This window comes from Acipenser ruthenus, chromosome 9 (assembly GCF_902713425.1).
Source record: "Acipenser ruthenus chromosome 9, fAciRut3.2 maternal haplotype, whole genome shotgun sequence".
Lineage (NCBI taxonomy): Eukaryota > Metazoa > Chordata > Actinopteri > Acipenseriformes > Acipenseridae > Acipenser > Acipenser ruthenus.
The window spans coordinates 41,325,210-41,578,124 of record NC_081197.1 but is presented as its reverse complement, the minus strand read 5'-3'; the positions used below and the strand labels follow the sequence as shown (position 1 = coordinate 41,578,124).

The following is a 252,915-nucleotide window of genomic DNA, read 5'->3' as shown; positions in this document are numbered from 1 at the left end:
TTATATCAGAAAGCCCCCCTGCGAGGTTTGTACATTGGAACTTAGAAGAAAATGAAAAAGGAAAAAAAGTAATCACCAGCCTTGCATGTTTAAGATGTAACCCCTTTTCTTGTTTTATTGCACCGGTTTCATAGGAAAGTGGGTACTTAGTAAACAATTCAACGTTAAATTGCTGCGTTTCCCTCGTTTATGCCCTTTTCTGTAAAGAAAGCAATCCTTTGTTGTTGTTGTTGTTGTGTGTGTGTGTGTTATATATATATATATATATATATATATATATATATATATATATATATATATATATATATATAAACCAAAAAGGATATGAAATCCTTATTTTGAACGTGGTGTTTTTATAGAACTGGAAATCTATTTCGTTAAGAAATGCAGTTGTTCTTTGGTTCAGCGGTGTTTCCTCGATGTGCATGGAATTAGGTAGATTTGAGTTATTTATTAAATTATAATAGTTTGGGTTGAAGAGGCTTTTCTGCTCTGCTGAACTAATTCATCATATAGACAACGAATATGCGGTTAGGCAAAATTGATCCATTGTTGTAATTTAATTTACCTCTTTACTAAATGATTAATCCTTCAGCAGCTTTTTTGTAGGAGTGTAAAAGTCAATAAGATGCTCCGATAATGTGACATTATCAATACAAATACAATCGATAGAAGGTTTTTTTAAAAAAATATATTTTTAAAAAAAAATACAGTTCTATTAAATCTGACTGGTCACTTAACATAAAATATTTTGTTAATCCAATAATAGGGTTGACGAACAACATGAAACACGAACAATTTAATAAACTACAGTGTTTCTGTTCCCTCTCCCTCCAGGTGAAAAGAATACGATTATTTAAATTCACCTATGAACCGATTAAACTGAACTTGAGTAACTATAGTTATATAGGTTATATGTAACAGGTATGATATCCTTAACCGATAAATGGGATTTTGAAATAATAATAATAATAAAAAAGACGATTTACCGCAATTGAATGATGCATGTCTATATGTTTAATCGCATTCTTTTTTTTCAGGATCCCCTATAGGGCTATTGGATTAAAATGCATTCTTAGTAGTATTGAAGCCTGCTTTGACTACTAATGTGGGGTGGTATAAGAAGCCAAATCACAGGTAAAACGTGGGCTATGTTGCGACAGTCTAAATAAGTAATGGAACAAAATAACCACTCTAACCGGAAATCCCAACAAATAGACATGTGATGGGGTATGTACTGAAACAAAAATACTATGACCGTTTGAAAATATTTCGGAATTTATTTATTTATTTAAATCTCAGCATCTGATAGAACACGAAAAATTATTATTATTATTATTATTATTATTATTATTATTATTATTATTATTATTATTATTATTATTATTAGGACAACTTTACCTTCTGGTTTCAATCCGACTGCGTGAATAGATTTAAAATATTAACAATGCGGTCAATAGAGAGTTAACATTTAACCTAAAACTAGTGAAAGTTGTTCGTCTCAGTGTCATTTCCCTTGCTAGTAAAGTGATCCTTGTGCTGGATTGCTGTGTGTTTTAGTGAAAGGTAATCCCCTCTCAATGGAGTGCTGCTTGTGAAGTTTCTTGTAGTGGGACGGTGCTTTTCTGTGGCCTGGTTTAGTTTGTACTGACTCTCACTTTAATGGTGACAGATCAAAGGCCAGACCGTCTCCCAGCGGACCCCACTAAAATCCACTCTCTTTGTCTGTTGTTGCTAGGATTCGAGTAAACTAAGAAAGAGCGTCAGGGGTATGTTAATCAGACTCGTTACAGTGTGACAAAGTCTCTCCAACTTTTCATTTTTAATATATATTTTCAACCCTGTGCACCTGCAGTTATATTGCTTGTCTGGTGTAAGAGCCTTTTGTAAACACACAATAACTTTCGGAGCCGTAACGTTAGTTTACTTAGTCGGACAGTTCTCTAATCTGCAAAGTGATTCCAGCTTCACGTATAAATATATTGAAAATGTTAGGTGTTTACGTGCTTAATGCCATGCGTTTGTATTTGAACTATTCCCTTCAATAGTGAGTACTTTGTATAAAAAGAGAATCCTTTTTAAAAGGGTTGTAAATTGCACTGTTCAAAAGCGTTATATATCATTTATGATAAAAGGGCACTTTATCAGCCACTTGGAAATAATTTATAAGCATTTGACCTTGTATTGTTTTATTTGTTATTTTATTTTGACTTGAAAAAACAAAACAAAACACAACTCCTATTGCTATATAATAAATGCTGGGCATTTGAATACAGCTTATTAAAGCAATTTCCTGATATTTTAACATTGTGTACGATGTCCACGATGATTATTATATTTATTTATTTATAATATAATGTGCAGTTTCTCTACACTGTAAAAAACAAAACAAAAACGTATTTTTATGGCAAGGGAGACTGGGCACAGTTGTAATATGTTTTACCTTTCCATTGCGCACAGATGATTTGAGCTAGACTGATACAGACAACTTACATCTGTCCTCTACCAATCCCCATAGTTTTCCTGTTTTAAGAGCTGATATACATATGGCAAGAGGTCTTGAAATGTAAGGTCTCCGATGCTACAACTGACCCCATGGCCAGGGTCAGTTGTAATTGTGGGTGGATGTAACATTCTGGGAAGTATAATTAAATAAATAACAACACATTTAATTTAACTCAAGAATTGAATGATTTATTCAATATGATTAATTTTCACATGAAGCAAATATGTTTGTTTTTATTTAACTCAAAAACTGAACATCTTTACTGAAAAATAAAAATATTCACATAAGGCCATTTTTTTTGTTGTTTTCCTACTTTTAAAACTTTGACATCCTTAAAATTATAGGCCTTGTCAAGCATGAGTATGTCACTCTGAGTCACAATTGTGATATAAGCACATTTTGTTTCCTTCAGTGCAAGAGTCATGTGCCCAAGTATAGTTCAGCTAGTAGTGTAGGGGGTCAATTGTAGTAATGGCACTCTGGCCCCAACCCAGAGAGCCGTTACTAAACCTCATGTTCCAGTAAGAAACAACAAAACTAAGAGCAATCAATTGTCAATTATAAGTACAGAGATCAGGGATGAAAATGCTAAAAGCCTAGATCCATAAAGTGGGTAACACAGGTATATATCACAAAAAAAAACCCCGGCAAAAAAATGTATTCTACTAATTAAAAAAAAAAAAGATTTTTGTAGATAAAATCTCTGGTCTTTGGCACAGACAGCTCCTCTTCCACTGACAGACAGAGACCGGGGGCCTGTTTCTGTAAACACATACGAATGCATATCTGGCAGATACTATATCGTAAGCTGCAACTATGAAAAAAAAGTTGCGTTTCCATATACCAACACTCACACCGCTCGTTCGTAAAAATATCCCTAATTTATCACCACCAAATTTGTCATCGTATAAATACGAAGGGTCAGTCTCATTTTCTCGCGTTTCTTGCGTATGGTTGCTAAACAAATGGCGTCTCTGATGCATGCTGTATATCCGACACAGAGCGAGAGAATTACAGACTTAGAACATCAGCGCAGAAAAATTACAGCAACAGGCAGGTGTGTAAAATCTCTGACAAGCTATCTAATGAGGAAATCATTCTAAGGTACCGTTTAAAGAGGGAGGACATCCAGGAACGTTTTATCTCGTTTGAGCCGCATGTAAGAAGACAAACAAAGAGACATCATGCCCTCTTTAGAAGTGTGAGTGTTGGTTACACTACGCTTTCTTGCCAGCGGTTCCTTCCAGAATGTATTGGGCGATACGTTGGCACTGAGCAGTGTTACTACTGCTCTGACAAATCACGCTTCCGACTACATTACTTGGCCAACTGTACGGGAATTACAGTCAATCAAGGAAGGTTTTCATTCCATCTGTGAATTTCCCAACGTGATTGGAGCTGTGGATGGCACACACATTCAAATAAAAGCACCAAGTGTGGACGAATATCATTATGTGTGTCGGAAAGGGTACCTCTCTATGAATGTGCTGATTATATGCGACATTGATCTCATTATAATAAGACATGTTGTTGCTAAATGGCCGGGCTGTACGCATGATGCATTGATATGGACAAACTACTGCTAAAACCATTGAAGAGGAAGGTGGGACCGCCACCTGTTTTGTCGCACTCACGTCTCCACTGTACGTATTTTCTTCTCGTGCTGCTGCTATAATCAGCCAATTTTTGTTAAGCTTGTTCTCAGGATTTGGCCCACCCTTCACTTGTAGCACTCATTTTAGCAGTTTGCAGTAGACATTACACGGCCGCCAAGTTTTGCAAACAGTAGGTTCTTGTGGCATTCCACGTCTTTGAGTAAAACAAATAAACTAGCTTTGCCATAATGCTTTGTCTTAGACGACGCCTTAGCCATTGTTCAGTTAGAACCACTGATTCTCCTACTTCAACCCACAACAGCCCTTAATTATTGGCATCCTCATATAATGTCTTACAAAATGTTTTCCGGGTGTGCAGGTTGTTGTCTGTCGTTACAGTCTATTCATTGATAGTTTAATGAATAAATTAGTAAAGTTTTAAGTTTAGCAATCTACAATAAGAAACACTCTAGTCAAGTAATCGACCTTTATTATACCTATAATTCTACTATGTGAATTATAAATGATTTGTATGCAAAATGCAAATCAGATTGTTCAAATGGTTTTGTTACTGAAGTGCAATTATAATAATGAAAAGATAATTAAGCAATTTCCTATACAATACATTCTCACAATTTTGCCCATTCAGTTTCACGTATAGAGTGAGCGAGGTATCCGAGGCTACCTTTCGTATTTCAATTCGAAAGCAAATTCGATTCGTATGGAATACAGAAACGCGTGATAAGTGTAAGTAATTTGAGGTGATAACTTGTCGTAAGACCTTTCGTATTTCCCCTTACGCATTCGGGATATAGAAACAGGCCCCTGAACTGAGCATGTGTCGAGTGAGTGATGGCACTCTAGCTTGCCTCTGATTGGAGAAATTCAAGGTGTTACAACTGTCCACGGTCTCCCCTAAATTTATCTTAATATTGACATGTTTTTTTTTCAGTTTTTTTTTTTTTTAATTAAGGTAAAAGTCTTTCAATATTAGTGTAAAAATACTTTGTACCTAGTGTAAAAAATGATGCATCTTTTAATGATACGGAAACATGCATTATAAATAATCTCCAAATATAGTTTAAGTCGATATTAAGGTGAATTTACCGTGATTTTTATTTATTTATTTATTTATTTTTTTACAGTAGCTAACATATTTTATTACCTGTGAAGACACTGGACACATACATTTATATAAAAAAAAAGATAATAAATCATAAAACTTAGTTTTTGAGATTACAGAGTTCCCCTCTTTGTACAACATTTGAGGAAGCTGTCTATTTGTTTAACATGTAACTATTTAATTTTACTAACATGGCATTTCGCATCAAATAAAATCCTGAAAGAGTTTCGAGGTGGTATCCACAGATTACTTGTTTTTGGACTCGACTCTCAGAAGCCATGATTTAAATATAATCTATATTTCGTGTCGCCTATTGACTTATAGGTATTTAAAAAAAAACCAAAAAAAAACAAAAAAAAAACCGTGAACTCGTGTTAACTGTTTCAAATTGTATTGTTAACTGGATCCAAAGACCTATAGGCTTTGTCCAAGGTCACTTGGAATACAGAGTTCCATTGTAGGACTATACTTTTCTTGGCCATGGTCCGTGAGACAATGGCACCTGTAACATTAATTTGATGTCTTTTATACGGCTGGCTACATTCGCGGAAATAATGCAGGTTTTACAGCAATATAAAGTACGCTTCAGTGTAACTGGGGATTGTAACTTCACTGCATAATTATTTCATTATCCAGATTCACATTGTAACAGAATTGTATCACTCTTTTTACACGCGATAAAATAAACAAATGGTCGAATACGAAACAGCTTGCTGGGTGATTTACCTATTCCCCTTTGCTTGAATCTCCCCCCCCCCCTCCTATCCCCCTACTGACTTTCTAATGATCATTGGACGGCGCAGGCGCCTGTAGTTCAAAAGTTTGCCGGCGGATGCTTAGAAAAATCCATGATTCCATAAACCGCGAGTTATTGGTGCCAGGTTGTTATACATGATTACAGCGTTGCGCACCAAATGCAATGAGCTGACCGCAACTAGACAAAACAGGCGGTGATTAGGTTTTACACAACTCCTGCAGACAGAAGCAGTAAAATGAATCGCATAACACAGCCTCAATGTTAATGAATGCAGGGAAACTGGTTCATAGTAAAACCATGAAGTAGGCTGCTTGAAATAAACAGGCGGCGGTTTTCACTGCGTTCTCTGTTAGTTTTTGGATTAGATTATTTTAACTGCTCAATTAAAAAATGCATGCATGCATATAAACGTACATTCCTGTTTGCAACGCTTGTATTTGTGTTTGATACAATTTTCAAAAACAATGCCTGTAGGCTTCAATGAAATACGGGCAATTTGATTTCCATTCTGGGTTTACACAATTATACAGAATTAGCCGGAACATTCATTTAGCATCTAATTTTAGTCTGGTTTGTGTTTCAAAGTTACATATAAGTATGTATGTGTTTGTTATAAAGCTGTTAAACAGAGTGATGATCGCTAAATTCCCTTCAAATGAGAGATCATGAGAAGGGCTCGTGTGATTAATAACTCACATTATTTCTTAAATAGTCAGGTTAAATGCTAGAACTCGGTAGAACACATTTCAACTGTCCCTTATTTTGCCGGCACTCTTCCGTCTTTTGGACACGTCTCACAGACAATTCCCGGGACTGCTTTTCTCCCGTATTTTGCACAAAACTCTACTTAAACCACTTTGTCAGCAAACCTTTAATTTCTGCAGAAGTCGTGTTTTCTGTGGTTACTGCAATCCCCGTATGTACCTAGCAGGGTTTAGGACCCAGGGGAGCCTTGTGGCAGGCAGGCATTCAGAATGCGAGGCGAGCGCACATACTTGATCATAGATTCTATGGCTTCGACTCCCGGTATAATAATAATAATACTAGTAATTAAAGCTTCTTGGACAACAACATATTCTCACGTAATCATATGGAAAAGGCACACTTTCTGTAAACTATGCAGTAATGATTTATTTTAACGGTGGGACATTGGAGCAAGAATGATGTTTGTGATAAGCGCGAGCTCACAAAAACACGAAAACGCCAGTGACGCTCAGAAAACAAGCGCTTCAATAACAACTTTCATTGCCAAAGGAAAATCGGAGATGAAGAAAGTTACATATGCAGACACCTTTGCATGTTATGACTAGTTCAGCAAAGCTGTAGTAGACGTTCCCAGATTCAAATTGCAAAGTATTGCAGGGAAGCTTAAAAGTCACACCAATAGTGAAAGGCGTTTCTATTACAATTTCAGCATCGACATTGCTTTAAGAATTCAGATTAATAACGTGTTTATATACAGCAAAGTGTGTTCATTTAAAACAGAAGATGGTTGACAATCTTAGTGACAGTGGTATTATTGGTCCGTCACATATGTGCAGTTTAAGGAATAACGTTGTTGCAATAACACGTTGTTGTGTGTTTTGGCTTAAAAAAATGATGATTATATATATATATATATATATATATATATATATATATATATATATATATATATATATATATATATATATATATAAAGTAGGTGCCATAGCTCGTCCTTTTGATGACGAGGTCAATGTGCAATACCAAACTCAGCCTTTAGATTTCTTATGTGATGAAAGTAACAACGCCAACTGTGTATGCTTTGCTGTCCTGCAAAATCAACTACAGTGGACCTGTTTATAAAGTATCTTATGCTGCCAAATCAGCCAACGTAACCACAGTACAGTAAGAGGCACAGGGGCCAAGATAGAAATGGATTCTGACGCATGTCATGCTTGTTTTTCTGTTTGATCTGGTTCCTTTTCAAAAGCAATAGCTGTATGCCTTTGTCTTGTGTAGGTATTCACTTCAATTCATGCCACTAAGATTTTAGTTTACAAAAGCTCCCTTATTTTGCTAAATGTTAACAGGTATGGTGTAGTCTTTCTCAGACACATCACTGTGCTAGAGCCCTCAGCTACCGTGGTGACGTATCTGCCATCAGTCCCAGTCCTGACTCACATAATTCTACTGACTTTACGCTATTCTTACCGAACCTAGGAGAGACTTTGAATTTGAGAAAACTTCGTCACAATATGCATCGCCACACCTGATAAACAAAAAAGCAAACCGTCTGTAACAAAACAATGTCCTGCAAATTAAACAGTCCGCTATGCAAAGTGAATTAGATGCATCACCCTTTTCTATCAGCAGTAGAAGCGTCATGCTTCCTAATAATTGTGACGCACAAACAATTAGTAATTTGGGGTTTTGTCACGTTATTGCAAACTACATAACGATTTATAGAAGGAAGCCCTGGCTATTAAAATGTATTTTGTTAATCATTATTGACACACAAACACTAGGTCTATACCCATTTCAATTAATTATTCACCGTGATAATCACAAATCGAAATGATTAATTTAAAAAAGTGGGTTTATCATATAACAGTCTGCATTCTAATACTATTAGCTTGCTTGTTCAGAGGCGTGGTAACAAGACTATTAAACTTCAACCGAGAAGCGATCTGATTTACATTAGGCGCGTTTCCCTTCAAGACATGGATATAAGACCATGCGTTTCAGTTCAGTAACATCAACACTGTACTACAGCAGTATGTGGCTGTAAATGGTGGCGAATGACATTATTGTGATTACGTTTCTACAAGTGCAAGAGACAGTTGTGTCTTTATAGGTTGTATCTAATATCTGAACAGTCGTTGCTGCTGTTTTTTTTAAGACTTGGGTTGTACCTAACCTTTTCCATGATATGCGGCTTGTTTCACAGACCCTGTGACTAAACTGGGATATTCGGTATTAATTGAGGTAAGATATATAGTCCAAAATTCGGTCTGTGAAAGTTATAATGACAACTTTGAATTAGTAAAATATACTGCTGTAGTCAAATGACACGTGTTAAGGTTACTATTTGTCCTTAGCTGAGCACTGTGATAGCACCATTTGCCAGTTCGGTTGCCTACACTCTCGAAGCGCTCAGAGTAAATCAACCATAGCATACATAAGCGGTACAGCACTGCAGAACACTGATCACTTCTGACGCGAGTTCCTCGTGAGAGCTCAGCTTGCGAAGAGGTGAAGGCTGCTACCCTGCATGGGCTTGAAACATACCCTGGCCCATTCTTCATCAGGTATATTTCAAACACTCGAGTTGTATTATACGCGGTGCATATTATATTGCAAATCCAGTTTTTTGTATGATGCGTTAATCTGCCGCAGAATGTTCATGAAATTGGGTTATGACTACCGTTTGCAATACATACTGTATAATTGTCAAATCGATTAAAACTAATTTACATGCTCTTATTTATATTGTAATGAGTGGTTATTCCAAATGTTCTTCAGGCACTTCATATATTTTAAACTTTAGTGTGACAGTGTTAGACTACACTTCCCAGTGCAATGTAATGTCACTTCATAGATACAATTTAAAGGGAAACAATTTCTCATTTCATTTGTATTTATTTATTTATTTATTTATTTATTTATTTATTTATTTATTCATTATTTTTAAACAGACACCTCAGTGTATCAAGACCCCTTTCCCATGGGCCTATCATCTCTGGTTATAGCTTCTTAAAAGGTTTACAAAACCTTTTGTGTGTCAAAATCTTTGAAACATTTTTTTTTTTTTAAAGTCACCCTTGTCAAAACCAATCTTTTCTTTCCATGGGCCCTTGTGAACTGATTTATAGAAACTGGACCTCATACTGTTTAATATCAGCTGATATCTCAATAGTGTTGAAATGTCCGTTGATATTTTAACAGTATGATATCACAATCAAATTTACCTTCTGGCAGGGGACAATGTCTAACAATATACAGTATGTCTTTTACAAGTCCTCTCAGAACTTAAAATTGCATTTAAACTTCAATTGAACTGCAAAAAAAAGAAAAAGAGGAAAAGAAAGAAAGAAAGAAAGAAAGAAAGAAAGAAAGAAAGAAAGAAAGAAAAGTGCCCTGCTGTAGAGACTATTACAAACACAGTCTATCAGGAAAATGTAAGATTGTTTTATAATGCAAGACTGATAAAAAGGAAAAATCTCCAACTTTCCTGTCTTGTGACTTGTAGTTTTTAGTAAAAATGGTTAGGCCTATATATTTTTAAAATAACTAGTTTGCACTAAATATAATTAATACGCTTCATCGTAACCTAAACTCATTCCAAAGCCTAAACCCTAATATGTGCAACCAAACCAGCAAGATGGGCCGAATGGCCTCCTCTCGTTTGTAAACGTTCTTATGTTCTTAGGTGTAGGGCCTATAGTATCTGTTCTCGCGATTGTGTGGCTTAGTATCCTCTCAGGACTCAGGAGGCCACTGTGTTAGTTAATCATAACAATTACTGCTTGGCATTTGTAATTCTAGATAACACTGGATTATCACAAGGGTTAATGTGGTTGCAGGAAACCAAATGCTAATAAAACAGTTAGGCCTAATGTGTGTTTATTTAGCGTTGTTAGCATGTGATAGTCTTGTGGTTTATGGTATATTGTCTATTTTATGGTCTAGAGAACGAAGTAGATATAGTTGGGTTTGTCACCAATCCCCATATGTTTCCCGCTCTTTTTAGCAGCGTGTGCTGGCTGGTGGAGATGTATGATTGTAACATTGAAAGGGTACATTTGAACTGCATCAGCAACAAACAATTCCGTTACTAAAATAAAAATGTACCTAGATTTAAACAGCCTGCCCAGCACTTCTTTTATGTGGTTAGCAAAAAAAAGTGTCCCAACTTCTAAATGCACTATTTTCTATATTTAACAATTAGTAATGTGAATATGTTAGGTAAGAGAAATACTAAGGGTATGTTAGTTAAGAGACATACTGTACAGCAGTTGAAAGCTGTTAATTACGATCACCTGTTTTGAAAAGATCCTATAAGTAGGCTTTGCAGCGATGTGATGACTGTTTAAAATGGCTCCTTTACTCAAGATACGGAGTGCGATGATCAATCCGTAATTTGCTGTCAATCAACACCCCAACATTGAGATGAAGTGATACTCTAGTGTACAAATAAACAAAGCGCCAATAAGAGTAGAAATTCTAATAGTTTTTTTCAGACCACGTTGTTATTTTCTGTATGTTATGAAATATTTGTATTTTATATCAGCAACATATATATATATATATTCCAAATGTGATAATTATGAACCGGTAGGCCTATATGGAAATAATATATAGGCCTGTATGTTTAAGTAACACCTGTTTGTCTGTTTTATTGGGATTATTGACTGTAAAGTGAGTACTTTCTCAACGGGTTTCACACAATAATGCGCAGACTCATGGGAAGTATTTACACGTGTCCCCTTTATAGTATAACGTCATATGTTCCCGGGCTCTGGTACGACATCATTGTGGTAATCCAATTAACAATGGTAATCCAGAAGTACACCAAACTCATATAATTTTGTTGCCCCTGCGATGATGTTTTGACATGTGTAATTTACCCTTTTCCATTTGACACGACTGCATTCCTTTCCAAATATTTCTACGGTTGTGTGCGCAGAAACTTTTTCAAACCCACTTGCATTTTAATATAGGTTACCCTAATGCAAATGAATAGTTCTAGAACGAGTTTGTACGCACCTGTGTTGTTTTTACTGCGTTAAAAAAAAAAAAAAAAAAAAAAACATAACGCCCTCTTCAGCAAAGCGGCCTTATTCAAAATATGACAGAAAATAATCTAAATGTATGAGGAATCATGATTATTTTGTTTACGGCCCAATATATATATATATATATATATATATATATATATATATATATATATATATATATATATATATATATATATATATTCTCACGGGCCATTATTATTAATATTGGACCCTATTCAGACCCTAAATACCTCGCTTTACAAATAGGGCACATTAACTCACACTGAAAAGCTAAAAGTTATACAATTTATAGCAGTCTTGACTCCAAATATGTAGCCAGGTCATTGATGCATAGTGTTAAGTGGCTAAAAACTACGTACTTAACAGTTTAAGTAATTATAAAAATAAATAAATAAATTCATACAAACGATATAATTGGCCAATGCAAAGAATACCTTAATCAATTACAATTTTGCAAACATCTCCAATCAACATGTGACCGTTCTTGTAATACACAGTAAATCGAAGAAATATTCCACAATCAGGAAACAGAGCATTTGTTTAAAAAGTCAAATGTTAGACGTTGAGATGTGCATGTTCAAGTAACTTAAAAATGAGGTGTGTAGCACGTTACCAAAAATGGATAAGGAATGGGCTGCAAATACAATTATTTTCCATCTGCTTGGTGTAAGACCTGAAAGTTGAAACCGTTAAAATATAGTTTCGTTTCTAGAACCAACTTTGACTATTTTGAAAGAATCATATATATATATATATATATATATATATATATATATATATATATATATATATATATATATATATATATATATATATATGTTTTAAAACTGATTTAAACGATAAACTACGTATTTCCCACTCAGAAAAAATATTAAACGAAATATATTGTTAAATGTATAGGAACTTTAAATATATTACACGTATGAATCGCAATCAACATCCATAGCCTGTAAGCTCCAATAAAATACATGAGTGACCTAGAACTTTGAAATTCTTAAAAAAAAAACAAAAAAAAAAAAAACAGATATCTTCAGAAAATGCAGATATGTTTTTGTTTTTTTAAATACTGGTCAGTTTTTTTCAATGCATTTGTGCATACAATTCCAGTGAATTGACAGTTGTGTTACAATATTACGGCGATTATTAAAAGCTAAATGTATAGCGTACCATGTAAGTGTGAATAATTGGTGCAATGGCCGCAAGGAAATGGGAGCAGTGTCACTGCATTAAAGCCAGCCCTTGATATTAGTTAACACGATTACATTTTAGTGGCGCTGCAGAGTGTTTAATCTCTACACAATGATGTGTGCTACACATACAGCCGGGGGGGATAATAAATATAGTGGACAATAAAAAATTGATGTTAAGTGTGATCTTCTTTTTCCATGCATATCCTCCCATATGATATATATATATATATATATATATATATATATATATATATATATATATATATATATAATTGGATGCGATATTTAAGGGAAACCGGGCACTGCCTACAATGGTAATTCTTTTATGGATGCATTAGCCCTTTTTATAAGAAGTAACACTTTTAAAGGAGGACAGTATTCACCTTGCGGTTTTACTGTGGAACAACGTTCAATATGTCTAGAAGACATTTTATATTAATACACCGTAATACAAAATGTTTAACAAATAAACATAAATCGAATGCAATATTTTTTTTTAAAAAAAAGATCTTAATGTTTACTTTAATTGCTTAGATTATTAAACCCACAAAAAATATTATGAAAACGATATTATAGTATATAAATATTGAAATGTGTTTTAAATCTGTTGTGCTCAAAATGTATGTTCAATTCATAAACACCTGGATTACAGTGTACAGGATACTGTCATCATTAGCTATTTATGCACAGATGCTCTGCATGGCTATAGCCACAAAAATGTATGAATGTGTTCTAAAACCTCATTAATAGCAAAGTAGTCTGGATTATAAGAATGTTATCCAAGATTTTGAGAAAGACTTCTAGTTAAAACTGGCATTGTCACTGAAAGTCTCTTCTAGTATTACCTAAAACAAAATTTAAAATATTACTGTGTGTAACAAAGTACTAATACAGTTGTGCATGTCCTGATGTTTGGTCATGGAAAAAACAGACATGCATATAATAGTTTAACAGTGTATTAAAAACAAAAACGACAGTGTTCTGTGAGAGTGACGCAAACCAAAAACCATTCCATAAGAAGATGTTAATCTTTAAGACTTCCTTGGTATAATTAAATAATCATTTAAATAACCTAATACATGTTTAGTATGAAGTGTTAATTTTTAGTGTAATTCTTTCACAAGAATTACAGATTCGCAAACATGTAGCACTGGATTTAAATTAATTTATTAGGATTTCATTTGTTGAAAACATAAAAGCCATACACCTCTCAGCTTTCTACAACACTGAGTTTTCTTCCATTCATATTTAAATTTGTCATAGAATCAGTCTTTTACCAATACATTAAATACTTTTGCATGACTGCTTTAAATAAGCTTTAAGGAGTTTTGTGTAATTTACTTCCATGTTCTCTCAGGGGCTAAACCCAACAAAGCAAACACTCCAGGAGCAGGGATAATGAGAGCTCTTGAGGTTCCCCAAGCACCTGACAGGAGGGGAGCCTAGCCCTGCTTGGATTCAAAAGCATAGCCATAAGAGCTAGATTTGGCTGGGAGTTGGGTGCCGGCTGCAGTGTCTGTTGTTAAACAGGATTGATGGTTCTATGTTCACAATATAAACATTCTCACTGGAATGGCTGTGGTCCAGCTTTTAAAAATCCCTGATAAAATCTGTTTGTGCAGATACTTGATGTTTCTGAGAAAATGTTGTCCATGGTTGTAGCTAACAAAATGATTCCATAAATATTTCCTGCCATGCACAACCATTTGCTAAACATGCCTCAGATGTGCAGTTTTGAAAGGAACGTGTGTTATTTTTAAAATGTGATAAGTTTGTTTTATTTTATTTGTGGCCTTTCACCAGGAAAATGTTGTTGTTTCTGCCCCTTCAACGCTTGCTTTCCTGTCATTAACCAACCAGATCCTTTCTCGGTTATAGACTCATTTGCTTTGCTGTGAGTAACATGCTGTTTCACCTTAGGAACTGAAACAGTAAAAGACTTCCTGGAAGTAAGGTAAGAAAACCAATAACTTTTGTTTCACGTAGTGGAGACCAGATATTGTCTTTTAAAATGAAAATGTGTGTTTGCTTTTAAAATGCACACCTGAACAGGTACAAAGGACCAAGGACCAATACACAACTGTGCACTGGCTCTTACTTCTATAAAGACACATGGTGCATTTGTACCTTGTTATACCTGCAAGGGTCATTTCTGGAGAAGCAGGCCCATACATAGTTGGATCCATTCACTTAATAGTTTTTTTTTTAAATAGCTTAATAGTTTTTATTTTGTAGATGGACTAAAACCTCTTTTGTCCAAACCTATTGGGACCCAGATAGGGTTTGTAAAATTGAATTGCTCATATCAAATTATTATTGAAAAGTTCAGTGCAATTCTCAATTGAAAAACCCCTGTACCATGAAATATTTGATGTACTGTACCTTAAAGGTCTCTCCAGACACTTACATCATTTTTGCTTAAGACAGTTCTTTGAAGCTCTCAACCGTTTGCTCTTCTATTTTTCTCATTGGGGATTTATGTTATCACCAAAATAAAATTAAAATATATACAGGGACATCCCTCTTCAGACCACGTGAATGTCAAAATGGTTAATATCCTTTAAAAGTTTGCCATGGTATTTTAACATGGTATTTTTACAGTTTGTCATGGTTTTCCCATGGTTATACTATGCATTTACCATAGTTTACTTTGGTTTGCCATGTTCATTAATATGCTTTACCATCCATTGCTATTACAACACTTACCTATACTTTACCATGTTTTCACTATGCTTTATTACACTTTGCTATGCTTTTACTATGGTAAACTTTTATAAGGGATACATTTATATGTGGAAAGCTCCAAATTCCAAATAGGATATTATTTTTTTTTCAAAATAAAAATATGCTCTTAACATTAATTCATTCACAACTGACCTTGTAATCAAAAGCATTGTTTGTGTGATCGTTATGAAAGCTAACACGTAACTATGTCCTGTTTTATAATTGCCACCTGTCTTGTATGGAGACAGAACTTCCCATCTAAATCCTTTCATCTTTTCTGCGAAATACGTTGACTGATCCAAGCACACAGAAAAATGACCTTATCCAAACATTGTAACTCCAAACACATTCACAAATACTGCAACAACTGCTCCAAAATGCAATGTTATTTCTAGTCTAGTTCCTGCCAACATTAACAATGATATGCAAAGAATGTCTTCTATCTAGGCCAAAAGTTTGTAAAATATTTCCTTTCAGGCAAGAATCCATATTTGAAGAATAAAGGGATGATTTATACTATCAATGTTTTTGGAGTATTGTTTTATTTTCCTTTAGTTTAGTCTTTTTTGTGTTTCTCCTTAAAATTTCAAAGTATCCCAATTAAATATTTGGTAATTGGGTCCATTGCCTTAAATGTGGTAGAGATAATGCTGTATTCTTAAATACATTGATATGTCTTTATCAGAGTAGGTAGATTAAAATTGCACTTGTTTATGTATTCTTTATCTTTTCTGATCCTGTTGCCTGCTATTGTTATTTACAAATATTATGTCGGCTAGATTAGGCAAAGTGTCTTTTATATTAGTAAGCACTAGCACCATTTAGTTTACAGCTTTTTCACATATCTAGTGAATTCTGACAAGTTTATAAGATACGGTGGAGACAACCTACAGCCAAACTTTTAGAACCAAACTTTCTAAATGAATTCCATTTTGGATTCTAATAGTCTTAAATCAGCAAACCCTGGAATAAATGTTCCTGAACACTTCAAATACAGTTGCAGAAATTGATTTGTACAAGGGAACGTTATTAATAGTACCTTTATTTCCATGTTTTTTTTTGTTTTTTTTAAATATTTAATAACTCCATTGCCGCTCGGGGTGCAGGGCTCTTGGCAATGACTTCAGACTTGAATTACTTTCATGGTATTTAGTGACTGCTGCCAAAAGTGACCTTCTGGCCTATAGGTGCATCTCCCCTGGAAGTGTTGGTTGAAATTTTGCTTTGCACAAGATTTTTTGGAAATTATTAAGTTGAAATCAGTTGTACAAATATGTGATTACAACAAGGACGTACTTGCTGTATTTGCAAAACATTTACCAGATAGAGATGTTATATTTTGATGATTTAACATGGAGTCTTTTTCCCTTATCTGCAGTGCATATTAGCATATTAGTTTTAAATTTGACTGCTCTAAGCGACCAGTCAAATTTAAAACATCCACGGCCTAATATTCCCACCTTTGCAATTTGATTATGTGGCAATAAACTATGGCTAGATTTACAACTGAAAAAGGGGACTGGTAGCCATTGGCCTTTAATGGGATAAGATGTTCGATTTACCTGCATTTATAGGAGGGTTTACATCTAGTCTGTGGTCTGAGGTGGGCCGGATTAATTTTCATTGGGTCCCGGGGCTGTTATCGTTTTGAGGGCCCCTCTTTGCATATCCAATTCCTTCCCTTTACTGTTTTACTACCACCACACTCAACTGATATTAATGTCAAATTATTCAGCCCTAGCTGATCCATTTTTTAACCAAATCGAAGTTTGATTAGCACCAGTATTGAAAATGAACGTTCGTCTCCAGTGTTACTGGCAGTGTCAAAAAATGTGGGAATGCAAACTGCTGACTCTTTTGTCCTAAAAGGCAAAGCAAGTTATGTAGAGATTTCTTGTCTTCATCTCTTACAAACTCTCTAAATTAAAAGGTTAGGACTTGTCAGTAAATCTGTGTAATCCATCATGTCTATTTTTTCTTTCTTATGATGACATATTATTTAATCCTGATTTTCTATATACTGAGCATCAAAAGAAACTTATCACTTATATTTGAGCATCAGAAGAAATGTATCACTTAAATTTGAGCAACAAAATAAACTTATCACTTATATTTGGATAAAATTCACTAGATGTGATCGAAAAATGACAAACTCTGTTTTAGAGCAGGTGCAGTGACTTTTTATTGTGCTGATTAACAATTGACATCATGAAGATGCTGCAAAATGATCTGTCGATCTTGGGCAGGTGTTGTGACTCTTGGTCTCCCAGTTCGTGGCCTGTCATTGACAGAGTGTGTCTGGTTATACCGTCTTGCAAGGATTGAAATTGCTGGCTGTGAGCACCCAAGACGGTGAGCCACGGTACGCTGCCCTAGTCCAGCCTCCAACATACCGATTGCATGGAGGCGCTGCTCTCTTGACAGATGTGGCATATTGTTTTTTTTCTGTGATTTTCTTTATTGCTTTTATTCAAACTTACAATTCAACAGCTGAAATCACTCCATATCCAGTGTCCAATCAACTGTTTCACTAATTAGGTGATTAAGTGCATATGCTTCAGTCATAGTCACTCAAGCGTGTCATGGTCAAGGATGAATGATTAAGTGATTTATAAAGAAACCAAAAACATTTAGTCAATGTCCATTATTTCTATAACTTATTTTTTTCAAAAATAAATGTGTTATAATAGTGATAAGTTTCTTTTGATGCTCGGTATGTTACTGTTATGACTGTAATCTGATATGTCGTGGTAGAATATAATTTCATAAATATCAGATTACTGTTAAAATGAACTAATTATTACAGAGAATAGAAAAAATATATAAATTAAATACAACAAATTTGGTGTCCTGTGTGGGCCACAGCTAAGTAAGAGATTGTAACTCCCGTACCTTGGTTACTGGGAAAGGGAACATCCCATTTGGTGTATGGGCGCCGCATTGGCTTTGGCGCTCCTGGGGTTGGGGTGGTGGGATCTGGCTTAGACTGTTTCTCCTCACCGTTCTGTGGCGACACCTACAGGCCAGGCGCCGAGTGAGTTTGGGGGCGGAGATTTGCTTGCCTGGTCTTTGTCCTCCAGAGGCCGGTGGCCTGCAGACATCTGCTCTCAAGTACCTCGGTGTAAAAAGACGCTAAATCTGCCCACTGAGCCTCAGGTCCCTGAGCTGTGTGGAATCGCCGTGGTGAAGGAGAAAAATAATAATAATTGGGCATTCCAAATTGGGAGGAAATCGGGGATAAAAATAATTGGAGATTCTAAATTTAAAAAAATTGAAAAATTAAAAAGAAAAATGTACAAAGTGACGAATAAAGCTCTAGAGTATAATATGAAATAATATGATATATGTGTGTTATCATGTTAAAAACAATTTAACTTAAATGTGTTATTGAAGTTATTTTGTAATGACTACTGAAACCAGATGTGGTTTCCTTTAATGCGCAGGAAAGGATAAAACTTTAAATTACAAATTGGTAATATACTGGTTAGTTTCGCAAACTGTAACATCATTGAAAACTATGAGTTTTATATTGCAAATGTTTTTATTTTGATGGATAAATTCCACCGTTGTTGAAGTACATTTTTAACCCAAAAAGTACTTTTTTTAAAGTTTTTGTGAAAGAAATGGAACAGTACATTAGTATCGTTGAATCACTGGTAAACCTACTATTCTTTTCCCCTCATTTATATTCGATACAGTCTTTGCAATATATATTAGTGCACTGAGCACATAGCCAAGCGAGGGACCCACTTACAGGGATGTATGGGGCAGAATTGCAGAATTGGAAACCAAATTGTCATAGCAATATGAGGACCCAAGAAGGAACCAACAGGATTCACACATTGTCAGGCCTCTTTAAAGCTGGTAGCTCCTCTCCAGCAGGACAGGTGGGGTTGACCGACATGTATAGTAGGGATAGGCCATCTCTTTATTGATTGACACCAGTGCCTCCATTTCAGTCCTCCATGATGAGCAACCTGCCACGTCTTATATCTCAACAGGTATTAAACGTAGTTTAGGAGCGTTTAACAAAGCAAACTCACAAGCAGACATGTCTGGTATTTCAAATGGGTTACTCTGCAAGTACACCCTTCTGTGAGAATATGAACTCTCACACACAAATGCCTGTGTATGTAGATGGATCCAGCTATTACAAGCAAGGTAAACCGTACACTGGTTTTGCCCTCTGGGTACCTGAAACTAACTAATTGATGCACAAGTATTAGTATTATTTCAGACAATAAACACAATAAAAATCTCTTACCTCGCCTGATGTCGAGCCAAGACAGTAGCCATAACTAAGGTCAGTTAAAAATCCTATCACGGAGCAAGAAAGCCAGAACACCATTGTGGATGGTCTGGCTAAAGAACCTGCATGTAAGGGAAGGGTGTGGGACTTCACACCACCCCCAGAGGGGGGAAATGAGGAGGCACTACTCCAGTTTGTTTTGTTTGCACAGCTAAAACAACACAAGCAACCTTGGACATAGGGGAGATGCAAAATGAGGACAGCAAGATCAGCAAGGTAAAATCGTGTCTTAAAAACAGCAAACAAGGTAAGGCACCTATGGGGCCATTAGCTACAGACAGCACTCTGTAACTCCATCCAGATTACACAGTACTGTTAAAAGATGACAAGGGGGTGGGTGTACAGTAGTACCTAAAAGCGTGAGAGGGGATCCAATGTACCTAGCTCACGCGGCACCTTCAGGGGGGCATAGCAACTGACAAGTAGTCATACAAAAATAGTTAACACTATCATGGTGGCTGACTCTCAGAGCTGACGTGGAAACTTTTTATAAAAATTGTTTGATTTGCGCACAAAATACGCTGACAGGCAAACTAAACAAAGCATTGTTAAAACAGATACTAACGAGGCCATGGACTCAGAGCCAGATTGACTATGTTGGGCCTCTTCGCCTACATCAAAGGGAAATAAGTATGTATTAGTGGTTGTTGACTTGTTCAGAGTTCGGGACAGGTGGAGAGATCGAACCGGGCCATAAAACTAATGGCGACAAAATGTTGCCACCAGAGCGGTAACCAGTGGGATGTAGTTCTGCCAATGAGCCTGATAGCCATCAGGGACACTCCAAACAAAAGCATGGGTATCTCATCTTATGAGATGATGACAGGTGGGAATAAGGTAAAACATGTATTACATTTGGAAACAAAACTGAAATATTTAGAGAAATAAGTAAACATTTAAAACATATTATCATTACAGAACATGTGCAGGTAACTAAAAATGGAACTTCAATAGCTTCTTAGCCCAAACCTGGCTACTTTCAATTTGGAGTATTATCTCCTCTTTTGAATGTCTGAAACAGTTTTTTGGTCAAAGTCTTTTACAATGGTATTTAGTTTTGTTTGTTTCACACACACACTAACGTTTGTGTGTTTTGATTACAAATGTGGTGGTAAACGATGCTGCTCCAAAATTATACCGGAATAGATAACGGAATAGTAGATGAGTAGTATGCAGTTTTTTACAACATTTTAGACAATGCCTTTTTTCGTAAATTGACCATTGGCACGAGATGTCATTGTTCTCCAGGACATCTCTGTAATCCAAATAGGCAGATTTCAGCTGCATGTCATTTCTGTTTTTCATCCCACGTCATAGTAATGTATAGTCTTAATATATAACTTAAAATTGTATTAGTGCTGATATGCACATTTAGGTTAGTAAACTAACTTCCTAAGTTAAAAAAAACTGTAAAGGATGCGCATTTTTCTCTTCATTTCTATGCACTTCAGTAAACATAATATAAAATATATTCTTATTAAAAATGAGCATTTAAAAAAAAACCTTCTATTATTATTATTATTATTATTATTATTATTATTATTATTATTATTATTATTATTATTATTGTTGTTGTTGTTGCTTTGCTCTGTAAAAAGTCTAATCTATAGATTATTAATTAGAAGTCTTTTAAACAACCTTATAAACCTTCCTTTCCAATGTACAAAAGATACATTCGTCTATGTATGTTGCTTTGTACCACTACAAAAACACATGCCTCGTTTACTTCTCGCTGTCCAAACTAATCCCGCGCTTCTGTGCAGAAGGTGATTATAAAACAGAACAATTACTTTCAACCCAACAAGTACTGTCACTTTGAAATTGTAAGAGTGAATACCTGATTAAGACGTTACGATTACAATTCTGTTGTAACAGGCAAATAATACCACGAGTCAAAAGCAAACAAAGGTGCTTGTAGTACATAGCAAATCCCGCTGGGATCTCTTCTGTGTTCTGTTGCAAAAATCAAGCTCTTCAGAGCTAATTACAAATAAATTATGATGTGCTCACTAAGTAATTGATTTAATGAAGTTCCTATAAAACTATTAAAAACGGGTATAGGTCAGGCGACAGGCGCCCCAGAGCGCCCATTGTCGGATGTTTAACTCCACCAATCTCTTCGGAAAGACATCGGGGCTAATAGGTGAAATCACAGCTGTTCGAGTCGGACTTCTGCAAGAAGAACGAGCCGCTGTTAAACCTTACTGACCAAGTCCAGTCATTCATCCAGTCCTAATCTAACAGGACACCAGTCTTGTCCTGCACTTGTGATTCTAAATAGCGCACAAAGTACTTCAACCATTCAAGACAGCGTGCAATCCACCCCAACTGACAAAACCTTTACACAGACGCTCATTTCTTTTGGGTTAGTCACCAGAAGTTAGAAATAAGTCGGTATTCTACACTTACAGTGCGCTGTATACTGAGATAAAAAGTTCACATCCATACTTCTGTAAACTTTCCACTTCCATGGAGAATCTTGATTTTTAGGAGAAGACTTGACCAGGGAAGTAGCATGTACAACTGCAACTGGATTGTAAATCTTTCACACATATTCAGGAAACTTAAGCTAGTAGCCAGGTAGGGTGCTTGGAAGATTTTGGCAAAGTGCCTAGATAATGAATGTGTGCCTAGTTTTTTTGAAGTAGTTCTTTTACAAAAGACCTCGTGGAGCTCTAAAACAAGGACACATATTTTATGTAACTCTAATTCCTTTCGATTTTCTTACGAATTTGTGGTTTGCCTTTGAACACTTTGCAAAACTTAAAGGTCTGGGTGTCCTTTTAGGAAACTGCCAAGGAAAATGACAAAACCATTCTTATTTTTTTATATAGTTTTCTTATTTGTATAAATGCTTTTATAGTATGTCTGTTTGGAATTAGTTATGTGTGTATTTATTACTTATTGGTTCGGGGTTATCCGACGTGTTTGTCACTTTCCCTTATTGTAGGGGAGCCCGGGGACAAATGTAACTTTTTTTTTTTTTTACCTTTCTCTCCATTACGCACAGATGATTTGAGCTAGTTTGACCAGACTTTGATACAAACAATGTGCATCTGTCCTCTACCAATCCCCATAGCTACCCTGTTTTAAGAGCTGATATACATATAGCAAGAGCGCTTGAAGTGTAATGTGTCCGATGTTACAATTGACCCCCTGGCCAGGTTCAGTTGTAACGGGGGTGGGGGATATCTATCTATCTATCTATCTATCTATGAATGCAAATATACCAACAATGATATACATTCTTACACAGGTAAGTATGTTGAGCACATATCATTAGGCTACAGGTAATACAGTGCAATAAACAAATAATTATAATATTCATATTGGATTACTGGGTTTTTCCAGTAGCCTTATTCAATTGTTTTGTTATCATGCCCTCATTTTTGCTTTTCAAGCCAAAGTCAAAGGAGTTTGTTTGTTTGTTTGTTTGTTTGTTTGTTTGTTTTGTTTTGTTTTGGTGTAGTGCCAATACAGCATGAGCCATTTCCAATGTAGCTGTGTTTATTTCTTAAATTCTCATGGCTATAAATAAAAGAAAGAACATGATCAAAAAGCAAATAAATCTACCGTTACAAGATTTCCTTTCACTGGTAAAAGTGGGAAAATAGACAAAGCCTGGACCTAACTCGGTTACAAGCAGCTTTAATTAACACCAGCTTAAGCAGTCGAACAGGCAACTGAAGACAAAAAAGTTAAAGAAAGACTTTCAGGATGAGCGCCCTTGACAAGCTCCTCTTCCTGGTGTCATTCAATATTTAATGCACTCTTCTTGTAATGCTGCTACTGGTGCTCCTTTCTCAGCAAGTACATTTTATTCCACGGTGTTCATAGCCAAAGAAAGCCCATAGGCAACACATTCAGAAGATTGTTGTATTTGATAAGAATGTTGTTTAAGATAGACACTTAATAGATAGGCACAACACAATAAAAAACAGAACCAAAAAAAAAATACACGTTGTAACCTCTATATAAAAGAGCATTGCTTTTAATTTAATTATGTCAGAACTTACTATATTTCATAAGTCAGAAATTTGAAAGCATTGCAAATATTATTTAGGTTGCTTGTTATGTAGCAAAAATATGCTCCCTGCATTCTCCTATTGAACATACATTTTAAGAAACCGCATTTTAAACCCAAGTAATGCAAGCCATGCAAGTGAGTGTTTACACGGTTTAGTAAGTTTTATACTTTGGGGTTTGTATTATTGGCGAGTGTTTTGGTGTGTGGGTGTTCAGTTCGTCTTGGAAGTGTAGCTTACTGAAAGTGACAACAACTTTAAAACTACAGCGTTGTTGGATATTTAAAAAAGCATAAATAAATGGCTATTACATGAAGAGAAAATGGGGTATATGATTTAAAAGCCCACGGAATAGAGTCTATAACTTAAACGATATAGCCTAATGATTAATGGCATTGCGATTTGTTTTCTTCAATATTTAATGTCACAAAATGTATGAAACTGTGTGTTGCCACAGAGTAAACCGACTTATAAATCTGTAATTTTTTCAAATAAAGCTGGCGTTGAGGTTGTTTTAGGGAGAAAAAAAAAAGAGTTCTGGGAACATTCTAAAACCAACACCCAGGAAATAGTGTGAGAGACCTAACGGTTTATTCACCACGACTTTTTGTTTTGTCTTTAGGACAGTGGCGTCTGCAAGTCTGAGTTAGAAAGTTACTGATTTGCAGGCTGCATGATAAGGCAGCCCGTGTAAGTAATTTCTACGGGCATCACAGTAAAGGAGAACAAATCGCTGACAAAGGAGAGCTCTTTCAATTCAGCTGCGTCGTTAGGACAACCAAAAAGTATTCCTCAGATAATAAGTTCCACTTCAAAGGATTTCTCATTCAACGGTGACTGCTTCACCCTTTTATTGAGTCCCGTTTTTTCCACTCGGAGGAATCATCTGTTTGGTTATTTTTCGTCGTGTTTATTTTTCACCATTCACAGAGCACTTGTATTAAATAAACAAAGAATAATCAATGATCTCTCAAATTGGAACACTTATGCGAAAAGGAAAAACAACCAGGGATCATATTAAATTAAATTTGATAATGTAAGGAGGAGGGTTATTGAAAGGTGGGTAAAAAGTAAATATAAGGGAGATCCTGCCGAAGTGAAAATTGACCGAACTAACATGGCATGAAACTAAAGGTCAATGCAACTGTATCTTAATAGAGTGTCTCGAATTGAGGTGGACTGTTTTGAATGCAGCTTGCTTTTGCTACGCTCATTGCCATAGCAATCTTAACGCTCCATGTTGATGTACCATAAAAGCAGTAGTCTGAATTTCAAAGAACCTGCCTTTGAACTTCGCACTGCCTGATTAGGCACTTGTGCCTTTTTGTGTCTTGGGATGCGCTTCCTCTGCACTCCTTTTTAATGTTTAGTATTTTTTCTAAACCGGGGAGCCAAAACGGAGGTAAGGGCTGGTCCTTGGGGATGAGGCCAAGCCTTATACCTATCTGCAAGGCAGTCTATTCTCCCGATGAGTCTTACCCTGTCAGTAAATAATATGAAATCCGTTTTTTTATAGCATAATGTTGCATCATTTTAGGTTAACTTCAATTCAAAGATTAACAGTGATGAATGTAACCCGTGCTATTGATTATATTAATAGTAGTAGTAGTAGTAGTAGTAGTAGTAGTAGTAATTTATTTATTCTTCAATCATGTATTAATTTTATAGCCACACAACCTTATCAGTCAGATATATAGATATTCAACTGAACGTGTATTTTGCTTAATATGAATCACTATATTTATTTATTTATTTATATAGATATTGTACACTTCATCAAAATACCCTGCAATAGACCCAGTTTAAAATTAAACCATGAGAGAGAATGCAGGGCCTGCTTTGATGATGTCCAGTTTAGTGGCAATAAGTGGTTTTCTACAAGATATATTCAAATGTGAAAGTCTTGCTTGCCAATTGCCATAGAAATCTTAACACACCATGAAGATTGTCCAAGCGCCAAGCCTTCCGCTCTGGAGTAAATTACTTTGAAGTGGAGGAGGACTTGCACTGGTCAATTTTAATTCTATAGACTGGACAGAGAACACTATGAAAGTGAGATTGTGCGTTTTAATGCAGAAAATAAGAGGGGGGAACTTGTTTTTCTATACTCAATACAAGATTCTGCGTATTGTCAGAAATCTTTTATCTTTTATATTTCCCATGAATGATTCATGCCTTGGTGGCTTTGTGCTATCCTTCCTTTCACAAGAGACTTCATTAGGGAGCTATACGTTTTCCCATTGATTGGCGCCTTTATTTACATGAGTGTTATTCTACTTTATGTGTTGTTATTTGTCCGACTGCACAGAACAAACGTTTTTAAACCCCACTCCCCTTCCTAACCACCCATTCAAAATACTTAAAAATACTTTCTGCTCAACAGTTAGGTAGCCCAGTGGCGTGTTTCCTTACATTAACAACACACATGGATCTAGTCGTTTACATCTGTTTCCGCATTGTTTCTATAAATACTTCAAAAGTGATAAAAACGGTAGAGAGCTGCAGGTTATACAGTTGTCATTTTACGTGTTTCCGAATGTTTGCAGTTGAACTAAACAGTTTTTGTGTGTGTAAATCGAATACAGCTATTCTGCATTCACAATGAATAACGCGTATCCTTTTTAAATATGATATAGACTTGTTAATATACCGTATAACGAAAGACCTGTTGTTTCACAATGCTATTAGTTTGAACAATGGACTGTCTTGCCATGGCGCTCAAAATGTAACTGGTTTTAGGAAGTGACCACAGAAAATTTGCTACATTGATAAACTATGGGTAATTGTATGCCCTGGTTATCCAGTTGTGTGTGTGGTTTATTCATTAGGCGAATACAGTTAGAAATGAACAGCACTATACACATCGTGCACTGGTTGTAATGGGAATGGTATTAGTATGAATTAATCACCAATAAATGTGACAAGGTTGGCGAAATGTTATTTAAATTGACCATTTATTATGCTTTTTAAAAAATCTGCAATTCAGTTTTTTTTTTAAGTTTTCCACATTATCAGTTTAACCACAAATATAATAGACATGAAAAAAATTAACAGCACCATGCAGCTCAACGATATATATTATGAATCGTTACGCCATTAACTTTACGTTTGGCATGCGAGTCAGTCTCGGTTTTCACATAAAACAGCTCATTCAAGTACACTTATTATTATTATTATTATTATTATTTTATTTTATTTTATTTTATTTTATTTTATTTTATTTTATTTTATTTTTTTACAAAATATAGAACCAAATCATGACATTACAAAGTTTCACCAAAATTAATATTATAATTCTTTGGTGTATCTGTAATTGCAGAGAAATATTACATCAGCAAATAAATTACCATTTACAAAACAACAGCAACATTAATTATAGCAAGGACATTAACCGTTCACGGCCAACAGCGTGATTATATACAAATCCTACAGGGATCAGCCTGTCGTTTTACATCTTCGGGTCCTCCAAGGACACATTAGTACCTTTTCATGGGTTTGGATATTGGTTTGAACAGTTTTGCATGAATAATATGTTCTTATTATGGTAGAAAATAACCCCATTCTAAGTGAGGTCCGGTTTGAAAAGGGGACAGAAAAGTTAACCGAGACAATCGTAGAATAACCTTTAGAACCCAAGTGTTTACATCACACACAAACCTCGTGCGTAATCGGGGGCAACAATAAGGTATTGTGCTTGGATTTGGGTGATTTTTCAATACTTTTTTTTTTTTTTAAAGAAGTCCATGTACCATCCTCGCTTTATTTCTGCGACTGTTACATTTTTCTTTTTTCTTTTTTTTGAAAACACAAACCGGTAAAGTCATATTGAGCTATAAACACATACCGGTTTGGTCACATTGAGCTATAAAGAAGACATGTATGTGATCTATTTCTAAAAGCAATCATAGCAAAAACAAGTTCTCCCCTTTCTTTCCCAAAATATCTATTATAGACAGTGATGTGATGTGATTTTTTTTTTTTTTTTTTTTTTACATATTTTAAACAGTAGGTACTTATGTTGCAATGTACAGATTAGCCATTGATAGATCAGACAAGTTAGAGTCACGCTCACATACAGACAGTGTCATCATAACATCATTCATCAATGATCAGTGATGGATAAACACACACACTACCACACAAATACGACACGTAGGGTGTTACTTAACACTTTTCCACAACAAAACAAAGTTTATATTTTACATGTATTATTAAAAATCGTTAAAAGAGCATTATAAAATATCGTTACACCGATAACCAAGGTATAGACTTTAATTTATAAATTTGAATAAGCTCTCTTATTATTATTATTATTATTATTATTATTATTATTATTATTATTATTATTATTATTATTATTATTATTATTATTATTAATAATAATAATAATAATAATAATAATAATTTATTTAGTTAATTTTGGAAATAATCTAATCCATGACTTTCAATGATGTCTGTTTGGGCTATAAGAATTTATTAAATCAAGAATCAAAGCTATTTGGTCGTGATAGAATTTAGATTTACACTCGTAGCCGTAATTTCATGACCTTTAAGTTTTACAACGTTATCTTATTTAATTGCATTGTGGCTTTTTTGGAAATATGTATTTGAATAGCAATTGAATTCTTTGAGATGACTGTAAATCCTATTAATAAAATATACCACTCCTAGGATTACTTCCATCTCTTACGGTTTAATGTTGCGTCACTATACATATCGATATGCGAAATCTCCCCCTTCAATGTCCAACAACAGCGACAGCAACAGTAATAACCACACACACACACACACACACACATTATATATATATATATATATATATATATATATATATATATATATATATATATATATATATATATATATATAAATAATCAGAGCATAGTCCTTGGGTCTGAGTTCCTGTATGACTCTTCATCCTCAGAGTCAGAAGTGGCTGCGTCGCTTGAGGGGGTATGGAGATTGTTAGGTGCCCCACTCCCTTGGCAAACGTACCATTCGTTGAGATTGGTGACCTGAGGGGAAAGATTGCTGGAACGGCTCCTGGTTGGCTCTGTGGTCGGGGAGATGGGGGCTCCGAGAGTGTTAGATGAAGTTTGGTAAATGGAACCCATGTTGACAGAAGGAGATGGAGGTGATTTGCAGTGGACCTTCATGTGCTTTCTTAAGGAGCTGGGGTGCGTGTAGGACTTGTCACAGCCTCTTACTTTACAGTAGTAAGGCTTGTCACTCGTGTGGACGTGTGAGTGCTTCTTCCTGTCACTGCTGTTGGCAAACTTCCTGTCGCAGCCATCAAACTCACATTTGAAAGGTTTCTCCCCTAAAAGTACAAAATGACACATTGGGTATTAGGTGTTCACACAGTTATGCATTAAGAACAATCTCGCATTGAGCTTTAATTACGCAAAACTGCAAGACAAAACCCCAATATATCAACATCAGGTTTCAGTTTTCCTTATCTTGTATTTTGTACACATTTTTATATTAGACTTTTTTTCTGATAGGCTATGATTAACTATTATTGAAGGCAACAAGGGACTTGTAGACCAAAAAGTGGATCAAGTTATATTTTTGGTGAGAACAAAGCGATTCACCAGAGATTAATCAGTTACACCGATGCACTGCTTCTATCGAGAAACAATGCAAATTAGTACAAAACATGACAGAAAAAATCAAATAACTAATTACTGTTGACCTGATAGTACCCCAATACACACACACACACACACACACACACACACACACACACACACACACACACACACACACACACACACATATATATACACGTGTGTGTGTGTAACAGTTCAATTTAACTGTTCTGTGCATTGTTTAGCTGGTAATGTTTCTGAACGTTACCCTCAAGCTTTTCTGTCTGGCATAACTTAAATGTATGTCAACTCATTGCGCTCCTGTATACTCATGTACACCGTGTGTTTCAGGGTAATATAAAACATAACTTAGTTTGGAAAGCTGTATGATGCTACAGTATAGCTAGACATTAAAAATGAACTAAATTGTTTCCATGTGATTTCCAATACAATGGTTGTTTTCACCCTTCGGGTGTCTTGCAAGTATATGATAAAATTCAGATACTATGTTGTCTGTATGAGCACCAACAAATAAAAACAAGACAAAATGTTATTATTCTTTTTTGTTGCTCACATGACTGCCTTATTGCAAAACAAAGAGAGAAAAATACAATAACGATTTTCAGCTGGTTTATTTAAATCATCTCCATAAATGAAACAATTCACTTATATAATTCGTATAATTTTATGGTTTCCTTTTATTTGGGCGATACATTTTCCCCCCTATGCTATACTAATGATAACATACATGTGTTTGTTTTTAATATGAACACATATTTCCAAATTAAAGAAATGAAGCTGGAATGAAAAGTAAAACAAACAAATAATAATAAAAAAAACATTAACAAAGAAAAGCCATACCAATAAAGTCTCGATTTTCTTTTTCAATTGTGTAGTCGTTTTAATGTAATTTTCTGATAAGAAACACAATGTGCCAATGTAAATATCCAAGTAAAAAGACAAGGCTCTGAAAATGTGCGATTACTATGACGCTTTTTGAACTAACGGGGACCAATCAGATGCTCCTTGGCAATTAGAAGTGTATTCCCTGTGCCGCAGTACTTTGTTTACAGTGTGAAAATAAGGAGCTTTCTCAGTCGCACTTTCAGCCGGCCTGTATGTACTTCGGGGGAGTGGGGTTTGTGCAGCTCTCCTGACTGAGTAAAGGAGACACTGACAGGTTCTGATTGCCGTGTTGGACTTTCGCGTCAGTTCAAACCTGAAAAGCAGTTGCTTGATAAAACAGGAGACAAACGTTACATTGGCCCTGACATTTAATTGTGAACAACCACGTATTTGTCTGCTTGACTCGTTATTTCGTAGCACGAAACGGACCAAACAACTGTTTATTTGTAACTAGTAATTGGAAGTAACTGCTTAAAGGATACAGGTAGTAAGCAATCCCCTAACACGACGCACGAGGATACCTTCCTTACTGTCACTGTTCTTGTCCACGTATCCTTTAAGGTCAATCTATAATCCTTTCCTCATGGATCATTTGCTTTAACATTAACAACACGTAAAGGAGTCGCTAAGCAAATAGGTGAACTAGACAGCCTAGCTGTGACAAGCAATAATAAATCAAGAAAGCAATTAAGTAAGCCGTACGTCCATAAACATTCTCCAAGGGATAATATCTGTCCTAAACAATAAATCCTAACCAGTCTCACTTAGTCTATAATTTTATTTATAGACGATAAAGTTAAGACAAATATTAACAGTTAGAAATACGGATTGCTATTTATAGCCTACAAAAAAAAATCTATCAACGCTGCATTTCTTTATAAAAAGGGTCGCTTAATATTAATAATTTTAATTTAAAAAGGCATATTCTTTTCTTAGAACTGCCGGTGTGTATGACTGAGACAGCATGTTAAGCAAGCTGTGAGTGTGAGAAGCTGTACAATGCTTCATGGAGCCGGTTTTCTTTTACGTCAGTATACATATACAAAGTGGGTGTTGCTATAAATAAATTAATAATTCAATAACTTCGAGAATTAAAAAAACGTATTTTTAGATATGTCTATAGTACTGACTTTACTCCACTTTTAAGTAGTTGTACTATTTTTTGTATATATTTAAAGCTATAGAGAGAATTCACCGACCTGTGTGTGTCCTCTTGTGAATCTTGAGGTTTTCTGAGCGTGCAAACACTTTGCCACAACCAGGAAAAGGGCAGGGGAAAGGTTTTTCTCCTGTGTGAACTCGGATATGATTTACCAGTTTGTATTTCGCCTTGAAGGCTTTGCCTTCTCGTGGACATTCCTCCCAGAAACAGACGTGACTGCCCTGTTCCGGTCCCCCGACGTGTTCCACCGTAACATGGTTAACCAGCTCGTGCATGCTGCTGAAAGTTTTGGAGCAGGGTTTCTTTGAAGTTTGCTCCTGGTCAATCCATTTGCAGATTAACTCTTGCTTGATGGGCTGCCTCATGTACCTCAAAAACGCCCCTGCGGCTCCGTGGGGAGCTGCTGCGATGTTCACATTTAAGTTCATAGAGTTGTAGCTGTGGAGAGAAGAGGGTCCATAGTGCTCAGGCCTGTGACTGAAATGCTCTGGTCTGCCATAAATGTCCCCCGGAAGACCCAAACGCATCTGTCCGTTAAGAGGGTGGTGGTGGGTACCTGGGACACCTTGCTCGTGGAGTCCAGTAAAAAGAGCATGGGCACCTCCTTCCGTGTGCCCATAAGCACCTGTTGTGGAAATAAACATGCCATGATGGTGAGGGGAGGAGGAACTATGTTGCTCGCCAAGTGCCTGCATAGCAGAGGCTGATAGTTCTCTCCTGAGGATGTAGTCCCTGCTGGAAGCGTATCCTGAGTGGGGGTGAGCCACGGGGAAGCCAACTGTGGTCTGAGAAGCAAAAGATGTCGCTGTCTGGGCTTCAGGGTGGTTTTGCATGTGCTGAGAGGGGCTAAGTTTGAGAGCATTACTCTGTGCCATGTGCTCTGGTCCAAATGGAGTGAGTGCCACTCCAGGGTCGCTACCCATCTCCGCAGGGTGGAGGTGCGCATGGTGGGAGTGAAGGTGATGGCCTCCAAGCCCCGGAAAGCCTGTCATATTCTGATGAGAATGGGGTTGAGTTGCTGCCAAATCCGCTAATCTTAGTGCCGGATTCCTCTTGTTCAATGGTGGCTCCATGACTACACAGTCAAGTCCATCCACACTCACCGGTGTTGCTTTTCCCCACTACACGCCTTGCAAAACATTCAAATAAAATGTATATAGCGGCTATATAACTTCTTTTGTCCTGCCTCTAACTCTGCTTGTTCCTTTTCCCACTCTGTCCTCCAGCGATTGGCAGAACATACAACAGTTGGAGAACACAGTGGGGGATAGAGTTTAGAAATGGCACTACGGGTATTGGGCAGATTTTGGTGACTGGCAGTTAGGTGAACGAAGCGATTGGCTGTTGTTCAGCGCAGAGGCACAGCAGGGATCCGCCCCCCCTCACTCTCTTCCTCGCTGCTCTGTCCAAAACTTGTGTTCACAAAGTTAGCGGCAAATCTGTTTTTCTTTCTGCTGATACTGTACACATGGATATGATCTAAGATTTCAAAGCAGTGTTCACAACCAGAAACTGAATATTTGATACTTTTATTGCTTCGGTCATTTGTTGTGTATTTTTAGTTATCAGAGGAGTAACAAAAAAAAAAAAAAGTCAGAATATGTCATTATGTCATTTAATAGTAACCAGAAGCCAGCCCTAGATAAGTATTTAACGACATTAACAAGCAGTAAAACGACATTAACAAGCAGGTTTTTTTACATTATACTGTATGAGTTTTCAAAGTAGGCCTAATATATATATGTACACGAATGTGTACACCAATTTACTTAGCTAGATTTTCAAGAATACGCATGGTTCCGCAGCTACAGGTGAATTATTCAAACCGTCAGAAACACTAAAAATGTCATTGAAGACGCGGGTCAACTTTGATTTGTGTATGACAGATTAATTAAATCGATGAAAAAAATAGTTTTATGCACCTGACAGATAGTTTCTAATTTACATTTGAAAGAAGTAATGCCCCATGCGATTAGTACACATCCCTTAAGACAAACAATAGCTCAACTGGGCACGGAACATGGGCAAGGCATTTTACAATATCAATCAACTTCGTTTGTTTTGTAAAACAGTAAGCCCATATACTGCTTTCATATGTGAGTGTGTCCTAGTGACTATAAGTTTATGACTTAATACAGGAATGCAAAGGGAAAAGTTGTAAGCCGAATAATAATAGCATTGCTGTGTATTTCTGTATCAATACAAGCCTCCTTGTAGAATCCTTGTTAAACCCAGCATGATGTGTATCTGTCATTGATTTAATACGTCTTACTTCAAAGATATCTATGGAATCGATTTATATGTTTTCTAGTAATCGAATAGGCAAACCTGCATCTCTTGTACATTTTCTAGAGCAAAGCGAATATGCATCAAACAAACATAATATAAATGACATCCTATTTTAAAAACTTACTTCGGTGTTTTTGAACATTGGTTATTTAAAAAAAATACGTTTATTTTTGTGAGGTGTTTGTTTTTAATTTATAGTAGCCATGGTGTTAGCTCTATTTATATATACGTGTTTTTGTATTATTTGGAATTAATATTTCCTAAAATTACATTGCAAACATATAGGGGGAAACCACTGTATAGCCACATAACTTGCCCGTCCAGCAATCCCAAAATCCATCATATCTAACTACTTGTAAAGCTAAATTTACAGAGCACAACCTTCATTATTGAACAGATACTTGAACCTTTCAGTAGATGAGTAAGTAATAGACTATTAGACACGTGAATTCGTTATCTTCTAGCTTTTGCGTTGTTTTTTCTCATTTGTTTATGTATTCAAAAGACCCTGTGAGAGGTTTATTGTGTGTCGATGTCACAGTCACACCCATATCGCCAATTAATCGTTTATATTCAGTCTGTTCAACATGGGTGACCACTTGTTCGTACTAATTAACCATGTACATTTATTTTTAATGATATGGGACAGAGATAGCTATATACAAATATACATAACACAATACCAAGGGTCTACACAAGAAATGTAAATGCGTTAAGTGTCGTTGCGGTGAAGCAGAATGCTTTTCTATGCATATTAAAATGTGTGTTTATATAACTAATTAATATATAAACGTACGACATTTAAAGTGCAAATCGTATTTTCGATCTATAGAATTATAGGTTTACCCTGATATAATATAGAATATAGCTTTTGGGCTAAATACATAGGCTATGCAATATAAATGTGATTACATTAAATAGGCATGTAGGTGAAATAACACGTTTTGTTTAAAAAAAAACGTGGTTGGTGAATAACGCGAATCAAACTGTGCTGTCTTTCTAGTCTAATCTAACAAAATGTAGCCTACATATAAAAGTATGCCTTCACTACAATAATGTATCATTCTGAATCAGCGTTAGTTGCTGTTGACTACATCCATTTGTATGCATCTCTTTTTATGAATTAATTGGTTTTGTTTATTGTGTAACAATAGTAGTTTTTACTGTTGAGAATGCATGCCCAACCTCTTTTTGGCTTTTAAAATCTAGTTCTGCACAATGTAGTAAAAACTGAACCTAAAATGTTTTTTTTTAAAAACCATACATTATAATCTACACGCTTTATAATTCTAAAAATGCAATTTGTTTTTCTAAAGCAAGCTTGTAAAAACTTTACATAACCGCATAACTGTTCGATGATATTTAAATCACTTTGCCAGAGAGTAGGCCTACTATTCAAGATATTTTGGAAAGTTCCTCCTCGTTGTTTAGATGTTCGTGCTTCGAGTCTTACAGTGAAGTAGCATGTGTAGTTTTGAGTTCGTATTACAACTTTGTTAAACAAAGAGGTTTTGTCTAAAGGTTTTTTTTTTTCCCTCTACTGAATACGACTACAGGACAACATATGTGGTCCTTCACGGGTCATAGGTCGTATGTCCTTGAAGTTGCCAAGGTCAGAATAACTAAAGTAACCTGCAAAGCAATAGCTTGTTTATGTGTTTGTGGAAAAGACGGAGTTACAAGTGATTCTTTCCTTCAAACAGATCTTCCCATAGTGGCTTAAAGAAACCCGCAAACCCACAGGATTTCATGTTCATAACTTAAATTCACAAAGCTCGAAACTCACGTTACTTGATTAATTATAGGACTTATGCCATAGTCAAATTTCCCACAGGAAATACATACTTCAATTGCATTAGTACCTGTACGACCGCTTTATGTTATTATTATTTTTTAAAACAACATCTCTCTCTCTCTCTCTCTCTCTCTCTCTCTCTCTCTCTCTCTCTCTCTCTCTCTCTCTCTACTAGTGGGACAGGCTATAATGTGGTTATAAAAACAATCAAAACAAATAAGTTTGCGTTGACACATTGAAACGTTTAAGATTTTTTTAACCAGTCTGAAGAATTTTTTTTTTTTTCCTGCCCCAGTACTTGGAATAGGACCATAGCCCGTTCACCTCCTGTAACCTGTTGACGTCTATTTTTAACAAGTGCTCGGTTGTTTCTGACTGCCAAGCTAACCAGCCTTTTTTTTTTAGGAAGTTGTGCTGAAATCTGAATTTCTAGTCATGTCTCTAACAGCGATTGCTGTTTCTTTCTTTCGCTCTTTATTTTCTTTTTCTATACCCTGTGACATAAGGAAAAGGTTTTGTGGTTTTCCAGAGAAATAAAGCGCTTCTTAAAGGGTCGGCAGGCGTGACTTTGAACTTGGATCAGCTCCTATGATTCCTGCGGAGAGGGTAGAACTGGTTCCCTGAAAGAATAGTACAGTGTCCAGACTAGTACAGGCTGAAGAGAGGGGGTTCCAAAAAGTTTTTTTTTTTTTAATTTAGAAAAGAAAAGAAAAAACGTTTTGAAGCTGCAGTGTGAAGCGAATGTCGAGTCTGGAAACAGGAGACAGCGGAAAGAGAATGTGAGTAACGCGTAGAACTGCACACAGCTTAAACTTCGCTGTTTAAATGTGCTTTTTAAGAGATCGCTTGGTAGGACATTAGAGTTTAGCGTTTTTGTGAATTGAACCGGCAGGTAACAGACGTTGTTAATAGGCTTCTCTGTAGAAAACATTTACACAAACACGCATGCACCAGCCTGATTGAATTATTTAAAATACTTGGGTGTGACTGGAGGGGATGTTCTGTCTTATTTTACAGCAGTTAGATTTTTTTTTTATAGAAATGTGTATGGATTTATATAATGACCAGGAAAGCTAAGTTGTATTTTTCAAAACAATTTTTTAGACACTATAAAAAGTATATCATTAAAAAAATGCATTTGTGTTAATTGTGTAGCCTACCAGTTTCCATGTATTCCATCTGTGTTTTAAGAATATTTCTATGATTTTTAAAAGCTTTTTGCATACAAAGTTAGACTTATACATACAGCGTGCACATAGGCCGATGTATCAATGTATAGACATTGCATGCGCTTTTGTAAACATGTGTAAACGGACAGTCCGTATCCCGTATCATGAAATTATTATTTTACGTAAACGGTACGTAGCCATAGGAAATAGTTAATTGCCACGATTGTATCTGTCACACGACTACTGTAAATAATACATAAATAAATAAATAAATAAATAAATAAATAAATAAATAAATAAAACGATGCTTAAAATAGCAGCCTTAATGGACATTTTGACCTAAACTCCCTGTCTACCGGAGGTCCCTATGCAGCTAAAATAAATACATTTTATTTGTTATTATTGTTCTCGATAGGATGTCAAGTAGATTATTTTAAAATTATATTATTTAAGGTTTTTTTTTTATATTTCTATTTTTCAAAGCAATCCTTAAAAACAACAACAAAAAATCCGGCTCTTTCAGAAGACTGTATTTATTACCTTAAGCTATCCTGCTAATGCTAAAAATAAATCCAGCAGTATTTTTTAATTTTTATTGTAAAAACGTGTTCATATTTTGCTTTTGCAGCGGGGTTTTTAAATAATAATCCACAACTAGGCTTATATCTTCATTATTGAACACGGTCTTTTTCAAATATTTCATCACACATATTTTATTTTACTCCATCATCGATCCTCAATCAGCTAATTGCTCAGTTTAATTTTAACATTTTTTTTGTTCGATTTGTGAATATGCGGTTGTAATTTTTGAAAAACTATCTCATTTAAAAAATCTACAAAAATATTGTTGTCGGGGCTTATTAAATACTTGGTAAATGGTCTGACTAAATTATGTTTTACTTTATATTTTCAAAGGAAACTCGTTACATTTTTGTCATTTATTTATTTAAAGGCTTTAAAAATCACATTTGGAAAGATCATGACGGATGGTGGTTTTTATTTTCCGAAAAGCCCCTACAAAAAGTAGGCGGTAATAACGGGAGGAAAATGGCGAACAGTTATTAGTTTGGGGGGGGGGGGTACCTGGGATTGGAGGGGTACCTGGGATTGATGAGTCGTTTTGACCAATGAGAGTTTGTCGAGCAAATGACCGGGCTCCAGTTAAGAGGAGTATAGAGGAGGAACTGGCAGTCCACTGAGAAAGAGACCCTCAGAAATAAACAGAGTCAAGCAAGAGAAATAAACACACCAATCAGAACAACAACACGACATGCAGCGAGAACGTTCACTCCACATCAGGAAGATCTTGTAAGACAGTTCAGATTTGCGTAAAATCATGTCTACATATTGCTGAAGAAAATGTAGAGGGATCTTTCCGCTTCTTTTCATGGGAATCTGAGCTGCAACTTTACTACGTGAACGAAATATATAACTGCTTAGTAGGAGAGGCAATAGGTTGTTCTGGATCTAGCTGACAGTCGAACTTCACTTGATGTGTTGCTTTTAGCATTCGGAAGGCGAGACGATTTTGCAAAACTGCTGATCGATATTTTTGTTAGATTGTGAAGTTTAAGAGCTGCGATTTAAGAGACTTGTCGTAGTACATACACACATATCAATTTGGTTATTTAGCGTGAAGATCCAAAGCACTGAAACCCGTTGACCGAGGAATCATGTTGCTGGACGCTGGTCACCAGTTCCACGGCTTAGGAGTTGGTACTTTTGCCAGACATCACTCAACAAGCGAGATGCAGGACAGAGACTTGAGTTTAGCACAAAGTAGCTTTGTCGATTCTCCGCACATGGGGGCTTTTAAACTCAACCACGATCTTTCTCCAGGACAGAGTTCGGCTTTCACTTCTCAGGGTCCGAGTTACCCCGCGGCGGCTTTGGGTGCACATGCAGCTCATGTCACCTCGTACGCGAGTTCGCCTTTTAACTCTACCAGGGAGTTTCTCTTTCGCAGCCGCGGCTTCGGGGAGTCATCCCCGGCGAGCAGCCAGCACACAATCTTCGGCCCTACAGCTGGCTCTCTCCATCACTCCCATGCGGACACTCAAGGCCACATATTGTTTCCTGGGATCCACGATCAACACGGGTCTCACGGCTCTCCAAATGTCTTGAACGGACAAATGCGCCTAGGACTACCTGGGGATGTTTTTGGACGCTCGGATCAATATCACCAGGTTTCCAGTCCCAGGACCGATCCCTACTCTGCAGCCCAACTCCACAACCAGTACGGCTCTATGAATATGAACATGGGCATGAATATGGCAGGTCATCACCATCACCCGGGAGCATTTTTTAGGTACATGAGACAGCAGTGTATCAAGCAAGAGCTGATTTGCAAGTGGATCGACCCGGAACAGCTAAGCAACCCCAAGAAAAGTTGCAATAAAACTTTCAGCACCATGCACGAGCTCGTCACCCACGTTTCAGTGGAACATGTTGGGGGACCCGAGCAGAGCAACCACATATGTTTTTGGGAAGAATGTCCCAGAGAAAGCAAACCTTTCAAAGCTAAATATAAATTGGTCAACCACATTCGCGTTCATACCGGGGAGAAGCCCTTCCCTTGCCCCTTTCCTGGATGTGGCAAGGTTTTCGCCCGGTCAGAAAACTTGAAAATACACAAACGAACCCATACAGGTAATTTTCACTATATGTTTGTTGTTGTTGTTTTGTTTTCGTTTTATTTGGTTACATTTTATGTGACACCCACATTTTAAGGATTACGAGCCCAACAAAATTACTATATTACTGGTTGTATTAATCTTACAGGCATGTTACATATCCACGCTAATCTATTCAATTAAAAAAAATCGCAAAGCATTACTTTTATATCGGTAAGAAAGGAGAGAAAACGTACAGACCCGTATGTTGTGTTAGGTAAAATATAGGACAATGCGCTTTTGACGTATACGTGTTTGGCATACTGTAGTAAAAATATAACGCATGCCAAGTAAGGATTACGACTAGTCCAGTCTTGTAAAAATGTGCAGTGTTTTGCAACAGTTTGTTAAATTATGTAACAGTCTGTAGAGGGTTTGTGGTTCATAAACTTTCAAACGGGTCAAGGCAATGTAACGGCTGTGGTTGATGTGGAATGGCGTGATATGAACATCAAAAAACCATCACACTCCCTTCATTATTTATCATAAACATATTTATTCTCAAAACGGTTATATTACGAGATTTAATTTATATAGTTTCATTTTAAGGATAGAAAGAATTGGATTTAAATGAAACCGCAAATGTTTAAATTTCTCGCACGATACGGAAACTGAAAATATTTTGTTTTGTGACACATTAGATTTGTAGGTGCCAGAATACCACTAACAAGGTTTAAATTAGGCACATGTATTTACTCATTAAATTATACAGTTCGGCAAGATTACTTTAAAATAATGTTGGTGCTAATGGCATTTTATTGTTTCTTCCCAAATTGTAGCTATATGAGATGTCACAGTTATTGGTTCTCCAGTAAATTCTGTTTTTAGCTATTGCCTTTTTACTTTTAAAAATATGACGTTCAAAAATATAAAAAAACATAGATAGATTAAAAAAAAATAAGTTTGCATTTGACCCCTGTGTAAAACCCCAACGAAATAGGACTATTAACTGTGAAAGAGTTTATTTATTTATTTTAATCTGATGGAGCATTGTTATGAAAAACAAGCCTAGAGGTAACTATTGTTCGTTTGAACTACCACTTCTTGACATATTAGCAAAACATTAAGTAAGAAAGACGGTTAATGGCTTTACATTAAAAGGTTTTGCATGTAAAAAGAAGATCGTATCTGCATTTTCAGAGACATTTCCAGTGTAATTGTTTAAAACCATTAAGTAAAAATGAGAAGGGAAACCTTTATCGAAATTGGCAATACGTTGTCTGCAGCGGTGATTAAATTGCACCAGTATTGCAACAATACTGGCACTGGCGTCAGTCTGATGATTATAGCGAGTTATCAGTGAACATTTCTAATCTGTTTTATGGAGTGATTGAATGTTATGATTAGTTTTTATTTCTAAACTTTTTTTTCTTGGTGCAGGTGAAAAACCATTCCAGTGTGAATTTGAAGGCTGTGACAGACGCTTTGCAAACAGCAGTGACCGGAAGAAGCACATGCATGTCCATACTTCAGATAAACCGTATCTCTGCAAAATGTGTGACAAGTCCTACACTCACCCCAGCTCTCTGAGAAAACACATGAAGGTAAAAATGGATCATCCAATCATCCGGGCTATTTTGGACAGGTTTTTTTTTTTTAAACATATGATCTGTTTAGGACTATTGGGTACACTGAGTGTAATTTTCAATATATTCACCCGAACCAAAATATGTTGGGTGTGTTGTATTTAAACACAACAGATGTGTGTTTTTGTAAAATGGAAGTATATTAACAATATTTTTTTTTTCAATATGATTATATGTATTTTTTTCTTCTAGGTCCATGAGGCGTCTACTCAAAGCTCTGACTCCTCGCCTGCAGCGAGTTCTGGCTACGAATCGTCCACACCCCCAGGCTTGGTCTCCCCATCTACTGAAACCCAAAGCAACACGAATCTGTCGCCTGCATCAGCAGCACACAGTAACAATGGTCACAACAGCCTTTCTTCCAATTTCAGTGAATGGTACGTCTAAGGATCATCTTTACAACAGAGAACCATTTACCAGAACTCAAGAAAATATATACTGACCTGTGTAAAGAAGAAGAAAATAAATATTGGACGCGTCAATACAATGCGACAAAAAGAGCGACAGAAGAGTTGTATTTGTGAATGCATTTTAAAAAAAAATCAGCTGAAGAGACAGATCATTTGGGAATTCCTAAACATTTTGTAAATACAAACAGACTTTCTCTCTCTCGTATGGTTAATTGTCAATTTTGGTGTATAGATGTTACTTCCATGGTAGCTATTATTTGTCTAACTGGACTTTTTAACCTAGTGCACATAAAATATGAGAAACTATTTCTTTTGTACTATGATGTTAAATATTGTGATCCAATTTTAAGGTAACTTAATTGTAAACGATAAAACTATAAACTGGACACAGTGCCAAAGTTAACACTTTTAACTAAGTCAGACACAATATTTGCTTGTGAATGTATATTTTCGTTAGCTGGGTTTAACTTGTGATGTTTTGTGCTTTGCAAGTTCGATTTGTGAAATACTATTTGGAAGATTGTGAGGAAAATAAACGTCGTGCCGTTAAATTTTCTGTAACTACACCCTTCCTTTTGTAAATATCCATTGCCATATTTATCAATTTGTAATTAAATTATGGTATTTACTTGATACAGATGAAACAATATTTATAAAGAATGTTTCCTAACTATAAATATGTACAATTGTGGGCTAAACACGAACTGTTATGTTTTTTTTTAATTTTTTTTCAAGGTTCTCCATTTTTTGTGATAAGTTCCAAGAGTTTTACTGCATACAGAAATATAATAAAATGTGTTGCAAGTGTTTAATTAATTTCTGCTTCCTATTATTGCTTGTTCGGACTTATAATCTCATTCACTCATGTCCTATCTTACATTAACAAAGATACGTCCTTTTTTATATAAAATGTAATGTGAACAGAAATGTGCAGCTAATATATATATATATATATATATATATATATATATATATATATATATATATATATATATATATATATATATATATATATATATATATAAAATACCAGTTCACGTAATTGCAAATTATATTTTAAATATCTTAGATTAAAACCTTTTCCATTAAAATAATAAATTAACTACCATATAAGAAATGCAGCTTAACGGTAGCTGCTGTTGAATTCAAGCCTTGAAATAAATATAGACAACATCTGTAACCAACTTATTTAATATTTAAATAGCTTTCATTTTTTTTAGTGCTGTTTTGATAGGGAGTGGTTTGGGTTGATGTTTGCTTGGTTGATTTCCTTTTTGAAATGCGGTTAAATGTCCTATTTGGTAAGGAATAGATTGAAAGGATGTTTGATGTGTTGAATGTTTGATTTTCTTGACATTTCGCTGAATGTTCTATTTGGTTATATTCCGTTGCTCTTTTAGTGCTACTAATTTGTATATAACAAATCATAGTAATATTTAAATACGTTTTAAAATGTATCTTCTACTGGTAAACAACACTTTAAAGTTGCGTGCATCTTTACTGTAGACACCCACACTGAAACAAAACCGACAGAAATAATCACCCTCTTACAAAGACAAGTGAGGACACGGCAAATGTTAACGTTGGTGTCAATATCACAGCTGAATGTGCAGACTTTTGGCAGTTTATCATCGTGGTACGCATAATCTACATACTTGACAAATATAATAACAATAGTCATACACATTTGAATAATTCATATCCTACTACCCTATGGTGGCTACGAAGTTCATTTGAATTTTAGATAACCGTTTGGGTATATTCAACCAAGCAGCATGCATGTTGTTGAACTTGAGCAGATTTTATAATGATAAACCAGGGATGTGTTGCATGTTGCAGGTCCACTTGCACGTATTTACTATGCAGAGCCTGCTGTCTATCAGTTTCACAAATAGGAACAGACTCTATTGAATGTAAAGAAAAAAATAAGCAATGATTGCGCGCACTTTTCATCTTTTCTTAAGAACATTCGCGTGGATAAGGCGCGTGGATGTGCCCGAGGAAAAGTACATTGCTAATGATTTTATTATAAACATACATTTCGACAAATACCGTTTGTAAAAATGTTTTTCTGTCTCTGTGCTAAGCATATAAATCCGCCTTTAAAAATGTGTTATCGAATTTTTTCTGTTTAATCGAGACTTGCTTGTTTAATTCATTTAATGAACACGTATAGTAAATACGTGTTAATTAAATGAATGGGTCCTTTTTAGGATTGATAAAGTCTACAGAAGCAGTAGATTTTTTTGTGTGTGTTGTTGGGGGGGGAAGGGGGGACGACGACGACGTACTGTTTTTTGCTTTTAAGTAAGTTTGTGTTAGGCCCCTCAAGATAGATTTAGTTTTAACAGCAAGTCTGACTTGGTTCCCTTCTCCGGGATAGCGTGGTTAAAGGGAGGCTATTTGTTTTAGTAACCCTGCATAGTAGCATACTCAAAGATGAAGCCCAGCTAAATCTCATGGTTATTGTCTCCAAACACTAAATATAGAACTGGTTAACTCAATCGTGCTTAATACTGCCGTTTCTTTATATGCACCCAACTCTGAGACCAAGTAAACCGTTTTGAAGCCGAGCAGAAGTGAACTTGAACTTGACTTGATTTTGGCTTTTAAAGGGAAGCTGGTTTTATTTCTTAACGTAAACAAACGATTTACCAAAGGTTGTGAATTAATACAAATTCAGTTTCTGAAGTCATATTTGTATTTGTTGTTGGAAAACATGTTAATTGCTAAACGCGAAGCACTTTTTGAAGCCTGTTTTTCAGCAGCTCAGCGATACCGATACGTGGCAGGGTTTTTATGCAGTTAAAGCTGAACAGTCGCAGACTAGGACTGTTTTTTTGTAAGTATTTTTTTTTAACACTTTTGATTTAATTAGCTTTATCTCGGTAATTATATCTTAATAATGTACTATTTAGATTATTTTGTAAATGTGTCTTGTACTGGTATTTTTAACACGCTGATATTAATAGTCTTTATATTGCGAACTTAATCAAAATCGTTTTAGTAATGTACGAGGTTACTTATAAACTGGAGGCGTATGTTGATTTCTCTTTTTATTTACTTTTTTATTAAACAGACACTTTTTGCATTTAATACAAGTGTGTGAATTATAAACATCAGCCATTGAAATATCATGGAGAATGAGTGGAACTTGATTAAAAACAGTTCATACAGAGGAAGTAAGAAATTACAGATGCACGGAGTTCTGTAGGAAACAGTTGAATTTCTGGCATTCGTGTGGTCTTGATTTAACTCGCTGGAACAAGATTCAGTGCTTCGAACTCCAAGTTTCATAGGGATGATAACTACCGTTTCAAATTGAAGCCTACCCAAACCAACCGAAATATGTGTATTTTATACGGAGGTAGGCTACATTAACAAGACATTAGGTTTGAATTAAGTTTGACGCGAGTCTCTTTTTAATAATATGCTACAAGTAATTGAGAGTACATATACATAAATGCAGGAGCACCTGAAAAACTAAAATAATGTGTTTCTGTGTTTAAATGAAATATTAAAAATCACATCTGTAATATTTTTATCCGAATATTCTTAGAGCACAATAGGCCTGCATACCACAAACCCATAGAACAAAACCGTCTTGCAATGAAAAGAAAATATCTAACATAAAACACTTGTTTACTGTCATGGCATGGAATTGTGGTTTGCCTAAAAGAAACCGCCTTGTGGAATGCAACCACTCCATTTAAATACAATTGCTAGTTTAATTTGGAAAAAAAAGTTTGATTCAGTTTATATGTCTTCCAAATACATGTAAAATATCAAGCTCAATTTTACCAATTTGACCATGTACTGATTCTTAGACTCGGTGTGACATTTAAAAATGTTTTAGGATAATGCTAGGCTATTCAGTTTGGTAGTATAGGCCTGTAGTGTAGGCGTTCTGCATCTAACTATCTATATCTTTTTTTGTGAAAACTCTTGGTTGAAGGTATCAGAGCTAGTGAATAATCAAGATAAATCACTAAATAATAAAACTGACACACTAAATAGCAATGTGTTTTGTTTTATGTTTCAGTTAAATAGCAACATTATTTGAGTAGCCTATTATTTATTAGGGTTCAGGTCAAAATAAAAATGTCACCACTATAGTAAAACTTTTTTTAAGGACAGGATATTCACAGTTGCCAGTTGTTTTTTAGTTTTGGACATCACGTTCTTACTCAATCTGCGCACGAACGCACACACCCACGCACTCAAGCGCGCTCGCACACACACACACACACACACACACACACACACACACACACACACACACACACACACACACACACACACACACACACACACACACACACACACACACACACACTTTTCAGGAGTTAGTAACTTTGTGGGGACATTTTATCAAATTTTGTCCACACATTGATAGTAATACCTACACACACATACACATTATTAGACTATTTTATTTTATTTTATTTTATTTATTTATTTTTTAATGAATACCTGTATCGTGCCAGATGTGATCACATTTTAGTTTAAACATGGCCTATATACATTTTAATATCCTTCTAGAAACAAAGGAAGAAATATTGCATATTTTACACTTTCCATAGTGCTTTTACACCTTAAAACAGGGTTTCCATATTTTCATGTGAACTTTTGCATCAGTGTATCGAATGTGTGATTGCGGTGAAGACTGCCTGACCTGTTTGGATGGATATTATGTGACCTGTAGTAAGAGAGTGCAGGGCTGCGATGCCTGTTCATTCCTGGCACATGTGATATTGATCCATCAAGAAAGATAAACATACAAAGCCGAACCCTTTGTCATGAATACCAGCTAGAGTGGGTTCTAGATAGTAATTGGTGATGACCTCTTTTGGTTAACATTGAAGGCAAATCATTTTAACTTGACATTGTACATACAAGCCTATTGTAAAAATGGAAAAAGAAAGAATAAGACAAAAACAATTAATGTACAAATAGCGTTTAAAACAAAAGGTTTCACATATTTTGAAGCACAACAAGGATATTTGCTAACTTGGAGCCAGGATATATTTTATTTTGTTTCATGAATTCATTAAAAAATATAACGTTTCCCAAAATACAGATTTTTATCCACAATAGTGGTGATCTCTCTCTCTCTCTCTCTCTCTCTCTCTCTCTCTCTCTCTCTCTCTCTCTCTCTCTCTCTCTCTCTATCTATCTATCTATCTATCTATATATATATAAACATGAATAATTTGGTCGCACACATAACTTGTATAGTAAATAATCATATAATCATATTAATTAAGCGACGTGCAGTTCTTAATCTGCACATGTCATTAATGTGATTGCAACCATTTTAATAAAGTTTCACGACCAAGATCCAAAGTTGCATTTTCACATAAACTACAAATGTTTATATTAAAACATTGAAACGACGCAACTTATAATAACTTCACAACTTGTTCTGTCAGAAACGCGTGTCATTTATTATACCCGGGCCACAAAACAATGGGTTTATTAAAAAGGGTTAAACGATGCTATAAGTGATTAGTTCCAGTCCCTAACTTCCTAGACTTTAGTTCACAAGATTGATTTACTATGTAAGCAAGTTTAGGATGTAGCCTATGCTTTATGGCTTGAATTATGAGGCTGGATACCTCACTGTTGACATCTTAACCTCTCGTCTTTACCTGCAGCTGTGGGGGTCTCAGGCCTAATCTCTGCTATTGTGCTCAACATTTGTTTATAGGGGTTTTCTGCTTCCCAAAGCCTAGGATTTTACAGTAAGAACAAATCCCAAATGGAAAACAAAATAAAAGTACCAGTAGTGAAATATATAGCACGCTGTCCCAAACTTTTATATGTCGCTGCAGGACTAAAATCCAATGAATCCAAATAAAAAACGCACGCCCGCTTTACTTACGATTTCTGATCTTGTACAGTGTATAATTATTCATTTCACGGACGGTTTATTATTTTTAAACACATTTACAGTATATATTAAATGTAATTTAGATCAAGTGAAGCAAGTTAACTCGTTTTTTTTTTTTTTTTTTTTTTTTAGTTTGAAGCTGTTTAATTCCTAAATGTTTGTATTACACTGAAGTGTATTGCTAGGGCTTAGGTAGGTTTTTATAGCCATGCTTACAATAGATATTGTACTTATTGAGACTGTGGCTTAAAAACAAATAATAATAACTTTTAAGAGTTATGTTTAGTTTAATTAAACGTTTACGGTATTATTATTATTGTTATTATTATTATTATTATTATTATTATTATTATTATTATTATTATTATTATTATTATTAGTAGTAGTAGTAGTAGTAGTAGTAGTAGTAGTAGGGTTAACCAACACAAACCTTATTCATAGCGTTACTATACTTTATCCAACATAACAACATTCTCATTCTAAAAATGGAATCTGCCTGTTGATAATTGGTGCTTGAAAAGACGTCATTTTGTAAATGAGACAGAATAACTATAACCAAGGCTTGGGATAGTATTCCCTCAAAGCATGTACTACTGCATTGTTCTTAGGCAATTATCAATCACACAGGCTATACACTAAAAGGTAATAAGCCAAATAAACTGCAAAGATTAATTAATTTGATGAGCAAGTCTATATAATATACATTTTTTATATCATGCATGATTTGAAAGTTATGTTTCAAAATATGTTCTTCACAGGATGCACAGTAAGTCGTAATTATTTTAGTAAGAGTTATACTTTTTATTTTGGTTAAACTAATGCTACAGTAACGCTGTTTAGTCTGATACACTATAGTGATTTACTTGTAGGCAACTGATTATTTATTTACAGGTTCTGATATAAGAATATTTTACAATGCAATTTTACCATAAACAATATTTCAGCAAAGATCTACAGTAGAAAATTATTATTATTATTATTATTATTATTATTATTATTATTATTATTATTATTATTATTATTATTAGGCTATTTATAGAATGCGGGAAAAATATCACCAAGCGTTTTATTGTTCAGCTTTACATGTTTTATTTGCATTTGCACAATAAGAGCGGTAAACATTAAAACACGCAACCCCTCCTGATAATAATAATAATAATAATAATAATAATAATAATTTAATTGCCAATTCTTTACTCAGCAAATATACGCAATGCATTATCACTAACAAAATCAGTAATGTAAAGGTATTGCGAAGTTTCCACAAGTTATAAATTAATATAATAGGCCTACTAAATTAAATATGCACTGACAAATAATACACATTTCAAATATAGCCAGAAACAGGTTTAAATGGCTTTATTTTAAGTGCCATGGATGCATATAAATAGTACCTAATTTAGGGGAGTATAAATAACATCAGAATGGCTTTGTAAAATGGCAAATAAAAATGTTTGAAATGTTCTGTTTTGCAACCTGTCTCTTTTTTTATCCACCTTTAAGAAAACATATGCATGTATCGCTTAACTGTTAGAGTAAACATACATGCATACATACATGTGCGTGTAGTGTTGGGCTTTAGCAAAGGATGGGAACAACTTTGGTGCAGCTGAAGTTCTGATTCAAAATTCTGCCCGAAAACCGGTAATGGATTTGCGATTTACGGTTATTTGATAAAAAATGTATTTCGTGCTCTTGTAATTTTAGAAAATGTGTATGAAGCTGTATTGATTTCACCTGTGGGAGTGCTGTTCCATATGTTCAAATGAACAGGACGCGGCCTGGAAGACACAAAGGCCACAAGCAAATCGTGTAACTGAAGTTCAAGACCCTCATGCCATTACCCCTACATAGGTTACTCGACCTCCACGATAAAAGACCGCGTGTTTACTTTGTGTTGCCTATAACTTGACAATAATGATCATAGTTGCTCTCTGTGAATTTGAAAACGTAGACCTCTTTTAAAAGGAAAAGCAACCATCCTTCCACGACCACAACCCCGACTGATGCTGAGGATAATGCAGATTAACAGACCTTTTAAACAGACCAGTTATAAGGCATCTCACAACACAGACAAACATGAGGAAAATCATTATTGGGCCCTGTTCACAAAGCTTTCACTCACGAGTTACGTAAGACTGTTGGTCCGATTTATTTTTTGTATATATTTTAAAACTGTTCACTTTGTTAACAGGGCCCATTGCTTCTACCGAATAGTCCATATGAATTCAACTGCTTACCCATGCTTTCCAGTTTTAATTAAACGCACTGTTACACCTAAGCCAATTTTTTTTCTCCCGCTAATCTATTTAAAGAAGTGAGATTCCAGACACTGTACTATAATAGATAGCACAGAAAATGACAACATTCGGAACACTTGCTAAAAATGGACGGCAGCATGGAGCCTACTATCTTCGTATTTATTCTGCCAACGGTTTCGCTATGTTGACTTTTTAAAAGCTGAAGTCAAATCAGCTACCTATTTTTTATCCATCAAAGTTCAAAGTTTAACAAAGGTGTGTTGGGTTATTATTTTGCATTGGTGTTACATGCTGCAGAGCTGGTAAATATAAACGATTGATCTTTCAACCAGGCACTCACCGTTCACAGTCATTTACTCATACCACCAGATACATTCGCGCTAGCTTTCTGTATTTGATTTTCGCTGTTTCTACACGGGTGTGTGCAGACTTGATGCCTGTGGCAGGTGAGCTATACCTCTCTGGAAAATCTTGATAAACAAGATAAGAAAATTACAAAATACACACAAGATTAAAAAAAAGTTAATGCTTGGCATCCATCCATGGGGTACAAAAAAGGAAAATATATATTTAATTGTACAACAAGATTCATATAATAATAATAAAAAGTTAAACCCAAGCACTTTTAATTTCAATGTTATAAATTGACATTTGTTGCTACATTAACTTGCTAGCTTGCCCACCCCATAAAATTCAACTAACATGCACAGGGGCTGTAGCTTTAAGAAATTTGTAAATGATACAATTAATCACAAGGTGTATGGCGCTAAGTGTACGTGTGGCACATTACAGGCTTGGGTCTACAATGCCAGCCTATCTACCACTGATTGGCTGGGCGAACTATTATGTTATTTGGCACTGTAATTGCAAGTGCCAGATAAGCCAGGGACTTTGTAAACAATAGCCACCAATCAACATGACAAAGACCAACAAAATACACAATTTCTAGTTAAATAAACAATCTTTATATAAAAAAGCACAAGTAATTTAAACTATTTGTTCGTTACAAATGTATTAGCACCTTTAAAAATTAGAACTAGTCAAAAAATATATATTCATTGATTGAAAACCATTACACTGTACCTAAGCTGCATTATAAATTAAATAGCCAGAAAAATATTTCCAACATTTGTTGAAGAAGAACGTTTTGGCAACACAGCAGATGAGAAAATCACTGGTTGCAAACTACAACAAAGGAAATGAGTACAGAGCAGTCTCGAAATGATATGGAATACCAAAGTCCACAACCAGAGCAATAATCAAGAAGTACCACTATTGTTCTGTGCTTGGTCAGTTCTGACTTGTAGCTGATAGTGGAAGACAAAGGCCCCATATTGTGATAAAAGGTTATGAGATCATACCGTCAAGCTTCTTAGCCTGTCCACTTTTTTTTATTTATTTTGTATAGCTTTCTCCAATGTTATGGCCAGCTAGCAAAACATATTATTTGCAATTTCAGTTTCCATCCTCTTTCAGGAAAAAGTTACATGGTTGTTGATATTACAAAACAACATCTCCTTATGAATTTCTCCGTCTCAGTATCTGTAAGCTGTAGCTCTGCTAATATTATCCTTTCTTTTTATTGCTGTTTTGTCATATGTCACTGATTTCCCTTTCCTTGTTGTCTCCAAACACAACCCACAATTTCGCTTAATAATTAGTATCATTATATTGTTTTTTAAATGTGTCACATGTGTTCAAACAGAGGTAATAATTATTTAGTTACATTATTAAATAACTCTTTATTACATTATTTTATAACTCTATATTTATGCCATTAGTCTGTGTAACACAATGCGGTGTTAATGGTGCAGTATGGGAGCAGGTTTGCCATTTTTTAAAGACAGGGCTGCAGTCTGTGAATCATTTTGCAATCTGAGAAATCTTTACTTTCCCCCCAGCACATCCACATCACATTGGCTCAGGATGTGCCAACTTGTTTTTCTCAAATAGTTCCTAATAAAACTACATCCCTGAATATACAGCCTCCTGGAAAAAGGTTTGGACCAGCCCTGCTGGTTTGTGATGCCTGAGTGAATTTGCTGCACATTAAGGTACCATGGAGAATGTCAGCAAATAGAGAACATTTCACAAATTGATATTCATTTTTCTTCTATTGTGAATATGCACTGGCATTGTGTTATTTCTTTTTTTCTCAACAAAAACCTTATCTTTTGATACTTTCCAATAATCATTATTTCTGTTCCTTTTTTTACTGCAGTTATTTATTTTTTTTGTATTAATTGAGGTTGCAAATATTTCAGATACACCACAGATGAACTGCTGCATCCTGGTGCCTCTGCTGTAGGTCACCTGGTCTGATTACAGCTAGATCGTTGGAGTGAATTTGAACTACAAAATATGAAGTGATCAGGTACCAGCAGACCATCTTCATCTCCTGAAAAATCTACATGTTCCAAATGGAAGTATATAAATGCAAGCAAAACAGAGCATTCAACAGAAACACAAGGGAACCAGAAATACTATTGCTAGTTCTCATAAGGAAAATATAATATAAAACCTTGTTTAGCATTCAGTTTACACCAGGATCATTTGCATCTTCCAAGGCTTTGATTAGAATATTTCATCTGCTGGCTGCTGGCATTTTGGAACGATGTGTAATGTATGGTTATTGAGGCCATCAATTCCACCATGTAAAAAAAAAAGGTTATAAGCAAATTATAACAGTCTTGTTTTTATATACCCTAGATATCTGGTGGCAATTTGTTAGTGATTTTTGAATTTTCACTGTTTGTACATTTGTGAAAATGTTAGCAGGTTTCAACCAAATGACAAGAACAAGAAAGCAATATCACACAATAGTAATGCTTCTATATTAATTAATCCGGGCTGCATTATGAATGAATCATCAGGCTTATAATTGACAAGGTAATCTGCCTCTGTAGGAGTGATCAGTCAACGAGGCGTATCACTACTGTGTTTTGAGTCTCTAATGGTATTGGCTACTTAGTAATCAACCTACTGCACTAACACAGTGCCAAGGAGTATAATTGCTCTGTGTGTCCTTAGAGACTGCAAAAAGATCCTTTCTGATGTTGCTGTGTCAACATGACATTGGAGCATCCAATGGGTTCTGCACAAGCATGTGAGGCCTGAAGGAAACAGGTGGCGACCGATGTCAACAAAGCCTGTTGATATGAATGGTGGTCCTTCTTAAAGATAAGTCCAGCTTTAACCAGTTCACGTTTAACCGACCCAAGTGGTACAAAGCTGGCAAGTGATTCAGCTTGTGTGTGTCAAACATGATGGCTATATGGCATGATGGTGTGGGTGGGAAAATGGAGGCAGAACTTAGCATGTGTTCATTGAAAGAGGGACAGGCATCTTCGTTGTAGACACCAGTCAACTGCCTTTGTTTAACTTGGTTTCTCCAGCAGCACGATTTTACAACCTGTCACACCACCAGAATGGTAATTTTATAGAAGGCTAATAACAAATCACACAGACAATACTGCCCTCTACAAAGTCCAATAAACCCGTACTGGAAGACTTGTGATACCATTTTAAATCCCAATAATAAATGTGCACATTATTATGGCAGTGATATTTTTTGCAATTTTTTTTTTAAAGAAATACTGTCAAACCTTGAAATAAGACACCGGACTCATTTATCCAACCCCTCCTGTCTCAGGTTCCCCTGGCATAAATGAGAGTAACGTCCACTAGATTAAGATGCTGAACCACCATTAGGCTCCATACTGGAACTAATCACTAAAAATGCATGTACACAGTTTATACTTCAATTTAAATTACAATTACAATGGCAGTATTCACAGTTACAGTTCTGTAGTTAACAAATAAAACAAATATTTCGAATGGCCTTTCAAACCTACATAATAAAGCAACAATCATCAGTAGGCTACTTACACAGGTCAGCAGTTACTGACGTGTGCATTCCCACCATTTCCTGTTGGTTTTTAACCCAGGGACATGTTGTGGGACAGATGAATGAGAGTTAATAACAAGCAATATAGTACTAATGTATGGCAAGCCACATTATCATTTAGAGATATCTCAAATTAATTATATCTCTAAATCATTTCCAGATCTCTCTAAATATGTGAAGATACATCTTGAAATGTTTCCCAGATATCTTACAATAGATTGATAAATAAGATAACTCTAAATCATTTTTTTTTATTGTGCTAGCATGGTATGCCAAACTGTCATTTAGAGATATCTTTAAATTATTTTGAGATATCTTTAAATGAACAGGAAGTCATTTAGAGATGTCTTTAAATGACTTAGAGATCTTTAAAAACCTTACACTTTATTTAAAGATGTCTTAAACTGCATTTTAAGATATCTATAAATGACAGTTTGGCGAACCATGCTAACACAATCCAAATGGTTCATACAGCCATCTACATATTATTTCAAGATATCTGTAAATCAACTTGAGATTTCATTTAAAAAAAAATAAATAATAGATGCTCAGTAATCGGATCACGCTGGCAATGGCAAAATAACACAGAATACATTTCAGTGTAGTTCTCAAACTTAACAGACCGATAATAATAATAATTAGAAAAAAACCCCACTTGCACAGTGGACTGTCTCAGCGAGAATGGAAATACCCAAACGGCAAGGAACACTTTGAGTATGCAAGATTCACCAGACTTTTGCTGCCTGGTCAGTGGTTCTGACCGTACACGGAACAAATTCCCTTAAAACCGGATGTCCGGTCCAAAACCGGACAGTTGGCAACCCTACTCAAAATGTTTTACAGATATCTTTAAATATTTTATATGTTAAATTATAGTTTAAGATCTCTCTAAATATTAATTTGGCTTGCCATAAATAACAAAAAATACTGACGGTCAGAAAATGTGTATGACTGTTATATAGGTAGTATCTTATACAAATACTGCACATGAGTAAGGTGCTGAAGTCTGTTAGTTGATTTTCTCAGTTTAGTTGGGCTTCACCCTTGACCCTGTTGAGTAGCTCACAATATTAAAGTTCTAGCGCTTACCATCTGTCCCTTTTTATCTTGCCTGGTTTGTGTGGACAATGAAAAAGTGGTTAGCAATTAAGAAAACATTTAAGAAAGTATGAATCAAATTTGTTTTTAACTTTGAAACTATGCATAATGGGGCCTATTCTTTGGTTTATGCACCATTTACACTCTGGAAAAAGGAGTTATGCTCCCTCAGAACCGCTACGGGCATTCTCAGCACAGACTCAGAACTGCGCGTAAGAAGGAATGTTAGGGTTGTGCGCTTCAGGGGGGAAATGTGGCGTGGTTTAGCTAAATGTGGGCGTTCCCGCAGGTACGCACCCCTGCGCGCATTCTGAAATACAGTTAATGGTAAACACACATTGAGGCAGTGTTTCTTTTCTTTTCTTTTTTTTATACAACAAAAAAAAACTCAAATTAAATGAACACCACAAAACAAACACATTGGTCTGTTAAATGTTTAAATGACTGGTTTTCTGAAAGAAAAAAAAATACAATTTGACTTTAAATGAATTGCTTATAATTAATAATCTTCATCCCAACAAAGCACCTAAACTCTTGCATTGTTTGGTACACGCTAGAGCAAGTAGGAGTGAATTACCTAGCAACAATGTTATCTAGAATATGCAGGAGGGCAGACACCTCTGATATAAAATTAAGCAAGGTTTTTTTTTTTTTAAATAGTTATTTAAAGTCAGAAAATTAACTGAAAAAGCAGTGTGGAGTAGTGGTTAGGGCTCTGAACTCTTGACCGGAGGATTGTGGGTACAATCCCCGTTGGGGGACACTGCTGCTGTACCCTTGAGCAAGGTTCTTTAACTAGATTGCTCCAGTAAAAACCCAACTGTATAAATGGGTAATTGTATGTAAAAATAATGTGATATCTTGTAACAATTGTAAGTCGCCCTGAATAAGGGCGTCTGCTAAGAAATAAATAATACTAATAATTTAAAGTCGTTTAAAAAAACACGTTTATAAATTAAGTTTTATAAAACTAATAAGGCACTTGAGGGCATGGGTTGTGCTGAATATTATCACTTCTTGGTTGATTGCAGGCAATCCATGCATCTCGTGCCTTACTGCATATACACCTGCTATCTAAAGCAATATACCATTCTGCTCAGCATAGTACCACTCGTCCTTGCTCTTGCACGCTGTTCTCTTCTGAGGTTATTATGTGTCTGACGCGTCTGACGTTAACCAGGAACTGATATCTGATTGGTCAGCGCGTAACATACCCCCAATGTGAAAGGTTACCATAGAGCAACATTGTAGTCAGGCAGCAATGGCGACCTACAGAGTCACTCCAGCTCTGCACAGATTTCTGCTAACGGTGAAGGTGAGAAGTTGAAAAACCATTACAGTACTAACATAGTCTAGAGACAACAATGTGTTATTATAGTACTCATGAGCTGAAGTAAAGCACTATGCACACGTACGCTGAAATGAAGAGACAAACTTGACAGTTCAGAACTGTAGGCATTTTTACATTGTGACCGCCGTTTGTCCTCTCTTCATGCGAAATAAATTATTCACGTTTTCCATCTTAAACACCAGTCAGTTGTAAAATACCTATTTTCTTTAATGTGAATCTGGTACATTTCGTGGGTGGTTTGTTTGTATTTCAAAAAGAATACCACTGTTTATTCGAAGAACAATTGATGGAACTCATTGCCAATGTTTGGCGCATGCGTCGTATTGTTAGACTTTTGTGTCAGTTCGCAGTGTTTATATTCCACAAATGATGCCCGGAATTGGACAAGCTAGCTATCTGTGCCAATTGCAATAATTTCGCCAGTCCAAATGCGTGTGTCCCGAAAAAAAACAAAAAAAAAAACCATCTTTGGAACTGCAATAGTGCGCCGTTTATTGATTGTATATTAAAGTAATCAAAAAGTAAAAAGGCTCCATTTGTTTTGTCAGTCATATTATAACATCTGTATGCAGTGAACGTACTGACTGCCTGTACAGCTGCAAACATTTGACACCATTTATTTATTGCTAGTGAAGATATGATTGAAACCAACACGAAATGCATATGGTATAGTTTGTAATATCAAAGTTACATAGTTCAGCTTTATACACAGGCTTTTGATTTAGCATGGTAATGAATTCTGTCGCCCTTTTGATGACATTTCATGAACAAGAAGTTACTCCACAATCAGTAAATATTGGTTTAAAACATACCTTTTTTTATTATTAAGTGTATTTATTTAATTAGGTTAGTTAACATTATAATTGTTTATGGTATTATTACCAAGTCAACCAATGACCAGGTTAATCTAAAACTGAAAATCTGACACGGCTGTAATAATCTTCATGTGCTCTTAATTCAGTTTTCTTGTTTTCTTTTTTAGCATGTCTCTTTCAGGTCCAGGTGGTGCATGGTTGCATCTCGAACACAGTACTCAACTGTTTACGATCCTAGCGAAAAGGTATTTTTTCAGTGTTATTGTTCAGTGTTTAGCACTATTGTTGCCTGTCAACCAATTTAACTGCCATGTATTTACCTTAAATACAATCCTACCCTGCCTTTGCCTTTCTTGCAGAGAGGCATTATTTGATCAAAATAAAACTGCTTTCTGTACTTTCTACATTCTCTGGCTCAACTGTGACCCCCATGTTGTTGGTTTATAAAATCAAACATAACTTTTATGAAATCAAACACAATGTGCAGAGGATTAAGACACAAGGATTGTATCGATACACACAAGGACTTGACTTGTATTCCACATGTTGTCAAAGTAATGTACCATTCATGTATCATTTAATTGCCTCTACACTGAGTGGAGTGGAGTCCATTGTAACTTCTATGTCATTTTCAAAATCATTCTTCTCCATTTCAATCCAGATGTATTACCTTCCTTTTAATGCCCTTCAGTAACAGGGACAGTGAATGCTAGTGCGTTGAAACAAAGTACAAAGACTTGGTGGTTGAAGGATTCTTTTTTTTGCTGTGTTCGTAAGTTTATTTCACCTTTTATTCACAGACATTTGACAAGATTCTCATTGCAAACAGAGGAGAGATTGCCTGCCGGGTAAGTGGTCCGTAACATCAAAAAAACTCTGAATCGATAAAACTAGATTCAAACTTGGTGTAAATGGTGTACTGATGAAGGCATTCGCTGAAACGTGTGTCTGATTTAGGGGTGTGTTTGATCAACCTGTACCTCTCTGGGATAAACCATGTCTGTATCTTATAGTACAGCACTGGGGATTCTGTACATTTCTCTGTTACTCTGTTACAGGTCATTAAAACATGTAAGAAGATGGGCATCAAAACAGTTGCAGTACACAGTGATGTTGACTCCAGTGCTGTAAGTACATTTTTTATTCCAATTCAAGGGTAAATATTACCTCTTTACCGAGGTAACCACTGGAGAGTATTCTGAGACTTCCACTTCATCAGCCAGTGTATTTTCTTTGTGCACCATGTGTAGCAATCCACCTCAGTTATTGTTGTTATTATTATTATTATTATTATTATTATTATTATTATTATTATTATTATTATTATTATCCTCAACTCTGGCCAACCCCTGAGAACCACTAATGCTTATGGTCGGCGTGCTTTAACCCTTCATGCAGCTTCATTATCGCCTGACATATATCAACAGCTGCGAAATACACAACTGTATTCTGTGATTCTTAAGGTCAAGTGTACTGCACAAGGAAAATGAGCCCTTTTTATCAGGAATTTTATACAGCTGTTTCAGTCAAAGCCTCATCTCCTTGACCTTTTTGAGGTAGTGACTTTCCATTTGCAACATTAGATGAACCCTCAATATTAAATGTATTGCTAGTCTTGACTTTGACCTTTGAAGTAATATGTCTGTCATTATTTCTATTTCTGGAATATAGATTTTTAGTAGAGCTGTCAATCGATTTTAAAATGTATGGGCCTTAGTTGATTAATCTGTGCACATTTTTAATAAAGGTAATGATATTATAGCAGCTTTTCTACATAGTAATACAAAAAAATCAATAGAATAAAAAAAAGCAGCCCAATGGTAATTTGGTCTTTTTAAAAGCATTATTATTATTATTATTATTATTATTATTATTATTATTATTATTATTATATTAGTAAATGGAACACATTTTCACAGAACATCGGTTGTTTACATAGCTATGTACTTGGTTTCCTTCGGTACTTCTGAATCGAGCAGAACCTGAGGCACCAAAGAGATTAAGCCGTTTGGAATCTTGTTACAGTGAGGTACCCGAGAATACTGTGGCTAAGTGATTGCTTAACATGCTGTCATAGTCAGACATCAGAGAAAGTACCGTAATTCCACATAATGACCTCTGTTTGAAGAATTGGTGCCTTCATGATCAGTTCAGGTATTTCTGGTGTATACCTCCATTTTTTCTGAGAAAGTTCTTCAAAATTGATTCGTAACCAAATCGACTACAATGTCTTCATTATCTTATGACATTTTTTTTTTAATTTGTAAAAATAGATTCAAAATATTACTTTCTGACGTTCTCAATATAATTCTCAATAACTGTCTTTATTATCAGCAAAATTGTGTGAAATTCAACTATGCTTTTTTATTTTTATTTTAAATTCAGCTATGCTTACACACCGTACCTTAGCATATTTATCTCCCTCCTCTTCTCACTCATGATTGGACAGCTGTAAAACCAGAGCAGATCTTTGACTTTCCCATTGGTTGAACTCTCAATTATGTCCCGCCTCTGCTCACTCATGATTGGACAGCTGTAAAACCAGGGCAGATTTTTGACTTTCCCATTGGTTAAACTCCCAATTATGTCCTGCCTCTAATCACTCATGATTGGACACCTTTATAAGAAGGGGCAGATCTTTGACTGTCCAATTATCCACATATTCATTTAACCTCATGATTACAAATCATGCCATCAGATGCCACTACTCTTAATGTATAGTTTACCGTTAAATTACAGATTGTGATTAATTGCAGAATATATATATATATATATATATATATATATATATATATATATATATATATATATAATATAAATAAATAAATAAATATTTTTTTTATCCCCTTGACTGCCACCCGTTACATTCTAAAAGTTAATTTTTTTTGATTAACACCAAAAAAATCAAATGGCTTGATTTTGTATGGAACAGGGGGTTTCCAAATGTAAACAAAGCAAGGCTGGTCAGTAAAAGTGGTTGAGATTCACTGCGGATAAAAAGATTATTCATACATTGGCTATGCATCTCTCAATGTAAATAACGAGAGGCGTAACCAATGGTTGTATAAGAATTAACTTTCCAGAATTCACTTTTAAATAAATGATTATAGATGAAACGTCTATATAGGTGGTGGCTTTCAATTTTATATACTTCTAATCCATCTGATCCCATCAAAACCACTTTTCACTGATCAGAGAAGTGTGTTTACTTTCCAAATCACCTCCCATTGGTAAGCAAGCGACACAGTGCTAAAGTTGAACTGACAGCAGAGAATGACCACAATTGAATTGGGGGCAGCACACAGGTAAATACTTTACAAAATTACCAGACGTTTTACAAGGTCATTAAACATTCAAGGTTCATTTAAAGGAAATATATACTGTACACGATTAACACAAGATGAAATATACTTCTCGCCTTCAGGGCTGTCCTGTTGAGGTTTATTCCTTTTAATTGATAAACACAAGATTAGCATACTTTGCTTTGGGCTGAACTTGAATACAGGACTGTTCTTGGTTCTTCAACTGCAGGCCACCATTTCTGACTGTACAGCAGCACATACCTGCATTCAACAAGAACTTTTGACAGAATACGATAATACTATACAGAGGAAAAAGTGGTACTCGACTGACAAACAGCATGCAACACATTCACATGCAGGGCACTGTGACCTGTTGTCCCCTGTGCAAACATAGAAAGTGCTTACAGCCCTGATGGAAGATGGAAAGCTCCTTCATCTTTGCAGTGGACACTTGGATTGAATTGGGTTTACTGCTTATTCCATGCTTAAGCTGAACACTGGGGTGAAGCACACCAAACAATGATTTGCAATGTATAAATAATTTCATACAAACAGTCAAATACAGTTTAACACAATCAAAGCCGGCCTAAACCTACACAATTTGTGGTGCGAGCTGAATCTTACACACGTGGCCTGCTACCAACCCCCTCCCCCCCCTCATTGAAATCTTTGATACCTGGGGTATATTGTACTCCTACCCCGAGGACTCGGTAATGGGATTGAGTGGTATCTTGCGTGAGTGCTTGTGGATGATTGACAATTAGGTGATGCGAGTCATCATTTATCAGGATATTATCATGCTTACCCTTGATAATTTCCCCCTGCTGTCGGGGGAGGTGGTGGGGACAGATATGACTTTGTGATGTCAAAGTAATTAGTGTTTGTTGGTTTCCAGCTGAACAAACTGGAAGCTAATGATTAGGTACATGAAAATGGAATGCATCAAACTGAACAGAGATGCAGTATATCTCCGGTTAGCTGATCAAGACTTCATAGCCGTGGCTTGAACCACTTATTCATACCAGCGCTATTCATTTTATCTGCACTTCTTAGTTAAAACATATTACGATTAATGGCAAAACGCCCACACGGAATAAAATAGCCACATTGCCTAGCCAAAGGTTTTCTTAACCTTGTGATACTTTGAATTTCTTGCTGGAAATTTCTGTGGCAGCAGAGATTAGTGACATCTGATTTTTCAGTTGATGGTCATTCTGAATGTGTAATCTTCACAGAGGAATAGTGCTTGAACACTGATCTGCAGCTTCCACGAGACTTTAATTTGCCTGGCTCTTATAAGTGCACTAGTCAGAGCCGCTCGGCTAATTCCTCACAGGCCTTACCTCAAAGAATGCTCCAGGAGCTCTCAACTTGCAGAGAGGTCAGGGGAGCGCACTTACAAATGTATTTTAAGTCAGAGAAAGTAAATGAGACTCGTGAGTTTTAATTGAGTATAAAAATATAGTTTTGTAACAATTTGTTTTATTGTTTTTATTCGCTGTGTATTTAGTATTTATTTGTTTAACGTTGGCTCTCGCCATTCTCCCCCCTCCAAGAAGTTGACAAATAATGGTTCAGTCCTTTGCTGTCAGTGAATTAGAAACAGACACAAATGTAAAAGGAATGCATATGTGCTGTTGCTGTGCCAAATGACTGATTCAGCTGAAGTTAGACATGGAAGCAGCAGATAACTGGCTTTTTTAAAAAAAGAAAAAAATCCAGGACTTTAAAAAGGGAAAGACGAAAACACTTGTCATAGCTGTATCTACAAGGCACACCTCAAACTCCCTTGCCACTTGGAAGACTTTTTTCTCCTTGTATGTTCAATGTGATCTTTAGTGAATGTTTAATTTATAAAAATGTATTTGTAAACATACAAAGTAGTGGATGTATTTATAGGTAGTTAGTACATTAAAAAGGAAGTGACTAGAAGTTGAACTAAAAAGTTAAACTAAAGAAAGTTTACTCTATGCCTAACATTTTACCTTGACACAAAAGGGCTTTTTAAAATTTCCTTTTATATTTGAAGCTAAAAAAGGTGTTGTCACAAAGACGACCGGAGTGGGTGGCGCCAGACCAGAAGCAGGAAATAAAACGACAGAGAGGTGTGGTTTGGTGGAGCTGAGCGAATGGTTTCGCTCAGCATTTAATAAACAGAACAGAAAATAAAAAGGTTTAACAAACAGAACACAAAACAGGACACGGCACTTACGCCAAAATAAATATACAAACAAAACGGACAGACACTAACAAACAGGGACGAACAAACACGGTGAGAACAAACACTTTACGTTTTATTTTGCTTTTCTTTCTCCTCTCCAACCCGTTCTCCACTCTCGAATACCCAACCCCGAGTGAGTGAAAACATGCTGCTTTTATGCAGTTGTACCGAGACTCGATTGCTAGTCAATCATTCAATTGGAATCTCGGTACAACTGCACATGAATTAATTAAAGTGCACTCCCGTGACCACACATTACATTTTAACTAGCACGTGAAGTGATTTGTGCCATCCTCGTGCCTAAATAAAAATTATTATTATTATTATTTATTTCTTAGCAGACACCCTTATCCAGGGCGACTTACAATCGCAAGCAAATAAAATACTGGCAATTATTGTATCTTGAGTGTTGTATTTTTTATATCAACTTTCAAGGATTCAGAGAACATTTCAGAATCGACCATTTTATCATTTGTGGTGCATTATAAACAAATTAATTTGACAATAATGTTCCTACAGTGAAGATATTTGAATTTGGGGTGGAGGTAATGTATCTGTTTTTTTTATAGCACAACTTTTTGTTGCCTTGGACTCAGATCGTGTACCGTTGATGGCCACTGATATGTTATTATACATTCTCCTTGTCCTGTGTTTGCTCAGGCTTGCGTCATTTCTTTTTGGCTATGAATTGAGATACATTTGAATTGCTTGTGAGTCAAAGGTGGGATGTAAGCAGATGGGATTTGTGAAATCTCATCGGCATGTCGTTGGGAGACCTTAAAAATGGAAAGAGGTGTTGCTGCTGTGAGGCTCTTGCTTTTGCTGAGGTAGGCTTCAGTGTACATCAGGTTGCTTCCAGGAATATTATTTTCTTAACCAGTCCATGGTGTTTCACCTGTTTCAGAGCTTACACCTCTTGACAGTATCTCGACAGAATATGCACTAAAAAGGCAATTGAAGCACCTTTGTTTGTGTGCATTTTGTAACTGACCTTGTAAGGGCTTGATGTTTTGAAATTAAATGGAGATCAACCAGCATTCTCTTAAATAAAGCTTTTCATAAACATAGTTTGCTTGTAAGGTGGACAAACTTCTGGTTGGCTCACAGGAACAAGGTATCTACAGTAAAATAATATATGGTTAAATGAACATCTAGACAGAGGTGTGTGTGCATGTGTTAAATATAATCTTTATTATATAAATTAAAAAGCTGCAGTTTATCGGAGAGCGTGGAGGGGGGATTGCTGAGGCTGTTAATTGTTATTGTTTTGGACTAGAGAACACGCAGCCCGGTAAGAATATGTCCGCATTTATTTTTGTCTGTAGAGATTCTATATTTTTAATTGAAGAGCCTGCGGTATGGTGGTAGGAAGCTAAGGGGAATTATTAAGCATTAGCTATCTTCCATCTGGGAATTGTGTACTAATCAAGGAGCCAGCCTCTGGGGATGATGAGAATTATGACGATTATGACATGTTAGCACATGTCTGTAGGACAAGTGGACAGGCGATGAGTTAATCAAGGGGTGTATTTAAATGGCTCCCATGCTGGTTCCTAACTACCCCCAGACTGCATGTCACACTGACTGTATAGAAAACTTGGAGTGATTAGGTTCAAGCTGATTTTTGTGTTTTTGGAGTTTGAATTAGTCATCCTTCCCATCCTCTCTTGTTTAAGCAGAGCAGGCTGCAAAAGGTTGACCTCCCAGTAACCCAATGTTACCGGTCATGCTGGCCCTTACACTCATTTCAGTGAATGCATTTCACTAGGCAAGAGAACACGGATGCGTTTTCATTTTCAATTAAATGGTGGAAAGAAAGCAGCTCTAGTTACAATGTAGCATTTAAAAAAATACTGAATATCATAAATATCACATCCTGTATAGTTTACATAAATTGCAGTATAGCAATACAGTATTAAATCAACAGAAGTGCTTGGCATTAAAAAATAACTAAGCTTTTCTGATTATATCAAAGTATGCCTGCTTTAGAATGTGCTTTCAAACTTGCTTTTATTATATATGTTTTTGTTTTGTGACATATTAAAGGCATTTATGTACAGACGTGCTCAAATTTGTTGGTACCCCGCCACAAAAAACGAAGAATGCACAATTTTCTCTGAAATAACTTGAAACTGACAAAAGTAATTGGCATCCACCATTGTTTATTCCATATTTAATAGAAATCAGACTTTGCTTTTGATTTTTTATTCAACATAATATTGTAAATAATAAAACAAATGAAAATGGCATGGACAAAAATGATGGGACCGCTAACCTAATATTTTGTTGCACAACCTTTAGAGGCAATCACTGCAATCAAACGTTTTCTGTAGCTCTCAATGAGACTTCTGCACCTGTTAACAGGTAGTTTGGCCTACTCTTCCTGAGCAAACTGCTCCAGCTGTCTCAGGTTTGATGGGTGCCTTCTCCAGACTGCAAGTTTCAGCTCTTTCCATAGATGTTCGATAGGATTCAGATCAGGACTCATAGAAGGCCACTTCAGAATAGTCCAATGTTTTGTTCTTATCCATTCTTGGGTGCTTTTAGCTGTGCGTTTTGGGTCATTATCCTGTTGGAGGACCCATGACCTGCGACTGAGACAGAGCTTTCTGACACTGGGCAGTACGTTTCGCTCCAAAATGCCTTGATAGTCTTGAGATTTCATTGTGTCCTGCACAGATTCAAGGCAGCCTGTGCCAGGCGCAGCAAAGCAGCCCCAAAACATAACCGAGCCTCCTCCATGTTTCATTGTAGGTATGGTGTTCTTTTCTTTGAAAGCTTCATTTTTTCGTCTGTGAACATATTGCTGATGTGACTTGCCAAAAAGCTCCAGTTTTGACTCATCTGTCCAAAGGACATTCTCCCAGAAGGATTGTGGCTTGTCAATATGCATTTTAGCAAATTCCAGTCTGGCTTTTTTATGTTTTTCTTTCAAAAGTGGAGTCCTCCTGGGTCTTCTTCCATGGAGCCCATTTTCGCTCAAAAAGCGACGGATGGTGGGATCAGAAACTGACGTACCTTCACCTTGGAGTTCAGCTTGTATCTCTTTGGCAGTTATCCTTGGTTCTTTTTCTACCATTCGCACTATCCTTCTGTTCAATCTGGGGTCGATTTTCCACTTGCGGCCGCGCCCAGGGAGGTTGGCTACAGTTCCATGGACCTTAAACTTCTTAATAATATTTGCAACTGTTGTCACAGGAACATCAAGCTGCTTGGAGATGGTCTTGTAGCCTTTACCTTTACCATGCTTGTCTATTATTTTCTTTCTGATCTCCTCAGACAACTCTCTCCTTTGCTTTCTCTGGTCCATGTTCAGTGTGGTGCACACAATGATACCAAACAGCACAGTGACTACTTTTCTCCATTTAAATAGGCTGAATGACTGATTACAAGATTGGAGACATGTGTGATACTAATTAAAGAAACTAATTAGTTTGAAATATCACTATAATCCAATTATTTATTATCTTTTCTAAGGGGTACCAACAAATGTGCCCAGGCCATTTTAGAATATCTTTGTAGAATAAGCAATAATTCATCTCTTTTCACAGCTTCTTTGCTTTATTCTATGACATACCAAAGGCATGCAAGTATACATGATAAAATAGCTTTTAATTTCATCACTTTTCAGGAGGAATGAAGCATTATTTCAATGAGCTGTAAGGGTACCAACAAATTTGAGCACGTCTGTATTTATTTATTTGTTTGTGTTTTTACATTTTTCTGTCATATGTAATCTTAATGACCCAGTTATACACATGTTACTTCCTGTTGGGAACCCCTTCACCACTTGTGCTTCCTTGTGTCATTTGATACCATCATCATTGTGTTTTGGGTTCGAATAAGATGGTTAAGTGTGAACAGTGACAATATCAGATTGTAAGTTTTAGTATTTTCCCACCGCAGCCTGCACTTAAATCAGCTTAACCACAGCCTGCACTTAAAACTATGATACTGTTCAAATATTTGGAATTTCAAAAAGTATCCTGGGTACTGGAATTAGTGTTATTTCCAACAGTAGTTATGTAAGAATCTGTGTGTAATTGGAATGCACCTGTTGGTATTATAGTGACAAGTAGTACATGCCCCAAATCAGGTTTCTTTTAAAAACGGAGAGTATTATATTTTCTCCCCCCCCCCCAAAAAAAAAACTCTTTAGTTTTCTTTGTACTAGAACAGAACATAATTAAAGTACTGAAACAATGAGGAAAAACAGTTCTAGAACAGATCATTCTGTTACTAAGTTGACATTACCCCATGTATGATATTGTGCACTACTTCTGTTTCCAGATAAGCAGAAATGTACCGAGCAGTACAAAACTTGCACTTCCTAAATTGCACTCATTTTATTATATGTCCATGTTTGTTTTTAGTTAAGTGAGAATAACAAACACCCTTAACCGTGGCCTTAGGCATAACAAAGGCCTATTCAGAGATCCTCTTGTTAATGATATCTGCCACCTTGTATTAAGCAGACACATTCAGCCCTAAGTCATGTAAAACATCAAATATAGACTGATTATAATTTGAATATGTTAATTCAGACATTGACATGCAGGAACACGCTGGTGAAATTACTGCAAGAACTTATTTTAAGTATTTATTACCTTTTTTCCTTCAATGGCTAATAAAGTCGCATTCCCTGCTGATGGAAAATTGTCAGTTTACCTCAAACTCCGGGGGGTTTAACAATCAGCCCTTAAAAAAGCTTTGACAGTTTAACCTGCTGGGCTCAGGGCACCCAGGGGAGATTCTTAGTTGAAGCTTTGAATACGATGCTGCTTTCCACCAAAAGATAATAGATTTTGTTACCAGCCACATTAGTTTAACCCTTGCAGAGTATGAAAATATTGAGTACAAGCTTTGACTGGTATTCTTTCTATGTGAGTTAAGAGCTAACATTATATTTAGGACATACTAATGTGTATAACAGCCATTTACAAAACAACTACAAATATAGTCATGTGACCAAATGTTTAAGTCAAATACCTGGTTTAACAGAATGGATAACATGGATAATTCTGTTTTGAGGTTAATCCGCTTCACACAAAAAACATGCATTAATGTCAGTGGGCAATTTGCCGGCAAGATTCCCATAATGTAAAATACAGGCCTGTGTCACTGAAAATCTTTAGATGCACATGCTGGCACATCCAGTGTACTCTGGTGATGAATTCCACAGTAATTAATAGTAGTATTATATAGATATAGCATACTATGGCCCAACTGAAAATATTTCATAAGACCAGTTTTATCCAAAGCAACTTACAGAGACTTGGGGGTGAACTATGCATCACAACTGCTGCAGAGTCACTTACAATAGGACCTCGGTTTTACGTCTCATCCAAAGGATAAAACCGGTCAAAAGGTGAAGTACCAGTTCATAACCAATGGCAGACCATGGTTATGTGTATTGTGTACTTGCTTCTGTCACCCAGGTCAACCCTGCTTTATCAAAAACAGTGTGAAATCGCGTAGCCGATCCGCATGACACCGGGTCCTGCCCGGGTAGGTTTCGACTCGGGTAGAGCATGCCAGTGTGAAAGGGGCTTAAAAAAAATCCAGACCCTTAGATTTAAACAGGGTTACAGCATCTACTATATATCATCAATGTTAGGCAAGTGTTTTTTCCTTCCTTCTGTTAGAAACTACTCCCCTTCTGCCTCTTTCAGAGTTATAGTCTGTCACAATTTTGTTTATGTATGTATTTCTTTTTTTTTTGTTAAACATAGGCACGGAACAAAAAAATAAAGTAAGAAGAGCCAGGTCAATAATATTCAATAAGTGCTTTGGGACATTTTCCCATCCGTTTAGCAGATAACACTTTTAACAGTACTTGTGTACACTGTGCTGGGTTGTAGGTACAGCGCTTTCATATAATCCCAGTAGGAAGCTATTGCCCCAAAGGCCTAAGAAGTGACGGTCCATGGGTTAAAACCGTTGTCCACTGTCAGTCACTACTTTAACCTGAGGGAAGTAGTTTATAACACAAACAGTCTTCAGCCCATATCTGCTCTGTTAAATCAAGCTTATGTGTAAGTTTTACAGTGATTTGTGAAGATTCTCCTAGTGTTTCTCAGTGTCATTTCTAATGTCAGATTGTCTTATCTGTCAAAATCCCTGGAAAGCTTGTATTGATGTCTTTATTTACCTGTATTTTATGTTCATTTCTTTCAGAAACTTCAAACACGAACAGTATTTTCTGTGTTCCAAATTGGTTAGAGAACAAAAAACGACAACCATGTTTCTGTTAAAGTTTTTTAAATGCTGAATCAGGAAAACAAAATAACATCTTTAGAACAGTAAAACTGCCTTCCTTCATTAGGTTAAATAGGAATAAAATGCCATGCAGAGTTTGCATTTGATACATTTCTCATAATCGAAGCAATAATTAATGGATTATTCAACAAACCATTTCATGCTGCACTAAAACCGGGTTTATAAAGTCATTTATTTTTAGAATTCAGCATCCAGTATTAATAAATGTATTGTCTTTTTTCAATTAAATCACCATCAATTTATAATGTTTAAATTCCATTTCCCCTCCGTACTGACATTTTGAAAAACCACGTTAAGGTGACACCACACTACTTAAAAACAATATACATGTATCACATTGTACTGTGCTGCAGTATTTATGACTCTTAGTTATTTAGAAAAAATGTGCTAAAGTAGTTTTTCTACATTTATGACACCTAATTGTTTATACAAGAAGTGCTACACTCTGTGGCACTGGGGCGACAGTGGGCATTTCTGGGTTAATGTTTCTCACCTCCCTCCAAAGGGAAGAGCTTAATAGCCAAACAAGACACCTTTTGACTTTTAGAGGTCTTTGGACAACATCGCTGCTTGCTAGTCTTTGCTCTAATGTAAACAGTACAGATTGAAACATTTGTTTGGAGATACAAGGAGCATTTACCTTCCAGTTGTGAAAAGGGTCATCCATTACTTCAAATGCCTTAGCTTTGCTTTTTGTCAAAGTTTAAGGTAGGGCTATGACTCTTGAGCCATATGGAGCTCATTGAGTTCCACAGTATGAATCTTTTGATTTAGACATACATGAAGGATCCCGTTCAAGGCTTTTAATGGGATTGCTCACTACATGGGAAATCGGCAGTCTTTGGTATAAGCAAGTGTAGTCAACAGGTTGTAAAAATTATCTTCTGTTAAAACATGACGTGACGCGTTTAATGATCACAGACATACTGAAGCTATGTCTTTGTGCAGTTTGGTTAAACCTCTCTCTTTTTTTTTAATTTCTTTGCTACTGTTCAGTCAGCTATTTAGTTTCAGTAAACTAAACTTGTTTTATGTTACGTTGTTTCTTATTTTCAGTTAGTAATATATATCATTTTTGTACAGCTCTTTAACAACTCCCTGGTCTTCGTTCTGGCTTGTTACACCAAAAACACTACGTTACTTAAAATCCATTGCATAAAAATATTGTATAATACGGTTTAACATTTATGCAATGGCTCTGTTCACTATCAATCCAGCTAGCCGTCATAGTTTAATGTTTCAGTTTAAATACTTTTGCTACTGACAGTTTGTAAAAGATTCTAAATCACTCTTACTGAACAATGTGGAAGATTAAACAGTTGTTTATAAATATCACGCAATACAAAAAATACATTGTAAAGTGTTTTTTCCACTATCAGGTTAATTGTCCTGTGTATATATTTCTTTATCACAAACGTGTGAACATGTATACTAATAACAAAAAAGAACAAATTAAGCTAGCAACTCCATATTTTCAGTGTAACTCCTTGGGCAAAATCTAAAGGCACCCTACTCTTTGACAAGTGATCAAATATGGCTGCTATATTTAAGTCACTGTTTTCTTTCCAAATGATAACGCTAGGAGATGTTGGCTTCATGCTCGGTACATAGCTGTATTCTTTGATTCTTTCTGTTCTATTGTAATTATGGTGCAAGAAAGTGAACCCTCTTGTGAAAATTGTTGACCATGACCGTACACTTTCAGTGATTGTCCTAATGTTTGGTTCACAGCTGTATTCTTTGATTTTCTTAGTTCTGTTCCATTACTGGTGTTGTCCAGTAAAATAAACCCTTTTCACTGCTTTGACATAGTGTGCTCTATGTATAAAGGTTGTTCGTATAACGGGGTTTAGGGACGAAGTCGTAACGATGTTATTTCGTTTTTAACTCGGCTGTGCTGTATAAAAATGTCTTGCTTCAGTAGCAGCCGTTGTAAGAAGTTGCGAAGGAATACTAAACAGTAATATGGATGTTCATTATACACCTGACCATTTTTGTATTCAAGCACAATTTAGCTTCCAAGTTCGTATTGTATTGCTGTGAGTTTTCAAATACCATGGCCTCCCCAAAGATAACAAAGAAAAAAGAGGAAAAAATAAATCTTAAATTCAGTCAAGAGGAGATTGATGTATTGGTTGAAGAAATTGAACATTTTGTTTCTGCCTGTTAACAGGTATCTTGGCCACAAAAGCATTAAGTAGAAAACATTCTGCTGCCAAAACACTCTATTATTTGCCAGGAGAGAATAATAGCCGTCACATACAGTAATATAAGCCTGATACATGTATAGACATGTGAGTGCAAATAAATAAAGCATATACAGCATGTCAGCTATTTTTAATTCTCTGCAAAGCACCACAGTGTAAGAAGTCACAAGTAATCAAAATACAAAATCAAATAAACAAAACCTCCAACACAAGCGGAAATTATTAAGCTACATATGAAGAGGATATGAACAGATGAAAATTTATGTTCAACCTAGGTAAATAATTTAGTATTCAAATTACATTTACGAACAATGAATATTAAATGAAGTGCTGACGGACACGAAAGTATAATTTTTTGTCAGCATACGCAACAGCAAAGACCATACGAAACCGAAAACCTCATTTATATATGTCCGTAACTTAAACGAAACACATAAGTACTATGAAAAGAGATATTTGTTATCAAAAGAACATTTATACATACAGCCCAGTATCTTTATAGTTGGTGCAGTTGGCACCCGTTTATCCTTCTCTCGTTTATCCTTCTCTCGTTTATCTGTACAGTAACAGATTGATTCTGTTATAAGATACAACATATAATCCTCACATCTTTGTTACGCTAGCAGTATATTGCATGTTATTAACTGTCATCTATCAGTCTCAAGACATGCTCCTTGGTTATAAACAAGCAGTATGTGCCAGTAATGGGAGGGTACAGATACATGAGTGCTGACTGCACACAGCTGTATTCTATGATTCTCTCATAGACTGTTTCAGTGCCACATTGTTTTAATGATGGAGTTCTTTTTTAATATTAATTTTACTTCATTTTTATGACTTTCCCCTGAGATTGGATTCTTCACACAAACTGCAATTTGTAGGTTAATATGTGGTTAAGAAAGGGTAAAGCTGTATTTGGTTTGTTGAATAGTTTTGGTATTATATGGTTTTCTCTCAATTTTCATTTAAAGCAGTTGGCTGACAAACTCCCCTTTTGAAGCGAGTCAGAGCTCAAGGGGTGGCTTATATGGTTTTTTTTTATATACATGTATAATATTGGTAAATTTGATTTTAAAAGTCTGCATGCCTCTGTGTTGTAAGTTATTTATTTCCTTCTGTAAATTACACCTTGTTTTCTTTTTAAACTGGTTGTGAAGAACTTGCTCTTTTCCTTTCTATTTAGTTTATTTAGCATGTTTAGCAGTCCAGAAAGGGGGAGCACACTTTATTCCTATGACTGAGTTTCTTCATAGAAAATGTCCTTGTGGATAGTTATCAACTTCAAACCACAACACTATTAACAGTAAGTGCTTTGTGTTGGCCATGGATTGAATAGCAGGGAATATCGTCCAGGTCAGGACTGAGGTGGAAACCCCGAAATTAATACTGTAGAAGGCTCAAATTATTTAACGAAACAATAAGAGAAAGGGTCTCTGAACATGTACGGGAGGCATTGTTTTACATTGGACATGCTGGATTTTTAAAAATGTATTTTAAAAAGTGAAAGTTGAATTTGTGACACATTTCAGCACCTTGGTTAAAAACAAAAAAAACTAACAAAAAAAGAAGAAAACTGAACAACTGGCCCATAAACACCTTTCCTTTCCAACAGTGTTTATCCAGTTGCTGACAGTAATTCCCAAGAATGTCTCTTCCCCCCCCCCCCCCCCCCCCCCGAGTGCATTTGTCTGTCACTTAATTAGCTGAAGTTGTATCACCACATACATATCAGGTGTGTAAGTGCGTCTGTGTGTTAGTGTTAGACGAAGGGTGGCTGTATAGTACTGTGGTGACTTCATTGACCTTTTAAAATACAAAGAATATTTAAATTCCTATTTTTATATTTCACTTACATTATATGAAACAGTAAGTTGTATATTATTAAAATATTGTATTAGGTCAAAAACCCAAATGCTTATAATTCAGTATTTTGTTACATAGGAAACAGAAAAATAAATAACTACAGTTTACTTGTTCTAAATACATATATTAATAAAACATTTAAATAAAACAAATAGTGAAGATCAAGTCATTTAAATTGCTCTTATATTTTCTGGTTCAAGTGAATTGATATTGAACTCCTTGGACACAGCTTAATTTGTGCACAACTCCGACCTGATGCTGTGCAGGGAGAATCGGTGCATCCCTTCTTTCAATTCTCTCTAATTATCCCCATCTTCCTGGGGTGCCAAGCCAGACGCACATATTGGTTCTTCAGTATGAATATATAAACTGTTAGTTACGCACATAACAGATTTGGTTTCCCTCTATCAATTCACTTACTGTTTGCACTTCAAGTAGTGGACACTTATCATTATGTCCGGCAACTTTATTTACACAAGAAATATTGAGCAGAACACAACCTTGTCAGCCTAACACATTTAATTAGGGAGCTGCTGCAGTGAAGCTAGCTGAGGGATGACAGCGTAAAACAAGAAAAGGCTTGTAAAGGTTTTCTCTTTTAGTAAGTCATTTACAGGTTAAAACGTGGTAGTTGTGTTCATATATCGTTTTTTTTTTTTAAAAGATGTGATTCTTTAATATAGTAGATATGTTTTTACAGCAAGCATCTGTTATTTCTGTCTCATCAGGTCCATGTGAAAATGGCGGACGAAGCTGTCTGTGTTGGCCCAGCTCCCACCAACAAAAGCTACCTCAACACTGATGCCATCATGGAGGCCATTAGGAAAACCGGAGCCCAAGCTGTGAGTCTGAATGTGTTGGTGTTTGGGATGCAGTAGCAGCTTAAAAATACCCAAATCTCAACCCCATAGAAAGCCAGGATTTTAAAGAAAGAGAGCAATAGAGAGAACATGTTTTTTTTTTTTCTGTTCCGTTTTAGTTCATGTCGCACAAGTTTTAATGCGGCCAAAATTGGGACTGAAAAAAATCAAAGGCTTTGTAGCATCTGGCAGCCCTGGTGGCTGATCGTGCAGGTGGCTGCTGGATTCAGCTTTCACACCAGGGAACAGCTCCAATCCGTTTCCAAATTTGCTTGAAAAAAGAACAAGTTACATTTATTTTTAGTCATTAACCCTTTGGAAGCTGACGTAGGTGTCAGCAGAAGTCTGATTTGTAATTGCTTCACATATAGACTTGCAATCCAGGTGATTGTGCTGGATAGGTTGGTATTGAAGGGTTGCTGTCAGGCAAATGAGGGTGCAGTACTTCATAATTATAGCAGAAATGTCCACCCCCTCTTAAATTTAATAATATATAAAAAAAATATGTGTGTGTGTATACTGAATTGTAAGATATGTGGAAAAACATTTAACAAAGAAAAACAGAGAGTAATTTGTAGTGCTTTACAGGTTAAGACCTTCAGTGCGGAACAAAAGCATCAACTTCTCAAGATGATTTATTTTATTTTATTTATTTATTTATTTATTTATTTTCTACTAAGAAAGCAAACATTTTTTCCCCTTAAATTAAATTGGATGAACCTGTCAATATACACGCTATTAGTGTCAGTATGCCTTTGACTCAAACTTCTTCCAGGATGTTTTGGGTTAATATCTTGTCAGGGAATTGTGAAAAACATTCACCAATTTTCCCTGATACTTCCTTCTCTCTTACTGTACCTCAATGGGTGTTTAAATACCCTCTCCCTGATTTAGTTTGGCGATTGTCACCTTCTCTTGTTTAATACCTAGCCCTTATTATGCGGCTGATCATCTGGGCATTGTTGCTTCATAGGGGCACTCAGTTATTGGTGGTCTCCTTTCAACAAAAAAAGATACATATATATTTTTACCAGCTAAAAATAACTTTCTATTCTTTGTTTTATGTTTTTGATACTCTCAACTTACAATTAATCAAAAATCAGTAATGATCTTTTGAACAGAAAACACAGACTTGTTTTTACACTCTTAACATCAAGCTACTGTATTGTATAGCGACCTTAGAAAATAGAAAAAGCAAGGGGCATGGTTAAATGTGTATATTGAAAATCATTTCCATAAAAACTATATATTTTTCTTCAAATTGTGCGCACAGTAGTAGACGGATGACAGTGTGTTTATTATTATTTATTTCTTAGCAGACGCCCTTATCCAGGGCGACTTACAGTCGTAAACAAAAATACATTTCAAGAATCACAGTACAAGTAATAATACAATTAAGAGCAAGATAAATACAATGACTTTGGTCAGACCTAAATTAAGATGCCACTGGAATACCTGTAGAAATGGTCTAGATTCGCCCACTTCTCTTTCACTGTCTCATTTATTTATAAAAATAAGTATTTGCACATGGGAAGCAGCCATGCTTTGCAGCTTGTTTCTTGTTACGTTTTGTAGCACCCAGGAGCTCCCTTTAGCCAAGTTGTGAAGTTCCCCACATGGAATATGTCACATAACATCACAGAACTGATTCTGCATTTCAGTTCTTGCATGATAAGCGGTGTCCCATGTTGATTCAGTGAGGTGCAGGGAAATGCTTAGTTAAATAAGGGACTCCCTCGTATGACAGTAGGAGAGTATTGGAAATCCCAGAGAGGAGGTTTGGGTGTAAACTTGACTATCATTTTGTGGGTTTGTTGTCTATCTGTGGCAGTTAACACGTCACCCTCTCTACAATTCGGTGACAGACAGAGATCACTTACTAAAAACTGGAGGTCTTAATTCCCTTTGGGTATAAGCCAGTAAAAAACTAATTAAGTCTTTTAACAAATTTCGTTTGTCTTTTTCATTAAGGTGCATCCAGGCTATGGGTTTTTATCAGAAAACAAAGAATTTGCCCGACGACTGGTAAGTTTTCTTATGGGTTCTCTTTGTTTTTACAATAATCATCTATGAAGGAGTCACTGCCGGAGTGTTTCATCGCAAGACACATTCTTTTCTTTTGAGAGAAAGGCCTGATTTTAAATACATTGAAAGAAAGATTTCAATTCTGAATACTCAAATGTATTTTTAATACACATATATGTTACACAAGTGAAACACTGTGAATTAAATCTAAAGTGCATTCTGTAACATGCATGATATATGGGTATTTATTTGTATAACTGTAATAGTTTATTAAGTAGGGGCTAATCTTACTTTAACATTTTGTATATTAGTTTTTATATTTTTGTCTTATAAAGAATGGGGTTCTAGAAATTATGTGAGATAAATTGTGTGACTTCTCATGCTGTCTTCCCGTTAGTATGTATAATAATGTTTGCTTGGTCACACAGTGTGTTTCTGTTGTTTAGTGGCAGTCTCTGAGGGCATGGGTGTATACATTAACTATATACTGTAATGTCAAATAAAGGAATACAACTTTTAAATAAAATTTAGAAAGGAAAGTTTAGAAATGTAAACCTAGTGTATTGCAGGATGAGGAAATTGGATTGTATTTGTGATTGAAAGTTTAAAGGGGAAACGGTCAACAGGGCTTTTAGTGCCTGTATAAGGCAATTGTTAATCATGGAAAATTGCAATTAGAATGACCTTAAAAATCTACAGAAGCGCCTCTCCCATGCTGTGCATGATTTTCTCTATCCAGTGGGGTGCTTGGGGATTTGAGGCAAGTACTGTACAGGATGTGTTTGAGGTCAAGACTGCTGACTCCCCAGAAGCCTGAATCAGGATAGTGCAGAGGGCCGCATGGGTCCTCTGGGGTGTTTCCCTATTCCACCCGCAATTACTGCTGCATGAGCAGCCAAGCGTGGCAGATATCTGGATATCCTGGTCCCTGTTTGTTGGTTTTTAAGGTCTTCCAGTTGAACAGCCAGTTCAATGTGATCAATTCATATTTTACTAGATTGAAATTCTTCTTATTGATGGCACCTAGTTGTTTTAAAGTAATTATTATCAAAACAAACTAGTACATAGTACCATTGAATGTTTTTAAACACATATCAGATGATGTTAAGAGATTAGGGGAGCCCCTTTTAAAAGCCATGTTTAGAGATCAACATTACCAGAAGGTTGGTAAACTGTGGCTTCTGCAACATCTCTTACTTTGCTAATATTTTTGTTAACCTTCCTGGTTTTGACTCGGAACAGCCAAGTTTCTTAAGTCCCTTGCAAGTGTTTTTTTTTTTGCTACTCTGTACAAATCAGAAAAGGTTTGTCTGTACATTTTTAGTTTAGTTTATTGGGAAAATCATAAACTAAACTACATTTTAATACAATAAAATTGTACAAATACTCTAAGGGCTAGATATACTTAAAAATGGAAACAAATAAAATTGCATACAAATGTATAATATTAATCATTAGGATCTGGAAGGCTTTAATTAGTAGCTTTACTTTGGCTAATGTTGAGCATGTTGCACTTTAATCTAATGTTTTACTCAATCATACTTTTTATTTATTTTTTTAAAACAATGGGTAATATGGTTGCGATTTAATGACTTACCTTGTAGTATCTGGATGTCCCTGATTGCCCAAAAAAGAACTCTGACATATTGCAATAAACATACAGATTAGATCTCAGATTACCTAGTTCTTATCATCTCCTTGGAGAAATGATAATAAAATGACGGCAGACGTAAACGGAAGATAAGTGAAAAGTTGAATATGCAAATATGGAGACTGACAGCTTGGACAACCCTGTTGCTTGTCACAACTGAATATTCATTGCATTATTCAGGCAATTACTTCTTGTTTTAAAATCGATGATTTATAGCACAGTTACTGGTGTGGGTTTTTTTTTTATTTTTATTTTATTTTTTTTATTTTAGTACCGATTTAAAGAAATATAATTTGTATTGCTTTCCTTGACTGCAAATAAAGTTGATTTGTTTAAGCATGGTGCTGGTAGAGTTAAGGTTATGTTAAAATAATGAGACCACTCACTGTTGCATTAGATGTGCAGCAGGTTGCCACTGTTTGTGGCAACCTGCTAATTTTATAGATTTGAGCTCCTGGATATAAGAAGAGGAGAATCAGGTTAAGTCCCAGGTGTGGGCACTTGCCAATCAGCATAGGTGAGGCTTGGATAGCGTGACTGGGGGGTTTAATTGATTTAATTTCAGTCCTCCAGTACAGTAACCAGCTTGATCTATGAGATGGGTAACCACTTCCTACTGTTGAATAAAATAATTAATGACGTGTGTGGTAAACTGGTGCACTTTGCAAGTCAGATTCTACAGTAGGCTAATTCTGAGTTAAGAATGAACAAACCACGCAGGTGTTGGTGCATCCATAGAGATGCAGAAAGGGTGTTCAAAGGCTTGATGAGTGTTCCTCCCAAAGCAGTGGGGAGCTTTCTGACCAACATGAAACTTCATTGAAAATTGGGCTGTGCTGCTCTGCTTTCTGTTGAACAGATATTTGCTATATTAAAGTCTATGAAGAACAAGATCAATAAAACAAACTGTATCCGTGAAGGAGCTTTAGTGATCAACTGACCTGAAGCCAAGACATTGTAGACTTTAATGTAGTGAACTTATCTGCTCAACATTTATCTCTGCTCTTCATATACATTCTTTGTGAAGCTTACATATCCTACAGGATACAAATGGCCTATTCTGATTTGGATATATTTTATATATGTGCTAAATGTTCTACTGTAATTAGCTGTGTAGTTTGCATTGCCTCTGAAGGTGCCTGCTTTGCAGCTCTTGTTAAGGGTAGTTTTCCTTAGGATTGATGATTATATGGGTTTGGGGAATAAACAGAGGAGAAGACTCAAAAGGCAAATCACCTGCTAGGCTTTTCTTATAGAACTGAAGTTGCCTGCTGACCTCTTGATTAATGTTTGTAAAAAGCAGTAAGAAAATGCAAAGCCTTCTCGAAAAAAAGTTTTTTTTTAAAAAGTGTCACAGGTAGTCTATTCCGTTCAATGTAATCTCTTTATTTGTAATTTACCTCTAAAATTCCATCCTGCCCACATTCTTTTGGGCCGCTGTGGCTTCCTGTTAATGTGAAAATGCAGTGTTAGGCACCGGGAGCAGAACAATGCCGAATCTCCCAGGTTTCTCTGCCCTCCTCCCCTCCATTGCTAAGCAGCGTCTAATTGTCATGCAGTGAGTCCTAAAGAAACAAAGGGCTTGATGGGCTTTGCAGCACCCCAGGATCAGATTATTGTTATTAGGATCCCTGTGAATATTTGCTCTTGGGCTTTTTCTCTTCCCCTCTGCCTGACTGTTACCAGCTTGTTCCAGCTGTATTTTAAGGCTAACGCTGACAGCAGTGAGCTGAAAAAACATGGACTTTTAATTTTTTTTTAGGGAGATTTGTGATTAGTAGTTGAGCTGTGGGGTACTGTTATATTTGTCACATGTAAATAGTTAGCATGAAACTAAGGTGTGCTCACCTCCAAGTGGAAGTGACAGATTGTCTTGGAGAAAAGAAAACTCATTAAATCTACAAATGCTGTTGTCGTCACAGTTCCCATTCTTCTAATACAGTGGCAGGTATTACCCAGCACAAACTCCTGAAGCTCCACTACTCCCTCTTGGCTGAGGAAGAAACTTTTAGCAGCTCTGTCTGAATGGTACAAACATTTGAAGCAGCATGAGTAAAAATAGTCAGTTTGTTGCTAGTAGTCCTCAATATTGACATTCATTCTTCACATGTAGAACTCAAAAAATGTTTATTTTAAAAAATGTGTAATTTGCTTAAATGTTCTGGTTTCACAGACCCTAATTTGTACTGATCTTGGAGTATCTAACCTAAAGGTAGGCCTAGAATTGGTGATCATCACACCTTACTAAAGAATGGTGTTAGAAATAGAATGTGTTCATATACCATTAGTCTGTAGTTCTAATTTTATTTTGGCAGGCTCATGAACTAATTGCTATATGGATTTTAATATTATTTAGTTTATCATTCGTCTTATTGTCTTTTTTAGCTAGTATTTGGCAGTAGTGTCATAGTCATAGATTTGTCTACTTACTTTCTGTCCTGTTCAGTATATGATGAATAGCAGCTGTTTTTTACCCTTGGGCTCAGTATTGCTAAACATAAAAAAAAAAATTATGCTAAAACAGCCGGCCCTAAATAGGAAGTCGGTTCCAGAGTAACAGTCATAAACATCAACATCTGCTTCTAATTATCAGTTTATTCCAGTCCTGGTTAGGTAGACTTACCGTGAGTGCTGGGCTGTTAATGGTGCCAAGGCCAGGCAGAGACACAGTGGATTGAGTGACAATCCTTCCTTCTCTGTTCAGCTGGACAGATGGAGAGGTTACAATGTCGATTCATTGTTTATGTTCACCTGTCTGGGTTGTCCTTCAAAGCGGACTGTATTAAAATTGACTCAAATTTGTGCCAGTGTCGGAGTGGGATGGAGCATGCTGGATTGGCACATTTGATGTTGCACAAAGTACAGAATATCTTCAGGCTTCTGTCGAACAACAGGATGCCTTTGTAAAACCGACCCAGTTTCAAATGCCAGTCATCGATCGACCTTAAACAGTTTTTTCCCTCACTGATAAATATGTACCCGGTACCCCAGCTTCTGTTTTATTTTTGATTGCAGTGCAGTCACAGCCATTTTCTCCCCTGGTGTGACACAGTGCTGTGCTTCTGCAAGTCATGCATTCTGTAACACAATTAAAACCTTTTGTTTTAAGTAAGTGTGCTTATAAATGGAATGCTGGGTATTTTATACAGCTTTTCATTTTCCTGCTGGGAAAATTAACATCTTAATGAGTGTGTTGTTTACCCCAAAATGAGAAGGTTTTATTCAGGCATACCATATTAAGAAATGTGTAATTAAAATAAAAAGGAAAACAAATATCCAACAGTGATCATATTAATCGGGTTATGAGAAATAATTTACATGGTTCTCCAGCCAGAGACTTAATTCCAGATTCTGACATATGGATTCTTGGCATAGTCTTCTCCTTTCACAGTTATGGAAGCAGGCTACACCATGCCAGTACCCCCTCTTTCTTGATAGCATAACCAGCTATGTAGATAATACACAGTCTAAAAATAATTGTGCTTCTAATAGTGTGTCCTAAAAATAACAACAAATCTGCCTATGTCAGTTTATACAAGGTTCTCCCCAAGCCTTTTCAGCCAGACAGGCCGCCCGGCGAAGTGGCTGTCACCCTCCGGCTGAAAAAACCTGATCCGTCTTGTAGATACTACTGTGCCTTTAACAACAAGGATTGATTGCGCTTCTAGATCACTTGCGCGTTGCTGCGTGAAAACAAAATAAAAAACCTTGGAACTACATGACAGCTGTGTTCCGTCTTGACACAACATTTAACCAATCCGAGAGTTGATGGGCCGGGTTTTCTGTGTTAAGCACTTCGAGAGGCTAAAACGTTAAAAATGACTGCTAAAAAAAATAGTCACAATGAATGCAGGGTTTTCAGAATAAGCCGGCGATCGGAGCAATACACAGCCTAATACTAGATTTGCGTAGGCTGCTTTATTAAAAACATATTAAGATTATTTTCAGGTATTATCATTGTCCATTTGTTGTCGTATTATTGTACTGTAAGGTGATATATAGTACATAATAGCTGTACATATGCACCAAAAAAAAAAAAAAAGGAAAAATATGTACCCAGCTGCTTGTGAGAGATATTGGGGGTTCATGTACAGAGGCTGATACGCCTTTAAGAAGAAAGGTGTGCTGGGATATCAACTGAACTTGTCAGCTGATATACATATGCTTAAGTGCTGGATTACCGGTATTACACTCCTGTTTCATGCAATTATGATGGTGACGTGTACTGTTGTGTAAAAAAAAAAAAAAAAAATGAACAGTTGCATTCAAAAAATGTAGAACAGCGAAAAACAAAAATAGACGTGCATTAACAAAATGCCCTGAAAACATAAAGAAAACAATTTAAATGAAGCAATAAGCTCAATAATTAAGATAAAAAGGATGTGAAAATGTTTCCTTTTTTTGTGAACTCCAATAAATCTACGTTATCTTTCCCCAGTCAAATCGTAGAGTGCCTAAATAAGCACAGTAATTTACCATATTAAAAAACAGTAATGAAAAACAAAATGTAGAATTATTAAAAAGCATAACCAGATCTAGTCAACGAAAGACAGCACATTGTTCAAATTCTTTGTTGTATTATATATTTATTCAAGTTTATTTTTCAGTTAAAAGTGCTCCCGGCTTTAATGTTCTGCGGCTGTACAGAATTCCTGGGGAGAACCCTGTTACAGTTTGTTGTATTTTCACTTATTGTACCTCACAGGGGGTGTTTATCCTTGGAAACAGCAGTAGAGCAAAGACGTGTATATACAGAATGTCACACTTACATTTTTAGTAGAACTGCTCACTGAATTGTAATGGAATTTGATATGGACATTCTTTAGCGCAAGTTCTTGAGATACCAGAATTCGGGTAAATTTAAAACTACTTCTGTTTCAATGGTACTTGGGTTCCAAAACCTTGTCTAACTGCTTACCCTAATGTTATGAAACTTTACTTTAACATTTGTTAGTTCCTTTGAGTCACAGTGCTGTCTAACTGACCCAGTGACAGCAAATCTGGAAGCCACTTTTCCAATTTAGATTAAACTTTGCTTGGGCATTTGATAAGTAAGGCCCCTTTCACACTGACATGATCTACCTAGGTCAAAACCTACCCGTGCAGGACCTGGTGTCATGCGGGGTCAGCTACATGATTTCACACTGCTTTTGATAAAGCAGGGTTGTCCTGGGTGACAGAAGCAAGTAAACAATACGTGTATCAATCCCCTGGAAGCAGCTTGTTACTGACGCTTCCATCCAAGCTTCTTTGGATTGAACCATCGGCCCAAATGTTGATTAGAACAAATGTTTCTTCATCCCTGCTGCAATCTGGCTCATGGTGTGTCTCAAGCAATGAAAATATGGCTATGTTCCTTGTGGAAGTGAAACCGTCACGCAGGCGTGGCTGTTTGTTATTGCGTTGACTCACGAACGTCCGTCAAGCATTTTGTCTTGCTCAACCCGGGTCAAAGCGTGTCGACCCACATCCTGAGGTGGATCGCTGGGACTCGTGTACGACCCAGGTACGTGGTTTCACACTACGCAGGCTTGTGACCCGGGTAGCCAGAACCCGGGTCCGGACCCTGGTAGGAGTGCCAGTGTGAAAGGGGCTTAAGTAATTCCACACACAGATCATGTATAATAGGTAATAATGAACTCCTTTTCTGCCGGAACGGACACCTAGTTGGCCCAGCAAATCTTTTTAACAAATCTCTGCATGTTTCATCTGCTTTCTGTTCATAGCACCAGTCAGAGACTATAAAAACGTCTCTCTATTTTTTCTGCAGTTGCCAGTGAAATATATTCTGGCTAAGTGGAATGAACAGGAAAAACTTTCTAACCACACACTACTGAAAAATAGCACTAGAGCGGTGGTTCTCAAACAAATATTTCGGTGGCCTCAGAGAGCTAATTTTTCTAAAAATACTAAGTATATTATATAAAAAATAAAGACAATTTATTCATATGCACTTCTACATTTTTTCATTTATTTCTATAATAATGCCAAAGTATTTCTCATTTAAAAAATACATCAGCCCTCTCAGCTCTACTGGATCTGAATTCCCAGCCCTTCTAATAATAAACTGGAGACAAAAATCGCGTTTTTGCAAGATTTTATTTATAATTTATTGCCTTGACAACAGGTCATACTTTATGGGTTAATCAATCACATACATTGAGATACATTCATTCAATACCTAAGCTAAAGTACATTACTAACATATTGAAGTTAAATAAATACAAAAACAACGTTCACTTTCCTGTTCCAATCACATACTGCACAATTCACAGCTAAAAGTATAACAATTTGCAATGCTGTTATGATAAGATTATATGTAAAAATGTAATATTCCAGAAGAATAGGGCAGTGAATTAAATATTTGTTATGTGCATTTCAGGTGGAAATGTAGAGGCAAAAGACACATTGTCATACATTTTTAGCTGTACATGCAAGTGAAAGCTGTCAAATTGAACTTAAATAAACTTAAATAAAATACATGTGGAAAAGGGGGCATTGTACAAAGGAAAGAAAACACTTTTTGTTTATTACTCTCCTCATAACAGAAAATAGGATCACAACAAATGAAAACGTTGATCACTATGGTGATTCAAGGTGGTGAATCGGTGCAAGGCAAAACACTCTGTGATAGGCCTATGTATTTCTAGTATCTATTAACAATGTAATTTATGGCAGACACAGATGTGGATTTTTGCCTTACAATACATGTGGAGCAATGTTCGTTCAAATATTCAGTTTCTCTGCACTAAAGAACATAGTATTACTCTTTACCGCTGTTTTCACGTCGCACAACTAAAGTCTTCTGTCGCTGATCAACCAATGAGCACTGAGAGAAAGTGAAATGGGTGGAGAATTGCGACGCATGCCAAAATTATATCTGATCAGAATGAAAGCTCGGCCAATCAACATGCAGTGATTATACTGACATTAATGCTGGCCAATAGCAGTTGACAGAAATGAGAGCAGTTTCATCTGAGCTGTATGAAAGCTGGATAGTGGTGCTGAATTTTGGATACTTTGAGATATGCGCATGCGTGAGTGTTTCGTTGAACTTTGTTGGTGTGGTTACTTAAGCTATTAATGTATTCATCGACGTGGTTAACCGTGAACTTTCGCTGTATCTAGCCTCGGACGACTCACATTTAAAATCACATTTAAAATCATCACAACTTATAAATCATTCGACTTTTCCATACACTGCATGCGTAATACAAGTACAGTATTAGTACTAGTAAGCCGTAGTCTTTTATGAGCAGTGAAATATTGCACCACAGTAAATGAATTGCAAATAGCAGTATGGAAAGTTTGATGCATAATCCAAACAATGTTAGCGTACTATTACATGCTTAATGCAATTTTCCATAAACCAAAACGTAAGCAATGTCTAAAATGTACGTTACATTTGCAATACCGAAAGTTAACAGCAAACCACAGCGATGAATACATTAATAGCTTACGTAACCACCGGACAAACTTCAATGAAACACTCACGCATGCGCATATCTCAAAGTAGTGCAAAATTCAGTAAGGGGCAGAATTCGGCCAGACGCCGATAAGGTAAAGGTTGATTAAGAGAGGAGTTGGCGGTGGACGTATTCAAAACATTGCACAAGAGCACAGTGTCCAAAGTGGTGAACGAGTTGTCAATGCTTGTTGCAAAAGAGTAAATAGCTTAGTAATTCTTCTCCACCTCCGCGGATTGTAAGGTTTGCAAGATGTGCTGTCTCCAACTGGTTCACCTTCCTTGAGCACTAAAAAGAAAATGGGACAGGTTAAGACTCTGAGACCTTTCTTTTGAGGTGTTATTGATAAGCCTCCATCACTTTAAACTCTCGATCATGACACCTTATATTCCAGTCATGAATTTCTTTCTTTTGTCAAACAGCAGAATTCATTTTTTGAGTCAATGAGGAGGTCTGTTTTGGAATCACAGTTTTGTTTCTCTCCAAAAAAACATTTAAATATTTATATCAACACTTCTGCAGTAGATTTTTTTCAAGCAAGACTAGAAAAACAACAAATGTGAGTTGCTGTATTGTAGCACATTTCAATGGTATAGTATTGTATTTTTATGAACACATGATTATTCCCTGTGTTACTCCGTGAGCTGGCTAAAATCTGATGGGACAGCTCTCAGGGTTTGAGGGAGCTTTTCTGTCTGAATCACAAAACTCATTTCACTTCTGAACTAAGCCAGATTGTAGCCCGTCTCCAGAGGAGAAAAAGCTTGCTCAGGTGAAAACAATAGAAAGAATGGATAGACAGAAGTAAAAGGAAGTCTCAAGAATGCTTCAATGATAACATTACTACTATGGCTACTATTACTACTACTACAGCAACAACTACTACTACTATAGTAATAGTAATGAAAGCCTTTGAACATGACTAGACTAGTGGTCACTGGCTGTAACAGAAGGCAGGAAAACAAACGCACAAATTAGTGCCATTTTTTGTCTCAGTAGATATTTTCAAATACTGTTGCAACACGAATTTATTACAATCTAATTATACATACCATACTTAACCCAATCTGTGTTTAAGTCTGTGTACTACACAGTTGCACTAATGTAATTCTGTACAGATGAAAGGGAATTGGTGGGTAGTGTGGGGTACTGTTGCTGTGTAACATGAAGTGGAAGAAGCCAATTATAAATCCTAAAGCGATGTGGTTAGGCGGTAAAACCACTTAGACTTGCCTTTGGTATTAATGGTATACACAGACGTAATGAAAACTGGTCTTTTTTTAAGCCAGAAGCTGTTTTTTTTTTTTTATGGGCACATATAAGTTGTATGACAGTAATTTTTAATAAGCTTTGACAGATAAACAGAGAATCTTCTCCTGAGCTTTAGTTTGTAGTTGCCGTTTTTTTTTGTCAGAGAAGTGTAATTAAGTAAATATATCAATTTAGTTCATCAATTTTATTAATCAAGTATATGGAAAACAAGTAACTAACATAAAATAAGGTATGTCAAACATTTCTTTTTTTTAATTGTAAATGCCTTCAGTGATGTGTTTGCAGTGTAGCCCATTGTTGGAGATATGGAGATTATCTATCTATCTATCTATCTAGCTATCTAGCTATCTATCTTTGTATTTTATTTATATAGTGTTCCTTGCTCATAGTCTCATAGGTTGGCAAAAGATCCCCTCATTGTAACTTCTGATGAGGCAGTGTCAGTGGCCACTGGATAATGATGGAAGTCTCTGTACATAAAACTATACTCTAAATGTTAAAGGCGCCTCCTAACACCAATAACTATAAAAGATCAGTGTAGATTTTTTAAATAATAATCATACATTATTTCATCCTTTTTTGGAGGGGGGATGAGAAGTACTGTTTTACCATTGCAAATGCTAGCATTTGTAATCAGCTCTCTGAACTGGCTGTGTTGATACATATACAGATCTATTCAACACTGCAAATGATTTCTGATTTCTCTTAGAAAGGGAAGGCTGAGATTAAAGTTGCTGGGGTTAAGTAAGTGACCACCATTTCTGTTTTGTCCCTTTATCTACATGTAATCAGCAGCTATATCCATTTCCACTGCCAATTTCACCGTCTTGAAGAGATAAGATGGGCTGTTAGATCACATGCATTCCTGCCTCATTGTGCCGTTGATGGTGCAAGAAAAGATGTTACCATGAATCTGAAGAGACTGTTTAACCTTCTGTTCTCCTCTGGAAATGTAGATGTAATTACATTTACAGCTAAAAAGGCTTATTCACAGTTTGTACAGTTTAAGGATGCAAATGCATTTTGTGTGCCGCATTTCCCGAAGGTATGGGCAAGAAAGCACAAAGGATTTGGGGATTAGTTCCTTTTATCATGTAAAAACTGAGGCTGGTTTCAGTGGTAGGGGCTGAAGTAAAGGCATAGGTGCACATGGGAACTTTTCTTATTTAAGTTTAGTGACTTAAATACATTGCATACTGTATAACTGTTCAGCACAAAGGAAATTTCCTTTCACGTTCTACAGTTTAACCCTTGCTGATTGTTATAAACAGTACATTTAGAAGGTGAAATGACTGAAGTTTACACAGGCTACAGTGTTATAATGTGCTTCATTTAGCATCCCAGTGAGGCCTATACGTTTTGTTAACCCACTGATACTAATAGTATCTCTTAAACCATTTGAGATGCAGACTTCATATTTTCAGTGTTGTTTAAGTTCCTATGGGGAAAATCTAATAGTACCCTTTCACTTTGACCTACCCTCGGGGAGGCAAAAAAGACCCTACCCAATATTAAATTGATTACTGCTGAGAATTCCCATTCATACTTAGGTGAAGAATAATGTTACTAAGCAGAACATAATGGCAGCAGAATGTGTGTATATTTATGGCTCCACATGTAAATGAATGAAAACCTTGCTTTTGCAGGCCTGTGTTTAATCTAATGGAAAGCTGACCTAGTAAAATGATACTGACAATGATATTGTTTTGTCTCCATGTGTGTATAAAAGGGGCAATGGGGTATTATAAACAATTATTGTGATGCTTTCTTGCAAGTGTGAATGCACAGCTGCCATCTGATATGTTTCTGTTGTAAAATTAAAGCCTTCATTATCTCCACAGGCAGCAGAAGGTGTCACCTTCATTGGACCTGACACGCATGCTATTCAAGCCATGGGAGACAAGATTGAGAGCAAATTAATAGCCAAGGATGCTAAGGTCAACACCATCCCTGGCTTTGATGGGGTGGTCAAGGTGAGAAGATACTGTGGTTCTTCTAGATCTTAAACAGCTAGGCCTTCACAGAAAATTGTTTTGTTTTTCAGCATCAAAATGAAATTCTGTGTTTTATGCTAATTAAAAAAAAATACTTAAATCATTACAAACTTCCATTTAATTCAGCTATCGTATGTAATATATATCGTACACACGAATTCACTGAAATATTTCTACTTGTTTCTATGAGGTAATATTTTGACATTTAAATCTTGATGTTCGTTCTCCTTATTTATTTTCCTTCATACCTTCTTTGGTTTGGTTCTATGTTGACTTACTTTTTTTGTAGGTGGCAATTGATTGATCATTAATTGCGAAAAAAACTGGAAAAATCATTGTGTCATTTAAAAAAAAAAAAAGATAAATAGATTATTCCTTTAGTATTTCACAAGGTTTGTAATCAACAGGCATTTGTTTTGATAGCCTCAGAAAGGAATGTATTGTCCTTTTATATCGTCAATTCCTTTTGCTAAGAGGTTTGGAATCAGGGGTGGGCTGGTGTTAAATAGGTGAGCAATCAAGGATGGGGAAAGCTGATTTAACAGCCCACTCCACCAAAATAAGGTATGATTTGCAAGAAAAAAAGTCTCCCAGTTCACATTAATAGCAGGGCTTTATCAGTCATCACTCCTCATATATTTTGTTCAAGAGACCCTAATTGTCTGCATTTGGCAGCTTTAACACTTCCTGACTGAGTGGCTATTAAAGGGAAGTATTCTCGCATAACTGTCACAGACAGGAACAAAGGACCAGCAATACCAATGTGTGGAAACCACTAACATTCCTAAATTACCCTTTCCATGCATTTACATCCTTCAGAGCAAATAAAAGAAGAAGAAAAAACATGGATAGGGTGCAAAACCATGGTAGCTGAAATGAAACTATAAAATATAAACTTCACCAGTGTAGGTCTTCTGTATAAACCAGATTACCGTTTGGAAAATCTCATTAGCAGATGTGTCTATTATGCTCAAAAAAAAAGAAAAAAAGACGCAAAACTGATATTGCTTTCTGGAGTACTTTGAATTTAACAAGCACTGTTTTGTGGAGCAGACAAGTTAATGAAAGGAAATTACATTTTCTGCCAACTTGCCCTGACAGCCTCCGTTTTTTCTGGTTCTTTTTTTAAGTGTCGTAACCGAGTATTGAAACCTCCTATTTAAGATGTTTTTGTTTTTAATATTAGTCATGATTAGTAGGTAACTGAAGGATCCCCCTGAACCAGTTATTAGAATTTTCTTCTGTTTTAAAAAAAAAAAAAAAAAAAAAAAAAGAAAAACCTCTTTCGATCTCACACAGCTTTCAGAATGGATTGTCACGAAAGTTTTAAAGCCTATCAGGTTTCATTTTAATGTTTGTAAGACAGGCTCTGTAGCTTTCGACACACTTACTAGCTGGCAGTTTCTAGACATTACTCCCTTCCATAATCCTTTCCAACTTTGTACCTGCTTTTTTTTTTTTTTTTAAATAGATCTCTCAACAATGACTTACAATATGTTGTAAGATATATAATAGGCAGTCTGTTATATTGGTTCTTTTTCAGAAACATTTATAGCTTCCCAAATATAATGTAATACAGTATATGTATGCATATGTATTTAGACACACAAACATAGTTTGAATACACATTCATGTATACTATGTGCACCAGTCAAAAACAAAAACACTGGTCCATATGTCTTTAGTTTCATATTGTAATCACTAATAAAATCTGCAAGAGGTACAAAGCTTAAATAATTTATTATCATTTGCAAAACTTTAACAAACAACAGAAAGGAATTACACACTGCCACCTGGGCAAATACATTTTCGACTAAATACACATGCACACAAAATAAATGTGTTTAACATACAGCTATGGCCATAAGTTTTGCATCACCATATAGAATTAACTAATTTGCTTCATTAAGTTGAATGAAACCTACTGAATAATGTTATGTTAACATATTGAATTACATAACACTTTGTAGTTTTCCATATACTTAACAAAAAACAGAAAAAATTGAAGATTTTGAAATCTAACATGATACTACTATTATGGTTTCCGGTAGCCTTTTGCAAAATCATTCAGTAGTTTCCTTGATTAGATGTTAAATAAAAGATCTAACTGATTCATATATATACATATATATATATATATATATATATATATATATATATATATATATATATATATATATATATATATATATATATATATATATATATATATATATATAAATTTTAAATGATGTCTCAATCCAAAAATTCTAGGTGATGCAAAACTTTTAGCCATCGTTGTACACAAGGTTGTTTAATAACATAAATTGTTGCTATAAAACCATTTTGTCAAAAACGTAGCTTATTTAGGATGATATGCAATTGGACAGAAACAGTCAGTTGGATCCTCAAAGAAGTTGGTGCTTCATCTCGTTCACTTGATTTGTTTGTTTTCATCCCAGCAGCTGTTTGTGTTTCAGATCAACATTAAAAAAAAGTTAAAACAATAGAGAATTAACTCCCTCTGCTGACAGGTACCAGGACAGCATCCCCACAAGCCTTTCCAGACAGACAGGAACAAGTTGGCAGTGATCAAGCTTTAATGACCTAATTTACGGTCCATTATTGATTGTAAAAATCCTAAAATCCTGCTATTAAATTGCTCCTGTCAAAATCTTTCAGCATTTTTTCCACGGATTCCAGTCAGCTGATTATTTTTTGTTTTCTTTGAATGTCATTGTAAAATTATAATGACATCGTCTGCCTTGCCACTGATGGTATTAATTTTACATTGCTCTGAATGAAAAGGGTCAGAAGGTTGTAAAATCAAAGCATAAATAAATCTAAGGAGACAGTAGTGCGATATATGACTACCCTGAGGACAATGTGCAAGGGCTGGTGGGATTAATGTTGACTCTCATTTCCTGCTTTTACAGGATGTGGATGAAGCTGTCAGAATTGCAAGGGAAATTGGTAGGTTCCCAGTTTTAGTTGTGGCGGTGCTATAACCTTTCTTTGTGGAGACCTTGTCGGGTAAATCCAATTACTTTTTCAGCACTGCTATTACTTATTATTTGATGTCTTAACAGCTCAGTTTTTCTGTGATTTATACACTTCCTCTGTACTGGCAAAAAAACAGAACATGAATCTCGAGTAGACTTAAAATCGAACATTTTCGGATTTTTTCCAGAATCTGGACAGTCCAGAATACCAGAATTTCAGATTCAGAATACCAACAATGAACTAATTCATTTCTGATTGATTTTTTTTTTCTGGATCTAATATAATAAAATAGACTCAAGTGAAGCATGGATATACAAAGTATAGAATTATACTTGTGTTAGTTTGTTTGCTTTCCTATTTTGTGTAATTGTTTTGCGTGACCTAGTTTGTAGTGCAAATGTGCTATAATACTGGTAAATATTTGTCCTTATTTAAACATTGATGTCCAAAAAGGCAAAAAGGATGAATGATGAGAGCTGAGGTATTAGTGAAATGCACAGGCTCCTATTGCCCTGTTTTTCTTTTTCTGGGAACTGTATTTTCAAATGGCTTTTTAATAACCGGTTATTGTCTTCAGTATTATATTGGACATATGGTCAGCTGTCATGTTCACATGACCAAATGATCAAAGTCTGAACTTCTGTCTAATTGTTCCCCACTGATAGGCTACCCCGTCATGATCAAGGCCTCAGCAGGTGGCGGTGGGAAAGGCATGAGGATAGCCTGCAATGATGAAGAGACCAGGTGAGACCCTGTCCAAAAATCAAGTCATGAAAAAATACTGCAGTTACCCAGCTTCCATCACCACCACTGCTCCTTGACAGTGAAGAGAGATCACATAGAGAGGCGGCAAAACATAATAGTGTTAGCAATTTTAACACTTAAACATCTTTTATTTCTTAATTTTTTTTTTAAGGATAACATGTCCAGTGATTTGCATTCAAGTATTTATTCTTCCTATAAAATACAATAATCATTCCATATGCAGAAAAACTGACAACAGTAACAAAGATATCTGGTTAAAATATTAGGCTGGGTATAACAATCTGCTAAAAAAAAAAGGAGAACTGATATGTTAATACCTTGGACAGGAGGAACTGTTTTTTCAGAGCGTAACACAAAAATGCCACACTGCTTATGGACAATTGGCATCTATTTATTTATTTATTTATTTATTTATTTATTTATTTAAAATTACCTTTTATATATCATAATTAAATAGGCACAATGTTTTTTTTTTATTTTTATTTTTTATAACTATCCCATTCTGAACTGCAGTAAATTCACACAGAAAATGTGATGCTGAGTTATGGCTGAACTATTGTAGAGAAGTATATTCTACCAACAAAAAAGTTAAAAGGGCCTGAAAGATGGGAAGTGTTGGGGTGGTCCTGGGGGCTGTAAGAGGCAGACGACTGGCGTAAACAGAGCCCAGCAGGCATGTTGTTTTTGTTTACACTCTTTGGAGAAGGTGCCATTAGACCAAACAGCTAGCGTTGTTTCACATGTTTGTGAAATCACTGGAATGCCATTCACTCCTGTTTGTTTCTGTTTATGCAGAGCCAGCTCTCCCAGATGGTCCCTTTTCCCAGCTTTCCTTTTTTTTTCTTCCCTCTGCCTTCATTAGGCCCTTTCCAAGCAGACGGTGTAAAAAGTGGGTGGTGAAGAAGCACCACATCGCGCTGTTTGGAAAAACAATTTAGTGCAATTTAAAGATAAAGAGCTCCCATTTGCATTTGCTATCTAATCTTATCTAATCAAAGCTAGATTTTTTTCATTTAAAAATTCAAAACCGTTTAAGAGAAGAGGCTAGCCTTAATTAAGTTAGTTATCTCTGGCCTGCATGGATAACGTATATGCACCGGGGATGCTTGGAAATACCCTAATTGGATTTTTCTCAAGAAACTTAACCACCGTAAAAGGAAAAGAAAAATTAATTTTTTGTTTTCTTTATGACGGTGCTCATAGAGGGGAATGCTACTACTGATCAACTTCCCATTGCAGACATGTCAAAACAAACACCAGACCACGGCAGCACCTAATTAAGGAGTCTCATCAGCAGCCCCTGGAGTGGTGATGAGTTAAAGACAATCAACAAATGATGCAGCTGAGGAACTCTCCAGAAGCTGACCCCTTTCTCTTTATCACATACTGACAATCCCTGAGAGTATTCGTTTGGACACTAAATTGACACCTTTTATCAGTCAACATGCCTACAATACCTGCGATTTTACTATCTGATGAGAATTTCACGTGGCAGCTGATTAACAATGGCTATTCAAAAGGTAGTGTTGACTTAAAATCACTTTTTAAAAACAAGTGCTAGGTGTTTGGTTAGCACACTAGGTTTGAATTGTAGGATTATTCCAGTCAGGACTGATGTGCGTCCTAGCTAGTGCCTTCAGTTAGGTTGTTTGTTGTCATTTTTGCTGACAATACACACTTTTGTGTTCTTTACTTTTTTGCAAGAGAATTAATCTAAGCATGTCATGCAAACATTTCAAGATGAGCTTGATCAAAACTATCCCACTCTGCCTGCCTGTTTCTCAGTACTATTGCAGGACTGACATTACTAAGCTAATAGATCCTCCTCTTAAGAAGACCCACTCGCTTCCTTCTGTAATCACAGTTCAAAAGTGGCAACACCGTTTGCATGAGCAGCTACCAACTTTACCAGTCAAGTCTGAATTTAGCTGCTTTGCATATTCATATTGCTATATTTATTGCTTGTGTCTGAAGTGTGGTGGAAGTGTAATGCAGTGTTTATATTCTTGACAGAGGATATATATTCCTGTAACTTCGTCTTTTACATATATTAAAATATATAAGTAATGTTCAGTTCAGAATTAATGAGTTTTTTTAAAAAAACATTTATTTGATGGATTCAAGTTTTATATTCCTACAATTTTACTTGTCAAAATGTAAAGGCTTTAAATCGTATTTCCAAAAATGAACAAGACTAGGGTTTTAATAAGACAGTCCTTTTGCATAGAGAATTAACACCTCTAGAACAACTGGGATCTGAATTAACTTTTTTTTTTTTCTCTGGGAGTGTGATTATTTCAGGCAGCTAAGCACTTAAATTTGGAGGTTCTGTCACAATCTGTAGTTCAAGTAGATTCAATTAGGGAACCAATTTTTAACATGTTTGCCCTGGCAAACATCGCACCTGATCAAGTTAGTAAATGCCACTATCAGGACATTTTATGTTTATAATAGACACTCTTATGAGCAATCTTTATTAAATAAAACCAAAAAACGATTCACATGATTGAGTGTTTTTTTTATTTATTTAGATTGTTCACATACATTTCTTTTTTAACAAAATCTTTTTTTTTTTTTTTGTTATATTCCTTATACAATTGTGGCCAGAAGTGTCTTCTTAATTTAGCAAGTTTATTTAATAATAATAATAATAATAATAATAATAATAATAATAATAATAATAATAATGATAATGATAATTGAAAAATGTAATGCAAATTGGTATAACATATCAAAGCCAATCCAAACCATGTGTTTCTGTGATGCATTAACTGTAAAATCAAGAGAAATTATACTTTTGAAAATAATGTACCTCTGATGATCTTGGTGGGTCCTTCTTTGGCACTCTTGGCATGGAGACACGCATGCTTCTCAGAGAATGTAAAGTGTGAGTTAATGTTGTTTACTTTGTTTTTACTTGTTTACTGATACTGTAACTTCATTTTTTTTTACCCCTTTCAGAGAACAAAAGCTTTTTAAATGTGGTGTTATAAACAGACTGTACCTTGTAACATAATCCTTGTGTGTGTGTGTGTGACGTGTTGCGTGTAACAAAGCTCTTTACAGTGTGTTCCCACTTCATTGTTGTGTGACACACAATTGTTCATGTTCATTGGTACACTGTAACTCTCAAAACAATCTCAGCACCACGGGAGAGCTTTCATTGTGAGCACAAGGAGCGAACGTTACTGATTCATCAGCATCAGAAAAATGGCTTGTCCAAGGTTTCTTGTGGTGATGGATACTGTATAGGGTAGCGCCTGGTCTTGGTTATAATCTTCTGCAGTGTGTGGCATCACATTGAACATGGGCTGTCCATCAGCAACTGCATTCTCTTCCATGAAGATAAATACAGCAACAACACATTGCCAGTAAACTGAGCACATGTTTTGCTGTCTCATCAGATAAAACGTCATTCATTAGTGGTTATCAGTAGTAGTATTTGTTGTACTGATTTGTTTTCTTTGTATGACAGTCTTTGTATCTGAGAAGTGGTAACATCCAAATACACATCGTGTCTGAACATCGAAGAGCCTTTGGCTTAAAGGCTCAAAGCTAAATGATGACTAAATGATTGTTAACCAAAATGTTATAACGAGTGAAGCCATCTGGTTCATATTTTTTTTTCTTCTCAATCATGCCTCTCTGGCATACATAAAACAGTTATTGTGTTGTGTTGCTAAGTAACCAAGAAAAGAAACATTTTAAATTAAGATGAAAGACATAAAGAGAGTTGACAGTGAATTCCTAGATACCAATAAAATAAGAAACTCTCTTTATGAATCTGCTTCTTGTGATTGTAATCACAGAGCCTGTTTTGGAGTTTATTATATATGGGACTGTAGTGATGTATGGATCAGATAATTAAGCAAATTGATTTTTGAAAGTGGAATGTCCAGTCTGGATTTTTAATTAGCGTATGCTTGAGTGTGTAAAAATGCAAACTCAGATTTAAGAGCGAATTATTTTACTCATCCACTTGCAGGGTAAAGGGGATCACAACTGGGCTCAGCCTGTCAAACAGAGACTGACAATTGTTCCAAATCATGTGGTGGTTTTGTGATGTGGACTGATGTACACTGGGGGCTAGGTTGAGACCATCAAACACATTCCACTTAAGAACTGTGCTGGATTTGTATCCAGACCTCCAGAGGTGAAAGGCATGAGAAACTAGTGAATTAGCCTGCTGTGCGTTCCAGCCCCTGAACTTCTTTCTACTCCGATTGAAATTTTATTGACACGAACCATAAGAACGACACTGTGTGATCCGTATTGATCAGTGAGCAATCAATACTTCATAAATTCTGTGTGTGGACACTTGTAGCATCTTGCAGCGTGTGCGTGAGTATGTTAAGCTATGCAAGCCTCTTTACGCTGTGCTGTTAATTTGACTTGCAGGGAAGGGTTCCGCTTTTCTTCGCAAGAAGCTGCCTCAAGTTTTGGCGATGATCGGCTTTTGATTGAGAAGTTTATTGATAACCCAAGGCACATAGAAATTCAAGTAAGTTATTTTAAAGCAGATAATCCAAGGCACTGTCTTATGTCTTATGTCATATGACATATTTAGTCTCCTCTGTACTAGTTCTTATTTTTCCTCAGTCCTGGAAAGTAAATTACTGGCGGTATGCATGCAATTGTGTCTAACTCAAATATGTCTGTATCTGTGATGTAACATTTTACACTTCTGAGACCATGCTAAAGAAAATTGTTTGTTAGATTCACCGCTTCCATATTTTTTCATTGGACTTGATGTTTGTCACAATGGCGAAACAAATAACAAACATTTTATTCCAAGAGTACTTGACTTGCTCTGGAGCAGGTAAGGTTCCTCTTCGATGGATTCGGTTTGAGACAGCTTCACATTATTATGAAAATAATCTTTGCTTTCTAGACTACTAACACCACGAGCAATTTCTTCCCGGTAAGGGCAAGGATAAATACATTCCCTGTCCAAAGAACGAACACCGTCTGATCTGATGCCCATGCAAAAACTACAAAGTTGTGTAATAACTGAATTTGACTATATGCAAGTATAGTGTGTATATGTGTGTCTTTTAATATGTATTTCTACAGTACGGTTTGTTACCCACTTCCAATGCAGTGAGACATACATTTATTTATTTATTTATTTATTTATAATACAATTTATAATCGATATTCACAATTACTGCATAGTCGCATCTTCAGATTTGAGCTACAGACCTTTTAAAATTATATTTTCAAAAGTCTTATCAGTTGGGAATGTTAGTAAAGCTGATAAAAAGAAAGATAAAGAAAGCAGACCTTAAATGTGGTCTATTTGGCATGAGACTGTGAAGGGGACCTGCAAGGGTCATGGCTGTAACCTGACCTGATGACACAACATCTGAAAGTCGAGCTGCTGGAGGCACCGAACCTTTACATCATGGCTCAAGCCTGTCTCTGGAGAAGTAACAGAGACCATGGTCTGAATAGGAAACGCAGTCCTTTTTTCAGTTCAACTTTCTAACTGGTTTTTACAGCTGGATAAGACTTGGGTTCAGAGAGGTTACTTCACTTGCCTGACATATTGAGTTAATTGCTGAGCTTGAATTTGATGGCAAAATACATACTTGTACTATATATTTTATAATATCCTTGGGTGCTCTTATCTAGGGACCAAACTATTGTTTGATGGCTACACTTTCTCTTAGGAAGTAGGAGTGGGGGGTCTTTGCTATTTATGTTTTTCAGTTAAGTGCTGACAGGCAGTAAAATCAGGAAGTAAAGCATATCCACCAATCAAGTTAGTTAAACAAACAAGCTCTTTCAGCATGCATTCAGGTTTTCAAAGAGGCTCTCTGTAGTTATACTAGGCGCGTTTACACTGCCATTTCTGATCCGGATCAAATGCATCGGTACATTTGATCACGATCAGTGGTGTTGGGTTTACACTGCCATTTGAGCAGGATCAACTTTCACACAGCCTGAGGGCTTCGTATGCGCACTTAGAGAGTAAGTCCGAGCTTCACGTTATTGCGTTCTTCGTCATCACGCTGAAGGACTCAACAAAAATGGTGTCGTTGTGATAAAAATAAAAAACACAATTAATTTATTTGTGAACAAAAATGAACAAGCCATTTACTGCTAACTTTAACTATTTTATTTTTAAGAAAAAACAAAAACAAAAAAAGAACACAGGAGATGTATTCTCTTAACTCCTCCTCTGATCCGCTGGAGGGAATGTTTCAGTCTGGCGCCCGCCTTCAAAACAAAGGACGTCACTGCGGTGCAGTGCATGCTGGAACTTGAGCCAGTCGAGCATTTACATCGACAGGATCAAATGCTACCGATGCATTTGATCCTGATCTGTACCATCTCCCCGAGAAGTACATTTGATCAGATCGCCAAGTGTTTACACTGCCATTTCTGAGCGGGATCAAATGCTTCTCCTTTTGGGCCAGTGCAGACCAAACCAGCTTTTGCTTTACAAAGCAAAAAGTCAACAAACTAGGGCACATCCAACAGTAAAAACTGGTCACACAGCACCCTGGTGGAGAGTATGAATATATTGTAGGCTTGATTAAAACCTAGGATCTGCAAAACAAAATATTTTCGACTGAGCCACAAACTTACAGATAACTTAACAGATATTGAGCAGAAAAAAGTATACTAAATACTCAACTAATACACGTTTTTTAAATGTTCTTCAAGAATCTGAGACGAGCACAATGAATGGCAATGCACTCATAGAAACATGGAGATTTATTGTAAAGTTTCATTTCATCCTGTCTTTGCAGGTTCTTGCAGACAAACACGGCAATGCGCTCTGGCTGAACGAGAGAGAGTGCTCTATTCAAAGAAGAAACCAAAAGGTGGTGGAAGAAGCACCAAGGTACCCGAATCATACTGCATTTAATCAGTGTTTGATGCTGGGTAATACATTTTCTGTTTCAATTCAGTGCTACAGTGACTGGCTAAGAAAATAGACAAAGTCAGTAAATATGTGAGAAGTGCAATTAATCAGTGGGAGTCATGGGATGGCAGGTGACTTCACAAAGGGCACGACAGTGGGTGTGGGTGTAACCAGCTTGTCCGTCAACGTAGCGTCTGCATTGACCAGTGTGCTTATTAAGACTCTCTCCAATGTTCCTGAAACGTCAATGGAATACTTTCACTTACCAAGCTGTCATCTGCAAATAGTGTTATCAGTATATTGTGCCGATGTGCTTTCTCAACTGTAATCAATCAAAGTGAAGTAGGTCAAGCGTTCTGGGGTGCTCTTTCCTCCTTAAGTTCCTCCCAGAAGGACCTTCTTTTTCAGTCTGTTTGTTAGTATCTTTATTTGTTATCTGCCCAGGGAGCATATTGGGTTCTGGTTGCCTCTTATGGTTGTCCGGCATCAGATGGCTTGTGGGCTGACTAAACCTTTTCTCAAACTACCCAGTTCCTCAAAAACAGGAAAAGAAAATCCTAAAAAATATGCTTTTCCAGTGGGGGGAAAAGAAACTGGGTTAGTAAACTTACTCTATCTAGGTGCCTTTGCACATTGTACAAGAAAAAAAAACTTCAAAAGGTTTTTCTTTTTTTTTTCTTTTACCTTTTTTGGCATCTTAAGACTGGACATAAATAATTGTCTTGTATCTTTTATAGCATGTACCATTATGCATATACCAGTAATACTGCAGTACAGTACAGTGATATCATCGGATTCACAAGTACCTCAAGGATGCTGCAGTAATCACATAATTTCTTAGCTCTAGTATCTGTTAGTCTTTTGCTTTGCACAGAGACATCAGTCAAGAGAACCAGTCTTAAACTGGTTCTTCAAACAAATGTAATTATTAGGGACAGTTTTTTGAATATATGTGTATGATTTCGAATGAACAAGCCAGCTCAAAGGAGCAGTGGTGCCCTGAATGTTACTTGTTTTCTATGAGTAACGATGAACTGGGGTTGGGAGATGGCATATTTTCAGCCTCCAGTCAGTTATCTATTCAAGATAGTTAGTAAGCAGGCGATCTGAGTACTGGGGTAAAACAGGCAATGTTCAACCCCTAAACACCACAAACCACCTGAACCCACTGTGTATCTGTTCTATAAACTGACTAAAAAATGCAAAGTCTTTGTTTTGTTGCATTTTACTAAATTGAACTAGTGCTTTGCTTTTGCAGTACCTTTCTCGATCCAGAGACTCGCCGAGCAATGGGTGAGCAGGCGGTATCCCTGGCTAAAGCAGTGCAGTACTCGTCAGCTGGAACAGTGGAATTCCTGGTGGACTCGGCAAGGAATTTCTTCTTCTTGGAAATGAACACTCGCCTTCAGGTAGTGAATGAGCTCTTCTATTGAGGGGCTGCCAGGGGATTTAAACAGAAGAGCGTTGTGAGTGTTGCACGTTCTCCCCTTTGCCACTGTGACCTGAAGACCTTGTGTGAGGGCACGGTTAAGTGCGTCAGAGGGCTGTCCTCAGTATGAGGCTAGCCGCAAAGCTTTGATATTTTTCCCACTTGGCAACCAAAATTTCCTTTTTAGTTTTCACAGAGAGGATCACATGCTGTGCCACATTGGCGACACAAGTGAAATTTATCTTTATGTCAGCAGTAAAAACACAAACTGTTTTCAAAATATTTGTAAAGCAGCTGTGCTTCTTTTCACCTTAACTCATGATAAAGTAAGCTTCACGGAGTACAAGGAATGTTTTCATAGCAAAGATTATTAACACCTATTTATAAAGGAACTCTTGGGGTTATTGAAAAGATTTGGCAGTTGTTTTCCTCTTGGAATTCGACTGTGTTGTTTTGTAAATGATATCCTTTTGTTGAACTCTTAAAATTTTTTGGAGAAATGGTTCACAACAGAAGGGGTGTAATTACTCTCCCATAGCCAGCAATATTTCAAATTAGTTATACGGTTTCAAGTTATTTTCCTACAGCGACTGAACAAGTGAAATATGTGTCTCCTAGTAATGGGCACTTGCCTTTTGCCAGTGGGATCTGGATTCAAATCTGTTTCACGGAAAACAATTTGTAGCATATTTGTCCTAAAAATGTTTTGGATTGCTACAACATTTCTGTGGGTGGTCTGGCAAGATAAAAGGACATATGTGAATTATCAATTTTTTGGAAAAAGGAGCAATATCATATATGAACATTATTTGTCAGGGACCCACATGTATAATATATACATTTATATTTTAATTTTAACCCCCCACCCCACCCCCTTTGGCTCATCTGCAGGTAAGACATGATCATTGTTTTTGGGAGGAATTAAGATTAAGGACCCTCCGCACTCACACACACACGTACATGTATAAATGTGTTCATTGAATCTCTGGAACTGGCCATGCCTTTAGGCTGACTTTTATATCCCAGCCCAAGAGTCCAAGTTAAGACCCAAGCTCATGACCTTCTGATGCACATTGTAAATGCGCCCAGCTAATTCCTTTTTGGTTTCTGTAATTTTCTGTGAGTGATCATGAATATGTGAAAGGTTTAATAAGGTATTAAACAGAGCTTCAGAACTGCACCAGTCTGTGGCTGATCAGATAAGTGAATATTTTGACAGTTGCATGAAAGATTACAAATCGTTGTGGGACAAGTAGGCTTGTTACACTCTGATGCTGAATGTTTGCACCATAGTGCAGACTCTGACATCAGCTATTGTGACCGAGTACTGTAATGTGCATCTTTTGTGCACAGTATTTGGGGACCATCTGTGTGTTGTACACAGGTTGAGCATTGAGTACAAGGTGCTCAGTATCACTGGGTAAGCATACTTATTTAGTGTATGGTACTTTGCCTGAGTGCCTGATGCAATACTTTTGATAATGTTAAATGAATCATGGTTATAGCAGCAGTTTTTAAGTATTCTGTAAATATTCTGTCTAATAGTTAAAAAGTACAATGCTTATGGGGCGGACGGGCCTTGTTTTCAAAAGATATCGGCACAGACATTGTATACAAACCAATGGAATACCTTGTGTGTGTATATATTTGTAATAGAGAGAGAACACATGCATGTCTGTCTCCAGTCATATGACTGAATGTGGTGAACTCAATGGTTGCTGACTGAGATTTGCGAGTGGGTATAACACACTAGCCCAGTGGTTCCCAACCTGTGGTCCGCGGGCCATTTGTGGTCCATGAGTAAACTCCAGGTGGTCCGCAAACAACTCCCAAAATTTGGTAACATAGTTCTTGCAAAAACCCATTTCTATAACAATCGCACGTTGAGTTCACTCATTGTTTGCTGACATTGTGACTTGCGAGTGCTTATATAACACAGTAGCCGATGAGAGGGAATCGTATCGCAAAATATTAAACATATTTAAACTTTGCGAGCCGACTGAAATCGATCGCCTGATCCTGCAAAATCTCATCACAAAGTATAACACACTGCCCTATTGATTGCTATTGATCATATCGGGCAGTGTGTCCAGGGCTTAACAAGAAGTGCATTATACAGAAGATGTAATCCAAGCTAATTCAGCACAAGGGATGCATGTTATACACAGTGTGTGTTATATAGAAAATAATTACTGTAGTTGTAATAATGAATTTATCTTTGTTTCTGTTACTGTATTGCATACAGTCTGTAAATTTAAATTGTATATACATTCATGGTTTCTTTATTATATGCTTTTCTGCTCTGTGTGGTATCACCCAGTGGGAAGTATATATGTATATCACTTTTTTTTTTTTTTTAATTTACAGCCTGATCAATAGGTGTAACAACTAACTACTTGTTAAGTTGTTTAATATTCTTGTGTAATTTGCAAAGCATGAAAGACCGTGGCAGTGCAGGTTACGCAGAAACCAGCATACAATAAACAAAGTTGTAGAGGCATAATTTTGAGTAAAAAAATAACAAGAAGCCTTTTTCTCAGACAGGGTTCTGCAAAAAAAAAAAAAAAAAAAAGACTAAAAGGCCCCTGTATAAGGTTTTAGGTTCCAAACTGACAACCATAAGTTTAAAAAAAAAAAAAAACTGTAGACAGTGCCCTTATTTGAAACTGTGGTGGTTGTATCCTGTTTGGAATTTAAAGGTGGAAAAGTGTACTTCCTATCTCCTATGGACTTGGGAATTGCTTGAAGACAGGTTTACACTGTGTGTTTTCTCAGCCACAAGGAGTTTTACAGTATATGTGGTGGTGAAGAAACTGCAAACTGTATTTAGACAACGTTTCAGAATTTATTTTGCCACTACGTCCTAGAAGTGTGCAATGAGTCCCCTGAAACCATGAATGTTAATCAAGCACGCTTTTAGTTTTGTTAAACAAGATGGTTAGATGTGATAATTGGGAACATGCACCCTTGTAGCCATGATTTTAAGATTTATTTGGCAGTTAGTACCAGTTGCTAACATGTTATCAAGTGTGAAAGGGTTAAAAAATGTACATATTGCTCACTTTATTTGATTTTTTTCTACGTCAAAGCCACCTATCGGCAAGGTGTCCTTTGTAATCATGTTTGTCTCGGTGGATATGCCCTGTGTAATTTAATAAATAAGGTAACTTCAAACAGTATTTTACAGTAGCTCATGACAGAATGTGCACATGTTTTTGGATGATACTTTTTAATAGGATCAGTCTTTAGAAAAGACTTTGCTTTAATAGTTTTCTGGCCTAATGTGAGTGACAGCCTTACATGAAACTCAAGCAGGTAGCTGTCTCAAAAAGAAAAGGAGACATGCATTTGCTTTACCTGCTCTCACAGGGGAGGGTCCCTTTAAACTTAGCTCCGCCCCAGTGCCATTCATTGAAGAGTTGTGTTCTTTGTTCTTGTTTTAAGTCAACTCTTTGGTCTCTTATCCGCCATTTGTTCCTCTTTTAATTAGCCAGATGCTCTGTTTAACAAGTGTGACTATTAAAATTGTCTGTGGGGATGTGTCTATGTGAAAAGATTGTTTTTTAAGATGGGTTTTACAAAACTTGGAAAGAGCTGAAACATTAAACCTGCAAAGCTGACCCTTCTTCAACTGCTAATATTTCATAAACCATCTGAGATGCCAGCTTCATATTTTCATTATTATGTTATCTCCACAGCAACATGTAATGGCAGTTATTTGTTGTTTTCCTGATTTATTAAGACCAGGTGCTTTGAAATATTGCCTTGTATTGATCTCTACATTTATTGGTGTTGTACAAGAAAAATCAACCTTTGTTGAAATAATTAACAAAGCTGCCACTGCACTGTCAAAGGCTGTTTAAGCTACTGACTTCATATTTGCAGGGTATTATAAATACGTGTTAATCACAAGGACATTGATCTAATATGGCTGCTATATTGCGGTCATATCACTTTTTAACTTTCTGCTGTATACTGAGGAGAAACAGTCCCTGCCGGTTTTGCCTCCCTAGCCCACGGGAGCGCCAGAGCCAATGCGGCACTCACTTCGGAATTATTTTCACGTATGCTTTAATTCATGTTCACGATCCACTCTTTCAGAATTTAATGTACACTTAAATCACTAACATTTCAATAACTGTAGGAAAATGCTTTCTGTAAATATTGTCTTTCTGAAATCCATGTTCAGTGGAGCCTGGGATCTTTCAAGAGGGGTTCCTGTGTTGGACTAGCTTTCCCTGTCTTTCTTGTAAAAAAAGAATGTGTAAATTGCATTAATAACACAAGTATTTGTATGTACAATTATTAAAAACATACAGAAAGCAGTTTTGAATCTAACTCTTGTTTTGTTAGGCTGCAGCCTTCATATCTTCCTTGCTTAGTCAAAGTGCATAGTAGTCACTGTCCACTTTTAAAGAAATCACTTTACAGTGATGTGCTTTAGTTATTGTAAATTGGACTTATGGTGAACTCATCAGTCACAACAAGTGTTGTTGTCAGTCAAAACAAATGTGTGGCGACGTGCAAACCAGAGAATGTTTGTCAACAGGTACTATCAGGCTGTATGTGAAAAACTGGAATTTAATTAAGCGGTAGTACCCGTAAATGAAGGCTCTACCATGTGGTAGCTGACCACCACTGGAGTTATAAGGCGAGGACACCAACGAAAGTCAAGGTCAGCTACCACATGGTAGACTGACCTCCATCGAGAGGGCACTATCGCTATTAGAAAACAATTTTTTTTTTTTATCATTTATTTTCTTAAAAAAAAAAAAAAAACTTTAAAACCTCGATTTACCTTGAACTTGTAATGTTTGAGTCGACAGGCTGTGATTTGGTTGGCTCGGCAGGTACAGGACTGGTCACTTTCGTCGGTGCAAAGTATTGATTGGCTGGTTTTGTTGGTAAATAAAATGAATTTGGACCAATTGTGTATTTGCTGTCCAATAGAACTGAGCTTTTGTTAAGGCAAGTCAAAAATGAAAAAGCCGGCACGTGTGAGGATTGCACGACTTTATTGAGGTCAGAAGAATCCCTTGAGTCAATTATTCTCCTTATGTTCCACCACGCTTTGGTAGATTTTATTTTATTTAATTTTTGTGTAGCATTGTGCTGCTGTTTTGGTGGTATTTCAAATACTGGTACTCCACTGTGCATTCTATTTCATCATGACAGCCCAACTAAAATCATATTGAATATCTGGATTCCTTTTTTATTTTTTATTTTTATTTTTTAATAACAAATCACTTTACCATTACTTACACTAATTAGCCGTGTGGAGTAGTGGGTTGTGGGTTCAATCCCAGGTGGAGGACACTGCTGCTGTAACCTTGAGCAAGTTACTTTACCTAGATTGCTCCAGTAAAAACCCAACTGTATAAATGGGTAATTGTACGTAAAAATAATGTGAGATCTTGTAACAATTGTAAGTCGCCCTGGATAAGGGCGTCTGCTAAGAAATTAATAATAATAATAATAATAATAATAATAATAGTTGCACCTGTGCCAATTACTAATACTGTGTTATCCCCATTTAAAATACTCTTGACCCTGATAAAAACCGCCTGCTTTAGATCCTGGTTTATTGACCTGTATTTAGACATCCATATTCATTTTGTCAACACAGTTGTCAATTTTGACAGTGTATGTAAAAAGGAGAAATTTCCTGATTCTTTACAAATTATTCACAAAATGTCAATGTCTTCTGCCAGCACGTTATCTGCAGTACTGTGGCTGAAAACGTATTTACATAAAAGTATCTTCTAAATGTAAAGTCATAGATTTGTCACGATTGAGCTAATTATTTGTTGAAAATTAGTTTAAAATAATTACTTGGGCAAATAAATGGGCTTGAACATAAAATACAGGTACTGTAAAACAAAAAATAATAAATACGTTTGTGTGGAGCTGTGTTTGGTTTTAAATTTCTGCATCTGCATTTGGGAATATGACTGCCACATAGTGTTGGTGGAAATCGATCCAGTTTTAGCCAGATGTGGCCAGCCCATCTTATAAAACAAAACTATTTGATTTATTATGAGAAGAAAGTTCTCTGATACTTTAAACCTTGTTAAAAGACCCTTTAGAAGACCTTAAAGTGTCTTGTAGACTCCACAACCAAACAAGTAAAGCAGGTATAGCAAGATATGGTCTAAATTACTGCTAGGAAGGTCTGCAGTGGAATTCTGATTGACGTATACATGCATGAATATATTATGTATGAAATTTTAAAAATGGATACTAATAAGGAAAGTGATAGCTGTGTGCATATCTGAAGATTTTTTTTTTTGTGATATGTTAATAAAATGTGTCAAGATGTCTGAAAACCTTTTTCTCTTTATAAACAAACTTACAACATGAACTGAGCTAATTAGTGGTACCATCTGTTCAGTTTAGCGAAGTTAGGGATGTTTACTGGAGAAACTAAAAAGACACGCTCAGTTTTGCCTAGCAAGTGACAAGTGTTAGAAATTTAAATTGAATTCACATGCCTTTTGATTGAGGGCTATTTATTTCTGAGAAAAATAATAATTTCCAAGTTTTTTGCAATATTATTGCTGGGGTGTTTTTCATTATATAAGTACATTAGTTTTCTTTTATATATTTATGACAAATAAACCTTTTAATTTTACATTACGCTATACCTATTTGTGATTAGAGACCCGGGATATATTGAATGTGGAGACAGACCAGGGTATTCCCTTAACAGCATCATGCAAAGCTGTTGGTGGCAATTTGCTGATAGTACACTGATTGCACAGGTCCAGCCCAGCTATTGTGCATGCTAAGCACTACATCGATAGGTCTGGGGGGAAAAACTGTAGGATCCATCTGCTCATTTCTGCTACTCTGCACTGATGTAAGATTACGCTAATCTGGTTGCTTGTCATGACAGTTTAGTGAAAGCAGGCGAATGGGTGAGATTTAGGCTAAACTGGTTTGGTGGAAATTGCTTGCTTCCCCCAGACTTGGCAGTGATAATCCACTCCTGCCTGCGATTTTAAACACTGTTTCTGTTTGTTGTTTTTTTTTTCCTTTTTTTGTGAATGACTATGTTTTAAAAGTAAGTGTTACAAAACTTACTAATAAACCTGTTTCGAATAACACGATACATATGTTTGCAAATATTGTAAAGTAATATAAAATGTGGTAGTTTCACCGTAGAATAGCTTTATACATTTTAATAGGAAAACTTCTGTATTGTTCATGTGTTTTATTATTTTACCAATTCACTGCTTATATTCTTAACCTTGCAGGTTGAACACCCCATCACAGAATGCATTACTGGCCTGGACTTGGTCCAAGAAATGATCCGTGTTGCCAAGGGTTACTCACTTCGCCACAAACAGGCTGACATTCCTATTAATGGTTGGGCCATTGAAAGCAGAGTTTATGCTGAGGTAAAAAAAGAAAGAGAAAGAACAAAACAGGATTTTTTTTTTTTTTTTGCCACATGTGTTTTCGGATGGTACTGCATCTCATATTGTGGTCCAGGTGGAGGGACAAGGTGTGTCTCATTTCAGGTGCCACAGAAATAAATTAACCACGGCATCATTACATTGTTTTCAGGGCCCTCTCCTCCATGGATCTTAATCTTGGACTTTTTTATTCAGTTAAATTGCCCGTTTTAATTGCCCACAACATCCTGTATGCTTTAGCAGTTGTTTTAGAGTCGTTTTTAACTTGTTATGTTAATTAGGAGAACCATCCAAGCTTCTTTAGTGCAGTGGTAGATTTATTGGTCATCTGCTTGGAGGGAGAAAAGAAGTAAGAGTAATTAATCCTGTTAACCAATGATAATTGGGTAAAAAATAACCAGCCAACGGCTTTAATTTCTGTCAGCAGCATTTAACCTTGTTTCCTGTGTTTTATTTAAAAGTTAATGTTTCCTCCTTGTTTTAACTTCCTTTTCAGGATCCCTACAAATCGTTTGGCCTTCCTTCGATTGGTCGTCTCTCACAGTACCAGGAACCACTGGGTTTGCCTGCTGTAAGTGTTGGCTGTCATTCATTTCAAGCAGTAATCAAACAGAATTGCACCTTCTTGTTACTGGCAATATCTGCCAAAATGGTAGAACAAATTGACAGGAATACAGTAACCTTCAAGTTCAGTAATACTGTGAACAACACATGCAAGGCCAGTCTGCCTGTTGAGGACAAGCACGACAAATGTTCTTCCTGCCTGGGGCCAGGTCCATGCTATCATTGACACCCTGCAGAATGCCAGAGCACCGTCCACGCGTTCCCAGTACGGGTACAAGTCGGATGTTTTTCAGATGTGGTGTCTACGTCGTGGGTTTGACCCCATGACCTGTCCCATGGCAGTTATAGTAGAGTTTTTGCAGGACCTGTTTGACGAGGGGAAATCCCCCTCTACATTAAAGGTCTATATGGCAGCCATTTGGCTTGCCATGTCAAAATTGTCTTGGTCTCCCCAGGAGCTAATTCCCTGGTGGGGCAATTTTCAAAGGGGCTCAGCGGCTTTGGTCGCCTATAAAAGACATTGTTCCTCACTGGAGGTTAAATGTGGTGCTTAATGCACTCATGAAGCCTCCATTTGAGCGGGTGAGTGAGATGCAGGCATTCTCCATTGCAAAAACTTGCTTAATTTTTACAGGCTAGGACAAAGGTCACGTTCCGTATCAATCCTGCCTTTTTGCCGACGATGATCTCGGCATTCCATGTCAGCCAGTCTGTGGAATTGGAGGCTTTCCTCCACCTCCTTTCCAGTCTGACGGAGAGCGGCAGCTCCATACCCTCTGCCCAGTGGGCCCTGGCATACTGCGTTGACAGGATGAAAGGTGGGAGGCAGTCCGAACAATTTTTTTGTCTGCAATAGGGTGAAGTCCCATGGTCAAGCCCTGTCAAAGCAGGGGCTGTCCAAGTGGATACCAGACCTGGTCAGGACTGCCTATGAGCTGGCCAACTTGCCCCCTCCAGACAAGCTCACTGTCCATTCCACCAAGGGCATGGCAACTTCATGGGCTTTATTCCAAGGTGCATCTGTCAAGGACATTTGCAATGCAGCGGTGTGGGCTACACACTCCCCAAGATGAAAGGCAAATGTTGCTACTTTTCATTCATACATTCCTTTTCTTTACTTTCATCCCTGTTGGAGAGGGGACTCACCCCTGTAATTCTAACAAGGGAAATAGCAATAAGACTCTCATTGCATAGCCTCAGCTTCCCTACGCACTTGTTAATTAAGATCGTAGTAAAATCTGGAATGGGTCATCCTGCTGTTTATCACAGGACATTTTGTAATCTCTTTGTCTAAAGAAATGCCACTGCTTAATCCTACATTGACAAATGCTGTTTTCAAACATGTCTACTATTTATTTGTTCCTGCACTGCTACAATTTTCAAGTTGTAAAACAACACAACAGAATATTTCCTGAAACCAACATTTGGCATATTGGGTTAGGGGTAGCCACAAGCTATCAAGAAAAACTGCAAGCATACACAAAAGCATTCATAAAAATGATGACATCCAAAGCAAGCCCTAGATGTTCAAAATAAAGTGTAATTGCTCATAGTGAAAGTGGAAATGTACACTTTTTGACAATTTTACTGTATCCTATGCTGTTCGCCAACACATAGGTCGTTCTGATACCCTAAACCTTTGTTGAAAATGCATCATGTGAAGTTTTTGAGTGGTTGAATCTGTTGTGTCTGTTAATTACTGTGCAGACCTACTGAGCTGTATTTACAGATTAATCTGTTATGCTAAAGTATTGAAAGAAAATAAAATGATGGTTCAGGTCCGGACAAGAGTAAACCTTGAATAAGCAGTGAACCAAGAGAAACTACAAAACAAGTGAAATTGATGCAGCGGACATGGGCAAACGTATTTAAAAAAAACAACCTGCTAGTAATTTGAGGAAGACCGTGCTTATTACGTGGTCCCAAAATGTGTAAAATAAGCGCCTGTATTCAAAGCCTGGCGCCTGCAAATATCTGGAAGCTGCTTACTTTACAGTAAATCAGATGCTTCTGTGAGTAGGTCTGTTTTAATTAAAACATTTTTTACTAAACTAAGCAGGGTCATTTACTGTGCTTGTTTTGGAAACATGAAATGAGTTTTTTGTTTGTCTGACTGCTTTGTTGATGCTTTCTATTGGTACACTGATTTAATTCAAGTATAAGGACATTATTAATAGTTGTATGTCAAATATAGTAACAGACTATAATAAACCAGCATACTAAACAATAATTGTGTGACTGTTGTTGTGGGTCCTGCTAGTTAATACAAGAGGTTATATTTTGGCATAAAAAAAATAAATAAATAATCCACAAAATATCAAGTTTTTTAGTCTGAATTTGCAATGAGTACAGGCAGATTTTTCCAATCTTTTTATTTTTAACTTTTTGGAGAAGTCTCGCTGTTTTGTACAGTATCTCAAACAGATTTCTTTTTAACATTATTTTATTTTATTTGAATGAATTGTGCAAGTTCTTGCGTACTGGGGGAATACAGTATAACAAATAACACCAGTTTCTGCCACTGAATAATGAATAGTATTTTGATTTAATGGTAAGTGGTATACACAGTTATGGTTTATTGATAAACACATTTCAACAGAAATGAACTTGACAGGCTGAAGACAAGTTTAAACATACACTGAGAAAAATAACCAGAGCTTGTTTGATGCGTCATTGCCTGTCAAATACTTTAATCCCTTGTGTGCTGTGTGAATGAAACATGCTAGTAATTATTTTATAAAAGAAAAAAACGAAAAAAAAAACAAACAGAAAATACAATTGGGGATTAAACAGTACTTTACATTTACTACAAAGCACTACATAAGGTAGAAAAAAATAAATCTGATTCTTCAGGAAAAGTTATTTACACATGTGCTTCTGTGGTGGAGGACAGAGCATTTGGGGGAAAAAAATGCATGGCTAATTTGCATAGAACATGATGTTGCACAACCCAACTACATCTTTCATCTGACACTCTGCAAATCTACAGGTAACTTACGCAAGCAAATTAACAATAGAAGGGATTGCAAACACTGCTTTAGATTTACAAGAACATGTTCTTTTTTTGTATCATGGATGAAAGGCTATATATCTACATTCTGAAACCAACCATTTTATGAATGGTTATTAATTGTCAACTAAAGAGAGTTCACATATTTGAATATGGCAGCCTTATCCCTGAATTCAGTTTGTACATCTTAACTCTGCAGTTAGATTGTTAAAATGGTTAGTAGAAGTTGGCTGCTTTAGAATTGGAATTGGAAATAGAATTTTGGAATTATTTTTATGATATCCCCTTTATAGAGTTTATTTTGAGGAGTGCTTATTTGATGGAAGCAGACCAGACTCCTGCCTTGCCATGTTTGAGTCTTTTGATTTTGTTATATTATCTTTAGAGTTAGTGTTCTTACAATCCATGGTTGATGAAAATGAATGCTATGCTAATTGATACAATTTAAACAGGTGCCATTTACTTGGCACAAAACAGTAGCGGCAGAATCTGCAAAAGTTGTAAGTACTTTTTATAAACTGAAAATGAACTCCACATAGGAATCTGTGTGCCTGTATGCTACCAACATATAGTTTTGGTATCTTTGGACTCTGCTTTCCATCTTTTTATGTATATTTTATTATTATCCCACCGGATGAATATCACACACCATATGGTTGTTTTGAAAAAGGGAGCAATACCATGCATGTTGTTGGCAGAGCGCTTTGCTCTCTGAAATGCTGTATTCCATATGAGGTTTTGTGATCCATGAGAATCATACAAATTTAATAGAAGAAAAACAGTGGTGCACCAAACCTGCATAAATAACCTCATAGATGCCTTACAGGCAGCTGATGTTACTCTCAAGGAGGAATAACATTTCCAGCGGCAGTTTCTCTAGGGGGAGGAGAGTTCAATCACATGTAACCTCTCTCTCACACACACACACCACTCCATCATGCGACTCATGGGTTTTGTTGTCCCATGTCTCCTTGGAGACACAGATATCGGGCCAGGTTGAGGCAAGCTGCTTTATCCCTGACTTGGTTTACCCTCTCTCGGGTGGGAGATTCACTCCATGTCACTGTGACATGCCTTTCTCGAAGGGTCTTGCTTCATAACATCCAGGTTACCTGGTTCACTAAACCAGCAACCTTTTAGAGACCAGAATGTACATTTGCAGTTTCCCATGTGAAAGGATGGTTTTACAGATTACATCATTTGCAAGGGCTTAGTGTGCATGGATTATCACCTAAATATGATAGTAAGAAGATGCAGTACCAGGAGATTCTGGTGTGGGTGTTGTTAACTGCAAATGAGGATTATTCATGGCAGTGTTCAAGACCGAGAGACTCCCTGAAATATTAAATGGCAAAACATTTTTGGGTGTTTGTGATTTGATGCAGTTTTTAAAGATGAAGGTCATGTTCTTGAAATAATTGGTTAATCCTTACTTTTAGAAAGTACAACATATAACAATTAAACTGTAGTTTAATGGTAGAATTCTTGAGAAATGTCTGAAAAAAAGTATTACTATTTTGATGCAATATTCATGGACACCATTGTACTGTAGATAGTGTGGCCTTTGATTGGTCAGGGTGTGAGGATTATTAGTCGGGAGACGTTTTGATTTCATTTTTTACTTGCATTTCAGTTTAGGAAAAGAAAGGACCCTTTTGCAAATGAAGTAATTCATATATATATATATAATTTCCCCTTGTTCTTAGTGGACACCAGCAGTTTACACCATGTGCTCATTCACATTCTTGAGAATTGCTTTGGTGTATGAGTGATGTGAAAAGCAAACACGGGGGGGAAATGCAGAAATTGTTGTGTCAAACACTTGACATTAACCAATGAAGTCAACCGTCAGAGTATACACTTAAATATTTATTTATTTATTTATTTATTTATTTATTTATTTACAGGGTTGTTTTTTCACCATATGGTTGTGGATCAAATAATGTCAAACATTTTGCCCTTGCAAGTTTTTGCAATTTGCAGTTTTCAAATGTGAGACCTGTTGAAAGCACAAGTGATAATGGACATGCTGTACCCCCTACAGTCTTTGTCCCACCATATCTTTCTTCAATTAATGCTACAGCAGGAGTTTTGTGTAATAACACTTGCGCTTATGAGTCATCCACGTGAGAGAGAGAGAGAGAGAGAGAGAGAGAAGGGGAAAAAAAACAATTAAAATGCCTTAAATGTCCTACTTGCTGCTGTTATGTGCTTGTGAATGTTGCATGTCAACTAAATGGACCAAAGAATAGATAACGTGATTGGATGCAGGAGAGTGCACGCTAAGCTTTGTCTATCGTTATTGCTGGGAGCAATCAAATTGATGCCAGCAGGACAGTTGACGCGTTGACAGCTGTAATTATGTATCTCCATGGAGATCACTTTTGGCCTGTCATGGAGGCCCACAAATCCCCTCCCTTGCAAGCATTTAATCAGATTGGGCTGTCACTTGTCAGATAGACGGGGCTGGCTTGGGATAGTGCTGATGGGGAGAGGGGTGAGTTAAAATTGAAGGATGGGAGCCGTCTCAAAGCTTCACATAGTCCTGTCTATTAAGAATTTTTAATTATGACATGCGCACTTCAGAGTGGTGCTTAGTGGATTACGCACAGTTTGAGCAGGCAGTTCACCTACTTTCATCTTTGTTTCAATTAGAAAAAAAGAAGATATAATTTAACAAGCAAATAAATTGTGGAGCAGAGAGAGCACTGCTATGCTTCACAAACGGGTGGGAGCAAGATGGGTTGTTCAAACTTTGAAGGTACTGTTTTGTTTGTGGCAACACCATTTCTTACTTTGTTCTGTATTGGTTGTAAGGTTGCAGAGATTGGGATTAATGGTTAGATGCATTTCCTGTTTTGTTGGTGGGAATATACACAGCTTGTTATATTCCATGCATGCATGCACTTACACACGCGTGAATAGAGATGACGATGCCGGTAATAAAACCTATTGGTGCTGACCCTGTGACTTGTTTATGCACAACATTAAACCCCATTTTTTTTTCTGGTTTTTAGCTTTCGAGTTTGATCAGTTTAAGGGGCAGGTAATATTGTTTGTCTTTAAGGCTAGATTCAAAAAGTAACAAGTCCATGTTTTTAATCTCTTTTGAAATAATGCAAAAAAAAAAAAAAACCTGAAAAAAATCAATTACTGATCATTTTCGCTGAAGTATTTCTAAGTGCACATTTAATTTAAATGTAAAACAAAAAATAAAAGTACAGACAATTATTTATTTTGCTTTGAAACGATTGCGTTTCACGTGTAGAAAGCTTATGGTTGTTGCACAATAGTATTTGTGTGCACATTTAATTTGAAAAGAAAGAGTAGATGTAGTAAAGGGTATGTTTAACACACACAAGGGGGAAAATGCAAATATGCTTGCTGTTGTAATGTGTGCAGCAGTCAATGCAAGGACTTTCAAAACTAAAAACATGAATGCTTATGGTTCTTTAGTTTTCTTATCTTTTCTACAGCATTTGCTATTCATTCAATATTCAATAATTAACATGCTTTTTGTGTTACAGTACTGCAGCTTTTAATCACTTTTTATTTGCCCATTGTTGTGAAAGTTTCTCCATTTGTCTTGATGGTCGTGTTTATAACTGAGGCCGGTTGTCTGGCATGACAGCACCGTTGGGTCCCTTTATGCCATATTTTCTTCACACTGCCCATCTTAGAGTTTTAAATGAGCAAACTGGGCTGTGTTTTTTTTATTTGTTTATTTTGTAATATATTTTGCCCCCCTCTCTTGTCCCTGGGGTGCATGTCCGTGCCTTTCCATTTTTTTTGTTTTTTTGATTAGCTTTTAAATACTTCAGATACCAGAGCCTGACACAAGCATTTTTAATGAATACTTGTTCCCTGGGAATCGCTAATTTGAAAAGTTTCATACAGCTAACCTCAATGCTGCGCTGATGAGGTCAAACTGAGAGAAGGGAACAGGAATCAGCAATATGCCTACTTTAGTTATTGGCCAGTTAACAGCATTCAGATGCTTCAAAAGGAATGGCTGAGCATGTCATCCTCTGTAAATTTGATGCATTACAGATTTAATTGGGTTTTTTGGAGGGGAGTTGGAAGGACGGCCTACGGCAGACCGTTAATCCTTGGGAGAAATGCACCGAAAAAGTGTTACGTTTTCAGCTTTTAAAAAAAAAGTCGGCAGTTTTTGTTAATTTAACAATCCTTCATGGTTTAATTATTTTTGTAAAACTTCTCTGTTGGTTTAAAATTACAATTCCAGTCAGGCAGCTCAGCTATTGTGGACAGGAAAAGCTACTGACCATTTTCCACAGAAAAAAAAATAATATAAAATGTAATGATACCCTATAGAAAATTTATTTTCAATAAAAAAAAAAAGATTAAAAAATAAGTCACGCAATTACAATATATGACCACCAGGTAGCGCTGAATAAAATCCAAATAGAATAAAAGGTAAACCTTCAAGGGGCGCTCATTTTAGCCACAGCAAATATATTGAATACAGCATATACGTTATCTATTTGCTTTTCATATCGGTAATTGTTGTTGGTTTAAAACTTGTAAAAGACAACTTAAAATATCGAGTTTCTTTTCTAATTTTGCAACATTTTCCCAATTGTTTTATTCCTTAGAAAAAGAAAAAAAAACATATTTTGCAGACTGGCATAAGCCTCTTAGAGTGAGACATTTTACTGGATTAAGTTATGTGCCAGATACAAAAGAAAACTGGACAAAGAACCTTCCTTTTCTAGGTTTGTTTCCATGGTTTTAGAATTGAAGTTCCTTGGGGTGCAAGTAAAATCTGCAGATTTTTACGGAAAAGCACATTGGAAGATGCGGCAGTGGCTGGAGCACGTTTTGCTCAACGCTGTAGATGTATGGCTTGAAATGGATAAAGTTAATTTGTTAGTTAATTTGTTACTTGATCTTGATACGTGTTTTCTTTCAGGTTCGCGTTGACAGTGGCATTCAAGAAGGAAGTGAAATCAGCATTTACTATGATCCCATGATCTCCAAAGTGAGTCATTTATTTTTTCGTATTGATACAATGTATTCTGTGTTGATTACCATATTGTACTCATTATTCTCATGATTTTATATATATATATACACACACAAACACACACACACACAGTTGTAGTCAAAAGTTTACATACCCCAATGGAAATTTATAATTTCTAGAATTTTAAGAAAAGTCTTTTGTAGCAAAAGTTTTGCTTTTGTGGATGAGGAAAAAAGTTACAAGAAATAGATGTCTACAATTATTTATTTCAACATTTTTTTTAAACAAAACTCCAAAACTGCTAACCAAACTCCATACCCTTTGATGCTATGATAGTATTGTCTACAAGGAGCTAGAAATTTCAATATGATAATGCAGACCCTAATTCAAGAAAAGTCTAGAAAATGTTGGATTGTAGGTTCCTTACCAATACGTCAATATGGGGATAAAGTAAAGAGCTATCTGAAGACCTTAGGCAGAAAATGGTTTATTGTCATCAAGCAGGAGAAAGCTACAAGAAGATTTCCAAGCATTTGAGTATCCCAATTTCAACTATTGTTATATTATCAAGAAGTACAAGACTCATGGTACTGTCAAAACGCTCCTTTGGTCTGGAAGAAAGAAGCTTCTTTCACTAAGAACAAGCAGAAGAATTGTGAGGAAAGTTAATAACAATCCAAGATTGACTGCCAAAGATATTCAAAGTGAATTGGCTGCAAGTGGGTCTGAGGTTTCCATTTCAACCATAGGTCGAGTATTGCATAGTGAAGGTCTCTGGTTGCAGACCAAGGAAAAAGCCACTCTTTGGAAAATGTCACAAGGACAGTCGCTTAAAGTTTGCATAACAGCATTTGGATGATGGATATGAGTTCTGGTCAAAGGTTTTGGGAGTGATGAAACAAAAAGCGAGCTATTTGGTCACGCTGATAGTCGTTACATTTGGAGAAAGTCTGGTTAGGCATACAAAGAAAAGAACACCATACCTACTGTCAAGCATGGAGGTGGTAATATCCTTCTATGGGGCTGTTTTTCCTCTAATGGCACAGAAATGTAGTTCCAATACATGGTAGAATGGGTTCCATAGCATACCAAAAGATATTGGCCAATCATCTGAAACCCTCTGCTACAAAACTTGGTTTAAAGCGCAACTGGACGTTCCAACACAACAACGATCCAAAGCACACATCAAAATCTACTTTTAGAATGGTTTAAGAAGAATGAAATAAAGGTTCTGGAATGGCCTAGTCAAAGTCCCGATCTAAATCCAATTGAGAATCTTTGGTATGAGTTGAAGGCTGTGCACAAGAGAAGTCCTTGGAATTTGAATGAACTGTAACAATTTTGTGTCGAAGAATAGTCAGAAATCACTAAAGAATCATGCCAAAAGCTCATTGACAAATATCCTAATCATTTAGAAAAGATTATTATTGCTAAAGGTGCCTCAACTATCTATTTATTTAATTTTCCTCGTCAGGGTATGAATACTTTTGAATTAGCATTTTTTGAGTTTTGAAACTTGTTTTCCTCATCCACAAAAGCAAAACTTTTGCTTCAAAAGATTTTTCCAAGAATTTGTTTGAGAAATTTCTAAAAATTATAAATTTCAATTGGGGTATGTAAACTTATGATTACAACTGTGTGTGTGTGTGTATGTATGTATGTATGTATGTGTGTGTATGTGTGTGTATATATATATATATATATATATATATATATATGTATATATATATGTATATATATATATGTATATATATATATGTATATATATATATGTATATATATATATGTATATATATATATATATGTATATATATATATATGTATATATATATATATGTATATATATATATATGTATATATATATATATATATATATATATATATATATATATATATGTATGTATGTACAGGCTTGCTACTATTCGATTTTAATTTTTTTTGCCAAATCGATTAATATCTACGTTTATTTTAGAAATAATTTACTGGTTTTTTTCGATCCTTATTTTTCAATTCAAACAGCGAATGGCTGAAAAAAATGGCTTTAAAAAAAAAAAAAAAAATGGTTGAAAAATGTCTCATTTTGTGAAACCCCTTTATCATATTCAACATACAATAAAACCATGGTTACCAACATTCTAATTGAAATAACATTTGGTCACAGTGGAGCTGTACCTTTTAAAGATAAAGGTCCTACACTAATTTAAAAATTCTCTCAAATAAACTGTAGAAATATAGCATAAATTTACGAGTAAAAATAATTTGCACAGAACAAAACATTAGTTGAACAGAACTAACTTGCACTTATTACTTGGAGTCTGAGCTCCACCCCTGTCCTGCTTCAGCACAGCTGGACTCAGTGTCACTGGAAGACAAGGCAGACGGGCCCCCTTTGTCCTGCCGCAGAGACTTCAGCCGTCGGCCAGGGTGTTCTGCATAATATTCATTAAGTGTTTTCCTCTTGCGCACCATTTTCAAGTCAAACTAGTAACTGTCACCGTATACCTAAAGCAAAAGCTTACATACACCTTAACTTCAAAGTTGGCGCTTTGAATGACAGGCTCTGTAGCTGGCAAATGAAAGTGCACAGTCGGTGCAGGTTTTGATGATTGACAGTCTTTTAAACAAATGAGAGCATTCCAGCACTGCTTCAGTCAACAAGATCTGTCAGAACAGGGTGAAACTACAGTACTAACGGACCACTGAGATGACTGACAGCTACCCCCAGCCATTCAGAGCGGAACGGAGATGGGACAGACAGCAAGTATAAAAACTACACAAACTTGAGAGGATTTCTTAATGATTATTTTTGGTAAGAAAATAAAAAATAGTGACTGGTTTTACCGACGTTTATTGTATATAAATTTATTTCAGTCATGTTTTTTGTGAATTTGACGTTTAACGAGCTTTATCGATTTTAATATCGAAAAGTAGCAAGCAAGCAAGCATATATATATATATATATATATATATATATATATATATATATATATATATATATATATATATATATATATATATATATATATATATAGGGGATCATTTATATAATCATGTTTTTTCTGTGTTTTGAAAGAAGAAATAAGGGGTAAAAGATTTTCAGAGAGGAAAAAAATTTATGTAAAATGTTTTATTGAAATTATTTGTTGGTTGTGAGGCACGAGACCACAGGTAAGAATTGTCTTGCTGCACACCCTGAAGTGGGTTATTTCGCTTATAAAATGGCTACATTTCTTTTTTTTTTTTTTTTTTAAATAATTACACAAACTGAATTTTTTAAGGAAAAAAATGTGAAATATATTATGTATCCTTCCACCGTTTGATTGTAACATATATTTTGTACTTTTTTTATTTGCCATAAATATTACATTGAACATTTGTCATTTAAAGATGAAATGGCATTTGTGAATTGAAAGCAGACTGATTTCCCACATCTGAGGGAGGGTTCATGGAACAGCCAATCACTGCACCGCACTGGCACTCGAGGGAGGGGCTTCCGAGTGTTTATTTGTTTTTTTATTTTGTAAGAAATTATTCTATTCAGGCTTTGCGGTCTTAAGAGAAGCTGACCAATAATTTCTGAGGCTGTTTTCACACCGCTGCCATTAACCGGCATAATTTCCCTCGATTGTAAACCAGCATTAGATGATATGTGGACTAAACGACTTCCGTGTCAGTTTGCGCAGTGCTGCCCGTCCGCGGCGAGCACAATGGAATTCTATGCTGAACCCGACCATGTTTAAAAGCGCAACGGTTATGTCAGCAGAGAGCAGGAGATTTTAATTTTGTTTCTGAAGTCGGAGGGTAGTCGTGAGATGTATCTGTTGTGTCGAGTTTAAATATTGCATACTCGCTAGTCAGTTATAAGGCGATATTTAGTTTAATAAGTAGATGCAGCTGCTGCATATACAGTATATTACATAGTGAGTGAGACTTGCGTGGTGATTTCTCAGATGGCTTTTGGATAGTGTCACTGCTATGCTTGCAGCAGAGTTTTCTTTGTTCTGTTCTCTGACTAAATAAATACCACAGTATGTTTGCCAATTTTTCTATAATTCTTAGTGATGTCATAGCCGTGCGGTAAGACAATCATAGTACCGCACAGTCATGTGATCTTGTTTTGCCAAGCACAGCACTTATTTATCCAAGCCAGTTTTTAACATATTATAATGAGGTACCATACTATAGTTGAGATTCTTTATAATAATTATTGTAATAATAATAATAATAATAATAATAATTTGCTGTAAAGAGTTTTATGTTTCTTTTTTCAGTTGGTTACATATGGCTCTACTCGAGCTGAAGCACTTCAGAGAATGGAGGAGGCTCTAGACAATTATGTCATTCGAGGTAACAAATAAAACTCCTAGTGTGGTAGGCTGGCATAAATTAAAGGGAAACAGCTGGAACAGGTTGTAATTAACAAATTGAATAAGACTTTGCTTATTAACTGGAAATTAAAACATAGTCAGAGAAAGCCTGCTAATTAAGAAGAAAAGACCCATCATTTCCAAGGAGACTTCATTTTTTTAGTCCTATTCATCCATGTTTTAAAGTGTTTAAGTTGTCCGCTGGTTCTGACCAGCATTGTTTTTAACTCCGACAATCCAGTAGGAATAAGTAGTCAGCTGAAATTGTATTTTGTTCAGTTGAAATTCTTTTTTGTTATTGTCGTTGAATTTCTACTGCTGTCCAGGTGTTGGTCTGGATATGTGTAGAACAAAAATATATCAAAAGCCTTTTTTTGATATTTATTTTTAAAGAATGATGTCTGTTTGCATAAATGGTTTGCTAGAAAAAAAAAAAAAAAAAACTTTTAAATACAGTATTTTAGATTATAGAATTTGTTGTGTGTTATAAACCATTTTATTTTTGTAAAAAAACTGATTTTATTTTTGTAAAAAAAGAGATTTTAGGTTTCAATTACAGTGCATTTGTATGGGGAGGAGAGGGGGAGCCCAGCTGTCATGTACACAGTTTGCTTGGTCAATTCCATACTTACTAGTGGTGTCAAATGTGACAACCAACATCTGAAATGACAAAAAATAAATAAATCACCACGCTTCTGGTCCATTTATATTGCAAGGAGAGGGTGAGCGAAAGAGAGCAAATATACTAGAGCTGTCAATAAGGCATCTCAGAAAATCATTAGACAGGGATTGAGTCTGAAAGTGGAGTCATTGAAGTAATACAGAGTTCAATCACCGAAAACAAACTGCATCCTATTTTCTGTAAAGTATCTGCACTATTACTATTAGGAACGGATGATGGGACCTTGCTCTTCCATTGAGAAGTAATCTAAACTCAATATCACAAGTGAAAAATCCTTTCAAATAAGGCAGTAGCCATCAGTGTCAGGAGGCATTTTAGCACTTAATGCTTAAAAAATAAATAAATTATATATAGATAGATAGATATAGATAGATTTTATATATATATATATATATATATATATATATATATATATATATATATATATATATATATATATTAGCTCAAAGAGCCATAACTAAACAAATCTGGTTTAGTTGATGAAATCTGTCTTTTCAATTTGCACACAGGCTATGACTATTTAAGAGAGACTGGACCTTTTTAAAATAATGCAATGTCATTGTATTTTGTTAATTTGCCTTTAAAGAATTTGATTACTATAGTAGCATAGTAATTACAAGGATATGAAATGTATATTTTAGGGATGGAAGCTACTGTATGGTTTGGGAAAAGTACCTTTTACTCAAAAGAGAAGAGATTAGTTCCAATCTCTCTTTTGAAAAACAGAATCTCTAATATGGGAAAAGTGATCCTCTTATTTACATTTTTTTTTTCAGAGTGTAGGATGTCATCCTTAATGGGATCCACAATATATATTTCAAACAGATGTTTTTACTTGGTCACAAAAAAAAATTGCAATAGATAACCGCAACTATAATAAACAAACACAAATAAAAACAACTGTCCCTTAAGGCTTCTGTTGGAGACATTGCACAGCTGATCAGTTTTAAGCTTTTAGAGCACCTGTATCGTCTGTGCTATTACACCAGAACAGTGTTTAATGAGGGCAGATAAAGAGGATATCATTCAGTTCAAGCCATACAGCATGCTGTACCCAGAGAGGAGTCATAAATAATCAATGATGCGCTCAATGGATATGCAGCGCTGTGGGGTTAGGCATGAGTTTGATGTTGTATACCTCTGCGCCATTGTTTTTACTAGCACTGCTGATTGAGGTTATGTGCTATCAAATGAGCATAATTCGGTGCACCTTGATTGTAGGCGGTGTGAAAGTCTCTCCCACTCAGACTGGGAAATTGCAGCTTGTCATTGTACCTGATTTCTAATTGCCTTCATTTCAGGATTAGAATTTACTAACTCAAGAATTCCCAAAAAACGTATGAAGCGCCATGTGATGCATGTGCCTTTTCTGCAGTCCTCCTTAACCACAGATGAATCTGGTTGCAACTGAGAAATCCTGCTCTACGCAAGCGCGTCTCTCTGCCAACCCACCCACTCATGCAGAGTACAGCCAAAGCAACCACAATATGCCCCCCACTAGCACTTTGCGTGCAATAGGGGGTCATCACTAAATTCTCTTTATTCGAGGCGTAGCAGACAGAAATACAAGCAGGTGCCAGGATTGAACGCTTTTGTGTACCTATCTGTTTGGATTTGTTTGTAACAGAGTCTCAAGTGTAATCAAGTGGTTTTTGTTTGTTTCTTTCCTTTATTATAATGGATCGACTGATATCAATAGAGGGTCTCATTCGCAGGATGTGCTTTGGCAACAGAACAGACATTTGCGTTACAGACCTTCAGGCAACTAGTGTAGCAGGAATGCATCTTGATGGCTTTTGTTGAACAAACACAGATTAAAAGTGAATTTAAAGAGTTTGTCTCACTGCAATTAATTCAGTGTGAATGTCAGTATGTGTTTCTCACTCATCTGGCTATTTTGAAAATTCTCAGTCCGACAAAACTGAGTATTACAAGAAAATATATGAAATATTTTAAAGTAATTAATAAATATTTGTATACCCCCCCCCCCCCCCCCCCCAAAGATTTGGTCTTTTCATATGATTTATAATAACATGTTATCGTGTGTGAGAATAACAAAGTAGGAAGAGTTGTTTCTTAATTAGAAATTGTGAAAACAGATTATGCTTCAAATAGTCTTGTTATTGTAGCCCCCACAAACCAGCAGAGGTATAGGTTACAGGATAATGTGGGCAATAATTCAAGCGTTATTTGGGTCTAATTTAGAACATTTATTTTCCTTGGTGGTCATGGTTGTTGCTAATATACTCGAGCAGTATTTTTTTTTTTTTTTTTTTTTTTTAAGCTTCTCATTTTGTATAAAATAAGCAGTATTTTCTGGCCCTGTTTGATCCTTTGAGTATGTGGAGCTTAATGTCTGGCCAGTGTTTTGCAAGCAGCAGGTAGTCGGGAGCAAGCTGTTGGAGGGTCATCATTCCTTAGTCTGGCTGTTATTCACACACAGATGGAGACCTTATGAACTTTGACAGAGGTCATTTTTAAATTACATATTGGACAATTCTATTTTTTATTTTTTTTTCCATGAGCTTTTTAAGGGGTCTAAACGTCTAAGAATTACAGAGACTGGCATCAATGTTTTTCTGTTGGTGTTTTTCATGTTATTGTATGAAAGAAAGTGTCCTTGTTTTTTTTGTGTGTGTGGGATCTCTCACACCCCCTTCATAATCATTGAACACATAACTATCGGGCCTTCATTCTAATGCAGAATCAAAGTGCTGTTTATTATTATTATTATTATTATTATTATTATTATTATTATTATTATTATTATTATTATTATTATTATTATTTATTCCTTAGCAGACACCCTTATCCCGGGCGATTTACAATTCTTACAAGATAACACTTTTTTTTTTTTTTTTTTTTTTTTTTACATACAATTATGTATTTTATATACAATTACCCATTTATACAGTTGGGTTTTTACTGGAGCAATCTAGGTAAAGTACCTTGCTCAAGGGTACAGCAGCAGTGTCACCCACCTCAATGACAAGAGTCCAGAGCCCTAACCACTACTCCACACTGCTACCCTATAATACCAATGAGCTTTTATCACTGCCTGGAATAAGCCATGTTTTGAAAGACATTCTGGCAAACGGTCAAAGCTTCCTAAACATATCTGAGCTGCCTTTTTACAACACACTGTATTATATCAAGGTCTTTTTTTTGTTTGTTTTTTTTTTGGTCCCATGTCCTAAGACAAAGGCCGAGTTTACAGTCTAAACAACAGCAGATCTAAACACTGTCACCCTTTAAACTCTGTCTTTATCCTACTAGCGTTTCCCCTGTGGTGTGATTTATTTACTTTATTGTTACTACATAAATACTGAGGTGTGCAGGTTTCTGAATTTAAGGATTGGCGGTTTTAAGGTCTACGACACATTAGATTATGAAAGTAGACCCCATAGGTGTAAGTGGCTAGCGACATTCTAAAGGAAGGTCTTGTTTTATGTAACACAAATGAGTCCCATTCTGCTCATTCTTTTGTCCTCCAGAACTTCACTGTCAAACAAGGCATTGTAGTACACAACGTGTTTGTTTGTTTTATTTATTTATTTATTTATTTATTTATGTATTCTTTTTTAAATGCCATCTAATAAGATGTTTTTTTTCTCAGCTTGGTACAATATAACATGGAAAGTGTGACACGTTGCAATTGTACTCCTGCACCTTGCGTGTATTTTTACAAAAGGTTACTTTATTTTAAAATAACTAACATGAATAGGAAAAAAAAAGCCTGTATATCTGATTCAATTTAGCCTAATCTTTTCAGTTAAGTCCAGAACACTTATGCACTGCTAGTCATCTTTAATGTTCTCTTTTAAGAAGCACCTTTTTTTCAGCTCAGTGGCTATTTTCCAGGCTTTGTTGTAGCTGAGTGCCTGGTTTGAAGTGAATTAGGATGCTCCTGGCAATTTCTGATAGAAGGTCTTTTGGGGCAATCAATTGATACACCGAAATCCCAGGCATCTGTCATCAGCCATCATCTCACCAGGGATCCAATGGTAGTGTAGAAAAACATGAGCCTATCTGGTTTCACACTATAATGTGTTATATTTTATATTCAGTCTTACGCCAAGGATGCACAAGAATATCTCGTTTGTACTTTAATTGCACTCTTGCTGCAAAAGGAGGAAGCTATCCAGTTTCACTCTTTTAAAAGCATTGCAATTTCTATTTTATATTTGTTCTTTTTGTTCCCAATAAAACAATAATACCAAAAAAATCTAAATGTTATTATGTTTCTGATAACAGATTTCAGGGAACGGTAGAAGACTTTTGAGTGCTAGTAATGAGGTTAGGGCAAACTCAAAGAGTTATGGTGACCTGAGCTGAGTTCTTGTCACCAGGTGGTGGGGAGGCTGATCTTGTTTTAATCAAGTGGTCAAATTCTCCTCATTGAACTAGTTATGTAGTGCTGGTCTGACGGCTCATGAACAGCTCTAGGAGGTAAAAATGTCATATTTCAATCAGGCTGAATCTGACTCCGTGTGTCAAGACTGGTTTCAATGTCGGCCACACAGCGTGTCTGAAAATTCACAGCAGCAACGGTCTGTGGAAAAACAACACATTTAAAATATGTTCGAAGTGGGCACTGCTTCAGGTTACAAGAAGATTACTCGCATTCTGAAAAAAACAAAATGCAGCCGGGAATGAAAAGAAAGAAAGGGGCGCTTCAGGGCTGTCAAGCAGATGATGTTTTATACTGCTTGCTTCTCTTCCCCAGAAGCACGTTGCACACTTAAGCCCCCTGTTTACTGTTTAATTATTTATTTTGATTTGTTTGGACAGCAGAATACACTTCAGGAAATGTAACATCATGCTCACAAGAGATGTGTGCTAGCCTTGTATGATTCAGTCTTGACACTGAAACCATGCACACCCTAAAGTAAAAAAACTACATGCATTGCAACCACAAAGCGTGTCAGATGGCTTTGCCAGTGTAGGCCCAGTAGGTATAAACTGCCCACTATGCACAGGTACCAGCATTGCTTCAGACTACAGCAGCTGCAGAAAAACCTGGTAGTTAACAAAGTAGCTGTATTTTAAAGTTGGAGCCTGCCATAAATTTGGACCCATTGCTAATTGCGAGTAATTATGAGGTAAAACTATAAGAATTAGTTGTAGGGCTCCACATTTTTGGTATTTGTGGAGTTAGACAACTTTGAGAACTTAGCCTTACATAGATTTTGAATACAATTCATAAACTATTTGTACTGTACCGTTTCCATCAGAATCCCTTGTTTACAGTTTTCCCAAACACTGACTGTTGGTTAACTCAACAGATTTGAACCCAGGCTTTTGAATTGATCTCCTTTGTATTTTACTTTCCACTGAACCTTTTTTATTTTATTTTTAGTATGTTTCTAACGGTGTACGGTAACCGAAGAGAGCCCACCTTTCAATATATGTTATTTCAGCCATTTTAACATGCACGCATTTGTTATGTTTTAATAAAATGGCACACTTACCCATTTTCATGGATTCATGAAAACGAAGCCATGTGCACTATGCTATATATATATATTATACTAGTTAAAAAATGTAACTGGCCCAGTCGGGCCTGTGGTGCTTTATAACTAAGGTCCTGTGAAAATCGTGGAAATTCTTTAAAATTCACGGCAGTGTCACGGGTAAAGTATCGTATTTCGTGGAATCTGCATGGAACTATTTTATAAATTGTGTACAGATTATTATTATTTTTTAAACCTCAGATATAGAGATAAATTGACTGACATCATCAAAATCAACGTCAAAGCACTTTACAATCTAGTGAAACGGTGTAATTAACAACCAATAGGTAAATTGTATCTGCAAGGACAGCGTTCAGTTCTAGTAGGTCTTGCAAAACAAATACAATGTGTAACCCATACTGATCTTGGGCATCATTCGACTCGTCAGTGACCACTGACAAGCAACCAGACTGTTTAACCAACTCCATAATCTTCTGCTTATGATACTCAGCAACTTTAGGTAAGTATTCATGTCTCAGCTGGGCTGATGAAGGAATCACTCCACCATTTGCTACACTCTGAAGAGCATAACTTTTGGTTGTCCAATTTTTCATGAGGGATACTTGCGCAAACAAACTCCTCTGCCAGGACAAAACGTAATGTGTTTTGTGCCCTCACGGTTTTCAGTGGACATTTGGAACATGGAAGTCACTGTTTTTTGTTTCTTTGCAAGTAAAGCAGTCACAGTACTGCTCTGGATTTCCGCCTTTCTCTTTCAGTGAATACTTCAATCTAAATGCCTGTCAACAGCCGATTCTCGCTTGTGATCTACAGTAACGTTGCAGGACGTGCAGAACAGCTTACCTCCATCGCTGTGTAAAACTCCTGCTGCATACTGCTTTACGTGCTGCAGACACATTTATAACTTTTTTAGAGACATCCATTTTTCTTGTTTACCGTGTGTAGTATTTTAATTTCCCCACCTAGATTGCATAGTCACATGACAATCACTGCACAACACTGTGCATGGTGAATAGTTTACGCAGGTACACAGCAGAGCTGTACAGTTTTGTTAATGTGATTTATTTGTATGAATACAAATAATTATGACATTTATTTTTATTTCTTAAGAATATTGCAAAACCTGCGGTATAGGGCTAATTTCACGATGTCCGCGCAGCCTGTGAAATCGCAATTTACACAGGGCCTTATTTATAACTACAGGCCAAACTACGATCTCTGAGGCCCCGGGCCGCCGGACCATAGTTAATGTTGAACCCTGTTAAGTAAATCAATGTGTTGCTTCAATGTATTAAATTTAAACAACACGTTAATTTAATAAATTCTTATTCACACTTATTCCAGAAGAGACATACAGTACTAAATATAATCTTTGACTATTACAGACCCATTTTTTTAAGTCTTGCTGCCATCTTTCTGTTTGCCTGTATATGTGGGACAGAAATGTAGTCCATTTTTTTGTGGTAAAAAAAATAATAACTCTGGGATCCTTTTTAGGAGTGACACACAACATCCCTCTTCTGAGAGAGATCATCGTCCACCCCCTGTTTGTCAAAGGAGATATCAGCACCAAATTCCTCACCGACGTCTATCCTGATGGCTTTAAAGGTGAGTCATCAAATCTGTTGAACAACATAACAGTTTGTTAGATGTTTTGGAGCAGAGCTTCAAGTTTAAACATCTCCTGGTGTTGAAAGAGCAGGTCATTTTTATTACATTGTTCCATCTCTTGGCCACACAGATTCTAAATGGAAATTCATAAAAGATGAAGGGATGCATGGAAATAATACTAGTGGGATAGAGGATCATCACATTCAGGCTGCAGAGGAGTGGTTTGTTTTTCCATTCCTGTCAGTTTTGAAGTTGGGTTATATATTAATTATATATGTATTATAAAAAAAAAAAAAAATCACATAGCTGTTGGACCAGGGTAGAGAAATTACTAAAACAAAATGAACGAGTTCTAGAATTCCTACAATACACCACTGGCAATAAAAACAAGAGGAAATGGCTTCATACCAGCACAGTGGTTTAAAACTTTTTTTTTATTTTTACAAACCCCCCCCCCCCCCCCCCACTTTTCCTTTCCATTTAGTGTAGATGTCCCCCTCTCCTCAAATGCAATATGAAAGACAGAGCTTGAGTTTGGTAAATCACAGACGGAGCAGTTAGCAGTTGCTATAGAAATGAAGCTCTAACAATGTGTGATATTGTAAATATATTGATCAACCGCCAAAAGTTTAAACAGACAAAACACATCAATAATATTTTTCAATTAAAACACTGAATTAAGATTTTTTAAAATGTTTTTAATAAATCTGTCATCCTCTGGCCACTTAATTTGTCTTTATGTATGTTGTGACATGTGTGTCATAAATTTGCTTTTTATTTTAATATAGTGTATTTTGTAATATATGGCAAACAGAAGACCAGAAGTACTAGTAAAAGTCCCATTATAATTAAAAGTGAAAAAAAGTAATGAAAATAACATTACAGCTGATGTTGAAAATATCAACTTGTTCAGAATATTGTGGCTTTTAGCATGTTTAAATTATTTAATAAAAAAACTAAAATTTTTTCCATAATAGGCCATCAGCTAACAGATTCAGAGAGGAGAGAATTGTTGGCAACGGCAGCTTGTGTGTTTGTGGCAGCACAACTGAGATCCCAGAAGTTCGAAGGAAACTTGAGGTGAGTGAGCTGAGCTGTTTTCAGTTGAACACTCTGCAAAGTAGCTATTTTACTTTATATTTTAGTCGCAGGAAGGTCCCTGTCGCAGATTTGCTTCTCCATGTCATTCGTACTGCTGGCAGGAGAACGAGCCTTGCGAGGCGCATGGCAGCAACCATATAAACACTTTTTAAAAATCCATTTTATATGTGTCTATTAGACACTCCGGCAGAATAAGGCCCACCTAAATCCCTTGTACTGCTCTTATCTGTGACATGGGGAGACACGCCTATCTTGTCAGTGCACGGCTCTACGTCCCAGTGAGCTGGAAGTTATGTTAAATTTGAATGATCTGTTTTCTTGTAATTGCCTGTGATTCACTTTCAAGTAAAAACAGCAGAAAATAATATAGACAGTCTAAAAGATCCAATGAATTATAAATATATGTCTCATCACCAGCATCATGTGATTAGGAGTGTTGCTGATATAAAGCCAGTTTAATTGATGAATTACTTACTATCATCATGGGGTTCATAATGTAGTAGACATAAATGTATCATTTATTGATATTGATTTTGATGAACAATACTGTAGGTAATAGAATGAGCCGGCTGTAACATTCATCAGTTTTGACCCTTCCGTAGAAGAAACCCCCAGATCAAATTGATTTTGTGTCACACTGCCTTGGGTTGGGTCTCGAGCAGGGCACAGAGGACTTAAACAAGTGGGACCTTGCTTTCTGGTCTTGACGGGCTGGTGCTTTGATGAGAGACCGAGAAAGCACACTGAACTTACGTCTGTGAAGTAGTACGGACAGTACACTAGGCTCATTTTACTACTGGCCAATGTGACAGTTCCTGGAGGACACTTAGCAAATTCAATTAATTATGCCTTTAACTCTGGATAACTCATTTAAACATCTTGCCTTCTTGTAATACTTAATAACTCCAAGGGGATTCATTAATGTACTGCTTCGTCCATGAGGGAAACCTTCAATAAGTTACCATGAAGACATCAAAGGAAGTCTCTTTGCGACTGAAGAAAACGTGTTATTCTGCCCGGGTTCTTTATTCAAGCGATTGTGTTCCGTGTTTAGCAGGTGTATGCTTCATGTTTTTATTGCATTAAATCTCTGCATCCTTTATTTTGTTTTTGTAGTCTCAGCAAGCGGTGTACAATAGGCCCACCGCTTCAACCTACTCAGTACAGTGCAATACAATGCAATGTAGCGTATATTTTATTTTTAGCTTTATTGGCGGTTTTGAATGGCTCGCCAATAATTCTTCCACCAATCAGAGTGTGGCATACAGTGAGTGATCCCAACCTCTGACAGACTGGTATGCAGCACAGGTTAAAGAAACGCTGGGCAAGGGAAAGAATGTGTCGGATGTCAAAGTGAATATGAGAATGGCAGTGTGATGAAGCCAATTTGCTTGAAAAAATTAAAAGCAGACCGGACGTTTACATCAATGGATTTAGAAAATCTTGAATTTATGATGCGATCAGGAACTCAGAGGCAGTGTAAACTGCGCCTGCTACTGTGGTACCTGTACGACTGTTCTTTTTTATGTTAAGCAGGTTTGTGTTAAATTTTTTTACAAGGGGTTAATTAAGTACTGTAACAACCAAAATAGTTTATTCCAGACTTGTTAGAAAGTCTGTAACAAAAGCAAATTTGCTTTGGATTGTTATTGTCGATTCATTGTAGATACTACTATTAAGACACCCACCATGCAGGTATTGCAGCGTCCCTAAACAATATGTTAAAATAAATTAGTTCTGCACCGAATAAAAATGAGTTGATTTGCCAGTGCTTGCTAGTCTATTAACTAGTTTTAAATTTAAAAGCATTTTTTTTTCCGGCTTTATTGTTAAAGTTTTCACACGTGGCAATACTGTCCTACAATTACTAAATTATATTGTGATCATTCCAATGTGTTACTTTAGAAGAGAAAGGATCCAAATTAAAAATAATATATTTTTAAAAAGCTGAATCTATTCTGTGTGTTCCCTGTGTTTCCTCTGTTAACCTGATAGTTATCTGTCAAATATTTCCTTGGGAAATCAGAACAGTTTTTCAAGTTTATTATCTAAAAGACTGTTGGTGCCACCAGGGTCATTCACGAGTGTGAGTATTTAACTGTGATATATAGATAATGGGGGACACATATTTCCTGCAGGAAACTGCTGTGGATGATTGATGATTGTTTCATTGTTAAACCTTAGCCCTGATTTTGTTTAACTTTCCCTATTTATTCAATGACACACTTGTGTAGCTGGTGCCACCCAAGCCCATTTAACTGTGATGTGCCAGATGTCTAATTGATGAGGTCTTTATTTCTGTACTACAGGACTATAATTGTAACTTTAATTCGAACACATTAAAATAATACACACTCAGTTACTGTGCGTCACTGAAAACAGATAAAGTGTTTATTTCAGCCTTGGTGGCGAGGTGCGGCTTGGCTTTAGATTTGTTTTTACTGGTGGATTAGAGGGATTTAGAGACTCTTCAGGTGTGGCTACATTATGTTATCTCATGGGTCCACTAATGTTATGTTTACGAGTTGAAGTCCAATTGCCTTCAGCACTTCCTATGGGGTACTTGTGTTGGCAGCAAAGAATATTTTCCTAATTTCTATATGGGTTGCAAAGCTTTCATCTTTTCAGTATGTGTGTCAGTTCCCGCCATAGATTTATGTTAGAAAGTACAGACAAAATAACTTATCAACATGAACTATTTTATTTATTTATTTATTTATTTATTTATTTATTTATTTATTTATTTGTTTGTTTTTCTACTTATTTAAGATAGATGTATATAAACTGTAATTTATTAGTAATAATAATAATCATAATCATAATCATAATAATCATAATAATAATAATATGGAAACTTCTGTATAACTAATCCCCCCCAAAATTATTATTTTTTGTTTGTTTGTTTGTTGTTTTTTTTATAAGGCTCACATTTATATTTTAAAAAAAGAAGTATAGCTATGGATAGTCCCGAATTTTGGCGTAAAATAAGGGATCTGGCTTCTACATACTAGGCTCTGAAGATAAGAAGAGTTACACACCAGAAAGAAATCCTTAATTTACTGTAAAGAACCTCAAAAAGAAAAATTAATCTGGCTTCATTGTCATTTGAAAACAAACGGCACTGACAAATTGACTCAGTGTCTCAGAAAATATTCTCGAATAATATGAAGCGCACTTTACTGTAGAAAATGCTGCAGTTCAACTGGAATCTGTACCCTACAATAACCTTTCGTGAGGTTTCAGATTTATTCTAATAAGTACTTTGCTTTTGACAGGTTAAAACCTGACCTTTTGTGCTTTAGAGATGCCTTGGTGTCATAGTCTCTGTGTTCCTTGTCTGGTTTTATCGGCAAGGAAGGAAAATGTAAATTAAATACAGCATAAAAATAGGTGCTAGGGCTTGTACCGCTCATGCTCATAATGAAGGGTTTGCACTGACTGCGCTGAGGGTTGGCTGCATTAACTGAACTCGCGCAGCATATCATTTCACGTTAAGGGAAGCATTAGTTCACATTCGAGCAGTTTATGCATGAAACATCTGTGCCATAGCTGCAAGGACCAAGCAGTTTAACATGCGATTAGAACCCATAATGTGGGTTAGATTATGCAAAAGATTTTCATACAAGTTTTGGATATCCAGACTGGGTAACAAAATAAAATAAATAACTAATCAAATAAAAACCTATTTATATTTTTCTTTATAAAACCAATGCTGCTTTTTTTGATCTTCTGTTATAGTTATTAATATTATTGTATTATTTCAAAGACTTAGAACCTCCAGTAGATTAATGTATGGCAGTGACTGTGTTCCCCTGCAATGATTCTAAAAGCAATTGCACACTTCATCAGTATTATTGTAATGCTTTTGCTGTAGGATAGTTGGCAGCTGCTGCACCCCACTGGTAAATCCTATTCATACCCCTCTCCCATTCACCACTGGCATTGGAGAATTGATTTTTCTCTCCTGGCCCTCACATTTTGGATTGTTCGATATGAAACATTTTAATTTGTACAACTAGTCAGATTTCTTTTTTTTTTTTTTACTTTACTGGTCAAGAGGATAAAAAAGAGCAGTCATGTGTCCCTGTATTTAAACATCCAGATATTTGGTTGCATCTTAAACAACTGTGCATTGGGATGTTGAAGGCAACGGTGTTTATACTAAATAATTGTAGGAATGGCTTATGTAAGTAAGCAGTTATAAGATAACAATAACAGAATTCAATAATGAAGTATCTGGTGGGAAAAAAAACCAGAATGACTGCAATTTATTTTGCGTTCTTTTCTTTCTGTGAGTGTATGGCTCACGTCGGTCCAGATTTGAACAATACTCCCACAGTTGCTGCAGGAGATGCTCTCCGAACTCCAAGCTTGCCCACACCATAGCAACAGTGTTTGCAAGTAGGGAGTATAATGCCTGTGCCTCATCCATACCTGCGTGCGCCTGTTGGTTGTTACCTGTCCACAAATAGACAACTACCTTTTTTTCTGCATCGTAAGTCGACAGGATTTGTTGATGTCTGTCGTCAGCCATTTGCAGTAGGCAAATGTATGAAATTTTGAGAAGGTAAACAGGCATCCTTAATTTAGTACATGTAATTGGGACTGTCTATAGAGCTACTATGTCTACGAGTCCATTACACATGCTTGATAGCTAGGCTTGTGCAGAACGCATTATAAAGGGTGACATAGTCTCTGTGTTCCTTGGAAAGGGTGTCCTAGTCTCTGCAGTGTCTAAGCCGAACAATTGAAAATTGTTGCTGTGTTACTGCAGAAGCTCCACCAAGGCTGTGTTCACACTGGGTCCATTTAGAGGGTTTGGTCTGCTTGGTACGGTTCGGTACGTTTGGTGGGACGTGTGCACAACAAAGGATCCTTTCATACCTAGTTCGTTTATGAAGATCCGATTTAGAATTCACTTGCAAACAAACTAAAATGTTACAATTTTGCTTCGATTGGTTTCACACCAGAAGATCTAAAAAAATAAACTGCATTTTTCCTCCAAGCAAGTTCAAGTTCGCCTTCTCGACTGTAATCGCACCAGAATGCGTTTGTTTTCACACTGCAATTTTTTAAGTGAATCTGATCGTCTGGATTTGTGCACGTGATCAAAATGATATCTTCCTGTTAATGCCCAGACGGGTGTTCATTACTAAACATGGAGGGTTCTGCCCGTACAAGGCTTGCCATCTTAGTACTATGCACGTACATTTTGTTTATTCAACATCTGCTGGTAGAATGTCAGCACGAAATCTGGATAATAAATATTGTTGAGCAACACAAACGTTTTCGTGCTGCATTATCTGCAAGGAGGAGACGTTTTCAAAGACGACAAATGGAACGTAGTCCCTATCAATCCCTGTTTATCAGCCTTTCTCGTCTCAATAGGATTGTGTTGTAATGACACATAAACGCAGAACAAGTGTGTCAAGGCAGAAAGACCAATTATGCAATAGACCAAGCTATTTATATATGTAACGTAAAAATAATAATTATACATTATAATATATACAGTGGGTTATGCATTACATCACCACCAGTTGGTTCAGATTCTGTTGCATTGTGAATTATAATGTGATTGCTTTCACACTGGCAGGCTTTGAGGGGGAAACGCATTACAGTTTCCCCTCAATCGAGCCGACACCACCCTTTCAGGTGAATCCTAGTCCTCTTCTTTGGTACGCACTGTTGCGAAACTAATATTTTTGACATTTCACACCTGCACAAACTAACTAAACTTAGGTGTTAACTGAACTCTAGTGTGAATGATCCTCTCCAAGTGAACTAAGCGTGAAAGGCCCCAAAGTCTGCTTAGTCAACACCTCCTAAAGAGGTGGTGTCGGTCCGTTTGGCAAATGCACCGAGTCTGGTTCGCTTGCTGAACGTCAATGTGAACAACTGCTGGACTCGGTCCTTCTGCACATTGGAAACTAACTATACAAGGTAACCTGACTCGGAAGTAAACAAACAACGTCTCGGGGAACTGCTGGGAAAACTGAGATTGTCACAGTTTTCAGCCTTAATTATTTGTGCTAGTCGGAAACAGTAAAATTGTTAATTGTCCCGGTTTTGCTATTGTATTATTATTATTAGTAGTATTTTTTTTTTTTTTTTTAAGTACAAAACTATCAGCGTGTTCGGTAAGTTAATAGTAGAGTAATATATCAGGTTGTGTGTTAGCGCCATTCAAAAATAAAACAAACAATCTTATGGATTATTTGTTTAATCATTCTGATTATGTGTAAATGGGAATAGCGTCAGTAAATTAAAGAAAAAAAAACCTTCCTGTTTTTTACTGTGGAAATCTGGTAATCCTAAACTAAATGGACAGTGCAAGAAACTGAAGCTCTGATAGAAAATTTGGTCAGACACCAAAATCTTGCTGAATTGGACAAAACTCATAGAAATAGTACAATATATTTTCTCAAATTACTTTGTTTAATGTCGACATTAGAACAACCCTGCAAAATTGCGTAAACTGCATTCTCCTGCTGTAGGCATTCAAGAAATCTATTCATTAAATTAACAAAGTGCTCCCCCAGTGCTTTCTTCCACAGCAATATGTAAGAATCTAAAACATGCTATATTAAAAACCAGAGCAATACATCAATAGCTGCCATCTTTCAATATGCCTTGCAGATATTGTAAACATCTGGTTCACACACCATATAAACAATCTGAGTTCACTTGAAACTGCATTGTGAACACAAACTTTAACTCACATGCAAACAAACTCGGCCCCTTTATTCACAGATAAGTGTGAACAGCAAGCATATTGATACATTGTTTCAAACTAAATGAACAAGATTGAGTCTGTTTGAAACGGACCGAATGTGAATGCAGCCCAAGACAGCAATTGTCCACTGTAACATAAGAAGATACAGTGAAAGATCAGAGATAGCAGAGACACGATGTATGTCATATAGAATCATGAGAATAAGATGCAGTGAAAAATCAGAAGTAGCAAAGACACAACAGATAATAACAGATATCAGGCTTAAAGAGCATGGAAAGCAAGAGAGAACAAGTGGGTCTTGAGAGCTGATTTAAAGCGAGCGACGGTGGGAGCATCATGCACCAAAGCTTGGAGAGAGTTCCAGAGAGTCGGAGCCATGAAGCTAAATGAGTGTTCTCCAAGTGCACTTTTGCTTAGGGATAACAAGCCAGAGTTGGAGGACCTCAACTTGCGGGCAAGGATAGTGGGTCAGCAGGTTGAAGAGGTACTCGGGACCTGTGTGATGAAGGACATTGTAGGTGAGCAGGAGGGAAAGGTAGGGACAGACTTTGGAGATGTTTTGAAGGTGGTAGAAGGAAGATTTGACCACAGAGGAGATGTGGGCATCAAAGGAGAGATTGCTGGCCAGAAGTACACCAGGGCTTCATACAGTGGGAGAAGGCAGCAGCAAACAGTTTCCGAAGTTCAGGGCAGCTATTTTGAGATTAAGTTGAGTTTTAGATCCTACTAGAAGGAGTTCAGATTTGCTAGTGTTCAGCTGAAGAAAATTAGCAGACATCCAGGCCTTGATGCCTTGAATGCAAGCCGAGAGCCGGACCATGGCAGAGGGGCTTCCAGGGTCGAGTTTTAAGTAGAGCTGGGTGTCATCAGCATAGGAGTGAAACATGAGGCTATGTTGGTGGATGAGGTGACCCAAGGGAAGCGTGTAGATGTGGAAGAGATGAGGCCCAAGAACAGACCCTTGAGGGACACCACAAGTGACTGGGTTTGCAATACCAATTCATCCAGCATAGAAAACAGACTGCATGTGTCCAGATAGGTAAGAGGACATCCAGGAGAGACAGGTTCCAGAGATTCCAACATACTTCTGAAGGCAGTCAAGAAGAATGCAATGATCTATGGTGTCAAAAGCAGCTGTTCGGTCAAGGAGGACAAAGCAGAGCAGTTTCAGTACTGTGATGCGGCCAGAAGCCAGACTGCAGAGATTCAAGCAGATTGTTATCCGTGAGATGTTTCATCAGCTGACTGGCTACAGCCCTTTCGAGAGTTTGAGAGAAAAGGGAGATTGGAGATAGGATGGAAATTAGATAAGACAGTCAGGTCAAGGGAGGGTTTTTTGAGTACTGGTGTAACGCGGGCAAGCTTGAGGGCAGCAGGAACCAAGCCTGAATCCAGGGACAGGTTGAGAGTGTGCATAATGGAAGGAGCAAGATCAGAAGCACAGAGACGGACAAGATGAGTCGGACAGGGGTCCAAGGGGCATGTGGAAGTAGTTGATTTCAACAGTAGGCTGTAGACATCAGTAATGAAGAGAGAAGGAGGAGAGAGCAGGAGGGGCAACCGGAGGTGAGTCAAGGTGGTCAAGTAGTAAACTGTGTTTGTGGCAGGAGAGCGTAGAATTTTGTTCAGAAAGAAAGAGGAGAAATCATGACGGGTAAGAGAGGAGGATGAACAGGAGATGGATCTATTGGTGGCTGGATATAGGATTTGGTCAATGGTCTTAGAGACATTGGGTTTACCGTGTCCCGTAGTTATGATTTCAGAGAAGTACTTCACCCTGGCAGCAGCGAGCGCACACCTGTAGCTAACGAGATGGTCGGTCCAGATCTCTCTGTGAACCGTTAGTCCAGCCGACCTCCACTTGCGCTCAAGCTTGTGGCAGGCAGACTTAAGCAATCGAAGTTCGAGGGTGTACCATGGGCAGTTGCAATCTTTCTTGACCGTTCTGGTCAATGGTGTCTGATCTGAGTAAGGGTGGCATTGTAAAGGGTCACTGCAACTATCATTGTCAATCAAAGATGGGAGAGTACCAGTTAGAGGGGATGAAGAGACACATTCCGAGAGTTTCAGAACAGTATCAGTAGCAGAGGAAGGAGCAGGAAGATTAATATTAGCAATGATTAAGAAATGGTCAGAGAGAGATACCTGAGACAGAGAGATTGGATAGGTCATGACCACTGGTGATGAGCAGATCCAGGGTGTGTTCTCGGGTGTGAGTGGGGACGTTGACAGATTGAGAGCCCAAGACAGTCCAGGAGCGTGTTGAAGTTGGTCACTAGGGGTGAACAAGGCAAGTCAACGTGAATGTTGAAGTCATCTAGGAGTAGGATTTTGTCAGAAGTGCAGATGAGGGAGAGGAATTCCTAAAACTCGGCATTAAAAGCTGAGTTATTCTTTGGTGGACGGTAGATAACAGCAAGGGTGAGGGACATGGGAGAGGGGAGCTTGATGGCGAGATGCTCAAATGATGAAAAGTCTGGCAAAGAAAGAAGCGAGCACAGAATTAGCAATAACAGCAGTGCCCCCGCCTCGGCCAGTGAGGCGAGCCTTTTCAAAGAGGGGAACTGTGATCTTGCGACAGAGCGATTTTTGCCTCACTGACTAATCTCTCTCCCAGTGATCAATTACCCAGCCGCAGGTAAACTGGTAAACATCACGCTGTCCAGCTGACTTTGGTATCACTGCTTCACACTGTACTGTGCTGGAGATATGCTGTACTATGGAGCAATACGTATAAAGGTAAATAGAGAGTCACTGTTCAAAATAATTCTGACAGGGAATGAGATGTATATATTTCTTCACATACATACAAAAGCTTGCACACGGAGTATATACAAAGTGCATGTACGTTACAGCCATTTCTTAAACCAGGAAGCCTTGAACATTGCAAAGTATTCTAATCATTGGTCCCAGAAAAAAAGATTTATTTCCAGTCAAATACAACACACTATAATCTAATGCATTACAGTAAAGGTGTTAATATTTCTGTACATGTGGCGGAGTGTGTGATGATCTGTAAAGATTATAAGCCTTTGAGATGAAGAGAGCCTCCATTTTTGAGATCCTGCAGTGCTGTGATGCAGATCCAATTGAGGATGCAACATGTCATTTTTAGAAAGAATTAAAAAAAAGACTTGGGACCACAGAAAAAAAAAATCGTACCTGTGAGTATATTTTGGTAAAACATAAATAGATTTCTAAAATATTAACAGACCTGTTCTGTTTACCAAGGTGTTCAGTGTTGTTAAGATTGAGGCTTTGCTTGGCATACCTTCATAGCTCCTGGAAAAGGAACGTAATTTAATATTTTAATAACAAGCATTTTGCATTGATAAACAATTTGGGCAGCAAACATTTTCACCTTGCACACCATTACAAAACACTGGCAGTCCTTTCCTGTTTTAAAGGTACATTTCTCTCTCGTCCTTCCAGCCGGTAGGTAAACTAGGAGGGATGTTATTATCGTGGCTCCTGGAGAGTGCTGAAGAATTGGCAGCAATAGTTGCCTTGTTTATGGAGGGCGATAGTCTTGCACACTTAATACATGTTGTCTGTTTTACGGGAGAAATACAAGGCAGTTTATTTAATCTTAATTGAAAATCCATTTTCTTTCTGCTGTTTGAAGGTGGGGATGCTGGCTGTAATCCCCTCTCTGAGCACAGGTGTTTCTCCTAATCGCCAGCCTGCTTTGCTGCAGCAGTGATGGACAAAAGTGGGTCATATCAATTGTAAAAATCTGGAGCAATTTCTGAGATGCGTGTTTTCTTGACATTTCTATTTTATTTTTATTGTGGGAACTTTGTATTATGTTATAAATAGGGCTTCTGTTTTTCTTTTTTTATTAATTTAATTTTTCTGTGCTTATTTTTAGCTGTTTTTTTATGTGTGTGTGTATTTTTCGGGGCTTTCAATTTTTATATACTGTATGAAATTATTGTTTTCGGCTACTTTTTTTTTGTCACAGTATGTATAGTAACTCGATAGTACATGCACACTTCAATTGTACCTTCTTTCCTTTGCTGTCTTCCACAGTGAAATCCTTATGGTCACGGACATATTCTTCTGTGGTTTTTGTGTGTTTAGGCATTTTTTTTACATTTCAACACAATTTGCAATTCTGTTTAAATTCCACAAGCGTGGAAATACTCCCAATCCAACTGTAATGTAGTTTTAAATCTTACGAGCAAGAACATCTCGTTTTAAATCTCTCAAGCGTGTTACAATCCTCCAATAGAAATGTAGGAATTTTCTGCCACTCAGTAGTTGGGGTGGGTTTTGTAGATATTTTATTTATGTTTTTCATAGGGGGGAAAGGAGTCAAGTCAACATGAATTGAGTAACTATTTCCAGTGTTTTCTGGTGTTTATTGGATATACACCAATTTAATTTTTTTGTATTGGGTGTGTTTATCGGTTTTTATCCGTTAAAACCAAAAATCAGAAGCCCTAGTTATAAAGCACTCCATTGCCTTGTTTCCACTGCCTTTCCCCTGGTATACCTCAGCTATACTGCAGACAGTGCAGTTTCATATCGCATACCTAACGGGGCCAAGTTTGCTGTAAGGAAGTACGGCATCGAAAGACGTGTGCTAAAGAGACAAACCTGTTTAGAACAGTAGCAGCTTTAAGTGAAGGCTGTGTTGAAAACAAACCCGACAAAGTTTTTTTTTTATCTTATTAATAAGACTGCTGATAGCTGTGTAAGGACTGAAAATAAAAACAGCCACAAATGTTTGTTCAACTTTGACCGTCTTCGCTTGTTTGCATGTATGCAATTGATCCCACAATCCAACGTGATATTTTACAGCCACACTATGACCTTTATACTGCCGCACCACTGCTTCTTAGTCAGCTGTACCTGACAAAATTACACTGGAACGCAGACAGCCGTCTAACTACATCTCGCCCAGGCGTCCAGCTCAGCTATACCTGAGAAATCCAGTGGAAACGAGGCACATGAAGAGAGATTGTTATGTTTTTGTTAATCCCCAGCTGTACTACAACTGCTAGTATCTCTTAAGTCATTTGATAAATATTTTCAGTTTTAGGGAAACTCTTCAGGGAAAATCTAACAGTACCCTTGACTTTGACCAATGACTTAAGATTTTTGCCATATTGGAGTCGTGACTTTTTTGCTTTCCGGAAGATAAATAAACACTTTGAAATATTTGGTTCATGCATGCAATTGTGTAAATCTCTTGGTCAAGTGTATTGTTTATGAATAATTTACCCTTTGGTGTGACTCCTTCTTGTAAAAAAAAAAAAAAAAAAAAAGTTGTATGCCTCTCAGAAATTGTGTCTTTGCTCATGCTTCAGAATTGGCATTGACATTAGAATTGGAAATACATGGTGGGGAAATATGTGCATTATGTTTTTATAGATATCACATCTTTAACTGATCTGTTTATTTGAATGTATTTGTTCTTGTAAAGTTTTATTCACATGTGTTATACTTTTATAACATGCCTGTTCATTTAAATTACTGTAAAATGTGTTAACCCTTACCGCTTTGTAATTCACTCTTGAGACCTAGGGCAGCAGTGGGCACAATCAGACTCAAGGTTAGATGAGTGAAACTCAGTTTCAGTTCCCACTTAAAATGTTATACTTGGAAGGGGGTTATATTTGCAAATAAGGTTATGGGTTTGTGTGGGTGTTGCCCAGAATTCAGGGTTGCTTAATCCAAAATGAATGTTGGCTAATAATAATAATAATAATAATAATAATAATAATAATAATAATAATAATAATTAAAAAATATAATTGGCCTTGCCCATTTTCCTTGGACAGCGCTCCGTGCGTCAGAGCTCATCAGGCAGGCTGTAGGCAGGAACCTGGGTGCGCTGATAGCTGCACGTATGCAGCTTTGACGGGGACAAAGCACCGCTGTTGGATGCCACTATTACACCAGGGCATACCTTTGGTCCTGCAGTGGACGAAATGCTGCAGTGCTCTCTCCGTGCACAGGAATCCACGAAGAAGCTGGTTTGCTTGCAAACCAGCAGCAAACTGGCACCCTAAGCCCCTGTTGCCAAAAGTGGTGTTCAGAACTGGCCCACTGCTGCTCATCTAGGTGCTTACTACCGTTCAGAACGGCTACTCACTGCAGTTGAAACTCGGTCCACCTCCCTTTCGGGGCGTGACTGTAACATCAGTCACGGACTGTGACAGAGACAGAATGATTCTTGGTGATAAATCTCTCTCCCGACCTGTGAGGGCGCTGTGTAAAGGGAACAGAGTGCCCTGGAATGGATGACCAGACCATTCATTCCCAGGGTTAGAAGGAAGTCGCTCATCTAGAAAGGGGGCGGAGCTACGATACACTAAATCATCGACCCGGAAGGGAAATGATGTGGCAGCCGTGGATTGGAGGAGCGGTTGCACAAGTTAACCAAGGGGTCATGATTGACAGTACAAAAGGGGGCGTAGCGACGTGATCTGTTCCTTGTTATGGTTAAAGCTGAACCGGAAGGAGAACGTGTATTGTTATCGTGAGTGTTTTGTTTGTCGTGTCTAAAGAATACTTGTTTGTTATTATTAGATGGCTATTAGATGGTTTGTGTTACATGTGGGTGCTAAAGATCAGGACTGGTATTATTTCGGGACCAACCCATGGATTACGTCGAAGCAATACACGCTGCTGTATTGCTTGTTATCATCATTATTATTTACTGTATTTTACAAAAAATATAATTGCACCTGGATTATCGTTGTCTGTCTGTTATTTTGATCACTGCTGCATTCCTGCACCTGCACACAGTTGCCACATCGGTGTCTCAGGAGGTAACAGCTCTGCTGCAAAAACGGGCTATTCGCATGATAGAGCCCCTCCAGTTGGAGGAAGGGTTCTACTCCAGGTACTTCCTACTGCCCAAGTGGGATGGGGGCCTCAGACCGATCCTCGACCTCAAGACAAGTTAACCTGTATCTGAGCCGAAGGAGGTTCAAAATATTGACGATGCAACAGCTGTTTCAGTCAATCAGGCCAGGCGACTGGTTCACCACGGTGGACATCAAAGACGTCTATTTCACATCCCTATAAAACCAACGCACAGGAAGTACCTGTGATTCGCTTTTCGGGGAACAGCGTATGGGTTCTGTATCTTGCTCCCTGTGCATGGAAGCTATCTTAGCCCTATTGCGACTCAAAGGCATCTGAGTGCTCAGTTATCTGGACGACTGGTATATTTGTGCCCTGTCTCCAGCAGAGAGAGGCCCACCGGCCACCTTCAACGGTTGGGCCTTACAGTGAATCATGCAAAGAGCCGGCTCACGCCTTCTCAGACAGCTTCCTATCTAGGAGTGTGCTTGGACTCCAGGTCCATGCTATCCACTCTGTCAGACGGCAGAGTGCAGAGAATAACTGCCTGTTTAGATCTCTTTCAGCTCAACAAAGCGCTCACAGGAGTGACGTTCCAGAGACTTCTGGGCTTGATGGCAACAGCTTCCCAGACCATTCCTTTGGGTCACGGGCGCATGCGCCCTCTGCAGTCCTAGTTCAACAGCAGAGCTTTTCAGCCTGTGTTGAACCATGACCGTCTGTTGACTAGGGATGTCACTAGGGTATACCGGTTTTACGGTAAACCGCGGTATAAACTGCCACGGTTTTGAAATTGCAATCATTTTTCTATACCATGCTTTTTTATTCACCGTTTGAGCCACTGTGTTCATTACAACTAACTAATGAACACAGACATCTAAAGTTCTGAAAACTGCCATGCATGAGATTATCCGAGTAGGCTATTAAATAAGTGACGTCATCTAACCCTGATGTATCTATCAACACTTATCTGCTCTTGAACTGCCCCGATATCAAATTGTACTGTGTTTTGTATTTGCTCTTATTAGGAAGAACAAGGCACTGTAACTTTTTTCATCACTGACTCCTATTAATTTACCAAACCAAAGAAGTAACAGTAGCTATTATCTATCGTATCGGTCAAGAGAAATGGAGTAAGCACACACCAATGCAGATAATCTAAAAGTCTATATTTACTACTATATAACCAAGTCTAAGATGCTACAGGCATTTGTATTATTTTTATTTTAACCCTTAGCGGTCCATTTATTCAGCGCGTCTCAGGCGTGTCAGGTCCAATTTATTTTCACATGCGCAGTTTAATTTAGACTCGCCGTTTAAAAGTATTTTTTTTAACAGTAAAACAGGTTTAAAAGGCACTGCATATCAACAGGACACTCAGTACTGCATCTCCAGCCCTGCCTCAGCCCTTGTTCGCTGTATTTTTTACATACCTCTACATAGTAGTGCATACCGATAAATCATCTCCCGATCACTCGTTTTATCACCAAACTCCTCAATAATGCGATCCAAGTCCTTATTTTATTACTATACAATCTAAAAAAAGCTCTACAAATGTTTGTGATATTCTTTGAGCGCTGGATGCAGAAGCAGCCATCTTGTTTGTTTATGTCCGTGTTATCTATGTGGTGTCGGGGCTATCTGTATTCATGAGATACGGCCATTTTTTTTTTTCGGCTTCTCTCGGTTCCTATTGGTCTCACTCGATTATTGAATTGTTTTCTCAGCTTTTTCCGAAGAAAAAACGACTAGAGACCTGTTTTTTACGTCTTTTTGATGATGTCGGACAGGGTGCGACATTGGACCGGAAAGGGAAAATTGCAATGTCGGACCAGGTCCGACATAGGACCGCAAAGGGTTAAACGATATTGTAAAGATATTGTTGCCATCTCCTCGAGTTGATAGTGTTGTAGGGATTTTGGTTTTATGTATTCAGTTACCTGGCTTTGCAGAATTTTTTGCAGGAGTTTCGAGGGAGACATGTGCTTGTCCATACAGACAACACAACAGTGGTGACTTACATCAACCACCAGGGTGGCCTCAGGTCGTCCAGTCTCCATCACGTGGCCCGCATGCTTTTTTGCTTTTGGCACACGAGAAGCTCTCACTACGAGCAGTACATCTGCCCAGGGTGACAAAGTCCCCAGCACCTCAAAATCCCCAGCGCCTCAGAGTGGAGCCTCATTTGGGAGAGGTTGAGGAGAGCAGAGATAAAGCTCTCTGCCTCCCAGGAATTAACCCACTGTCCCCTCTGGTTCTCTATAATAGGAGGTGGGGACCTGTTGGCAGATGCCTTGGCACACCAGTGGCCAAGGCAACTGTTATATGCCTTCCCACCACTTGCCTTGCTCCCGCTGTGTCTGAAGAAAATCAGGCAGGATCAGGGCCAAGGTGCTCTCATTAGCCCCTTATTGGCCCAGGACACTCTGATTTTCAACTCTTACGTAGATCCTGAGCGGCCAGCCGTGGAAGACTGCCCAAGTGCCGCTACCTACTTAGTCAGGCACAGGGGACCTTATGGCATCCTGACCCATCGAGTCTGCGGCTCTGGGTCTGGCTTCTGAACGGCTGCATTTCAGCCGTGTGGGGCTTTCTGATTTAATGTAGGAAATCCCCCTCTACATTAATCCTTTGCGGTACTATGTCGGACCTTGTCCGACATTGCAATTTTCCCTTTCCGGTCCAACATCCCTGTCCGACATCATCAAAAAGACGTAAAAAACAGGTCTTTAGTCGTTCTTTCTTCGGAAAAAGCCGAGAAAACCATTCAATGGCCGATTGAGACCGATAGGAGCCGAGAGAAGCCTAAAAAAAGGGGGGCGTATCTCATGAATACAAAAACCCCCGGCACCACATAGATAACACGGACATAAACAAACCAGATAGCTGCTTCTGCATCCAGCCCTCAAAGAATATCACAAACATTTGCAGAGCATTTTTTAGATGTTATAGTAATAAAATAATGACTTGGATCGCATTATTGAGGAATTTGGTGATAAAACGAGTGATCAGGAGATGATTTATTGGTATGCACTACTATGAAGAGGTATGTGAAAAATACAGCGAACAAGGGGTGGGGCGGGGCTGGAGATGCAGTACTGAGTGTCCTGTTGGTATGCAGTGCCTTTTAAACCTGTTTTACTGTGAAAATGTGAAAAATGCTTTTAAACCGTGCGTCTAAAATAAACTGCACATGTGAAAATAAATTGGACCTGACACGCCTGAGATGCGCTGAATAAATGGACCGCTAAGAGGTAAAGGTCTATCTGGCAGCTATTTCAGCTTGCCATGTCAAAATTGACTTGTCTCCAGGAGTTCACTTCCTGGCAGGGCAGTTTTTGAAAGGGGCTTGGCGGCTTCAGACGCCTATGAAGGACATTGTTCCTCACTGGAGGCTAAACGTGGTGATTTAATGCACTCATGAAGCCTCTATCTGAGCCCATGCATTCAGTTGAGCTGAAATATTTATCGCTCAAAGCGGCTTGCTTGCTTGCTTGCTATCACCGCAAAGCGGGTGAGTGAGATGCAGGCATTCTCCTTTGCAAAAGCCTGCTTAATTTTCACACAAGCCAAGACAACGGTTACACTCCATACCAATCCTGCCTTTTTGCCGAAGACAATCTCGGCATTTCATGTCAACCGGAGTTGAAGGCTTTCCATCCACCTCCTTTACAGTCTGACAGGGAGTGATAGCTCTATATACTCTGTGGGCCCTGACGTTGACAGGACGAAAAGTTGGAAGCAGTCTGAAAAGTTTTTTGTCTGCTATGGGGCTAAATCCCATGGTCAAGCCCTGTCTAAGCAGAGGCTGTCCAAAGGGATAGCATACACTATCAGGACTGCCTATGAGCTGGCCTACTTGCCCCCTCCACAAAAGCTCACTGTTCATTCCACCAGGGGCATGGCAACTTCGTGGGCTTTATTCCAAAGTGCATCTGTCAAGGAAATCTGCAATGCAGCGGTGTGGGCTACTCCCCATACCTTTACTAGGTTCTATAGATTTAATGTCATGGATCCTCAAAACCCTGGTTTTGGAACTAGTAAGGGAGGGTTCTCAGTTGACCCTTGCAACACAGGCGTTCTCAGTTATTTTAGCCCTAGCTACGTGTTACTGGGGTAAAACCCTTTTCAGTTCTGTTTTGTTTTTCCTTTATGCAATGAAAACCCATGACTACATGTGTGGCCCCAGGACCTGAGCTATACTGTAAGTTTAAAATAAATACATAAGCATACAGTAGAACCGTTGCTTACCAGAACTGGAAAAGTGCCCACATTCTACCAGTGTAAAAATTTGGATTTCTGTCTATACAAACCTTTTTCATGTTGAGTGTTGGAGAAATTCAGATTTAAGGGATTCTTCTGTACTTACATTTTTAGTAATACATATTGCATGTGACCCATTTTTGGATGAAAATAACTAGTTTGGTATAAAACGTATGCTAAATAGCTTAAATTAAAAAATAATCTCTCAAAATGCATGTTTCAGGCAAGTTACATTTACAATTATCCATCCAAAATGTCTATAGTTACAATAAGTTATTTGTTTGAAACATTTCTGCACCATAAAAAAAGCATTTTCTTTTTCTCCTTTAAGAACCAAGAGAATAAAAAGAATCCCCTGCTATTTATTTTCTTTGGCGCCAAATTCCTCCATTTGATTCCTTGCCTCTTTGTGTTTATGAAGTCAGTTTTATTTAATCTAAACGCTTAAAGCATAAGTACTTTTTTATGTCCGCGAGACAGGCACTTGTAGCACTTACAACATTTTACTCATTCACCTTTCTTGGGATTTCAGAGAATAAAGATCAATTATTTGCAAAATCTAAAGTTTCATTAAAATCACTTTTGCTCTGTCCCAGGCGTTTTAAGTGGGCCATCTGTCTAAACATCTCTCCATTTTTTTTCTGATCATTTCCTCGACTTATTCATGAACCATGGGAGGCCGGCTTTGTAGTCTCCATGTAGCTGGTTCTGTCAACCCCCACTGAATACTTCTATGTGCCCGCATAAAATATCTTTCACGGTGCTGGAAATTCTCTGAACTCTGTTCAGATGAATGGCTGACTTTCTGAAGTTCTTTTTTTATTTTATTTTTTCAATGAGAATTTGTATGCAGAAACTGACCTCAGTTGCTACAAAGCACGGCACGTTATTCTTGATCATTTTTCAGACTCCCCGCTGTTAAAGTTATGATGAAGAATTCCTTAATGATGCTTTGACTATTAACATTGTTTTAAGTCAATATGTCTTCTTTATTTTCCTGTTCAATTGGCACAGTAAATAAAAACTTTAGTGTCTTTAGTATAATTAGGTTTTTGAAACCTCTATAATCTTAAATAATTAGATGTTGTCTATTCAGGCTTTTGATGATTTGGACTTCAGATGAATATTGGCATGTTTAGGTATTTGATATAGAAGCCAAAGTGCGGGATCGCATGAATTATTATTTTTTCTTGCAACAGTTTTGAATTTGTATGATCTGTTTTGAATGAGTTGCATAATTTTACTCACAGTAAATTCAAAGAAACACCCTGCATAGTTTAACTGAACAGTAAAGTACAAACAGAGAAAAGAGAGAGTTTTATTTGATGTGATCCACACATACGGCATCGAGGGCTTTTATCCTAATTACATTTTTTTTTCTCTGTGTTTGTGACTCTTCCCTCATTTCCAATTCCACGTTCCAGAGGTGGTTCTGTGTAACTCAAGCAGCAGACAGAAATCCCTCGCTAGGATCAACTGGTTTAAATAATAGAAGCAGCCATTTAACAAAACATGCCTCTCCTTACATGGTATTTGACATGGCCAGTTCAGAAACTACACTGCCCCCTATAACCCTTTTGTCATATTCAGTGGATGCTTATTTTGAGTCCCACTCGCATGCTTTGCTCCAAGACCTGTGATGTTGAAAAAGAAAAAGACATTTAGCCAGTTTGGAATTTAAAAACTACTGTCACCGACTACAGACACTACTGCCACAGGTCTGTTTGACTTTCGCTTAGTGCACAAAATTGAATTTTCTATGGAGATCACAACAACATTGGATGTTTTGTCACATGATAGGCTTTGTTTAAGCACAAATGGCTAGCTTTTGCTGTCTGTTTTAAATTATGTATTTATTTAAAGTGTCTGTTCTGTGTTGCTAGTGTCTGTATTAGTGTTCAGTAAATAGGGAATTCAGACACAAAAATCTAACCTTAAATTGGGTGTACAAAAGAAAAGAATAACACTGGAATTATAATGACTGATTCCAGATAATCTTTGCAGTCTTTTGCAGGTGCTGTTAGGGATTAGATGAGGACTAGTAGGAGCTGCCTATTTCATCTCGGGGGGGCCAAAAGCATGCAGCTATGTCTTCTGCCAGTGTCTGAGTGCACATGTTATTACCAATCTCAGTGCTAGGGCTTGTCAGAGACGAGACTCCCCTTCTCAAGTTTGCTGTATTTATAAAGCTGTGCCTTCATTTGGTTTGACCCACTGCATATAGAGGCTGCTTTACAAATTGTTGGCCAGTAGCCAAAGATAGTATTTTTACAGAGACCCTACACTTACAGCCTTTGGGATATAGAGCTGCTACATGAATTACAGGGCAGCCCAGCGCCTGCCAGTCTTAAATTGCCCCTCTTGCAGATTGCACACTAAGTAAGCTGTGGATAGTCTATTCCATCCACAGCTCCACAATCTGTCTTTAGAATAGCTTGGTACCTCGCCAAGATGGACGATCTCTGCAAATGTACTTAGGCTACTTAAAATTCTGTTAATTGTATGGAATTCATTATGGATTTTTAAGTGTGGGAGAATTATAAAGTGTTATTGATACATTTGCTCTGGAGTTGCTGTGCATTTACAGTGGTGGTCAGATGCATCATAAAGTAACACATACAAACAGATTTAGTGATTTATTTATTCAAAAACAATTCAATTCTGCCAGCTTTGTTTGGCCAAAACTATAAAGATGGGAATTATTACAGTTGAAATGTTTTAACTGGAGGAAGAGGGTTTGCCACCATGTACTAGTATATAAACGGCCCACAGCACAGCAAAGGGTTTAAAATCCCAATATATTGCTTAATTTACTGTTTCAAAACTTTTGATTTTCATGCTGTTGAGATTCTCGAGCTCTGTCCACTTGAGACTAAAGGATTCCTCTCATTTGAGTCGTTTTTGACGATGTGCCAGCATTGTGTCTGCAGCACCATAGATATACAACAGGGCCACTTTGCCAGCGTCTGGCCCTCATCTACTGGGATTGATTGGAGACTTTGGCACTCTGCCATTTTTCGATTGCAGATTTAGGCTTTTGGCCAATATGGGATTATAGGAAAAGCTTATTGGCCGTTTTGGGATTGCAGACTTAGGCCCTCAGCCATTTGGGGACAGTAGAGCTCGGCCTACAGTACAATAAAAGCTCAGCTGCGACTGCGGTAAAGGCAGTGTTGGGTGTGAGCTGTTCTTGGATTGTAGAATGTGTTTCTTCCAGTGGGCTTTCAATTGAATTCCATGAACCATTTAAAGCTATCCTCCCTTATACAGCAGCCCGCATTTCCTTGCATGTCCCATTTGCGATGTGTCAGTTTGTTTTGTTATCAACATTGTTTTTTAGTATTTGCATTTCTGTTTGCTGTTTTAATGTGAGAAGAAAATGTGTGTCTACCTATCTAAGTTAACATTAGTCCTATTCTATGTGTTAAACCAGCCGTGGAAGTTTTTAACTGCTTACCCTCCTTAATACAACTCCTAACTCTGAATCATTAGGTTCCTACCATTATTAAATTACTTCTTCTTGACGAAACTTGAATATAAAGGGGAGTCTTTTATTCCACTTTACAGGAATATAAAACTTTTTCATGATTCCATAATTCACAAATTGTGCTAATTGATGGTTAGGCCATGTTGACAATATATTGAGCATGTTTTATTAATATTAATGTGTAAGGACCCATCACTAATTCACTGCTTCCTGTGTTTCACATTATTAGCAAAGAGCAAAATAATGACAGTATATTATTGAGTTACTTGTATTTAATTGCAGTGAATGACTTTTAACCAGGTATGTCTTTGATAGTGTTTTTATAACCATTGATGTGTGTGTGTGTATTTTATATATATATATATATATATATATATATATATATATATATATATATATATATAATTATTATTATTATTATTATTTTCAGGGTCTCCACAGCCCAACAAGTGCAGAAGAGGTGGGAGCTGTCATTGAAGCTGGATAAGGGTATTCATGCAGTGACTGTGTTGCAATCAGGATCAACCTACACTGTAAGTCCCTTCTGCCAAGATAAATACCCAGCACACCAAGATAGATGACTCTAAACTTGCCACAGACAACCATTCTTGTTTTCTTTTGCTTGTCCATTTTTGAAATACCAGTTCTGCAATTCTTACATAACACACATGGACAACGAGGGCATACATTTACATCATTTTTAATAAAATGTACACTATTGACAAAATGATTATATTGTAAGTCCCTTTACAGTATGACATTTATACAGATAATTAAAGGCTTGGGGATGTCGCCTTGTACCTGTTTCAGAACAAAAAAAACTAAAGGCCTTCACACACCAGACGCGACACAATTTTTACAGGAGCGACACGACAAATTGCTGCGAGATCACTGTGCACACCAGAAGCGATCACAGACACGACGCGACAGCTGGAAATTTGTGGTGTGTGTGTGTGGGTGGTGCCGTCAGACCAGGAAATGAAACAATAACAATGATTGTACAGGCAAAACGGCGCTGCAGCGCTCGTATTTAATAATTAACAAAATAAACAGTTTAAACAAAACAAAGCAAAGGGCACTCTGGCCAAAGTAAAACAAACACTAACAATTCTAAACAAGTATAATTTAGATATAGCAATTGTTTAGAATTGTTAGTGTTTGTTTTACTTTTAATTTAGATATAGCAATTGTTTATATATAATGTGTGTGTGTGTGTGTGTGTGAATGAATCCAATTTTGTTTTGTATGTGTTCGATAGACCTTTTACTGTATATGTACAGTACTGTGCAAAAGTTTTAGGCAGGTGTGAAAAAATGCTGTAAAGTAAGAATGCTTTCAAAAATAGACATGTTAATAGTTTATATTTATCAATTAAGAAAATGCAAAGTGAGTGAACAGAAGAAAAATCTACATCAAATCAATATTTGATGTGACCACCCTTTGCCTTCAAAACAGCATCAATTCTTCTAGGTACACTTGCACACAGTTTTTGAAGGAACATGGCAGGTAGGTTGGCCCAAACATCTTGGAGAACTAACCACAGTTCTTCTGTGGATTTAGGCAGCCTCAGTTGCTTCTCTCTCTTCATGTAATCCCAGACAGACTCGATGATGTTGAGATCAGGGCTCTGTGGGGGCCATACCATCACTTCCAGGACTCCTTGTTCTTCTTTACGCTGAAGATAGTTCTTAATGACTTTCGCTGTATGTTTGGGGTCGTTGTCATGCTGCAGAATAAATTTGGGGCCAATCAGATGCCCCCCTGATTGTACTGCATGATGGATAAGTATCTGCCTGTACTTCTCAGCATTGAGGAGACCATTAATTCTGACCAAATCCCCAACTCCATTTGCAGAAATGCAGCCCCAAACTTGCAAGGAACCTCCACCATGCTTCACTGTTGCCTGCAGACACTCATTCGTGTACCGCTGTCCAGCCCTTCGGCGAACAAACTGCCTTCTGCTACAGCCAAATATTTCAAATTTTGACTCATCAGTCCAGAGCACCTGCTGCCATTTTTCTGCACCCCAGTTCCTGTGTTTTCTTGCATAGTTGAGTTGCTTGGCCTTGTTTCCACGTTGGGGGTGTGGCTTTTTGGCCGCAAGTCTTCCATGAAGGCCACTTCTGACCAGACTTCTCCGGACAGTAGATGGGTGTACCAGGGTCCCACTGTTTTCTGCCAATTCTGAGCTGATGGCACTGCTGGACATCTTCCGATTGCGAAGGGAAGTAAGCATGATGTGTCTTTCATCTGCTGCAGTAAGTTTCCTTGGCCGACCACTGCGTCTACGGTCCTCAACGTTGCCCGTTTCTTTGTGCTTCTTCAAAAGAGCTTGGACAGCACATCTGGAAACCCCTGTCTGCCTTGAAATTTCTGCCTGGGAGAGACCTTGCTGATGCAGTATAACTCCCTTGTGTCTTGTTGCTGTGCTCAGTCTTGCCATGGTGTATGACTTTTGACAGTAAACTGTCTTCAGCAACCTCACCTTGTTAGCTGAGTTTGGCTGTTCCTCACCTAGTTTTATTCCTCCTACACATCTGTTTCAGTTAATGATTGTGTTTCAACCTACATATTGAATTGATGATCATTAGCACCTGTTTGGTATAATTGTTTAATCATACACCTGACTATATGCCTACAAAATCCCTGACTTTGTGCAAGTGTACCTAGAAGAATTGATGCTGTTTTGAAGGCAAAGGGTGGTCACACCAAATATGGATTTGATTTAGATTTTTCTTCTGTTCACTCACTTTGCATTTAGTTAATTGATAAATATAAACTATTAACATGTCTATTTTTGAAAGCATTCTTACTTTACAGCATTTTTTCACACCTGCCTAAAACTTTTGCACAGTACTGTACTTGATTTGCTTCTCTTTTGTAATCTGTGGAAATGTTGAATACAAGTCACTGAAACTACTTAATTATTAACCATTCCTAATTATTAAGGAGAGCCTGGATGAGTTTGTCAACCAGGTGTCGCCACGCCTACTGCTGCTAATATCTCATAAGCAATTTAAGCTGGCAAGTTGCAGAGCTAAGATGGCAACCATATCTGGGTCATGTGACTTCGGTTTCAAGATGATAAAAACCCAATGCTTCGAGTTATTGCCTTCATACTCGGTTCAGGTGTATTCTGTGTTCTCTAGGCCAAGTTTGATTGTGGGTGTCGCACAAGAGAAATTCTGCCAGTTATTACAAAGCTGCCACTGCCACAGTGTCAAAGCCTTGTTCAGAAATTATTTGAGGTAGTGACTTCGTATTTGCATTGTTATGTAAACCCTTCAAGCTAAATGTGATGCAAACAATGAAATTCACCTCTGACCTAATATTCCTGACATATTGAGATTATGTGACTTTTGAAGTTACAGCTGCATATAGAGAGAGTACTCTTTGAGTTAATGTTTGGTACATCGATGTATTCTTTACGATTTTCTTACATAAGTTGCATTACCAATTATGTCCAGTAAAATAATAAAAAAATAAATAAATAAATCCTTCACTGCTGCATTGCTTTCAAATCTGGCCGTATCATTGACCACATGGTTTTGACATGGTATTTATAGTTGATACACAGCTGAACTCTCTCCAATATAATAGTGATTCTCTCAATATAATAGTTTCATTACAGCTGGTGGCCATTGAACATTGGCCATTTTAATGCCACATTGTTTTAACATGTGGATGTATCAATGATAAAAAAAAATAAATAAATAAAAATAAAAATAAATGACATTTGCATTTTACAAACCATTTGATCTGATAGGACATGGCCCTTATTTTATGCTACCCCATGGATGCTTTATTTTTATTCACCAAAAAAAAAAAAAAATAATAATAATAATTCTAGTTTAATCCTTGTTGGTTCTCTGAAATATATAGTATTTCCTTCCTGTATTCACTTTTCCACAGATAGTTTGCCCACCTTGATTTCACCAACACCTTTTAGATGATACATAAAAAAGCATCTGCCCTGTTGCCATGGATACATTCCCCAATTGCAAACTATAGAACATAGAAATTCTGTTATGCTCCATAGAATTCTACAGAGATTTCCTCAACCTCCATAGAACTCTATGCGATTCCAGAATTATCTGTAGTTCTGTAGAGGTTTTGCCAATCTCAATAGAAGAGGTGTAGGTCTACACTGAAGGAAGAATTTTATAAAGATTTCACAAAAAACATCAATCTCTCTTTCCTACTTTCACCTGAAGAGGAGACCTTGAGGTCTCGAAAGCTTGTGATTAATTATTATTCAGTTAGTCCAATAAAAGGTATCACATCTCCTTCTCTTTGTCTAGCAAATATCTATAGAATTATATATAATTCCTTAGACCATTTTCATAAGGGAATGCTTTAACTTCTCCCAGCTCTCTTGCTCAGGCATGCTGGTTATCTGATTTAGTAAGTAAGAATGTAGATATTTCTTTCGCCAGAATCCATTCTGGATCCTGTGTGGGCCTGTGAATGTGATTTTCACATTTCTTTTTTCTTTTTGTGTGCTTTTTTTTTCTTTGATCCAGATATTTTATTTATCCATTGTGAATGATTTTTGCAAATCCCATTCCTCAGAGAATTAAAAGAGATCAAACTGCATCAAATACTAAATAACAAGCCAAACATTTGTGTGTTATACAGAGACATTCTTCGGATGATGCAATTTTAAAAGACCTGACATTGAAAATGACTTGGGCTGTAAGGGACAAGTCCTGTTCAAACGGTTCCTAGGGACACAGATGTGTAGGTCTGCACTGAAGGAAGAAGTAAAAAAAATCTTAAACAAATTCAACAGTAACGATTTACAATATTGTAAAACTTTAAGAACCTAAATAACAGACAGATGTTTCTGCTAAGGTCAATCGGCATCAATTTACAATATTAATACAGAAATATTTCTGGTAGGTGTATGTTATATGTGATGTTAACAAGGTGGAGGTGATCATATCTAGTGTTAAACTTATTGTAGATGTTCATGATGAAGTGTGTGGCTGCCAGATTAAGCTAAATTCTGGCATTCTGTTTGTTGTTGCTGTTGTCATAACAAGCTTCGGTCCATCTCTGTTAGGAAGCTCATAAAGGGCTGTGAGTGAAACAGCAGGACAATGCAAACAGAAAGGGGTTTAATCCCTCCTGAGAAGCTGCAGTGCAGTTTCTTTGATCTGGCTTATCTAGCTTTTTTCAATTGCTCAGACATTGTGACCCCTGTCTCACTAACTCTACCTTTATTAGTCCCTTTATGATTTATTTCTTCTGCATGAAACAACTATGACCTTTACCTAAGGACATTCATTTGTAATAAGATACCAGCTCAACTTACCACCCCATCTATTCCTGGGACAAGATTCCAAACCAATTGAACAAGTCTACTTTAGGTCATTCCTATTAAATAAATTGTTCTTCTATGTAGGAATGAATGGGGATAGAAAAGAAACATCATTTACTGGCTCTCGCAATTAACTTTCATCCTTATTTAATACAGAAGATAAATCTGGTAAATCAAAATATGTATTACTTACCACTTTGTATCATTTTAAATTATTAATTATTATTAGTTTTAGAAACCCTGAGCTAAATAAAATTATCTTCAAAAAATAATTGTATTAATGGTGTATAATTGTTAATATTTCGATGCAGCGTCTGTATTCTGTAAGTATAAAAGTGCAGTTGGTCGCAACAGGAATTGCATCATTTGAGGGTGACTGTTTTGATACTCCTTGCTGCTGTGTTTGACACAGCTCAGATCATGTAGGGTGCTGTGTGAAAAGCCTTTTTGACCAGGCAGCTCACATGGATTTAATTAGGGCATCATATGGGCTTGATGATCGTTTGTTGCGATAGAATTCTCATTTCAGTCACCCATAACTAGAAACTCCAGGACTTCAAACAGGTTTCTTGAAAGGTTTTGTAAGGTTCACAGTTTTACTGTTGTTTTGAAGTCCAGCTTCTCTTTGACAAAATGAGATCCTGTATTTATACAACTGGTATTACAACAAAAGCATCTCTCTTTGTGGCTGCTGAGTTTCATCAGAAAATAATGATATACAGTACTGTGCAAAAGTTTTAGGAAGGTGTGAAAGTAAGAATGCTTTCAAAAATAGACATGTTAATAGTTAATATTTATCAATTAAGAAAATGCAAAGTGAGTGAACAGAAGAAAAATCTACATCAAATCAATATTTGGTGTGACCACCCTTTGCCTTCAAAACATCATCAATTCTTCTAGGTACACTTGCACAAAGTCAGGGATTTTGTAGGCATATAGTCAGGTGTATGATTAAACAATTATACCAAACAGGTGCTAATGATCATCAATTCAATATGTAGGTTGAAACACGATCATTAACTGAAACAGAAACAGATGTGTAGGAGGAATAAAACTAGGTGAGGAACAGCCAAACTCAGCTAACAAGGTGAGGTTGCTGAAGACAGTTTACTGTCAAAAGTCATACACCATGGCAAGACTTACCACAAACAAAACCTTGATTTTAAACTTGTGTGAGCCTATTAAAGGTAATTTAACCTTCTCTCTGCCAAGCTAAATTGAATGATATGTCCCCTGCTGTGCTGTTGTAAAAGTGGCAAGGTCATATTGTTGGTGTAGCATTTCAAAACCATACAGTCAGTTTTTATTAATACAAATTTCAAGGGACCAGGAAAAAAATCATATTATCATTTATTTGTATTTTCATTTTTCTTTTTCTTTTATGGTGGTGCATTATCCACTGCTTTTAACACCACTTTTGTATGCAAGGATAGTGCATGTTTTTGCGCTGCCTTATGGAAATGGCGTTGATAGGTGAGCACTATGGCAATTCGAAAGGCATCATAGGATTTGTAGTCCCAAAACAGCACTAAAACAGAACAGGCGCTAATCTGAAGTTAATACATTTCCCAATATCCTTTACACTCAACTGTTCGATCTAGGGTGATTTCGTTTTCTTCAAAAGGTTGTTCCCTAGAAGGTCTCCAAAATTATTTGCGCTAACAGGAAATTAGTTTTGAGTGAATTCGTATTACAAGAAGTAATTTACAATAAGCTACTGCAAAATTTGTCCGGGGCCATGTAGCAAATTCGTAGTATCAGGAAATTCATCTAATCGAGTTAGTTTTAATGAGAATTGACTAACATTGAATGATTGATTTATAAGGTCTGACCATATTAGTGATACAGACCACTTGTTTTCATATGGTGTCTTCAAAACTCTTTGATTAACCTTTTCACTGTTTATAACCTCCAAACATTCCAATGATACAGAACTTTTTTGCATTTCCATTTGATATGTTTTCAAACCCTTCAATCTGATTTGACATACTACTTTCTGTTTTTTTTTGTTTTTTTTTTCTCAAAAACTCAAATGCGTTATGTTTTAAATGTACTGGAAATAGGCATACTGTTAAAAGATTGCAGAAATAAGTTGTTTAAGATATTGCATACAGAACATTAGGCATATGGAACATGTTTAAAATGGTGATTCTTGGAATGCTTTTTGGATGACTTAAAATACCACAATCTGTTTCCAATTCAAGAGTGCATTTAATATAAATATTATTTCATTTAAAAAAAAAGAACTTTTTATTTTATGACTGGTTTCACAGAACTTAATTTGCTCTAATCTTTGCCCAATGTTAACTAATGTTTTTAGGTAATTTAGTTTTAAGATTAGTGCTAATGGGGTCTGTGAAACTAGCACTTTTAAATATTTAAAAGACCAAAGAAAAACTAAATGTGAACACTAAACCCCTAATTGTCCCATTGGCTTGACCATGCCCATAAAACACATTCCACTGTAAGAAAGATCAATGTGTCTGCATTTGTAAGGCTTATGTTTTCTGAAGTATAACTGAAAAACCATACACAGATAAGTTTTTGCAGCTTCCTTACACATGTATTTTAAACTTGTCTCCACTTTGCATGATTTCTCACAAGATGACATATTCCCATAAAGATTGACACAGGATCCTGCAGGACCGAGAAGTGTCAATGTCTTTATTTAGAGTAGGTTATGTTTTATAGGTCATATGATTTATTTTGCATATAATTGAAAATTGGTATTCCGTTTGATTTCTTACCATTTTATTGCAGTTCATAGTTTATTACCAAAGTACCGTGGCAGAAAAAGGCATGTGTGAGTAAGTTGAAGGGGTGGCGTCTTGAGTATGAGATGAACCGTTCTGATTGGTGCTGTGCTAATAGCCATATTAATTATTGCTACACAATACTGTGGTAATGGACACTTTTATTGTACTGTCATCTTTGTGTAAGTATCATTTCTTAGGATGATGTATGTATTACAGTTATACCAATGTACATATTTTCTCATGTCATATTAGAGAAACCATTTTAAACAAATAAATCGGAGTCAACTTTGGAATGGTTCTATTGTATATAAAAAGAAAAAAGTTAATATTTGATTTTACTGTTTACTGCTATAATTTGAATCTAGTGAAAAAACCAAAAACAATAAAACAAAATTTAAGTGTTAGGATTCTTTAAAAAAAAAAAAAATAAATAAATAAAAAAAATAAAAAGTCGTGTGAAAGTGTGCCCCTAGTGGATGGAAAGTAGGACAGCTGTTTCCTTTAAGTAGGGACCAATGTATGCGCAGGCAGAGGCAGACAAATGACACCAGAAGTAGAATAAAGCGCTCTCATGCACATTTATTTGGGGCTCACTCAGTGCACCTCCACTAAATAATACTTTTCACAGAAAAATAATCAAATAAAGTCCTTTGCTGTGAAAGGCCCTAACGATACAATAATTTCCCTACCTATTGAGGATGGCTAATCCCTTTACCTCCAAACAAAAAGGTTAACATTCAGTTCAACAAAAGGAAAAATAAAACAAGGTAACAGTGAACCGAAAATAGAGAAACACTCAGACCTGTTCAATGGTTTTCAGTTTAACAATCACCTCTCCAAACATTCAGTCTTCTCTCCTCAAACGCTGTCTCCAAACAAAGGCGCTGGCTCTCCTTTTATAGCATGTGGCTGAGCTTAATTGATCCTCAATTAAGCAATTTGGCAGAGATGATTTTAACCCCATCCCTGCCAAACAAATTAAAAAGATATGATTTGTATTCACACAGCTACAAAACCCACACCATTTACCTGTGCAGGGCTTCTGCCCTGTCACAGTGGTAACCACATAAGGTTGCAATTGGTAATACAATGAGCTATGTGTATAGTTTTAAATACATGGACAGCATAAAATGAATCATAATGATTTAACTTGTAGTATATCAGGAAATAATAGGGGTGGCTGTTTTTGGGGGATATATTTCGTCTTTGTAACCTATTCATACAAGTAATGCATAGACAATTAGTACGCATTGCTACTGTAAATAGCTGAATCTGTCATTGAGAGATGATGACCCAAAGAAAATAATTTAATAATCAGATTTAATTTAATCTTAATTGCAGGATTGTAAATAATATTTACGGGGTTACTACTGCCTTGGAGAAGTGCTGTACCAAGAGAATATCTCTACTACTTATACTGTCATCCACACAGAATTCACTGTTATAGAGCCTGTACCTGCTGCAAGAAACTTGCTGTTAACTACAGCCAACAGCCTGCTGTTCATTACACACAGGGATTGTAATTTCTTTATGTAAACCTTACATTTATGTTGGGCAGAAATGACAGACTATGAACCCTACAACATTGATTTGCTTGAAAAATGTTGAATACGAATAGTATGTGCTTGCATCTGTAGCGAGAGGAAATTATTTTTGCTCTACAAATGATTACAAGTTGGTACTCAGAATTTGAAATTTTAATTGTATTCATGTGTACTTTTTTCTTCTGATTTAGCTTCTATACAATTCTCCCCCATTATTGTGCAATTCAGCAATTCACAAGTTAACTTTTTTGAGTGTAAATCAGATGAAATGTGAAAAGACGAGGAGTATAGTTATTTTCCTTAAATTTAGAAATAGCTATACAATCCAATCTATTTGAGGTCTTGTTCTTCAAACTGGAGCATCGTTCTACACAAGGCACTTCAGTACTTCAGAAGTACAAGTATAAATACAAGTAGAAATAAGAACTCTTATTTGTTTAATAATTTTACAGATAGAGTGCTTAAAGGTGTGCTGGTCATTTTTTTTCTGTATTCCTGTATGGGTGGAGAGCAGGTCTTTTTTTTTTTTTTTTAAACAATGGATTTTCCACTTCCAGTGGATATTGTGAAAACACAGAACAATTATCCTCATCTGTTATTTCTGAAAAATTCCTATTGCTCATTATGATATAAAAAAATGTACTTTAAGCATTCATAAACTGTTATTGGTGGAAAATGTAATGCATTCCCGCGGCCAGTGCCTAACGAGTATTAGGAAAGGTAAGGCACGGAAAGCTGCCTCTGACACCAGAAACGCTCCCATTAGCCTTTCCCATTAACCTTTTCAATTTGATATGTTCTGCATGGCATTACTCCTTTAGAAATTGCAGGATGTGATGAAGCTCAGGTTGCTATGGAAAAGTTGCTTCATGTTATGGACTAAAACCATTATCACACAGTAAAAAAAATTAAATAAATAAATAAATGAAATGTAAATTCCTAATGAACATTTTCAGTGCCAAACTTTGGTTTGTTAAATGTGAAAATTTGAATACAATCGATTTTAATGACAAATACTGTTACCGGTACTTTACTTTTATGACAGAAAACATAAATACCCAGTGGCGACGCATTGGGGGGGCACGCCTGGTCACATGCCCCCCAGATTTCTGCCAGGCAGTGGCTTAGCCACTGCGTTAGGATCGTTCACACTGAAACATGTTTAAGAAATAAAGAAATTGCAATACTGATATTTTTTCACTTCCCATTATAGTCTACCTGTGTGGTCACACAGGATGCGGCACGGGCGGCGCTGATTTTTCTTTTCGCTCACATAGCAAACTTTTTATTTAACGCGTTGCTATCAACCAATGAGAATACATAAGTAAGCTGCACCCGCTCAACCCCACACACAGATGCAAGTAACGTATAGGCTATGATTACTGTATAGGCCATGTAGCCTAGCTACTGCACACACAGATGGGGTAGAGGACATGTATTTACGTAGAATGCACTCGCCTCATGACATATCTTACTGCCAGATGACCTCTCCAGCGGCCAGCCTACTAATAAGATTATAATTTTTCACGGATTGTGCAGCCAGCTTCATCAAGGGGACGGTAACCAAGTCCATCCAGGTCTTGGAGATGGAGCGGTAAATGTACAACCTATTATTCACTGAATAACTAAAGAAACGAAAACAGTTCTGGACGCTGCTGTGAAAGAAACGGCAAAACTGTTTCAATTCCTGGTTACCTATTAGTTTTCATTGTGATTATTTGTTTAGGCTACAGCGCGTCTGTCGGCTCAACAAAGCTTGATAGGCTAGCGAATGTCAGTGCAGTGTGGATTTGCTGTCAATCAACTCATGTTTTTTGTTGGATCAGCTATTAGTACATTTTTTTTTTTTAAAAAAAGGCGCTGTAGTTATACAATGTAGTTAATGCAACTATGTGCACAAGTCCCTCCCCCCCCAAAACTCCAGAAGATTAGGTACCACAGGCAGTCCTGCGCCAGTCAAACAGTAATTAAATTAGTCAGGATGTGTGAAATTAAATAAAATGGTTTGCTTTGCTGTGAACACTAAATGTTAACAAAAATGAACAACCATAAGTACAAATTTAATTATATATAATTATTTGTATTTATTATCATAATATGAAATTTAAATCTGATGCGCATGTTAAAAGTTCAAGTCCTTTGCTTTGTATTTCCTTTTTTGTTTTTAATCGGAAGTGTTCTAAACTGAATCCTTTTTTTTGTTTGTTTGTTCAACTATTTTGCATAACAGTGTATTTGGTTATTGGATCTTCTGTTTAAAAAAAAAAAAAAAGATATTTTATTTTTTCAAAAATAAAACAGGAGATCTGTGCTAACATTCTGGTATATCCGTGGTTCTTCAGGAAGAGGGTAGCAGTCTTGCAAGATCCGCCTGTCAGTCATGGCGATGACACGGAGAGGTGGGGAAGAGGGTGTGTTGGCTTTCCCTCTCTCTGAGTGGCCAAGAGGCGGGCCTTGGGGGATTGCTCGGCCCACAAGAACTGCGCTTGGTTGTGCATTCGGGTGGCCGTGTTTGCGAATATACAGTGATCCTGGCAGAAGACGCCAGTGTAAACAAGGACCAGGCAAGCCCGGCTGAGGGAGACAGCCTGCCTTAAAATAATTTAAAAAGTTAAAGATATAATTACGTACCCGAGGGGACGTGTGTAGGTATACGGGGAACTCTGGCCACCCCAGTGCATAGAAATAGCTGAGTGTAGGTCGGAGGCCTGTACTGACCGGTTAGCGGCAGTGGGGGCACTGCGTAAGCAGCACTTTTTGGTTTGTAGTTTTATTACTGTGTTTTATTTTCCCTTTTTCGTTCGCCTTTTGTTTTCATTATTATTTTGAGCACCTGCGTATGCGCTACGACCTGCCAACCTTTTTACCATTGCTGGTATTAGGTTGTGCTCTGGAGCAGTACCACAGTGCCACCTTGTGGCAAAAATAAATCACTGTGCCTGAGCGGCGTTACAAATAGTTCTGTCTCCTCTGCGTCAGTGAATTGCCCTTCCACACTCCCCTTAAAAAAAGTTACCATTTCCATCCCCTCCTGAAAAAAAAAAATCCTGGCTATGCCACTGCTGCCAGGGTTTATTATTTAAAAATACAAATATATATTTATGTTTTTCGTAAGTGGGTAGAGAATATGTAAGTGCGCAGTTTATTTCAAACTTTCAAACCTTAATAACATAACCAAAGAGTGTCTGAGACCCTTCACCGTATTTGTTCTCGTGCGAGACTTGTGTATATGTGCTAAAGACAGAGTGAATTTGATGTAGCCCTGTTAAAATAGCAAAAAGACAGCTACGTTTGGAGTTTTTATACAACAAATAAGCTAAACCACCAATGCCAGAGACATCAACTGAAACCGAACCTGACACTTATGTAGTTCAAAATGTTATTAACAGCACGAGAGTGTGACGATACTTCCATTTCAAACACTCAGGTTAGTGCAGGTGCAGCTGTCGATAAGAGACCCTTGCCTGTAAAGTGTTGTTTGCAGCTCTCTTGTTTGTGACAATCTGGCGTAGAACTGTTTGTGATGAAAGATCTGGTTGGAAAGCTAGCTTAATGTTTACATAAAAATGGTTAAAATCAGGCATCAGGTTTGACCACGGTTTCGCTTGGTTCATTTGTTTTTTTTGGGGGGGGGGAGGGCTGTACCCCTCCAGTTTTTTAAGCCACGAGTTGCCACTGTAAATCCAACATTATGCTGACCCAGATGCTGCATCCAAAGGGACAGCATTTGTGTTTCAGTGATGAGACCAGTACCAAATTGAAGGAAAATGTTGATGTAATTGGAGAAATTACGTCCACAAAGCAGGGGGATGATAATAATGTATTGTAAGACAAAAGTAGTTCCCTAACATTCTCTCTATGGCGATGGGCACGATATAAAGAATTCTGGATATAACAGGTATTCTAGCCATTGACATATAATAAAGTTACAACACCTTCGATGATGTCAGTCTGTTATGTTTACGACAAAAACGACACATTTCTCGCAACTGCAACTAATTTCATGTTTGTCCATTAATTAAAATCTTGATACAGGTAAATAGAGAAATTACAATCTAGTAAAGTTAATAGTTCAGTTATGATATTCTCTTGTTCATAAATATGCTTTCCTTTGTGCACATGAAAGATATCCTTGAATGTTAAATAAGTGTCCCATTAGAACCAAATGTAACCAGTTTCATTTTTAGTGGGGAATAGGACGTAGCGGTTGTATATACGTCCCTACTATTTGGACCACCTATGGTCATTACATGCCCAGTGTGCCAGGCGCCGTGCAGCGGAGGGTTAAACTCCTTTGCCTGTTCTTTGTAGCCTCTCAAGTGCAAATTCCAAAATTGCTCTATTATATGCCAACCAGTTTTATATCCTTGGTGCCCACTTCCTTCAGAGTCTTCCCATACTGCTCCTTCTGGCTGTATCAATAATTTATGCTGCACTCGAGGTCCTCATGTTATTGAGTACTTTGGAGCCTCTTTAGTTGCACTTCTTTTCTCAACATGCCCATCCACTCAGTGTTGCTCTCCAGGTCATGAACAGTGAACCTTTCTCTGGCCTTTACCTATTAGGTAGTAACAGACATCACTGCAGGAAGCCCCTTATCTCTGATAATGGTGCATTTGCCAGCAACATGTTTAAAGGGAATCCAGGTGGGATTCCATTTTAAACATGGTTAAGGTGTGATTAGTTTTAAGTGTGAAGTGGATCCGGGTTAACCTGTCCACATTGTCCTCTTTAAGTAATTTTACGATCTGCGAAAAAAAGAAAAAAAAAAGAATGTTTTGAATGCTGAAGAGCAAAACAAATAAACAGAGGAGTCATCTGCCTTGTTATAGGGTAGCGGCATCTACTTGACGTAACCCTGGCACTCTGGTAGAATATACATTATCAGAAGGCCATGCATATAGGCCATGCAAACACATTTGTACAAGTTTTTGTCAATTAACTAATTCAGAAGTGTGCTTCATTATTTTGCCTTAATTAAGATAACAATGCAAATTCCTTCATTAATAGTGACATGGACAATTTCTTCCCTGCTCCTGGGGGACGAGATTATATGCAAGCCCCGTTGAGCAGGTTGCAAAGTGTCACCGGATATTCAAATGGCGTGCTTGTTTAATTGCAGTAAATGTAGCATGTCCAGATAGGTAGAGGAGTTTGGATGGCTGTTTTGCAAGGCGTGCGGCACTGCCTGAAACCCTGAGTACCCAGTGGCAGCTGTTCTGGGGTCCTTCCGTGCTCCCCGGGGGCGGCTGGAAGACCATGTTGTTGGACTCTTGTCTTTTATGGCAGCAGCAGTAAACATGACAGGTTGTTTGGGCGCCATCTGTTTAAAATGGCTGCCTCATGGTACACGAGCGATGAACTTGAGATCTGTTTTCTGTCTGTCTTCTCGGTAACAGTCTTGTCTGCTTGTCGCTGCAGGTGGAGCTTGATGAGAAGAGGTTGGATGTGACCAGTGAATGGAACCTTGCATCTGCTTTGTTACCTGTCACCATCAACGGAACCCAGAGGACCATGCAGGTAAAAGAAAACAAAACACAAACAAACGAACATAAGAAAGCTCCAACTGCCTGACAGGCCAATTGTCTGCTTCACCGAAGTAACTCTTAAAACTCCTCTGTCGTTTTTCACATTACAGTGTTATGAAGTGCATTATCACATAACGTTCCCCCAGAAGAGGTTAGCGCTCAGCAATTTGAAATTAAGATTTAAAGACGTGTCACGCTTTTTTTTCCTTTTTTTTTTTTTACCGCATTTCATTAATCCAACACTTGCATAAAACATACATGCATTCATCCAGTTTTTTTTCTTCTTCTCAAAGCGTCTTTCAAAAGAAAATATTCCTCCTCTTTCATGTGCCCTTTTGATGCCACAAGGGAATTAATGACACTTCATTTGCACAGCACACACAAGAAATGAGTTAAAAACCAAATGAGGCGTTAAAGATTATTAATTGTTACTTATAATAAATTGTCAGATGATTTTACCACGCCAAATATTTGAGTCTTTGTTCTCTAACTTTAAATAATTTTATGCTTAAGCCGTTTGAATGCATAATTTAAGCAGCTCTGTGAAGTTAGGTATAAAGGTTCTAATAAGAAGTAGCTTGTAAAATGTAAAACCTCTTCAAGCCTCATAGCTTCTCTCCGGCAAAAACTGCAATTCTGCCAGTCAGTCACCATCCATAGTTCTAGTCCTATACATTTTTGCTTCTGTCATATGTTCTTTATCCATTTTCATTGTTAATTATTTTCCATATATATAGTTTCATTTGTATGGCTATTCAGTATGGTGTGGGGTTTGTGTTCCTTTAATTTGAATTAAGAAAGACAGTGACAGACATTGAAAAGACTTAGTCAGTAAAATCAGCATTACAAGAGCCAATCAAATCGCATGAAAGTTACCAAAAGGCTTCTACATTCACAACGTTTTAAGTCAGAGTACATGGTCAGAGTTGATGGATGGACAACGACACCTGTGTCTTCTGCCAGTTCTGTTGTCAATTCAATGCTTGTCTTCTTTCTATTCCTTAAGGATATTATCTTCAAGTATTTCTCATCCTTGTTAGACATCTTCCAGTCCTGGGTTTGTCAATTACAGATGATGTTTCTCTGTAGTTGTTGATTATGCTTCAGGTACCACACCTTGAAAATCGCGTGATGCGAGCTATTTCACTCAATGTTTTTCCTTCTTTATGCAAGTCAAGGTATACTATGACACTAGTGAAGGCTTTGAGTAAATTGTTGATGCTCATAATGCACCAGAGTAGAAAAATGCAACAACACATTTTCAGTGTGATCCAGTTATTTCTCACGCCATTCTAATCACTTGTTTCAAAGTTAGCTGCATTGATGGACCAGTAAAGTGACAACATCTTCCAGTGACTTTGCAAGCTTCAGTTTGGCTAAAACTGGGAAGAGAGTTAAGCAGTGAAAAAGCTGTAAAGTTTACAGCAGAAAAAACCTCCCTACCACTATATTTACTTAAACTTTTCATGGTCAAGTCTCTGCACAAAAACTCTTCTAGTTTCCAAAAGGAGACGCTTTGATTCATCAGTCATTAGAATATTGTCTTATTCATTCTTCCAATTTTTGTCCCCCCTGGACAATGCTTAAACACTTTCTCACTAAGCATTTTGGCAACTTGTTGACGTAGCACAATATAATAGATGTGAACTGAGCTTTCATTATGGCAAGTCAGAATAAAAAAGCTGGTACTTGCGTGCATTGATTTTTAAGTTTGATTCAGTTGATGCTGTGACATAGCAGCAGGCATCTACCGTCTGAGAGAAGCCTGCTAGAGCTGGAAACTGATTGGTTGTTGGTACTGAATCATTTTCTAATGTCTGTTTAATTGCACCCATTTTGATTTGCAATTTTTACTGTTGAGTTTTCATTTTATTTCAAATCTTTTTCTTATTTTTCTCAGTTTTACTCATATAGGTGTTGGCATTTTACTGTGCATTCACAACAATTAGTGAAGGGTTGGTGATTTAATATGTATCAATGGATCAAGCCCACTCAATCCATGTTTAGTTGTGCCCAATAGATAATGTACCATTACATTGTGATGATGTTTATAAAGTGAACTGCTGTTTTTACTGTAATAATATTTAAACTTGGTATTATTATAACACTCCAATATAGATATGTTTTAGCCCCAGAAGTTCTCATTAATGCAGGTTTTTACAACAAAATAAATAAAAAAAAGAAAATATCCACATGATTTTCAATACAAGTAAGAATGGACAAGGGATGTTGCTTATTCTAATAAGAGTAAGTACACTGAGTTTTAAAACCTTTGCTAGCACTCCTTTACTAATAATTTAAAATAAAAAAAGGAATATGTAGTAAACAGTTTAATAAGACCCATATTCTTTTTTTTTCTTTTTTTTTTTTATCTTGAGTAGATCCAGTCGCCTTGATAGTTCTTCTTTCAGCATTAGCATTCCCAAAACAGCACAGCAAAATTATATTATGTTATGTTCATTGTATTTTTAGTTTTTTTATATCCATATTATATTTATTTACATTTTTAAAGAGTCGAGATTCTTTAACAGGTCACAGGGTTAACGCCAGTTATCTAAATCATAATTGCGCAATCCTTCTGCATGAACATCACCTCTGTTTTGTTTTTTTCTGCCTTGTAATTTTGGCTCCTCTACAGTTCGTGATCCATTGAAAGCTCTGGCACTCTAGTGATTGTAGCCCTGCTGCATTTTACATTGAATAGGTCATTGGTACCCAACTAAGTGGAACTAATTTGGGACAGCGTAGCAGAAAAACTGGGTGCAGTGTTACACAAAACCGTTGTCATATATTGAGAAATACTTGATTGTAGTTAAGTTGGGGAATATGCCTCATACGCTATAGTGCATATGCAGCTGTCAGATTTTAAACTGGGTTGTATGTGTCTGATTCACAGTTATAGAATTGCATTATACAGTGTTACTGGATATTTAAATGTTGTTGTAAATTCAATATACACATACAGACATGCCTTATTTAAAGGTGTACTGTCCTGTCCTATTTAAGAAGGTTGTTAGTGTATAAGTCTGTGTTATATACTACTTCCATTTGTGGTTTCTGTTAACTGCTTAACTAAATTTGTGGATGTGAACCAACGTTATTGCCTTTTTAGGATTTTTGTAAGTACAGCTTTGGATGAAAAGTATTCAAAACCCACATATATATTGTAGACAGCTGGACGCATGCAATATGCAGGTTTTGAAGTGATCCCTCTACACACCAAAAATATATATATTTGACTGCAAAATAAGTTGATTAGTTATTGTTTTTAAATTGCCATCACAGCAGTACAGCAGTAGGGAGTAGGTAATTCACACCTTAACTTAAAATAGACATCAAGGTTTAGGCAATGAAACTAGATAACAGTGCGTTTCAAATTGTTTGCTCTCAATGCCGTGCTACCCACTCATCATGAGGTAAGGCCAGCAGGGGGTTAGAGCAGTGTGATTCTAGAAGCTCAAGTCAATCATCCTTAACCTCGGAATGATAGGAAGGCCTCGCTGTCAGTGTCAAATCATTTCATCAAGTTTGTTTGCTGTGGAAATAGTTATGATCTGAATTGCCTGTATTATGTGTAGTTATGTAGAGCATGAATCTTGGCTTCGATGACCTGTGCACTGTAACCTACCCCCACCTTTTCATTTGTGTTATTAGGGATGTATGCTTGCTATGTTGTTCTCTTGTCACGTTTTGTCATTTAAGAACATTATCTGCTGATAATGGTCTCTTTTGACACCTAGAGTATCGCCTGAAAAGTAAAACTATTTTGTCTGAGTTAGCCTGTCCTTGTGGGGAAAAAACAACAAAACAAAAAATCACAATGATATTCCACCCATACAGTTCATAATACACAGTCAAAGCTATTTACTTTCAAATGAATTACTTTCAATGCGTTTCAAGTTATTATAATACATATTGTGTACTGATTATTAATATGCAGAAGCAACACAACAAGCTAATGTAAGAGTATATGTATATCTTTAAAATGTGTGTTTTTTTTTTTTTTTTTGCATTTAGAGCCAAAACTACTGCTGAATAATGTTATGTCAACATATTGAATTATGTACCGTGTTGTAGTTTTCCATATACTAAATAAAATATCTAAATTATGTTCATATGTATAATTCTAAGTGATGCAAAGCTTTTGGCCAAAGCTGTAGACTAACAAGGAGCTGCATTAGTCAATAAGCAAGTGTGATATTGCAGCCCATTGTATTCTGTTTCAATCCCACTTTAGCGCACTCTCTCCATCGCTCTTAAAGCAAAACTAAACAAGTGGAGTGTCTGGATTGGAGGCTGCAGTTGTCTCTCCTGTGTTTCTTATGCTGGCACTCAGGTAGACAATTGGTACGTTTCTAGCATCCAGATTTTCTACCAACCTACAAAATAATTGTAAAGCCTCCAAGATGTCTGTAAAGCAAAATCTTGAAATATAAAGATATTGGCCCAAACTCTCCCCAGACTCTCTTGTTGTTTGTCTGGTGTTTAGTTTGGCCACCATTCAATGAACTAGCTGGAGGAACGCATTAAAGGGAAATGGATAGGTTCATGCAATCCATCGAATGTATACTGTTATTTGGATTTGATTAACTCATCAATGATTTGGTAATTGAATGAAATGCTCTCTCAGCATTTCCCTCCAGCTTTAAAAGTTAATTGAATTGGGCCTTTGTCTTATCTGTATACTGTACAAATAGATACACATTGTACTTGTCTTGATCTGTCTCTCAATGGATGGATACAGCAGTAGTTCATTTATATATATATATATATATATATATATATATATATATATATATATCTATATATCTATATATCTATATATATATATATAATTTGATCTGTTCCCCCTGCGGAGCCTCTTCTTCACCTCCCAGTTCTTTAGCACATCTGTTGTAAGAGGCAGTCATTGCATTGTAGGTAACCTGAGGCATTTTATTTCTGCAGTTCTCTTTTCGTAAATATTTTAGTCTAGATGTTTCCCTTATGTTTTGGATCTTATTTTATTTCTTTTGTTTTTTTAGCCACTATGGTACAGATTGTATATCGTGAAATCTGGTCTGCTTGTGAGAAACTGAGAGCTGAGAAGGATGCAGGCAATCAGAAGCACACAGGACAGTTTGATCACAATAGGATCAGCTGCTCCTTTCCCATTCTAATTACACAACAGTTGATTGTTCGCTCATCTTACTAGCATTTGGAAGGAAGCACACCGGCTAAGATCTTGCGGCTGTCTGCTAGGAGGTAATCACAGGGAGATTTCTTGGTTCATTTGTTTTGGCATTGAAAGCGGACAGCCTCTTTAGAAAGCAACGTCTCGTTCTTCAAATCTCCCCAAAACAGATTTAAGTTTGCAGAAGGTTCAGAGAGACGTGCGCATCCATACTTCCTCCACTAAAATGAAACTGTCAGAATTTATATTAATTGATTTCCCTTATTTTCCAAGCCCCATTAATCATTATTGCTGTAATGTGTCAGGCTTTGGCAAATCCTCCTTTCTTTCTTCTGTGACCAGCTCAGATTATTGTGACAGCTCATGACCTGCTTTCCTAATAACAGTTGTGATCTAGCAAGGGCTGTAGTTGGAAAGACACTGTCAGTGGTTATTTTTTCAGTGCCGTCTTCTGAGACCTTAAACATTTCAAAACAAATGAAACTTAGTATCAACATTTACCCTGCCTCAGCAATTAAACCTTGTGTTCTCTTTTCCTTTTTTCTTTGAACTGCTGTTTTGAGAACTTGCTTTTAATAGAAGTCGTTAGCCAAGAAAACTCTGTAGTTCTGCTTACACAAAACAAGTATTGTATTAGAAAGCTCTAAGAAGAAAATAATGGTCATTAAGCATACTAGGTAATGTGTCCACATATAAAATATGATACAAAATATTTCCATATTGTGTTACCTGTATATAAACACCATTCAATGCCTTTGGTCTTTAGCATTTCTAATATCTTCTGTTAGTACTTTTGGTGGCCCAGTTTGCTAAAAAGGCTACAGACATTTTGTAGCTGTTCTGTAAGTACATCTGCTTTTGAAAATAAAGTTATCTGCTTAATATTTTTTTCAGGTTGTCCAGTTAAAAAAAAAAAAAATTGTACACACATACATTTATAGTTCGATATCGATAATAATTTACATATCACAATATCGTGAGATTAAAAAAATAATAATTCACGTACGCTCGCAGAGACATACTTTTTATTGCTAATACTGCTAAAAATACAAACGCAGTATAATCAGTTTATTTTATATTAAGACACAACAAACCCTGTACATACCAATCATTGTTAGTCTTGTAGGCAAACACCACACACTAAAGTATTATTTAACCATTTTATTCCATTGATTGGTGTTTAAGTACTGCTATTTGCATGCTGCATTATTTTGAGATATGCGCATACGTCAGCAGTTCATTGCATTTTGTCCGTGTGATTAGTTACGCTATTATTAATGTATTTTTAATATGTGAACTTTCAGTATTATAAATGAGGTGCACCTTTAAACATCAAAACACATCTTGAAAATAATGCAAAATTCAGCATGACACTGTATTTAATACTTTCAGAGGTGTCATGAGTCAGCATTTATACGCAGAGCAGCTGTAGTTTTAATTACTTCCGGATTGGCTAGAAAATAACAACCCTGAAGTCTGTGCGCTGTGAAGTGTAGAAATATTTCAGTTTTGAGGTGGCTGATGATGGAATAGTAAAACAATATTATAATTTATTATTTTAGCAAACACCCTTACCCAGGGCGACTTATAGTCATAAACAAAAAATGCATTTCAAGAATCACAGTACAAGTATTAATACAATTAAGAGCAAGACTTCAGTTCTAGTAAGTACAAGTATATGACAAAGACCTTGTTTTTCTCCATGGATATTGTGAAGCAAAGCACCACTAAGTTAAAGTAAGTTATTGTTTTTCATATGTAAATATCTGTTAACATATATATATATATATATATATATATATATATATATATATATATATATATATATATATGTATATGTATATGTATATATGTTTGATATTGCAACTCTTATTATATTTCTGTATTTTGGAAGACTTCGATATTATCGATATCGAAATATGTCACGGTATCGATATACAATTTTCATATCATTGCCCACCACTAATAAATATTGATTTAGTTTCTTTGTTTATTTTTTATTTCAGTGTCTTTCCAGAGATGCAAGTGGAGATATGAGTCTACAGTATTTGGGCACAGTGGTAAGTGGAGGGAAAAAAATAATATATATATATATATATATATATATATATATATATATATATATATATATATATATATATATATATATATATATAGATATTACTTTTTTTTTTATTATTGGGAAAAGCCATAGCATATATATACTAGCTGAAGTACCCGGCGTTGCCCAGGGAAATATTTCAATATTTCAGTATTTCATGCATGACAAATTGGGGAACGGTAGCCTTATGGTTTCCTATAAGTTACCAATCTTGGATGTCGCACAATGTGCTCAGAGATACATGGCTACTGTAGTGATCCAGCAATGGGGTTACTAAATAAAGTACCCCGGGGATCAATATTTTGGCTCCAAACATAGCCCTCAACCTTCCCCTGGATGAAAGAGGAGGCCATGCAAAGTTTGGTTGCACTGGCTCCTGTGGGGTCCGAATACATAAAGGAACAGGCAGACACACAAACTTTCTTCTTTATATATATATATATATATATATATATATATATATATATATATATATATATATATATATATATATATATGTGTTTGTGTGTATGCATTACTGGAAATCAGACTTGTACTGCTGTAATAAGAAGTAGTAATTAATGGAAAACAAATCAATCAAAACAAAATATTAATACGATAACATCATGATCTAATTTGTATGCACTACGATAGCCATGGTAGTTCTAGATACATAAGCAATAGGTAGAGTATCTGAGGTTGCACACTACCTGTCCCTTTGATGAGCCCTGCTTGCAAGCCTGTCTGGCTGCCAGACATCCATTCAGCTGGAGTCGCAGTGCAGCGGCAGCAGCACGGCACTACTTAGCACATACTCCATTGACCTTTCCATCAGCACGGTTTTAAGAGCTAGCTGATTGGGAGTACAGCGAGGCTGTCTGTCACGGGGGCATCAGCATGGATGAAATGGTTCATTTGATTTCCTGACACTAGATGGCAAACACAGTTCTGCTTCTGGTTTTTGATAAGAAACAAGGGTTAGCCAAGCCGTCTGACATGATGAAGGCAAGAGGCACAGAGGAATTCAGCTCCAGAAAATAAAGAGAGACATCACTGGCCTTTTTCGTGTTGCTAGTTGAAGGACAACGTATAACACTCATAGCCAGCAACACCGCTGAGAGTTAACCCCTGGACTGAAAGGAGCATTTAAATTAACACCAGGAACAGAGCACCTTTTTAAGCACGCTGCTTAAAGATATAATTGCTGTTATGTTATTATGATAGTGGCATTGCATTGTATTCTGCTGTTTCTTTACTATACAGTTAGCAGTGTTGTCTTTCTCATATGCTGTTTGTGTGAATCCAGAACTCGTTCTGCGGTATAAAAAGTCGTAAAATTAGAATACTTCTAGTTGGAATTAGTTTGGAAAATGATTTTGATAGTTTGTACAATGGTTTGTAACAAGGTCTGCAAGTGCATTGTTAGCAAAACAGTTTACTATTTGCAAGCCTTCCAGAAAAGTAAAACAAAAAAGACATAAATAAGCTAGTACTGTGCTATCGGGGTATTGAATTGTGTTTGGTCCTGAGACCTGTCTTATTTTCCACACAGTAGATGCACACCTTCATATGTGCATGTCGCAGTGAGTGCTGCAGTGGTGATGTCAGGCCAGGAAATTAAACCAAAAACACAGGATGGTACGGGGCTATACGGCGAGACTGTGCTTGTATTTTATTTAAATAACAAAATAAAGATTTAAACAAAAATACACAAAGAAAAGGGCACTCTGGCAAAAGTAAAACAAACACTAACAAATAATTATTTATATATAAAAATGAGTACCTTTTGTTTGCTGGCTTGGTAGCATTCGCTCTTACTGTCCTTCACTTTCCTCACAACTCTTCAGAACTTTTATACTGTGGCTGGAGCCTTATTTACCCATTTAAACAATGACCTTTATTAAGGCTCCAGCCACATTCCCATGGGCTTTATTGGGATGGGGATTTAACCCCCGTCCCCGCCAGCTACACTTTACGAGACCGGCTTTTCGCCTGTCTCAAACAGTAAACAATAATGTCGGACGGCTTTTGTCCATCCACACACACATACAATATAATAACAACAACAACAACAACAACAACACAAATAAATACATATATACATAAATAAATAATATCCACAAGGGGAGGGCTCCCCGTCACAGTGCGTCACACCTGTATTGTTACATTATCCAATTGAGCTTTGTTTTGTTAGAGCATTATTTTACAAATTATTGACAGCATCAGAATATGAAGACATTGTACATATGCTGTACTTGGATTTTTGCAGTTATCTAGAAAAACTCTTCTTCAGTTGCGATATTGTGAACACATATGTTCTATAGCACAGGTTTATTGAGTCAGAATCGGGGGAAACGGGTATCGGTATTTCTTTTATATACATTATTGTATAGATACCCTGTATCGTGCAACAAATGTTGATTCTGTTTTAACACGGGGTCCATAACCCAGTCATCTGAACTCATTGATGGATTGAGGTGTTGAAACTGATCTGTTTAGAAAATGTACCCATAACTTTTAAACACTTAGTAGTAAAATAAATACTAAAAGAAACATACATTTCATGACAAGCCACATGGTGTTAATACTTATGGGCATCAATGTACGTAGTCTACATTTGTCAGATGATGTGGTGAAACTTGGTAAGGGCATTCCTTAATTAACAAAAGTTATCGAAAGTATCAGAATCTGGGATATGTGGAGGCACATGTCCGTCCATAACTGTCGCACGTTTCTACTGGGGATGTGGATTTGTACTGTGTCATAATGTGGATGTAGGTCACAGTGATTTACTTATCTGCTGCATGTTAGTGACCTACTTGTTCTAGTATTTTCTGTAATATATTACACAGGGTATTTCAGAATAAGAAAGAAGTATTTGCACATTTGCAGTTTAGGATGGTCTGAATTGATAAACAGCCAAAAAGCAGTCCATATTAAATGTGTTCATGTAAATAAAACCTCTGCAAGACAGTAAGTGTTTTTTTTCCCTTGTTTATGAATCCACACTTGTGTATGGTGACAGAAAATATATTTTAATCTTGAAACATTATTAACTACTGTAGCTGTTTCTCTTACCCAACAAAGAACTGCTCTTTCACTTTGTTTGCATTTTTACCTTCATTAACATGGCACCCAAGACTTTGAAATAATGGATTAACTAAATATTAATTTGCCTTTGAACACAGTATATTATAAAGTTGTTCTGGAAATTAATTTGACCTTTGATGATCCAATACAATTAAGTTTCTGAATAAAAACACTTAGCCTATAGAAGGGATTAATGACAGCCATTTAAAACAATTTAGAACTCAATCAGTTTAACTCAGGAGGGTAAATGTAATATGATAATTTATCTGCTTAAACTGTATTCGCTTAGCAGGAAAAAATGCAAATATGTGACCCTTACCTTGCGACTAAATGGTTGCTGTGTTGATGGATATATCCACGCCATTAAAGAACTTTGGGTAACTTTGGAATTTCGGTGATTGTTGCCCCTGAGGTTGAGAACTAAACCAGATCTCATACTGGGATCATTCTGGTCTACATATTTCCATAATTTGCCTTTGCAGCTGACATGACAGCAAGACGCAAATAAATGTTTCTAATAATATCAGAGGAAGTTGTAGAGGACAGCGTTTTAATGTAGTAGAAGACCTCCCTGTGGGGTTGTTATTGCCACTATAGAACATCAGTTACACAGTTGCAACAATAGTCTCTTAATTGATTCGTTTAATTAGCAGGAGATGGAGCTTGTGCTGCATCTTGTCATCCAATATCATAGGGGGTCCTGAACAGCCTGTGCTGTCTGCCACTTAACAGTCTTTGCACTTGTCACGCTTGCATTAAAGTGTAATTATATGTAAATGAAAACCACAAAACCCTTCAGAAGTTGGCCAATGTAGCAATACCAGCTTGCTTTTGCACTCCAAAAATTCTTAAAGTTTAAATTTTTTTAAAAAAATTCTCCCAGATTAGCAAATCAATTACCAGTTTCTTTGACGGATAAGTGGCTCAACCTTAAGTCTTGGGGGCAAGCATCTCTATTTAAAGAATCTCTATTTAAAGAGTCTCTATTTAAAGAGCCTGTTTCACAAACAGGCTGTCCGTCTACAGATACCAGTTTTGTGAAGTGGGGTAAAAATCTGTGGAGAATATGGCTTCCTTCTTTGTGAATGGTGCTGATATCACCATGTCCTCATTAAAGTGTGAGGATGTCTTTGTCCTTAGTCTTTGGAATGGGAAATCTGTTGTCACGTTGGTTATTATTATTATTATTATTATTATTATTATTATTATTATTATTATTATTATTATTTGTATTATTATTTGTATTATTATTTGTATTTCTAATTAAACCTCTTAAATAACCAGTGCTCCTAAATATCTACATAGTTTGTGTGTTTGTATACATATATACTTGTTTTATATTTGTTTTGTGTATTTAACAGTTTTATCTACTGTATACTGATATGTTTTTTTTAAATTCAAATTATGGATCCAGGTGGCTTGGTTTTCACCAGCCACATGAGACTGTTCAACTTAAATGTTTAGTATAAGATTTTATAGGTGTGTCTTGTGACTAAAAGCAGAGGCACATCTTATTTGTTCTGCATTGTATTACAATGGCTCATTGACTTGGTTTTCGCCAGCGGTTTTCTTCCTTCCATGATAGATGCATCATCCTCCCATGGTGTTTGTTTAGGCGGTATGATAGTGCTACACATGGATAAACCTGATTACAGCAAAATATCCCCTTTTCTAAACATCCCACCTATTGTTTCAGGACTGCATTCAACTACAGAAATGTATGCAAACATTTGCTAAAATCTGTTTGCCACACATCTCTAGTCTGATAAACGATGTTCGCTGCCAACGAGAATACAACTTTTGCCTAGTTGTGTGTGCTATGTTATTTGAACAAATGATGACATTGGGACTTTTTTTTTTCTTTCAATCCTTAGTATAGCCTATTCTGGTCACAGTTGGGTGAAACGTGGTGTAAGGTATTCATTTTTGGGGGGTTGTCATCGTGGTGGCCCCCTTCAAAAAATACAACAATGAAAGATGTGAATATTCATGATTTAGAATGACTAACAGAGATGATAAAATAATCCTTGTCATCCCACTCTTCAAAGTGGATGCTGGCGATAAGGAGATAACCAATTAGGGTCAACATGATACCTTTAAGACAAACCCGATGGCTCGATCCTCACACCAGGGCACATACATGTCCCTCTTGTTTAAGTGTGATGATGTCACCTAAGGGGATGCATAATATCTGTCTTCTCCAGCTGTGATACGATACCGCAAAAGAAACATCACAGCTGTTTTACCACAAGAAAGAGATGTCATGAGTGCTTCAAACCGGGTGACATAAGAGTTAATATTTAATGAATAAATTAATACCTAATGAACGCGCTCACATTCATTATATTTCCAAATCACTCGTGTTGTTGAAAAGAATGATGGCTTTAGCTCTCTTTTGAAAGTGTAATTTATTCATCCCACCGCTGGGGTGCTGGGAGTTCATGTTTGGCTTTAGGAAATACATCTGTTTTCCTTTAAATGTTTATTAGGTTACACTGCTTTTCTTACTGGAACTTGCATTCATGCCATCTCCCCTGCGTCGGTTTAAGTTCCAGCCAACTCAATTAAAGCAGTTTCAAGTTTGTGATTGCCCTGTCACACCAGGCAGACCATTTGTATGCATTTGATATTTGCTAGAAAGTGCATAAGCAATACGCAGCATTATGCAAGATTAGTGCAGAAAATTATCGTTTGCTAAAACCTGAAGGAAATTGAAAAGACAGGCTTTGTTCATTTTAAAATATCTCCTAAGCCCTGTGATGTGATGACAATATAAACAACGTCACATTCTTGCACTCTTAATATTGACTTTGGCACTGGCTTCTTCCTCAGATAAAAGGCTTTGATGCTAAGCAGTTCCGTTAATTTTGTAGTGAGCTCTTGTCTCTTTTTATGGTAACACATACTGTGCAGGAAGGTCATTTATACTGAAATGCCTACTGTCAGCACAAAAGAGAAAGTTGATGTGGCTAATGGGCTTCCTACAATATATTGATGAGAAAGCCAAGTTATTGTTAAGCATATTTCTCATATTGTACTAAATACCACTCTTTGTTGAACAAGGAAATAAATCTCTTTTTTTTCTGTCAAAGGACTGTAGCACCTCCTTGTGCACTGTCTTATGTAAATAAATGGATTGATAGACACATAGATTGAAAGACTTTATTTAATAAGATTATGCACCCCTAAGCTGTGGAAGATCCCTTAATAAAACAAGATAATATTGTTGCTGCTTAGCTTATAAGCATACATTTAGGGATCGATCGAGAATTGAAAATGCTTACTGTTCTGTTCTTTTAATGAGGTCTTATAATGCAGTATACCTAATGCAGGTATGATTATTATTTTTTAACAGTACATGTTATTTCCCAGCCGATAAGTTAGGTATGCACACGAATGCTTTCATTTATGCAAAACAACTGTAGCTGATTTTGATTATACTAGCTATAATTGCTAAAACAGTTTTTGATACTACCACCTGTAGTTGTGATAAAACAGGTTTTATTATAGCACCCCCGAAAGCAGACCGACACGTTTTTTTAAATACACCTCCCTGTAACATATCTGAATATTTGAACTAGCAATACATGAAATGGTTTAATTGGCAACCATTAACATATTCATATTCGTTCATATAACAAATATTTATAAATGATCTTTGAATTAAGCAGCATCCCTTCTAATGTACGGAAGAATGTTTCTCCCCTTGCTATTGGAAATCTAATATGACACAGGTATCTTCTGCACTGCTGCATATTCAGCTATGAACATACTGGGCATAGGATTGAGAGAGAAACAGCAGTTTTTCCAATAAAATGAATAAATATATGCCAGTATTTTAAATTTAAGTGTTCAGTAATTTCAAAGATGATCATGTTCTCACAATATACATACCATGATGTATGCATTGGCTATAGATGTAGATGTACAGTGATTGTACTTTTTAAGATTTATCATAGAATGGGAAATCTGTTGTCACTTAAAGCATGCCTTTTAAATGAAAACTTATGAGCAGATAACAGCGGTAGTGGCCTCTTGAATTTTTTCTTTTTTTTTTTTTTTTCATCTTACAAGACTGACAGAATCTTAAACCACACACACAGGATATATGTCTGTCAACCTGTACGAAATACAATCATGCAGATTCAAACCAACTGGCAGTGACATGTGCTTTTATTGTAGCCTTACACCCCACCTACCACCTAATGTATGGTATGGAAAGTTAGAACAGTTAACTTGCACTTTACAGATGTAGTGTACATTAAATTTAACGTTCTGATGATTTCTGCCTGATTTAGGGCTATAATTAAAACTTTATTTGCGCCTTCCTAGCTGGCTTTCATATTTTAATGGTGGTATTGTATTCCAGCCCAGTGTGGAGCACTGGGATTTCCTGTTCTGGCCCTCAAACGTGCAGCTTTGCACTAAGACTGCCCAAGCAGTGATGCTTGTGAACTTCCCACAGGGACCTGCTCAATGCTAATAATATCACAGCGAACAGGAGTCAAAGTTTAATTACCCGACTGGCTTCTGACTCTGCTTTGTTTATTTGGACGGGAGATTAGTGATTGCACATCAAACTGGAATTCTCGGTCATCCTACCTGGAGGATATTTTGAGTGCTGCCCATAGAAAGAAAATGGACTGTTCTCCCCCATAGAAAACCTCAGGTGCACAGACTGAGATTGGATTCTTGGCAGGCTCTTCTCTTTGTTATTTTGTTCTTACACCCCTTTAACCATTCAACTTATGTTACTGTGGTTTGTGAATGTACACTGCTCCAAACAATACAGGGATATTCACAGATGTGTATATTAAACACGTCATTTCTAGTATGTGTAGCCAGTGCCAGACCTGTACAGCTGTGTTAGCGTACTGATCCAACAGTTGGGACCCCCTTTTCCCAGCATAGAGAATCACATTTGAATATTGCCATTAGAATTATATTTTTGTTATTTTTAAGATATCCCGTAAATCTTGTTTCCAGGAATTCCCTGTCTTGCTATCCTAACTACTATTAATCAGTTTACCAGGGTTTTGGACTTTAACATTTTTTGTGTCGATTGGATTTTTTCCAAGATACTACGCTGTACAATATATCCTTATTCGTTTTCAAAGTATTACCAAAAGATACTCATTTCATGGACAGGGGTTTAAGACAGTTCTTTACTGTGCTCTGAAGAATCTCATAAGGCAAATGCTTGATAAGGTATTTTTGCTTTACCTTCTCTGACACTGATTTGTGGTAGAAGGTAAACACATGTTTTAGCTGATGCATTTTTTAGTTTGAAGACAATAGCCAAAGCTTGGCTGTTTACTAACTTTGTTTGCCAACCAATGATGAATTTAGACATGAAAACATGAAAAGTGTTTAGCAAAATGGCGAGTAAAGTTTTGTCATTTGTTTTCAAATTAAGTGCTTCATAATACTTTTTAAAGACAATTCTAAACATCACAGATCGTGGTGGTTAGTCAGGCACCAATTAGAGCAGTCATTATCCCACAGGTAGATGCTCTCTAAAAGCCAACAGGACTTTAGAATCTTGAAACACTTTCAAACAGCAACTGACATTTTAAGTACCCTTAATGACCCAGACCAAAATATAAATGTCTTAATACGCAGATACATTTGTTCATTTTATAATGGCATTCCTCCACAGCCGTCATTATCTGTAGGTAATTGACCAGCTTGGGACACCTAACCGATACTCAGCTGACCACCATCTTCATGTAGTTGCACGACTTACATACTGTATGAACCAGTCATAATGCACCATAAACTGTTTTTTTTTTTTTTTTTGGCAAGGGAAAGAAATACCAAGCATTTCAAGGAATGAAAAGCAAGTGCTTCAAAATTAAACCATTTTATAAAGCAATACCATTTGCATCATTTCATCTTTTTGTCATTCTTGAGCAATTTACTCTAAAATACACCTTTTTCGTTTGCTAAAGAAACTGACAACTGAGAAAATTGATCCCTTTTATATAATAGTTTCTAAACACGACCATTTAGAATGTGACCGAGTTCCTGAAACCAAAATTTAAACAGCAGAAAAGGAATAGTGCTCATAACAGTACAGTAGTTTCTACCAAAGAAACAGTTTTCTAACATTTCTATGTAATACTGCCGTCTCCTTTTACAACCATTCACATAACTATTCTATAGTGTTGCCACCTGTCTCCTTCAATGGCTGAGCAACATTTTGTTTAATCTTTTTCAGTGGGCTCATGCTTTTCAAAAGTATTTGGAAAAAATGCCATTTATTTCACATTTTGAGAAATACAGCATTGACATTAATGCAGAACAATTGAAAAGGTAAACATTATGGATGCACCACAATATTTTCTTTCACATGTTAGTTTAAAACATATTTGTAAACTTCATTTTAACTGGAATTTTTATTTTGAAAAGATTTATGAGGCTGTTCATTTCTAAACTCACCATGTATTTCATGTTAGTCACGGGTGTAGTGTAAAAATATGTAAGTTGAAGGCCTTTAAAACCATTTGAAGACCACACAGACACTGTTTTGTTACAGCATCCCACCCGTGTCTCAACTTTTTGTACTAAAGATGCCATGGTGAAGAGGACATCTGCAAACCTTTTTAAACAATCTTGTAAAGCACATAACATGTTTAAGACTATCTTTGAACAAAACTGGTCACATAGAATACAAGTTAAGGTTCACTGAAATTGGAACAGCCATATGAGGACCGCATGTGCGGCTTACCTCCATGTCTTTAACAAACTATTGAGTAGTGTCCTCTAGCAGTAGTATGTGTTACTATGATTCATTGTGAATTGAAAACTATTTGGGTGTCCATTTATTGGCCCAGCCCTTTGGCTTAAACACAGGAAAACATGGACAATACCTTACATTCAGGAATAGAATAAACTTGATGAGTATTACATCAAACAACTATGTATTAACTAAATTATTCAGATAATGTGCAATTTACTGGCACAGTAATGCTTTAAAATGCAGACCAATTTTATATAATTGAAACCTGAGGTATAACTAATTGTAAATGCCTACGATTCTACAACTGGTTCTAGTATAGGCATAAATGTAATATGTACTTGTGCAAAAAAAATGTTACATGTGTATTTTTTCACATATTTATTTGTTAGAAATGTTAACTAAATGTTGACTTACCAAGTGTAAACTAAATATTTAAATTCACTGATTTATTTGTTAGAAACCCAGGTTTAACATGTCAGCTAAATGTTCACTTGCTAAGTGTAAAAAAAAAAAAAGATTTCTAGACTGATTTTAAATGTTGAATTTGTGATACGCGTATGTATTTAGCTAAATCTGGACTTTTTAATGTGGGGGGCGCGACAAAATGTATGCTAAAAAAAGGGGGATGGCATTTAAAAACTTTGTGCAACACTGGTTTAGAGGATTTACAATTATTCAGAGCATACTATAATTAAGACAACAAATTTGAACTAATTTCCTGCACTCTTTCTACAGCTGCATCGTAGAATGTTCTTTTTCTTAAGTAATACTGATATTCAATTAATTACGCTTTGTTTCAGTATAAAACATTTTCATGCCTTAAAGTTTTGAATTGTGGGTTACATTTATGCTTCTGGTATGATGTGTGCTAGAATTCTCTTTCCAGTTACTGCTGTTGACACATTCCTGTAAAATGGTGGATCTCTGTCCTTTCTAAAATAATTTCCATAAACAACAGTATCTTTAAGGTAGTATCTTCTGGCTCTGTAATGGTACTGGAGCAAGAATATAAGGGTAGAGCCTTGGTTACTGGGATTAGACGAACAGGCAGCGAGAAAGTACTTGGAAAAAGATGGTATGTGCTCAATGTGAAGAGACACATGCTTTTATCGTCTGCTGGCTAGCATTCAACACTGATATGAGATCTGGTAAGAACAGGGGAATACAACAGGAGAAACATGATCCATTGGTAATATAGCCAGAAACCTGTGGAAAACAATGCTTAGCTGCTAGCACTGAGATCAATTGTGCATTAATAATTTACTGTACAGTATGCCTTTTTCGAATATTCTCAGCAGCTGTCCAGGGTTATGTCTTGTTGTTTTTTTATGCGTATGCAATTAAATCATATGCTATCCAACCTAAATAATTAGTTTAGGGTTCCCCTTGATCCTCCGCTTTGTGAAATCTCTACTTTGTTCTTCAAACCACAAATTGACAGTTTAGACTGCAATCCACACGACATAATATGAGTTTTCACTTCTTGTAAGCTTGGATGAATATCAAGATTGAATTTGGGATTCCTTCGTGTAGGTCAGGGCTCCCAATGCAGTGGTGAACTACATTTGAGTCCATTACCGACAACACTGTTAGTGCTGCAAGATCTCTTGGCGTTTTAGGAAGATTATGTTCTGCTGGTTACACTCACTCTTGACAGCTGTGTTCAACAAGCAGTGGACACCATAACCCAGCTTCCGATTGATCAGCACTGTCCATATTTTTTACAACAGATTGAAAAAAAAACAAAAAACAGTTCAGGTAATGCCTCAATCGGCTTGAGGCCTGGCCTCTCTTCACAGCCATCGCAATGGAAAACAGCCTGTTGTCATTCAACATTTGGAATGAGGGATTCTTCTGACCTTTTTTATTTATTTAACAGATGATAATAACAAGTCAAGCTTCTACCCTGTTTTATTGTCTGGTAGGCATTGGAACAACTTTAATATTTTTTTTTTTTTTTTTTTAATATAAAAGTTGCCTCAAGTTAAATTGCCCACTGCACAACAAGCTGGTTTGCCCATTGAGTCCCACCTAATTATCTTTCTTGGTAACAGCAGATGTCAACATTGATGCAGTGGTTGTGATTCTGACATCTGTCAACATGTTTGCAAATACGGAGAAGGGGAGGATGTTTGAGGTTATCAACATCTGATCAGCACCATAAAAATGTTGACCTTTGTTGCCACCATGAATCTAGAGTGCATGAAGTTTGTGCTTAAGTTTAAGACCCTTTCCCAGGTCTAGCAAATACACTTCCCAGATTTAATTTATAATACAATATCTGGTAAAATTAAGTGTGCATGATGAATTGATATACAAGTAAAAAAAAAAATACTTTTGTGTCCTTGAAGATTTTTTGTGTTGCCTTGCTCTTCAAATCTCATTCTACATCTCCTCTGTTATGATAATAGGGCTATAAATGGCTAACAGTCCTGTTAGATGGTTTTTGGTGGTACTTGAGAATTAGAGCTTGTGTCACCTGCAACACTGACTTGACACTGTAATACATTTCAGTTGTACGAGGCACCTGACCGCAGATGACAGATTTTGCTGGCAGTGTTGTTTTAGCTTTTTAAGGCCTGCCGCTCGCAAGGAGAACAATTAAGAGTGTCAGTTTTGGGGCTCCCGAGTGGCGCATCCAGTAAAGGCGCTCCACATGGAGTGCAGGATGCGCTCTAAAGTCTGGACGTCGCGAGTTCGAGTCCAGGCTATTTCACAGCCGACCGTGGTTGGGAGCTCCCACGGGGAGGCGCACAATTGGCCGAGCATCGCCCGGGGGGAGGGAGGGTTAGGTCAGCCACGGTGTCATCGGCTCACCGCGCACCAGCGACCCCTGTAGTCTGGCCAGGCGCCTGCGGGCTTGCCTGTAAAACTGCCCGAGAGCTGTGTTGTCCTCCAACGCTGTAGCTCTGAGGTGGCTGCATGGTGAGTCTGCAGTGTGAAAAAAAGTGGTCGGCTGACGGCACACGCTTCGGAGGACAGTGTGTGTTCGTTTTCGCCCTCCCGAGTCAGCGCAGGGGTGGTTGCGGTGAGCTGAGCTTAAAAAATAATTGGCCATTTCAAATTGGGGAGAAAATAATAAAAATAATTGGCAACGACTAAATTTACAAAAAAGAAAAAAAAGTGTCAGTTTCAACAAAAAATAAAAACAAAGAGAAAAAGGAAACAATTCGTTCACAACAGGACACAACGCCGCAGAGGATAACCTGCCTTCAAAGATTTTTGCCTCGAGTATTATAATAGTGAAAATGGTTGACTTCAAAGGACAGTGCTGCAGCAACTTGAGCAGCTTTCCTGCTATTCTTGTTTGCTGGTTCATGGTTGCTATATGTAGCCCATATCCTGTCCCATGTAGTCTCAGGTGGTTAGCCTTTGTTTATATAGCTGAAGCTGCTGCTTGAAAAATTCTCTCCCCATTTCCAGTCTGTGTGTCAGGCCTGATGAACTTGTTAGCAGTGCAACGATATTCCTGAATAATGGACGGGGGCTTCTCACGATCCTTTGACATTCGACATGATTATGTAATCTGTGTACTCAGGTCACAGGACAAGGTTAATAGGTTGGGAGGTAGTCTCAATTTGTAAAATGTTTGCCCCACCAACTTTTCTTTCTACAAAGGAGAAATTAATTCTGAATGCATTTCTTAAGAGGTTTAACCTCAGAAGGTTATAAATTGTAAATGTTAATTATTAAGGATGTGAGAAAAAAAAGGAAAAAATGAACAGTATAGGCAACTTAATTTACTGTAGTGTGTCCTAATTACACTCTGTAGGTCTGGAATCTGCAGGGGCCCACTGAGTAAGCAATTGTGAGTATTTTCTGCATAAAAAAAAAAAAAACATGAAATGGGCCAGACATTAAACATTTTCTTTACACTGGTAATTAAGTCCTAATCAATCTTTTTTTAAATTTTTTTTTTTATATAAATTTAGTAGTTGCCAATTAATTTTTACCCCTTTTTTTCTCCCAATTTGAAATGACCTATTGTATTTAGGCTCAGCCCACCACTACCACCCCTGACTTGGGAGCGGCGAAGACGAACACACGCTGTCCTCTGAAGCATGTGCCGTCAGCCGACCGCTTCTTTTCCTCTGCAGGCCCGCCATGCAGCCAGCCCGGAGCTACAGCGTCGGAGGACAACGCAGCTCTGGGCAGCTTACAGGCAAGCCTGCAGGCGCCCGGCCAGATTACAGGGGTCGCTGGTGCGCGGTGAGCCGAAGACACCCTGGCCGACCTATTCTATATTTGCGTAATGGAGCAAGTGACCAGTGCAAACTGCATTAAGTAAGGCAAACATAGCATGTATATGCTCAGAAGCCCATTAACCAGTGGTGGTAATTAGTGCAGGACTCAATTAATTCAATATATTTGGTCCCCTGATTGAATTTAAACCAGTTGTTATTATTATTATTATTATTATTATTATTTATTTCTTAGCAGACGCCCTTATCCAGGGCGACTTACAACTGTTACAAGATATCACATTATTTTTACAAACAATTACCCATTTATACAGTTGGGTTTTTACTGGAGCAATCTAGGTAAAGTACCTTGCTCAAGGGTACAACAGCAGTGTCCCCGACCAGGGATTGAACCCACAACCCTCCGGTCAAGAGTCCAGAGCCCTAACCACTACTCCACACTGCTGCCCACAAAGCATAAACCAGTATAGTGCACACTCCACTGTAGACTGAGAAGCAGGGGGACATTAAGGATAGGCAGACCATTTAAAAAAAAAAAAGGGTGTTTTTTTTTTTAATACATGCTATTAAAAAAAAAAAAAAAAAAGACGATTTTACTCCCAAAAGTATTGATCTCTACTCAGGTTGCAGGAAATTGTAGCTATGTAATTGTTCTCAACACATTTATGCCAGTTTTATACAGCTATATGTAGGGGCCACTATGTAGATAATGTGTCATGGTTCCTGGTGTGTTTCAAATTTTGATTTTTTTAAACTAAGTAATGTGTGAATGCAGGTTGTGTTTCTACAAGTGTGCACTGCCCTCAGTCCTGCCAGCCTGTTTCACGTGCAGAGTGACACATGTTCAATTGTTTGGCCTTGTGGGAGGGTGCGGGTATTCACTGACACGGGAGACAGAAATGGTAGTTGACAACACCACACAGGTGCTCAGTTTTATTATTTTCTTTTGGTACTCTGGTGAGGTGTACCGATTTCGTTGAGCCCGTAGAGGGCGCTTGTGGTCCGTGGTCTGGCTACCAGCTATGGTATCCAGAACCAACGGGGAATACCACGGCAGGGTACTCAGCTGCAGTCCCGCACTCGCAGGTGCTCACAAATTATAACAAACGAAAAAGGCAAAAAGAAACAGGGAAAATAAAGCACAGTAAGGAAAAACTACAAAATAAATGTGCTGCACTTCGCAGCGTGAATCTCCCCAGTCGCCGCTACCCGTACGACCCGGGACTCCGTCCTACACTCTGCTGTCTCACTATAACAAATACTGGGGCTGCCCAATGATCCCGCACTTTCCCCTTTCTTTCTTTAAAATTATTTTCTTTGATTTTCTTTCCGGGCGTTTGTTATCCTCCCGTCTGTTGGTAGGCAAAGCGAGACCGCCTTGCTCGCTGTTCCAGTTTAAAGGGGCAGATCTGAGGAAACAACAGAGTGTTACTTTATAGGTTAGCAATCCCATTAAAGTCCGCCTCCCAGCCACTCAGAGAGGGGAAAAGCACACACCCCCTCTTCCCCACCTCTCCGTGTCACCGCCATGACTGGCAGGCAGACCCAACGGGACTGCCGCCCCCTTCCTGCAGCATCGCGCATGCGTCAGACGGCCAGTCCAGGTCTCTCCCTGTTACATATCCTCCCCCCCAGAATGGCACCACCGGTCCATTCGAAATCCTACACCCCCATGCCTTCCCGAGAGAAAAAATCAGCATTTAGATGGAGCTTACCTGCTCGGTGGACAACCCTGAAGGCATAGGGCTGCAGGGCCAAGTACCACCGCGTGATTCTGGCATTGTTATTTTTCATCCGGTGAAGCCATGCCAAGGGGGCATGATCTGTCACCAGGGTGAAGTGTCGCCCCAGGAGGTAGTACCGGAGTGACTCGACTGCCCATTTTACCGCGAGACACTCCTTCTCGATGGTACTATAGTTCTTTTCACGGGGAAGGAGCTTCCTGCTGATATACAGGACCGGGTGCTCGCTTCCCCGCACCTCCTGAGACAACACTGCCCCGAGACCTGTCTCTGACGCATCCGTCTGCAGGGTGAACCTCTTGCTGAAATCAGGACTGCATAGCACTGGCTTGCTACACAGCCTTCGCTTCAGAGCGAGAAAGGCCCTCTGGCACGGCTCCGTCCACTGAACCGTATTTGGGGCAGCCTTCCGGGTGAGGTCTGTCAAGGGAGCAGCGAGCGTGGCAAAGTTCGGAATGAACTTCCTGTAATAGCCCGCTAGTCCCAAGAAAGAGCGCACCTGGGTTTTGGTCGTAGGGACCGGCCAGTCAGCCAAGGCTTTCACCTTAGCAATCAGCGGTCTGATCTGGCCGCCCCCTACTCGATACCCCAAATACTCCGACTCACTCTTCCCAATGGCACATTTCTTTGGGTTAGCAGTGAGCCCAGCCTCCCGCAAGGATTGCAATACCGCCGCTACCTTACACAGATGACTCGGCCAATCCTCACTGTGGATAACCACGTCATCTATGTAAGCAGCGGCGTACTGCTGATGGGGCCGCAAAATGCGATCCATCATCCGCTGAAAAGTGGCTGGTGCTCCGTGCAACCCAAAGGGCATGGTCCTAAATTGGTATAACCCGAAGGGAGTCGAAAACGCCGTCCTCTCTCTGGATTCCGGGGTCAGGGGTATCTGCCAGTACCCCTTCGTTAAATCCAGTGTCGTCATAAAATGAGCCGTGCCTAGACGCTCCAGCAATTCATCTACCCGGGGCATAGGATAAGCGTCAAACCTCGATTTTTCATTAACTCGCCTAAAGTCAATACAAAATCGTGTGGACCCGTCCGGCTTATCCACTAAAACAATCGGACTGTTCCAGTCACTTTGGGACTCCTCTATTACCCCCAGTCTGAGCATTTCGTCAATTTCCGTTTTTATTACCTGTCTCTTGCGCTCAGGTATGCGGTACGGCCTCTGGCGAACTAGCGCCCCCGGCTCAGTCTCAATGTGATGGTGGGCTACTCGAGTCCGGCCCGGGACGGGAGAAAACACATCAGGAAATTCCGTCACAAGGGCCCGAGCCTGACATTTCTGTGTTGGTGTCAGATTTTCTGCAATCTGTACCGACCCTGTTTTCGCCACCACAGAAAGATCAGGTCCCAGGTCTGTGACGTCATCTGCCTGCGCCACTACCAATGCCTCCGGTTGCAGCCAGGGCTTCAAGAGGTTTATATGATAAATGTGTTTCTCTCTCCGTCGCTCCGGCTGGCAGATCTCATAGTCCACCTTCCCAACCCGGCGTGTAACCTCAAAGGGTCCTTGCCACTTAGCCAGAAGTTTCGACTCAGAACTGGGTAATAATAGAAGTACTTTATCCCCCGGCTGAAATGTGCGCAACCGGGCTCCTCGGTTGTATTGCGTCTCCTGTCTGTGCTGAGCCTGCTGCAAATTGTCATGCGCCCATTTTCCCACAGACTCAAGACGTTTGCGCAGGTCCAACACATACCGGACTGTATTAGTCGAATTGTCCTGCTGTTCCTCCCACATCTCTCGGACCAGATCGAGCACACCCCGGGGTCTTCGCCCATACAGCAGCTCGAATGGCGAAAAACCCGTGGAAGCCTGGGGTACCTCTCTGATCGCAAAGAGAAGGGGAGGAATCAGCTGGTCCCAGTAACGCACATCACTATTAATAAATCTGCGCAACATGTTCTTAAGGGTTTTATTAAAACGCTCCACAAGACCATCGGTCTGAGGATGAAACACCGAGGTCCTAATGGTCTTAATCCCCAAAAGTTTACATGTTCCGCGGATTAGTCGGGACATAAAGTTGGTGCCTTGGTCGGTTAGTATTTCTTTGGGAATCCCTACTCGGGAAAAGACCTTCACAAGCTCGTTGGCAACAGATTTGGCTGAGGCAGAGCGAAGGGGAATGGCCTCGGGATAACGCGTGGCGTAATCCAGAATGACCAATAGGTGTGTGTATCCCGCCGCACTCTTCTCCAGCGGCCCAACCAAATCCATTCCAATACGCTCAAACGGAGCTTCCACTAGGGGCAACGGCACCAGTGGGGCTCGTGGGACGGCTCTAGGACTAGCCTTCTGACACTCCCCACAACGTTCGCAAAAACGTCTGACGTCACCATCCAGCCCCATCCAGTAGAACCGTGACACAAGCCTTGCTTTAGTCTTATCCCTACCCAGATGACCAGACAAAGGAATAGCGTGAGCCAGCCGCAGTAAATCCTCCTTAAAGGGATGAGGAATCAGCAACTGGTGACGCACTTCCCCGGTCTGGGGCAATTTGTCAACACGGTACAGGAGGTCTCGAGCGATTTCAAAGTGAGGGTACGTGGCGGCGCGCCTGGGCTCGACCACCCGACCATTAACCACCGCTGCTTGGTCAAAGAGCCTGCCCAGCACGTCGTCACGCCCTTGCTCGAGTCGGAAGTCACGGGAACGAGCTAAAAAATCAGCTCCCATGGCTTCCAGCTCGGGATCAGGTCGGTCCTGAGCGGAGGCAGCCGAACCAGACCCCTGCGCTGGCTCCGCGGTCTCCCCCCCAGACTCTTCACCAATCGCCCCCACCTGAAACTTCTCAAGCCCCTTCCACTGCCAGCCCTCATTCTTAGCAGCCCGGCGCTCCCGTTTAGTTTTACGGGGTTTAAATTTATGACAAAACCACTCCGGGTCGCGAAAGGGAAAGATCTCTCCAATTACTTCCTCTTTCTTAGCCAATAGGGAGGACGGGGCCGTCAGGGCAGCCAACCAACTTTTGAATTGCCCACAGTCCCGTCCCAGAACTACCGGGACCGGCAATCGAGGGCACAACCCCACCTGCACCTGTGTCATCTGCTGGCCAATTTTCATCGTTATGCTAACCTTAGGATAAGAGCGTACATCCCCATGAATACATTTAATATGCACCCGACCCAATATTTGTTTATGCCCCGGTGAGATTAGGCTATCCTGTATTAGGGACTGACCACACCCTGAATCCAGGAGCGCCTGGGTTTGTGTACCATCCACGGTTACAGGAATAACAAAACCCGTCTGCTGGAGTGACTGAGGTAATTGAACATGCTTACCTGGTCGGCTGAGGTCACATTCCATCACGGGGCAGTCCCGCGCGATGTGGCCCACCTCCCTGCACGTCCAACACCTTGGTGGGCTGGTTTCTCGTCCCGGAGCTTCAACAAGGGGTGGAAACACTGGAGCCATCAAAGGGGCTCGACGGTAAGGTGGCCGCGCGAGACCCCGGTCCGACACCGCGGCAGCCCGTGGGTAACCCCACCCTGCCCCAGTTCCCGGGCCGGGAGCTCCCGCCGACACCCCCCGTCCAAATACCTGTCTACCCCTTCCCCCCAGTCCCTTCGCCTTCTCCGGGGCCAGTGGAGGGGGTGATACAGCAATTGTACTCCTTCCAGGCAGTCTTGCTGGCGTTGGCTCTGCTGCCTGGTACTGTTCCGCCAACTCGACCGCCCGATCTAGAGTGGCAGGTGCCTGCCGTTGCACCCACAGCCGAGGTGCCGGTGCCAAGCACTCCAGGAAGCGCTCCACCACGATCACCTCCACTATCCTGGCTTTGGTACTCGCGTCGGGGTTCAGCCAGCCCATGGCGTAATCCTTTAAACGATGCGCGATCGTTCTGGGATGCTCCTCTGCGGAGAACCGTTCCTCCCGGAACTTTCGCCGGTACCCCTCTGGGGTAGCCCCCACGCGGTTAAGGATGGCCGCTTTCAGCGCGGGGTAGTCCATCATCCTCTCAGGGGATAGCGTTCTCGCTGCTGCCTGTGCCTCTCCCGTCAGCTGGGGCAAGAGGTAGCTGGCCCATTGTGCCTGAGCCCACCCGGCCGAGGTCGCCATGGCCTCAAACACCTCCAGGTAGGCTTCGGGTTTATCCTCGGCTGTCATCTTTGTGGGTCTCTGTAACCTGGGGTCAGGACCTGCCGGTCGAGCAGCCCCCTGCACCGCAGCAGTTAGGGTCTGGCGCAGGAGGTCCATCATGGCCGCAAATTGGACGGCATCCATTCCTTCTCCTTTGGTGGGTGCACTGCTTTGTTTGGGCAGTGCCAGTGAATCCCACTTCTGACACCACGTGTGGGAGGGTGCGGGTATTCACTGACACGGGAGACAGAAATGGTAGTTGACAACACCACACAGGTGCTCAGTTTTATTATTTTCTTTTGGTACTCTGGTGAGGTGTACCGATTTCGTTGAGCCCGTAGAGGGCGCTTGTGGTCCGTGGTCTGGCTACCAGCTATGGTATCCAGAACCAACGGGGAATACCACGGCAGGGTACTCAGCTGCAGTCCCGCACTCGCAGGTGCTCACAAATTATAACAAACGAAAAAGGCAAAAAGAAACAGGGAAAATAAAGCACAGTAAGGAAAAACTACAAAATAAATGTGCTGCACTTCGCAGCGTGAATCTCCCCAGTCGCCGCTACCCGTACGACCCGGGACTCCGTCCTACACTCTGCTGTCTCACTATAACAAATACTGGGGCTGCCCAATGATCCCGCACTTTCCCCTTTCTTTCTTTAAAATTATTTTCTTTGATTTTCTTTCCGGGCGTTTGTTATCCTCCCGTCTGTTGGTAGGCAAAGCGAGACCGCCTTGCTCGCTGTTCCAGTTTAAAGGGGCAGATCTGAGGAAACAACAGAGTGTTACTTTATAGGTTAGCAATCCCATTAAAGTCCGCCTCCCAGCCACTCAGAGAGGGGAAAAGCACACACCCCCTCTTCCCCACCTCTCCGTGTCACCGCCATGACTGGCAGGCAGACCCAACGGGACTGCCGCCCCCTTCCTGCAGCATCGCGCATGCGTCAGACGGCCAGTCCAGGTCTCTCCCTGTTACAGGCCTCCACAGTTAATTGCAGGCAGTCTCTGTGATGTGAAAGTAGCACTTACTCCAGTAAATTACCTTTGTGGTGTAATTACCTCCTTGTTCAGCAGTTTGTGGTCATCTGTGGCCTCCGACCAGTCCAGTCTCCACCTCTACACCTGCACTATTAATAACCACACAGCGCCCCAGCAAAATCGCCCTCTTAATTGCTTTATCTTTGTCTGTCTCTCAACTCGGGCTTATCATCCCCATTAATTAGAGCTGTGCTTGCATTACAGGGGCCAGGAAACTGCTTGAATTGCTTCCTGTGTGGTTGAGAGTTTAGCGTTTGATAGTTCATGTAGTTACTGTACTGTCTGTGTAATGGATGGCTTTGGCTTACTGTACAGTATGGTCTGCTGAATGGTAGTATCATAATGTTAAAAGGACTACTATTCTCACATATGTACAGTAGGATACTATTAATTGTAGTTTGTTAACAGTTCTAAATAATGGCTGCATATGAATTCTAATGGATTAGCTGTTATTCCTATGGTGTTATTCTGCTTGAATTCATTATGAATGTGTCACGAAAAAAGGTTATCCGTATAACTATAACATTTATTAGAAAATAACTACACGCAAAAAAAGATATCCAGTTGTTCTACTATGAAGTAATATTGGAATTCATATGAATCTGTGACCATCATTTTCAGGTGTTACAGGTCATTTAATACAAAGTAATTAAACTTCTGTATACATTCTGGTCCAGTGGTTAAAGAAAAGGGCTTGTAACCAGGAGGTCCCCGGTTCAAATCCCACCTCAGCCACTGACTCATTGTGTGACCCTGAGCAAGTCACTTAACCTCCTTGTGCTCTGTCTTTCGGGTGAGACGTAGTTGTAAATGACTCTGCAGCTGTTGCATAGTTCACACACCCTAGTAAGTCGCCTCGGATAAAGGCGTCTGCTAAATAAACAAATAATAATAACTGTAAGGTAACGCCAGGAGGAGAGGTTTCCAACCTGTGGCTCTATTTCGGTCCATTCCATCCCATAGCCTTTTCCCAGCCAGGTCCCTAATTATTTAATTGATGCTGAGACAGGTCAATGAAATGATCAAATACTTGGACTGCAGTACACTGGAAGACCGAAAGGCAGAGTGCATCATGCAGAGTTTGATCACAGGTAGATGTTCCAACCCTGGTAAGAAATCATTTGGAGAGTTCAATTCACTGCTTCTTGCTAAACCCAAGTTGTTGTGTTTTTTTTCTTTTCTCCTTGTCATAAAAATGAAGACAAACCTTGACACTTATGCAAGCAAAGAAAAACAGTCCCAATTGCTGACATATCTTCCTGAGGCTGTCTAGTGCATAGGGTGGACAATATCACCAGCTACAGCAGATTACCTGGGACCATAAACACCAGTCCTAATTTAAAAATGCATATTCAGTTTTTGTTTTTCTCCAAATGTCCACTCCTGGTGTAATATAGTATCTGTTAATGCAGATTCTCAGCTTTGAGTACATGGATGCCATCTTTATAACTAGCCTTTGGCTCTTTTGATTATTGTAAATCAAAATGCTCGGTTGTCACAGTGCAGATTTGCTGTGGCATCACCCCAGCTTTGAAATGGTAGGTCAATTTGGGGTCTGGTCCTGAGGTTAATCATTAAATACAACAGCACTTAAAAATGTGAATTTCTTTCAGATAGACAAGGTCATGTTCTAAGTTTATATGTTTGGTTACTGCAGTTCTATTTGTGTTTATAGTATTGTTGTGCCAGCATTGCCCTGGTTACAGTACAGCAACCAAACTTAGTTTTTTATAAATCATGGAAGAATCTGACTAATTTGCTCTAAGAAATATTCTTAAGGTTTTTTTAAGTTGTTGTCAAAAAAACTAACCACAGTATATTTAAAGTTGATCTACTCTCTATAGCAAAGGATTGGTGTGGTTCTGTACATTATCACATTTATTTCCTCTTGAGCAGTAAATGCGTTACCTGTTTAAATTGGCTAGTGATAAAGACATGATTTCCAAGATGTTCTTAACAAATATTTTACTCTGCTCTAATTTAAGTTCAAATGCTGTTTTTAAGAACTGTACTGACCACGTTTACCCCAAATGACCCTGTACGCTCACAGGATAGACGATAGAGCATAACCTTGTGCATGAGAAACTCGACGACACAGGTCGGTCACACCTGGGAACCTGTTTTTCCCACCTGTGTGAGAACCGCAACCCACCGCCACAGGTTTTCTGTTCAGCTTTCCATTTTAATGAGACCATCAGTACCATCGTTTTACCTGCTCAAAACCAAAGCCGACTATCTATTCCCACTGGGAGCATGCTTTTTGTTCTCATCTCTACACATTGTTACATGTGTTGGGAGCAGTGTGTTGTGACAAGTTAACCGCCGCTGCAGTCAAGGCCCAGCTGCCTGGGGGAGGAGGGTTACGAATTTGACAAAAGCAGGGGAGACCTTGCTGTTAAATAGGCCTGTGTTTCTTGTCTGCACTGTTTCTAGCTCCGTCATCAGACTCAACACAGGGGAGCCATTATTTAACTTTTAGTCACACTGTTTTCCAACATTATTTTATTGCTCCCTCTTACAGGTTTGCCTGTTACCAATGCTGATTAATCTCCTGGTTTATGATTTTCAAAAACTACCTAGTTGCAGAATTTATATAGTGACTTCTGTCCTGTACTTTTAACTTCAAGAGAAAGAAGGTTAAGGATGCTGGTACTTGAAAGGATTTCCTTTTAACCTAATTGAACTACCATTTCTTTATTAACGCAGTATAATACTCATATTTTAACTGTACGCTCATTTCCTTTATTTATTCCCTCATTGTTCACAATACACAATTTACTTATTCCCCTTCCTAAGATCTCCCCAGTCCATCAAACCCGACCTACTTCACTCTGTACAACTAGTAAAAAAAAACATCATGTCCACTGAAAAAGTATTGCTTCATGGATATATAGAAGTTGTCTGATTGTCCAAATTCACAAGCTTTCACTTCATTGTATATTTGTAGTTCTAAAATTAGTTTTGTTATAATAAATGATAACTATATACTTAAGACAGCCTTGTGACGTAAGTAGCATTTTCACTGGTTTGTTCCGCTCTACAATTGTTTATTTGATAAACCTCTTGGCAGCTCTTTTTTATTATCATCTGTCCCCCAGGACATCATGCCCTCACTGATACTGACAGGTTGTCAGTTAAATTTAACGGTACTGCTGACTGGCCTCTATTTTTGATAAGATATCCAGTCAGAGTTTAACACTTGCAACTGTGTTTGTGTTTTGTTTTCAAACGGATTTACTTTGAAAGTTATGTATGAATGTGTTTTCATCACTAGAATGTCCTTATAGCTTTGTAAAAATATATATGTAATGAATGGTGATATACCAAAATAACAGTGAATCAATTCATATTGTATCACTGTGCATTCCGATTAACATTATTACTCTTCAGATGTTTTAAATATCAAAACTTGTGAGAAGTACAAATTTTAATACAAAGTAATTAATTAATATGATGCAGTCACTATAATTATGTTAACACTTCCCCAAAAAATGTTTGAAACCATTCATGCTGTCTGAGATTTGTCCAATATGTTGTCGCAAATGTCTCGATGCCATATCCCAATTCAAGTCTCCTGGAGCTTTGTATTCTTGTTCCCATTGTAGGTATTCCTCAGAGAGTTGCTTTGTTTGTGAATAATCAGGAGAACAAGCATCAGTGAAAATGCCATCAGGCAAATCCATATGACCAGAGCGCCAATGAAAAGGAAACAGTGTTGAAAAAAATAAATAACAACTCCCCTGTGTTGAGTCTGGTGAAGCGGGGATCAGGTAGAAAATACAGTATCAGTTTGGGAAACGGCATAGTAACTTGCATGTGAAACAATCTGACTGTATTGTAACGCAGAGCATGAAAAAGATATGATCAAATTGAGTGGCATGTAATCAATAGTATTTTCTCAAGCTGATGCTCAATGAAGCAGTAGAGTGTTGTGTGAAACTTGTTTGTTTTGGTTGCTATGGTTTCTACAATATAATAGCCTGTTGGAGGTCATGACCCTAAGTTGGTTGGAAGAATGTTGGAGTTTAGTTTTTTTTTGTTTTGTTTTTGGTGCGGTGGGGATTTCCTTAACAGAAGAACTAGGAAATGTGCACTTCCCAAACCTCATGCTTTTCCCAAGATGTTTGATTTATGTGCTCTCTTGACAATTCATGATTTACTTTTATCCTTCTCCCTCCTGTTGCGCCCATGGATACCCCACAGTCACTATCTTGCTTACTGGTCTGAAGAGTAATCCCCTTTACCTCTGGAAGCTTCTTTTTCCAGTACTGCACCACTGTAACTAATACATACTGTCATTAATCTGTGCAGAACTTGCCGTCGTAGAGGCAGGAGGCTTTGAAGGGAGAGACAACTGTGTCAAAAAATGGTTAAGGTTAAATTGTTAAATCCATCGCTGTAGTTTTTGCTGTTCTTTTTTTTTCTTCTTGTTATTATTTTGACAACACCACAATTTTAATATTAACTTGATGGAAGGAAAGGAGGAATTTTTTTTAAAAGGAAAGAATTGGTGAATAATTTGTACTTTTGTATTTTATTTTTAATTTGCCTACATTGTGTCTTCTAAGAGAGCTGTTAATGTAAGATCAGCGTCTTCCATTATGACAAATTTTAACTGTACAATCCACTCATGTATTTGGACAAAATGACAAAATAACCACTGTCTATGCACTGGGTGTGGTCCCAGAGATAGTCACTGTCGCATTTCTGTATTTGTTTTTTTTTGTTTCGTAAAACAAACTACCATGTCTTGTGATAAACATTTGACTGTCAACATCTTTACCTGAATGTGTGTTTCTCAAGAGAGTATAGTATTCTAATAATGGTAGTACAACATTACAGCAGCGTGCAGTACATGTTTTTTTTTTTATTATTAGTTTGTATTATACGTTACGGTGTAGTTGTTGATTAGGATGAAGCAGTTGGTTCACATATATTTTAACTACGTTTATACATGTCGTCATTATCTCCGTTGTTATTTTTTGTAAAACATAATCCTACTAAGCAGTTCTACAGTACCAAGAAGCACGTGACAATATGTATGTATTCAAAGAAGTATATATGGTACGTCCACTGTATCCTTGCCATGGGGATGATAAGAACAGAAGTCATCCTGGGTACAAGAAAAGGGCACATGACCTTCAGCAGCATTTCTCCATTGTAGCGTCTAATTGTTTCTGAACAAATCTCTACAAACTCAACCAGTTGACTGTCCTACAGTTTCCCGATTTTGTGGGTGGGGGAATTAAAAAGTAAAGAAAGTTTGATTCCATCACAAGAACATCCTAATATTGTGGGAAAGATCAAGCTGCAATCTCAACAGATGGTGGCTAAAAGATGCACAAAACTTGGAGTTGGTCAGAAGCACAACCTGTATGATACAAGGGAGGAACAAAAGTGTGCTTAATCCACGATTCGAGTACAGCAAGGCAGCAGTGCTTTAGTTGAGCTCTTCAAGATTGCCGTGAAGGAAATAATCATGAACAACAGCAGTGTATAGTGAAAGATCATGGATATATTTTGACGAGGCACAAATACTAGTATTTTTCAATATAAGGTGATCCCACATGTATGGTCATCTCTATAGGCACTGCAGTATTTTGAGGAAGGCTGTATCAGAGTACCTACGTCAAGTACAAGTGTTAAGAGGGGCTTGTGTAGCCCCTCATTAAAGGAACAGGATGAATGTCTCAATGAGTGAACTCACAATGAGGGTGCCACAGCAAATCAATGGATAACCCAACACTATTATTATAATCACCACCAGTGAATTCACAGCGATTGCAAAGGAACAAAGGCAATCTGAAAGACAAGTCAAGGATGCTTTCAACACCTGCATGTCAGACATCTGCACTATACTACACTAGCAGCCTGCAATGATGAAAATAGACTGCACATCTCACACAGTCGAACCTGTAGTCCCACAAAAAAAACCGCATGTACACAAAGCAATGGGCTTTTACATGTGTGAAATGTATGTAAACTGAAAGAAAAGGACAGAATAGACCAGACTTAGCTGACAAGGATCCATTTGCTCCTATGAAGTAAAGAAGAAAAACAATACTTGAGAGTGTTTTGTGTTTTTGGCAATTGAAACAGCAGAGGAGAGTACAGGTGTATATATATATATATATATATATATAATATATATATATATATATATATATATATATTTACTTTATTTCAAAGGCATGTGATGAAAATGTAATGTCTAAGCTCATAACACACATCTTTTTGTGTGTTCTACTGTGCTCTCCAAGTGAATTTCTGTTGTCTGTAAAGTGTAAAGCAAACCATCAATTCAGGCAGTGATGTCATTGAAGTAAATTTGTTGTTGCTTTTGGCACTATTTACACCACCTCCATCAAACTGCAATACGCCCTTCTGAGAAGGAGCCTTTCGGATTTACATTATAGTGTTGGAATTCTCCTACACTGCCCATTTGGTACCTACTACCTCTGATGGCAGTGTGTGTTTGACATCAGCTTGAGGAGGCGATTACTAGCCTCAACTCTGAGCAGATGCTCCCACCAGCTCACAGAGCTGTGTAAGAAGGTGGATTATGAATGTTTTTTCCTGTTATCTTTATTAGCCTAAAGTCTTGGCGAAAATCCTATGGCACTGTGAAAGTCCTGTGAAACGTTTTTGTTTGTGTAAAACAAGGTGTCAAGAACACACGTCGTGTCTGGTTTATGCCTTCATGCTTGAATGCTCCTTTTGAAGTGTCTTTTTTTAAAATTCAAATAGAAAATTATATTTTTTCCACACTGGTACAATAATTATGATAGGAAGTGGTGCTTGTGGGCATAAAGAGGAGCTTTCAAAGCATTGCCATCTCCATGTGGTTTACTGGATAATCCTTTATCCACCATCTTCTGCTCTCATGCCACTGCTTTCTTGCCTGTGGCTACATTTCTATCTCTGCATCAATTAGCACAGTGATTAATACAACAAGCAAGCAGTTTAGAGGTAATGGCACACAATTAACATCTCATTCCACCATAAAGGGTATGCTAAATACCCTAGCCACTGCTTTTTCTGCCTGGAATTGAAATAAGTGTTTGTCCTAATTCATATGCTATCTAATGTGAAGTGGGCCTGCTTTGTACAGCTCTACACCATTAATCTAATTATAGCGAGCTGCAAATGAAGTACTGACTATCCAGAGAGGCTGAATAAAGTAGTGCTTTTGTCATTTAGCTTGACGCTGCCATGAAGCAGGATCACACTTCACGTGCCAGTGCTGGAAATAAAGTGCCGTCTGAATAATAGCAAAACCTGTTGCTACATTTTTTTTTTTTTTTCTAATTATGACCACATTGCAAACACAACTGGGCGCATCCTTAAATAGAGCTGTAGATGTGCTGTCATGTGGTTTGCAAGGAAAAAGTCCTTGGAGTGCTGTTGGATTAAATGATGCATCCTGATTGACAGCTACCTTGAGACTTCGCTGATGGAGCTGTCAAAGCATTATGCCAACAGGCTGCTCCAGTGACTGCAGATGTACTGAGCTCTGAGACTTGCACAGATTTGTTTTACATGTATGTATTTATTTTTCTTTCATATTCTCTTACCAAATAAAGGTTATTCAAGACCATGGAATACACGTAAATGTCAAGCTGCTAACTCATAGCGTATGCATACTATTACAAATCTGTTTGCACTGGCTTTCAAAATGAATACCATTAAAAATGTAAACTGTATTAATATACTGTGGATCAAATGATATAATTAAGTTAGGATTTGGCAAGTGTTTAATGCTTTAACTGATTGTTTTAAATCATGTAAAATTACAGTATTATTAATATAAGATGGAAACAGAAGTCAGCATGGATACATCTGTTTGCATTTTAACAAATTATATGGCAGGTTATCAGCAAGCTATTGACACAGTAAGAACAACTATCGTCGCTATGTGTTGACAAATCTAGTTTAATGCAAAAAGAAATTCTACACAAACGTTTTGACAAAGTTATCTCAGTGTATCTTTCTCGGGTTTCTTTTAGTAGTCTTATACTTCCATTGAGTGTTTTATAATATTTGATAAAGTAAATGACCATTCAAAATACAGAAAAGCCTGCTATACATGTCTTCCGGGATGAAAATATAGCAACACTCAAGTTGCATAGCATTTTATCCATTCCAGTTTTTACTGAAAGCTTACTTAGGTCACCCTAAGATTCAGTGACTTTCCTATAGCATTGTACAGCAAAATCTGAAACTGCTCATACCAATGTGCAAGAGTTTTTGTTTTTTTTTATAATTTTTTTTATCCTTGACTTTTAAAACATTTTACCGGAATTAATACTGTGAAAATGAATTTTACAGAACCTTACTATAATATATAACTGTTGGTAATCCAAATTAATTATTAAAAACAGAAGTCACTGCATTAAGGCGACTGCTGATTAACACAGGTGTCTGTTCAAAGTAGCACTGCTTCTCTCTGGGTAAGATATGCACTCCAAACACTGCAGAAAATGTGGCAGTGGTAGGGGTGGGGGTGGGGGTGTGTGGGTGACCACCCTCAGACCACATTTGGTCACCAGTGTTTTTTTTTTTTCTTTTTTTTTTTTTCTTTACTGTCTGGTTTCATCTGTGAACAAAAGCTAACTGTGTGCTGAACAAGATCAAGGACCGCCTTTTCCTCTGTGGAAAAGTGGAAAAATAAACATAATATTATGCGATACCTTCTGTTACTTTCAACCACACATCTGCATTATTAAAATATTCAGCTTAGACCCAGCTGTTGGGTAGAGTGTTTTGTTTTTTTCTCCCCCTCAGGAGTATCTTCTTATTCTTACATCCCCATGGGAGGGAGCTGTGCATCAGTGCCATAGTCTGCTAACCATATGATAAGCAGTAATATAAAAAAATAATAATAAGACTTAGCATGGACCATGTGAACCCCTTGTTTAAGATTCAAGACAATTCAGTCCCATTACACACTGGGAAGTTGAACAGGATTGTGTAAGTTAAAAAGTTACAGTACTACTAAATAAACATGCTTTTCAAAGTAGACAAACATTCTGAATTTTTCAGCATTGTATTTTGTGTTATAACACCACTATATGTACACAGTATATATAATATCTTAAGCACTGTAGTTAAGCACCTTCTGTTTATATACTTTGTGTGTATATACACTCAGTCCCTTGTATTGTGTGTGATTTGAAGCACAAGTAGGGATCAGGAAGTCATCAGTAAGGGGAAAACTATAACAGCAATAGAATAGACATGAGAACAAATCCATTAAAAGTATTTATTTATTTATGTAATTATGTGATTATTTTTTTGTTATTAATGTTGACAAATTGATTTTTAAAAAAACAAACAAAAAAAACTATTTAATCCTGAAAACCATTTATTTTTTTGTCACATGTTTTTGTTTGTTTTACTCAGATTTTGCTGAGTTTTTAAATGTTTCCTTCTATATTTATATTATAAATACCGTATTACTTTGAATTACCACCGCCCTCGAGTAAGCGCCGCACTCAGATATCAGATTTGTAATAGATGCCACCCTCGAATAAACACCGCTCTCAGTAATGAAACATCTAATTTTTTCCCCCTACCCCAGCTCAAATAAATGCAGCACTTAATGAAGAAACGCATAAAAAAACACAGTATGGCAAAACATTACAAATAGAAACACAATTAATTGAATAATCTTAAATAAAATCTATTTAAAATAATACAGTTACACACTGGAGCATACCGGTATTTTACTGTAAAGTTTATGGAACCCAAACAAAAAAAGAATAGCGTAGGTACACAGTACTGTGTACTGATACTGGTGTAGGAGTAAATACAGCAGCACTAAAGTAAATATATATATTTATGAATTAGCAAGAGAAGTAATACATTTTACTTTTAATGCAGGACCTGTTTGATTTATTATTTAAGTTTCTTGCATGCATTTCTGTTTTGGTTGTATGCACTGTATTTTGACTAATAAGAGACACTGGGGATAGCCACGGGATCAACTCATCTACCAAACTGAAGCCTCGTCTGGATCAGGAGACTGTGAGTGTTTAGTTGACTTGCTGGTTGAAGAGAAAGAAACGCAACTTATATTAAAGACTCTTAGAAACTGCTGTAAGACAAGAAAGGGAAAATAAACCGACAGTGTTGAATTGACATTTCTCTCTCGTTATTATTTCTCTCACCACGCTGCACTGGTAGTGGCCTCACCTAGTCAAACACCGATCTGATCTGCGAGCTCAACAGCTTTCAGTTTAAAGTTGCAGGACTTCTTCACCATCCTGATCAAGTTGTGTCCGTAGAAATAAACTTCAATATACGCTTACCTCAAATAATAAAAATTGCGCCTTTTGAAAACCATAGTACTTCTAATTACCATCGCCGTTGAATAAGCGCTGCAGCTGTTTTGAGCAATTTTAATTCAAATTAATACGGTACAATAATATTATAATTTTAATTTAGAATTTATAGTTTCTATACAAGTAATTAGGATTACAGACATTATTACAATAATATATATATATATATATATATATATATATATATATATATATATATATATATATATATATACACACACACACAGTATATATACACAGTATATATAGTCGTAGTCAAAAGTTTACATACCCCAATGGAAATTTATAATTTCTAGAAATTTCACGAAAACAAAGAATTTTAGGAAAAATCTTTTGTAGCAAAAATTTTGCTTTTGTGGATGAGGAAAAAAAGTTACAAGAAATAGAAGTGTACAATTATTTATTTCAGCCTTTTTTTTTTTTTTTTGCAAAACTCCAACTCTAATTTAAAAGTATTCATACCCTTTGATGATAGTATTGTCTACAATGTGCTAGACATTTCAATATGATAATGCAGAACATAATTCTAGAAAATAGAAAATGCTGGATTGTAGGAGAACATTCTTAGAGAGTATAAAAGGGTTAGGCATAGGATGATTGCTGTCATTATCAATAAGTCAATATGGGAAAAAGTAAAGAGCTATCTGAAGACCTTAGGCAGAAAATTATTTGTTGTCATAAAGCTGGAGAAGGATACAAGAAGATTTCCAAGCGTTTGAGTATCCCAATTTCAACTATTGTTTCTATTCTATTATCAGGAAGTTCAAGAAGGTTCTTAACAATCTGAGATTGACTGCCAAAGATATTCAAAGTGAATTTGCTGCAAGTGGGACTGGGGGTTTCCATTTCAACCGTAGGTCGAGTATTGCATTGTGAAGGTCTCAATGGTCGCAGGCCAAGGGAAAAGCCACTCTTAGGAAAACATCACAAGGACAATTGCTTAAAGTTTGCAAAACAGCATTTGAATGATCGATATGAGTTCTGGTCAAAGGAGTGATAAAACAAAAATCGAGCAATTTGGTCATGCTGATAGTCATTACTTTTGGTGAAAGTATGCTGTGGCATACAAAGAAAAGAAAACCATACCTATTGTCAAGCATGGAGGTGGTAATATCCTTCTGTGGGGCTGTTTTTCCTCTAATAGCACAGGAAAATTTGGGCCAGTGAATCATGTAGCTGCCTGAATGTACACATACTGTACTAGTTAATTAAATACTTTAAGTTAGCTTTCAACAACAATGCATTTTTACAATTAGTTCAAAATAAAAATGAATGATCCCAGCAATATCTGTATTGTTTAGTAACAATACATATGTTGAAGCAATATACAGTATGCAGATATGTGTTTGGTATTTGGCATGACCAGATTTACCACAATGTATAGATAGTTATCTTTTATATAATAGTATGCAATTAAATGTACAATATATGCAAGAACTGCCGTGTGAATATGTAGTAACACTATCATTTGTACATATTTAAGCTTAATGTGTATTTTTATCTAATTTAACGTTGCAAACATTTCAATTATTTATGAATAGTTCATCTTTGTACTTACTGTACATCTGTACATTAACTATATATTTTACTGGAAAATATGATGAAAATTGTCATACCCTGTACAAGCTTTTTGCAGAAGACTGGAGGATATATTTTGCCACTTCTCCCAACAAATCTGCTCGATACGTGGACTTTCTTCTAACTAACCTCTTCAACACGATTCAGAACTGAAGATAATGTGGTGTGTGGACCAAGACCCTTGATGTGTCCACTCCAGTGTTAAAACATGTCATTAACATGTACTGCATGCTACGATGTCTTCTACTACGTATTCTCATATAACCTAAAATATGATACATTGATCAAACAGGAGTCTGACTGCACCATCTACAAAGGCAGATTTCTTAATTTTTTTAAGGTACAATAGAATCCCAACAGGACAATGCCCTGTACAACTCTGTTCTAATTGGCTAGGCTTGCCCGCTAGTACAGTATTCCTATAGGCTATGTTAAATCGTCTTTTAATCCGATAAGGAACGATATTGCAGTATTCCAGCAGGGCCAGGCCTAGTAACGCTGCATTCTAATGTTGCTGTATCCTGTAGTGCAGTATTTCAATAAGGCTGTGTTTGTAAATGACGTATTCTAATTGTGCCAGTCCCGACTGTGCAGCTTTCCAGTTCACCCCACTCCAGCCTGCCTCCTGGTTATTTGTACCCCTCTAGGATAGCCGAAAAACATATTAACATTCTGCATGCACCATGATGTGGATAAAGTCATTTGTACTGTACTGTGCCTACTAATTTCAGTATTCAAATGGGGGATACATTATGGGAGCTAATTCAGAACACAATGGCTGCACAATGTAGTGTAATTATACATTCTTCCCTTCCTTCAGTGCTTAATGCTCTGCAATAAGTGTACAATTATCTTTGGTGGATATTCTGCACAAATAGCCTGTTTGTTGGATTGTCAGAGGAGTGTGCTCTTCAAGCATTTGCTTCTCCAGCTCGTGTTTCAGAAGTATTTAATACAAGCAGAAGGCTTTCATTTCCCTGAGAGATTTAATACTTATATTCTGATTGCAAAATATGTACTCCAGTGTAACAACATGCACAAGCTGGGCCTGCCGTATGAAAACTGCCACATCAATCTATTTTCTTCAAAGATGATGTTATTTTCCCAGGCAAATGAAAAAGGTACTTTGTAGTGGGTGTTTTGGATCTGCTTTTCATGAAACCATAGAGCTTTTACTGTGTTTTCACGTTCTGGGAAGGCTTGTGATAGTTTCCTTTGATTTAGAATTGTTTAACGATTCAGATTATTGATTTTTCAGTGGAACATTTCTGACATTTTTTTAAAAGCTTGAACATTTATTCTTACTGATACATAATTTGATGCAATAAAAAATGTAATTATTTGTTATGAAATAGCTTAAAATGGTGCGTTATTTGTAAAAATAAATAAATACATAATTCATTGTATCTATTAATGAACTACCCCACCACCTTCAGCATTTCACTTATAGCATACAAGGAGTAGGATTTTCAATTTGATCTTTGATATTTCTTAGCAAGGAGTGTTTGTGGCACAGTATGAATAATTCACTATATTTACCTGATCTTTTTCTGCCCTGTTATGTTTGTTTATGCTGTCTGACAAAAAAAAAAAAAACTAAAACAGACATCTATTGCCATCTGCTGGATTTCTAGGTTTACTGCACCGTGGCCAAATGCACTGTACAATTTTTCATTTAATTTTGTATTTTATTTTGTTTATTTATTAATCCTGGAGATATACATCTCATTTACAAGGGGGTCCTGGCAAGAAATAACATTTATAAAATCAATGGCAAAAATAGACAAATCATTCAAACAGGACCAAAAATGTTAAAACAATCATAAAAACAGTAATACAAAATAAAAACATAAAAACATAAGTTAAACAATTCCAATTAACATGATTGTGGTCACTAGTCAGTATTTACTAGAGGCTATTTTTATGTTCAAAGGCAATGAATTCCAAAGATGAGATGCTGGGTGTATGCATTGCTTGAATGTAGGAATTTTATTAAAAAAGTAGGTGCATCATTTGATCTTAGTCTCACTTACATTATTAATTGTATTTTGTTATTTATTTATTATAATCAGTATATGGTGGTGGTGGTGGTGGTGATTTATTATTATAATCACAGTAATACCGGTAATAAGATATTTCTAAGGTTAGGCAGAAGACCATATCTTGTTTTCTATAATTTTGTTTTGTGGCTTTTATCGTACAGTGTTCTGGGATATATAAATATAGGACGTTATGAAAGTGTAATTTCTATTGTATGATATGGTAATAATGATGGACGGACGTACATAAATAACTATCACACCGATAATCTCTGTCCTTTGAGGTGTAGCCCACTCCATATTGTACAGTATAGATTTCATTCCTAGGAATGTACCATGTAACAGTGCAGTATGAGAGTTAACATGCTTTATCCCAGCTGCAAGGAATTTTAATCTTGAAAAGAAAAAATTCCTGCTGTGAAATCTTAAAAAAAAAAAAAATGTAATATAGTATTTTCATGGAGTAAACCTTTTATTCAGTTAATATTTCATATATTATTTAAATGCATGTTCTTTGTTTTGTGTTGACAATAAAAAATACCAAAAAAATGTGTTTGTTTTGTTCAGTTTAAAGTCCGGGTGCTGAGCAGACTGGCAGCCGAGCTGAGCAGACACATGCCTGAGAAAGTGCCAGAGGACACCAGCAGCATCCTGAGATCACCAATGCCTGGCACTGTGGTGACTGTCTCTGTCAAACCCGGGGATGCGGTAAGAATTACTACTATTGCTGTCTGTACTGTTAGGTTCTCATAATGATGGGCATCAAACAAAGCTTTGACACTCTTTTTTATAAAATACATATATATAAAATTTGCCACTGTACGAAATTAATAAATTCACACAGCAGCCTGTTTTAATTTCTGACTTGATACAGCACTCCAGAGACAGGAAAGATAACTCTGTTAACTATGTTATATGAGCTATTTGTGTTTCGAAAAGACAAAACTTAAAAATAAAAGATGTATTCCCTGGCGTGTTTGATTTAATTGTATTCATGTGACAGTGATATTCTTTCTTGTGCAGAATTAAACTAAAACACATTACTATCTGCAGTTGGGAAAATAATCATGATTCAATTTCTGGCTATCAAATTAGTGTTTTAAACAAAACTGTCAGGGGGTATATCCTGTGCGTTTTTCAAGCGTTCTTTTATTCAGCTTCATCTATTATTGCTCACGCCTCAGTGTAGGCTGCCAGACTACTTCCAAGTTGTTCAAACAGCAGCAAAAGTACACAATTTCAAATGAGTGTCTGAATAATGTTCTTTATCGGTTGTAATAGCCCTGGCTGTTGAAAGAGATCCATTATAATTTCACGGCTGAGTTGCTGTGAAGGAAGAGTGCACTTTTTAAAAGGCAGTGTCAACTTTACTTGAATGTACCTGCATTCTGCTTTTCACTGTTTGAAACGTATGCTTAAATGAATGTTTAAAGACTAGGATAGCCTTTCACATGCTATTAAGGAAGATTATCAGTAAGCTGTGCTTGTTTTCAAAGGGGAATAGCAATTTGTCAATTTAAAGAATGGATGGCGGAATAGTAAAATGAAAGAATAGAGCAAGTTCCAGTTTAATTGGAAAAGCTTTTATTTAAACTAGCAATAGTTTTATTCTTTATTGTGTATGTCTATTTATGTATGTATGTGTGTGTGTGTGTGTGTGTATATATATATATATAATTATAAAATATCAGTAAAACACACTTAGGAGAACGGAAGTGATATTTGTAGGTATTTTTTATTTATTCACTTTTTTTATACAGTTATTTTTTTAATTTAATTTTTTTAAGAATATATGGTTATTTAGGCCCACATGTGATAGTAATAGACACACACAAGCAGAAAATGTACACATCCTAAAAATAAAGTATGATTTGATGTACTGCCAGGTAACTCAAATAGAAACTGCTTTAACATATTATTATATTTAAAAAGTCGATTTGAAAGTATTTGTCACAAAGTTATTTCATTTTACATATCAACAATTGGATACATGTATTTCTACACATATTTTTATTGCTTATACATTAGTGGTGTCTCTTTTTTGTATAAAGGCTTTTAGGGCTGAATTCTGAGGTTTTTATAAGTACTGTATTTGCAGGACGAGGTTTTGGATTTCATAATAAGAAAGGTGTTGTGGTTGTGGTGTAGATTGTAATACATATACAGTAAAAAACCCTTACTCCATGAGGAGTAGGCTGGGATGAAGTCCAAGTTGTTGTTTTTTTAAGTGTGTGCTCTTTCCTTCTGCAGCTGTTCGCTGTAGGCTTTGAGTAGCCGAACATTTGAACAGCATATTATGTGATCCTCTGACCTTAGGTTGTCAATTTTAATTGTGTGGCTTTAATTACAAAAACACATTTACCATGCTGAAAGGGACTAAAGTTAAATCCTTCCTCTCCAACACTAACCTCGTGAATTAAAATGGAAACGGTAGTATCAGCTATCTGGGTTAAATATGTGGTAGGCTGGTCTGGACTTAGATGGCGTGTTTTGCCTGTCCATCAGGGCTGGTTTGCCCAAGTTCAGCTGTTCACAAAGGGATAAATAACTTTTAACAAGCACTGCTCTGCTCTGTAGTAGCAACCACATTCTCTAGCATTTTATCTTCAGATTTGTTTAACACTTCTTTTAGTTTCCTACTGAAACAGCCCTTATAGTACCCCTTTTTCTAGTTAATAATTTAATGGTCCATGAAAATAATACAGCTGAGAAGTGGTGAAACTGAGACTTTCTTAATCCAGGCTTTTTTTTAAAATAAAAGAAAAGATTATAAAGCAGCCTTGCAGCCAGGGCAACAGAGTGTACATTTTCACATTTGAGCACTGTCTGTCACTGGACCCGATTGTTGTTGTTCTGTCTTTTTGTTTCACTTGAGAGTTTGAAAGACTTAATTATCCATATCCTTGTGTCCATAGCTTTTTTTTTCCTGACTGGAATGCTATTCTTTCTTAAAATATGATTGAATAAATAAATGCAGCACATAAATAAATAAACACGAGATATTCTCTCGCAAAAGCTATTACCCCATTCGTTCCTGCATTAAACTAAATGAATCGACTGTTGGCAGAGGGGAAATTGTTTTGGGGATTCAGTGCAATGGTGTACTATGAAAAATAGAAGAAGAAGAAATCTTTTTATATAAGAAAAATGACGTAGTTTGGAACGTGGTAATACTGCTTAATAGTTATTTTATTATTTAATTTTATTTAATTTTTTTTACCCCTTTAAATCGATTCAGATTGTAATCACTTTACTTCCCTGATCGAACCCTTGACTCTGATTTGGGGAAAAGATTAATTCTTCTTATTTTATTTTTAAATCATTAAAACTCTTAAGTATATCCACCATGGGGTTTTTGTCTTCTATGAACAAAAAGCACCCTTTTTGACACATATATATATATTATTTGCTAACAATATTGATTGAACTGTTCCATGTTTCTTATTTTAATACAAACAAGAACAAATATTCATGTTTTATTTAAAAAAACATCCAGGAGTGACACTCCCCTCAGTAAGGTGGGATGCAGATTTGAAAGTGTTAACCGCTTGGTTAACTATGCTTGCCATTCAATAGAGAAAAAAAAAATCTGATACGCCTTTTTTAATGTCATTTTGTTTGCATATCGAGCATGGAAGGTCGTTCAAGGTGGGGATGGAAAGCCTCTTAAAATGTATAAAAAAACCGTATCTGTTCTAAAGCAATGAGGACTTGTAAAGCAATGACTGTGGGTTAAATTAAAAAAAGAAGAAATGAAGAGGTTTTAGTGAAACTGCTTATATATTGTAGTCATTGACTATCCTAATGAATTTGTATTTTTAATTAATAATACTGTACAGTAACATTCTTCCCAAGACCCGTTCTGGATGGACATCATCTCACTCAGACCACTGTTATAATATATATACAGATTGTTTATACAGTGTAAAAGCAGTAATTAAATTATATAATCCTCTGCGCTTGCTCAACAAGTACATACCTTTAAGTTGATAAAAGTTTTATCCAGGTGAGTTTAATAAAAAAAAAAAAAAAAGAATATTAATGTTTCTGTGTAGCAAGCAGAATGAATATTATACTGGTCTACCATGGGTTATACTTTGTCCTTTTGGTGTTGGATATTTTGCATGTGCCTAACATACATGCCGTAGCGTTTTCTTTTTATGATGAATTGACTGCACTAAAGATACAAGCCCTCCATTTCCCCTCAAAGTACATAAGGGATGCCCAGTTACACCCTGCTACCTTTCACCAAGCGTGCACTGCAGCGAGGAAGTACTGCAGTTCATTGTGGCAGCGGCTACCTGCCTACTGAGCTGTTGTGTAGCGAGAGGAGCTCAATGCAACACCTGGTACCCTGGCGAGGGTCTGGCTTCTCTGAGAAATAACCAGGGCCAGCCAGTGACAATTGTGAGTTTGTGGTGTAGCAGTGATTGTCTTATTGCAACCGGCTCAGCTGAAGGCATTACAAGATGGCAGCAGTGTGGAGTAGTGGTTAGGGCTCTGGACTCTTGACCGGAGGGTCGTGGGTTCAATCCCAGGTGGGGGACACTGCTGCTTTACCCTTGAGCAAGGTACTTTACCTAGATTGCTCCAGTAAAAAAACAAACAAAAAAAAAACTGTATAAATGGGTAATTGTATGTAAAAATAATGTGTAAAAAAAATAATGTCATTGTACGTAAAAAATAATGTGATATCTTGTAACAACTGTAAGTCGTCCTGGATAAGGGCGTCTGCTAAGAAATAAATAATAATGTAAAACATGAATATTTTCTTTTTCACATCTAGCCTTTTAAGAAGTAGAAAACACAAAGTTTCATGCATTGTTAGAAATGTTCACTGTGTGCCTGGTACTAGGACTAAGAATGCAAGTGCTCTTTCATGAACAGATTTTAAATGAAAAACAACTGTGTACTAGGGTTGTTTATAGTTTAGGTTGAACGTTATTCTGTATTGTGTGCATGTGTGTAATAGACGTTTAAAAGTTAGCTTTACCATTGTCAAAAAGAAAACAGTGTGTCAAATATGTATGTTAACCCCAGTGTTCATAGAACAGTATAAGGATTTATATATATATGCTCACATTGTACGTATGTGTTTGTACACTGAAATACTGCATTAATTTGTAAGTCATAACACTTTATTGGAGGGCTTCTAATGATACGTTTTTTAACTGGTTACAAGTTTAATGTTTTATTTACAACATTAAAACATTTAAGAAATGACCCCCCCACCCCCACCCCCCCCCCCCCACCCCACTGTGGACCAGACTCCTCTCCCTCCTTTTGAGAAGCATCATGACTAATGCGATCTAAAGAAGTCTGAGGTACTGGCTTAGCGGTTCCTTTGTGTCTTCATTGAAACTCTTTCTAAACTAGTTATCCAACTCTACTTGTTTTTTCCCCCACTTTTCTACTTTTCTTTATATTTAGTGCTCATTAGAGGTGTCTAATTGACAGCACTGAATAATACAATACAACAGACTGAAACAGCAAAAGCCCAAGTGTTCCTTTGTGCCTGAACAGTCTTGAGGAAACCTGTGTCCCAGTTATTCAACTTTTTCTTTTTTCTTGCATATAATGGTGGTGAAAAGGGCCACAGTGACAGCAATGGCAACCTGGGTCAGTGTTTATAATCAGAGCAGGTAGCCACAGGGCATGCATCCCACCACACTGCTACCACCCAGAGGTGACCCACTCTGCTCTGGAGAAAGGGAGAGAGGGAGCAGTAAAGCTGAAGCCACTCAAATTCAGTCTCATGGAAATAGCTCTTAAGCACCAACAGACTGAAGTGTCCTAAAGGTCACATTCTCACTAATTCACCTGAGCTGTAATCTAGGTGGTTTATTACCAAAAATTACAACCCAAACATGTAAAATGTAAATTAAATTTAAAAAGTAAAGTCGCCACTTACACCGAAGGAAGGACTTTTGAGGGTTTGTATAATTGAATAAACAGTATGAGCTCTCAAACTCTGCTATCACTTTTACCTTGATTAACACAGCAAAAACACAACCAAAACATGGTGATACAGTGTAAATGTATACATCATTCTAAATCATTCTTGTTCGCTTTTAACAAAATAGAAAGGGACTGACCAGGCAATGATAACCATTAATTCATTCTGTGTTGTTGTTATTAAAGAAATAAACTACATTTCATTGGAAGCATCATTATCATTTAAATTATATAAAGTATACAGAGATTGTTTTATTGATTCAGAGATGCAGATAATAGAGAAACAAAGGTTTGGAACAGGGACTTTATTCCGTAATAAGGGCAAAGGATTAGCCAAGAGATCTTTGGGTTTTATCCCGGCTACTGTCAGACAGATTGCATTTAAAAGTGGCTTGCTCTATTGAAAAATGTGTCCCCATTAGTTACGGTAAGGAGAGGTATTGTTTGACTCTTTGTTGTATCATGTATTTTGTTGTTTTGTTTGTTTGTTGTCTCATCAGCCTGTGTAACTCTCAGGGATTGTGTTACACTCTGCTAGAATCAAGATGTTACATCTTGGTGGAGCTGGTGAAGCCAAATAAGTTACACAAATAAAATACAGTACATACGATGTAGACTGAAATACAAGCATAGCACTGTATGCTCCTCAATAACACGAAACAAATCCTGAAACATATTTCTTGCTGTGGGTTAATTTTTGTTTGGAAAAACAATTCCAGAAAATAAACAGTAACTTTAGATGTACAGGCTCGACAGCCCCAACGGGAGATATCAAGTATTGCAGTGCTAATTTATACAGTGTTAAACTGTCATTTTTCATATTTGTTTTTAACAGAATCTCAAACCCTATTAAAAAAACAGAGACATGTTAGTGAGAGGCTTGTCTCATTGCAGCTTTGATGAAGTGACAGAAAACATGAAAATGTTAATTTACAAGCTGGTTAAGGTTAAGGTTTGTTTGAGGTAAACTACCTGGCATTTTACCTCTGTTTAATTTCTCTTTAAATCTACCTTTTACCAGATTGAGACTGAAGTGCATTTAAATATTGTAAGGGCATTTATTTATTTTATTTATTTATTTTTGTATTTATATTTCTAACAACTAAACCAAATGCTGAGATCTTAATTTCCTTAAATGGTTTGAAATACAAACACCCATAAACATGAGTATTATGGTAAAAATATTTTTCGTGTGAATAAAAATAGACATTGAAATGAACTTGGAACCAGGTTTGTGCCTAATTGCTTAGTTAATGTATTTTATTAAGGCAAATTTCACCCAGGTTTATTAAACCTGGAGAAAAGGGAGAATAAAAAGCCTAATTAAAGCATTTTCACTTTGTAGAGCAATCAGCAGGGTTCAGAATGATTCTCCTTCTTGGGTAGCTACACTGTGGCAGAAGGTGATACTGTGGTGGACCTCTGTCACCCCTCAGAGCCTTCTGTTAAATTTGGCAGAAAAACACTGGACCAAAGAAAGAACAAAGGAAGGACTTTGCCATAGAAATAAATAAAGATTCCCAAAGAATGACTTAATTTGTTCTAATCTACAGAACGATTTGGTGCTTACTCTAGCAATGAAACATTTGAACAGGCAGGAAACGGTTTTCCTTTAATTGCCTAAATCATTCGGAAGTTCTTCATGTGCTGCCTCTATGCAGCAGATGCTGTGCATTAATTGGCCTGTGCAGGCCTGACCCAGGGTTCCTTACAGAGGGTTTAAATAGCTTATTTATTATGTGGTATAACCTGGCGCACATGATGTGAGCTTGCAAGTGTTGTGTTTCACGGTCTGCAGTTTCTCATGTCATGTGGGCTTCGAAACCTGTGTTTCTCGTGTAATGTACTAGCAGCAGGTAAGCTCTAAATACCATCCATCAGGCCCTAATTTTTTTTCATCTGGATACTCCAATGACTGATGAACCTGTCTTTTGTATGAATGTTTAGCATTGTGGAAAGCCATATGCCACTGGCACCGTTTCCTATGCAGCCTTCACTGGAGCATAAATAAATAAATAAATAAAAACACCACCACCTCTTGGCGCATAGTGTTCCCTTTGTGCCTGGCGTTTATAGGAATAGATCACTATTTACTGTACAAGAATACCTCACTCATTGCAATCGAAACACAAAGCTTATTCCTTTCTGCTCGGGAAGGTAGATATTTTACAGTAACAGTACTTGCTAAGGGAGCGCGGATGTATTTATCCATCTGTTCCAAGCAGCCAACAGCCCAGTGAAGTGCCCACCCCCTTGTGGGAAGACCACAGCTGTTACTGTAACCCTTGTCCAGTAACTGTATCACCCTATTTTGCCTCTTCAAAGGATGAAATTAAGAAGTTGGGCACTGTGCAGTCAGGCTTTGCATCTGCAATTTCAGACCTTTAAGTCATTGTTCATGCTTAGAAATGAATAATGGGCACATTAACTGGTGCCGGCTAATAAATTCCCATTTCAATGCAACATACCTTCTGTAAAATCATGCTCAATTCGGTTTGTTTATATGAAACAGGTCAGAGGAGTCTGTTTGTTTTGTTTGTTTTCCTCCATCCAAAGGACAAGGACTGACGTGAAGATATTCCAGTTATTGTTACATTCCATCTGCAATGAACATTATATATATATATATATATATATATATATATATATATATATATATATATATATATATATATATATATATAATAATATGCACTTGACAAATTTGGTGTGTAAATATGTTTGAATGTTCAAGACTTTGTGGACTGAGATTGTTATGTTCATAATAAAAAATAAAAAAGACTGGCTTTTGTGTGGAAAGATCTGTCTTATAATTGTATGCAGAGGGATACTTTGATGTCATTAGAATTGCACAGCATCAACCCCCTTAAAGATTTTAAGAAAAACATATTGTCAAGGGAATGCATTCACTCTGAAAATAAATGGGCTTTGATAGATTTCCATATTATTTATAACTTGATTTAATTGCATTTCGAAGACTTGCCAGTAAAACTGAAAAATTGGCAGCGTATATCCATGGTAATCATTTTGCTGACCATGGCAAGCAGCTGGCTTTGCTGGATTTTTATTTCCCATCACTCACAATTAATCATCGGTTGAAGATGTTTGAAAGTCTGCACAATGTGGCAAAATAGCGTGTGACAGTCAGGCCTCCTTAAAATGCCAAGATCTGTGGATTAAATGGGCCAAGTTTTCCTTCAAGCTAACTCGTTTTGGTGTCAAGCAAGCTGCTGCCTAATGAGTGCCAGTTTGATAATCAGATGCGAATGTGAACCCTGACCCCATGTCAAAGGAGAGGATGCAGTAAGCTAGATGAAAGATACTGATTTTAAATTTTCAAAATTTACATCAATTAGATTCTGGGTGGAGAAGTACATCACAGCAGATTTAGTGTTATCAAAGAGACTTAAAGGGCTTATAACCATTTTATAAGACTAACGCTGAAGACATCTTGTCATAATAATTAAGTGTTTATCAGGTGACTTATGAAACCATTAGTAAAATAGGATCCAGTGGTTCATTGTGCAATACAACAAAAATGTGTAACTGATGCAAATCAAGTAACAGTATTTGCTTTGTTCAGTTCAAGTAACCAGTATCTCAAATGGTCTGAGGTGCAGAAAATTATTAAAATGTAGTCAGCTGTTAAACTTTAAGGGGAGGTATTATTATAGTGTCTGTTTAAAATTCATAGGACTTTTAAATTACTACTTAGTAAGCTTCCAAATTGGATGGAAATTAAACTGGCCTCTAAGGTGCCTTTTTATTCAGATTCATGTAGCTTGTTAATTTGTTTAATGTACAGCAGTGTAGGTTGTCCCCATTTCCCACTGTGGTCAAGTTCAAGATGGAGTATGGATTACAAGCTGTATTATTCATTGCTGGAACTTAAAACCAATGTAGTGTGAAGTCCCAGTGAAAAGCATTTTATTCTTTAGATTAGTATTACAGTAATGTTCAAGACACAAGTGGTGTTTGGGCCATCTCCCAAAGGCACATTCCATTTAATATAATGTTAAGGTGTTGAATTACAGAGAACTTTTGTAAAAACCATTAATAATTCTTGAACCTTTTGATTGTTTGCTTATACTGCAGGTGGCAGAGGGACAAGAAATCTGTGTGATTGAAGCAATGAAAATGCAGAATAGCATGACTGCTGCCAAAGCTGCCAAGGTATTTCTTATGGGTGTGCTAATGGTATTTTAACATGGAAGAATTCTGATTTATACAATGTACACAATGTAATTATGTATTTAGTTACTACAACCAAGTAGCTTCTGGTCACTTGCACACATAGAGTACATTATTTCTAATTACGTGATTTTATATTATAGTAGGACTAATGAAAAAATGTAAACTTAATTTAACCAATATTGATGAACAAGTTATGACTGAGTTGTTAAATGATGATGATATAAGTAGATAAAGGTTTGGGAATAGTGATAATGAACACAGATGACTATATGAAATCTGTAGAATGTGAATTAAATAATACGGATACATATGAAGAAGTTAAAAGCAATAAGATGAATAAATTGGTAAAAGAGGTTACAGAAATTGCATTAAGACTATACAAGAAAAGGAATTACATCAAAAGAATTAAAAAAAATACATGCAGCCACATAATGCAAGAACAGGCCTAACAAGTGGAAATCCTAAAATGCACAAAGAAAATCACCCTATGCAAATGACAGTCAGCACGATTGATAACACTATGTAACACAATTTCTGTTCCTGGGTAGTAAGTGTTATTTCCTAATTGCTTATGCCTCAAAAGTATAGAAAATGGCTATTATTCCCCACAAACTTTGCTTTTGTGACCAGGACAGTGATATTTTGAAATGTACCTATTTCCAATGAGAAAACGGGCGAATTTGTGTCTTTTCGTTCACATAAAGTCAGAAAAAAACAACATATGAATCCAAATTAACATGTATTTATACTAAAGTAATACAAAAATGACTACAAAAGATTAGTAGTGAGTAGTTTTTCGAGATTTACGATTATACTGTAAATCACTTTCACGAATCAGCCCCCAAATGTAGTCTCCCATCATGTTCTCGTTATACTGTCCTTGGTAGCAGCGTTCAAACTCCAGTATATCCTGGTGGAAGCGCTCGCCTTGCTCCTCCGAGTACGCTCCCATGTTCTCCTTGAATTGATCAAGATGAGCATCAAGGATATGGACTTTGAGGGACATCCTACAGCCCATTGTGCCGTAGTTCTTCACCAGAGTCTCAACCAGCTCCACATAGTTTTCGGCCTTGTGATTGCCCAGGAAGCCTCGAACCACTGCGACAAAGCTGTTCCAAGCCGCTTTTTCCTTACTAGTGAGCTTCTTGGGGAATTCATTACACTCCAGGATCTTCTTTATCTGTGGTCCGACGAAGACACCGGCATTGACCTTTGCCTCAGACAGCTTAGGGAAGAAGTCTTGAAGGTACTTGAAGGCTGCCGACTCCTTATCTAGAGCTCTGACAAATTGTTTCATAAGGCCCAATTTGATGTGCAGTGGTGGCATCAGCACCTTCCGGGGGTCCACCAGTGGCTCCCACTTGACGTTGTACCTCCCCACAGAGAACTCGGTCCGCTGTGGCCAGTCCCGCCTGTGGTAGTGCGCCTTGGTGTCCCTGCTGTCCCAAAGGCAAAGATAGCAGGGAAACTTGGTAAAACCGCCTTGGAGACCCATCAGGAATGCCACCATTTTGAAGTCTCCTATGACCTTGATGTCATCTTAGAAAAATGCAGATATGTATCCATTTAGGCAGCTGGAACTAAACTGAACTGGTGGGCTTAAGGCCCCTGTATTTATACTACTATTTATATTACTGGAAAGTTCTAGAAGTTACTCCAAGTTTACTCGGCACTGAATCTATCTGGAATGTTCTGGAAAATAGGTAAATTTCAAAATATCACTGTCCTAGTCACAAAAGCAAAGTTTGTGGGGAATAATAGCCATTTTCTATACTTTTGAGGCATAAGCAATTAGGAAATAACACTTACTACAAAGGAACCAAAAAAAAAAAAATTGTTACACGGTGTAATCCAACACACATAATAGCTGAAATAGCAGAAAAACAACTTAGGTCACACGTTGAGAAATTACCAAGCTATGTTAAGGATACAACACCATTTTTAAAAAGACCCGAATCACTAAAGCACAACCTTCCAGAGAATACAATTTTATTTTCAATGGATGTAAAATCCTTGTACCCAAGTGTCCCTCGTAAAGAAACTTTAGAAGCTTGTCAAAAAGCACCAGATAATAAACTAGATAAATCAATACCAACAGCAGAAGTGCTGAACATGATCAACGTAGCTTTAGAAGATTTTACATTTGTTGATAAGAATTACAAACAAAACGATGATACAGCAATTGGATCTAAATTAGGAATGCGTTTTGCCAGTACATACATGGGGAAATGGGAAGAACAATTACTTAGAAAATCGGAAAGAGAACCTTTAGAATGCATTCGGTTTGTAGATGATATTTTTGGGGTTTGGACACATGGAGAAGAAACTCTTTTCCAGTTTCATAAAATGGCAAATGAAATACACAGTAATATTAAGGTGGACCTTCAATGGACAAGAAAATAAATAGAAATTTTAGATACCGTAGTAAAACTTGAAGGTTCAATTGAGACTGACCTCTTCTGTAAACCAACTGACATGCACCAGTATTTACACATGTCCTCTGCACTCGATACACACTAAAAGGGCAATCCCAAAGGGTCTAGGAATAAGAATACGAAGAATATGCTCAAAAGAAAGTGACTATGTAAAACAAGGAAATGTATAAAAACAAATCTTAAAAAAAGAGGATACAAAGAAAGAATTATAGAGACAGAGTTAAGAAAAGTGGATAAACTAAAAAGAGATGATCTACTAGATTATAAAAATAGAGATAAAAAGGTCAAAAGAGTCCCATTAGTAATGACTTACTCTAAACTTTTGCCCAATATTTCTAAGATAGTTTGGAAACACTTGCGGATTCTACATAATTCAGAAAAATTAAAAAAAAAAGTATTTCTTAAGGCCCCAGTTGTAGCATTCAAAAGAGAAGCTAATTTAGGTGATATTTTAGTTTACAGTAAACATAAAAGAATAATTGACAAAATAGGTTCTACAAATACTTGCACTAGTACATGTAAATTGTATAAATACATGGACAAAAGCAAAAATATCATTAAACATAAGAACAACAAGTATACACTAAAAACGAATGCCCACTGTAAAAATAGCACTCAACAGAAAACAATGAACTAATTAACTCCAATAAAAATATAATATTTAAATAAATAAATAAACAAAATTCATTCAAAGGTTGTGCATGCTGTTATGCTAAATGTTAGGCCAAATCAAGGCTGATCCTTAGAGCCAGCATTGCATGGTAATATAAATATAAGTTCATCTAAAATAATGTTAATTAGAATTAATACAGATTTAAAGACAGGAGTAAAAATGATGTCACAATATATAGAACACCATTACGTCATGTAAGAATAAATCATGGATTTGAATATAAACAATAACAAGTAGTCAAAAACCTATAAATACCTCCAATGTTTTAATTCAAACACATGCTCCCTTGAGAAAGATATGGGCAGCTAGCTCTTTGAGATATAGTTAAGTTTAAGTGATGAAAAAATTGTTTCGGGCAAAAGCCCTTCAGCTGTGTAGAAAGAAAAGTAACACAGTGCAGTAAACTTGTCCTGCGATCCGTTAAAGTCCTAAAATAAAAGATTTTTTTTATTTTTTTTTATTCATTCATTTTATATATATATATATATATATATATATATATATATATATATATATATATGCGCAGAGCTTGTGCCTACTGATACATTTTCTCTTCATTTTTACAGGTGAAAAGTGTGCATTGCAAAGCTGGAGAAACTGTAGGAGAAGGCGATGTACTTGTTGAATTGGAATAAATATATGCATTTTCAAACAATATCTTGGGAGGATGTATTTGGGACATTTAAATGCACTACAGTTTCTAGATTTAAATCAAACACAAAGCTACATACTGTAAAATTAAAACATTCCCTTATTTTCCATGTTTAATTATATATATATATATATATATATATATATATTCTGTCCCTAAGAAGAAGACATCAATATCTGTGTCTCCCAAAAACAGAGGAATGTCCAGTATATTATAATGTATGGCTTTTATTTCTTCCTTGATATTAAAAGTGTTTGTCCATCAAGTCCACTGATGTAAAGCTGTGAGTACCATGTGATGGAAAGTGTTGTCAGAGGTAGAATCTATTACAACTGCTTTGTTTTTTCTCAGAGAATAATCAACTCAAGCTTACAAACAACCGTAAGATATCAGCTGTACTTTTCTTTTTACATTTCCCACATTATACCCCTAAATTAGAAACAAAAATGAGCAATCTACATTTAGAATCTTTTCCTGCAATATTCTAAAATAAAATACAAGCAAGGCAATTTACTCAAAAAGTACCTAGGCTGCAGCTGACCAAGTGAAAAGGGTCATAATTAACGATTGAACCATGCAATTTATACACATTAGGGGATTACTGCTCTAGTGTGCACTGCACCGCAGACCAAGTTGCTGCTTGTCAAAGTTAATATGTTTAAAATAAATGGTCTAAAACCCCCTAAAATGTCTACACAGTGAGCCAGTTGTTCAGGGCTAAACCTGTTCTCTCCATTGATTTGTTATTAATATACATGATTTTAGTACTTAAGGCGGCAGAGCAATGACAGTAGCACAAACTAGTTAATTGACTTGACCAAAATGGGGAGAATAATAGAAATAAATAGTATTTTTATTTATATATTTGTATTTGTACCGAGTTTAATTGGTTAATTTGTAATGCTGGGAGTTTCCACTGGTGATTGGTACACAGTGTTCACAATGGAGCTCAGTTGAGCTCAAACTTCAATTGTCTCTGATTTTTGGCCTAGTACGTTTTATTTCTTAAGTTTAATAAACCATTAGGGATATGCTGTAATTAGAACTGAAGCAACAACCACCAAGGTTACAGGTTTTTTTTTTTTTTCATTTTAGGGTACACAGTGAAAAAAATGCATATGTATGTATGTTTTACAGTTTAGTTATGATCAGATACTGAAATTCATACTCTAGTATTACCATTGTACTGAGTAAATACAGTGGTATACTGCTACTAATTCATTATTAAAAATATAGTGATGATGGGGCTCCCGAGTGGCGCATCTGGTAAAGGCACTCCGCGTGGAGTGCAGGATGCGCCCTATAGCCTGGACATCACCGGTTCGAGTCCAGGCTATTCCATTGCCGACCGTGGACGGGAGTTGAAATGGATGAGCGCCGCTCAGGGGGGGGTTTAGGTCGGCCAGGGTGTCCTTGGCTCACCATGCACCAGCGACCTCTCTATTCTGGCCGGGCGCCTGCGGGCTTGCCTGTAAGCTGCCCGGAGCTGCGTTGTCCTCCGATGCTGTAGCTCCGAGTTGGCTGCATGGTGAGGACAGAGGACAGTGTGGACAGTGTGTGTTCGTCTTCACCGCTCCCGAGTAGTGGTGAGCCAAGCTTAAAAATAATAATTGGATATTCTAAATTGGGAGAAAATAATAAAAATAACTGGTGACCACTAAATTTAAAATAAATAAATAAATAAATAAATATAATGATGATTAAGTGTAAAGAAAAAAAACACTACATACGCCAATAATATATATATATATATATAAAGAAATATAATTTCAGTCATCATCACTATGACGTTCTTTAAAATTAAAACTTTTTTTTCCTGGTTAAATAAAGAGTTGATTGGAATTGTCTGTCAATATAAATGAAACATCAGACCCACACTACAGCTAATAGTCTGCTGTTGCCCACACAGCTGTCTGTAAATATAAAAGCATACACTTCATCCAACTAAATCATAAGAAAGTGGAGAAAGTATAAAAACAGTACTACTGTTCCAACTGAATCAGAGGGTTACTGCAGCTCAGTATAATGACATCTGCTCCCTAGGTAAACCATTGTGCATGAACTACCAGCCTAGAGTTAAAACTTTACAGGTGTACATACTGCAGCTGCTCATCTGAATACATCTCTCTTTCTTCAAAGCAATGTGGAATGCTAAAAAACAACTGCCTGGCCGTAAAACATGGAACTACATTTGCATTGATGCAGTTATTTCTTAGTGCCCCCTAGTTATAATGTACTCTGGAGTCATAGTTAAGAGGCACTGCTGTGTTCCCCCCTCATTATGAGAATGAATCACTTTGCAAGTGAAATTGCATTATGGTTAACTGACTCTCAGATAAAAAGGCTTGCATTATAAAGAATGAATAACTATGAAATGTCAAAGCATAGACTTGTGATCAATATAAAAAGTGTAGTGTTTTTAAATAGAAATAAAATCAACATAAAACATCATTAAAGATTACACTGACAAGCAGTCTTGAGAGAACTCTATTGAATACATTAACCGAAGACTCGGTTCATCTTTAATATGTTTGTATGTATTATGTTGGGACGAGAATGTCTTAGAAAATCAACATTTCTGGTTGTAAATGTCAAATACTATGTATGTGTGGTACTATTTAGCCACCTAGTGGTCAATTAATGCATCTATACGAAGCCTCAGTATAGCACTGGTCTATTATTTTGCTATTAAAAGACAAGCACTACAGTAAGTGTAGCTATATTAGAGCACTGTATAAAACAAAAAATAAACATTATATATTGGGAATTTGATAAGGAATATACTGATTACGAATATTGCCATTTTTAATGTGGTTGTTCTATACAGGTAATTTGATATTCAGTTTATTATTCAGTTGCTCTTTAAGTATTACCAACAGTAGTCTATGTGTGGGGTGTTCATCTGTTTCTTCTGTGTCATGCCATTAATCAAAACTGCTGCAGCAAGAAACTTGTTCAACAGTATTGAGTAGAATGCAGAGACTTTTTAAATAAAATAGAAAATAGTATAATGGGCCATTTATTCTTTGCTTTGCCTAAGCTGCCAGTAAATATGATGACTCAAAAAAAAACCCTCAAAGGAAAATTATTTCTATATACTGTAAAAGCATCTATATACGGTGAAAGGTATAGTAGTAACCATGCATGTTTACAATGAATTAGGAACTTGCTTTTAAATAATATTAACTAGATGGCTCAGCCTAAACTAGAAATTGACTTTTTTTTGTGAACAAAAACAAAGCATCTTGAATATGGTATTTTTTTTTATGTTTTTTTAACACCAGTTATGGAACTTGAATGAAAGAATCATAACAAAATGCAGTTGTGTACCTACCGATTTTATACCCCCAAAATTGAAATCGTTGACCTCCGTGATCAGTGTCATGGTCGACAGCACATTTAGCATACATCCTAAATATAACCCTCGATTTATGAAGTCCCTTTCTCAAATGAGGCTTTAGTACTGTGTCAGACTACTGCCACAAAATAGTTCATTATTATTGTATGATACCTACAATCAAACTTGAAAGAATCATAGAATACAGTTGTGCACCGAGTATAAAGCCAATATTTCAAAGCATAAGGTCACATGACCACAATCTAGCAGCCATCTAAGAAGAAAAAAACACTATTGCGAGTTTGCAATGTAATGTCATACCTATGGCTGTCATAATCCTCTTAACTGCTTAATAAATAATAATAATAATGAAAAAAAACACCTTATCAGATGACAAAGTACTGGCTTTGCTGAAATGTAACCCTAAAAGCTGATGCTGGCGATATGCTTTAACTAGTTATCATCCAATGAACACACACACACACACACACACACACACATTCTTCTATTCCATACTTTACTGTGAATTTTACTGTATGTGTAAAGGGGTGTTGGCTCTTTTGCAAGATACAGTTACAGAGTCTCATTCTTCAAAAGTTTCCTGAAAGCTGTAGGAAGCAGGTGAAAAAATAAAAATGCACTGAACTTTAAACCTGAGAGCAGACTATTTGACTGAAGTTTGTCCTGAGGTCATTCCTCACTCAGTAGTAACTTTCAAGAAGGGCCAGTGTGCCAAGGATGACTCCAGGGACAGCATCCTGCTAGCTCTTTGATGCTTTTATTCTGTTGCTTGCTGTTTTCTTTTCTACCACAGACAAGGGCTTCCTGCTCAGGGTGACCCCTTCCTCTCCTCAGCAAACACTTCAGAAAACCTTCTTGCAAAACACCTTTCTTACATTAACTACAGAGGCTCCAGTGGAATGAAGACTCCTTTGAAATTAGAGAGGCCACGATCTCCCCTCAGCAACCCTTCACTCAGAACTGTGAAATATTAATTTGGAAAAACAAACACAGGCATAATAACCAATAACATGAGCCCCTATCCATCTACTAGTGAAATATGCTTCATGCACACAGATCCAAACCTCCAGATAAGCATTGTCTCAATCTACAGCAGTTATAAAGAAGACGTTTTTAGTTTATTTTTTTTTGTTACAGTACCTATATCTGTGGTGTGGTCTGTGTGTATGTGTGCGTACGTTAGAGGAAGGGAGCTGATATGTAATCAAATAGAAAAAAAATTAAGTAAATAAATACAAAATTAGTAAATGACGACAAATTAAAATAATGTGCCAGAAAACCGTATGTTTTTTTTCTTTGATAACACAGTACTGGTACTCAACTGTGAAAATTATATCGATTCAAAAATAAACTTTCCTCAATAGTTTCGGCAATACTAAGGTCGACGTTATTTGTGTAAATCGAGATACACTGCCAGGAACTGAAATTTACTGATCTGCATGTAACCTAAATTTACTAAGCTATTCAAAATATGCATGTACAATAATGTATTGAATGCCATTTATAACAAAAACAAACTTCTTAATGGTACGTTAGGGAGAAATGTACCACAGGGCATATCATTTTTACATTTTCTGGGGTGTCTGTCACATCTTAAATACATTATTAATTACTTAATTAAATCACTACAGTGCATTCCAGAAAGCAAAATCGAAACTCAGACGTTCACGGAGACGCCTGGTCTGTATGCTTAATGTAAATACACCAGTTTACATTTACCTATGTTTTATAGTATCCCCATATTTAAACTCACCATAAAAAACGGTCTCCCTCTCTTCAGTGTAGGCTACTTACAATGTTAATATTCTCTAATATACACCTGTACTGAAATCTGCCTCTTAGTGAATAACTCAATCGGTATCCTACACAAACAGTACAGATATTGCGTTTGGACAAAACAGTTCCCCTCACTCTTACTTGTTACAGTATTTAACACACGCGTTTTCTCTAAAAAATCCTGTATCATTGGATTTAACAAGAACACACTTTTTTATTTTATTTTATTTTATTTATTATATCGTACAGCAAACAGTATCTTAGGCGTCGGTTTTAGATTACTTACCTGCTGATGGAAAATCCAGCTGGTGCTTCTTTCATTGTAAGCTAAATACTAATACTACCCTCCCTCAAGCCGGTGCCAAGCCTGGGCAACTGTTGTAACTGTTCCACTGAGTGGACCCTGTTTGTGTTACATACTACATACAGGCCCCATATACCCACCAACATGTTATTACTAATAACGTGTTAAAAACAAGTTTCATCAAGATTGGAATTTGTACAGAGACAATCTCCATATACCCCCCAGTTTCTTGATACTAGAAATAACTGCTGCAAAATAATGGCCTTCGCAAGCTTCATTACAATTTAATAGGCAATTCTCTGGATATATGTCAATTGATTTTCTGGATAACTGGTCAGTTCCCTGAAAGTATATTGAAAATTGTACATCTATAGCCAAAGGTTTTGCATTACCCCATAGGATTAACTAATTTTGCTTCATAAAGTCGGATGAGACCAGCTGAATAATGTTACCTTAACATATTGAATTACATACCGCATTGTAGTTTTCCATATACTGGACGAAAAACTGACAAATCGAAAAATTTGTATAGACTCACCTTTTTGTATGAAATCTAAAATGAAATACTGTTGATATCATTTTGCAGTTTATTTGATTACATATAGCATAGCGCAGTTCAGGAGCCGTGTAGCTGGGGATCTCTAATTAGTCTGTAATTCCCTATTTAAACCCTGATCACCTGTACTCCCACTGTCTCATGTTTTTGTTGTAGTAAACGCTTAGACGTCGACATTCGTGCTCCAGCTTAAACGTCTTCGCTAATATCTAAACTTCGTTGCCTCGCTCCTTTCTCTGCAGGTCACATCTATGCACAGTGCTGCCATGATATTATCAATTATTTTCCTACCTGCTCAGGTGATTCTTTAGCGTCTCTGTTTGGCCGCAGGAGCTCCAGCCAGGGCCGGATTAACCCATCACTGGGCCCTAGGCAAGCATACACGTGCGGCCCCCCTACCCCTGAACAAACAGACACACACACATATACATACAAACATACATATATACACACACACCTCTATATACATTATAGCCTTTATAACTAACGCTCCACCCTTTTACAACAGGTATAATTCTCAGTCTGAAGTTATTATGAACAACTGAATGAATCTGACAGAAAATTAAACTGTAGGGGGTATGCTAAATACATTTCAGTATAAAAACGGAAAATACTGAAGCCTACGTTAAATCCTGCAGCCAGCTCGACAATGACTTTTCCTGATTTACTGAATAAAAAGGCAGCAGTTCAAACAAACAATGAACACCATATGAAGTTCAAAAAGTTAATATATAGATAGAAGGGTGCTCAAACTTCTGTTCACTAATGGTAGCTCCACAACACTCCACGAAAATAAATAGTAAAAAACAAACATGCCTCTACATTGTTGTGTAGTCAAATACGTTAGAGTCGCTTCATTAAGATGCCCTTTTCTCAAGAGCAGAGAAATCGCCAATGTTTTATCATACAAGTAAGTTCAGGTACTTACATGTGGTAGATTTCTGTACCCTATAGAATTCTGTACCCTTGATGACTCCAGGCCAACACAGCAGCATTTTTTCAAAGATCGCTGGACGTGAACGCTTGATGTTCCTGATCAGTATTTACATGTAATACAATGCAAATGTGTTTTAAAAGAAAAATACCATTTTATAAGGTTACTTTTAATCAAGGGTTTCGTGTATTGAGCAACCTGAATATATGTTATATCTAGAAAATCAGTGGTGTTAAATGTGCTGTTTTATTTTGCTACATAATTAGTTTGGTCTTGTTTTCAATATTTGTTGCAAACTGCAGCAGAACTCAATGGCAGTGCTTGAGAACCAATCTATATATTTTAAAAAAAGAAAAAAGAAAAAACCAACACAGAACCATTTTCAGTCCCCCCTTGAGTTCGGGCCCAAGGCACATGCCTAGTTTGCCTATGCGTTAATCCGGCCCTGGTTCCAGCGTTAGTCATTCCTGCTCCATTCAGTCTCCAGCACAGCAACAGCGCCGTTCAAGCGCAGCTCCATTACTCAACTTTCTCCGCGTCTTCATTAGAAAGACTGGCCCTCTGCTAAACTTTCAGAGCTCCCCCGACAAGACATCGACATTTCCTTGTCAGTGATTGCTTGGCCTTGGCTCTATTGAAATCTACCACAAAGCTTTGTCTGCTGAATCTCTCTTTACTCCTCACCTGCAATCAAGCGCCCCTCCCCCACTCCCCTCAGCACCCGCTCCCACAGAGCTAGCAGAATTTACTGTTCCATTAGAAGATCCGGTCCTGGACCTCCATCAGGTACGTTCAACGTTTTAAAGACCAATATCCACCGCATTCAGCAAAACTGCACACTACTGATATCATTCCATCATTTACTTCTTTAGATCTCTGCCTGTTCAGGAGATCCCACCCTCTACTGTTAATCACTCCATATTACAGCAAATCTCGGCTCCCTCTTCAGATCTGCTTACTATTGCAGCATGCAAAAATTGCTTTAGTTTACTGTTTAAATCTGCAACTGCTCTCCTCCAGAGCTTCCAATGCTCCAGCTTTCCTCCAATACTCAGATCCTGGCAGCCATTTCCACAGTCAAGGCTAACACTAATCTCCATAAAAAAAAAAAGAAATAAAAATATGTGGAGCTTGACTTCCTCAGCAATTTAATCATATGTCTGCTTATCATCTCAAATACTACAAGCATTAATACATGGCGAGAAACGTGGTATGAGACCGGAAATCTGTCTTGATTATGACTTAATTATGAATAATTCCACTATTAGGAGAATGACTTGAGTTATGAAACCCAAATCTCTGAATGTGAGTTCTCCTTTTCCAATCCAAGCAGACATGATGGTAGCAAATTGCTGATCGATCCTGTATTAACTAACACATAGGATGGTCAGCATCTCATCTCTCTGCCCTTGTTTCCAGAATCAGGGGGAGGAGCTGGTCCTCTTCTGCCGTGGATTCTTACAGTCATTCATCCTCCTCTGATATAGTTGCAGCCCAATTTGAAATCGCTAGTATGTCTGGAGTGGGGGATTCCTGTCTGCCGGGGCCACCAGAGGTTTTCCCCTAATCAGCCTCAAGGATTTTTTTGCCTCTCGACTGAGCGACAGGTATTCACATAGTCACACCTACTAATAATTCCTAACCACCTGTTTGTCCTTCTAGCCTCTTGTATATATTATACGTCGACATGTGTTCTTTGTTTTGTCTCACAGTGCAGGTGTTTCGCGGAGAGCCGGGGGTTCATACTTTGGGGGGCAAGTGATCTCACTTCCCCGACCTCAGGTTCAGGCATCCGCCTACCTTCCTTCTAATAGAGGGGGTGACCAGGTCTGATTTTCTCTCCCGAGGGTCGGCTCTTCGAGTATTAACTCTCGTATAGGTTTTTTGGTAGCTGGGCTTCGCCCCTGGGATGCGTTGGCTACACCACCCTCAGTCAGCAACCACCTTTCTATCCTAATTTCCAGCCCGGGCCATCGGCCCACTCCTCTGTCCTAAGTCCGTTCCTTCAGCGGCACTTTGTCCTACTAACTGCTGTTTCTGCTTCCTCTGCCCTATCCTTACATACCCAGCTCACGCCCTGTGAAATGATGTTAAATAAAAGATCATAAAAGATATATATATTTGTTTCATTGTCTCAATCCTAAAATTCTAGGCGATGCAAAACTTTTGGCCATAGCTGTAGGTGTGCATTCTTTTAAAGCACCTGTTTAGAACATGTGCAGCCTGCAAAACCCAAATTAACATCAAACACATGAAAAAAATACATGTTTTATAACTTAGCAACTGTACTGTTAAAAAAAAAAAACATTACACGATTATTTTATTATTATTTTTTTTTAAAGCAAGAGATAAAAACAATAATTGTGTAAAGAATCAATATATAATCTATGTGGCAGTCAGCCATCATATGGAGTTCCACACTGTGACCCAGCATGCTACTTCTGTAAATGACAGGTTACACCTGAAAGGTCATCCTTATGCTGTAGAAAATAAGTCCAATTAATAAATCACTGATACCACAGGTGCATAATCAAGTTGTCGATCAAATTGTGCTTGCATTTAATAACAAGAAATAGTACAACACGTTATCAATATGGATGTGTTTCAAATTTGATACATTTCATGGATCTTTTGTTTTGATCAGATATAATGTTCTAAACACTGACTGGTCCCATATTGACCAGTGAGTTAGCTGTTAGTGTGACTTAGATGGAGAATTACAATAGCAAATCAGAGAACTTCTGTTCCTCATTTTTAAAAACCCCAAATAAATAATTTTAAACTCTCAAAGATTTAAAGAACATCCCAATTAATTTCTTAAAATTTTTATCTGTGTGCAATACATGGTGAAAATGATTTGTTTCTCTCCCCAACAAACTTTATAACCCCATTAATGAAATAAAGGCACGTGTGGCTTATGTGTGGATTGTTACAAAGTAGCTACAGAGACAATGTAAGGAGTTTTGTTCCTGTTTTTATTGTCATTCATCATTCAATACAGCTGTGGAATTTAAGTAGACATAATTTTAAGCGTTATATTTTTTTCTTTTATTGTTCTCTTTAAGAATGACAACTTCACAGACAGTAAAAAAGCTCAAATGAAGTATTTGCGTCATGCATTAGTTGTGTGGGATTGTGTTATCAAGCATTGCCCTTCTGCAGCTGTTCCAGTTTGCGTCTTAGCATGTTGTAGTTCTCTTTGGTCCCTGGTGCCATAGGGTCAAGTTTTAAAGAGAGCTCATAGTGTTTCTTGGCCAAGTCAAGTTTTCCCCAGCGATGGTAGAGCACAGCTGTAACATCATAAGAGGGTTACTATTGGCTATATATCTGACATCAATCCAATACTATACCAGCAAGACGGAAAGTAATACAAACAGTCAAAGCAGTGTGTATTTCATAGCAAAACATGTTACACTTCTCAAATAAATCCTTTGCTCAATATTCACTTCATACCATAAAAAGATATTTGTGTAGATGTTTTTCTTTCTTCAGTTGGGTGTTTCCTTGATTTGGTCTTTCATAAAGGAAATCCATATTCCCGAAATCAAAATACAATGGTCTATACATTAAATTGAAAGCTTTCTGAATGTTATATTAGATCCAGTACATATTGTATTGTAAATTCAGTTATGCACTGATACTGGCAATACCCTTTTTCTGATGGCAGCTCCACTGCTGGTAGTCTTGCACTTCCTTGGTCATTTTACCTGGAGTGTGTAGTTATCCACTACAACCACTTTACCATGACCGATTTACATACCAAAAGCTTGCAAATGCACAAACACTGCCTTGAAAATTAGGAAAAGCAAAACATTTTGTTAATTTACTGACATAGTGACGTGGCTGAAGAATTGGCTTACCTAAATTACCGTGGTAACTGGCTATATGGGGGTTGATTTTCAGTGCAGTAAGAAACAAACCTTCAGACTCCTTAATACAAAAAAAAACAAATAAAAAAAAAAAAACACGTTATTATATACTAGTCACACATTTCAGTGCTCCTAACAGTGTCAAAACACAACACAAGAAATTTGTATCTATGCTCTGGTCTTTTATAAATGGACAATGTAGTCTTTACCCTATGAATAGTTAGTTTGTTTTAAATACAACTTGATAATGAAGATAATGTTACTCAACGGCTAATGCAACTAATGTAAACCAAAGAACCACTACAAATAATACTACCATGTAGAATTTAAGTTACATAAGGTCTTGGGCACAGTTAATATTATTTTTTTAGGATATTCAGATGATCAGAATACTGTAATCTAGTTTATACACAATACCTTGTATTTCTGCAATTTCCCAAGCACGTTGGCTAAGGAAAACATGATGGTGTGATCCTTAGGAAGTAGTTTTAAGGATTCCTTGCCAATCATCTCAGCTTGGGCTAAGTTACCTTCATGAGAATAAAAAAAAGTAGTTCCCATGATATACACTTTAACTTGCACTTATCTGCTCCCTATTTTACTGGATTACTCTTATTAGGACTGAAGTCACTGTATTTTGTATATTGCTCTTAATTGTACTGTAATTTTTGATATGTATTTTATTTTGTATACAACTGGGTAAGGGTGTCTGCTAAGAAAGAAAGAAAGAAAGAAAGAAAGAAAGAAATAAATAAATAATACCTTGTTAAAATACAAAAACAATGCATAGTGAAAGGTATAGCCTTTGATGTCTCAGCTAATCAGGCAACAGTATTGACAAACATTCTCAGTACATGGAATTCATTCTTGTAACAAGTTTACATACATTTCAGAAATTTACCAAAACTCATATGATTCTAATGATGTACGATGAGTCTTCTAGCTCAGACAGTAACTGATGAATACATTCTAACCACAATAAAAACGTAAAACAGTAGGTAGGCTAGAAGCGTTCTTCTCTACACACACAGGAATGGTTTAGTTTCCTAATTAGAGCGCAGAACACGGGTTTCTGATTTATTGATCTGAATGTCAAAAATGTGTAGTGCCATGGAACCAACCACCCCTCAGCATATCACACTGCTACAGTCAAGAGCATAAGTGATTTACAAGTGTCCTGCAATCAGGTTCTATTGAATATAACTCTGATGTCTGTTAAACTACTGTACATTCTCGCATCGTTTTGTCTGTGAATTTTACTTTATCACAAAGAAGACTAGACTTTGAAAGGCATTTTAGTTTGCTTGAAACCTACTTTCCACCTCTTCACTGGGAGCCAGATATGCATGCTTCTGCTACTCTAGCTGATTTAGAGAAGTTTCTGTAAAATAACACATAAGGGTGAAAATCCAGGTGGAAAAACAACTTCCGTTGGCCAAATTGACTGTATAATAAGGATAATGCTAAGTCACTCCGGGGACAATGGACCTACCCTGGTAATGTTTTGGAAAGTAAACACTGCTGTGTCAGAATCATGCCATTCTCCACACTACAGGGAAGATTCCCTTTAAAACTACATTCAAAGCTTTTAATACATAAATTTCAAGCATTGCTGATTCTTGCCTCCAAATAACCTACCCTTGACCCCACCTCCCTCCAGAACTACCGTCCTGTCTCCCTCTTACTCTTTCTCTCTAAAACCCTCAAGCGGGCAGTACACCACCAGCTCTCTGCTTTCCTGTCTAACCACTCTCTCCAATCTGGTTTCCACTCTGCTCACTCTACTGAAACTGCTCTCCTGTCTGTCACTAACTCGCTAAACTCTGCCCGAGCTGCCTCTCTCCTCTGTCCTAATTCTCCTCGATCTCTCTGCTGCCTTTGACACTGTCAATCACTCTATTCTCCTATCCTCTCTCGCTGACCTGGGAATCTCTGGCAATGCTCTGGCCTGGTTTCCTCCTACCTCTCTGACCGCGCCTACCAGGTAACCTGGCGTGGATCAACCTCCACACATCACCCTCTCTCAACAGGAGTCCCCCAAGGATCAGTCTTGGGTCCTCTCTTAATCTCTCTCTACACCCGCTCCCTGGACCCCTCATCACAGCCTATGGTTTCTCATACCATTTCTATGCTGATGATGCTCAGATCTTCCTCTCCTTCCCCCCCTCTGACCCCACCATCCCCTCCCTTATATCCCCTCCCTACCTGTCTGCTACCTCCTCCTGCATGCACTTGCATCACCTCAAACTCAACCTCTCTAAATCTGACCTCCTTTTCTTCCCATCCTCATCTTCCCCCTCCTCTGATCTCTCTATCTCCATTCCTCTGGAATCTACCACGCTCTCTCCCTCCTCCTCCTCTGCCAAGAACCTCAGCGTAACCCTGGACTCCTGCCTCTCCTACTCCCAGCACATCTCCACTCTAGCACGCACCTGCCGTTTCTTACTGAGCAACATACGAAGAATCCGACTTTTCCTCACCAACTACTCCACGCAACTCCTCGTCCAGGCCCTGGTACTCTCCTGCCTAGACTACTGCAACTCCCTCCTGGCCGGCCTCCCTGCGTCCGCCACCCGTCTGCTCCAGCTCATCCAGAACTCTGCTGCTCGCCTGGTGTTCTTCTCTGCCTCGCTTCTCCCACACTACTCCACTGGCTCCCGATCACCGCTCGCATCCAGTTCAAGACTCTTATACTCGCCTACTGATGCCTTGACCAGACTGCACCCAGCTACCTCCAGACCCTCATCTCTCCCTACACCCCCACCCGGCCTCTCCACTCCTCCTGCACTAGAAGACTGGCTATACCTCCGCTACGCTCCCCTGACTTCCGAGCACGCTCCTTCGCCACCCTCGCCCCGCAATGGTGAAACGACCTTCCTACAGATGTCAGGACTGCCCAGTCCCTGACCACCATCCGGCACCTCCTGAAGACAGCACCTCTTCAGACAACACCTGTAAAACTTCCCTTCTGGACAATATAGCACTCTGCCTTTAATGCACTTTAACTTGCACTTATCGCCTCCCTATTTTACTGTATTTAAATCCTGCACTTAACCCAATCTGTAGTATCTTGTATTTCACTTGCACTCATATCTAACCCTGATGTAACTATCAACACTTACCTGCTCTTGAACTGCCCCGATATCAAATCGTACTGTGTTTTGTAATTTGCTCTTATTAAGACTGAAGTCATTGTATTTTGTATCTTGCTTGTACTGTAATTCTTGATATGTATTTTTTGTATACAACTGTAAGTCGCCCTGGGTAAGGGCATCTGCTAAGAAATAAATACAAATAATAATAATAATAATAATAATAATAATAATAATATTCGCTATTTGCATCTTGTCTTACTAAATCAGAATGTACCACCTTCACAGAAATGTAAAATAATAACACTTTGCCAGTGTTAAAACTGTATTGTAACATGCAAGGTACCTGTATTATCTAAGAGTATAACCATGTTGTTCCAAGCTAGACTGTGATCAGGTTTCAGAACTGTTGCATTTCTCCAAGCATTGAGAGCATCCACATGCCGGTTCAAGTCTGCATACTGAAAACATACTCTTTTATAGTGACAATACAAAAAAAGATATACAGGATAATTGCCAGACTTAACATATTATTAGCTAGTTAACTAGTATAATGTAAGTGTAAAAACTAGAATTTACTCAGTGGTCAATATTTTAGGTACTAAACAAGTGATTGAGTTGAACATATATAAAAAGCATGTCCATAAATTTCTCCACCCCCCACCCCCCTCCCATCTAGGCATACTCTACTTACTAGGCGCCCAAGATTGTAGTAGCAGTCAGGATATTTTTTTCTGAATTTGATCGCATTCCAGTAGCTGTTTTCAGCTTCCTCAAACTTTTTTAAGCTGTTTTGTACAATGCCCAGATTCATCCAGGCAGCAGCAAAGTCAGGCCTTTGACAAAAAAGTACTTATCAATCACAAACCACTTTCCACCAAGTCTACATGCATCTTGTAATAAGAACTGTTAAAATTAGTAATATAAAAAATACACTTTTGCAGTTTAGTTAAAAATAATTGCCACCTACTGTATTTGCACAGCTCTGGAGAGCAATTGCTCAGCTTCAAGCAACTCATTCCTTTCTTTTAAGATGTTTCCGAGATTGTTCATCGCATGAACATACTGAGGATTTAACCTAAAGGGGGAGATGTTTTTAGTTCAAAATAAAAAGGGTAAGAAAATTATTTCAGCAGAAAGCAATGACGTTATGACACAGTGGGCCCTACAGTGTCTGTGTTTTTATGAATAAAATAAATATTGTCTTTCTCAGTAAACGCCACTCTAGAGCAGTTTCATGAATATCAAAATGTGTTTTGTTAATAATAGTTGTCTTTTCAGAGAAGAAATTGTTTTAAATGATAACATGTGCATTTGAGGGGTTTGTACAATGATAAAATGCATAATATACTGAGGGAACGGGGTATGGATATGTCAAAACAATTAAAAAGATGAAATTCCCAAACCATGCCCTTTGTTACGAATGCATATGTAACACCATTAATACTTAACATCCTTTAGGGACATGCTCTAGGCTACTTTTATAATTATACATGGTCCATCAATAAGTATATAGATTTGTGTATTAAATCTTAAACATTTGAATGTTTCATGAAGTGTACCTCACAGCTTCTCTGTAGTATTTGATTGCAGATGTTTGATTGCCCTGGTCTGCTAGGTTTTTGCCAACATTGTAATGAACCTGTAAAAAACACTGTATTACAGGTGGACATTCTGTGGGGGCTTATGTAAACCATTGCCTTTAGACAAACATAACTCCAGATCTAACATTTGAGCAAACACATATAGTCTCCAACAAGTATTGGGACAGCTTGGGTTGCAGTGTATAAAATAACATGAATATGTACATAGATAAACTCTAGATTATAGCTATAGCAGAGTTAACAAGAAAGACATTACTTTGCTGTATCCCGTGGTGTCCACATCAGCAGCAATTTTTTTTCAACATATTCCTGATAGTTTTGATAGTTTTTTTCTTCCTAGGTAAATACTGAGGAACAACTTTTACTTGGATATATTTACCAAGTGAAAGTGATTTTTTCATCTAAACATCGCAGTGTATCAAGTTCATGCTCTCTCCTGCAACAATGTTGGTGTTCTGATTGAAATGAGAAAAACAGCACTGTTGCAGGAGGGAGCGTAATCTGGATACACTGCGATCCTTAGAACTTTTATCTATTATAAAAGGACTATAATGATCTTACAGATATGAAAAGTAAAACAAGTGTTCTACTGACATCAAATACAAACTATCAGAAAAATCCCTAGATTACCATGGATTAAACAATACATTGTATGAATACAATAAATCAAACTAAACTGCGTGATGCAGACAGGTTCTTCCACCCTGTATATGCCCAGATTCTATTATGTACAACTACTTAGCCTAGAGTATGAGTTCCACCGCTAAGCCTTCCTTATAGGGGAGAGTTACAGTAGGTTCTGCTTACTTTCGCATTAAGGGGACACACAGAGAGAGCACTTTTGAACAGCTGCTCTTCAGACCTCCACTGGCTACTGCGAAGAATGCAGCGAATCACATTCACACATAAGAGAGCCAGGACTCCAGCACACAGGACTTTCTAAATAGGGGGTAAGAGGAAAAAGCACTGGTAAAATCAAGGGGGAAAAATAATTATTATACTGGGTTTCTGTAGTAGAAATACAGTCCAGTAATGATATAGCTACCTTGTAGTTCTTGAACTGGTAGCACAAACCGCTGATTCCATGTGTAACAATTATACAGTATCCTGCGCTTGAAAGGTAAAGGACTCGCTCCGCTATAACAAACCCCACACGGAAAAACAAGTTGCTTGCAGGAAGAAAGGGGATGACCAGCAGTACAAGTCCAAATGTGATCGTTCTGTAAAGAGTAGCAAATAAGCAACTTTAAAATGACTTGTTAGAAAACACAAGGCTGCGATTATTCAAAGATGCAAAAAAGTTATTACATCAGTGTTATGTGACAAAGAGTGGAAAAGCACTAAACTTCTACTGTATATTAAAAAAGAGAATGAATGAATATATATATATATATAGTACTGTGCAAAAGTTTTAGGCAGGTTTGGAAAAATGCTGTAAAGTAAGAATGCTTTCAAAAATAGACATATTAATAGATTATATTTATCAATTAACTAAATGCAAAGTGAGTGAACAGAAGAAAAATCTAAATCAAATCCATATTTGGTGTGACCACCCTTTGATTTCAAAACAGCATCAATTCTTCTAGGTACACTTGCACAAAGTCAGGGATTTTGTAGGCATATAGTCAGGTGTATGATTAAACAATTATACCAAACAGGTACTAATGATCATCAATTCAATATGTAGGTTGAAACACAATCATTAACTGAAACAGAAACAGCTGTGTAGGAGGAATAAAACTGGGTGAGGAACAGCCAAACTCAGCTAACAAGGTGAGGTTGCTGAAGACAGTTTACTGTCAAAAGTCATACACCATGGCAAGACTGAGCACAGCAACAAGACACAAGGTAGTTATACTGCATCAGCAAGGTCTCTCCCAGGCAGAAATTTCAAGGCAGACAGGGGTTTCCAGATGTGCTGTCCAAGCTCTTTTGAAGAAGCACAAAGAAATGGGCAACGTTGAGGACCGTAGACGCAGTGGTCGGCCAAGGAAACTTACTGCAGCAGATGAAAGACACATCATGCTTACTTCCCTTCGCAATCGGAAGATGTCCAGCAGTGCCATCAGCTCAGAATTGGCAGAAAACAGTGGGACCCTGGTACACCCATCTACTGTCCGGAGAAGTCTGGTCAGAAGTGGCCTTCATGGAAGACTTGCGGCCAAAAAGCCACACCTCCAACGTGGAAACAAGGCCAAGCGACTCAACTATGCACGAAAACACAGGAACTGGGGTGCAGAAAAATGGCAGCAGGTGCTCTGGACTGATGAGTCAAAATTTGAAATATTTGGCTGTAGCAGAAGGCAGTTTGTTCGCCGAAGGGCTGGACAGCGGTACACGAATGAGTGTCTGCAGGCAACAGTGAAGCATGGTGGAGGTTCCTTGCAAGTTTGGGGCTGCATTTCTGCAAATGGAGTTGGGGATTTGGTCAGAATTAATGGTCTCCTCAATGCTGAGAAGTACAGGCAGATACTTATCCATTATGAAATACCATCAGGGAGGCATCTGATTGGCCCCAAATTTATTCTGCAGCATGACAACGACCCCAAACATACAGCGAAAGTCATTAAGAACTATCTTCAGCGTAAAGAAGAACAAGGAGTTCTGGAAGTGATGGTATGGCCCCCACAGAGCCCTGATCTCAACATCATCGAGTCTGTCTGGGATTACATGAAGAGAGAGAAGCAACTGAGGCTGCCTAAATCCACAGAAGAACTGTGGTTAGTTCTCCAAGATGTTTGGGCCAACCTACCTGCCGAGTTCCTTCAAAAACTGTGTGCAAGTGTACCTAGAAGAACTGATGCTGTTTTGAAGGCAAAGGGTGGTCACACCAAATATTGATTTGATGTAGATTTTTCTTCTGTTCACTCACTTTGCATTTTGTTAATTGATAAATATAAACTATTAACATGTCTATTTTTGAAAGCATTCTTACTTTACAGCATTTTTTCACACCTGCCTAAAACTTTTGCACAGTACTGTATATATATATTATATTATGCTTAATACTTTGCATTGAGAGAGTAACGTAAAAGGGATGAGTAGTTTACAGTAAGACATGTACTGGAATCTTCAGGAAACTGGGTTTTGATTGGCAGAAAAGGGACCTAATGATTTATAATCTCTCCCTTGCTGCACCAGATTTATTTGCTCTCAGGTACATTATGAAGCTGGCCTCCTCCTGCAATCTTGATCACATGCTATATCTGCAAAACCAACCTCATCCCTTACCTTCTTTTATGGCTGTCCTCTGAGCATAAAGCTTGTCTTATTAAGCCAATCAAGCAGATCCAGAGAACCACCAACGAGATTATTCTGCAGTCACCGACTGATTTAATAAGTGGTACACAGCCCATTGACCAATCAAAACACAGCCACCAGGGACACAGCAGCAGCCATGCATTCAGAGAGTAGTAGTAATTATAGTTCACAGTCTGCCAATCAAAGACAACATGGGTTATTGAATATGAAAGTGCACAAATCTAAAAGCAAAACTGAAGAATTTCAAATAATAGCCTAAAGCCTATTTTGACAAAATACCTATTCCATGGCATGGTTGTAATTCAGCTAAAAAAAAAAATTGTGATATTATCTTGTCAGTGTACATGCAGTATCTAAATGCCTAACTAGTTAGCATTATGCCTGAGGTTATGGTTTTGATCCCCAGCCAGATTTAAAAAAATCTATCATTTTGAAATCAATATAAATGTCTAAACTAATGCTAACTAATCACAACACAGAGACTAATTCATTCTACATTCAAGTCCTATTTTATGAAACAGAACCTGAACAGACATTTTAAATATACAAACATACAGAACAAATCCACTGTCGCTCACAATCAGAATTCCATCAATCTGTGGACATGCTAGCATTTCCTAGGCTGTTTGTTATTTGCTGTTTGAAATGCAGCAAAAGTGATGGGAATAATAAATCCATTGGGTCATTGGGATACCTTGAATGTCAAAATACTTTGGTATATAATTTCACTTTAAAGCAAAGATCCCCTCCCTCCCCCTTTCACACTTACTCGCTCAAGTATACTGTCTGCAAAGGAGGCTGGGTTATCTACTTCAGTAAAGGCAGGGGGTCCAGTACCCATGATCCTCCACCTGATATACAGCAGGCTTGATCCTCCAAGTGTTAGAAGTCCCATTCTTGTGAGGAATCCTCTTTTTAATAATTTATTATTCTGCAGAAAACAAAGCAGGATGGAGATGGAACACATTTGCAATGATGTAACATATCTCTACTATTATTCCTATTTAAATAATGAAATCTATAAAACTGGTATTTATGATACATGTATATTCTACCTTTGTTAACCTTTGCTACCTTTGTATTTGTTAAAATAATTGTTGGAAATGATGTTACCATATTTTGTAGTCACATATCTTCTCAGTTTAACATTTGTCATTTAGCCTAAAAAATACATATTCCATACATTGTAGGACATGTGTAAATACTGGTGCATGTCAGTAGGTTTACAGAAGAGGTCAGTCTCAATTGAACCTTCTTCAAGTTTTACTATAAAAATTCTATTTCTTTTCTTGTCCATCGAAGGTCCACCTTAATATTACTGTGTATTTCATTTGCCATTTTATGAAACTGGAAAAGAGTTTCTTCTCCATGTGTCCAAACCACAAAAATATCATCTACAAACCGAATGTATTCTAAAGGTTCTCTTTCCGATTTTCTAAGTAATTGTTCTTCCCATTTCCCCATGTATGTACTGGCAAAATGCATTCCTAATTTAGGTCCTATTGGGTACCATCGTTTTGTTTGTAATTCTTATTAACAAATGTAAAATAACTGTTTTCTAAAACTACGTTGATCATGTTCAGCACCTCTGCTGTTGGTATTGATTTATCTAGTCTATTATCTAGTGCTTTTTGACAAGCTTCTAAAGATTCTTTACGAGGGACACTTGGGTACAAGGATTTTACATCCATGCAAAATAAAATTGTATTCTCTGGAAGGTTGTGTTTTAGTGATTCAAGTCTTTTTAAAAATCGGGTTGTATCCTTAACATAGCTTGGTAATTTCTTAACGTGCGACCTAAGTTGTTTTTCTGCTAGCTCAACTATTATGTGTGTTGCAATTGTACTGACTATCATTCGCATAGGGTGATTTTCGTTGTGCATTTTAGGATTTCTTCTTGCTAGGCCTGTTCTTGCATTATGTGGCTGCATGTATTTTTTTAATTCGTTTGATATAATTCCTTTATTGTATAGTCTTAACGCAATTTCCTTAACCTCTTTTACCGATTTATTGATCTTATTGCTTTTAACTTCTTCATATGTATCTGTATTATTTAATTCACATTCTACAGATTTCATATAGTCATCTGTGTTCATTATCACTATTCCTGAGCCTTTATCATTTGGTCTTATCATTATATCATCATCATTTAACAACTCAGTCATAGCTTGTTCTTAAATATTGTTTAAATTAAGTTTACATCTTTTCTTTAGTCCTACTATTATTTCTTGTTTAACTACTTCAATATACATATCTAACCATTTATCTCTTCCACCCAGAGGAGTCCATGTGCGTGTACTATTAACCTTAATCCCATGCTCATAATTACCCTCTGAATCTGAGATATTTTCATTGAAAAAATATTCAGCTAATCTCATGCGTCTCTCCCACTCCTTTAATTCAGTGGCCAGTTTATCTTTATCGATGTATCTTTTAGTCGGTATAAACTTAAGTCCTTTACTCAGTACTGCTTTTTGGGATGTGGTTAAAGTTTTACTTGATAAATTAAATACTATGACTTCTGTCTTATCTTTTGTGTATTTGGTACCATTTCTATTTTTGGGTCTCCTATCTTTCTGTTTTGAATTCTCTGTCTTAGTCATGTTTAATTCTCTATTTTGCATTTTATTATTTACTTTAACCTGCTTTATTTTTACTGTTTTAGAATTATTTTGATTATCTTTCTTAATTATGCCACAGTATTCAGATTTTCTTCCGGTTTCATTGTCTTTAAATACAATAACTGAGAAATGGTTATTGTTGTACTAAAGATTAATTGGATCGTTCTTATTTTTAATAGCTTCTATTGTGCCTTCATATTTAAAACAGTCCTTATTCTTTAAGTCTATGTATACGTGTATGGGCCAGAACTTCTGCCTCTGTAGCCCAAGAATCTATACTCCCGTCACTTAATTTCATTTTTTCAATATGGGTCACTGAGTCGATGTACATTTCATATTGTTTTATATTGCTTTCCATTAGTTCTATTACATTATGTCTAATTTTTCGATGGTCATTTTGTGAACCATATAAAACCACACCTAAACATCTAAAGAAACAGTTCCCGTCCTTCTCTATTTGAACTATGTTGTAGTCGTCTTATACTCGCATTGCTCAAGCATTCTATTCGAAATTATTTCAGCAGTGTTTTCCATATTCTCGGATTTGCTATTATTTGAAATTTTAATTTTTTCTAGACCTATTCTATTTTGTAATCCCGGCTGACCTATTAATTTGTGTAATTTCATTGACTTTTTGTTGTTCAAATGTTCTAGTGTTTTGTTCTCAAGGTTGTCTACTTTACGAAGTAACTGTCTCATTTCTGATGGAGGGAACATGCAATTGATGTCATTTATTACTATGCTCAAAAGAAAGTGACTATGTAAAACAAAGAAATGTATTAAAAACAAATCTTAAAAAAAGAGGATACAAAGAAAGAATTATAGAGATGGAGTTAAGAAAAGTGGATAAACTAAAAAGAGATGATCTACTAGATTATAAAAATAGAGATAAAAAGGTCAAAAGAGTCCCATTAGTAATGACTTACTCTAAACTTTTGCCCAATATTTCTAAGATAGTTTGGAAACACTTGCGGATTCTACATAATTCAGAAAAATAAAAAAAAAAGTATTTCTAAGGCCCCAGTTGTAGCATTCAAAAGAGAAGCTAATTTAGGTGATATTTTAGTTCACAGTAAACATAAAAGAATAATTGACAAAATAGGTTCTACGAACATGTGCACCAGTAGATGTAAAGTGTGTAAATACATGGACAAAAGTAAAAATATAATTAAACATAACACCACATATCCACTAAAAACTAATACCTACTGTAAAAATAGCAATGTTTATGGAATAGCCTGTGAAAAATGTGATGAAATCAAATATGTTGGAGAGACTGGAACTACTTTATATAAAAGAATTCAGAACCACCTTTCATTAATTAGAAATAAAAAAATGAATGAACCAATAGTACAGCACTTCACCAGTCAAGGACATGACATAAACGATGTAAAGTTTGTAGTATTAGAACAGCTAAAATTAGACAATGCGACATATAGAAGAATAAAAGAAAGTAAATGGATAAATAGACTGAACACGATTATGCCAACGGGACTCAGAAAAGAATGAACCAATTAACTTCAATAAATATATAACATTTAAATAAATAAACAAAATTCATTCAAAAGTTGTGCATGCTGATGCACAGGGCAGGCCAAATCAAGACTGATCCTCAGTGCCAGCATTGCAGGATATAATAAAAATATAAGTTTATATAAAGTAAAGTTAATTAGAATTAATACAGATTCAAAGATAGAAGTAAAAATGATGTCACAATATACAGCTCTGGAAAAAATTAAGAGACCACTGCAAAATTATCAGTTTCCCTGGTTTTACTATTTATAGGTATGTGTTTGGGTAAAATGAACATTTTTGTTTTATTCTATAAACTACTGACAACATTTCTCCCAAATTCCAAATAAAAATATTGTCATTTAGAGCATTTATTTGCAGAAAATGACAACTGGTCAAAATAACAAAAAAGATGCAGTGTACAAGGTTGTCCTGGAAGAAAACTTGCTTCCTTCTGCTCTGACAATGTTCCCCAACTCTGAGGATTGTTTTTTCCAGCAGGACAATGCTCCATGCCACACAGCCAGGTCAATCAAGGTGTGGATGGAGGACCACCAGATCAAGACCCTGTCATGGCCAGCCCAATCTCCAGACCTGAACCCCATTGAAAACCTCTGGAATGTGATCAAGAGGAAGATGGATGGTCGCAAGCCATCAAACAAAGCCGAGCTGCTTGAATTTTTGCGCCAGGAGTGGTATAAAGTCACCCAACCTCAATGTGAAAGACTGGTGGAGAGCATGCCAAGACGCATGAAAGCTGTGCTTGAAAATCAGGGTTATTCCACCAAATATTGATTTCTGAACTCTTCCTAAGTTAAAATATTAGTATTGTGTTGTTTAAAAATGAATATGAACTTATTTTCTTTGCATTATTCGAGGTCTGACAACACTGCATCTTTTTTGTTATTTTGACCAGTTGTCATTTTCTGCAAATAAATGCTCTAAATGACAATATTTTTATTTGGAATTTGGGAGAAATGTTGTCAGTAGTTTATAGAATAAAACAAAAATGTTCATTTTACCCAAACACATACCTATAAATAGTAAAACCAGAGAAACTGATAATTTTGCAGTGGTCTCTTAATTTTTTCCAGAGCTGTATATAACACCATTACATCATGTAAGAATAAATCATGGATTTGAATGTAAACAATAACAAGTAGTTGTCATGCCGTCAAAAACCTATAAATACCTCCAATGTTTTGATATATATATTACACACAAACAAACATAACAACACAGGTTTAATAAAACACCCTTACTTCTGATGGTTTGCCTTTATGAAGCAGCCTCTGGCTCAGTTCGATGATGTTGACTTTACAGATCATAAGAATATCAATTGAAGCATTTACACCCTAGTGGATGAGACAGTGAAAAGAAAAAATAGATTTTTGCAAAACATGGGACAGCGACAGGTATGGTTACTATATTCAAAGTGATTGCTTAAACCTTTTATTCAGAGAATATCCTGATATAAATAATATACATACCAACACTGTGATGCCCTGCTCTTTGCAAAGCATGGCCACTGCACACCATAGAATGCTTAAAAGTATCCATGGTATTGAAAACTTGTCTTCTTTATTACCTGTATTACAAAACAAGTGTGTGTATATGTATTTTATATATATATATATATATATATATATATATATATATATATATATATATATATATATATATTGCACTATAGCCTCATAAGTCCTTAACAATGGAACATAATTCTAGCATTAATACAGCAATCATTCGTAGCAATGGTATATTTTCATAGCAACGGATCTGACCTTGGACATGCTCACGCTTCGCTGCTAAACCTTTACATATACTGTACATCAGAAAGAAACAAATACGGCATAAGATTTCTGAAGATGAGCTTCAACAAATTCTAAACAAAAAAGATGCTAAGAACACAAAAGTTGTAATAAAAACAGCTATAACTGTCTTTCAGCCATATCTCCACTCCACGAACAAAGACTTAGAAGCCATGGAAAAATAGTCTCAAGAGCTGAACTACCTTCTGTCACAGTTCTGCAGTCCAGAAACCAAGTGGAGATACAGCAGTCTTTCAAGGTTTATTCAAATGTATAACATGTGTATACAACAAGTTGTACTTACTTCCATAAAAAGCTTTACAATAGCTGATTAAGGACAACTGAAAGAAAAGGGCAGATAAGAGATCTGCTCTGCCAACAATCCCAGCAACCTTTAAAAATAAAAACACATCCTGTTCAAATCTGGGGAGAAACTGCAAAACTCCAGGGGGGGTCCTATTTACTGAAAGTCAGTCTGTTCCTACCAGACACTTAGCTTTAGTTAGCCTTGGATTTTTGTGATACTATTATGCATTTAAATGATTAGCTTTTTTTTTTTTTTTTTTTTTTTAAGTAACTAGTTATTCCCAATCCATACATACTACATAGTGCATTTTTCTTTAATGTATATTTAAACTTCTGGATCCAGTAAAAGTGGAAGATGTGTCATTACTGCCTTAAAAAACCCTCCTATGGTTCAGAGTGGAAGGACACCATGCTATGTGTTTCTAGGGTTCTACTTACACTTTCTGTGTGAACTGGATGCACAGCGAAGAGCAAAGCAGCCAGAAAGGATGCCTTGGGAGCCAGGTTAAGCCTTTTTCCCTTTCCATCATAAGCCAGGCCACCAATCAATATTGCAAACACATTAATCATTAATGCAGAAATAACACAGTGAAGGGCAATGTTCAGCACATGAAATCCAACTGGGTGTAATCCACCACCTAAGAGGTAGTTAAATCTGCAGAAACAAAAAAAATATAGACAACATAAGTCACTAGTAGAAAATAAATACTATTTAAATGTTTATAGCTAATGAAATAATTGGATTTCAGGTAATCATGTACTTTCATTATTAAGTATAACATGCTATCTGAAAGGAAGGCATTTAATACAAGTTACTATTTTTATAGCAGGTTATAGGTCCTTTCTGTAGTTTTCCAATTTTTAAATATCTTTTTAAAGGTGTAGAATAAATTAAATTACTCCATAAACCGTACCTGAAGCAGCAGGTACGATTTATGGAGTCATTTAATTCATTACACACCTTTAAAAGATATTTTAAAATTGGAACACTACAGAAACAACAGTGTCATATCTGCCATATTGAAATAATGCACCCATTAAAGTTCTTGGGGAAAACATGAAATGCAGCTTCTGTTTGGTTGCATTCATTTTACTGACTATCCCTATAGTGGAATTATGATAGGACTTAATAAAGTAAAACTTTTACCTAAAGGTAAGTACAGTTAGCGGTCGGTATGACTTGTGGCTGGTATTGCTGCTTAGGTTACTTCCCCAAAAATCATTTCCCCAAATGCTATTCAGTGGCGTTTCTGGCTTCAGGTCCTGAAATTATAAAATAAACACTGCTGTTAACTAATGGTTCAGTGTTGTTAAAATCATTAAAAGCATGTTACCTTTTTTAATTTGAAAGTGCAAATGAGCGTTAATGTCAACCTTCAAAAAAGTCATTTTCCTTTGTTTTTGAGTGGCCACATTCTATAGATGTATGCTTTAAAATAATGGCTTTGCTCAGTTATCACTTAACAGTAAGCATAGAAAGTGACTTACTGTGCCTACATAGCTGACAGCTTTTATTAACTGACAGATGTAACACGTTTTAAGTTCCATTATTTCAATCTCACGTTACAGTTTCATTATGTAATGTAAAGCTCAAGTAATCATTTCAACTGAAGAATTTTCCATTCAGTTAATGTCATTTCAAATTTCCAGTAAGTGCTTGTATTGAAGTAAATATAATACTTGCATTTCGGAAACGTCCCTTCCAAATACAATTAATGGTTTAATTGCTGGCAATATCTGGCTAGCGACCTCAGGTCAGTCTTCTTGAATTGGATACAAATAACTTCAAGCCTTATATTCACAGGTGGCAGATCACATTAATGGAAACCCACTCTCTTAGTAGTCTTACTTTATATATGATGAGGACTAACATATTGATTGAATTTTAAATAAGCAACTAACACCAACTGTGTGACTTGTGTTAACATACATATACTGATGCACTGATGTTGCTCAGGGGTGCAATATAATTAGAGCAGTCTCTCTCAAGGCTGCCACATAATAAAAAATATTGTTTTACCTTGTTATTGACAATAGCTTCAGAATCATCAAAGACAAAGTCGCCATCATAGCTATTGCCAAAACAAAAGAAAGCAACCAGGCCAACAAGAATCTGTGCCTGGTATCTGGGGAGTTGAGGCAGCGCTATATGGTGGTCCAAGTGAACTTCTGACTGTACCATTGTGGCGGGGGTTTGCAGACAGACTTAAATCTAAGCATGGTCATCTAAAGCCTGAAATAGAGGAATATCCCGTTAATCAAAAAATGTATGAGTTACATGCTGAATATAAAATTCTATGGAACTAGAATTACATGTGAAATCTACTCCCCCCCCCCCCCCCCCCTATTTTAGGTGACTGGTGTGCATGTTGAAACATGCCTCATATCCTATGTGATGGGAAATTCTGCATTGTCTGTAAACACGACTCACAGTAAAACCAGTTTTTTTTTGTTTGTTTGTTTTTAAGCAACGATTACTGCATTGTAATAGATTAAATACATTTCAGAGAAAAGGTGTACAGTTTACAAACACAAATATATTTATTTCAATAAGAATATGTAAACAATACAGTATACAATTCAAACGAGTTTTCATTATTATACTAATGTAATGCACAGCGCTCTGAGGAAGACGTGGCATTAAAATAATAACAATCTACAAAAAACAAACTCAAACCCGTACCTTAACATCTCATTCATATCGGATTACATTAATGCTCAGTGTTAAAACCTCCATTGGGTTATTTTGAAAAACGACAAAGCGACCCAAGCAAAATGTCTGAAATTGAAAATACAGCGGAAAACATAACTGAAAAATAAATTATTAATGTGCATTTAGCCATTTATACGCATATACAAATCTCCTCTAAGACAAGTATAGCCCTACACACACACAACAAAAAACAATAACTAGGCCTAAGTGACAATGCCATCAACGTTACATTTAATTACTCAGCAAATAAAATAAGCATGCATCGTATTTTTTTAATGCAGTCAGTCCACAAGCTCTCTCCGAATTCAATGTCCTGAATATGTGCTGGTTAACCGAAGACGCCTAGCGAAGGCTAGGGTTCGAAAGACCGCAACTCGTAACTCACACTGCAGCACTCTTCTAGATTGTTGAAATAAACTGGAACAGAGGGGGTGGGGACAATCGTCATGTGACCCGACAGCTATCCAGAACTCCAAGCTTCCAGGTAAACATCACTGTCAACGACGCTGTAATAGGTCTTGCGTCTAGTAACATTTTTCTTAAAATATGAGAAGAGGCCAGTCGAGAATAGGTGTCACAGTAATTCCAGCGGCAGAAGCCTGTTCTCAGGGGTTTTTTTTGTTTGTTTTTTTTTGTCCCTGGGCATTACACATCATTAGCACTAGGAGACTGGAATAAACACTCCATTATTGTTAACTATTTAACTTTTTGCTGCACGACATTGAAAATATAAAAAAGCAACAACATAATGCATTATTAATGTGTACATATATATATATATATATATATATATATATATATATATATATAGATAGATACACACACACACACACGCATACATATTGCATATTATTTATATATCTAGTTACACAGTTGGCCAACGTGGAATAACCTCTCGTTCGTAACTTCTTATGACTGTTTTGTCTTGTACATGTATATTGATTGAGAAAAAAACAAACAAACAACAAAAAAAAAACATTGCATTAATGGAGTGGTAAGCAGTGCTCTAAAATCCACCTTATTCATTTAATACAGCAATTAACAGAGCAATTGTTACTGGATGTCCTTTTAACATGGTGAGAAACTATGTGGTTCTTTTAGTGTTAATCCAGGATATACACGGAAACATTTCATATACAAGTACACTTCTAAATTCTGGTACATTTGCTTTCAGTCTCATGGTCTGTTGCAGTTACGATTGGGGTCAGCTTGAACAAAGTATTTAAGCACAGTACCAGGAAGCAACAGCAACATTTGATGTACCGTATGTGCACATCCCACACGTAAGCAAAGGGCCAAATGATCTATAGCTCAGCAATCCATACAAGCAATGTTAATACAGGACACATGAGGCCTTCCAGTATTAGTCCTGAGTACATTTACAGACAAGGAACACTACAGTAAAAAAAAAAAGTTTTAATAAAAAAAGAATACTGTTTATAATGTAGAGCTGTTTCATGTCTGTCAAATATTATTTGAGTTTGATGGAGTGCTAATAAGAAAAGCAAACAATGTTAGTGTAGCTAACACTGCAGAATCGAATAAGGGCTTTGACAAGACTGGATCTGGTCAAAATAATTCACTAGTTTTAGATACTGTTGGTAGAATAACTTTTCCACTGAAGGACTATGGTACATTGCCATCCCAAAAACTCTTCCAAGACACAAATGTGCTGTCTAGATGAGCCCCTGCCAATTTCCAGCACTCCTAGTGCAGCTGCCCTGGGACTTCTATAGAGAGCCATTATACAGCATCTTAGCATTCACAGAGCACTGACAAGTGAAATGGAGCACAAAATCCTACTGGCTGTACATAACCCACCCCCCAACCCCCCAACCTCACAGACACACATGCATATATGAACACATAGCCAGGGTCCCTGGAGGCCATCCTTCGTGTGATGAGACTGGTAAATGCCATCACTAGACTATCCCACCCATTTCACAGATGTGAGCCCTGCAGCATTGTTGCTTGATTCCATTTTAGATGAATGCCTTTTAGGCATGAAATCTTCCCAGACATCTCCTGGGATTGGCTGGGGCGGGTGGAACTGTAGTTTTTCCCTGCTGCTGGTGTCTGCCAGCAAGCCCCCTAGGGACAAAGAAAAGGATGCCTACTCAGTTGGCTCTAGAGATCCAAGCTCATCACCAATGGAAAAGACACACATGCCCAACCCATCCGCAACAGCTGTAGGGCTGATACCTTCCGTGTGTGTGTGTGTGTGGTTGTACGTGTGGTTTTCCCATGCTCATCTCTTTTCATTCAAATGCTTTGTCACTATATCATATTATTAATGAGATTTACAAAGAAATTGGTTTATGGGTTGTCAACATCCTGATAGGTCTTCTTGCCTTATGGACCCATCTTGTGGTAGGCCTCTGGTGTTTTTATCTGAACATTTCCTTTCCTCACTTTCCTCAATTTCTTGACTTTATCCTTCATGCCAGAGATTTGGATGTCACCAGACATCTAGAGGTTCTAAACAAAATTTTGCAAAGTGTAGAATTTTGTAACTGGAGGGCACAGGCTTTCAAGGTTATGGCTATTTTTAGAGAACTTTCATCTCCTATTAATCTTACCAGAAATGTTTTCAATCTGACCTCACTTAATGCATAAATGCTTTGAATTATGGAAATAGTTAATTGTGAAGCTAAATGTAAATGACCCTGCTGAAGGCTAAAATAAAGCTTGATTAATATTCTACTTTCCCTAATATCTCTGGAGTTGGTATTACACTTCTCAAATGGAAACAAGCACATTAGCTAATATCCATTTAAATGTACATTTGTGGGTAACGACTTGGAGCCCATACTGTGCAGTTGTGTAGTTTGTTTAAATTCTTAAGTCCTGGAAACCACTATTTCCTTCCTGCAGCTAAGGAAACATTAGACATTGCAAACCAGCTTGGTATAAAGAAGATATGCTTGTTATGAAGGAGAAATCTGCTTAAATTTCATACATTCATACATGTAGCTATTCAATTTCAATATTATTAAAGAGCTTTTACACCTTTCTAACCAAGGCCCTCCTTTCCTATTAATCTTTGAAATATGCCAATTGTTTTAAATACCATTCAGTCCAGAACAGTCAATCTTGACTTACTGTAGCTGATAATGTGTGCTCATTTTAAACACATTACATAATCTCATTTAATCAGTAAATGTCATTAAGCCTCTTGCATATGACATGTTTCTAAGCCAGTAATCTGACCAATTTATTTAAATCATGTATTTTTTAAAAATAATTAAAAGCACTAAAACAAGAAAATAACCAAAATGATCTTCCAAGACAAGTGTCATTTTCCCCCATGTAACAGATGATTATGGTATCAAAATGAAAGAAGACTAATTATGTCTCACAAACCTAGAGCCTCTTTGGAGTCTGTAATGAGCCAGTTTGCTGGGAGATTTGAGCACTAAGATC

At 37.1% G+C, this 252,915-nt stretch overlaps 5 protein-coding genes across 7 annotated transcripts; 2 read left to right on the top strand and 3 right to left on the bottom strand.

The window, feature by feature from the left end:
• Nucleotides 1-26,926: 26,926 nt before the first annotated feature.
• Nucleotides 26,927-32,872, bottom strand: LOC117405568 (zinc finger protein ZIC 5-like). Its single transcript, XM_034008732.3, has 2 exons — nt 31,688-32,872; nt 26,927-29,311 (listed from the first exon to the last, which is right to left on the bottom strand). Exons 1-2 carry the CDS (start codon nt 32,721-32,723, stop codon nt 28,866-28,868), a joined length of 1,482 nt encoding a protein of 493 aa, XP_033864623.1. The 5' UTR covers nt 32,724-32,872; the 3' UTR covers nt 26,927-28,865.
• A 5,153-nt stretch (nt 32,873-38,025) lies between these two features.
• Nucleotides 38,026-42,383, top strand: LOC117405280 (zinc finger protein ZIC 2-like). The gene is made up of 3 exons (XM_034008216.2): nt 38,026-39,552; nt 40,956-41,119; nt 41,354-42,383. Exons 1-3 carry the CDS (start codon nt 38,577-38,579, stop codon nt 41,546-41,548), a joined length of 1,335 nt encoding a protein of 444 aa, XP_033864107.1. The 5' UTR covers nt 38,026-38,576; the 3' UTR covers nt 41,549-42,383.
• Nucleotides 42,384-55,934: 13,551 nt separating this feature from the next.
• Nucleotides 55,935-221,780, top strand: LOC117406085 (propionyl-CoA carboxylase alpha chain, mitochondrial-like). The gene is made up of 24 exons (XM_034009842.3): nt 55,935-56,045; nt 57,064-57,141; nt 57,697-57,744; nt 57,955-58,023; nt 73,497-73,610; nt 75,600-75,653; nt 87,884-88,015; nt 90,952-90,988; nt 91,684-91,762; nt 96,182-96,284; nt 98,542-98,636; nt 99,916-100,066; nt 107,343-107,486; nt 108,001-108,075; nt 116,012-116,080; nt 120,337-120,412; nt 128,086-128,196; nt 129,177-129,279; nt 151,036-151,138; nt 165,650-165,748; nt 172,936-172,989; nt 208,434-208,574; nt 217,917-217,994; nt 221,690-221,780. Exons 1-24 carry the CDS (start codon nt 55,992-55,994, stop codon nt 221,756-221,758), a joined length of 2,136 nt encoding a protein of 711 aa, XP_033865733.1. The 5' UTR covers nt 55,935-55,991; the 3' UTR covers nt 221,759-221,780.
• On the bottom strand, nt 187,903-193,840 carry LOC131737924 (uncharacterized). The gene is made up of 2 exons (XM_059029997.1): nt 189,927-193,840; nt 187,903-188,452 (listed from the first exon to the last, which is right to left on the bottom strand). The coding sequence occupies exons 1-2, from the start codon at nt 193,014-193,016 to the stop codon at nt 188,384-188,386; spliced, it is 3,159 nt and encodes a 1,052-aa protein (XP_058885980.1). The 5' UTR covers nt 193,017-193,840; the 3' UTR covers nt 187,903-188,383.
• A 9,448-nt stretch (nt 221,781-231,228) lies between the features above and the next one.
• On the bottom strand, nt 231,229-250,026 carry tmtc4 (transmembrane O-mannosyltransferase targeting cadherins 4). Of its 3 annotated transcripts, XM_034009749.3 has the most exons (19): nt 249,878-249,982; nt 249,463-249,558; nt 248,800-249,012; nt 247,927-248,042; nt 247,218-247,434; nt 246,778-246,865; nt 246,153-246,250; nt 245,925-246,017; nt 241,299-241,460; nt 240,500-240,702; nt 238,314-238,488; nt 238,076-238,207; nt 237,227-237,306; nt 236,635-236,742; nt 236,359-236,500; nt 236,011-236,125; nt 232,990-233,102; nt 232,564-232,633; nt 231,229-231,993 (listed from the first exon to the last, which is right to left on the bottom strand). In XM_034009749.3, exons 3-19 carry the CDS (start codon nt 248,959-248,961, stop codon nt 231,845-231,847), a joined length of 2,223 nt encoding a protein of 740 aa, XP_033865640.1. In that variant the 5' UTR covers nt 248,962-249,012; nt 249,463-249,558; nt 249,878-249,982; the 3' UTR covers nt 231,229-231,844. The 3 variants fall into 3 exon arrangements, with proteins under 3 accessions (XP_033865640.1, XP_033865641.1, XP_033865639.1); XM_034009750.3 differs by lacking the exon at nt 249,463-249,558 and having other exon boundaries at nt 249,878-250,026; XM_034009748.3 differs by lacking the exon at nt 249,878-249,982 and having other exon boundaries at nt 249,463-249,871.
• Nucleotides 250,027-252,915: the final 2,889 nt, after the last annotated feature.

Coding starts and splice junctions, on each gene's coding strand:
- LOC117405568 (XM_034008732.3), bottom strand. CDS start 32,723: ATGGAGCCACCATTGAACAAGAGGAATCCGGCACTAAGATTAGCGGAT. Junction 29,312..31,687: donor TCACAAGAGGACACACACAG/GTCGGTGAATTC, acceptor TTGTACTTTTAG/GGGAGAAACCTTTCAAATGT.
- LOC117405280 (XM_034008216.2), top strand. CDS start 38,577: ATGTTGCTGGACGCTGGTCACCAGTTCCACGGCTTAGGAGTTGGTACT. Junction 39,553..40,955: donor ACACAAACGAACCCATACAG/GTAATTTTCACT, acceptor TTCTTGGTGCAG/GTGAAAAACCATTCCAGTGT. Junction 41,120..41,353: donor CTCTGAGAAAACACATGAAG/GTAAAAATGGAT, acceptor TTTTTCTTCTAG/GTCCATGAGGCGTCTACTCA.
- LOC117406085 (XM_034009842.3), top strand. CDS start 55,992: ATGGCGACCTACAGAGTCACTCCAGCTCTGCACAGATTTCTGCTAACG. Junction 88,016..90,951: donor GCTTTGATGGGGTGGTCAAG/GTGAGAAGATAC, acceptor CTGCTTTTACAG/GATGTGGATGAAGCTGTCAG. Junction 91,763..96,181: donor TGCAATGATGAAGAGACCAG/GTGAGACCCTGT, acceptor TTTGACTTGCAG/GGAAGGGTTCCGCTTTTCTT.
- LOC131737924 (XM_059029997.1), bottom strand. CDS start 193,016: ATGGATGCCGTCCAATTTGCGGCCATGATGGACCTCCTGCGCCAGACC. Junction 188,453..189,926: donor TACCTGAGCGCAAGAGACAG/GTAATAAAAACG, acceptor TTGTTTCCTCAG/ATCTGCCCCTTTAAACTGGA.
- tmtc4 (XM_034009750.3), bottom strand. CDS start 248,961: ATGGTACAGTCAGAAGTTCACTTGGACCACCATATAGCGCTGCCTCAA. Junction 241,461..245,924: donor ATAAAGGCAAACCATCAGAA/GTAAGGGTGTTT, acceptor TGTTTTCTGCAG/AATAATAAATTATTAAAAAG. Junction 238,489..240,499: donor GAGGACAGCCATAAAAGAAG/GTAAGGGATGAG, acceptor TACTCTTTACAG/AACGATCACATTTGGACTTG.